The following is a 266,770-nucleotide window of genomic DNA, read 5'->3' as shown; positions in this document are numbered from 1 at the left end:
CACTGCTGGTATCCCTGATTTGCGGACTGCAAAACGGATACAATCATGTGCATGGGTCCTGATTGTATAATGACTTTCTAATCTGCCTTCCTCACAGTTTACAAGATTTCTGCTTGCCGAGTTACAACACTGTTATTAGGCCATATTCAGACGTAGCAATTGACATTTTAAAATGATATGTCACTGTATTGCGGTTTAAATGAGCATCATCTGTGCTAGCTACAGAACCACGGCAATTTGTGGCCAAACCGTGCATTGGTTTTGCCACATGATTGTCGGACGTATGAAATTCATGACAATTTTTACAAGCCAAAAAAACACCACAAAAAAATCATTCATTCAATGGTTATAGGCACTTCAGCACTGTTTTTCATTGACCATCTGTCCATTCAGGAAAAATCAGTTTTTCACTAGTGTTGGGCGCGAATATTAGAATTGCGAATATCGGCACTTCGAGAATTTGCAATTATTTTTTCATCAGTAACCTCCCTTCTTGCCTGTGGGCCAATGAGAAGGCTGCAATGTCTTTGTCTGAGCTTAGCAACATCCCTAGCAACCAATAGGAAAGTTGCCTACCCCTTACTATATAACAACTGCCCCAGCAGCCCTTTCCTGCAGTTTTTTTGCAGTTCTGAGAGAGACAGCAGTCTCATTGCTGTGCTCTCTGCTTTCCCCTCATTACATTAGATAGATAGTTAGCTCATATATATAATACAGATAGTTAGGCCTTGTTCACACGTCAGTTATTTTATCAGTTATTTACATCCGTTTTTGTGAGCCAAAACCGGAAGTAGAGGCTACACAGAGATAAGGTATAATGGAAAGTTCCGTGTTTTTGACCCGCACCTGGTTTTGGCTCACAATAACTGATGGAAATAACTGATCAAATAACTGAAGTGTGAACAAGGCCTTAGTGGGAGATTGTCAGTGTAGGTTAGATTGTGATATAGTGTACATACATACATAGTGCTGTGATGTCACAAGTTCACAACAATACTTAGGGCTGTTTCACACAAGCGAGTCCATTGCGGGAATCACGCTCCGCGTGTGAGTGCGATCCTCCGCTCTGGACTTGCAGGAGCGCACGGCATTATCATGATTTATAATGCTATGTGCCTCTGCTTGACCTTATTTCTACAGAATCATACTGACAGCTTTATGTCACTATGATTCTGGGGAAAAAAGGCCATGCAGAGACACATAGCATTAGAAATCATGATAATGCCGTGCGCTCCTGCAAGTCCAGAGCGGAGGATCACACTCACACGCGGAGCATGATTCCCGCAATGGACTCGCTCATCTGAAACAGCCCTTAGAGCACCAATCACTAATAAGTAGTCAGACCTGTTAAAATGTGAAGTTGCATGTATTGCGCCAAAATATTCTCATCGTTAGTGCTGATTTCGCAATCACGAATATATTGGAGCACTCTATCTGCATATAAAGCTATTGTAATGTTCTGCCGTGCCAAACATTTTCTCCAGTCTCAGGAAACTTCTAGCAGCTTGAAAAATGTAGCTATAGTGACTTACGCCTGTATTTCGCTCGCATTACGTGAATATTACTTTGCCGATTTTTTGTGATCGAGAAAATTATCTCGAATTTGCAAATATATGACGAAATATCGCGAATTCAAATATTGCACCTGCCTCATCACTATTTTTTACACAGGATTGGTCCATTCAAGTCAATGGGTCAGTGAAAAAAAAACTGAACCACACTGAAGGACTGTCTGTTTTTCACTGATGGTTGCTAGGAGATTATGTGTGTTGTTGTTTTTTATTATTCGAGTGAAAAACACATGAAAATTCATAATATTTGCATGAAAGAAATGAACTCAGGCACAACTGAGGAAAATCATCAGTTTTTCACAGAACTACGTTATGCAGGAGAGGACTCCACCATAACATAAACCGGAAGGATCCGTTATGCAGCCCATAGACTTCAATTATGACGGAATGAATAACGCAATGCCTCTAAAGGCATTCTGTTATGGAATTGTATTATGGTCCGTGGTAACGGAATTCATAGCGCAATTCACATTATACCACAACCCAAACCGAAAACCAATTTCAAAATATGAAATTCGCTCATCCATACTTATGACCCATGTTGTGCTGTGACGTGGCCGCGCTGTGGTTGTTCACCCAGCGGTTGTACAGACTCCGATTAAAGTATGGTAATTAGGACCGCACTGTTTAGTTGGTCTGCATTGTTAATGGCCGTGCAGTATTGCTAGTACCCTTACAATTAAAGGGGTTGTCCAGGTTCAGAGCTGAACCCCGGCATATCAATGTTTTCACCCAGGCAGCCCCTCCCCTGAATCGCGCAGGACAAGGGCCGTTTGTCTATACTTTTTACACTGCTAGACTGAGGCTTCCGCCTAGCAGTGTTCCCAGTGACATCACCGGCTCTGATTGGCAGGCTTTAGCACTGCCCTAGCCATTTTACAGGCTAGGGCAGTGCTAAGGTCTACCCATTAGTGCCAGTGACGTCATCGGGCTCACTGCTAGGCGGAAGCCTCCACCTAGCAGTCCCTAAGGATAGCCCGACACTGGATCTCCAGAAAAAGCCTTTGCCCTGCGTGATTCACGAAATGCTCCGATGCTCATATTAGGGGGCCTGCCTGGGTGAAAACTGGGATATGTCCAGGTTCAGATCTGGACCCAGATAATCCCTTTAAGGGCTCATGCACGCGGCCGTTTCCCAGCTGGAGCCGTATTGCGGCCAGCCTACAGCGAGTCCGCAATACACGGGCACAGGCCGTGTGCACCCCGCATCACGGAAGCGGACCCATTCACTTAAATGGGTTCGCAATCTGGGAGATGCGATGTGAAACGGAAGCACGGATTGGAAGCACTACGGAGTGCTTCCGTCCGTGCCTCCGCACTCAAAAAAATAGAACTTGTGTGGATGGATCACGGACCCATTCAAGTTGAATGGGTCTCAATCTGTCCCGGCCGCCGCACGTTGGTTGCCCGTGCATTGGGGACCGCAAATTGCGATCCCCAACGCATAGAACTGCTGCACAACGGCCATGTGCTTGAGCCCTCACTGATCACAGGTTGTCCCACTATGGAGACCCCTCCCCCAATCAGTGGTAAAGTATGAGTGCTCAATTCCCCCGCAGCTGCCACCACAAGGGAAATGATGAAGTGCATACTTCTCAGTGAAATGGGAGGACTGACTACCAGGTGGAAGTAATGGATCCACCAGGGTGAGAGATGCTAGTGGCTGCATTCCTCTCTAGGGTGCTGAACTGAAGACCCCCACCATACCACAACCTTTCAGAATCCCCTCATAAGGTATCTTTGGGTGAGTTTAAAGGACCAATACTGTATGAATGCAGTTGAGGCTGTCTTCAGAATACAAGACAGTAACAATAAAGGCCTGTGTGGCACAGGAAAGGTTAAGTACACATGAAGCAACTGAAGCCGCTGTGATTGGCCCGTGAAATTGTCAATCACTTCCAGACTGTTTAGTTCTGCCTCCTATCACGTGCAAATACTACAGGAAGAATTGAGGAGGATTTAAAAGGGCGATTCCACTCACTAAGAAGCACAAGTCAAATAAACAGAACACTCCCACATATCATCAATGGAATTATAATAGACGGTCTGTGAAATAACACCATGGACATGCGGTAGAGCTGCAGAACCTGTAGGGAACATGCGGATATCCGTTATGAGATGGCAATGTGAAGAATGACAATGGTTATACAGTACAATCAGCTACACAGTGATATACAGTCAGAGTGTGACATGATTCATTGTATATTGTGTGGATAGAATCTGTCACATATTAGGGCCTATTCACATGTCCATAGAATGGATCCGCATCCGTTCCACAATTCTGCGGAACGGGGCGGACCTATTCATTCTCAAGGGGGACGGAAAGGATTCGGACTGCACACTTTGTGCTGTCCGCATCGGCCTTTCCGGTCCGTGGCTCCGTACTTCTGGTCCGCGGTTCCCGAAAAAAATAGAACATGTCCTATTCTTGTCCGCAATAGCGGACAAGAATAGGCATTTCTAGAGGGGTGCCAGCCCGGTGTATTGCGGATCCGCAATACATTATGGACGTGTGAATGGACCCTAAGGCCTCTATCACACAGGCGTCGCATGTGAGGTCCGGTTAGGATGCGGGTGCGTCGCGGGAAAATCGTGCTATTTTGCCTGCGAGTGGGTGAGTTTTGTATGTGATTGCGTTGCGTTCTTCAGTTTTTTCTACGCTAGTGTAATGCATTTTGCACGTGCGTGAGAAAGACTGAATATGGTACCCAGACCCGAACCTGGTTGGGTATTCTGTAGATTTTAATATTTTCCCTTATAACAAGGCTATAAGGGAAAATAATAGCATTCTTAATACAGAATGCTTAGTAAAATGTAGATTACGGTGTTAAAAAAAAATTATAAAAAAATAACTTACCTGTTCAAATTGATCGTGCAGCCGGCATCCTCTTCTTGCTTCTTCTTTCAGGACCTGCAAAAGGACCTTTGGTGACATAATCGCGCTCACCACGTGGTGAGCGCGGGGACGTCACCAAAGGTCCTGCTGAATGAAGATAGAAATCTTCTATCTTCATTCAGCAGGACCTGCGCTGACGTCACTGCGCTCACCATGATTACGTCACCAAAGGTCCTTTTGCAGGTCCTGAAAGGAGAAGAAAGAAGAGGATGCCGGCTACGCGATCAATTGGAACAGGTAAGTTAATTATTTATTTTTTTAACACCTCAATCTACATTTTACTAAGCATTCTGTATTAAGATGCTAAATTAATGCAAAAATAATACAGGGAATACACTTTAATAGAGTCAGGGGTTGCTTTCATCCTTATCATCTCCTAGCAACCATGCGTGAAAATCGCACCGCATCCGCACTTGCTTGCGGATGCTTGCTATTTTCACGCAGCCACATTCACTTCTATGGGACCTGCGCTGCTCTACAATATAGAGCTTTCGGCGATTTTCACGCAACGCACAAGTGATGCGTGAAAATCACCGCTCATGTGCACAGCCCCATTGGAGTGAATGGGTCCAGATTTAGTGCGGGTGCAATGCGTTCACCTCACGCATTACACCCGCGTGGAATTCTCACCCGTGTGAAAGGGGCCTAAGAGTCACAGATGCATCCTGTGGCCCTCCAACTACTACTATCAGCACCTGAAAATCCACAGGTTGCAGACCATTGTGCTTCATGCACACAGCCATGTCCATATTTTGGTCCGCAAACAATGGAGCCGCCAAATCCAGATAAGTTCCAGGTGCACCCCACTCTTTCCTCACTCCTATCAATGGAAAGGGCTATTCTCATGCACAATACGTACAAGAATAGGACATGATCTATAATTTGTAGAATGGACACATGGATCTGCAAAAAAATACGGATTTATGCATGACTTAGTTTGCTGTCTGCAAAAAATGCTGCTAGCGCAATATGGTCATGTTCATGAGGCCCTAGGGTACCTGCACACGAGTGCGGGTGAACGCACATATGATCTGCATGAATCTCCGCGTGGTTTTATGTGAGTTTCTGCAGCATATCCGCACCAAAATCTACAATTTCTAACAGCGGGTTTTGGTGCAGATTCGGTTTTGCCGCAGATCTCTCCCTTCATTGGAAAAGGGTGAAATCCGCAGCTAAAACTACAAACATAATTGATGCTGCGGATTTGGAAATTCGCACAGCAGGTCAATTTCCACTCAAAAATAATCTGCAATGTGTACAAGAGATTTGTGTAATCTCATACACTTTGCCGGTACTGTACTACACGGGAATCCACACAGAAAAAAAACGCATGTATTCCGCAACATATGCAGGTGGCCTTAGGCCCCTTTCACACGAGCGAGTTTTCTGCGCGGGTGCAATGCGTGACATAAATGCATAGCACCTGCACTGAATCCTGACCCATTCATTTCATTGGGTCTGTGTACATGTGCGTTTCACGCATCAAAACGCATTGCACCCGCGCGGAAAAAAAACTGAACAACTGAATGCAATCGCAGACAAAACTAACTGAACTTGCTTGCAAAATGGTGCGAGTTTCACTAAATGCACCCTTAACGCATCCAGAGCCAATCTGTCACGCTCGTGTGAAAGAGGACTTAGGCCTCTTTCACACGGGCGTGTCCGGATTAGGACCGGATGCGTCCCGGTGCATTGCGGCAAACCTGCGCGAGTAGGAACGCAATTGCAGTCAGTTTTGACTGCGATTCCGTTCCGATGTCCAGTTTTTATCGCGCAGGTGCAATGTGTTTTGCACGCGCGTGATAAAAAATCAACTGTGGTACCCAGACCTGAACTTCTTTACAGAAGTTCGGGTTTGGGTTAGTTGTAGTCTAGATTGTATTATTTCCCCTTATAACATGGTTATAAGGGAAAATAATAGCATTCTGAATACAGAATGCATAGTACAATAGGGCTGGAGGGGTTAAAAAAAAAATAATAAAAATTAATCTCACCTTAATCCACTTGGTCACGCAGCCCGCATCTCTTCTGTCTTCATCTGTGAGCAATAGGACCTTTGATGACGTCACTGCGTTCATCACATGATCCATCACCATGGTGATGGATCATGTGATGAGCGTAGTGACGTCATCAAAGGTCCTATTGCTCACAGATAAAGACAGAAGGAGATGCCGGCTGCGCGAACAAGTAGATTAAGGTGAGTTAAATATATATATATATTTTTTTTTTAACCCCTCCAGCCCTATTTTACTATGCGTTCTGTATTCAGAATGCTATTATTTTCCCTTATAACCATGTTATAAGGGGAAATAATAATGATCGGGTCCCCATCCAGATCGTCACCTAGCAACGTGCGTGAAAATCGCACCGCATCCACACTTGCTTGTGGATGCTTGCGATTTTCACGCAACCCCATTCATTTCTATGGGGCCTGCGTTACTTGAAAAACTCACAAAGAGGAGCATGCTGCGATTTTCACGCAACGCACAAGTGATGCGTCAAAATCACCGCTCGTGTGCACAGCCCCATAGAAATGAATGGGTTAGGATTCAGTGCGGGTGCAATGCGTTCAACTCACGCATCGCATCCGCGCGGAATACTCGCCCGTGTGAAAGAGGCCTTAGAGTACCTGCAGGTGTGGTTTTGCAAATTTCAAACCAAAATTCTGAACAGATTTTAATTGCAGCTTTTGTTGTGGATTTGATGTGGTTTGCCCCATGCTCACCCCCCCCCCCCCCGTATTTTTTGCGGATCAGTTTTTTACGGACCGCAAATACATATGTTAGCGTGCATGAGGCCTAACGCTGTTTTTCCGCATAGAAAGCTACACACAATTAGGCTGGGTTCAGACCTGAGCGTCTTTGATATGCGCGTTTAACGCGCGTTTTTGACGCGCGTTTTTGACGAGCGTTTTTTGCAATAGTAAACGCGCGTTTGACGCGCGTTTGTGTGATTGACTGCAATGTCCTATGGCCACAAACGCGCGTCAAAACGCCCCAAAGAAGCTCAAGTACTTGTTTGAGCGTAGGGCGTTTTACAGCGCGTTTTTCAGCGCTGTAAAACGCTCAAGTGAGAACCAGGGCCATAGGGAAGCATTGGTTTTCATGTGTTGAGCGTTTTACAGCGCAGAAAAACGCGCTGTAAAACGCTCAAGTGTGAACCCAGCCTTAGGGTGGCCAGACGTCCGGTTTTAGGCCGGACAGTCCGGCTTTCAGACTCCCTATCCTCCGCCCGGTGCAAGGCCTGGACAGACGAAGGGATGTCCTCCATTTCTTTGCGCTATCTGAGTGTGAGCTACAATTACAAACTGACTGACTGAGGCTTCTATCACCTCCATTCAGTCACTAGAGCCGCAGATATGGCTCCCTGTGGCTGACTGAGCGGGAGAGAAGCACCCCCGGCTGCCCCCAGCTCACCTTCCCCTTAGAAAGTTCTCCCCCCCACCCTTTTTTTCAGTGGGTGATAGGAGCGTGGCTTCAGTGAGACAGGGGCGTGGTTTAGCAGTTTGGGGTGTGGCTGGTGAGGTCCGGCTTTCTGGGGTGAAGCCAGTGGCCACCCTACACACAATCCACACCCATAGGCCGCTTTCACACAAGCGTATTGAAATCCGTCAGTATTCTGGCTCTGGATTAGGGCTCATGCACACGGCCATTGCCCCGCCGTTTTGTGCACAGGCAACATCCGTGCAGATTCCGCAAACGGATCCAGACCCATTAAACTTTAATGGATCCGTGATCCGTCTGCACCGCAAGAAAATGTTCTATTTTTTTTTGCGGTGCGGAGGCACAGAGAGAAACTCCACGGAGGCACTCCGTAGTGCATCCGTGGGGTTCTGTGCCTCCGTTCCGCACCGGACCTTCCAGATTGCGGACCCATTCAAGTGAATGGGTCCACATCCGTGATGCGGGGTGCACGCGGCCGGTGCCCACATATTGCAGACTGGCTGTTTGCTGGCCACAATATGGGCACGGTCTGGCAACGCACAGAAACCTGCACAAAAAATAGTGGATTTTCAATTTTGAAATGGCTGCCTGCACAGACACGAGTTCAGGTAAACGCACATGAATTCCGCACAAAAATTCACTGGAAGAGGGTAAAATCCGCTGAAAAAACTGCAAACATAATTGACATGCTGCGGCTTTGGAAATGCACACAGCAGGTCAATTTCCACATGGTAAAAATAATCCATGTGTACAAGAGATTTGTGTAATCTCATACACGTTGCTGGTACTGTACTACGCTGCGGTATTCCACAACGTGTGCGGGTGGCCTAAGGCTAGTTTCACACGCAGTTCCGGCAGGGAAGATGTCTGCTGGAGATGTCTGCATCCGGCACTGCCGAACACTACCTGACACTCTCCGGTCCCATTCACTATAACAGCCAGTTCAGGCCTGAGCGTTTTACAGCGCGTTCCTACGCGCTGTAAAACGCTTAACAAGGAGAAACCAATGCTTCCCTATCGGCATGGTTCTCACCTGGGCGTTTTACAGCACGTACGATCGCGCTGTAAAACGCCCGACGCCCCAAGAAGTTCAGGAGCTTCTTTGGGGTGTGGTGTCGCGCGTTCCCGTACATAGACTGCCGGGAACGCGCGACAATGGGCGTTCGCTTGTCTCCACGGTGCGATTGTAAACGCCCGTACAATCGCGCATACAGAGCGTACGTTCAGTACGCTCTGGTGTGAACCCAGCGTAATGGGGACTGGTGGAGATCCAGCCGCAACCTGGCAAACATGCCGAGAAGTGCGCACAGCGGTTTTTGTTCAGTTGATTCTCAGCCTATTTGCCATGTTGCGGACAGATTCTACCAGCCCCCTGTCTGCATAAACTCTGCAGATTTTATATTTATGTTAACATAGAAGGTGCAGAATCGCTCAAACAACTGACATGCTGCAGATTTTAAAATCCGCACAACAGGTCAATTTCCGTACACTTTGCTGGTACTGTATTAGGCTACATGCGGATCCGCAAAACACGGATGGCGTCCGTGTGCGTTCCGGAACGGGACAGGACAGCCATTTATATAACTGCCTATTCTTGTCCGCAAAACGGACAAGAATAGGACCACGGAACGGAGCAGAGGATGCGGACAGCACACAGAGTGCTGTCCGCATCTTTTGCGTCCCTATTGAAGTGAATGGGTCCGCATCCAAGCTGCAAAAACTGCGGCTCGGATGCGGACCAAAACAACGGCCGTGTGCATGTAGCCTTAGGCCTATTGCTCACAACCGTATGGCTTTTTCCGTATTTTGCGGCCCACAAAAAACGGATCCGCAAAAAATACGGATGACATTTGTGTGCATTCCGTTTTTTGCGGAACGGAACATCTGGCCCCTAATAGAACAGTACTATCCTTGTCCGTTATGCGGACAACAATAGAACATGTTCTATCTTTGAACGGAACGGAAAAACGGAAATGGAGTACATTCCGTTTTTTTTGCGGACCCATTAAAATGAATGGTTCCATATACGGACCATATACGGAACGCAAACAACAGAATGTAAACGGAAAAAAAAACGTTTGTGTGCATGAGGCCTTAGACTGCATTTTTCACATGGAAATACCGCACTTAATCCACACCGTGTGCAGCCACGAGTGCCGATTTCAAAACAGAAATTCCATGCATTTCCGCACCAGATCCATTTAAAAAACTGCTTGTGTGGATTTGATGCAGTTTTGCCACATTTCCATTGAAAAGGGTGAACTCTGCTTCAAAAATAACACAAATAATTGACATGCTGTAGATTTCAAAGTCCACGCGGCAGGTCATTTTCCGCACGGAAAAAAAGTGTGCATGAGATTTGTCTTATCTCATCCACTTTGCTGGTACTGTATTACGCTGTGTTTTTTCCATACTGAAAAACCACATGTATTCCGCTACGTGTGCAGGGGGAAAGTAAAGACCAGCATAAAACGCTCTTCTTTGTAAATGACCCCGTGTTTTAGAATTTCCTGTAGGAAAACATGTAACTAGCGTTGAGCAAACTTTGTGTTTCAAGTTTGGCGTACAAGGTTCGGGTTATCTAAGAATTCCGTTATGGATGGTCCGTGGTAGTGTAATCCATAACGGAATTCTTAGATAACCCGAACCTTGTACGCCAAACTTGAAACACAAAGTTCGCTCATCCCTACATGTAATATCTGACGGTGGTGGTTTTGCAGACGTTTGCCGCTGTTTTTGAGGGGGAGGGAGAATGCGCGAAACCAGCCTAAAGGAAATCAGTCACCAGTTTATACTGCCCTAACTCGCAGCAGCAACGTTTTGTCCAGTTTTTGGAAAACCGCAGCCGCAACATGTAAATCCAGCCTCCGGGTCATACCTAGCCTCCACCTATTCAGCACAGGTTACACCAAATTGAACAGACAGGTGCAAACAATTCATAAGAAGATGGGGAAGACTTCCTGCTCCAGGAAGTACAAGTGGGTGTATTGGAAGAGATGCGGGGTGACAGAGGTGAGCTCATCATCCCATGCGGCTGACATGTAGGAGTACTCTTCTATTCATAGCACTGTCTATGTTGATAAACTCAAGATTTGGCTATATTTGCACCTCCACAACTCTGGCCTATGGAGACATTGCTAATCCTCCTTGCTTCCCCCTGCATGGCTCTATATTTGTCTTCCTTTCCTTTGAATGGAAAAAAGGAGGAACTTTGAGCAAACTTTGTCAGCAGATAGATCATGGCTTGTCTCTGGTTCCTCCAAGTCCCCCTGTACCTTAGGAACCCCTCGCCCATCACCTCCAATATAGAGTACTGTAAGTCTAAGGATCGTTTTGTGCATTGTACTTCCCTGTATGAAAAACTGAGTGAAAACCTGTTTAAAGCTAAGAATTTGTTACAGGCAGCTGTATAAAGTCTAGGCCAGGGTTCCCCCCCAACTCCAGTCCTCGGGATCCACCTACCGGTCAGGATTTGAGAATATCCCACAGAATGAATACCTGTGGTAAGTCCTGATGGATGGACACTAATTATATTACCTGCTCAATACTAAGGAAATCCTGAAAACATGACCGGCAGATGGTCCTGAGGACTGAAGTTGAGAAACCCTTGTCCAGACCATCATTTATTAGTATTAAGTACATGGCGCCAACATGTTCCACAGTGGTGTAAAGGAAAACTGGCTTAGTTGTCCATAGCAACCAATCAGATTCACCCTTTCATTTCCAAAGGTCTAAAAAATGAAAGGTGGAATCCGATTGGTTGCTATGGGCAACTAAGTCAGTTTTCTTTTACACCAGTTCTGATAAATCTACCTGAATCAGTATTTGTAAGCACAAACCAGGAGTGGGCCCAAAAGTAGGCAGGAGCGAACTTCTGTTTTCAAGGTTCGGATTCGGGTTATCTAAGAATTCAGTTATGGTCTGTGGTAGCGGAATCCATAACTTATGGTTCATGGTAGCGGAATCCATAACGGAATTCTTAGATACAGAAGTTTGCTCAACACTACCCAAAACACAGAAGAGCCATATATCTTTCTGTTACTTTTTTACTGTAGGATGCACTCCTGGGTTTGGCTTAAAGATACTGACCATATACTGGCTATGCGAAAGTGGTCTAAGGCCTCATGCACACGGCCGTGCCGTTTTTTGCGGTCCACAAACCGCGGATCCGCAAAAAACAGAAGCCTTGTGTTGCCTTCCGCAATTAACGGAACGGGCGCCGGCAATATAAATGCCTATTCTTGTCCGCAAAGCGCAGGCAAGAATAGGACATGTTATATTTTTTTAACGGGGCCGCTGAATGGAGCCACGGATGCGGAACGGCACACGGAGTGGTGTCCGCATCTTTTGAGGCCCCATTGAAGTGAATGCGACCGCATCCGAGCCGCCAAAACGGCAGCTCGGATGCGGACCCAAACAACGGTCGTGTGCATGAGGCCTAATACAGCGAGAATATGCAAACATGTAGATGTTGCCCTGGTATGGATTCTAAAACAGCCGTGCTATGGAGGACATCATAGTGGAGTATCTCTGGCTAATGTGACACGGCCATGTATTGTATGGTCACCTGGTCCATACTTGCCAACATTGTAGTTGGTAAATTCAGGGCATGTAAGCCCCGCCTCTGGGCACATCCATAAGCCCCACCCTTTTTAGGCACGAGAATGTCCCTGAAAACTTGGGACTGTTGCCAACTATGCTGGTCGTATGTCTGAATGCTATGTGATACTACATTTCTCTGTGGGGTTTCTCTTCGTGCCTCTGCACCGCCAAAAAATAGAACACATTTTTTTGTGGTGTGGACGAATCGTGGACCCATTCAAGTTGAATGGGTCTGGATCCATCTGCGGAAACCGCACGGATGTTGCCCGTTCATTAGGGACTGCAAATTGAAACCCCCAATTCTCAGAACGACGTGTGCATGAGCTCACATCACTGTTTTATTTTCTGTTCTGATCTGTCGGAAGAACAGAAAAAAAACTGCATGCGTTACACTTTTTTTTTTTTTTTCTGTCTGAAAAAACAGATTTCTGATGGAAATGGCTCAAATGGATGCCAAATGTGAATAAGGGTACTTTTACACTTGCGTTGCTGGATTCCGGCAATCTGTATGCAAACGGAAACCATTTGTAGACGGATGCGAATCCGTCTCACGAATGCATTGCAATACCGGATCCGTCTCTCCGATGTTATCCGGAAAAACTGATCCGGTATTTATTTATTTTTACATTTTTAAAGGTCTGCGTATGCGTAGACCGGATCCGTGAATGTTTTTGCAACTTTTTTTATTTTATTTTTTACATGTGTTTTTTTTTTTGGTGTATCTTTTATTAAATAAATGCCAACTCCACCCTTCAGCTGGAAGTCTATGGGAATTATGAAATGCAGGTCACACGTCATAAAAACACATGACTAAAAACCATCATCCCTAATGACGACACCCAATTATACACGTCATGCTGTGATATGATCCCTGCTGTACTACAGAACACCAGTGACTGTCCGCTGTCTCTAACATTATGTCCTCTCTATCTAAGGCCTAGTTCACACGAATGTATGGCTTTTATAGTTTTTTGCGGTCCGTTTTTCATGGATCCGTTATTCCGTATGGCATATACAGTAATTACATAGCAAAAATTGGGCTGGGCCTAACATTTTCAATAGACTGTTCCGCAAAAACGGAACGGATACGGAAGACATACGGATGCATTTCCGTATGTGTTCCTTTTTTTTTTTTTGCGGACCCATTGACTTGAATGGAGCCACGGAACGTGATTTGCGGGCAATAATAGGACATGTTCTATCTTTCAACGGAACGGAAATACGGAAACGGAATGCATACGGAACACATTCCGTTTTTAATGCGGAACCATTGAAATGAATGGTTCCGTATACGGACTGTATACGGAACACAAAAAAACGGCCCAGACACTAGCAAAAAAAAACGTTAGTGTGAACTAGGCCTAAAACTGAACTATTTTGGGGAGATTTATTAAAACTGGGTAAAGGAAAAATGGCTTATTTGCCCCTATCATCCAATCAGATTCCACCTTTCATTTTCCAATAGAGCTCTGAAGAATGAAAGGTGGAATCTGACTGGTTGCTATGGGCAACTAAGCCAGTTCTACTTTACAACAGTTTTGATAAATCTCCCCCACTTTGTGTTTTCTCCATCTACTAACTTAACTAAACCTGATCATTTTTCTGTATGTGTGGCACACCCACTATCTTGGGGTCATGTTTGACACTGATCTTTCTATCACTCCTATATTTAATTTCTCGCCCGCTCATGCCACCTGCACCCCAAAAACATTTCTAGAATTTGCCCTTTTCTACCCTGGAAACAAAGAAAACTCTTATTGTTGCCCTGATCCATTACCGCCTTGATTACTGTAAGGCTACTTTCACACTAGCGTTGTTTGAATCCGGCGTTCAATTCCGTCACCGGAACTGCCTGCCGCATCCGGAAAAGCGTGTGAAAACTGATTACATTAGAATCCTGATCATCCTACGTAATCCAAACCTCTCACTCCCGTCTCAAAGACTTCTCCCGAGCTGCACCAGTTCTCTGGAATGCCCTACCCCAAAAAATGTGGTTTATTCACAGTTTTAGGGCTCATGCACATGATCATTGTTTTGCGGTCCGTTTTTAACGGATCCGTTGTTCCGTAACTGTTTTTTTTTTTCTGTTTTGTGGCCGCATCGGTTCCGTTATGCCACAAAACATATCCGTATGCGATCCTGTTTCCGTTTGCGATCCGCAAAAAACTGAAGTTTGTTATTACTGTAATGTACTGTAATGTTTGCAAACAGTAAACACATGGGCAAAGAGGGCATGGATCCGCAAAATACAGATGACATATGGATGTGTTCCATATGCATTCAGTATTTTTTGCGGAGCCACGGATCATAATTTGCGGACATGAACTACTTTTTAGCGGAACGGCCAAGCGGACATACGGAAACGGAATGCAAACTGAGTCATTTCCGTTTGTTTTTGTGTACCCATTGAAGTGAATGGTTCCGCAAAAAAAACAGAACAGACACGGAAGGAAAATACGTTTGTGTGCATGAGCCCTTAGGTGTATCTTTTTAGGGTGGCCTATCACATCCTCTAACTCTTTTCCATTTAATGGGTCCGCGATCCGGCCGTTCCGCAAAAAGATAGAACATGTCCTATCTTTTTGCGGAACGGAAGTACGGGACGAAACCCCACGGAAGCACTACGTAGTGCTTCCGTAGGGTTCCGTTCCGCACCATTCCACATCTCCGGATTTGCGGACCCATTGAAGTGAATGGGTCCGCATCTGTTCGTGTGCAATAGGCCTAAGGCTGCAGTCACATCTCCGTTAGAGATGATCTGTCATGAGTCTGCTGTCAGCCCGGACAAAAACTGCTGCATGTAGTGGTATTGGTCCAGACAAAATCCGCCATTTATGCCAGAAAGCGGCCAGAAGTTTTCCGTGTGCATTCCGTTTCCGTATGTCCGTTCCACAAAAGGGTAGAACATGTCCTATTATTGTCCACATAACAAACAAGGATAGGACGACTGTTCTATTAGGGGCCAGCTGTTCCGTTACGCAAAATGCATACGGTCGTGTGCATGAGCCCTATGGCTGGGTTAACGCATGACTGAGTTGCTGTGGATTTTCGTGTGGCATCTGGACCCCCACCAATTACAATTATTATAAAATTCCTTTGTAGGAAGAGCTAATATCTTGGACTATATACCGTAGCTACCACTAGAGTGGCCTATTGATACTGGGCGCTGCAGCATCCAAAAAGGGGGCATGTTACAACTTTGCCTTTGCATGCCTCCACACGTAAGGGGTATGTAATGTGATTGACATAATGATTTGCATACAGATCAGTGGTGTGCTATGGATAAAGCAAACATTGTATGTATTACATGTAAAGGTACATCTCTGCTTCATGTGTGTCACGAATAAATATATTCTATGGTCTCATATTCTTTCTATTGACCATGTGCAGGCCAAAACACACGCTTCCTGTTGGTTGCCCTGTGCAATCATTTCCACTTTAAGACGGAACTACATACAGCGTATGTTTACACGGACCTCTGCGGAGAGATCCACGCCTTCATTGTTACTGACTATAAGAAGAGCTGTATTGCTCCGCTCTCGTTTGCAGGATAGAACCCTCTTCAAGGCGATTACAAGGGCTCATCAATGTTTTCTTGACCACTGCATGGAGTACTACCACAAACGGTCCTAGTATCCAGCAACACGGGACGTTTCATACGTACGACTATCTAAGGAACTATTTTGTCTCCCAGCTGTATGGTTTGCGTTATGTGGAGGGGACGTTAAGCGTATACCTTCCAAATAATTGAACCGTATTTTCACATTTAATGGCAGTCGCTTGAAAACTGAGGGAGTTAAAAATGTAAATACATCTGCTGTACTACTGACAGAAAAAAAAGCATACGCTACAGAAATATCAGATTACACCCACTCAGACGTCCAAGTGGTACAGCCCACACTCGCTGATTGGTTTAAAAACCCTTGACAGACGGGAACGTGGGCCAATAGCTCTTTTATTATAGCTTAGCAACAGCCCGACGATCTCTTAGCCAATCGCTTCACAGAATAGGAAGCAGTGGCTTTGGCGGCGTTCATTGGTCTCAGTGCAAGTGACATCAGAGGTCTTGTGGGAGTGGTAGTCAAATAGACACTGACCCCCTCATCAGCGACTATCAACCTGGACTACAGTTCCCAGGGTGCAACTAGACTCGTATATAGGCGCATGCGCTTCAGCAAGGGGGCCGGGTTCTTTATAAAAGCAAGCGTCCCAGGCTGGGCAGTAGCAGTCGGAGGTTGGTTGGCGAGTGTGCAAGTTGAGGCGAAGGAGAGAAGGGAGGCGGAGGAGGGGGGGCTTGACTGCTTTCTCCTGTGTGTTAGCATCAGCCGCCAGTTGGTGGCAGTGCACAGCCACTGCGTTCCAGTGCAGCCTCTAGTCAACACGCTTGCTTCTGAAGTGGGAAGCGCACAGCACTGTTGGGGGAGCAACACACAGCAGCTATCATGCGAGGTGGATGCAGCCTTCAGGCAAGTTGATCTCTGCACTTCACGGGCTCCATGGACGATTCTCATTTTAATGGTGAACTGAGCAACATTTAAGCCCAGAATCTTGCATCCAGGAGAGACTTTGTTTCCATCCTTTGTTGCACCCCACAGTGCAATAGTTGGGGTGCCATGGCTGAAGTGGGAGTTCAGGAGCCAACCCTGCCCTGCAAAAGTTTGGCAGGTGGGGGATCCCTGCTGGACAGCCAAGAAGATAGTGGGTGGCAACCGCGGGCAGAGGAGGAGATGGGGGAGTGCCAGATGAGAAGTCCCTCCACCCTGTCCTGCCCAGATAAAGAGGACAACGGCGGCAACTCTCCTAAGCCCGGGCACCTTGGCCAGGGCAAATCCGAGCAGCAGGAAGAGGAGTGGAAGGAGCTGGGCAAGAAGAGGCATCGAAGGCGCCCGTCCAAGAAGAAGAGGAGGTGGAAGCCTTACAACAAGCTGACCTGGGAGGAGAAGAAGCGGCTGGAGGAGCGCGAGTCGCAGAGGGCATCCAAGATGAGGGCTGAGATGTTTGCCAAAGGGCAGCCGGTGGCGCCCTACAACACCACGCAGTTCCTGATGGAGGACCACGACCAGGAGGAGCCGGACCTGTGCCCCCCGCCGCGGAGAGGCCTGGCCTCGCTCCCCTCCTTCCATGCCAACTCTTTCGCCAAAGACGACAGCACGGAGGAGGACGTGGAGGAGGAGGAGGACGGGACTGGCAGCGACGGCCTGGGCAGCGACGACGGGGCCGAGTTCTTACAGAGGGACTTTTCCGAGACCTACGAGAAGTATCACGCGGAGAGCCTGCAGGACATGAGCAAGCAGGAGCTGATCCGGGAGTACCTGGAGCTGGAGAAGTGCCTGAGCCGCATGGAGGAGGAGAACAACAGCCTGCGGATGATCAGAGAGCCGGCCACCGCCACCCAGGAGTCCAGGATCCGGCAGCTGGAGCTGGAGCTGGAGAAGCTGAAGGAGGAGAACCGCCGCCTGCTGCGGGAGCCCCGGGACACGGACTCCTCTCCGTGCTGACTGGTACTGGAGAGCCATAGACTCCCGACTGCGACTTCATGGCGTCTGTAGAGCTGTTTGTTCTGTTCTGAAGGCCTCCTGTCCTTGTATACTCTGCTCTTTATCTTTTTGCCTTCTTCCCACTTTTTTTTTTTTTGTCAGAATTTTTTTTTAAATAAATGTTAAAATTTGACAACTAGCTAATTTTTCATATATTGATATATTGAATTAGTTTTGTCTATTATTGGTGCTAATTGGCAGCGACTTGTTGTTGGTAAGTAATTTTTAATGTGTTTTTCTATCTGGGGCGACGGGCCTGGTTTCTAGTGTTTTATAGCCTTCTGTGGCCCCTTTAAGGCTATGTTCACACAGTAGATTATAATTCTTAATATATATATTTTTTTTTTTTACCACTTGCTTTTATACGTGGTTTATACATCAAGAAGGTGATGCTTTACTTGTGTTATGAGTGGTAATGCAGATTCCCATTAGAAACAATGGAGCTCTGAATACATGCTTTTCTCTGCTTCACATCTCCGGTTCGTTTTCTGTTCTTCTCATCCATCTGAAGAACAGGAAAAAAAAAGGATCTTGTGTTTTGATTACCGTGCACCTTTTGCATCCATTTTGGCTATTTCTGAGTTCTGACGGAAGTGGTTAAAATGGATGATCAAAATAAGGGATCGTTATTTTATTTTTCTGTTCTTCTGAAGGATCAAAAGAATGGGAAACGAAACGGTGATTGAACCCGGCCTTAAAGGGGTTCTCCACCTCAACATTTTTGACATATCGCTAGGATATGCTTCAAATGTCAAACCGGTATGGGACCTGCTTAAACCTCCAGAACGGGCCCCCTTAAAAGTGAAGGCGAGCAGCTGGGCATGCACAGCTATGGAAGTTGTCCCAGTCCCATAGTGATGCTTGGAGAGGAGGAGGCGCATGTGCGGCGTACTATCCTTTACTTCCGGGGACAGGCGCGAGTCCAACCTCAGAGACCAGCTTCTATCTGACACTTGAGGCATATTCTAGTGATATACTGAAAATGTTGAGGTGGAAACACCGCTGGTGAACATATCCTAAAGGCGCAAGTATATATAGCGGGTGTGCACCATATGGCCACAGTCATGTGGCTTCTGGCGGCACATTGAGCCATGTGTGTCACTTGCACAATTCACAACCGCGTTCCACATGTTTTCCCACATGGTTCTTGAGTGCGGCATCCTAAGATGTCTGCCAGGCCTCCTACAAGAAAGGGTCTATAAGTTGGGTGAATGCATTCATTTGTGATGGACATCATCTATTCGCCAGTTTGAGTACCATTTTGTTGCCCCCTTCACAGTGGCTTCTGGGACATGTGGAGGAGAGGGGCACAAAATGGCTGCCTCATCAGCTGCTTCTCCGTCCAGAAAGATCTGGAGCTTTATACAAGATGGCCGCCTGACCGTTTACTGTAGCCACATATGTGAATGAGGTTTGAGGCCCGCACTGTTCAGGTCCATCTCTAAAGATGATTTTCATAATTGAACTCCTCTGCCAGCTGTCGTCCGTCTTCACAGGGTACAGTTCGCACTTGGCAGTGATATGGCCGCTGCTTCCAAGCTGTGGGGCAGAGCGTGGCATGATTATTTTTTTTAAACCATGCACGTCAGTGGCCTCCAACTTGAGGCTTTCCAGCTGTTCTGAAACTACAACTCCCAGCATGCCATAGTAGCCAAACGCTGGGTGCAATAATTGGGAAGCCACAGGTTGGTGACTACCATTCTATACATGTCCATAAGGGTGGGCCTTGTAGGTGAGGGATCCTATAAATGTCCACTGCCGGTCTCCTAGCATTACAAATAGGACGGAGGGCCCTGCTTACAATCTATGACTGGGAGGGACTGGATGAATATGAGGCTGTTGCACATGATTAGGGTCCATTCACACGACCGTATGAATGGGTCCGCATCCGTTCCGCAATTTTGCGGAACGGGTGTGGACCCATTCATTTCAATAGGGCTGCAAAAGTTCAGTTACGCGGCCCCGCAAAAATATAGAGCCTGCCTATTCTTATCTGCAATGGCGGACAAGAATAGGCATTTTCTAGCTTGGAATCCTGTGTTTTGCGGATCCGCAATTTCGGACCGTAAAACACTTAGGCCCCTTTCACACGAGCGAGTATTCCACGCAGGTGTAATGCGTGATGCGAACGCATTGCGCCCGCACGGAATCCGGACCTGTTCATTTCAATGGGTCTGTGTACATGAGCGATGTTTTTCACACATCACTTTTGTGTTGTGTGAAAATCGCAGCATGTTCTATATTCTGCGATTTTTATTTAATTTTTTCCACGCAACGCTGGCCCCATAGAAGTAAATGGAGCAAGCAAGTGCAGATGTGATGCGTTTTTCACGGATTGTTGCTAATAGATGTTGTTTGTAAACATTAATTTTTTTTAATAAATCGCATTGCACCTGCGCGATTAAAAACTGAACGCAATTGCAAATAAAACTGAATGGACTTGTTTGCGTAATTGCGCATTTTTCGCTGAACGCATCCGGACACTCGTCTGCAAGGGGCCTTACGGTTGTGTGAATGTAACCTTTATTAAAAGGGTTTTCTGAGTATTTTTACACCGGCACTCCCGCCGATCAGCTGTTTGAGAAGGCAGAGGGCTGCAAACCCCTTGCAGCTAGTGGTTGTGCTTGGTATTGCAGCTCATTGGAATGGGACTGAGCTGCACTTAGACCAATGACGTCACTGGCCTAGGAAGAGGCTGCGCCCCCTCAAACAGCTGATCAGCGCAGGTTTCAGCTCTTGGACCCCCACAGATAAGATATTGATGAGCTATCCTGAGGACAGGCCGTCCATATCCAATTCTAGAAAAAACCTTAACATACATTGATCCTTTGGTGTCCATCACAGAAGAGGTCTGTCCTGTCACAAGCCTTAGATGTACGGCACCACACAATCGGCTGCAGTCGGGCATGGAGCCGGACATCAGTGATCATCTCTGGTTAATATATCAAGGGTACAGAGAGAACCAGCGCTGCTGATTTATTGAAGGACATGGCAACGCGTTTCAATGTGGACAGCCTGAGGAAGATGAGATGTTCACTTTAAAACGCGTTGCTATGTGTTACTCCAAAATTCCTGATCTATTGAAGATCAGCAGTGCTGGTTCTTTCTCTGCACCCTTGATATACGGTCACAAGCCTCATCAGACCCATCTCCTATAATGGGTGTCATGTTCACACTGTACTTGTGCGATATGTATCGATGCCCATGTTCCTGCCATGTGTAATTGTTTTCATTGCTGACCTGACATTTTTTTTCTTTTTAAATACTGTTTCATGCTGAGACTACAGTTCTCATACTGTATGTATATAATGTGTGTGTATGTATACATATTGTGGGGTTTTGCTCTGGTAGACAGGCTAGCGGATGCAGTATAGAGGCAATCACAAAGTCTTTAACTTAAACAGTTCAGTGTTTATTCACACATAAGGAAACAGAAAAATGACCGTTCACAGTCTTGGTGTTTGTTCACACCATACAATGTCCATAGAAAAAAAGCCTTCACCTGGTTAGCAGTTTTCCACCCGCAGTCCACAGAAGGCTTTAGGGGCCTGTTTCCCGGCATGCCACTCTCAGTCCTTTAGCACGGCACAAATTCCCAGGTCCCAAAACAGAGTCTCCCCAGCTTCTCTGTCAGATGGAGGATAAACCACACCCAGCGGAGACTGCTGGCTGGGTTTTATATAGGCCCAAAAACAAAAGGCGTGTGGAGCAGCCACCCACCCACCACTTTGGCTACTCCCAGTAAGAGCCGGCCCAGATCGGCTTTACAGCCATACTAACAACAAACAGTCAGTCAGCACTAGCTGACACTTAAAACTACCAGCTCTTACCTCACTGAGGCCAGGAACTTCGGTGACGCATACCTTCCATCCATGACGGCCCTTGCGCCTTCCTAATATAATATATATATTTTATTAATATTTTTATTTTTTTTGTAGGTTATGGATGTGGCGATCCCAACTATGTGGAGGGTTTTTAATATATATATATATATATATATATATATATATATATATATATATATATATATATATATATATATTTATTTTTTTTATTTTTTTTTTCCCATTGAAAGGCGATCTTTTTGTCATCTTTATATAGTGCCACCATATTCAGCTGTGCTTTACTCAGGGATCAGTCCCTTTAGGAAGCTTGATAAGCCTGCCTGAAAAGTTTGTATTTTTAAGGCATGTTTGAAGGTGGAGAAGTTGGGAATTGACCTGATATTCCGGGCAGAGGATTCCAGAGAGTAGGTGCAGCTCGAGAAAAGTCTTGAAGACGGGAGTGAGAGGTACGAATTATGGAGGATGTTAATTTTTAACAGAACGGAGAGCACGAGTACTAGATGGAGGTGCAGCACTGTGAAGAGCTTTGTGGGGGAGAAGTTTGTACTGTATTCTGTGGTGGATGGGCAACCAGTGAAGTGCCTGGCACAGGCTAGAGGCATCAGTATAGCGGGTGGATAGATAGATGAGCCTGGCTGAAGCATTTAGGACAGACTGAAGGGGGGGGGGAGAGTTAAAGGGGTTCGGCAGTTTGTTTAAACTGATGATCAGCGGGGGTTTGACACCCAGGACCCCCACCCATCCGCTGTTTGAGAAGGCAGCGGTGCTCCAGGAGCACCGCGGTCTTCTCACTTTTTACCAAAGGCCCAGTGACGTCACAACTAGTATCAATGGCCTGGGCGGGGCTAAGCTCTGTTCACTTGAATGGAGCTTAGCTGCGCCCAGGCCAGTTGATACAAGTCGTGATGTCACTGGGCCCGTGGTAAATAGTGGGAAGGCCAGCTGATCGGCGGGGGTACCGGGTGTCAGACCCCCACCGATCAGATGCTGATCTATCTAGAGCAGTGGTTCTCAACCTTTCTAAAGCCGTGACCCCTTAATACAGTTCCTCATGTTGTGGTGACCCCCAACCATTATATTTTTTTTCCTTGCTACGTCATAACTAATTTTGCTACTGTTATGAATTTGTAATGTAAATATCTGATATGCAGGATGTATTTTTATTGCTACAAATTGAACATAATTAAAGCAGAGTAATTAATCAGACATCCACAGATCCCCCTCCCCTAAACAGTGCCATCTACAGATCCCTCCTCCCCTAAACAGTGCCATCCACAGATCCCTCCTCCCCTAAACAGTGCCATCCACAGATCCCTCCTCCCCTAAACAGTGCCATCCACAGATCCCCCCCTCCCTATAAACTAATCAGTAACTACTTTAACTTTAATCATTGCTGAGCTCTTTACTTGGATTATAATTTATTTGGATATGGGATATCTTACTTTGTCTTAGCTCCGGTAATAGCAGGCAGTGCGGGGTCGGCGCTCACTCACTGACGTCACGCGCCGGCGCCTGCTATTTTCGGAGCTAAGACAAAGTAAGATATCCCATATCCATGTCACCATGGGAACGCCTGGGGGTTAGAATATACCATCGGATTTGAGTTTTTACGATCTCACTGAGCTCGTAAAACTCAGATCCGATGGTATATTCTAACCCCCAGGCAAGCGTCCCCGTCACCATGGGAACACCTGGGGGTTAGAATATACCATCGGATCTTCTGAGTTACTCAGCCACAAAACAAGCACCGGCTCTGCTTGGCCCCGGGCCAGCTCGGGGCCCCAAGCAATTGCGACCCCCCCCCCCCCGGAAAGGGCCGATCGACCCGCTGATCTAGAGGATAGATCATCAGTTTAAACAAACTGCAGAACCCCTTTAAGAGTTGCAGTAGCCACCAATGAATCCAAGCAACAACAAGAGTTTTGGCTGTTTCCACTGTAAGAAAATTCCTTCCCGACTCCAATCAGGCAATCAGAATAACTCCCTGGATCAATGACCCCTCTCTAGTAGCTATAGCCTGTAATATTATTACTCTCCAGAAATACATTCAGGCCCCTCTTGAATTCCTTTATTGTACTCACCATCACCCCCTCCTCAGGCAGAGAGTTCCATAGTCTCACTGCTCTTACCGTAAAGAATCCTCTTCTATGTTTGTGTACAAACCTTCTTTCCTGTAGACACAGATGGTGTCCCCTTGTCACTGTCACAGTCCTGGGGATAAATAGATGATGGAGAGATCTCTGTACTGACCCCTGATATATTTATGGTTCAATAAGATTTTATTATTATTATTATCAAATACAATCATAAGAGAACATCCCAAATTGCAGTATACATACCGCATACAAAGATACATTGCGACATGCAATCATGAACAGCAGTACAGCATAAAGGACAAGGTATAAGCATGTATCTGTATCTGTATAACAAAAAGTCAGAGGAAACAAAGGCCCTAAAGGGCTTAATAAGGCCTCAAACAAATGATGTATAGGCCAATAATTCTAGACAAACTTGACATAAAAGGGGGGAAGACAGGGTGACACACAAGAGGAGGGGAGGGGGGGGGGGAGAAATCATAGGTCATATCTAGAGAATAGCTAGGTACTATTAAGGAGGAGAATCAGGGAGAACCCCAGATGCCAACCAAACCGAAAACGACATAGATGATCTAAACCTGGACCATGGCTCCCAACTCCTAAGAAACGCCGGAATCTTGTTGTGATCAGAGGCATACATCTCTTCCCTGTGTAACAGCTCATCCAGTGCAGAGGCCCAAGTGATCCTTTTCAAACTCTCGGTTGACTTCCAATTGCGTGGGATAATTTGCCTCATGGCCAGCATAAAGAGCCGCAATGAACCTTTCTTAACATGTGAGATTCGCCCCGGGAAAATAGAAAGCAGAGCGATGGAAGGGGAAAATGCAACGGAGGCCCGGAATAGAAAATTATAAAGCTTGAAGACATCTTTCCATAATGGGTTAAGCCTCGGACAATCCCACCATATGTGGGTCATAGTCCCCCTAGCACCATGGCATCGCCAACATAGCCCCTGATATATTTATACATAGTAATTAGATCTCCCCTCAGTCGTCTTTTTTCTAAAGTGAATAACCCTAATGTTGATAATCTTTCAGGGTACTGTAGTCTCCCCATTCCAGTTATTACTTTAGTTGCCCTCCTCTGGACCCTCTCCAGCTCTGCTATGTCTGCCTTGTTCACAGGAGCCCAGAACCTTACACAGTACTCCATGTGTGGTCTGACCAGTGATTTGTAAAGTGGTAGGACTATGTTCTCATCACGGGCATCTATGCCCCTTCTGATGCAACCCATTATCTTATTGGCCTTGGCAGCAGCTGCCTGACACTGGTTTTTACAGCTTAGTTTGCTGTATGTGTCTATGGAAGCGGTGTGACATGGAGGTCACTGGTGACACATTCCCTTTAAGAGTGGGGACACCTAGAATGTGTTAGTAGCTCAATTTATATTTGGCTCATCTAGTTTCAAAGGGTTTCTGTCACCTGAAAAATGGGTATTAAGCTGGCTGACATCAGCGATGTGCTAATGTCAGCTGAACATAACTATCACTGCCATCTCACTGCCTGCCGCCATTATTGAGGAAAAGTAACGTTTATAATATGCTAATTAGCCTCTAGGAGCGCCGGGGGGGGGGGGGGGGGGGGGGGGGGGGGGGGGGGGGGCGTTGCACCTCCTCCTAGAGGCTCTGTTTGCCCACCTGTTTTCATGCCCTTCTTCTCTTGATTGACAGGGCCAGGGCAGCGCTGCTCTCCTCCCGCTGGCCATGTCTGCAGTGTAAATCTCGCGCCAATCAGTATTCGACGCAGGCGCAGTGAGAAAGCCAGCAGCCGCCGAGCGTCCTTCCCTCACTGTGCCTGCGCTGAACACTGAACGGGATGGCGCAGGCGCGAGATTTTCTTAGTAGACACGGCCGGTGGGAGGAGAGCAGCGCTGCCCTGTCAATCAAGAGAAGAAGGGCGTGAAAACAGGTGGGCAAACGGAGCCTCTAGGACAGCGGTCCCCAACTGCCGGGCCGCACAGGAGAGAGGAGTGCAGCCGCCAGGCGCATGCGTGCCCGACGCACACATCAGGCCAGTGTCGGTGGAGAATACACAGTGAATACAATGAGTGGGCTCTGAGGCGCCGCACCACTGCCACCAATGAGTGTGTGTCTAATATTAAAGTAGGAGGAGGGACGGGGGAGGGTTTACCGCTGCGCCGTCTCAGCTAGTGTGCTTGGCGAACGGCACCCTCCTTATCCTCCTGATTCTTGTGTTCTCCAGTCCCCAGCCATTAGTGCTGTATCCACACACTGCAAGATTATTAGCCTGCCTCAAAAGAAAGTATCAGGCAGCCAGCAAGATTTGGGGTTAATGTGACTCCTTAACCGCAGTGTTGCCAGTAGCCATAATTTGAGAAGATGGGGTCACCCATTATTAATCTGCGGTAGATGGTGCTATTACATTAGTACCCCCATGTACCTCACATTAAAAGTAAGTGTCCCCAAGCACCTCATCAAATAATGGGCAACATTGGGTTAACCATTAATGTGAGGTACACATGATGAGGTTACTTACTATAAGGGTCCATTCACACGTCCGTAAGTGTTTTGCGGATCCGCAAAACACGGACACCTGCAATGTGCGATCCGCAATTTGCGGACCGCACATCACAGACACTATAATAGAAAATTCCTTTTCTGGTCCGCAATTGTGGAGAATAGGACATGTTCTATTTTTTCCAGGAACGAAATTGCGGATCCCGAAAAAAACGGATGCGGATCCAGGAAATGTGGATTTGCATCCGTTCCAGCCCCATTGAAAGTGAATGGGTCCGCAAATTGCGGAACGAATGCGGACCCAAATTACGGACGTGTGAATGGACCCTTAATGTGAGGCACATGCAGGTCCAAATTGATAAAACAATGTGCCTCATATTAACCACCTCCGGACCACCTAACGCAGGATCGCGTTCCGGAGGTGGCAGCGCTGCGCACAGTCACGCATATACGCGTCATCTCGCGATGGCCGAGATTTCCTGTGAACGCGCGCACACAGGCACGGACGGTAAGAGAGTTGATCTCCAGCCTGCCAGCGGCGATCGTTCGCTGGCAGGCTGGAGATGTGTTTTTTTTAACCCCTAACAGGTATATTAGACGCTGTTTTGATAACAGCGTCTAATATACATGCTACCTGGTCCTCTGGTGGTCCCCTTTGTTTGGATCGACCACCAGAGGACACAGGTAGCTCAGTAAAGTCCCACCAAGCACCACTACACTACACTACACCCCCCCCCCCCCCCCGTCACTTATTAACCCCTTATTAGCCCCTGATCACCCCATATAGACTCCCTGATCACCCCCCTGTCATTGATTACCCCCCTGTCATTGATCACCCCCCTGTAAAGCTCCATTCAGATGTCCGCATGATTTTTACGGAATCCACTGATAGATGGATCGGATCCGCAAAACGCATCCGGACGTCTGAATGAAGCCTTACAGGGGCATGATCAATGACTGTGGTGATCACCCCATATAGACTCCCTGATTACCCCCCTGTCATTGATTACCCCCCTGTCATTGATTACCCCCCTGTAAAGCTCCATTCAGACGTCCGCATGATTTTTACGGATCCACTGATAGATGGATCGGATCCGCAAAACGCATCCGGACGTCTGAATGAAGCCTTACAGGGGCATGATCAATGACTGTGGTGATCACCCCATATAGACTCCCTGATCACCCCCCTGTAAAGCTCCATTCAGATGTCCGCATGATTTTTACGGATGCACTGATAGATGGATCCGATCCGCAAAACGCATCCGGACGTCTGAATAAAGCCTTACAGGGGCATGATCAATGACTGTGGTGATCACCCCCCTGTCATTGATTACCCCCCTGTAAAGCTCCATTCAGATGTCCGCATGATTTTTACGGATCCACTGATAGATGGATCGGATCCGCAAAACGCATCCGGACGTCTGAATGAAGCCTTACAGGGGCGTGATCAATGACTGTGGTGATCACCCCATATAGACTCCCTGATCACCCCCCTGTCATTGATTACCCCCCTGTAAAGCTCCATTCAGACGTCCGCATGATTTTTACGGATCCACTGATAGATGGATCGGATCCGCAAAACGCATCCGGACGTCTGAATGAAGCCTTACAGGGGCGTGATCAATGACTGTGGTGATCACCCCATATAGACTCCCTGATCACCCCCCTGTCATTGATTACCCCCCCTTTAAAGCTCCATTCAGACGTCCGCATGATTTTTACGGATGCACTGATAGATGGATCGGATCCGCAAAACGCATCCGGACGTCTGAATGAAGCCTTACAGGGGCGTGATCAATGACTGTGGTGATCACCCCATATAGACTCCCTGATCACCCCCCTGTCATTGATTACCCCCCTGTAAAGCTCCATTCAGACGTCCGCATGATTTTTACGGATCCACTGATACATGGATCGGATCCGCAAAACGCATACGGACGTCTGAATGAAGCCTTACACGGGCGTGATCAATGACTGAGGTTATCACCCCATATAGACTCCCTGATCACCCCCCCTGTCATTGATCACCCCCCCTGTCATTGATCACCCCCCCTGTCATTGATCACCCCCCCTGTCATTGATCACCCCTCTGTAAGGCTCCATTCAGACATTTTTTTGGCCCAAGTTAGCGGAATTTTTATTTATTTTTTCTTACAAAGTCTCATATTCCACTAACTTGTGTCAAAAAATAAAATCTCACATGAACTCACCATACCCCTCACGGAAACCAAATGCGTAAAATTTTTTAGACATTTATATTCCAGACTTCTTCTCACGCTTTAGGGCCCCTAGAATGCCAGGGCAGTATAAATACCCCACATGTGACCCCATTTCGGAAAGAAGACACCCCCAGGTATTCCGTGAGGGGCATATTGAGTCCATGAAAGATTGAAATTTTTGTCCCAAGTTAGCGGAACGGGAGACTTTGTGAGAAAAAAATTAAAAATATCAATTTCCGCTAACTTGTGCCAAAAAAAAAAAAATTCTATGAACTCGCCATGCCCCTCATTGAATACCTTGGGGTGTCTTCTTTCCAAAATGGGGTCACATGTGGGGTATTTATACTGCCCTGGCATTCTAGGGGCCCCAAAGCGTGAGAAGAAGTCTGGTATCCAAATGTCTAAAAATGCCCTCCTAAAAGGAATTTGGGCCCCTTTGCGCATCTAGGCTGCAAAAAAGTGTCACACATCTGGTATCGCCGTACTCAGGAGAAGTTGGGCAATGTGTTTTGGGGTGTCATTTTACATATACCCATGCTGGGTGAGATAAATATCTTGGTCAAATGCCAACTTTGTATAAAAAAATGGGAAAAGTTGTCTTTTGCCAAGATATTTCTCTCACCCAGCAAGGGTATATGTAAAATGACACCCCAAAACACATTCCCCAACTTCTCCTGAATACGGCGATACCACATGTGTGACACTTTTTTGCAGCCTAGGTGGGCAAAGGGGCCCACATTCCAAAGAGCACCTTTAGGATTTCACAGGTCATTTACCTACTTACCACACATTAGGGCCCCTGGAAAATGCCAGGGCAGTATAACTACCCCACAAGTGACCCCATTTTGGAAAGAAGACACCCCAAGGTATTCCGTGAGGGGCATGGCGAGTTCCTAGAATTTTTTATTTTTTGTCACAAGTTAGTGGAAAATGCAGATTTTTTTTTTTTTTTCATACAAAGTCTCATATTCCACTAACTTGTGACAAAAAATAAAAACTTCCATGAACTCACTATGCCCATCAGCGAATACCTTGGGGTCTCTTCTTTCCAAAATGGGGTCACTTGTGGGGTAGTTATACTGCCCTGGCATTCTAGGGGCCCAAATGTGTGGTAAGGAGTTTGAAATCAAAATCTGTAAAAAATGACCTGTGAAATCCGAAAGGTGCTCTTTGGAATATGGGCCCCTTTGCCCACCTAGGCTGCAAAAAAGTGTCACACATCTGGTATCTCCGTACTCAGGAGAAGGTGGGGAATGTGTTTTGGGGTGTCATTTTACATATACCCATGCTGGGTGAGAGAAATATCTTGGCAAAAGACAACTTTTCCCATTTTTTTATACAAAGTTGGCATTTGACCAAGATATTTATCTCACCCAGCATGGGTATATGTAAAATGACACCCCAAAACACATTCCCCACCTTCTCCTGAGTACGGAGATACCAGATGTGTGACACTTTTTTGCAGCCTAGGTGGGCAAAGGGGCCCATATTCCAAAGAGCACCTTTCGGATTTCACAGGTCATTTTTTACAGAATTTGATTTCAAACTCCTTACCACACATTTGGGCCCCTAAAATGCCAGGGCAGTATAACTACCCCACAAGTGACCCCATTTTGGAAAGAAGAGACCCCAAGGTATTTCGTGATGGGCATAGTGAGTTCATGGAAGTTTTTATTTTTTGTCACAAGTTAGTGGAATATGAGACTTTGTAAGAAAAAAAAAATCATCATTTTCCGCTAACTTGTGACAAAAAATAAAAAGTTCTATGAACTCACTATGCCCATCAGCGAATACCTTAGGGTGTGTACTTTCCGAAATGGGGTCATTTGTGGGGTGTTTGTACTGTCTGGCCATTGTAGAACCTCAGGAAACATGACAGGTGCTCAGAAAGTCAGAGCTGCTTCAAAAAGCGGAAATTCACATTTTTGTACCATAGTTTGTAAACGCTATAACTTTTACCCAAACCATTTTTTTTTTACCCAAACATTTTTTTTTTATCAAAGACATGTAGAACTATAAACTTAGAGCAAAATTTCTATATGGATCTCGTTTTTTTTGCAAAATTTTACAACTGAAAGTGAAAAATGTCATTTTTTTGCAAAAAAATCGTTAAATTTCGATTAATAACAAAACAAGTAAAAATGTCAGCAGCAATGAAATACCACCAAATGAAAGCTCTATTAGTGAGAAGAAAAGGAGGTAAAATTCATTTGGGTGGTAAGTTGCATGACCGAGCAATAAATGGTGAAAGTAGTGTAGGTCAGAAGTGTAAAAAGTGGCCTGGTCTTTCAGGGTGTTTAAGCACTGGGGGCTGAAGTGGTTAACAGCAAGTTACTCCAGCATGTACCTGATGCCATCAACGCCATTGTTATATAGCGTTATATATTTTAATACGCACCTTGTGTTTTGTTATGCGAGTGAATCAGTCAGCGCCAACCAGCACCCCCTAAGCCCCACCCGGTCCCTGGGAAAATTGTCTTACATGAAACTGGTCCTTGGTGCAAAAAAGGTTGGGGACCACTGGTGTAGGAACAGGAACAACGCGCCCCCCCAGGTGACAGATACCCTTTAAGGAAAACTGTGCCCTGAGAGAATGTGGCCTCAGATGTGACGTCTTGCGCCAAAGTTGAGACAGTTGTGGTGCACAGTAAGCCAACCAATATCTGTCCCTGAGCCCCTGTGATAAATGTGGTGCAGGTCTAGACGGCCGGTCTAACCTTGCGCCATTTACAGGATTAGTAAATCTGCCCCAGTGTTTCCACAGGGTGAGAACAGTTTGACGCCTCCCCCATATAATGGGGTCAGTGACTGCTCAATTATGGGGTAAAAGCATGCTACCACATGGGGGTTGTTTTTCAGCCGTGTGCAATATTCAGGCAGTCTGTACTTGGCTTAAGGGCTCATTCAGATGTCGGTAAGTGTTTTGCGGTTTGCAAATTGCAGATCCGAAAAACAAAGATACCAGCCGTGTGCGTTCTGCATTTTGCGGCGTGCACATGGCCAGCACTATATAGAAATGCCTTATAGGACATGCTCTATATTATTTGCCGGGCCCTGGAAGGGAACTACGATGCAGACCGCACACGGTTTGCTGTACGCATCTTCTGCGGCCCCATTGAAAGGAATGGTCCACACCCGTTGCACAAAATTGTGGAACAAATGCAAACTCATACATATGGCCGTCTGAATGAGCCCTTGGGTGAGTTTAATGTAGATTTCGGAGGAAATTGAGAATATGACAGGATGCGATTCAAGATCTGGATAACATCTGGTGGCTTATCTCCCTGGAGAACAAAAGATTGGTTGGGGGGGAGTGAGGGGAATAACTCTGTAAGATCCTTCTCTTCCTCCGACACCAGTGGAAAGGGGTATCTGCAATTGTTTTGTGATGTACTGTTATGTTGTACACTGCTATGTAATGTGACACACCCAGTATGCATTAGACGGGTATGGCCGGAGTTGACCATTCTGACCCAGCTCTGTGGAGCTTTAGGTGGGGGCTAGCCCTTTCCTCTAGTTCTAGGAGAAGATTGCAATTGTGCTAGGAGTATGGAGTGTGAGGATAGGCCTGGAGGAGGCAGGGAGCAAACAGTATGTCCACCTCTTCTGAGGCATTCAGCTTCAATATTTCTGGAAACTCACAGATCCCGGTCTCTTCTCTGCTACCATCAGAGACCGAAGAAATTGCGAATTTTATGGGTCCTAGTTAATGCATCCCAAATTAGTGGATTCAGGGGCTACAACATCTTAGTCAGCAATTTGATCAGCATACAGCATTCTTAGACCCTGCTGCAGTGGAGGCATAAAAAGTCAGGACACCCTGCACACTTCAGATACGACTTGGTCAGTCCTATTCTTGGAACCACATGCCACCTTTCCAACTGACAAATAACTGTTGGTAGCACTAGCCAGAGATCCTAGTATTAGAGAATGTAGCAAGAGAGCGTAATCAGAGAGCCATTGTTTCCAACTACTTAGCTCACGCTTGGACATTTGGGTGGAATTTGCCATTTGAACGGATAATTGCTGGATGTACTACAACTTCTTTTTGGTGCACACTAAAGTTCAATTTGGCCTATTTACTGACTTTACATCGGCGTCTGGCCATTGCATCATTTTCAAGCCATGCCTTACACCCACATAGGCATTTAACATCAGGGGCACTCCCATTCCACCCTCAGGCCAGAGGGAATATAGGGTGCCCCTTCACTGCACAGACCCCATGGAGCGGTGGCCTGAAGAAGTACACCGTGACACATCAGTGCCACTTACACTGCCATCCTCTGCTCTGCACATCTGATCAGAGAGTTTGGAGCTCCCCATACTGGTATCATTAGGTGGTTCAGCCGACGATATGCCAGAGTGTATGGTGAGCTTTAGAGAGGTTTTGTCCAACTCCTTCAGATCAGTCCTCAAACTGAATTGGGAATGATTTGCTTCCCCTGTATTCACTGTTCCTGTACGTATGTTTTTTTTTACATCATTGCAACTTGTGGATCATTTGCAGCTGGTTAAAATCTTAGCCCTATGTTAAAGAAAAACGAAAAATAAAATAAAAAAAAAGACCATATATGTAGTATAGCATTTGTCTAAATTAGGCAATTCTGCTCTGAAGTTACGTGACATCCTAGTCGGTTAACTCCCACAGTCCCCCTGTTTAAAATATATAGGAGCAGACAGTCTGCACACGAGACTGAAGCTAGAGCTCCGAGGTAGAAGGTATTTTGACTGCCATTGTATCCAGCATCCATCTAAGGCCTCATGCACACGACCGTATAGGAATGAATGTCCTTGCAAAGATATGGACAGTCAGCAAGTAGTTTTCCAGTACTTAAATCTGAATGGCCTATCCTCAGGATAGATCATCAATATCAGAGGGGGAAGGGTGATGCCACTGATCAGCTGTTACCTGCACCCAAAACTATACAGTTGACAAAGCCTGAGGCACAAGGTTCTGTCTGTTCTAGTGGTTGTGCTGGGTACTGCAGCTCAGCTCCTATTAAAGTGATCGGGAGCTGAGCTGCAGTTCCCCAGCGAGTGGACGGAGCCTTCCTTCTGCTGTATGGTTACCAGTGCTGGCAGCTACCCAAAATATCTGTGGGGTGTTGGACCCCCATTGATCTGATATTGATCATCTATCCTGAGGATACTATACTAGTGTGTCTTTATCTAAGTACTGGATCAGGAAGGAGTTTCCCTATGGACACAGCAGGATTCAATTTTGGCAAGAAATATATTTCCTACTTAAAGCTCAATACAGCCATGTATGCAGAGCGTAATAGGAGTGATTATTACTGGCAGCCCGGGGCATACCTGCACGGGGAATGAGGACAAATGTAACTGGCCACCCTGAGACTACTTTATACCTCCGCTCATACAGCAGGAATAACATGTTCTGTTGGAGGGTTTGATATGTACAAACACTAATGAATTTCTTATGGCAGGTTGTGGCCTGTGCTCACATTCCCTCCACCAGAGGGCAGTGTGTTTGTTTACAGGCTGGTAGTAACAAGTCTACGCCCATGTTAGCATGTGGTACCCTTCCCTGACATGGAGTCAAGAAACAAAATCTCAGCGCGGGCGACTACTTCTCCTGATTTCTGTACTGGTGGTAGTCTACCTCAAAGTTGTTACAGATGTGTTATCCCTCAACCAGCCAGACCGCCGTAATGTATGCTGTCCTAAAGAGATGAGAAGAAACGGTGCCACTCCTATACATAGGCTATTTCTGGTATTGCAGCTCAGCCCCTATCCATATGCTTATTGGAACATAGAACCCTATGGTAATCTATGGGGTATTATTTATAGTATAGCACCATACTGGAAAGAGTAGCCGTTGCAGTGGGTGGGAGTGATATTGGGCCTGATGATGTGTTGTCACGGTGTACTCCCTCAGGCTCTTGTTCCCTGGGGATTGTTGCAGTGGAAAAGTGGTTTGAAGAATAAGGCCAGTAGCCAGAAGTAAAAGTATAAAATTGTCTCTTTACTTCTGGTACATCCAGCAGTAGTAACTAAAAAGTGCAGTTTCTGGCACCAGATGAGGAGGTCTGGTGGCTGGTTGGGTGGAAATAACCCTATGTGTCACAGGACCACCGTGTGCTCTAAATCGCCAGAAAAGTGACTGGTCATTAAATGAGTTGTCTGACATTAGAAAAAACGCTACCAAGGGACTGCACAACATGTTACCTCACCATTTCACAGTATTCTGGCTGCATGTGACCTCTGACTTAGGCCTCTTGCACATGACCGTATGGCTTTTTCAGTATTTAGCGGTCTGCAAAAAACGGATCCGCAAAAAATACGGATGATGTCCATGTGCATTCCTTTTTTTGCGGAACGGAACACCTGGCCCCTTATAGAACAGTACCATCCTTGTCCGTTATGCGGACAATAATAGGACATGTTCTATCTTTGAACGGAAATACGGAAACGGAAGGCATACCGAGTGCCTTCCTTTTTTTTTTTTTTTTGCGGACCCATTGAAATGAATGTTTCCGTATATGGAATGCAAAAAATGGAACGTAAACTGGAAAAATATATATATGTTTGTGTGCAAGAGGCCTTACGCAGTGACGTGTGCACCAATGAATGACAGTGGCTGTGAGCAGTCAAGTATGTGCATATGTACAACTTCTAGTACTAGATAGGCTTAGCTCACCTGATTTCAACCGTGCAATTCTTATAGCGATCCATGATAAAATTATTTTGTAAAGTATGCGAATGACTCCTGTTTAGTGCAATGAGGGCAGCACCATTGCACAAAGGCTCTGCTCCATTCACTGCCCAGCCCCTCCCTCAGATTGTTGATTGACAGGGCCAGGCAGTAGGTACATAATTTTGACTTGCCAGCGATGTACGCAGATCTCATAGGGCCCCATAGCAAAAAAGTCAGTATGGGTTCTCCCTGTCCCACCTAGATTCCCAGTATGCGTGTGACAATCACTCTCAGGCAACGAAAAGTGCAACACCCCAGATTTTCCGAAAAATTGTACCGTAATAAAAAAAAACTTCTTCCAACTTACTGTATCGGTCAGAAAAAGTGGAACATGTGGTTCATATATGGTGCTCCTGCTGAACATCAGATCTACACCAGCCTACTGCCTGCAGCCACCACTAGGGGGAGCTCAGAGATTAGGAATTTATTTCCATTCCAGTTAATGATAACTGTATATTTTCTTTGCACTGAGCTTCCCCTAGTGGTGGTTAAATAAAAATGCAGAATTTTCTTGTTGGGAAAATTTGGAGTTCAGCTTCAGGCCCCATAGCATGGTTTGCCTTCATTAAAGGTACTTCTTTGTGCCTTACCCTGTCAATCAATGGTCCAAGGGAGAGGCTGGGCAGTGAATGGAGCATAGCCTCTGTGCAATGGTGCCACCCTCATTGCACCAAGGGAGTTAGTTTTTTTTTCTGCAAGGGAACCATAGATTCCTATAAAAGAAAGGGTACTGTTGGAATCGGGTGAGCTAAGCCTATGGTTTCATAACAGTGTCACTGATGACACTCCCTTTAAGGCCTTTTCAAACTGGCTTTTAAATGTGTTCGCTGCATCCTAATTGTGGTTGTAACTGTGATCACATGAGGCCTCCTGGCCACCCAGGCCAGGAAGTGGCATGATTTTAATACAGAGTGCACTTTTGAGGAGCACCTCTGGGGTGTTCTGTGGGTGCAGTATCATGTTTTATTACAGGAGCCTATGGTAATGGAGTTGGATACAGATAGCAGCAGTATATATTGTGCCCATGCACTGGTGGGTTAGTATTTAGATATCTTTCCCCACCTATTGTGAGCTGTATCTATAGTGTATGTATGTGTGTGTGTGTATATATATATTATATATATATTCTACACACATATATGTGTGTGTTGTGTTTTTTTTTTCTTTCCTTTTTTTCTTCACTTTATGGCTGTGGTTTTAGTATCTGTACATATTCCCACCCCAATGCCTGGGGCAGCGTTAAGTAACAATGGACCTTGTGTGCTGGAGATGGCACAGCATGCTATTCTCTATGGCATTAATCACTGACAATTGTCTTGTGTCCCTGGTCATGGAGTATGAATAGCAATATCTTCAGCTGTGTTCTTTATTGTCATGTTTGGTGGCCTCTCTGAGTGGTACAAATGATCATATCTTGGGCAGGGTTAATGTAATGTAGTCATTTGACCACAAGATGGAGACACTTTGCTTTCTTCTATTACATCCATGTTAACCTTTTTAGACCCCTGGAGCCCAACACACGATAAAAAAGGCTGCATGTAGCTGTCCAATAGATAATCCTGAAAAAGAACCGCCAGTCTTTGAAGAACACCTTGCCCTGGTTCTTGGGGAGCACTACTATATGAAGGAGGAAGCTGCTGTATTGTTAGTATTGGTAACTCCTCCATATAGATGCCCTGAACAGTGTGATATTCATAGCATTATTTTATAATATACAAGTGCTTATTGAATCTGCCTCTCCGCCATGTAGGTCTAAAAATACATGTCACATAATAATACACTGGCATTAAAAGGCACTGATCTATCTGGCAAAATATGTGACCCTCCTTCTCGAAGTTGTTATGTGTGATAGCATTCATTATAGTCTAGCGCCATCTAGTGTCCAAATCTTTTCAGTGCAGAAAACACTTGGGATTTACTTGTCCATAATTATTTATATTTTTTTGTGCATGCAAATGATAGGTTTGAATCCCATTTGAGGGATAAAGTAAAACCTTTTAGTAACGGTGCTTACCTGGATAGAAGACAAATATTCCTGTAAATGGAGGTATAATCATGATTTATGTTCCTGTCTGCTACTGCCTGACCATGGTTCTGCTGTACTGTACTGACGGCATTATGTGAGTATAGTATATTGGACCCGTTGGTCGGGCAGGAACTTACAGCATCATAAATCATTCATGTTTCCCGGACCGAACACCCTTGGGTGAAATTAGCCTTATAGAGCAGGAGGAGCTGAACAGATTGACATATAGATTTGTGGAAAAATATTCGGTATATCTGAAAATTTTATTGACTGCTCATTCTTTGCTTAGGAGTCCAGTGGGTGGTCAGTGACTCATGACTGCTGTCTCTACAGCCCTCTCTGGATGACCGTGCAGAGCGAGAGAGCTGTCAATGGCTCTGCTCTATAACATGATGGCGGTAGACTGGATAGTATTGTCATAGTGAAAGGTTCCCTTTAACAAATGGCGATAAGTAGAGGTAGCTCTCTGCCTTCCAGCTCATGAATGATATTTCAAATACAGCAGTGCCTCTTTAAAGGGGTTGTCTCACTTCGGCAAGTGGCCTTTATCATGTACAGTGCCTTGCAAAAGTATCCCCCCCCCCCCCCCCCCCCTTGACTTTTTTGGTATTTTGGTGCCTCACAACCTGGAATTACCATGGATTGTTTGAAGATTTGCATCATGTAATTGACAGAACATGCCCACAACTTTATTTTATTTTTTTTATTGTGAAGCAAACAATAAATAGGACAAAATAACAGAAAGTCAATGTGCATAACTATTCACCCCCTAAAGTCAATACTTTGTAGAGCCACCTTTTGCGGCAATCAGGGCCGGTGCAAGGATTTTTGCCAACACAAGCGAAGCTACATTTTGGCGCCCGCCCCTAATGTGACACAATAGGGGGTAATGATGTGATCATGGATGGGGCCAGATGTGCCATGGGGGGAGGGGAAGAAATGTGACACAATAGGGGGTAATGATGTGATCATGGATGGGGCGGGGGGGGAATGATGTGCCATGGGGGGGGGGGAATGTGATCACATCATTACCCCCTATTGTGTCACATTTCTTCCCCTTCCCCCCTTCCCCCCCCCCCCCCCCGCCCCCGCCCGGACGGCTATGGCCCCATCCATGATCACATCATTACCCCCTATTGTGTAACATTTTACCCCCCCCCCCCTCTGGCGACCCTTCCTGGCGGCCTGGCCCCATTCCCATGTCACATACAGTGACATACTCAGAGTACAGACATTTACATTGTCCCACCAGCCCTCCCTCCATCATGTCACGGTCACACAAACTAGCGCCAGAGCAGAGGCTTAGCACAGCATCAATGATGTGTTTAAAAAAATTAATTACAAAACAACAATCATTAATATTGGGGGAGGGGAGGGGGGGGGGGAACGGGCGGGTTGTTTTGTAATAATTTTTTTATTTTTTTTTTTAAACACATCATTGATGCCGTGCTAAGCCTGAGCGCCTCTGCTCTGGCGCTAGTCAGTGTGTGCGCTAGCCTATCGCTTTGCGCTCATGGGCGCTCATCTCATCATTTTGAATTAATTTTAAATCAAATGATCATATTAATTATTATAAAATAACATTCAAAATTCAATTCGGACCTACCCTAACAAGTCCTGACCTGTCCTGTCCTGACCACGTCTCCTGCTGCTGCTGCTGCTGCTGGCTGCCAGAGTGCGTCTCGTCTGACTCTGATCTGAATGATTGAATCATTTGATCTAATCTTGGCGGGCGCGGCTGCCTGTGTCTGTCTGACTCAATCAGTCAGCTCAAGCCTCGCCTATGGTACCTGCGCTGTGCTACCCGCCGCCACTCTCACACCAGTCACGCCCCTGGCCCGGCCCCTGTGCAGGTGACTTGAGGCAGCCTGAGTGAGCCTAATGAAGAATGCCTATCTCATCTTTGAAACTTTCTGTTGTGTACACTACTGTTGCCCTGACTACGACAGCCGGCACACGCAGGCTGGGGGCGGGCGGGTTGTATGTTGCCCTGACTACGACGAGTGCCGTAGCCGCGGCCGCCGGCCGACACACGCAGGGCGGGTTCACAAGCAAGTGCAAAAAAAAAAAAAGGCATTCATTCATTCTTCCGCCCTGCGCAGGGCATGCCCTAAGGCAGCCGCTTGGTCTGCCTTATGGTAGCGTGGGCCCTGGCGGCAATCACAGCTCCAAGTCGCTTTGGATAAGTCTCTATGAGCTTGCCACATCTTACCACTGGGATTTTTGCCCATTCCTCCTTGCAAAACTGCTCCAGCTCCTTCAAGTTGGATGGTTTGCGCTTGTGAACAGCAATCTTTAAAGGGAACCTGTCACCGGGATTTTGTGTATAGAGCTGAGGACATGGGTTGCTAGATGGCCGCTAGCACATCCGCAATACCCAGTCCCCATAGCTCTGTGTGCTTTTATTGTGTAAAAAAACAGATTTGATACATATGCAAATTATCCTGTACGTGAGATGAGTCAGGGACAGGACTCATCTCAGGTTAATTTGCATATGTATCAAATCTGTGTTTTTACACAATAAAAGCACACAGAGCTATGGGGACTGGGTATTGCGGATGTGCTAGCGGCCATCTAGCAACCCATGTCCTCAGCTCTATACACAAAATCCCAGGGACAGGTTCCCTTTAAGTCTGACCACAGATTTTCTATTGGATTGAGATCTGGGCTTTGACTAGGCCATTCCAACACATTTACATGTTTCCCCTTAAACCACTTAAAGGGATTCTGTCAAAAGGTTTGACCCCTGTCAGCTAAACATATGCTGATGTTCAGGGCGTCTTCACGATTCCTAATGTGGGCTTATAAATGTCATCTGTGGGCTTATTTAGCTAAAAAACAGCTTTTACTAACCTGTCAGTCAAACAAATAAGGTGCCCAAGGGGATGTGAAGCGATGCCAGGTGCCGGCCGCACCCGCCGCCGTTCGTGCCCAGCGCCGCCTTTCCTGACTTCTCCGCCGCCTCCTAATCCTCTGTGCTGCCTCTCGCTCTCCCTCCCTCCCCCCTCCTTCTGCTGTAAGATCTCGCGCATACAGGGGTTGAGCGAAGTGCCGGCGCATGCGCACTTCGCTGTAAGAAGCCAAATGGAGAAGTCCGCACGGGCGCATCAGGCAGAGCCCTGTGCGCAAGCGCGAGATCTTACTGCAGAAGGAGGGGGGAGGGAGGGAGAGCGAGAGGCGGCACAGAGGATTAGGAGGCGGCGCAGAAGTCCGGAAAGGCAGCGCTGGGCACGAACGGCGGTGGGTGCGGCGGGCATCTTGCACCCATTAACATCCCCTTGGGCACCTTATTTGTTTGACTGACAGGTTGGTAAAAGCTGTTTTTTAGCTAAATAATCCCACAGATGACATTTATAAGCCCACATTAGGAATCGTGAAGACGCCCTGAACATCAGCATATGTTTAGCTGACAGGGGTCAAACCTGGTGACAGAATCCCTTTAAGTGTTGCTTTAGCAGTGTGTTTGGGGTCATTGTCCTGCTGGAAGGTGAACCTCCGTCCTAGCCTCAAATCACGCACAGAATTGTACACCATCCATCTTTCCCTCCACTCTGACCAGTTTCCCAGTCCCATCCCCACAGCATAATGCTGCCACCACCATGTTTCACTGTGGGGATGGTGTTCTTTGGGTGTTGTGATGTGTTGGGTTTGCACCAGACATAGTTATGGCCGGACTGAAGGGCGTAGCCTTAGGGGAGGGCATCATGACAGGGGTTTGGTTTAGGGAGACCCCCTGGTAGTGGGATAGGTGGGGTTAGTGGAGATGGGTGGATGAAGCTGGGTAAAGGGGGATTGGGTGGTCTCAGGGCAGGGGTGTGGTCAAGGGGTTAAATAGGAGAGCAGGGAGGAAGACAGGGGCCATTTTGTGGAGAAATCCGAAGCAAACTGGTACCTGTACGCTGAAGCATGGACCAGCTTGAGGAGACGATCGCAAAACTGCGGGCAGCGGCGGAGGTCTGCGGCGCCGAATGGTTGGAGGCGCAGGTGCAGCAGATGCTCCAGGGGGCGGCAGAGGCTCCAGCTGGGCCTCAGCCAGTATCAGTCCGGCCGCGGCGGGCCAGGCCGCCGGCGCGCTACAGCCCGGAGACGTCCAATACGTCTCAGCCCCCCACCAAGGCTCAGCGCCGAAAACGGAGCCGCCTTAGGGACCCTCCACGCCGGGGGTCGGCGGGGACCGCTTCCTCAAGTACTCCCCGGCGTGGGAGGAATCCGGCCGGGAGGCGGAGCCTGCGAGGTGGCCGGGCCCGGTCACCTCGGCCTTCAACTGTGGTCGTCGGTGGAGAAGGACCAGGTGCGGGGGTCTCCAGCCCAGGATCGGGGGCTGGGACCTCCCGGCGTGAACAGGACGGCGTGGGGAGCGGGGCTGCTGCAGTTGCCATGGTGTCCGGCGGCAGGCCCCTGTCTTCGGTGGTCGGGATGCAGGGAAGAAGAAGCTCCGCCCACTCTGGTGCAGCCGTTGAAGATGGCGGTCCTGACGTCTCTAGCCTGGGGCTGGCTAGGAGACTGGATGAAGAGGCGGCATCGCGGAGGAGTTATCTACTGGATTCCGGATCTTCGGCTGGTGGGGACACGGCAGCCAGGTGAGGCCTCTTGGGGAACTTTAGCGCAGATTGTTGGGGGGGCTGGGGGTGTTGGGGGGGCCCCAGTAGATGTTAGCAGGGGTTTGGGACAATTATTAGGCGGGCTAGCAGGTTTGCTTGCGGGCTGGGGGATGGGGGGTGCGTCTCCGTTACCAGCGTGGGGGGTGTCTGGGTTTTCCGGTGGCGCTAGTGGGAGTGTGGGAGCCAGTTCAGGAGTAGGGTCTGCGGTAGCGTCAGTGCAAACGCAGGCGGGGGGTGCGGCGGAGGATGAGACGGTGCGGATGGATGACAGGGCGAGAGGGGAGGTGTATGTCTGTTTTGAAGGCCCGTTGGGGGCGCATTTGAAACAGGAGGTGAGGGAAAAGATTTGGAAGGGGGAGTATGTGGAGATTTTTTCTCTGCTTCGCTTAGACAAGTTTAACCTGGATAGGGTGAGACGGGAGGAGGGTAAGAAGGAGGAGGAAGAGAAGCGGAGGTACCGGCTGATACCGCGGACGTTTACAAACTGGCTGCAGGCGTTCGCGATATTAGCAAGCGTAATTGGGGAAAAAGCGCCGGAGTGCTGTTCGGCGTTATTTTGTTATTTAGATGCTGTTGGGGAGGCGTACAGGGTGTATGGGGGGGGTAGCGTGGCTGCGGTACGACGAACAGTTCCGGCAGCGGAAGGCGGTGCGGCCCGAAATAAAGTGGGACCATAAGGATATCGCGCTGTGGTTAAAGGTCACGGCGCCGGTGAGACAGGGCCAGTCCTTTCGGGGGGATGCAGGAGGCGGAGGGCAGTCCAATGTCGCGTCAGCATCAGCGAAGGGGCTTTGTTTCGGATTCAATGATGGGACATGTAAATTCGGAGCAAAGTGTAAATTTAAGCACGAGTGCTCAGTGTGTGGAGGGTCGCATGGAGCAGCGCGGTGTTTTAGGGGTAACAGACAGAGGGGGGGGGGATTTTAATAGCAAAGGGGGAGACGCCAGTACGCCTGGGAAGGATGGGCCCGTTTCTAGATAGATATCCGGATAGGGATGCGGCAGCTTTATTGCAGGAAGGTTTTTCCTTTGGTTTTCGGATACCGTTTGTTCAGGGTGATGGGTTGTTGATTAGGAGAAATTTGAGGTCGGCGTTGGAACATCCGGAGGTGGTAGCGGAAAAGCTTAGCAAGGAGGTCAGTCTAGGCAGAATGGCGGGCCCATTCGTGGACCCGCCTTTGCCGAATTTGCGAGTGTCGCCGTTAGGGGTAGTGCCAAAGAAGGAGAGGAATAAGTTTAGGCTTATTCACCACCTGTCTTTTCCGAAGGGCTCGTCGGTCAATGACGGTATAGACCCCGCCTTGTGTTCGGTGGTTTATACCTCGTTTGATGCGGCAGTGCAGTGGGTTAGGAAATTTGGAAGGGGGGCGCTATTAGCAAAGACTGACATCGAGGCTGCGTTTAGGTTGCTGCCAGTTCACCCGGATTGTTTGCATTTGTTGGGGTGTTTTTGGGGGGGGGGGGAGTTTTTTGTGGATAGATGTTTGCCTATGGGTTGTTCCCTGTCCTGTGCGTACTTTGAGGCGTTCAGCTCATTTTTGGAATGGGCGGTGGCGTATTCGGCGGGTTGTGAGTCTATTATTCATTACCTAGACGATTTCCTATGTATTGGTCCGTCGGGGTCCAGGGTGTGCGCATTGTTGTTGCATACATTGGAGTCGTTGTTTGGAGTTTTTGGGGTCCCGCTGGCCTCGGAGAAGACGGTTGGGCCGGTCACGGAGTTGAGTTTTTTAGGTATTGTGATTGACACGGTTAGGATGGAGTGTAGGTTGCCCTTAGATAAGTTGGAGGATCTGAAAGGGGAGGTAGCGAGGGCGTGTCGTTTAAAAAAGCTGCAGTTGAGGGAGCTTCAGTCACTGCTTGGAAAACTTAATTTCGCGTGCCGGATTATGCCTATGGGGAGGGTGTTTTGTAGGAGGTTGTCTATGGCGACGGCGGGGGTGGTCGCACCACATCATTATGTTCGTTTGGGAAAGGAGTTGAGAGCGGACTTGAAGGTGTGGGGTTCCTTTTTGGATTGTTATAACGGTCGCTCTCTGTTTATGGGTGATGTGGTGAATTTGTTTGATTTTGAGTTGTTTTCAGATGCAGCAGGGAGTGAGGGTTTTGGGGTTGTTTATTGCCGGGGGCAGTGGTGTGCGGGTCGGTGGCCTGACAGCTGGGTGGAAAGAGGCTGGGTAAAGAATGTGGCTTTGTTGGAACTTTTTCCTATTGTGGCGGCGGTGGTGTTGTGGGGGGAAGTGTTCCGTGACAGGAAAGTTCGGTTCCACTGTGATAATTTGGGAGTGGTACAGGCGATAAATGGGTTGTCAGCCTCGTCAGGGTTGGTGGTGAGGTTGTTACAACAGTTGGTGTTGGAGTGCCTGTTGATCAATGCGTGGGTGGTGGCGGTGCATGTGCCGGGTGTAGAAAATGGCATAGCTGACGCTCTTTCTCGTTCACAGTGGGACCGGTTCCGGCAGTTGGCTCCAGACGCGGAAGAGTTTGGGAGGGAATGCCCGAGTTGTCTATGGGAGGTACTGGAAGAACGGTAGCCAATCTCATTCAGGCATCGCTGGCGCCTAGGACGTGGGAGCTGTATTTAAAATCGTGGCAGTACTGGGAGGATTGGTGCAGTCAGTTGGGGGTTGGGGTGGGGGACCTGGAGGTTCCTATGTTGTTGTTTGTGGGGCACTGTAGGGAGGAAGGCTGGTCTGTAGCGAAAATGAATAGTTGCATGGCCGGTTTGGCGTTCGGCTTTAAGTGTAGGCAGCTGCCGGATGCGACTAAGTCATTTTTGGTGACGCGGGCGTTGAAGGGGTGGCGCAGGACGGGTACAGGGTGTGATGGCAGGAGACCGGTGTCCTTCGGGTTATTGTTAAGACTGGGCGAGCAACTGGGGGTGGTATGTACTTCGGAGGTTCGTTTGTTCCGTTTAGCTTTTTCATTGGCGTTTTTTGGGGCATTACGGGTGGGGGAATTGGTTAGTCCAACGGTGCGTAAGGCAGGGGGGTTGCAGAAGACGGATGTGGAGTTATTTCAGGACAGGCTAGAGTTTGTTATTCGCCGGTCTAAGACAGATGCGGAAGGACGGGGGCGCAGGGTAGTGTTGTTTGGGGTCCCGGAGTGCGCTATGTGTCCGGTATTGAGCTTGCGTGAATATTGGGGAGGTAGGAGGAGCGATACGTTGCCGTTGTTAGTGCATGGGGATGATTCCTTTTTGTCACGCTTTCAGTTCGCGGCGGTTTTTTCGAAGTGTCTAGTTCGGTTGGGTTTGGGGCCTGACGGGTATTCGAGTCATTCATTTAGAATCGGGGCGGCAACGGAAGCAGCGAGGTGGGGGTTGGGGGATGAGATTATAAAAAGGATTGGGCGGTGGGAATCGGTTCGTTTCAGATCATATATTCGTTTGCATAGCTTGTAAGGGAACGGCCAGGGGGGCTGGTAGGGGATCGGGTTTTCTGTATGCAAGGTTATTATTGGTTGGTCTTGGTTTTGTTTTTTCTTTACAGATGCAGTGCCGGCCCTAGTGTGGATCCTCGGACATTATGTCTTTTGGGGGGCTGTCCGGGCAGCGGTTCGGCCGGATGGTCAGCAGCTGGGGTTCTCGAGGTCCGTGGCGGTGGTGAGATGGCTAGGGCGGAGAGGTATGGTTTGGGCCGGGGTGTTGCCGGAGATTCACAGGTTTGTGAGGCAGGATAGGGCACCCGAGGTGTTGGTCTTGCATGTGGGGGGTAATGACCTGGTAGCGCGGCCATTTAGGGAGTTGTTGCAGGGCATTAAGTTTGACTTGCTGAGGATATGGGCATTGTTCCCGCGGATGGTGATGGTATGGTCCGATATAGTGCCTAGGATGGTGTGGAGGGATGCAAGGTCCGTGGAGGGCGTAAACAGGGCCCGTGTTAAGGTGAACTGGGCGATGGGTCGGTTCATGGCCAGGAATGGGGCGGTGGCAGTGAGGCATATGGAGCTTGAGAAGGGTGTGGGGGGGTTTTGGCGGGCTGACGGTGTGCACTTAAATGCGGTTGGTTTAGACATGTGGTGCTTGGCAATCCAGGAGGGCATTGAGGTGGCCTTGCGTTTGTGGAGGGACGCTCAGCCTTAAGGCGGTCAAGTCTTCGCGTCAGTGGCGGGGGGAGGTCCTTGAAGTTGGTCATATTCACAGAGGAGGATGCTGGGAGGGCTCCATGGTGAGGGCTGGACTCCCAGTGGTGACGGATTTTAAAGGGGCCATTCAGTGGTGCTTCTGAGCTGGAGGGCAACGGCTGGAAGCAAGATGGCTCATTCAGTGGGGTTTCTTGCAGTTATTTGGGGGCTTCAAGGACCTCCCCTCGGGGGGGGAATTGTTATTTATAAATGGTTATGTTTATTTGTTAATAAAAGACGGCTGCTGTGGCCGATTTATTCCAAGATCGGTGTCTGTGTGTCATTTTGGGGTCAGGTTGAGTCGAGAGATGGGTGGAGTTAGTTTCAGGATTTTTGGGGGTAAAAAGGAGTGTTGGGGGTCGAGCGGCAGATAACCAATACCCCTGTCAAGTTATGGCCGGACTGAAGGGCGTAGCCTTAGGGGAGGGCATCATGACAGGGGTTTGGTTTAGGGAGACCCCCTGGTAGTGGGATAGGTGGGGTTAGTGGAGATGGGTGGATGAAGCTGGGTAAAGGGGGATTGGGTGGTCTCAGGGCAGGGGTGTGGTCAAGGGGTTAAATAGGAGAGCAGGGAGGAAGACAGGGGCCATTTTGTGGAGAAATCCGAAGCAAACTCCCGCCCACCCCCCCCCCCCCCCCCCTTTTTTATTTGGTTATAGGTTTAGGGGTATGAGTCTTAGTGTACTGAAGGCAGGCAGGGTTGTGTAGGTGTCACGGTGGCTGTGGCGGGGGGAGGTCCTTGAAGTTGGTCATATTCACAGAGGAGGATGCTGGGAGGGCTCCACGGTGAGGGCTGGACTCCCAGTGGTGACGGATTTTAAAGGGGCCATTCAGTGGTGCTTCTGAGCTGGAGGGCAACGGCTGGAAGCAAGATGGCTCATTCAGTGGGGTTTCTTGCAGTTATTTGGGGGCTTCAAGGACCTCCCCTCGGGGGGGGGAATTGTTATTTATAAATGGTTATGTTTATTTGTTAATAAAAGACGGCTGCTGTGGCCGATTTATTCCAAGATCGGTGTCTGTGTGTCATTTTGGGGTCAGGTTGAGTCGAGAGATGGGTGGAGTTAGTTTCAGGATTTTTGGGGGTAAAAAGGAGTGTTGGGGGTCGAGCGGCAGATAACCAATACCCCTGTCAAGCGTTTTCTTTGATGGCCAAAAAGTTCAATTTTAGTCTCATCAGACCAGAGCACCTTCCTCCATACATTTCCATAACAACACAGCCATTTATCTTCACTGCTGTAGGTGAGCTTTAAAGGAAATCTGTCACCAGGATAATCGCTATTGAAGTAAAGCCATGGCCTAATAGCACTTACTACCTTATTTCAAGATGTGCCTTTGTTCTAGCAATAGATGTTTTTATCCTCTGAAAATCCAGTTTATTTGGTATGCAAATAAGCCAGTAAGGTGTCCCTGCCACAATGTCTCCACCCTCAAAAGACTTAAAACCCCACCCCCAGGTCCTGCCAAGCCACACCCTTAACTTGTTAGAACACGCCCCTTTCACTCCTGAGCCGACAGGGATTGAAAAAATGAAGGTAAAAATCAACTTCTGTCAGCTGTAGGGGTGGGTGGGAGGGTGACTTTCTCCCTGCAGCTCACACTCAGACAACACAGTGCTTCTGTCTTAGAGTGAGCTGTTCAAAAGGCCACGCCCCCTCCCACTCAGCCAACTGAGTTTGAAAAAATGAAGGTAAAAATCAACTTCTGTCAGCTGTGGGGGGTGGGCTGCTGTGGAGGTCCAATTTTTAGGGACGGGGCACTGTTGGGGGGGGGGGGGGGGTCAGTATTAACCACCTCAGCCCCCAGTGCTTAAACACCCTGAAAGACCAGGCCACTTTTTACACTTCTGACCTACACTACTTTCACCGTTTATTGCTCGGTCATGCAACTTACCACCCAAATGAATTTTACCTCCTTTTCTTCTCACTAATAGAGCTTTCATTTGGTGGTATTTCATTGCTGCTGACATTTTTACTTTTTTTGTTATTAATCGAAATTTAACGATTTTTTTTGCAAAAAAATGACATTTTTCACTTTCAGTTGTAAAATTTTGCAAAAAAAAACGACATCCATATAGAAATTTTGCTCTAAATTTATAGTTCTACATGTCTTTGATAAAAAAAAAATGTTTGGGTAAAAAAAAAATGGTTTGGGTAAAAGTTATAGCGTTTACAAACTATGGTACAAAAATGTGAATTTCCGCTTTTTGAAGCAGCTCTGACTTTCTGAGCACCTGTCATGTTTCCTGAGGTTCTACAATGCCCAGACAGTACAAACACCCCACAAATGACCCCATTTCTGAAAGTACACACCCTAAGGTATTCGCTGATGGGCATAGTGAGTTCATAGAACTTTTTATTTTTTGTCACAAGTTAGCGGAAAATGATGATTTCTTTTTTTTTTTTTTTTTCTTACAAAGTCTCATATTCCACTAACTTGTGACAAAAAATAAAAAGTTCTATGAACTCACTATGCCCATCAGCGAATACCTTGGGGTCTCTTCTTTCCAAAATGGGGTCACTTGTGGGGTAGTTGTACTGCCCTGGAATTCTAGGGGCCCAAATGTGTGGTAAGGAGTTTGAAATCAAATTCTGTAAAAAATGACCTGTGAAATCCGAAAGGTGCTCTTTGGAATATGGGGCCCTTTGCCCACCTAGGCTGCAAAAAAGTGTCACACATCTGGTATCTCCGTACTCAGGAGAAGGTGGGGAATGTGTTTTGGGGTGTCATTTTATATATACCCATGCTGGGTGAGAGAAATATCTTGGCAAAAGACAACTTTTCCCATTTTTTTATACAAAGTTGTCATTTGACCAAGATATTTATCTCACCCAGCATGGGTATATGTAAAAAGACACCCCAAAACACATTCCTCAACTTCTCCTGAGTACGGGGATACCAGATGTGTGACACTTTTTTGCAGCCTAGGTGGGCAAAGGGGCCCATATTCCAAAGAGCACCTTTCGGATTTCACTCCTCATTTTTTCCTGAATTTGATTTCAAACTCCTTACCACACATTTGGGCCCCTAGAATACCAGGGCAGTATAACTACCCCACAAGTGACCCCATTTTGGAAAGAAGACACCCCAAGGTATTCCGTGAGGGGCATGGCGAGTTCCTAGAATTTTTTATTTTTTGTCACAAGTTAGTGGAAAATGATGATATTTTTTTTTTTTTCATACAAAGTCTCATATTCCACAAACTTGTGACAAAAAATAAAAACTTCCATGAACTCACTATGCCCATCAGCGAATACCTTGGGGTCTCTTCTTTCCAAAATGGGGTCACTTGTGGGGTAGTTATACTGCCCTGGCATTCTAGGGGCCCAAATGTGTGGTAAGTAGGTAAATGACCTGTGAAATCCGAAAGGTGCTCTTTGGAATGTGGGCCCCTTTGCCCACCTAGGCTGCAAAAAAGTGTCACACATCTGGTATCTCTGTATTCAGGAGAAGTTGAGGAATGTGTTTTGGGGTGTCTTTTTACATATACCCATGCTGGGTGAGATAAATATCTTGGTCAAATGCCAACTTTGTATAAAAAAATGGGAAAAGTTGTCTTTTGCCAAGATATTTCTCTCACCCAGCATGGGTATATGTAAAATGACACCCCAAAACACATTCCCCAACTTCTCCCGATTACGGAGATACCAGATGTGTGACACTTTTTTGCAGCCGAGGTGGGCAAAGGGGCCCATATTCAAAAGAGCACCTTTCGGATTTCACAGGTCATTTTTTACAGAATTTGATTTCAAACTCCTTACCACACATTTGGGCCCCTAGAATGCCAGGGCAGTATAACTACCCCACAAGTGACCCCATTTTGGAAAGAAGAGACCCCAAGGTATTCGCTGATGGGCATAGTGAGTTCATGGAAGTTTTTATTTTTTGTCACAAGTTAGTGGAATATGAGACTTTGTATGAAAAAAAAATTTTCCACTAACTTGTGACAAAAAATAAAAAATTCTAGGAACTCGCCATGCCCCTCACGGAATACCTTGGGGTGTCTTCTTTCCAAAATGGGGTCACTTGTGGGGTAGTTATACTGCCCTGGCATTTTCCAGGGGCCCTAATGTGTGGTAAGTAGGTAAATGACCTGTGAAATCCTAAAGGTGCTCTTTGGAATATGGGCCCCTTTGCCCACCTAGGCTGCAAAAAAGTGTCACACATGTGGTATCGCCATATTCAGGAGAAGTTGGGGAATGTGTTTTGGGGTGTCATTTTACATATACCCATGCTGGGTGAGAGAAATATCTTGGCAAAAGACAACTTTTCCCATTTTTTTTATACAAAGTTGGCATTTGACCAAGATATTTCTCTCACCCAGCATGGGTATATGTAAAATGACACCCCAAAACACATTCCCCAACTTCTCCTGAGTACGGCGATACCAGATGTGTGACACTTTTTTGCAGCCTAGATGCGCAAAGGGGCCCAAATTCCTTTTAGGAGGGCATTTTTAGACATTTGGATACCAGACTTCTTCTCACGCTTTGGGGCCCCTAGAATGCCAGGGCAGTATAAATACCCCACATGTGACCCCATTTTGGAAAGAAGACACCCCAAGGTATTCAATGAGGGGCATGGCGAGTTCATAGAAATTTTTTTTTTTTGGCACAAGTTAGCGGAAATTGATATTTTTAATTTTTTTCTCACAAAGTCTCCCGTTCCGCTAACTTGGGACAAAAATTTAAATCTTTCATGGACTCAATATGCCCCTCACGGAATACCTGGGGGTGTCTTCTTTCCGAAATGGGGTCACATGTGGGGTATTTATACTGCCCTGGCATTCTAGGGGCCCTAAAGCGTGAGAAGAAGTCTGGAATATAAATGTCTAAAAAATTTTACGCATTTGGATTCCGTGAGGGGTATGGTGAGTTCATGTGAGATTTTATTTTTTGACACAAGTTAGTGGAATATGAGACTTTGTAAGAAAAAAAAAAAAAAATTCCGCTAACTTGGGCCAAAAAAATATCTGAATGGAGCCTTACAGAGGGGTGATCAATGACAGGGGGGTGATCAATGACAGGGGGGTGATCAATGACAGGGGGGTGATCAATGACAGGGGGGTGATCAGGGAGTCTATATGGGGTGATAACCACAGTCATTGATCACGCCCGTGTAAGGCTTCATTCAGACGTCCGGATGCGTTTTGCGGATCCGATCCATCTATCAGTGCATCCGTAAAAATCATGCGGACATCTGAATGGAGCTTTACAGGGGGGTAATCAATGAGAGGGGGGTAATCAATGACAGGGGGGTGATCAGGGAGTCTATATGGGGTGATCACCACAGTCATTGATCATGCCCCTGTAAGGCTTCATTCAGACGTCCGGATGCGTTTTGCGGATCCGATCCATCTATCAGTGCATCCGTAAAAATCATGCGGACATCTGAATGGAGCTTTACAGGGGGGTAATCAATGACAGGGGGGTGATCACCACAGTCATTGATCATGCCCCTGTAAGGCTTCATTCAGACGACCGGATGCGTTTTGCGGATCCGATCCATGTATCAGTGCATCCGTAAAAATCATGCGGACATCTGAATGGAGCTTTACAGGGGGGTGATCAGGGAGTCTATATGGGGTGATCACCACAGTCATTGATCATGCCCCTGTAAGGCTTCATTCAGACGTCCGGATGCGTTTTGCGGATCCGATCCATCTATCAGTGCATCCGTAAAAATCATGCGGACATCTGAATGGAGCTTTACAGGGGGGTAATCAATGACAGGGGGGTGATCAGGGAGTCTATATGGGGTGATCACCACAGTCGATGATCATGCCCCTGTAAGGCTTCATTCAGACGTCCGGATGCGTTTTGCGGATCCGATCCATCTATCAGTGCATCCGTAAAAATCATGCGGACATCTGAATGGAGCTTTACAGGGGGGTAATCAATGACAGGGGGGTGATCACCACAGTCATTGATCATGCCCCTGTAAGGCTTCATTCAGACGACCGGATGCGTTTTGCGGATCCGATCCATGTATCAGTGCATCCGTAAAAATCATGCGGACATCTGAATGGAGCTTTACAGGGGGGTAATCAATGACAGGGGGGTAATCAATGACAGGGGGGTGATCAGGGAGTCTATATGGGGTGATCACCACAGTCATTGATCACGCCCCTGTAAGGCTTCATTCAGACGTCCGGATGCGTTTTGCGGATCCGATCCATCTATCAGTGGATCCGTAAAAATCATGCGGACGTCTGAATGGAGCTTTACAGGGGGTTGATCAATGACAGGGGGGTAATCAATGACAGGGGGGTGATCAGGGAGTCTATATGGGGTGATCAGGGGTGATTAGGGGCTAATAAGGGGTTAATATGTGACGGGGGGGGGGGGTGTAGTGTAGTGTAGTGGTGCTTGGTGCTACTTTACTGAGCTACCTGTGTCCTCTGGTGGTCGATCCAAACAAAGGGGACCACCAGAGGACCAGGTAGCAGGTATATTAGACGCGGTTATCAAAACAGCGTCTAATATACCTGTTAGGGGTTAAAAAAAACACATCTCCAGCCTGCCAGCGAACGATCGCCGCTGGCAGGCTGGAGATCAACTCTCTTACCTTCCGTTCCTGTGAGCGCGCGCGTTCACAGGAAGTCTCGCGTCTCGCGAGATGACGCGTATATGCGTGACTGTGCGCAGCGCTGCCACCTCCGGAACGCGATCCTGCGTTAGGCGGTCCGGAGGTGGTTAAGGGGCGGGGTGCTGTAGATGTCACTGTTATAGTGGATAGTGTTTATCTTTTAACGACACATACAAACATTAAATGAAATAGATTAAATATACCCGAGCAAAGCCGGAAGGCAAAAAAAAACTTCCCCCAATTTCCCCCACTTAAGGGGAAAAAATTCCTCCCCAACTCCAATCAGAATAACTCCCTGGATCAACGACCCCTCTGTAGTAGCTATAGCCTGTAATATTATTACACTCCAGAAATGCATCCAGGCCCCTCTTGAATTCTTTTAGTGAACTCACCATCACCCCCTCCTCAGGCAGAGAGTTCCATAGTCTCACTGCTCTTACCGTAAAGAATCCTCTTCTATGTTTGTGTACAAACCTTCTTTCCTGTAGACACAGATGGTGTCCCCTTGTCACTGTCACAGTCCTGGGGATAAATAGCTGATGGGATAGATCTCTGTACTGACCCCTGATATATTTATACATATTAATAAGATCTCCCCTCAGTCGTCTTTTTTCTAAAGTGAATAACCCTAATGTTGATAATCTTTCAGGTTACTGTAGTTGCCCCATTCCAGTTATTACTTTAGTTGCCCTCCTCTGTACCATCTCCAGCTCTACTATGTCTGCCTTGTTCACTGGAGCCCAGAACTGTACACAGTACTCCATGTGTGGTCTGACTAATGATTTGTAAAGTGGTAGGACTATGTTCTCATCATGGGCATCTATGCCCCTTTTTGATGCAACCCATTATCTTATTGGCCTTGGCAGCAGCTGCCTGACACTGGTTTTTACAGCTTAGTTTGCTGTTCACAAAAATTCCTAGGTCCTTTTCCATGTCAGTGTTGCCCAGTGTTTTACCATTTTGTATGTACGGGTGACTTGCATTATTCCTACCCATGTGCATAACCTTACATTTGTCAGTGTTCAACTCCAGTCCTTAGGACCACCTGCCGGTCTTGTTTTCAGCAAGTGATATAATTAGTGTCAATGCATAAGGACTTTGCACAGGTATTCATTTTGTGGGCTATTCTCAAAACATGACCGGCAGGTGGGCCCTGAGGACTGTAGTTGGGGAACCCTGGTGTAGAGGACTCATGCACGTCAGAGGAAGTTTTTGGTATGGGAGTGGGATGGTAGGAGGGTTAGGTTTCCAACTTTGACATTGATTGAAATATTCCATGCATATTATTGTAAAAGCCACCCCTGATATCACTCATAGAACATCTAATATAATAAAAGTGCACTGCAGCGAGCAGCCTCTGTGTAGGATTTATATCTTGGTAGAAGAGTACATGCTTTGCTTGAGTAGCAGCATAATTTCAGGCTCCTCTGGTCTCCATGAATTACATCACAAAAAAGTAAAAATTTCAAGCTTTTTTTTTTTTTTTTTATCCCCCCCCTTCCCCTCTTCTTTTCTTGGAGCACTCCGTGCTGTTCAGTTACATTTTGTCCCAATTGACAATGAATGGGAACAAAACGGAAGCATTTTTCTCCGGTATTGAGACCCTATGACTGTTCTCAATACCGGAAAATATTAACGCTAGTGTGAAAGTAGCCTAAGGCTTGCATGCAGGTGAGTAGCTACAGGCTCATGGGCCCTGGTGCAAAAGTTCAGCTTGGGCCCCCTTCCCTCAGTGCTTTGTGGCCAAGGAAGGACATAGTCTTTGTGCTGCCTGATGCAAAAATTGAACCCCCCCATGCCAAATTTTTTACCTGACCCTTTCTCTCCAGCCAAAGGTGTTACATGACCAGCAAGCACTTTCTATAATACTGGTGTCTTCTTGGGCCCCCTCATGACAACTGTTGCCTCTGCACCCCCTATAGCTACACCCCTGCTTGCATGTATGGTTTGTAACTGCAGTTATTGAGTCAGAAGAGCATGATTTTTTTAATGCTCTGTGCCTGAGCACTTGGCAAAGCTCACTGTGTAAGGGTCCATTCACATGTCCGTAGAGTATTGCGGATCCGCAACACCCCCGGCCGGCACCCCCATAGAATTGCCTATTCTTGTCCGCAATTGCGGACAAAAATAGGACATGTCCTATTTTTTTCTGGAAGTTCGGGCCGCGCTCCGGAAATGCGGATGCGGACCGCACACTGTATGCTGTCCGCATCCATTCCTGCCCCATAGAGAATGAATGGGTCCGCACCCGTTCCGAATAATTGAGGAACGGGTGCGGACACATTCTACGGACGTGTGAATGGACCCTAACTTGATGTGGTCTGTCACTTTATGGCTCAGTTGCTGTGGTTGCTAAATGCTTCCACTTTGTAATACAGTTGATGGTGGAATATCTAGGAGGAAACAAGTGTCATGAACGGACTTGTGCCAGCAGGACCATCCTATTACAGTTCCATTCTGGAATTCACTGAGCTCTTTAGAACGATCCATTTTTGTAAAGGCAGACTGTATAGCTAGGGGCTGGATTTTATACAACTGTGGCAATAAGAATGGAAGAAAAACCTGAATATGATTAGAAGGGTTTTCTAAGACTTTTTAATACTAATGTCCCATACTCTGGATATGTCATCAGTATATGATCAGTGGGGGTCCAACACCCGGACCCCCCCCGATCAGCTGTTTGACAAGGCATCGGCGCTCCTGTGAGCACCGCAGCTTACCAAGCACAGCGTACCGCACTCAGCCCCATTCACTTCTATGGGGCCGAACAGTGCCTAAGCCACATGACTGAAGAATGTGTCGTCACCAGCCTAGCAAAAGTTGAGAGAGCTACCCCGGGCACAGCTGCCTTCTCAAACAACTGATCGGCGGGGGTCCCCACCAATCAGATACTGAGGACCTATCCTGAGAGTAGTTCATTGGTATTAAAGTCTCGGAAAACTGCTTTAAGAGGTTTGTCCATGTAGTCTATGGTATTTAGAAGGGCTGCTCTTGAATAGCTTTTTTATTGTATTAACATGCAGACTTTTACAAAATGCAAAAACGTTATATAAACCAGAAAACCGATACAGAGAAAATGTTACTTTCTATGCTCAAGAATAACAGGCAGTGTGTAAAGTTAACTGTTAGATGCTAATGATCATGAATCGGGCATACTCAACCTGCGGCCCTCCAGCTGTTGTAAAACTACGACTCCCACAATGCCCTGCTGTAGGCTGTTCGGGCATGCTGGGAGTTAGTTTTGCAACAGCTGGAGGGCCGCAGGTTGAGCATGCCTGGTCGTTAAAATACGCTGGAGAGAATGGTACATTTTTACAAGAACCGAAGAGCTGCATCTTGGAGACCAGTGCTGCAGGCCTACACCTGTAGATGGCAGAGGTTTATGGGAAGTCTCTAATACCAAGCACATGTCTGCCTCGCTGGCTGCATAAAACAGCATATACTGACCAACTACAGAGTCCGAGGATGATGGTATTTATGCTGCTAGTGTAATACATGGAATGATGCTGACTCTGATTCACTGCAGACGTAATCCCCTCGACGAAGGGAAAGAGATCAGGCTCTTGCTGAATCAGAGCACATATGGTGCAGTCTGATTCACTGATAGAAATGCTGGACAGCTAATATAAATGGTGACATCTGTCATATGTTTCCCTGCTAGCATCATGCGAGAATACCACAGCAGTGTCTGCAGTCCATGAATACCTGGCTGCTGCTGCTGCTGCTGATTATTTAATTAACCCCCCCCCCCCCCCCACCCACAAATGACATTATGAAGCTTTTGTATAGATCTGAATACAGTGTTACTGCCAAAACACATCAGCTCAGTGAAACTTCCCCTCCCTCAGTATACACTGGCCTTAGACATAACAGTGTGCTAAAAAATATCGTACCACCCTCTAACATCATTATTATTATTTTTATTTCTTTGAATCCAACATTCTCTGCTTATTTTTACAAATGTATCTCTACAGTGTTTTTTGAGATCCATTTTTCTAATACAGAGCTCCAAATTCCCTGCAGTGACAAATTTAAAGTCAAGCAGGTTAACTACAGCTGCCACTAGAGGGAGCTGACTGAATTAGTGTTCTTCTACTACTATTATATATACCACAATGCAGTAAACTCCCTCTAGTGGTGACTGTAGGCAACGTGTGTTTTTTAGTTTTTTTTAAACCTGTCACTGCAAGGGACTCTAGCTTTTAGTAATGGGGACTGCAAGGAATGAGCAACTTGTTAATCTCAGCAGCCTATAGTCAATGATGCTGTGTAGCTTTGACCCTACATAGGAGAGGGCGCAGGTTATGCAAGATGTGCCAATGTACTATATACAGAATGGGATACATAAAATAACGTATATTATGTGACCTATAAAGCTGCTTATCCTATTTACATTAGGGTACATTATATAAAATGCTGATGTCAGATGTATCAGTGGAGGGTTGTCATGGGATTCGCATCATCATCACTTATTTGATGAATCTCCTAAAATGTTCTTAATACGGGGGATACTGAAAACTTTTACCATCCTATTGGATCCCTGTCCCTACCTCTTCCTAGTGGATGGAATGGCAGTCCATAAATATGGGCTATACTATCTCGCCAAGAATTGGTCACCACTGTTCCTGCCCTCGTGCTGGGCGCCTGAGGAGACTTGAAGGCTGTGGGAACCTTTGCATCTGTGCCCCTCATAAGAGATTGCTCTGTTAGTTGGAAATGTTGCACTAAAAATGTCAGGCAGGCCTTTATAATTTTGGTGAGATACATGCAGCTCAATGTGTGCTATATTATTATATATAATTTTAATTTTTTGTGCTAGATCCTACTGTTCCCTCCCCATCAGATCAGCTGCACCTCTATACATCTGCTGCACAGGTGTCTGACAACTGTGCTCCACTTTGTTTAGATTTAGCGTATTTTTATGTCATCATCTAGATCAGCGTTTCTGAAATATGATTTTGGCTGTTTCAAGGATTCCGTGAATCCGAGAAAAATGCACCAGGCACATAGGGCCAAGTGGTGGGTACTGGAAAGTGAAACACATCTCCACTCCTCTAGGTCTTAGACTGGTATGTCTGTGGTGGTCACTGTTGTCCCACTGTTTTGCTTCTTCCCGCTTCTTCGGGCAATGTCTGTTCTTCTGTATGGCTGGTTCCTCAGATCTGCCAGGGATGGAAGAAGTTGACATAAGCATAGTTCTGGACTGTTAAATTGCTAAAAATGTACTCTTAAGTTCCCAGCCCACTCTTAGGTCTCCAACTCTACCCCAAACCATTTACATAGGTTCCCTTTTAAAGGGGTTTTTCAGTTTCCTCAAAATAAGCTGGGAAACCACTGTCAAAGTTTGTTGCTTACACAGTGCTTTGACGCCTCCTTGAAGATGCTCTTGGATTGAAGAACACCATCTATTACCTCTAATTCCTTTGCTATAAATGGTTTATATAAAACAAATCTTAGAGGAGTTATCCTGGAAATAATATTGATGACGACCTATCCTCAGAATAGATCATCAAAATCAGATCAGCGAGGGTACGACACGTAGGGGACCCCCCCCCCCCCCCCCCAGATCAGCTGTTAGGAAGACTCTACAGAGCTCCCAGCCTCTCCTAAGGCATGTGATGTCACCGTACATCGGTCACATGGCCTAGCCCTCATTAAGGGCTTCATAAAGTAGTGACCGACGCCCTGATTTCAGTGATGTCAATCATGAGATAAAAATAAGTGGTTGCCAAGAACCGGCATCGTAATCATCGCAGGTTGGGCCTGGAAAAGGCAGCCTCAGAAGAGTCCTGGTTATTCATGAGCTTCTGCTCTCCCCGTCCCCTGTTGATTGACAATTCTCTCCTAGGGAGCAACTAAGGAGCAGACTGTCAATTATCAGCAGGTGGGCAGGAGTTAATGAAGAACTGTGACTCTTTTCCAGGTCTAGGCTGACGAGTATGATGACAGTTCTTGGCAACCACTTACTTTTGGCTCATAAATGACACACCACTGAAAGCAGTCTGTCTGTTGCTACTTCGTGCTGATCTTAGTGAGGAAAAAAAATATATATATATGAATGGTACGTTCACTTTAAATCCATAGGCCCCTTTCACACGAGCGAGTTCCACGCATTGGACTCGCAGCGTGCGTCAGCAAGAGCACCCGTCCTGACCTCCCAGCACTGACTGGGTCACATAGTATTATATTGCTTTCTGCTGGTAACCCTTACAGTTCCGGAATGTATTGTATTATGCCTCATTCACATGTCAGTGATCTTGAGCCAAAACCAGGTGCAGCTCTAAACACAGAACAGGTGCAGATCTTTCCCTTGTACCTTACGTCTGTGGAGGCTCCAGTCCTGGCTTTGGCTCACAATCACTGATGGAAATCACTGACTTGTGACTGAGGCTTAACACTGACATGATGCTAAATTCCAGAACTATAAGGCCCCTTGCACACTGACGTCACGGATTTGGTCCGGATGCGTTGCGGGAAACCCGCGCGAGTGCGCACACTATTTCAGTCAGTTTTTTCCATGCGAGTGCAAAGCATTTTAATGCGTTTTGCATGTCCGTGATAAAAAACTGAATGTGGTAGCCAGACCCGGACTTCTTCACTGAAGTTCAAGTTTGGGTTCGGTGTTCTGTAGATTTTATTATTTTCCATTATAACATTGTTATAATGGAAAATAATAGCATTCTTTAATACAGAATGATTAGTAAAATGTCCCTTGAAGGTAAAAAATTATAAAAAAATTACTCACCTCATCCACTTGATCGCGCAGCCTTTATAGTCTACTCGCGATCAAGTGGATGAGGTGAGTAATTTTTTTATTATTTTTTACCTTCAAGGGACATTTTACTTGGCATTCTGTATTAAAGAATGCTATTATTTTCCATTATAACAATGTTATAATGGAAAATAATAAAGTGAATGGACCTCATCCCTATTTATTATCATCTCCTTAGCAACCATCCGTGAAAATCGCATAGCATCCGCACTTGCTTGCGGATGCTATGCAATTTTCACACAGCCCCATTCACTTCTATGGGGCCTGCGTTGCGTGAAAAACGCAGAATATAGAACATGCTGCGATTTTTCACGCATCACACAAGTGATGCATGAAAAACACCGCTCATGTACACAGCCCCATTAAAATTAATGGGTCAGGATTCCGCGCGGGTGCAATGCGTTCACGTCATGCATTGCACCCGCGTGGAAAACTCGCCCGTGTGAAAGAGTCCTAAGGGTTACATAGCATCAAATCAATATAATGCTATGCAATCCCTACAGTGCTGGGAGGTCAGGATGGATGCTGTCGCTGACACACGCTGTGCTGCAAGTCCAATACGTGGAACTCGCTTGTGTGAAAGGGGCCTAAAGGGAAAATCCATAAATTGACATGCTGCGGATTTCTAACACAGATTTGTACGGAGTTATCATACAGTGCCCATAGACATGTATGGGGCCTTACTCTACTTCTGTATAGGCTCCATACAATTCATACAGGGGAACTCAGCCTTTTTCTGTTGGTTTCCTTATGATTTGTGCCAGTGGCCAGGACAGAAGGATTTCTGCCTAAACCCTTTTCAATGACCCGTGGGCCATTTTTCTACTGCCTCATTTGCTAAAAATTGTTCCTTTTAGAGGATAGAGCCCTGACTAAGTTTTCACCTCCAGTAGAAGAGGAGATAATCCCAACTAAGACTGGGCCCCCTTTTGCCGTGGGCCCCATAGCAGTCGCATGGTCTGCTGCTATGGTAGTTATGCCCCTGATTTGTGCCTGGGTCCATCAAGGCTATTCTTTGCTTGTAGGGTTGAAAAAACTTATAATAAGGGCTCATGCACACAAAAGTGTGCCAGCTGGGCCCATATTGCGGCCCACAAACAGCGAGTCTGCAATATACGGGCACCGGCCGTTTGTGCACCACATCACAGATGCGGACCCATTCACTTGAATGGATCCTCAATCCGGAAGGTGCAGTGCGGAATGGAGACACAGAACCCCACGGAATCACTACAGAGGGCTTCCATGGGGTTTCTGTCTGTGCCTCTACACCGCAAAAAAAATAAAATAGAACTTGTTCTATTTTTTTTGCATTGTGGATGGATCACGGACCTGTTCAAGTTAAATGGGTCTGTGCCAACCACACAGACTGTGTCCGTGCATTAGGGAGCGCAATTGGATGCACTGAACGGGCGGCAAAAGTGTATGAGTCCTAAGGCACGAACAAGTGTAGTGCCTATTGCTATGTAAAACAGGACCACAGAGGCTCTGGGTGCAAAAAGATTAATATTATCTCGTCCGATAATGGCAACAGTTCCCTTTTTCCTTTATTTTTTGTCTTCCATCATATGTTCACCTGTTATGATATCTTCTATAGCCCAGTTTTCCTCATACACTCGTGGCTCCTTCGTCTGCAATTTCTTGTTCAGCTCTGCCATCAGATTGATAGGTGGTTTTGAGGATTTCATAGCTGGAGACTGAAATCCATAAAAATACAATTCAAATTTATTTTGTTCCAAAAGGGTTGGTATATAACAAATAATTCCAGTAACCCCACTTGAGTGAAAGGTGTTCATTGTTGGAGATTGTTGCTCTGACAATCTTCCCGACTATGGCCTATAACTTTGAAGGGACACCAAACATGGAATAATAACCAAACAAGATATAACAGTCTGCTTATGTGTGTTTGTTTTGCTCTTATTTTGTCAGATCACAATTGGAGACCATGAAAAATAAAATAGAAAGTCCAGTGCATGCGAGCCAGAAAGTCTAGGAGGAGGCGGCAGCTTGGTTTAGTCTAGATACTTTTTGCCTACACAGTAAGTGTGGCCAATTTGTTGGAAGGAATCTCCTAGTCACTAAAAGTATAAAATAGATCTAGTAACAGAACCAGCCATAGAACATACAGCTGAATAGCTAATCTGCTTAGTTATGCAGTGATTATATTTCTCCCTTTTACTGCGTAATAAGGGCTCATGCGCGCAAACATATTTTTGGTCCGCATCCGATCCGCATTTTTTGTGGGTCAGATGCAGACCTAGACGGCACAGCTATGTGCTGTCCACATCCGTGTGTCCATTCCATGGCAAAAAAATAGAAAATGTCCTATTCTTGTTCGTTTTATGGACAAGGATAGGACAGCTCTATAGAGGGCAAGACATTCAGTTTCTCAAATTGTGGCCTGTGCACGGCCGGTATCCCTGTTTTGCAAATCTGCAGTTTGCAGAGCTCAGAACATCCAACAGTCATGTGTAGGGATGAGCAAATCAACTTCGGATGAAACATCTGAAGTCAATTCGCATAAAATTCGAAGTCAATTCGCAGGAGCTCCATGCAGTATTAGAATGTATTGGCTCCGATGAGCCGAAGTTATTGCTTTGCGATGTCTTGTGAGACTTCTCACAATAACTTCATAAATTATTTAGTACTGTAAAAAAACATTTCCCAAACTCTGGTTCGGTTCCAAGGTACCACTTGGAACCCAACCCGTGTGTTTCATCCGAAGTCTATTCGCTCATCCCTAGTCATGTGCTTGAGCTCATAATTGTGCATATTTGCCTTTAGGCAGCTTTGGAAAACTGAGTAGCATGAGGAGATATGCTAGAGATCAAACTACATATAAAGTATATACTCAAAGTTGTCCTGATAGTATATTTATGGATCTAGTGTATACAGAATATATGTACCAAGTGTGGGCCCCATTACATCTCTGCAGAGGTTGTTATCCAGCTTTCCCAGACTTATGAATATTGAATTTGCCCAGTTATATAGTGATAAATCCCTTCATATAGCTAGAACAATTTACCATTTCATTCAAGTTAGAAAAAGCTAGGTGGCAAGACTGTACAGATGCATTGGTGTCAACAGATTATGTACCATATGATAGATTCACACAATGTATCAGGGCAGCATTATATTTTATATAATCAATATGCCCCACCACTGACACCCCCACAGAGGTTGTCACTCAGCTTTCCCAGGCTTCAGAATGCCAGATCAGCCTATTTATGAATTGGAAAATACCCAATACTGTAGAATACCTAGCTGCGTTAACTAGTCAGGAGCCTGGAAAAGCAGAGTAATAATCCCAGAGACAAATCCTGCATGCTGTAGCCTTGCAATGTAGATTTGTAATTCAGGGTCTCAGGAATGCTGGGTAACAAAATATATGGACCTGTAATAGGAACTGCTAAATCCTAAGTCTTTCAGTGTCCTGGGGAAGCTGTAATAGAGAATGCAGAATACTTATTCTACCAAGATAAATCCACCTCCTCGCTCCCAAATAGTGCAGTAGCTAGGCAGATTTGCCTTTCAGGGTTCTGAGAAAGCGGGGTTACTTGCGCAATATAAGAGCATTATAATGACCGTATGTACAGCTCCACAAGACTTGTAATCCAGGTCTCCAACACTGATGAATGTCAAATTTGCATAGACAGACAGTGAGAAATCCTTCCTGCTTATATAGGCAAATGATACTCTGGCACCTCGAAAAGCTGGGTAGCACTTTTTGTAGTGTTGGTGAACTGGTACTGTGAAGTATACCTGCACAAACACAGGAGGGAGGGGGGTTTGTATGAAACTGTTTTGCAGCTTCCCCCTCTTTCACAATTCTCTGGGTAGCCATTGAAGTCTATTGGTGTTAATCCCTGCCCCTTTCCTAAACTTCCTGCTTGGACTGAGGTTATGCTAGTTCGGAATCTGTCCCCAGTCAAAGATCTAGGCAGTTCTCTGAAGCCAGGAAATCTGCTAAAACTACTTTCGGTAGCAGATTGCAGATATCCATGCGGAAAGAGCTAAAGAGAAACTTTCCCTTGTGGGTTTTGCTTCTTTTTTAGTGGCCCTTTGAGAATATGTTGATTCCTCTAGAAATTATCGAATTACACACCAACTCTGGTTTCTCCTGAGATGGCGTCTTCTCTTCAGTGGCTGCTGCTTCCTGTTTCTGCCACGTCTCCAGATCCTGTTCAGCATGCTAATAGAGAAGTAATGGAGAGAGTAAAATGAAGCTGTTCATATAGGTAATGTATTGTGTGCAATGTGCAGCTCAATGGCCAAAATATAGACAGGGCAACCTAGGAAAGGTGTGTTTTTTGTTGTTGTTGTTTAAAAAACAAACAAAAAAAACACTTTATATAGATATACACTATACATTAGTGCCACTCTTGTCCATAAGTTGTATCTGGTATTGCACATCTAACTACTGTGGTGAAGATCGTCAAAACGCCAAACCAACCCTAAACTTCCTACTGTTTAGTTGTAAACCTTTTTCAATAATTTTTTTGACCTTGTTAATTTGGTTACCAAAATATGAAATATTCTTGCCTTATAAGCTCTTCCGAAGCGAAGGAATATAGGGAAGAAGGTGGATGGAGCAGTGGTCTTGCTGTTCTCGCCAAAATACCCTACAACAGCTTCATATGCTTCCTGAAAGTAAAACAAGGAGAAATAAGGACATGGTGAAGCATAAGGGTGCCAACTGAGCAGAGTAGCGTATTAAAAAATGTAAATGATCACAGTGCCAATGTGTAGCAGACACTTTCCATACCATCTTACATCTAAGTCCTGGCAGAATGTTAGTTTCTCATACTGTCATTGTGGTACATATGTGGTTTGCCCAGACTTCTGGGATTGATAACTCTGTGATAATTCTAGTGTCTATGTGTTCATGTCCAGTAGTCAAAGACTATAATCAGCAGTGTACACAGAAGAGAAGGGGCACAATATTAGGAAGCCCATTTAGACCACTGTTGAGTTTTCCCACCCATGACAGAGGGGTCTGGTGTTGGGTCACGATAAGGGTGTTGAGGGGGAAACAGTTTGCTTGCTAATACTGCACATGTTCTTGCCATCCAGAGCTGTCTTCCCGTTCTCCAAAGGCCTTATAGTTTGCCTCTATGGCATCTAACACCCTTGAGGGCAATCATCAAATGTGTAGAAGCCTGCAGTCACCTGTGCTGTCTTTGAATCCGCTACAAGCCTTGTCATGACATCCATGTTGGCTTTTATAAACTCCTTGAGGGTCACACAGTTGTCCTGCTTTGTAAACTCCTTCTGGGCCTGTTCCATTCCAGTCTGTAGTGAGCGGACATCAGACAGCACTGCATCCAGAGAGACTATGGAATGAACATATACAAAAATAACATGTCAGCTAGACTTGCTTTAGGAAGCTTTAAGATAACCTCCCGCTTCATCAAGTGGCCTTCAGAAATGAAGAAGTATATGGAAAAAGTTTTCCTCAGCATTTATACCCGTGAGGGAATACTTGGTTTTTCTTTGGGGTTTCAATGGGGAATCGTGCAATGGAAATATACCAGGGAGCGTGCTGTGGTTTTAAATAACTGCAGCAAGCCTTAAAATTCACACATGGTTCTGCTTTGGGCTGAAAATATATGTTGAAAATAAATATGTAATCAGAAGTTAGACGGGCTTTTCCTAATGCTGCCATAGTCTTTGGCACTAATGAGTATACACTGCTAGCTCTTTGATAGCTTTATTGCAAATCCCTTAGATACCTGTGGCAGCCTTTTCCAAAAAATGCAATTCTGACTGAAAACTGGACAACTGCGGGTATTTTTCATTGATTATCCGCACCAGATAATGTAACAGTGTCTGCTTTCGGTCCGTTGATTTGGTATCCAGAAGCTAGCCAGAGAAAGAGCAAGAAGAATATTTTGGTTATGAATGACAAAACTGTTGACAGACTCCCTGCAGTCTTGCCTAAAACTGGACCACCACCTTATTATAATAATGTAGCTCATGCAGAAAAGAGGTTTAGGACCCCCTTGGACACCAGAGCCCAGGATCAGCACTCCCTATATACTGCTTATATGGAATATATGGGGAAAGATCAGTACAAAATCAGAGGTACAATATGGGCCCATAGTAGGCGATGGGTTCTCTGGTAAATCTATCTATATTATGGCCAAGCTCACAAGCCCCAAGACAACAAATGTTTCTCTTGTAGGATCATACAACCTATATGTCAAGATTACCCACTAGTCAACTTCAAAGCACAAGTCCTCACCGTATCCAGAGACTGGAGCCGGAATCCATAGGCTGCTCCTCTCTTACTGCTGTTCATGAAATTGCCAAATGCCAGAATCAGCTGCCAAAAAATGCAACCCAGTTGTTAAAGAGGAAACATGAATGGGTACAAGTGTTGAGTAGTAAAATTGGGGGACATACTGTAAAATTAAAATAGTTACCTCCAGGATGCCTTTTAGCTTTTCTGATGATTTGACTGAAATTGATGCAGCAATCAGGGCATTAAGTTGCTGGAGGAAATAAAAAAAAATAATGGAACCTCGCTGGCCTTATTTTTACATTCTCAGTTTCACCTCTAGATATAATGTCACATCTGTCCACATGTATAATATCTTTACATTTCTAGAACTGTGAGCCGGTAAATTTCTTCATCCCATTTTTACAGTCAATGGTCCTTCACTTTTGGACAATCTCCTTTATTATTTTTTATTAGAAGGGCTCTAAGCTGATTACAGGGTGTCCAACTTCTGCCATCCCCAGCGTAATTTCTCAAGCATTGCACAGTTTTCATTTAAATCAATGGGCCATCCATATAATGCTGGGTTATCCAGATAGATGCTCTTTGTGGCTGTTCCCTGCTCTGGCTAATAGAGAAACATTCTGAAAGGAAAACTATTTACTATTAAAACATGGCTACTTTCTTTCTTGGCCACAGGCTATGTGTGGTACTGCAGCTCATCTCGAATCACTTCAGCGGAGATCGAATTCAGTTGCAATATTAGGGCTCATCCACACGACCGTGTGCCGGCCTTGCCCATGCACCGACCGTGTAGCCGCAGTCTTCAGAAGTGGACCCATTTACCTGAATGGGTTTCGCGATTAGCATCAGATGGTCCGCACCGCAAAAAAGTAGTGGACGCACAGACAGAAAACCCACGGAAGCACTCTGTAGTTCTTCCGTGGGCTTCCGATCTGTGCCTCTGTTTTACACCATACCTCCCAGATAGCGGACTCATTCAAGTTTCCGTATATTGCAGGAGCGTGTAGACACAACCCATGGACAAGTGTGGCATTGTTTCTGGAAGAGAGCAGCCATGTTTTTCTAATCCTAGTGGACTTAGGATAGGATTTCCAAATCCAAACCCTTTAAAGTGGTATTCCAATGTTATAAATGCAGGTTCCACCTCTGACTGCACAGAATTGGTGAATGGTAGGAACTGGTATTTAATGTAAAGGATTCATTACACTACACACTGACATTATCTATATTAGTACACTTGGATGATGGGAGGTCTGTATGGGGACATCAAGACCTACAGTATCTCACAAAAGTGAGTCCACCCCTTTTTGTAAATATTTTCTTATATCTTTTCATGGGACAACACTGAAGATCTGACACTTTGACAAATGTAAAGTAGTCAGTGTACAGCTTGTATACCAGTGTATATTTGGTGTGCCCTCAAAATAACTTGACACACAGCCATTATTGTCTAAACAGCTGGCAAAAAAAAGTGAGTACACCTCTAAGTGAAAATGGCCAAATTGTGCCCAATTAGCCATTTTCTCTCCCCGCTGTCATGTGACTTGTTAGTGTTACAAGGTCTCAGGTGTGAATGGGGGAGCAAGTGTGTTAAATTTCTCTCATACTGGTCACTGGAAGTTCAACATGGCGGGCACCTCATGGCAAAGGACTGAGGATGTGAAAAAAAGAATTGTTGCTCTACATTGACTATAAGAAGATAGTCAAAACCTGAAACTGAGCTGCAGCATGGTGGCCAAGACCATACAGCTGTTTAACAAGACGGGTACCACTCAGAACAGGCCTCGCCATGGTCGACCAAAAAAGTTGCGTGCACGTGCTCAGCGTCATATCCAGAGGTTGCCTTTTCAAAATAGGAGTATGAGTGCTGCCAGCATTGCTGCACAGGTTAAAGGGGTGGGGGGTCAGCCTGTCAGTGCTTAGACCATACACTGCATCAAATTGGTCTGCATGGCTGTCATCCCAGAAGAAAGCCTCTTCTAAAGATGATGCAAAAGAAAGCCTGCAAACCGTTTGCTAAAGACAAGCAGACTAAGGACATGGGTTACTGGAACCATGTCCTGTGGTATGATGAGACAGAGATAAACTTATTTGGTTCAGATGGTGTTCACCAGGTGAGGAGTACAAAGACAAGTGTCTCTTGCCTACATCAAGCATGGTCGTGGTAGTGTCATGGTTTGGGACTGCATGAGTGCTGCCAGCTGTGGGGAGCAACAGTTCATTGAGGGAACCATGAATGCCAACATGTACTGTGACATACAGTGAGGAACAGAAGTATTTGAACACCCTGAGATTTTGAAAGTAATCCCACTTAGAAATCATGGAGGAGTCTGAAATTCACATTGTAGGTGCATTCCCACTCTAAGAGACAGAATTAAATAAAAATTCAGGAAATCACATTGTATGATTTTTAAAGAAATGTATTTGTCTTGCACTGCTGAACATAAGTATTTGAACACCTGAGAAAATCTGTGTTAATATTTGGTACAGAAGCCTTTGTTTGCAATTACAGAGGTCAAATGTTTCCTGTAGTTCTTGACCAGTTTTGCACACACTGCAACAGGGATTTTGGCCCACTCCTCCACACAGATCTCCTCTACATCTGTCAGGTTTCGGGGCTGTCGCTGAGCAACACAGAGTTTCAGCTCCCTCCAAAGATGTTCTATTGGATTTAGGGCTGGAGACTGGCTAGGCCACTCCAGAACCTTGATATGCTTCTTACGGAGCCACTCCTTGGTTATCCAGGCTGTGTGCTTTGGGTCGTTGTCATGTAGGAAGACCCAGCCACGACCCATCTTCAATGCTCTGACTGAGGGAAGGAGGTTGTTGCTCAAAATCTCACAATAAATGGCCCCATTCATCCTCTCCTTAATACAGTGCAGTCGTCCTGTCCCCTTCGCAGAAAAGCACCCCCAAAGCATGATGTTACCAGCCACATGCTTCACAGTAGGGATGGTGTTCTTGGGATGCAACTCATCCCTCTTTTTCCTCCAAACACGATGAGTGAAGTTTAGACCAAAAAGTTCTACTTTAGTCTCAGCTGACCACATTACTTTCTCCCATGCCTCCTTTGGATCATCCAGATGGTCATTGGCAAACTTCAGACGGGCCTGGACATGTCATGACTTGAGCAGGGGAACCTTCTGTGCAATGCATGATTTCAAACCATGAAGGCGTAGTGTTCTACTGACAGTGACCTTGGAAACTGTGGTCCCAGCATGTCATTGACCAGCTCCCTCCCTTGTAGTTCTGGGCTGATTCCTCACCTTTCTTATCAGTGATACCCCACGAGGTGAGATCTTGCATGGAGCCCCAGTCCGAGGGAGACTGAGTCGTCTTTAGCGTCTTCCATTTTCTAACAATTGCTCCAACAGTTGATCTATTTTCACCAAGCTGCTTGGCAATTGCCACGTAGCTCTTTTAAGCCTTGTAGAGGTCCACAATTGTCTCTGGTGTCTTTTGACAGCTCTTGCCCATGGTAGTAGTTGGCGTCTAAATGACTGTGGTGTGGACAGGTGTCTTTAAAAAGCTCATACAGGTGCTACTAAGTTAGATTAATGAGTGAAGAAGAGGTGGACTATTTAAAGTCAGAGTAACAGGTCTTTGAGAGCCAGAATTCTTGCTATTTCTCAGGTGTTCAAATACTTATGTTCAGCAGTGCAAGACAAATAAATTCTTAAAATCTGGAAATCACATTGTATGATTTTTAATTTTTTTTTGCTTTTTTATTCTGTCTCTCAGAGTGGGAATGCACTTACAATGTGAATTTCAGACCCCTCCATGATTTCTAAGTGGGAGAACTTGCAAAATCACAGGGTGTTAAAATACTTCTGTTCCTCACTGTACTGAAGCAGAGCATGATCCCTTCCCATTGCAAAATGGGCCACAGGGCAGTATTCCAACATGATAATGACCCCAAACACACCTCGAAGACAACGACTGCCTTGCTAAAGAAACTGAGGGTAAAGGTGCAGGACTAGCCAAGCATGTCTCCAGACGTAAAGCCTATTCGGCATCTATGGGGCATCCTCAAACGGAAGGTGGAGGAACGCAAGGTCTCTAACATCAACCAGCTTTGTGATGTCGTCATGGAGGAGTGGAAGAGGATTCCAGGGGCAACCTGTGAAGCTCTAGTGAACTTCATGCCCAGAGAGTTAAGGCAGTGCTGGAAAATAACAGTGGCCACACAATATTGACACTTTGGGCACAATTTGGCCATTTTCACTTAGGTGTGTAATCACTTTTGTTGCCAGTGGTTTAGACATTAATGGCTGTGTGTTGTTGTTATTTTGAGGGCACACCAAATTTACACTGTTATACAAGCTGTACACAGACTACTTTACATTGCATCAAAATGTCATATTTTTAGTGTTGTCCCATGAAAAGATATAATAAAATATTTACAAAAATGTGAGGGGTGGACTCACTTTTGTGAGATACTGTATATTTGAAAGTTTCCATATATGACAATGTACAAGCACATACATCTCTAAGACACTCCTATATCTATCATATATATGACTGACAGAGACATACAAGGGGGGTCTTCTTGCTCCTCACTTCCTGTTGGGGATTGAAGCTGAAGGAAAAAGATGGAAGACTCGCATTGAGCCTGAGAAGGAGGTTTCTAACCTTCAGCAATGATACTTTAAGTACATTCATATTCACAAATGAACAATAGATTGTAATCAACTATTATGAAGATTAAAAATACATATAAATCACACTATTCACTTTTATACAAATCTCATTGAATCCTGGTGAATGAGTCCTCCTGTTGTTCCTTACTCCAAATAATGTATACACTATACTTGAAGATTTTTATAATTTTGCCATATTTTTACACATGCACTAACCGGTGTAAGGCGAGCAGTGGTTTCAGGAAAGCTGGAGATAAAGATTATGGTGTTAACTTTCTCAGAGAGCCTAGGTATGGAGCAAAGATGGACCATGAATCTGTCTTCTGCCCCCAACTGGTCAAGAGGTTTCTCGTCCTTTAGATACCGAGAAATTTGTTGTCTCTCCCAGTCTGTTGGTAGAAACCTGGAAAGGAGCTCCAGAAAGTCTACATTCAGGGCTTCCATATCATACCTGTAATAAGAGGATTACCCGTTGCAAGATATGGAAAATTACAAAATTAGATATTCGTAGCTAGTGTTGAGTGAATTGAAGCCAAACGAATTGACTTCGATCTGAATTTCAGGAAAAATTTGATTCGCCGCAAAGCCGAATTCCCTCATGCCTCGTGGTAACGAATCTATTTTTCCTGAAATAGCGGCACGGCCATCTCGATTGAAGATATCGCGGGTTGACATCACCAAGCCAGCACACTGTCCGTGCCAGGCCAGCGTGATGAAGTCATCATGTGACTGAGTGAGTTTTTGAACAATGTCTTCAATCAAGATAGTCGCCACAGCTCTCTCCAAGAGCAAATAGGTGAGGCATCTGAGGGATTCAATGACGGGGGCGCTGCGATCACCGATCTCAGTCATTGCGCCCGCTACATACAAAGGAATGTGCTTTGTGACAAAGTAATTCATCACTAATCAAATTTCTTTATTAAATCGGTGAAGCAGCCAAATCAAATTTTTCATAACTTCGCTCATCACTATTTGTAGTGTCTCCATTTTTGAGTTTTTCAGTACTTACGACTGGATGGCAGCAGTGATGGCTTCAGGAGTCAGACCTCCTTTCTTGAGAGTAATTGCAAGGTTCTTGGCTCGATTTGGGTCAATTAGTGAGACTTTACTTGGCTGGTTCTGTGAAGGACCCACTTTCATAGAGAACTTGCTTTGGCTTGGACCCTGGGCTTTTGTCTTAAATTGGTTCTCAAATTCACTCATATCAAGTTCCTGGTAGTGAAGGAAGTACAACACCAAGTGAAATCTCTGCAATAACATTATTAAATATATTTGTATCAAAATGTAGATTTAAAATTTCTAATACCTGAAGCACCTTCTCATCGTTTAGCTGTGTGAATACTGTTCCAGTGATTTGTGTGGGTTTCAGAGCCACCCAGTTGAGGATAGGCATTCTGTATTTTGGCTGGATTGTTTTCTTTATGCTAACTCCTAAGGAAAGAACATTGGGACAAGATGCATGAGAAAATTATATCTCCATCATATAACATTACTCCTTAAACTTACCATTAGACATAGGTGTAGCAGGAGTGCCAGGTGGTGGAGCAGGAGGGCCTCCGGGAGGAGGTGGTGGAGCAGGAGGGCCTCCGGGAGGAGGTGGTGGAGCAGGAGGGCCTCCAGGAGGAGGTGGTGGAGCAGGAGGGCCTCCAGGAGGTGGTGGTGGTGGTGGTACAATAAGGCCACCAGTAGGCGGCGGTGGTGGATGTGGACCAGGAGGCATGGCAGAAGGTCCACATGGTGGTGGTGGAACAAGAGGGCTCTGAAGACCACCAGGTGGTAGTGGAGGAGGAGGTGGTGGAGAAGGAGTATCAGATTTAACAGTAGGCACAACCTGGGATTGCATTGATTCAGGTTGATGGCATATAGCATATTCATTCTTGGTCTCAGGAAGAGGAGGAGCAGCAGGTATTGTGGTAGAAGCAGCTCTCTCATTGGACTCTTGAAGTAGAGGAGCAGACAGAGCAGTTGTGATGTCTGACTCCAGTATTGACAGTAGAGGTATTGCAGATGCTTGGTTGTCAGGTGATCCTTTTGGCTTGTGAGAAGAGATATCTGGAACAGAACAAAAAACATTTCATCTTGTTTTGAAATGTATTAATGTTGACAAACAAATGTGTTAAATGACTTACCTGATTCCGATACTATGGTCAATCTGATGGCTGATGGTGAAGCTGGGCGGACAGTGGTGGTGGTGGTGGTGGTAGTAGTAGTGGACTTTGTGCTCATACAGATAGAATCTGGTTCTTCTGTGCAAGTTTCCCCTGCAGGTTCTACCCAGAGTACTGCTTTGTCACTCAATTTCACACTTGTGAGATTCTGATGGGTATCGGGAAGGTATTGTGATAGATGTTTCTCCTAGAATAGAGGCATTATCTAATACTGAAGACCTAGTGTTCCTGTTGACACATAAATTTAGGTAATGACATCATATGATCAATTCTATAATACAATCTACAGTTACCTTTGCTGTATTCAGCTCCTTTCGAGTTTGGTCCAATTGTTTCTCAAGCTCCGCCACTCTTCTCATGTACTCATTCTCTGTTTGCTGTAACTTTTCTGCTAGCTATAGGTGGAGAGGCAGAGATTTTCACATTCGCATTAAACCTAATGTTATAGGATAGTTCCTGGTGGTGACGCAAACCATAAGTGATAAAATAAAATCTGTGTGTGTGTGCGCGTGCGCATATATATATATATATATATATATATATATATATATCCATATCCATAGAAAAGGTTAGGCAGCACTCCTTTTTTCTTTTATATGGTGCCCGCGGTGGTCCCTCGACCCAGGACGGAATGGATTTACTAGTCTCAGAAAAGTCTAGAGCTGAGGTTTCAATTTTAGAAGCTCATGGTGCAAGACTAAGGACTGAGACAAGTAAGAAGCATCTAAATAGGGCCTGCACCTTGTAACACAGCTCAAACACAATTAGATTGATCGTGTGGAGCTGCAATACCAGACACAAACCATTGACATGTTTGATGCTGTTTCTAGAAGTTATACACTTTTTTTTTCTAATCCTGGACAATTCTTTTTATATGGTCAGGGTCATTCAACAAAGTTTGCATAAATCGATAGTACAGGTAAATGTAAGAAACTTTGTAATATATCTGAGAAAAACGTCTCTCCTAAACAAAGTCTGTTCTAAGTCCATCTTGAGAGACGTGATGGCAGCCAGCTCATTAAAGGATTAGCTTACATGCTGCCCAAGTTTATGGAGAATGGATGGGTGAAAGGAGGGCAGAGCAGGGAGAGAGACAGAGACCACACAAGAAGAGTTGGAGGAATGCTGCTAAAGGGAGAAAATGCTTTTTTATTTGATAAAGTATATTACATGGTTTCTTAATCACATGTGCTATTTATTTATACAAAGTTCATTGAAATTACAATGACCATTTAAATCTCTCAGTATCCCCTGCTTGTCCATTGCCTGTGATTGATCTAAGTAAAACCTTTCAGATTGCAATGTACACCAGAGCACTGTATTATAGGAGCGTGGCTGTGGGATTAGAGAGTGACTGACAAAATCTTGACTGCTTCTATTAGCCACCAGTAGAACTGTGAATGTATGTGTATATGTATATGTGTGTGTGTGTATATATATTTGTATAGTGGTGTTCCTGTTCAGGGGTGGACTGACCATAGACCCTAGAGGGAAATTTCCTGGTGGGCCTATGCCCAGGGGACCGTCCGTGCCCTCCTCATGGCCTCTGGCTGGGTACATTATGATCTGATGCTCTCAGCACTAATCAATGCTAGGAACACAATGCTAGCAGCTGCTGGTGACCTCCTGAATTTAACTGTATCACCGTCCTCAGTATGGTAATAGGGCAGTATTTTATGCTGCACTGCGGTATTTGATTTTGCTGGTGCAGTATTTTTTGCTGTACTACGGTATTGCTGACCCTGCTTACTTGTGGCTTGTGTTGGCCCTGCCTATTTTTGTTGCCCCGCCTTCTGTCAGTTTGGACTCTCCTACAAAGTTCCCAATCCACTCTTGTTCCTGTTAAAATAACTTACATGTGCTAAGTGTCCTTGTAGGTCCTCTACGTGCTCTAGCATTTCATTTTTGCTCTCTGTATCTTCCAGGAGGTTGTTCACATCGAAGATATTGTCAAGATAAGCCTGGATTTGGACCTGGAGCCTTTCACTCTCTGTATGCTTCAGAACCTTCAGAATAAAACATCCACGTATTTAACATCCACGTCATGTTCTATCCATTGCATTTTTCTCCATATACATAAAGAACGGTGTATACAATAATTAAAGTCTGCTTGGAAATATGCAGGAGCCTACCTCAAGATATGCATCCAGTCCTAACAGGGAGAATTGATACTGCAAATACACCCGAAAATTCATGTTTTTCACAGAATGCACCACGATATTAATGAACTGCATGCACGCTACCTGCAAAAGAAACATTAAAAGGAGAGAATAAAATGCTTCAAAAATTCTTCTTATAAGCATTATTATTATGGACAGAGCAGGTCACAGCTTAGACCAAGGGATAAGATTTCTTTCTCTGTTTACAATATTGTGTCATATGTATGTATGAAATTATAGCTTGTTTTATTGCAACGTGATCAGAATCCTAAAGGAACATTTTAAATAAATTAGTACTGTGTTATGTCTAGTGCAGGGCAGTGTGGCACTGACGTCATGCACCACCCTATAGTACATTCCTAGTGCAGGGCAAGTTTTGCTAGCAGTTTCTCTTATGCACACAACCGTTGTTTTTGTCCGCCTTTTTTTTTGCAGGTCAGATGAGGACCTATTCACTCCAATGGGACCGCAAAAGATGCGGACAGCATACCGTGTGCTGTCCACATCCGTATGTCCATTCTGCGGCACCCGCCAAAATATAGAACATGTCCTATACTTGTTCCGTATTACGGACAAGGATAGGACAGTTCTATTACGGGCCAGATGTTCTGTTCCGCAAAATGCCCTAAAGAAGGCTCCTTGACTGCGGTTTAGGGTCCATTCACACGTCCGTGTGTGTGGATCCGCAAAACACGGACATCGGCGATGTGCGTTCTGCATTTTGCGCACCGCACATCGCCGGCACTTAATAGAAAATGCCTATTCTTGTCCGCAATTGCGGACAAGAATAGGACGTGTTCTATATTTTTCGGGATCGGAATTGCGGACCCGGAAATGCAGATCCGCAATTCCGGATCCGGGCAGCCCATTGTGCTGCCCTATAGAAATGAATGGGTCCGCAATTCCGTTCCGCAAAATGCGGAACGAAATTGCGGACGTGTGAATGGACCCTTAAGGTGTAGCTTTTGATTATGTTTAGCTATATAAATAAATGCCTACATCATCCACACAAATCATGGCTGCATTTATCTAGTCTTGAACGGACCAAATGAAGACAACAGATTTTGGTTGAGACGAAGACCCTTAGAGTTAACGTGCCAGATATGATTATTATCCTCTTCTACGTCTTTCCAAAAACACAGTTAGGGACAAGAGCGTACTTTTCATTATACTCCTCTATTCAAGAGTTCCTCTCTTTCATGGTTGGTCTAGTCACCATTTCAATATGTGGTGGGTACCCAGACAGGGATGTGGTTCTGCAGTTTTGATGAACCAAACAGAAGATGTACTTGAGAGAAGGGGGAACAAGGACCTCATGTTGCAGGTGGTATGGAGTGTGCCGGTGTCAAGCAGCACTTGAAAGAGTCTTATTTTTATGATTACTGTAGAGCTTTGAAACTCACCATGAAATCAATGTTGCTGTCTTCGGTCTTGAAATAGTCCATCAGCTTTTCAAACCTGGAGCTTTCATCACATACCTGTGCAAAAATCAAAGTCAAGATGTAGAATAGACATTTCAGTGTAGAATTACATGGCCATGTCTGCTGCTTACCTCCTTGAAGTAGTTGAATGCTGAGAGAATTAACTCATGTCCTCCACGGACTAGACATACTGCAGCCAGCAGCTCCAGAACCAGAGCCTTGGTACTGAACCCAGAACAAAAGATGGTCAGTTATAAGTTTATATGTTGGTTGGGTGCATTGTCAGTGAGGGAGTGTATATGATATACTGTCATGGTGCATTGGTAAGGATTGAGACACGTAAGGAGCATATAACCAAGATCTTCACCTTAAATGGGTTGTCTAGTTGTAGAAAAACATGGCTGCTTTGTTTCTAAAATGGTGCTAAACCTGTCCATAGATTGTGTCTGGTATTGCCCCATTCACTTCAATGGAGCTGAGCGCAATACCAGAATCATTGTCAGGGGAAGACTGGCCACACAGCAAAGCCTACCTTGGAAATTCATGGTGGGCCGCCGGGAGCCCTGCATGGCTCCCGGCCAGGTACATAATGGTCTGATGCTGCCAAAGTTGATTAAGGATGAGAGAGTCAGGTACCTATGTCCTCAGGCTCATACAGAGCTGAAACATTGCATCGGATACAATAAGTGGATCATTCACAGAGTGCTGACCAGATCTCCATTTTTTGCATTATGTGGACAAGTAAACCTTTGTCTAGTGAGCTATGCACCTTATAGCTTCATAGTTTGGACTGAGTGCTGTTGTATATATATCCAGGGGCAGACTGGGAACTTAAAGTGGCCTCATGTTGCAGGCAGGTCCAAATTGATAAAAGGCAGGGCCAATATAAGAAGGCGAGGGCCAACATTACTGTAGTGCAGCACAAAATACTGCGGTCTTCGCCATACCATTTAACCCTATCAGTTGAATGCAGGAGGCACTTTCTTCTGCATAAGTACCTTAGGCTTCTAGCATTAATTAAGGCCTCCTGCACACAAACTTGTGCTGGTCGTTGCCGTATCGCGGACCGCATTTGCGGATCCGCAATACATGGGCATTCCAAATCACGGATGCGGATCCATTCACTTCAATGGGTCCGCAAATCCGCAGATACGGAATGGTGTGGTACGGAAGCGCGGAAAGGAACCCTACGGAAGCACTACAGAGCTCTATCTTTTTGCAGAACGGGCGGATTGCAGACCCATTAAAGTGAATGAGTCCGCGATCCGCTGCGGGTGCCCCACGGTCGATGTTCGTGCATTACGGCCCGCAGCACGGCCACAGGGCGCACACGTTGATGTGCAGGAGGCCTAATGCTGAGAGCATCACATCCTAATGTACCCAAATGGTGGCTGTGAGGAGGGCTTGGATGGCCCTCTGGGCATTGGCCCCTGGGAAATTTCCCTGTAGGGTCTATGGCCAGTCTGCCCCTGTATATATCTAAAGTGTAGCACAATATACAGCCCCTCTATGGTATTAGTGGCCCTGCCTACATGTGCTGACCCCACCTACTTTTGTTGGCCTCACCTTCTGTCAATTTGGGCACACCTAAAATGTGGGACCACTTTAAATTTCTAGTCAGCCCCTGAACTATTGATCGGCATGGTGCAATTTCTAGAAGATCCCTGAAATGTTTTTCTGGTCTTGCAGAAAAAAGGCATTTATAGTGACTGCAACTAAATTGCACCGCTTGCTATGGCCAATAAGACAATTTTTTCAACCTGAAAACAGATTGGGGCAGATTTATTAAAAATATACTTTTGTACCAGATTTACTAGAATTTATGCCGGACAGTGGTGTGAATTACAGTTCAGATCTGCAACAGCTTATAGCTGGTATAGATTTGATTTTCTGGTGGACAACTGGGAAATGCACCAGTTTTATTAAGAGGCCTGACCCTAAGAATACATGGCACACTTTTTACACCAAGAGATTTTATACTAGAACTGTGGTATCAAACAGCAGTCTTAGTATTTCTGCCCCAGTGGTTCTCAAACGGGTCTAAGGTATTGAATCAAGACATATATGGGACTTGAGGTTTTTGACATAAATGACCATCATTGGGCAGACTAGATGGGTCAAATGGTTCTTATCTGCCGACACATTCTGTGTTTATCATAACCGCACTCTTCTTTTGAGTTTAAATATTCTTGCCTTTACTTACCGAGCATTCTTGTTGGTGAGGCTGAGGGTAATCTGTCTGACACAGGAGGGGTGAGACATAACCATGCTAAATCCTAACTGTAAATAAAAAAGGGTGAAGCTATGAGGTCAATATGTCACCATCTATCTGGGAGACTGATCGTCAAATAGTGTATGTGAAAAGTGCTTACCTGGTAGTTCATGATTGCCCGTAAACACATGATACAGACATGTACATCATCCTTCATATTCACGTGTTTAGAGTTTCTCATTGTGGCGCGGTTGTAAAAGTTATATCTGTTGGGTTACAGATTGCACAAACCAGTGATTAATACCATTACAACATTATAGCTTAGAGTACATTACGTCCAGCAATGGAAAGATGCAAACGATGCTGGTGGCGAAGAGTAGTTAAAAAGGACTATAGTAATGGACATTACTTGGTAGTCAGGTGTCGAGCTCTTGAAGGAGAAGACGATGTGCTGCTTTTGTTAATATCTTCTAAGGATCTCTGTAAAGCTTTGGGTTTCTCTGGTGTGCCATTATCGGAGCTGTCCCTATCAAACCTGTAAAAGAAAGGTTTATGAACAATATGTTAGGCTATGTTCACACTGCATTTAGCATGTCCATTCAACACGTGGCATGGTATATACTCCTGATGTTTATACTGGATGATACCATAGGTCCCCAGGACCAAATGGATTCCAAAAAGGTGTCTTTTGGCACCTGCTGAGGAGGTATAGGTCTCTGTTTTTGGTATGGTATACAGTGGCATATGCCAGGGCTTCATATTTGGTACATACTCCAGAAAATGTGCCAAACATAGCCACAAAGCACCATGTGAAACAGAGCCTAATTTATAGCTGGGAAGACAAGTTGAGAATCTGCTAGAGAGCACAAGTGAGTAAGTCACCCTCCTTAATATCTCTATATTTACAGAATATGGGCATACTGGCATCTACATGCCTGAGAAAGAGGTCTGATAGCCAAAACTTTGTGGCATGCCCTAATCTATGAGCACCAAGAAAAGATTGCTCTATGGATTCCTGTATCAAGCACGAATACTCCTTGAAGAGCCCTTTAATCTTCAAAGCAAAACACGATTCTCCAAAATAGCAAGTTGGCTATAGATCTAAGATAATGGTCTTCTAGGAGTCATGACTCCTTCTGGTGCCACTTATCCTGAGGGAAAATAAAAGGATCTAGTAATGAAAACTCCATCCTGTTTGATCCTTGTACCGTCCCCTTTCCATGAGCAAGTGTCTACCAACACTAGACTCATCACTGATGGACCCACTGACTGATCTAATGAGTATGATCCTATACACTATCCAGTGAAGAACCACCGTTATTACATGACATAATAAATACTCATCAGAATTCAATTAGAATTCAGAATATTTTTTACTTACGAACAGGATTCCTGAGCGAAGGACAGGTATTCAACCAGAACATCCAGACCACCAGCCTCTTTGCTGAGAAATTCTTCCACCCACCTGTGATCAGGAGAGACTTCTATGAGTTAGTTAAGTATACAGAGAGGATTGTCCTATAATTTATTTATATCACGGGTGACTTATGCATACTTTTATTGTTCAAAATTTCTCTGGAGATGGCCATTTTGGAAATATACATCCTTCCTGTAGTGTCTGACAATACAGCAGGGTATGTTTACTTTATGGCAGCTACAATGAATGGGTGTTAAAGGGATTTTCCCATCACAGACAATGGGGGGGATATAGAGAACGGAGAGGGAAAAGGTGGTGGAGGGCACACTGCGCATGCGCAGCCACCCTCCATTCATTTCTATGGGGCTGCCAAAAATAGCCAAGCACTGGCTTGGCTATTTCCGTCAGCGCCATAGAAATGAATGAGAGCAGTCGCCGCGCAAGTGCGGTGCGCTCCCATTCACTTATATGAGAAGCTTAGATCAAGCAACCGCTCTCCCTGGGCTTCTGTCACCCCACTAAACTTTTTTTTTTTTTTTTTGTGTACTTATAATCCCTATCCTGCGATATATCTATACATTATGTTATTAATCATTTTCGTTCAGTAGATATGTCAAAAAACACACTTTTATAATATGCTAATTACCTGTCTACCAGCAAGTAGGGCGTCTACTTGCTGGTAGCAGCCGCAAAAAACCGCCCCCTCCTCCTGTTGATTGACAGGGCCAGCCGTGATCTCCTCCTCCGACTGGCCCTGTCAGCATTTCAAAAATCGCGCGCCTGTGTCGATTCGGCGCATGCGCTCTGAGATAAGGAGGCTCGCCTCCTCAGCACTCCCTCAGTGCGCCTGCGCCGATGACGTCACCGAAAGAGAAGACGTCAGCAAGATGGTGCACCACCACATAATGGGTGTCAGGTCCGAGCATTCCTAGATGAACAGTTTCCTGGAAAGTGGATTGGTCGTCGTTGGCCAGTTGAATGGCCCCCAAGGTCTCCCGATCTGACCCCCTTAGACTTTTATCTTTGGGGTCATCTGAAGGCAATTGTCTATGCTGTGAAGATACGAGATGTGCAGCACCTGAAACTATGGATACTGGAAGCCTGTGCTAGCATTTCTCCTGCGGTGTTGCTATCAGTGTGTGAAGAGTGGGAGAAGAGGGTTGCATTGACAATCCAACACAATGGCCAACACATATAAAATGTGTTCAAAGTGGTCAGAAACTTGTAAATAACTCATGAAAGAATAAAGTTATGTTAAAACCAAGCACACCATTGTTTTTCTTGTGAAATTCCTAATAAGTTTGATGTGTCACATGACCCTTTTCCTATTGAAAAAACAAAAGTTGGATTCAAAATGGCCGACTTCAAAATGGCCGCCATGGTCACCACCCATCTTGAAAAGTTTCCCCCCTCACATATACTAATGTGCCACACACAGGAAGTTAATATCACCAACCATTCCCATTTTATTAAGGTGTATCCATATAAATGGCCCACCCTGTATTTAGTGATGATGATGCAGCAGGATGAATTCTGAAGTGTTTCGGGCAATATTATCTGCTCATATTCAGCTTCAGAACTCATTGGACAGCGCTTCACAGTGCAGCTGGACAATGACCCAAAGCATACTGCAAAAGCAACCAAAGAGTTTTTTAGGGGAAATAAGTGGAATGTTCTGCAATGGCCAAGTCAATCATCTGACCTGAATCCGATTGAGCATGCATTTCACTTGCTGAAGACAAAACTGAAGGGAAAATGCCCCAAGAACAAGCAGGAACTGAAGACAGTTGCAGTAGAGGCCTGGGAGGCACATATGCAAACTGTTGTAATTCCTACACCGTTCACCTGATTTGGATGTAAATACCCTCAAATTAAAGCTGACAGTCTGCAGTTCAAGGACATCTTGTGTGTTTCATTTCAAATCCATTGTGGTGATGTATAGAGCCAAAAATGTTAGAATTGTGTCAATGTCCCAATATTTATGGACCTGACTGTATTATGTCTGCTTCTACATTGACTACTGAAACATATAATCGGCTGACATTCTCTGATTTCTGATGCTCACTTCTCAGCAGTCACCTCATTAACTTTACAGGGAGAAGACTTTAAAGAGGTTGTTCATCTTCGGGGACCTTTCTGCCAGACCCACCCCACGTCGCAGGACTTGCAAAGACTTACCTGTTCTGCCACCGCTGCCTTTCTCTGGTCTCCATTGTGTCAACAACCGTTTGATAGGGGTCCTGTGGCCATTGCAGCCAATGACTGGCCACAGCAGTAGGATTGCCACCTGGCTGGTATCTCTCCGGCAAGGCCGGTATTTTAGTTGCCCTGCCAGTTTCCTACAAGGACTGCTACTAAGGAGCGCTTCCATTGCGGAGCACTCATTTGTGCAGCCTTTACCCCACACACACACACTCTGCTGCTGACTGGATGTGCAGGAGAGGACTTGTGAGTCCTGTTCTTAGCTTCCAGTCAGCAGTGAGCAAATGGAGGAGGAGAGTGCTTTTTTTTTTTTTTGGCAGAAGGGGGCACTAATGGTGGGCATTATTTTCCTGGGGCACAAATGGGGGCATTATGCTTACTGGGGGCACCACTAATGGGGTCATTATTCTTACTGGGGAGCATTAAATTGGGCCATTACTCTTTCTAGGGAACACTTATGCGGGGCATTAATTCTGGGGTCCACTAATGGAGGCATTACTGGGGGGCGGGCACTAATAGGGGCATTAATATTACTGCGGGCACTAATGGGGCAGTATTAATTCTGGAGGTGCTAATGGGGGCATTATTAATGCTAGGGGGCACTAATGGGGCATTATTAATTCTGCAAAGAAAAAGGGGGTCAGTCAGCACATCCCAAAGCGCAGGGGCACGTTGCTATGGTTGAAACCAACACTGTAAAACAAAACATGCAATGCAACAGCTCACTGCAAATCAAATAAAGCACAATAATTGCAAGTGCCATACTAATAAGTTAGAGATGCTTGGCAAATAATTTTGTACAAAATTATTTGAGCCCGTCTGCCGCACGTCAAGGCGATCTCTGTGGGTTCCTAACACTAAATTCTACCTGTTATGTGCCATGACGGCTACCATATAATTCAGCGATATAATGGTGGCACCAAAAATGACAGAAAGTAAGGCAGGCCCAGCATGCATGTGGAACCTACACTCGCTGAATTATATGGTAGCCGTCATGGCACATAACAGGTAGAATTTAGTGTTAGGAACCCGTCTTACAGAGATAGCCTTGACGTGCGTCAGAGGGGCTCAAATAATTTTGTACAAAATTATTTGCCAAGCATCTCTAACTTATTAGTATGGCACTTGCAATTATTGTGCAATTTTGTACTTTATTTGATTTGCTGTTGCATTGCATGTTTTGTTTTACATTATTAATTCTGGGCGCCACTAATGGGGGCTTTAATATTACTAGGGGCATTAATATTACTAGGGGCATTAATATTATTGGGAGCCACAGTATGACAGCGACTTAACACCCCGTGTTAATCCACGCCCCAAAACCACACCCCCTTTGCGGTGTGGCTTAACTTGGCAGGTTTTTTTTGTTGGGAAAGGTGGCAACCCTACAGAGCAGTGATGTGTGCCCCATGTGTTATGTCACGGGGTCACAGGACACATCACTGTTGTGGCCAGTCATTGGCTACAGTGGCCACATGACCCTTGTCAAACTGGTTGGTCGGCCACGTGCGTCAAACTGAATGTTGAAATGCGGAGATCAAAGTGAGGCAGCGGCAATGAGGGATGAAGGAACTAGAACCCAGCTGCAGGGGGCAGGTAAGTATGCTTCCCTCTGCAGGGCCTGGGGCAATCTATCAGGAAAACCCCCCGAAAATGAAAATGTCAGCCTATGGGCTCTTTCACACTTGCGTTATTGTCTTCCGGCATAGAGTTCCGTCGTCGGGACTCTATGCCGGAAGAATACTGATCAGGATTATCCTAATGCATTCTGAATGGAGAGTAATCCGTTCAGGATGCATCAGGATGTCTTCAGTTCCGGTACGGAACGTTTTTTGGCCGGAGAAAATACCGCAGCATGCTGCGCTTTTTGCTCCGGCCAAAAATCCTGAAGACTTGCCGCAAGGCCGGATCCGGGATCAATGCCCATTGAAAGGCATTGATCCGGATCCGGCCTTAAGCTAAACGTCGTTTCGGCGCATTGCCGGACCCGACGTTTAGCTTTTTCTGAATAGTTACCATGGCTGCCGGGACGCTAAAGTCCTGACAGCCATGGTAAGTGTAGCGGGGAGCAGGGGAGCAGCATACTTACCGTCCGTGCGGCTCCCCGGGCGGTCCAGAGTGACGTCAGGGCGCCCCAAGCGCATGGGGCGCTCTGACGTCATTCTGGAGCGCCCGGGGAGCCGCACGGACTGTAAGTATACTGCTCCCCCGCTCCCCGCTCCTACTATGGCAACCAGGACTTTAATAGCGTCCTGGGTGCCATAGTAACACTGAAAGCATTTGGAAGACGGTTCCGTCTTCAAATGCTTTCAGTACACTTGCGTTGTTACGGATCCGGCAGGCACCTCCGGCAACGGAAGTGCATGCCGGATCCCAACAACGCAAGTGTGAAAGAGGCCTATGATATGTGTTCCAGTGGTCGATGTAGCAGTGTTCACACCGCACACACAACCACAAATTAATATATTTATAATGTCATTTTCTGAATATACACTTTTGTAAGATACCAGGAACTAGAAGTGACTACTAATGACCCTGCTGTTTGGGTGACTAGACCATTTCAGGCAAAAATAATTAAAATTTAAAGGGAGTGTGTCACCAGAGAATTGATTGTTAAACCAGGCCCAATGCCTTGTAGGCCAGCTTAGCTGAATGTAATCTCTTTCACTTCGTGATCTTTGCTCCCCCTGCTTTCCTCTCCTTCTTCATTGAGAGGCTCAAGAGAGATTATTATGCAGGAACCTGACGCTGCCATACAAAAAGGAGAGGGAGGGGCTGGCAGAGGAAGCAGGAGGAGCACAGGTGCACAGAGTTGCCTGGTCCTGCCCTCGGTGCACTGAACTGCTCATTTGCACGTGGATTAAAAGTTATTTTTCTTGAGAATGAAGCAATAATTCGCCGAGGGGAAAGTATCATTACATTCAGCTGAGCTAGCCCTACAAAACATTGGGGCGATTTATCAAAACTGGTGTAAAAGAAAACTGGCTTAGTTGCCCATAGCAACCAATCAGATTCAACCTTTCATTTTTCAGAGCTCCTGTGGAAAATTAAAGGTGGAATCCGGTTGCTATCGGCAACTAAGCCGGTTTTTCTTTCCACCAGGTTTGATAATTCTCCCCCATCTCTCCTCTGAGAGATGATGTAGAGGGAGGGAAGGATCAGGTGGAAGTAAAGATTTTCGCCCGATCCCTTTGTTCTCGCGGGTGATAAGCCGCTGCCAGAAGTGTCTGACAACAGCTTTCTCCGCATTGAATACACATACTTGTTTGATCAAACCAAATGTGTATTTGTATGGGATAGCCAGGAGAGATAGCTGACCGCTATTGAATGTGTATGGCTGCCCTTAGAATGACAGGGGTGGGGGCCAAAAATCTGGCGTTTCGCCCCTCATGGTGTCATTGAGACACAGTTATGTGAGTTTTCTCCCCCCACTTTTTCTGTTTTCTCTCATTTCTCCTCCGGTTCAAGTTAGTCGGCAACAGGACAGCCTTTTTATTGGTCAAAGTGGTTGCTATCCAGTTGCTGGGCAGTGGGCTATTTTTAACCAGTTCCGCGATTGAAGAAGCTGCATTTTCAGCGGGAATTTGGGGTATTTATGGAGGCACTCACTTTGGGGTGCGCTGTCTGCGCCTGAAGAGCAAGCAAGAACATCGTCCCCCGCCCACCCTCCCTGTTCTTTAGTCGCGGTTTTGTTAAATGGGGGGGAAGGTTAGTCGCTCAGCCTTGCTGGGTGGACTGTTGATCAGTGCCTTAATGGACTTTAATTAACTTCGGTGGAAATTTTAAGGATTGATGGATTTGTTAATATTTATGGTTAACCCCCCCCCCTTAATAAAGACCACGGCTATTTTAATCCAATTTTGTAGTATGTCGTTATTTGTCATTTATTCAAATGTTAAGTTGTTGAATATGGCACCATGTCAGATTTTTAGTACCAAATCTCCAAGCAGTGCCAAAGGGGTTGATCTCTCTTTAGGACCCAATAATTCTGGACATCATTAGTTGTCCAAGATTACATCTCCAATATGTCCCAGATACAGGTGAATTCTGATCTTGGGCCACAAGTGATTACTAAAATTTTTAGTACCAGAAATCTCTAAGCAGTGGCAAAGGGGTTTGATCGCTCTATAGTCCCGTTCAAATTTAAGAGTCATTGGTGGCCGGAGAGTAGTTTGATTTCCCCTTTAAATACAGACTGGCAGAAATCATCTAACTAATGGATATGGGGTTAAACAAAACTATGGGCGGATGTTTTCTTTTATTAAACACCAGGTTCACAAATGACGGCGGTCAGACCACATGCTAACTTCCCCTTTGGCATTTATGGTTCCTAGAATAGTCTCTATTTTCAGGTGCTATGATATGCACTCACTTCATGCATGATACCTGGCTTTGGTAAAATACCGAAAATTGAAGTAAGAAGCAGCTATGGGGCTTCATCTTTACTCTACTGCATCCGTATTATGTTATGCTCGCTCCTCCTTAAAGGGATTGTTCATTTTTTACAATCGCTTTGTATTCCGGTTTTGAGATCCAGCAGAGAACAAAACAGAAGCGTTTTTCTCCACTTTTAAGATCCTGTGCCAGATCTCAAAACCGGTGTAATGCTCCATTCACACATCCTTAATTCCATTCCGCATTTTCATTCCACATCCTCAATCCCATACATTTCTATGGGGACGCACGATGTGCGGCCCCGATCCGGAATTGCGGACCCGCACTTTCGGGTCCGCAATTCCGATCCTGAGAAAAATAGAACATCTCCTATTCTTGTCTGCAATAGCGGACAAGAATAGGCATATTCTCTTAGTGCGGATCCGCAAAACACACACGGATGTGTGAATGGACCCTAAATGTGAAAGGAAACTTAGATGAGTCCCCTAAGAATAAACTGTCCACGAAGTCTCTCCATACTGGGACTCCCAGTGATCAGCTATAATCTACAGGGAAAGCAAGAACAAGTATTCAATTTCCCCTGCAGCTCCACCACAGAAGAATGAGGTATTACATGCTGCCCATTGAAATCAATGTCCTGTGTGTAACATGTAGGGATCTGTTGGGTCCTCCTGAGCAAGAGGCACTCTTTATAGTCACTATTTGCTCTTGCTAATAGAGGAGAATCCTAAACAAATGTAGAATTTAGAGGGGTTCAGAATAAGAACACCATTTATGTTGATGGGCTGGGTCTTGGATTGCAGTTTAAAGGCGTTGTCCCATGAAAAAAAGTATTCTACAGTTTTCAATCCTGCACATGGATCTGAATACTTTTTTAATTGCATGTAATTAAAAATGTAGCATAGTCACTGAGTTATTCAATAAAATGGATCTGTATAGCGCCATCTGCTGTTTGTTTTTTTCTTATTTCTTTGTCCTGCTCACTGAGATGGCCGCACATGCTCAGTTTAATCCTTCCAACTGCCTCCTGAGCTGTGATAGGAAGAGCATGGACACGCCCCCTGAGCTGCAGCAGAAAAGACACTCCCCTTGAGCTTTCAGCTTGATATAAATCTAGCAGAGCAATGAATGGGGAGATCTCTGGATCCATGTGAGGTAAAGGGCTGGTTCTAGCTTTGTTAGAAAGACATTGTCATGTACTATATGATGTCTGATTTTCATTATTTACATTAGTCATGGAATAACCCCTTTAAATATGACTGAGATGCAATACCAGACACAGCCCATAGGGAAGAGTGGCGCTTCTTATCTCATACAACACCCTCATACAAACTTTAAGTAACAGAAAACTCACCCAATGTGATTAGTCCTCAGGGAGATCTCCAGTTCTCTTAGAACCTGGGTGGATTCTTGGTCCTTTTTCTTTAACTAAGATAAATGACAATACTCAATACTGTGGCATGCACAGTTATAAGGCAACAAGCTGATGTAGCAGAGCAGAATTTGGATACACTGGGGGAGCAGGGAGAGAGGGAATCCCATTTTTATTTTTCAAGATTTTCCTCACTTCTATACATGCTGCTCAAAGGAGTTGTCCCATAAAAAATATACTACAGTTTTCAAACCAGCACCTGGCTCTGAATTCTTTTGTAATTGCATGTAATTGAAAATTCTGTATAGCCACTGAATTATTCAATAAAATGTATCTGTATAGCGCCGCCTGCTGTTTGTTTTTTTCTTATTTCTTCGTCCTGCTAATTAAGAAGGCTGCACATGGTCAGTTTCACGCTTCAACTGCCTCCTGAGCTGTGATAGGAAGAGCATGGACACGCCCCCTGAGCTGCAGCAGAAAAGACACTCCCCTTGAGCTGTCAGCTTGTTATAAATCTAGCAGAGCAATGAATGGGGAGATCTCTGGATCCATGTGAGGTACAGGGCTGGTTCTAGCTTTGTTAGAAAGAGATTGCCATATACTATATGATGTCTGATTTTCATTATTTACATTAGTCATGGAATAACCCCTTTAAGGAGGCACCAATGGTAAATCAACACAATATGAAGTTACGTAGGACTGCAGTTATGAATTTCGATAACGCAGTAGGTTTTTACAGTGTCCAAACATAAATCCAGCTCTGCTACATCGATATGTGGTATTGAATAAAACTTGCTCTATTATGTCTGAAACATACATAATTAGGTTTTGTTCACATTTGTGTTCATTATTCAGTTCCAACATGGCTGACACCAGCAGCACCCTATAATGGAGTGTGTCAGGGTTTCTTTCATTAGGTCCTCCATTTTGATTCTCATGCTGTGCTATTTTGCCTGGCATTTTTGACAGAATCTCAGATGAAGGCACTTATGGGAGGAACCAGTCGATTATAAATAATGAATGTCGGGATATGTGATAGTGGCATGTCATAACGGAATGGCTTTCCAAGTGAGAAGGTTGTACATAGCATATGGGGCATGGGATGATGGAGGTGTCCATGAGAGGATGTATCCTCCGTTAATCCTTGTGGGTGGTGGGAGAGCTCCCCTCTCCATAGGAACTTATTAGGAATCAAGGGAAGGGGAAAATGGAAGCACTAATCTGTTTCCCTAAAATGGGCCAATATGGCGGAGTGAACATAAAACCCAATAGATAATTTTTTACTATGGGGCCCTGTCTCCTCTATGTACAACCCTAAAAAAAGGTCTGACTGACTGACATGTCCTCTTCAGATTGGTCAGTGGTGGGCACGTAACAGGAATAACCAGGGAAATTATTGTGGTTGGGAAATTACCGCTTTTCTGCCTCTTTTTCACCGTCACCTTCACCAGAAATTTCCTACCCTCCCGCCCAGGGGTGTAGCTATAGGGGAAGCAGGGGAAGCAGCTGCTTTGGGACCCACACCCACAGGGGGACCCCTCTGGAGGAAGACTAAAACACTTTGTCAGGGCCGCCTCAACAGTATTATACAATAACATTATATACAGTACTGTAGGAAACGGATGGAGCGGCTGCTGGGCCTTGTCTTGACAGCTCAATCTTGACTAGCCACAGGAATGGGGGTTGCACGTGAGTTGGGGGTTGCGAAGAAGTTCCTAGGGAGGGGGGTAAGGGAGTTCAAAAATTTGCTGTGGGGCCTAGTCAGTTGTAGTTACGCCACTGCTCCCACCCCTTTTTCATCCTGCCGTGGTTGTTTTGCTCATATTTTTTTTTTTCACAGTTACAGTTTGGCTACAGCTGGAGGTAGGTTGACATCACATACTAAGAGCGGAGGAGCAGGTGGACTTGCCCACTGTGGGTACCGTAGTAGGCATACTGCTTTTTACCCTCCCGGAAGTGATTCTTGGCATTTTTGATAAATTTGGTGTTTTTTTTTTGTGATTCCAAGGAAATAAAGCTGTGACCGACCCTCACTCCAACAAAACAAGTTGCCTCGTGTCTTTATTTGGGTATGTTAGAAGACATGTGGTTGGGGTGGCCATTTAGATCTCTGCAGTCTGGAAAATTCCACATTGTAATAATAGTATTAAGGCAACAACAAGATTGTATAGAAAGAATTAGATTGATGTGGCCTGATGCCTGTACCTTACCTTCCGACTGATCCCTCCTGTATCCACGTAACCCTTCAGTTTATGTATATAAGTGCCGGGTGGGTTCTTCACCTGAAATTTTCCCTGTTGGAGAAAACATAACAGCCTGGATTTAAGACCATTACTAATGCACAAAACTTCTGATACAATGTGCGCTGGAAACCGCAGGTCTGCATAATGAGGAATTATGTCATAGACAAAAGATAAGTGCATCTCTCGGACTCCAACATTGCTATGAACTTTTGCAGAGGGAGGTTCGGATCCAGCTGATCTACAGGACTGGTATTAGCTTTGTTAGAAAGAGATTGTCATGTACTATATTATGTCTGATTTTTTATTTAATTTTTTACATCAATCATGAGATAACCCTCTTTATGGAAAACACCAGACGGTCATTCTAAACATTCCAGGTCTCTGTCCAACATGTTTTACAACTCCCCCTTTACACCTCAAGGAAGAGAAAATTTCCATGTCTTGACCAAAAAAATTGCAATTTTGTAGCACCTTTTCTTAGAACTTTTTTCTCTGATATTTCTCCTATGAATAAATCGGAAACTTGGTGATGCCATTTCCCTTGTTGATAAAGTCTAGGCATGCTTTGTCCAATGAATGCTGGCATTGTCAGATTGTGTGAGGAATGGTAGCGCCCAGTTGTTAACTTATTCTTCAATTTTAGGAAAAATAACAAAGGAATTGCACAATTTATTTTACTCGCATAGCGCTAACATATTCCACAGAACTTTACAGACATTATCATCAGTGGGGCTCACTAAATTCCCTATCAGTAGGTCTTTGGTCGGATTCAAACCTAGGACCCCAGCACTGCAAGGCACCAGTGTTAACCACTGAGCCATTGTTAGACATCTTGAGACCGTTCATAGTACAGTTCTCAAACATCTCTTAATCTTATCCATGTACATTTTAAAAAGATGCATTGGGGTAGATCATCTGCTTGGAGTGCTGGCACCAAATGTATTATGGATGGATTTTTTATTAACTTTTTCTATGATATTCTTTTTTGCAACATTTGTCATGATGCAACATGAGGAAGTAATTAATGTGCTTAGTGAATCCACTACTTGCTCTTCCTTTGTAAAGTTTTGTTTTTAAAGAGAGTCCTTCACCTCCAAAATCGATTTCAAAGCAAGCATGCTACCATGTAGAGTAGATGCCTCAAAACATAACCCTATCTTTCTTGTGAAAATCCGGTCTTCTAATCCTGAGAAATGCTTCTTTTTATTTTTATGCAAATAAGGAATTGAATGCCCCATGGGCAGGGTCAATCTATTTGGTACACTATCCCCCCACCATAACACTGCCCAGCACCTCAACCCGTTTGATGAGAGTCCTTGAGATTTCAGAGACAGTCGTGATGATGCAGGGAAAGCCAGGTACACCAGAGTGGCCCGCCCATGGTGCACCGAAAACTTTATTTGCTTTTATACAGAAAATATAGCCATATGTTTTATGGGCCTAAGGCAGGCATCCTCAAACTGCAGCCCTCCCGCTGTTGTAAAACTACAACTCCCACAATGCCCTGCTGTAGGCTTATACCTGTAGGCTGTTCGGGCATGCTGGGAGTTGTAGTTTAGCAACAGCTGGAGGGCCGCAGTTTGAGGATGCCTGGCCTAAGGTCTTCAACTTGCCTGCCAATTTACAAGTCCAAAATCATCTACCCTATAAATGTATAATTAAAAAATCAACATGCCTGAACTATTCTATCGGTTTCCTAATACACAGCCACTGTGGCTTGCAAAAGTCTACACTACAGCACATTCCTGTTTCTCACTAGATGGTTGCTGACATTGCATGAAGCCAGGAGTTACACCATTCTTCTACTCTACATGTCCAGTGTCCTCCTTTATATTGGTTTTGCATCTGACTCACCTGATCACACACAAGCTCCCATTTCTTGTCTTGGTCATACTGCCGAAGAACACTTATCTTATCCGGTGGAAGGTTCATGGCATTCTGCATGGAGGAAACAGAAGTTTTAGAGAGAGTTTTCAAGACAAAAGTAAATATCAATAGTCTACACTAGAAAAAAAACATAAATCCTATCTACTTTATCTATTTATCTATTCTCCTACCCATGTGGGATACTTTTTTTCACAAATCTCTTTTTTTTGTTTTTCATCAACAGCAATCAAAAAGAAAACATCCAGAAAATCCAAATACATAGGGAGAAAAAGCAAAATGGACGGGTAGATCTGAATTATGTGGCATACAAATATGAATTGGCCAGGGCACAGAGAAGTGTGACTGCACATCAGAGTGTTAAAGTAATGAACTCATACAGAATGTAGTACAAGAAAATCCATAGACATGTTTTAAATGTTATGTGTAGTGTGACACCAGTGAAGGGTTATGTCTGGCAATGCAGGTATTTTCCTCCCAGCATGTGCGGCTGGGCTGGTTTCCAGCCAGGTAAAGTCAAATACCGGACCGTAGTTTAGGTGCCGGGCCGGGTTTTGGCAGCACCTGGCTGTCCTTAAATAGGCAGCTGGGCTCAGCAGAGATGTTTCTGTTTTGGGAATCTGAGGCTTTGTGCCGTGCTGGAGAATTGAGAGCCGCATGCTGGGTAAACAGGCCCCCTAAAGCCTGCTGTGGACAACTGGAGGCAGAACTGCCAGCAAGGTTAGTTGTGTTATATGAACTTTCCATTGTGTGTGAATTAACACCAAGACTGCAAAGTTACATGCTGTTCTGTGCAATTGCCTTAAGTGTGAATAAACACTGACGTTTTGAGTTAAGAACTTGTATTTTGCCTCTGTACTCCACCCGCTTTAACATATCTACCAGAGCGAAACCTCACAACTGGTGGAGGATGCGGGCAAGAGCAGTGAGGCTGGTGTGAACGACGATATTTTTGGTTTCTGCATTTTTCAGGCACGGTTGTATGTCGTACATTAAACCAGCTGTATTACAACCAGTGCCCCACGACAAAATGGAGGCTGTTGTGAAGGCCCTCATGGAGGCTAATCTGCAGCAGCGAAAGACAAACCTGAAGCAATGTGAGGCTAATAAGCAGCAGCAAGAGACCAACCAGTTGCTGCTAAAACACGTGATGGCTTTGCAGACAGCAGGAGCAACCCAGAGCATCCATTATCCCCAGAAAGCAGTCCGTGCCGCGATTCCTAAGATGACCCCCGCAGACAACATCGAAACCTACCTGGCGATGTACGAGAAAGTGGCCATCAGGGAAAAGCTATCCCGTGACCAGTGGACTGAGGTCGTCGCTCCATTCCTGGCATCCGATTCCCAGTGGGTGTATTTCAACTTGCCAGACGATCAAGCGGCCGACTACCAAAAAATAAAGGGTGAGATTTTGGCAAGACTGGGGGTGAATGGGTTGGTCCAGGCTCAGCGGGTACATCAGTGGGGGTTTAAGCCGGCTGAGCTTGCGAGGACCCAGTATTATGACTCTTTCAAAAGTGGCTATAGCCTGTTGTGCCGAGTCCCACGGCTATGCTGGATAGACTATTGGCTGATATGTTCTGGAGAGCTCTGCCACCCCCTCTCCAGCACTGGATCGGCCAGGTGTCTCCTGGCAACGCCCTAGAAATGGTGGACCTGGTGGAGCGCTACAAGGCTACTAAGACTGTTACAGGGGGTTCTTTTGGGAGGGGGGCAGTCAAACCCCGTAAATCTCCATTCCAGACCTGGTGACTTGTACCAACCAAACCCAGCCAGGATGTACTCTCTACGGACCTGGCTCCGATAGTCTGCTGGTGGTGTCAGGATCAGGTGGAACCCATGGATACTAACTATGGCTACCGTCAGTCGCTATATGCCAGGAAGTTGTGTACAGCAGGTACCCCAAAAACTCTAAACCACCTATGCCAGGTGGAGGTAGGAGGCTCTGCTGGACTCAGGGAGTCTGCTGTCCCTAGTAAGGGCTCCCCTGGCACGGTCAGCGGAGTATACTGTCCGGAAAGTCGGGGTCATGTGCATCCATGGAGACTTAAAAGACTATCCCACCGCCCTGGTGTCTCTAACCACAGGGGCTGGCAGATGGACTCACGAAGTGGCAATTGCCCCAAATTTACACTACAAACTTATAATAGGGAGAGACTTCCCGGCCCTGTGGCCTGCCATGAGAGTGACTGATACCCATGAGACAGGGGTAACCCTAGCAGAGTGGCCCGACTCAGGGGGGAGACCAGAACCCTGGGAACCTGAGACCGAAGGGCCAGCGGTAGGGGTGACCGCTACTTCGGTGGAAGACGGGGAGACAACCCTGCTAAGTGTGATGATGGGAGACGTGGAGGACTTGCTGCCGGGTCCTGAATTGGCAGACCTCAATGTCTCCGGGGATAATTTTGGTACCGCCCAACTTCGAGACCCAACCCTATCCCGCGCCTTGGAAAATGTGTTAATAGTAGATGGTGAACCACAACAACCTGGGGCAGAGTCAGTGTTTCCCCAGTTTGGTGGTTCATCAGGATATGTTGTATCGGGTAAACAAACTACGGGTGAGCCTATTGAACAGTTGGTGGTCCCCAAGGCTTATCGCAAGCTTGTGTTAGATCTAGCCCACCAACACGTTCTCGGGGGTCACCTGGGGCTGCAGAAAACTCAGGATCGTATTCTACCGAGGTTTTACTGGCCCAGCATATTCAAAGAAGTGGAAGAGTTTTGTAAGTCTTGCCTGACCTGCCAGATAACTAGCCCCCCAGCCACATTTCCGTAGTCCCCTAGTACCTCTACCGATTATCGAAGTACAGTTTGACCGAATAGCTATGGACCTCATAGGCCCAGTACCGAAGTACGCCAGAGGGCATCAACACATCTTAGTCATTCTAGACTACGCCACTCGGTAACCGGAGGCGGTGTCACTGCGACATACCTCGGCCAAGCTCCTAGCTAAGGAGTTAATGGAGATGTTTTCCAGAGTAGGACTACCTAAAGAGGTTCTGACCGACCAAGGGACCCCTTTTATGTCCAAGGTGATGAGGGAACTCTGTAAGTTGCTGCACATAAAACAGCTACGGACGTCCGTTTACCCTCCGCAAACTGACGGTCTGGTAGAACGGTTTAACCAAACATTAAAAATGATGTTGAAAAAGGTAGTGTCTAAAGATGGAAAGGACTGGGACCTCCTTCTGCCCTATCATGTTTGCAGTGCAAGAGGTACCCCAGGCCTCTACTGGGTTCTCGCCTTCGAACTGCTATATGGCAGACACCCTCCCAGTCTCTTGGACGTGGACAAAGAGGTGTGGGAACAACAACCCACTCAACATAAAAGTGTCATTAAGTATGTTACCCTAACAAGAGCTTCCTCTTGTTAGGGAGCATATGGAGGCAGCCCAGCGAGCCCAGAGGCGGGTCTATAATCAGCAGGCTAGGGTCCGGATCTTTACCCCGGTGATTGAGTTTTGCTTCCGACCGTAGGTTTTGCTTCCGACCGTAGACAGTAAGTTCCTGGCTAGGTGGCAGGGGCCCTACGAGGCACTCGAGAAAATTGGAGATGAAACTACATGGTACACCAGCCAGGGCGGTGAAAGCCGGAGCAAGTTTACCATGTGAATTTACTCATACCATGGAAAGTTGCGGAAACCTGTACACAAAAAAGCCTGCGGCTGGGTTTTCTAGGAGAAGAGGTACCTGCCCCTCTGTCTGATGCAAGAGAGGCGGCTGCCACAGTAAAAATTGCTGACAGCCTCTCTTCTAAACAGACTTAGGAGGCCAGGGAGTTCATTAGTCGGAACACGGATGTGTTCTCGGACCTCCCTGGACACAATTCCATAATCCAGCATGACATTGTCACTGAGCCTCAGGCAAAAGTCAGATTAAGGCTAGGTCTACAGGACGACATTTGTCGCGTGACAAATAGGGCACAACTACACTGCAACATTTGTAGCGCAACATTTTGTTGCACCAATGTCGTGCAACAATTTTTATAATGGCAGTCTATGGTGTCGCACTGCAACATGCTGCGACTGCGACGCAACAGTCGCAGAAAAATCCATCTCAAATGGATTTTCTGCGACTGTTGCGTCGCAGTCGCAGCATGTTGCAGTGCGACACCATAGACTGCCATTATAAAAATTGTTGCGCGACATTGGTGCAACAAAATGTTGCGCTACAAATGTTGAAGTGTAGTTGTGCCCTGTCGCGCGACAAATGTCGTCATGTAGACCTAGCCTAAAACCATACCGGGTGCCCGAGGCTCGGCGACGAGCCATATCGGAGGAGGTGCAGCTAATGTTGCAGCTAGACGTCATTGAGGAGTCAAAAAGTGAGTGGACCAGTCCTATAGTATTGAAACACAAGCCGGACGGGACGTTGCAGTTTTGTAACGACTTTCGAAAACGTAACAAGGCTTTCAAATTTGATGCGTATCCCATGCCCCGGGTGGATGAGCTCATCAAGAGGTCAGGACAAGCCTGGTATTTTTCTGTTTTGGACCTCACGAAAGGGTACTGGCAGGTGCCCTTAATGGAGACTGCCTGAGGGGCTGTATCAATATAAGGTCTTACCCTTTGGTCTGCATGGCGCCCCCGCCACTTTTCAGCGACTAATGGACATTGTGCTTCGCCCACATCGTGGGTACGCTTTGGCTTACTTGAACGATATTGTCATCCACAGTACTGACTGGGAAAGTCACCTACCCAAAGTGCAGGCTGTATTGGACTCCCTTCGGAAAGCTGGCCTAACCGCTAACCCAAAAAAATGTGCGATAGGGTTAGAAGAGACTAAGTACCTGGGGTATGTCATTGGAAGTGGAGTCATCAAACCCCAAGTGATCAAAATAGGGGCGATACGGACTTGGCCCCGAACTGTCACCACTAGGCAAATAAAGTCATTCCTGGGAATGGTGGGCTACATGAGGTTTATTCTCCACTTTGCTAATCTAGCCACGCCCTTGACAAGGCTCTCGAAGGGACGAAAATCAGTGATGTTTCCCTGGGATGATCCAGCGGAAGAGGCTTTTGCCGCTTTGAAGTTGGCCGTGTGTGGGTCACCGGTTTTGGTGACGCCCGACTTCAAGAGGGAGTTCATGGTACAAACCTGAAGTAGGCCTCGGTGCTGTACTGTCTCAGGAAATAAATGGGGAGGAGCATCCCGTTGTCTCCCTAAGGCGCAAGCTCACCCCAGCCGAAACCAGGTACAGTATAGTGGAGAGAGAATGCCTGGCTATCAAGTGGGCACTAGAGTCTCTCCGCTACTATTTGTTGGGGAGAAAGTTCCGCCTGGTGACCGACCACTCCCCTCTCAAGTGGATGAGCCAGGCCAAATACAGGAATGCCTAGGTCACCAGATAGTTTTTGTCTCTGCAGAACTTTATGTTTTCGGTAGAACACAGAGCAGGCCGGTTGCAGGGAAACGCGGATGCCTTGTCCCGGGTGCATTGTCTGGCATGTGTCCACCCCCTCAGGGTTAAACAATGGGCGGGGGGGTATGTGACACAGTGAGGGGTTGTGTCGGCAAGGCAGGTATTTTCCTCCCAGCATGTGCGGCTGGGCTGGTTTCCAGCCAGGTAAGGTCAAATACCGGACCGGAGTTTAAGTGCCGGTCCAAGTTTTGGCAGCACCTGGCTGTCCTTAAATAGGCAGCTGGGCTCAGCAGAGATGTCTCTGTTTTTGGGATCTGAGGCTTTTTGCCGTGCTGGAGGGCTTAGAGCCGCATGCTGTGGAAACAGGACCCCTAAAGTCTGCTGTGGACTACTGGAGGCAGAACTGCCAGCAAGGTGACATGTGTTATATGAACTTTCCATAGTGTGTGAATTAACACCAAGACCGCAAAGTTACGTGCTGTTTTGTGCAATTGCCTCAAGTGTGAATAAACACTGACGTTTTGAGTTAAGAACTTGTATTTTGCCTCGGTACTGCGCCCGCTTACCCTATCTACCAGAGCGAAACCCCACAATAGCTATAAATAAGAATAGGCCATAAGGTTGGAGACAAAACATGTGAGCTCTCAGGATAAAATAGGCACAGAGTATAGGTTACCATTATCAAAAAAAAGGGTTACAATCCCTAAACGAGAGCCATGTACTCCAGGTAGAGATGAAGCGAGCATGGGAGCCATTCAAGTCAAAATCCCTTCAGACCTTCAAATTTGCTGAGTTTTTTCCATCCATTCCTAAATAGATGGGGAGAGATACCAATAGCCAATGTAGGGTTATGACTAATTTTGCTGTACTGTGAAGCAAAGTTTCTGAATAGTGTCTGGCTGGTCTGAACTAAGGCTCAGGAGAACAGATCAAAATGTTATCCACTGTGGGCACAGTATCCACGTGTTTTGTTGCAAAAAAAAAAAAAGGCAAAATGTGTGTCATTGTGCCCTGAGCTTGCTGGCACTTCCAGAATTGGTTCATTGTAGATAAATAAGCTCTTTTCATAAACATTGAAGTCTTGTACAACCTGGATAAGATTTTAAAATAATTTTCTTGAACCTTAACACAACTTGAAAAATCATGAGAACGATTTGAGGACAAACTTCTGTCCATTGACTGTGAATTGGTTAAAAAGCTCAATCTCCCATGCTGTGACATATGTAGGGGAACCAAGAAAGGCCGACTCCAACAGCAACTTGTACAGCCAAGAGAGGAGCTTCGAAAGAACTTTTGGGAGAATGAAATTCAACCAGTTGGTGTCTTTAAAAAAGGGCCTCAACATTTTCACAAAGGATCTACATTGTTCACGTAGGGTAATTCTTCACTTATAAATAAATCCAGTTCATCCTATGGTTCTTACATTGGTATTTTGTAGTTTACGCTTAGAGTAGTAGAAGAAATATCCTCCTCCTTGTCCATGTAGAGGTGAAATGTTAACAAATCATTTTACTAACCTGTACTGAAATAAATTACATCAAGGGTACCCTCCCAGACTATGACCATAAAATGAGCAGCATCTAACATATGTACAGCATGACTGCAGTGCAAGACCCTCCTAGAGAACTGGCGTGTACCACCGATTCAGAACAATTGCAAGTTAAGAGTGGGCATATTCCAGGCCATCACTTCAATCCTGTGCCAGGTACACAGTGTACAGTCGTGGCCAAAAGTTTTGAGAATCAGATAAATATTGGAAATTGGAAAAGTTACTGCTTAAGTTTTTATAATAGCAATTTGCATATACTCCAGAATGTTATGAAGAGTGATCAGATGAATTGCATAGTCCTTCTTTGCCATGAAAATTAACTTAATCCCAAAATAAACTTTCCACTGCATTTCATTGCTATCATTAAAGGACCTGCTGAGATCATTTCAGTAATCGTCTTGTTAACTCAGGTGAGAATGTTGACGAGCACAAGGCTGGAGATCATTATGTCAGGCTGATTGGGTTAAAATGGCAGACTTGACATGTTAAAAGGAGGGTGATGCTTGAAATCATTGTTCTTCCATTGTTAACCATGGTGACCTGCAAAGAAACGCGTGCAGCCATCATTGCGTTGCATAAAAATGGCTTCACAGGCAAGGATATTGTGGCTACTAAGATTGCACCTCAATCAACAATTTATAGGATCATCAAGAACTTCAAGGAAAGAGGTTCAATTCTTGTTAAGGCTTCAGGGCGTCCAAGAAAGTCCAGCAAGTGCCAGGATAGTCTCCTAAAGAGGATTCAGCTGCGGGATCGGAGTGCCACAAGTGCAGAACTTGCTCAGGAATGGCAGCAGGCAGGTGTGAGCGCATCTGCACGCACAATGAGGCGAAGACTTTTGGAAGATGGCCTGGTGTCAAGAAGGGCAGCAAAGAAGCCACTTCTCTCCAAAAAAAACCCATCAGGGACAGATTGATCTTCTGCAGAAGGTTTGTTGAATGGACTGCTGAGGACTGGGGCAAAGTCATATTCTCCGATGAAACCTCTTTCCGATTGTTTGGGGCATCTGGAAAAAGGCTTGTCCAGAGAAGAAAAGGTGAGTGCTACCATCAGTCCTGTGTCATGCCAACAGTAAAGCACCCTGAGATCATTCATGTGTGGGGTTGCTTCTCATCCAAGGGAGTGGGCTCACTCACAATTTTGCCCAAAAACACAGCCATGAATAAAGAATGGTACCAAAACACCCTCCAACAGCAACTTCTTTCAACAATCCAACAACAGTTTGGTTAACCACTTCCCATCTGGGCCCTTTGCCCCCTTCCTGACCAGGCCAAATTTTGCAAAACTGACATATCTCACTTTATGTGGTAATAACTTTGGAACGCCTTTATTTATCCAAGTCATTCAGAGATTGTTTTCTCGTGACACATTGTACTTCATGATAGTCATAAATTTGAGTCAAAATATTTCACCTTTATTTATGAAAAAATCCCAAATTTACCCAAAAATTTGAAAAATTCGCAATTTTCTAAATTTCAATTTCTCTGCTTTTAAAACAGAAAGTGATACCTCATAAAATATTTATTATTTAACATTTCCCATATGTCTACTTTATGTTGGCATCATTTTGGAAATGTCATTTTATTTTTTTAGGACGTTAGAAGGCTTAGAAGTTTAGAAGCAATTCTTCAAATTTTTAAGAAAATTGCCAAAACCCACTTTATAAGGACCAGTTCAGGTCTGAAGTCACTTTGTGGGGCCTACATAGTGGATACCCCCATAAATGACCCCATTGTAGAAACTACACCCCTCAAGGTATTCAAAACCGATTTTACAAACTTTGTTAACCCTTTAGGTGTTCCACAAGAATTAAAGGAAAATGGAGATCAAATTTTTAAATTTCACTTTTTTGGCAGATTTTCCATTTTAATCAATTTTTTTCTTTAACACATCGATGGTTAACAGCCAAACAAAACTCAATATTTATTACCCAGATTCTGCAGTTTACAGAAACACCCCACATGTGGTCATAAACTGCTGTATGGGGACACGGCAGGGCGCAGAAGAAAAGGAACTCCACATGGTTTTTAGATGCCATGTCTAATTTGAAGCCCCCTGATGCACCCTTACAGTAGAAACTCCCAAGAAGTGACCCCATTTTGGAAACTAGGGGATAAGGTGCCAGTTTTATTAGTACTATTTTTGGGTACATATGATTTTTTGATCATTCATTATAACACTTTATGGGGCAAGGTGACCAAAAAATTGGTTGTTTTAGCACAGTTTCTATTTATTTATTTTTACAGCGTTCACCTGAGGGGTTCAGTCAAGTGACATTTTTATAGAGCAGATTGTTACGGACGTGGCGATACCTAATATGTATACTTTTTCTCATTTATTAAAGTTTTACACAATAATAGCATTTTTGAAACCAAAAAATTATGTTTTAATGTGTCCATGTCCTGAGAGCTATAGTTTTTTTATTTTTTGAGAGATTTTCTTATGTAGGGGCTCATTTTTTGCGGGATGAGGTGACGGTTTTATTGGTACCATTTTGTGGGACATACGCGTTTTTGATCACTTGGTGTTGCACCTTTTGGGATGCAAGGTGACAAAAATTGCTTGTTTTGACACAGTTTTTTTTTTTTTTACGTTGTTCACCCGAGGGGTTAGGTAATGTGATATTTTTATAGAGCTGGTTTTTACGGACGCGGCAATACTAAATATGTCTATTTTATTTTATTTTTTCTATTTTAAATTTTTTTTTTTATTCCTTACTTACCGATCGGAGCCCCAGCAATTAAACTAGGACTCCGATCGGAACTCTCCGCTGCCACCAATGATCGGGGGGGGGGGGGGGGGAGAGGGGAGGCTGCTGCACACTGGCCACCAATGATAATACAATAAAGGGAGGGAGGAGGGGCCGGCGCACACTGGCTACCAATGATAATACAATAGAGGGAGGGGTGGCGGGGAGGCCGCACTGGCCACCAATGAAATTAAAACTGGGGAGGGAGGGGGGTCTGCCCCCTGCTTCCTGGCAGCCCCTGATCTCTTAGCGGCACCTGAGGGGTTAATTGTGCGGATCACAGCCCTCTGTAAGAGATCAGGTGCTGCCAGGCAGCAGGGGGCAGTCATTTACACAGTTCGTAGTATATTCTAACTAGAAGCATCCCCATCACTATGGGAACGCCTCTGTGTTAGAATATACTGTCGGATTTGAGTTTTCACAAAGTGAAAACTCAGCTCTGAAAAAGCTTTTATGCAGACGGATCTTCGGATCCGTCTGTATGAAAGTAGCCTACGGACACGGATGCCAATCTTGTGTGCATCCGTGTTTTTTCACGGACCCATTGACTTGAATGGGTCCGTGAACCGTTGTCCGTCAAAAAAATAGGACAGGTCATATTTTTTTGACGGACAGGATACACAGATCACGGAGGCGGATGACAAACAATGCATTTTCCAAGTTTTCAACGGACCCATTGGTCCAACGGTCGTGTGCATGAGGCCTTAGTTGTACAGAGCCAATGTTACTCCATTGGGCTATTCATATGGGCATATAATATATGCATGTTTTTAAGAAAGTTTTAGCATTGGAAAATCCCAATTGGGATCCTGTATTCTATACAAATGCTGCAATAGGGTCCTCCACCTACCATGTGCGATTTATAATGCAAGTGTCTTCTTATGTGGAACTTGGAAGGTGGGCCTTTCAGCTCCTCAGAAACCAGGGAGCTGGCTCAACTGCTGCCTCTACCCCCTACTGCTACACCCCTGAATGCATTCATAAATTATGTCATCAGTTTGGTAGTGCCTAGGGCCATTTAGTCAAATGCAGCATTCTCTCAAGTTTAAGGGCAGGGAGAGTATAAATGCTCAGTAACATGTGTTCACCCAGCTGAAGTGCATCATATCCATGGTGGGTGGTAAGAAGCCTTAACCTTTTGCCTAGGACCTCAGACCACTTGCAGTCCACTCTTGATGAGGAGCATAATTTGGGTTTTAATGGTGGGTGGTAAGGAGCCATGACCTTTATTTCTTAGGAAGGGACCTCAGACCACTGTCCACCCTTGATGAGTATAATTAGCATTTTCTGCTGTGGCAGTCTGGGCAGTATGTGTTTCAGGGTGGGACTTCCTATGGTACATGGTATGACCATGCTTCTAGCTAGGCCTGACAGCTTTGCACACTGTTATATTCCGATTATTTAGTAGCAGAGAAGCAGGTGTCAGTTTGTATCTCCTCCCTGTGGGTTTCCGCTTCACAATCTAATAGCGTCATCTTCCTGTGGCAGCGTTATGTGAAGGGGGAAGGGCTGAGGTCTAGATAGTCAATGTAAAAAAGCAGCAAACCCTACATTATATTTTGGTCCATAGGGTGCAGTTGTATAATGAGTACTCTGTCAAGTCAGAGAAAAGAGGCAATTACAGTATGGGTTTATGTAAGTCAATAGATAATAGATAACGCGTCCCCCTCTTAAAAAAATTAAAAAAATAATACAATTTTATATCTACCAGTGTCTGACAGATGTGCAGCTGGTGCTAATAATCTACAATTAAAACCACTAATGAGAAAAAGATCAGGTATCTTCAACACATTTACAGAGGACAATACCTTAAATTGGTTGGCCAAGATCAGAAAGGCACCACTCTTTTCTTCCAGAAATAGCAACATACATGGCCAATTGGCCATAGGTTACGGCTAGTATTGCAAATTGCCTCTATTGAAGTAAATTGGTCTACGCTGTATAAACGGACACACTGTTTACACATATGAAAGAAGCTATGATTTTTTTTTCTAATCCAGAACAATCTCCTTAGAAGAGAAATCTCAGAGTTAGATTTTAACTGCACATTTTCACATTGTGCGTCATTAAAGGGGTTATCCCATTAAGGGTGCATTCACATGGAAATAAGTCTTCGATGTGAATCTGTAATATATGGCAAAACATATGACATCCGTTATGTAGGATTCACATGACCAGTGCCCATATATTGTGAAACTGCCGTTTGTGGTCTGCAATACGGGCATGGACGGCCTACAGTCATGTGAATGTAGACTAAGACATCTTATGCCATCCACAAGGGTCCAACATGAGAAGTACTGCAGATAAGGAGTCCAGATCACTATTTATTTTCCCTCTGTCCCCCGTTCTTCCACTGTCAGCGCATATGAGTCCTCTCCATTATGGCATGGCAGCCTGGACGGTAGGAATATAAAAATGTAAATTTGGACTCCTTGTCTATTGTACTAATGTTTTCACTCAGATAATAGTCCAAGATCCTGGTGACAGATTCCCTTTAATAATTGTAGGGGAGAGATATTTGCAGACAAGCGGTGCTCCTACTGGGGTATCTACGTCCCCATATTAAATATCATCTACATTAACCAACTGTTCAATGATCTGCAGTTAATTCTGTCCCTGAGAGTGACACTCAATGAGTCACTCTGGCAGGAAGGAAATGACTAATATGCATGTAGTCAGATCATGGTTATTCCTCAGCCCATGTCCTGTGACTTCCTACACACGTGTATCTGATTACATGAATACAAATGCAACATATAAATAAAGGCCATAATATACTACAATTTGTACTCCCTACACTAGGTTTTAGATTTTACTACTTCTCCCCCTTTATACCAATGTAACAGGATTATTAGGGATCTCAACTCCAATCCTCAGGGCCCACCTTGGGGTCTCGTTTTCAGGGTTTCCTTAGTATTGAGCAGGTGATATAATTAGTGTCAGTGCATCAGTACTTACCATGGGTATTCATTCTGTGGGATATTCTCAAATCAAGACCGTTAGCTGGGCACTGAGGACTAGAGTTGAATAACACTGTCAGATCATCTCTAGAACACTAGTCATTCTACAAGTACATATTGTAAATGGTCCCAGATCTTCATAATCACAAGCTGTCACAATGTGAGTACTTATTGCGCAAGAGGCATATAGGATACCAGAACTTTTGACACCCCCCCCCCCCCCAATGTTTTTGAGGGCTGCTTAGTGGGAACATGCACCTACTAACTTCTACTAGTGAGGGCAATTTACAAATGCCTTATATGCTCTGGCTTTGTCAAATGATAGATGTTCTTTAATTTTTTCACTAACTTTTGGGCAGTTACAAGGCTAGCTTTCATGTATGGCTAAGTGGTGGTGAAGGCCTACAGCCAGAAGGAGCCCACAGTTGATCAGTCAGATTAAGGGTTATCCAGAACTAGAAAAAGATGACTGCTTTCTTTTAAAAACAGCTCCACACTACACCTGTCCACATGTTGTATCACAGCTCAGCACCATTAATTTCAACGGAGTGGAGGTGCAATAACAGATACAACCCATGGACAGATGTTTTTGGAATAAAGTAGCCATATTTTTTTTAATCCTGGACAACCCTTTTAATTGCAAGAGTTAAAACGTTTCAAATTCAATGCCAGTATCATGGTTATGGTGTTATTTCTGGTTAGAAAGAGGACTAGAGTACTCCTAGTCTATCCCTGGAAGATACCATTAACTCTGGGAGTTAGGGGATTGGTATTAAAATAGCAAAAACAGCTTCAGTACTTAATATTATTTTACTCTGATTGGCAGCAACATTTTATCTTAAAAGGGACAGTCAGGTCCATAAATATTGGGACATCAACACAATTCTAACATTTTTGGCTCTATACATCACCACAATGGATTTGAAATGAAACGAACAAGATGTGCTTTAACTGCAGACTGTCAGCTTTAATTTGAGGGTATTTACATCCAAATCAGGTGAACGGTGTAGGAATTACAACAGTTTGCATATGTGCCTCCCACTTGTTAAGGGACCAAAAGTAATGGGACAGAATAATAATCATAAATCAAACTTTCACTTTTTAATACTTTGTTGCAAATCCTTTGCAGTCAATTACAGCCTGAAATATGGAACGTATAGACATCATCAGACGCTGGGTTTCATCCCTGGTGATGCTCTGCCAGGCCTCTACTGCAACTGTCTTCAGTTCCTGCTTGTTCTTGGGGCATTTTCCTTTCAGTTTTGTCTTCAGCAAGTGAAATGCATGCTCAATCAGATTCAGGTCAGGTTATTGACTTGGCCATTGCATAACATTCCACTTCTTTCCCTTAAAAACTCTTTGGTTGCTTTTGCAGTATGCTTTGGGTCATTGTCCATCTGCACTGTGAAGCGCCGTCCAATGAGCTTTTGGCTGAATATGAGCAGATAATATTGCCCGAAACACTTCAGAATTCATCCTGCTGCTTTTGTCAGCAGTCACATCATCAATAAATACAAGAGAACCAGTTTCATTGGCAGCCATACATGCCCACGCCATGACACCACCATGCTTCACTGATGAGGTGGTATACTTGGGATCATGAGCAGTTCCTTTCCTTCTCCATACTCTTCTCTTCCCATCACTCTGGTACAAGTTGATCTTGGTGTCATCTGTCCATAAGATGTTGTTCCAGAACTGTGAAGGCTTTTTTAGATGTCGTTTGGCAAACTCTAATCTGGCCTTCCTGTCTTTGAGGCTCACCAATGGTTTACATCTTGTGATAAACCCTCTGCATTCACTCGTGAAGTCTTCTCTTGATTGTTGACTTTGACACACATATACCTACCTCCTGGAGAGTGTTTTGATCTGGCCAACTGTTGTGAAGGGTGTTTTCTTCACTAGGGAAAGAATTCTTTGGTCATCCACCACAGTTTTTTTCTGTGGTCTTCTGGGTCTTTTGGTGTTGCTGAGCTCACCGATGCTTTCCTTCTTTTTAAGAATGTTCCAAACAGTTGTTTTGGCCACGCCTAATGTTTTTGCTATCTCTCTGATGGGTTTGTTTTGTTTTTTCAGCCAAATGATTGCTTGCTTCACTGATCGTGACAGCTCTTTGGATCTCATCTCATCTTGAGTTGACAGCAACAGATTCCAAATGCAAATCGCACCCTTGAAATTAACTCTGGACCTTTTATCTGCTCATTGTAATTGGGATAATGAGGGAATAACACATGGAACAGCTGAGAAGCCAATTGTCCCATTACTTTTGGTCCCTTAACAAGTGGGAGGCACATATAGAAACTGTTATAATTCCTACGCCGTTCACCTGATTTGGATGTAAATACCCTCAAATTAAAGCTGACAGTCTGCAGTTTGTTTCATTTCAAATCCATTGTGGTGGTGTATAGAGCCAAAAATTTTAGAATTGTGTCGATGTCCCAATATTTATGGACCTGACTATGTAATGTACTTAAAATGCTGAAAGCACAAACAAAAAAATTGAAGATTGACATCAAAGACCACCTAGTCCACCCTTATATTATATCTTTTTATTTTTGTAATGTATGTTTATTCAAGGCATGTTTAAATTTACTTACTGTATATTTCCCAACCACATCTCCTGGAAGTTTGTTCCAAGCTTTAACCACTCTTTCAGTAAATTAATATTGCCTGACATTGCTCCTGATCTTACCCCCAGCTAATTTCAGATTGTTCCCCCTTGTTTTTATTTAAACCTTTAACATATTTAAAGGTTTTGATCATGTCCCCCCCTTTCTCTTTCCTCAATGCTATACAGATTCAGTTCTTTAAGCCTCTCCTGGTGTTTTATGCTTCCACCATGTTTGTAGCCTGTCTCTGCACCTGTTCCATTCTATGTCTTTTCTTAGGTGGGGTCTCCAGAACTGGACACAGTATTCCAGATGTGGTCTTACTAGTCTCTCTCTTCCTACTGGTTAGACCTCTAGCTATATATCCAAGCATCCTACTTGCTTTCCCTGCTTCCTGTCCACACTCCAATTTTCAGGAACATCACCTGTTAAGAGGGACTGTTTAAACAAATCCGTTAGAGAAGCAGCAATCACAGACTGGAGTTCTTTAAGGACTCTGAGGTGGAAGCCACCTGGACTTTAAGTGTGCCAGTTCAACTATAACATCAGCCTCCAAAAACACCAGAGCTCCACTCTTACAACTACTGGAAATGCTATGCCCATCCAAGTCATGATTCTGAAAGCCGCCTACTGAAAATACTGAATAAAATGCAACAGCCTTATCCCCATCAACATAGTTATTTTCCCCATTTCTAATTTTTGTAATCCCACAATTTTTCTTCTTTCTATCACTAATATAACTGAAGATGTTTTTAATCTCCTTTCCTTATATATGTTTGGCAATTTCTTGATGCCTTAGCAGCTTTAATATGATTAGTCTCCTTCTCCTCCTGAGAATAAAGACATTCTATAATTTGCAGAATGGCCACGCAGATGCAGACAGAACATGGATGAAATTCATGTGCTGCTTGCATTTATTACAGACCCATAGAAAAGAATGAGTCCACATGCAAAAACGCCAATCGGACGTGGACCAAACTAGGATTGTGTGTATGAGGCCTCAGGTTTGATTTGAAAGTGCTTCAATTGACCTGAAAATTTGAACTCAGGTCTCCTAGAACTTATTTGTTTCTCTCTAGTCTCCTTTCTCTCTCAAATCATAAAAATTCAGCTTTGGATGCATTATTTTTTCAAAATGGTTTTCGGATTTGGGTGAATTACAATAGATTTGCTCATGTCTACTTGAAAAGAAACTGGAAATATAGATTTTTCCTATACTGACCTATTGCATTTTACTGTACATTGAATGAAAGTTTCTCTGGACATTTCTCAATATTCTGCCATGCAGATAAAAAAAAGGAAGTGACAAAAAAAAAAAAAAAAAAGGAAGAAGCAAGCTGAAAAATTCTGCCTAGAAAGTTCTGAATGGCCACCATAAAGTCAGCTCTGTCCACTCTCTCTGGGGTGTTCGATTCAGTTTGCCAATAGGGTGTGGCTGTGCAGTGGCTGAGAAACGGTAAGAACCGCGTGGCCTTGAATGCTGCACCACTGCACCAGCATTCAAGTAACTCAGATCAAACTGCTTTTCACTGTGCATTTTTAATGGTGTGCGATTTTGTGGGTTACTGCCCATGCATTAACAATGCACAGTGAAAAACCAGTCAGTTTGTAATGAGTTATTTGAATGTTGGCACAGCTTGCCCTTTTACACAGTTCTTACCGTTGCACAGCCACATCGTGGCCATGCCCTAAGTGTGTAGGGTTACACCGTATAGACAAGGAGAATGGTAACACCCATTTGTCACATTATTTAGACCTTTCCAGGAGAAATAACAGGACAACACTGTAGCATTCTAAGAAAAGATACTACAGAATGGTTATTGCATGTGTTCTTTTTCCATCATGTAAAAATGAAGTTTGACCACATGAAGCGAGTGCTGAAATAAATGTGTATACAATTGGATATATTAATCGGACCTTGAAAAACACAGCCACATCCATGCAACTAGGTTTCTGAAAATGTAAGTTGTTGCTCAAAGCAAACCAGTCTGGCCTCAGGTTGTCAGAGCATGTTAGGAGTTGTAGTTTTGCAACTGAGAGCAACAAGTTGAAGACCACTGCTTCACTGGATGCCATATTATGGAGGCATTGGAGATCCCTTGCTTTTTAACAGGAAGGTAGACAGAGTGCCTATGGTGCTGTACAGGGACTTCTTGTACCTCCACCATACTAGGCTCTGCCATGTGCATGAGGCCTAAATGGAATTCGCCTCCTTTTTTGGAAACACCCACAATTATTTCTTGACAATCTCATTCAAAGACCTGATACATTTGACAATCAAGCCAACAAAATTTTTATTTTATGCTGGTTCCTGGCCTAGAAACAACCATCTGCAAACAACCCATAGGCTCAGTGCATAATGCTCTATGGCCCAACATTCAATATACATCCTGGGAAAAGCTTCCAGCCTATATGGTAAATGTATCCATAGGGCTCCATTCACTTGACAGACCAAAAGAGCATCGGTTTGAGCTCCACCGAGCTGGTGTTGGCACCTTTTGTCAGAAGTGTATGCTTGGGTGTTCCATTTGAGATTTAAAAAAAATTGACATGTCAAGGATGCCCATTATCCCCATCCCTTTTTATTCTAGTGTTAGAGAATTTTCATCAATCTATTAGGCAAGATAAGAACATTACAGGCTTATGTATAGACTCCCTAGAGATTAAAGGGGTTGTCTGACTTTGGCAAGTGGCATTTATCATGTAGAGAAAGTTAATACCAGCCACTTACTAATGTATTATTATCCATATTGCACTTCCACTTCCTGTTGCTGTATCCAACCGAACCCATAATGCACTTCTTTCTTTGCCATGGCTCCAGCACCTCCCCTAACAATGTCCAGCTAGTTTATAGCTCCTCCCACATAGCTAGTTACATAGACACTCCCCTATCACTGACACACCCATGGACATAACATCACAGGAAATAAACAGCTGAATGGGCATGATCATGTGACTACAGCCTAGGACAGACGATGGGAGCAATAAAGGTAAAAGATTACTTTACAAACTTATAGCTACCTTCATAAAATGGTTTTAAAGGATGTTGATGCAAAGTGGAAAAGCTCTTTAAGGCTTTATGTTTTGAGCAAACGCAACGCAAGAATGGAGCATATAAAACAAGGATCAATTTACAATAAAAGTTAATGGCTTAACACAGTGCCTCTACACATGCTCCACTCCCAGTATAATACAAAACAGCAGATGAATGACAGCGTGAATTATATATGAAGCATTTCTGTGTGACCTCACACTATCCTCTATATCTAGTGTCACTTCCTAGACCTTCTATAGGAAGGTTTTCTGATCAAACTTAAAGGGAAAAAGCACCTTCAGACTATCAGTGAGTGCAAAGGAATAACTTGAACCTCCTGCGCCTTAGTGAAAAATCTGTAACCTAGACCCTGCATACTATGTGTCAATTACTTTATATTAAGAGTATATTGTTATGTGGCACCAAGTTCCTAGTGTCACTAGTGCTAAATTCTATATAGACCCTAACATTCCTTCATCGTCATGGAGGTATAACATTCTATGTATTATAATTATTATAATCATTGGGTAATGGTACCCACATTCATGACCTCTTCATTTCCCAGATCTCACAGAAACATGGCTGACACCCACCAGAATAGTCTCTCCTGCTACACTCTAATTTATCCGTACTTTCCATCCTGACAAACATGGCAGTGGTTGTTTGCCTCCTTCTCTCAGATAACTGCTCCTTTAACATTACTACACCCTTTCTCTACCTTACTTCTTTTAAAATTCACTCTGCATCTACTCTCCCTCCATCCTCCAAAGTAGTCATCCACCTCCGTCCACCAGGCCATGCTACTGTCTTTTTTGACCACTTCAATACCTGGCTTCTACACTTCCTCTTCGTCAACATCCCCACCATCATCATGGGGGTTTCAACATCCCTGTTGACATGCCACTAACCTGCCTCCACGCGTCTATCTTTTACTTCCTCTTTTGGCTAGTGTTGAGCGAACTTCTGTTTTCAAGTTCGGCGTACAAGGGGTTCAGGTTATCTAAAAATTCTGTTATGGATTCTGCTACCACAGACCATAACGTATGTTCCAAGGTAGAGGAATCCATAACGGAATTCTTAGATAACTCAAACCTTGTACGCTGAACTTGAAAAACAGAAGTTCGCTCATCCCTACTTTTGGCCTCACACAATGGTCCTCCACAGCCACCCACAGAGATGGGGACACACTTGACCTTGCCTTCACCTGCCTCTGTTCCCTATCTAATTTTTCAAACTCTCCATTCCCCCTCTCTGACCACAATGTTCTTGCATTTTCAACCACTCTTTTCAATTGCCCCTTTAGTCTGTAAACTAGCACACCCTCATAGAAATCTTAAAACATCTCTCTGATTCTTACAGTTGTCCACCATATCTTCCCTTCACAACTTAGACACAGCTGTTATTTACGACACAATTACTTCAGCCCTCGACTCCATTGGGAATTAATGGCGCTTTCAAATAAAGAATAATAAGTTGGGAGTAGTAGCGGTTTATGCATCTGTGGTTTCTCGCTATGGTTCTTCGGCAGTTGTAGGGAATTGGAGCTTTCCAACAGGTTGGAGACCACTGATCTAACTGATACAGAGTACGATAGAATTGTATTATGTTCAGGGCTAATGGTTGGATGATGTTGGGAGGTATATTGTCTGTCCTATGTATAGAATATAACAGAATTGTATTACAGTACCATTAGAGGTATAGGGTTAATAAAAAAAATAAAATAAAGCAAATCACAGCATATATAGTATCCAACTGGTTTGAACGTGATCAACAGCAGATGCAGACGGTCCATGACATCACCCAGAGCTCACATGCTGCAATATGTGTGGTATAAACAACTGTCACACCCAATGTCTGTGTGGCAACATATCTTCATCAAACACAATCAAGTCAGCTGTAGAGCAGTGTCATGAACCAGCTGGTGTGAACCCACTGTGCCGCGTGTCCTACCTCCTCTAAGGGCGTTGTCCAAGTGAACCCCTCGATCTTCACAGTACCCCTAATGGTAGGGATAGACTTTCCCGAGGGGAACCCCAGGTCGCTACCTCTTGAGGAGGATAGGCACATGAGGCAGCTTGTCCAGGCGGACCAGGAGGTACCCGAGAAAGGTACCAGAGGTGCAGGACCGAAGGATGAGGCAGCGGCGTAGTCAGACAGGCAAAAGGTCAGGGCAGGCAGCACAGGTAGAGGTCAGGCAATCCGGATCAGCAACAGGAGAGTCAAGGCAAGCAGGCAGGGATCTAACAGGTAGCAGAGTCCAGAAATACAGGTACGAATCAAGAACACAGGAACACAAGCGGAAATCAGGAACCTTAGCCGGACACAAGGACCTTGACACTGAGGCATCTGGGAAGGGGGCTGAGCCACGTAGATGCACAGGAGGGCTAGGATTGGTCAGCGAGGACCTAAGACAAAGTGACGTGCGCCGCCCCTTAAAGGAAGTGCTGCAGAAAACAAGCAGCAAGCATGCTGTGGCCAGGGCCGAGCGGAAACTGTGGAGCAGATCCCAGAACAACAGTACCTACACAGACAGAGCCCAGGACTGCAGCGGTGAATGGGAAGCACTGGCCGCAGATCACCGCTGAACACAGCTGGCCGCAGATCACCGCTGAACACAGCTGGCCGCAGATCACGCGGTAAGCAGGGGAACAGCGGCGGACAGCAGCCGCTGTTACAAGCAGTCAACGGATCTTGGTGAGGAAATATAAAATACTGACTCTTTAAAAGCACGATCTGTACTTTACAACTTTTTATTATTTCTTAGCACAATTCGTTGCTCACAGGCGTTCCTTTCGTTCTGAGAATGCCGAGCTGAATCCTATCCCACACCGGGCAACGTTTTGGGGGTCACGCCCTGAGTCAGACCGCGAGTGTTGCTCCACGTGGGAGCTGTTTGCACTGATTTCATTGGCAACATATCTTCCTCAATCTGCAATGATACTAAAACCATCCCTAAGAAGCCATTTAATAAAATATTCTGCAGTTTTTTTCTCATTCATGAAATACGCATGCAATCCGGATGGAAAAAACGCAAACCCTGAACAAAAAACGGATTAAACTTTAGTACAAAACCATCAGAAATCTCCTAGACTCCTTTGTATCTGCCAAGGAGACAACAGTCACAACCAGCTGCAAATATACATAGTCATAATTGGTATAAAGTAGAACTCGCTTAGTTGCCCATAGCAACTAAATCAGATTCCACATTTCATTTTTCAGAGCTCCTTTGGAAAATTAAAGGTGGAATCTAATTGGTAGCTATGGGCAACTAAGCCAGTTTTCCTTAACACCACTTTTGATAACTCTCCCTAATGTTCGACCTGTTAAACTGATAATAATTAAGCCAGCATCTCATCTGCAGACAGCCATTTCTGGGTGAGTACTCCTCATCTGTTCAGAATAGAGTGTACTGGCTTAGCTAGGCGACAGCCCTAGGTCAGGATTTGGGGGATACTATATTTCCTGTTTTGGAGTGATAGCCCCTAAGCATATTATCCTGGCTTAATTAGTATCCAACTCATTAGAGGCATAGCTTGCTAGGAGCTGATTTGCATACCATCTTCCCAGATAAACTTTTGAAATAGATATCCCTCTATAGATCCAGAGGAAGGTACTGTACATAAAGAAGCCATAATGCTTAAGTGAATCTGGCCTATGAAAAAGGAATAAAATCCTTCAGACCAGATAAACAAGAATTCTAAGTATAAATGTTTTTTTCTACTAAAACCATCCCAAGGTAGACTATTCCACAGATTCACAGCTATTGTGGTAAATAAGCCTTGTCGTCGCAACATTTTTTTTTCTCCAGACAGAAGGGGTTCCCCTAGTCTTTTGAGGGGATTTTACTTAGAACAGCTTTTTGAAGTATTTTTGTATGGGTCATTTCTATATTTTAACTTTTTTCCCCCCTTAGGCATCTCTTCATCCTATAAGACGCACCTGCCCATAAGTCGCACCTAGGTTTCAGAGGAGGAAAATAAGAAAAAAAAATATTCTCATCAGACCCCCAATGTTAGGGCTCATGCACACGACCGAGCCATGTCTTGCGGTCTGCAAATTGTGGATCCACAAAACACAGATGCTGCCCACCTGCTTTTTGCAATTTGTGTAACAGAACGGGCCGTCCATTGTAGAAATGCCTATTTTTGTCCACAAGACAGACAAGAATAGGACACCTATTTTTTCACGGGGCCACGTAATGTTGAAACGGATGAGGACAGCACACCGAGTGCTGTCCACCTCTTTTGCGGGTCCATTGAAGTGAATTGGTCCGCAATTGAGTCGCAAAAAATGTGGCTCAGATGCAGACCCAAACCACGTTCATGTGTATGAGCTCCTAATCAGACCTCAGCTCAGACCCACAATGTTAATAAGACCCCCAATGTTGATAAGACCCACAATGTGACCTCACATCAGAGCCCCATTGTGAATAAGACCCCTCCATTCAGACAACCAATGTGAATGATCCCCCAGGCAGACCCCCATGCTCTGAGCAGACATTAAAATATAAAATTAACTTAACTTACAACTCCCGCTCTGGACGCTGCTGCTGCTCCCGACGTCCTCGCTCTTCTTGCCGTGCACGGTGCTGTGACCAGACACTGCCCAGCATGGAGGTCACAGAGCACCAATGTCCCCACGCTGTGAGCAGTCACAGCACAGCGAGCAGCTTAGATAGACCAGGGTACAGAGGCAGGTGAGCGCTGCATTCACAGATTTCCAGTCCTCCTGTACTAATGACCACTTCCATAATGGAATCACTCATAAGTATTCGGCCTATAAGACGCACTGACACAGAAAATACATTCATTTTTTGCAGTCTTTTCTCATAACAAAGATCTTTCTGCATATTCCAGGTGAGAGTGCACTAAAGATTTGTAAAGTGGTAATGTTATAGCCCTATTTTGGGAGTCCATTCCCTTTTTAATACATTACCTAATCCTGCTAGCCTTTAAAGTAGCTGATTGACATTAGAAGCATGCAATTATTCTACAAGTACATCCAGGTCCTTCTCAAGCAAGCAGCTCTCCCAGTTTTACTCCCTCTAGGACAGGGATGCCCAACCTGCGGCCCTCCAGCTATTGCAAAACTACAACTCCCAGCATGCCCAGACAGCAAACAGATATCAGGGCATGTTGGTAGTTTTAGTTTTGCAACAGCTGGAGGGCCGCAGGTTGGGCATCCCTGCTCTAGGGCATATGATGAATGTAGATTATTAGTGGCCAGATGCATAACTTCACGTCGTCATATTAACCCAATAAATACGTTTTCCAGGCTCTACATATTGATGACCTATCCTGGGGATAGGCTATCAATATCAGGACAGCTGTATCAACAAGTGTGATCTCTCTCCTCAGTGATAAACCACTTATGGGGAGATTTTTCAGACAAATGATCTAACAGCTATGTCATCTATAGCTACCTCCTCTCCAAATTTCTATTGGTGCCTGTGAACTGTATTGGTCCCTTATTCAGATTTAGGCTGGGGTGACACAGCAATCTTGGCTCCTACACCTGTCGAGCGACCAAAGATCGCTGTGTAGAAGTGGAAACTTTGATCAGGATTGCCATGTAGCCCCAGCCTTATACCTCCCAACCCTTAGCATCCTGTCCACACCTTCCAAAAACCTTCTTTAAATTGAATCTGTCAGCAGTTTTGACCATGCTAAACTGTTAACAGCACTAGGTAGCTGCTGTGGAGAGCAGTACATAAATATCTTTTGCGGAGCTTTTATTACCAGGTGTAGTGGGAATATGCATTTTTATTCTGCCAGATTTTGCACTTTCCAGGAGATGGAGCTTCAACGTGAAGTACTCTCTTCCTTGAGCTACTGTACTTCAAATCCCCTCCTTTCTGATTGACAGCACTAGCATCCAACAAGGAGACTACTACTGCTGTTTCTCAGAGCGGAGGGGAGGGTCTGAAGCAGCACAATGTGGAGAAAAGAGCATTTCTTAATAAAGCTCTGCCTCCTGGGCACTTAAAAGGGTTCCTGGAATTAAGAAAATAAAATTACTGAAAATACTTTTAATACTTTATTATATATTCCCAAATACTTTTTATTCATTATAATGGCTTATTTAGTCTACACAGAAGGACAAGTTACTTCAGAACACTGAGCTAAAGAGCTGTCTCATCCTCCTCTCTGCTCTTCTTGTAAGGGATTATAATCCTGCATACAGTTGATAAGATCTTTAGCTGAATCTCTGTGGTAATTGAGTCCATGAGGAGACATGAAGTACAGAGACGATGGACAGGACAGACTGTGGTAATGGAAACTGTATACAAGTGCTGCTGCTCATTAGCCTCGCCCTCAACCTACTCTCTGTACTTCAGGATCTCTATTCCTACAGAGATTTAGTTGAATATCTTATCAGCTGTATACAGGATCATAATCCCTGATAAGTATAGCAGAGGAGGAGGAGGCAGCTCTTTAGCTCAGTGATGTGAAGTAACTTCTTCTCCTGTTTGATTAGGACAGGTTTTATGTGAACTAATAAGACAGCCGCCATTTTATTGCCCGATTGCTCCCCAGACAAAATGAGCCATTATAAATAATGAGATATTTGGGAATGTATTTATAATAAAGAAATACTCAAGTATGTTCAGTAATTTTATTTTACTAAAATCCCAGAGAACTCCTTTAAGGAGCAGAATCTGGCAGAATAAAAGATCATAGTCTTGCTACTCTATGATAATAACGACCACAAAAAGGTATGTTTGCACTGCTGTCACCCAGTCCCACAAGGGAGCATGTGAATCCCCCAGTGGGCCTCTGAGCCAAGGTTGGCCCCTAGTCCTCACTTCCTGCACAGGTGACACTTGGCACAGTAGACTGGGTAGTTTGTTATATAGACACATTGGGTGGCCGAGATGACTTCTAGGCAGAGGCAATGTCCTCTTTGCAGTGGCCATCATCAATTAACTTGCAGCTGACTGCCTCTGTGTGAGCATGGGTTCTTGGCTCACATCGCTAAGGGAGCTAATAACAGGAGCTCAGGACAGAACAGTCTGAGGCACAGTCTAGGCAGCAGGCTACTACTGAAAATAAATGTGTTTTGTCGCAGTTCTAGGGATTTGCAAATAAGAGTCAGGTAATATCTGCATGTAACTTTACAGGGGGCATGTAGACTACACAAATTAGCGTCATAACTACCTACATACTGTAGCACGCTTGCCGACTCTCCCACAAAGTTCAAGAGGCTTTCAGAAAAAGGGGGGGGGACCTCTGGGATAAGCTGGCAAATCTAATCTCCTAGGTGCTTCACGGAAGGCTTCTTTCTCCTGGAAATAAGCCCTCCATGAACTTTGACAGTATGTGTCTGTAGACTAGTCCCTGTGCCCAAATATGCATTGAGGGGGACGGGGGCATATAAGAAAAAAGGACAAAAGGGTCCAGGTCTGAGAAAAGTGCTGAGAAAGTTCCAGAGAAAAAATAAATAAAATTGGTGTTGTACTTCATTTGCTGCACTCTCCGACATCAAACCTGCAATAAATTGCCAAGTGGTGCCAACTTGTAGCCATCATTCATTTTTGTGTCCAATATATACACATTCATAGAATAGTGCAATTTAGATACCCACAGAGTAGTTCTGTCATACCAATACATACGCCAGCCACCATGCCCCTTTTCTATACACTTGTCCCTGGTTTTTCACTACTCCATGTAGCCTGTTAGCAGTCTTATAAATGTAGTTCTTTGTGTACCAATCTGTGCAGTCAGATCATATGTGGAACGGTGCCAGAAACCAGGAAATCTCAGAAAATCCTGGACACTATTTGTTTGGCATGAGTAGGGTAGTCAGGAGTCACATTAAGAAAAGGCCTGTGAGCCTCATAGCAATTAAATTGTTAGAATGCCCTGTTTTGGGCTAACTCCTATTACGGGATCCTCTGAGCTGTGCATTGGAGGACAAATGGCATCTCTGGCATCAGTGGGCTTTAGCAAAGATACTGTGCATCTACATTGTGGTTCCCTTAGTGAAAGCATCTTATTGCAAGTGTTTCTGGGGAATTGTCAATTGAAAAGTGGTTCTTCTGTTTGGACAACACCTTTTAAACATGGTGGTTCCTCAGAAGAATCCTGAACAAAACATGTCATGCTCCTTGGACCCCCAGCAAATATTGGAACAATCCATATTATTAGAAAGTTAGCAAAAGCAGTCAGTCAATTTCAACAAGACCATCCAACTGTATTATGTGTGTGAGGATGTTCTAACCCTCTTTATAGTATGTTAGAGGAAAGAAGAATTTAGGCATTCTGGAGTTCAGCATTCTCGATCTTTTGTTCCTATGGGAGATAAAAGGTGTCTGGCAGCAGCTTTTCCCACCTCTCCCATTGAAAAACGCACTCATACTCAGTCAAGAAGAATAGCTGTACCAGTTTAGAACACTGATCTTCAACTTGTGGCCCCCCAGCTGTTCCAAAACTACAACTACTGCCATGCTTCGACAGCCACAAGTTTGCTGGTGCTTTTTGCAACAGCTGAAGAGCCAGAGTTTGTAGACCACTGTTCTACATCATCGGTTTTAATAGATTTTATCAGTCCCCCCAAGAGCTAGACATGATGCTGAAATGTATGTCACATGTTAATTTATTTCTTGTGAAAACGAGCTGCGAAATAGGAGACTGGGAGGAAGTTTGGAAATAACAGCATTGTGCCATAGTTTCACTGCACAACCTTTGGAGATACATAAAGGATATGTTGACTAAATTGCAAATATGGTTGTACCTTTAGAACCATATGGCAAAATGAATTTGAGAATCTAATCTTAGTCCTTCAGATTTTTCTTAATCTTCTGAGATGTAAATTGACCTTTCATACGTGCAAAATCCTACTGTATATCTAATTTCATCAGCTATAGATTTATACATATATTCAGCTAAAAAAAAAAAAATCTACTTACCAGCACCCCATTGAATCTTTCTTCTAGTTCTACCGAATTTGGTCTTGGACCTTTGGAAGAGGTTCCTTCTTTTTGTTTTTGCGGTGGAGTCCCATTTGTTGATTGTATCTTTGAATCCCGGGCCTGGAACATATCCAGGGAACCCGCTGCATTCCCCATAATCGAAGCTGCTCCGCGTTTCCACGCTCCTGGATCCAGGCTTGATACTTAAGGTGGACACGGAGAAGAGCAGGGATATATAAAAAAAAAAAAAAAAAAGCGTAGAAGACTTCCTGCAAAATATCTGTAAGGTTTGATTGTGACACACCCAACTTCCGATTACATGGTCATGTTCTATACAGCACACGCTTGCCACAACGACCAAGGGGTACACACAGAAAAAGGAAGGTGCGGCAATAGATTAGTAGATCCAAAATAAGTAATCTCCTGAGCAGCAGAAGCAGCAATTAAATCTTCATGTCTCTTCTCCTTTCACTCCAACGTCTCACACTATAGTTTCAAGATTCACTTCTTGTCCAGTTGCTAGACTTTGTATTTGCTGCTGGTCCCTTTATTGGATGTTAACGGAAAGACGTTCAGTATAGCAGACCACAAAGCAGAAGGAAGTAAGGTTTCAAAATCAGATGGTAGATGTTTAGAGTGAAGAGGAGGAGATATTTGGTTCAGGAAGCAGAGCCCAATGGATGTCATTTAAAATCTATGTAGTATACAGGGGGAGATGTTCATCACCGGTAGTGAGGTGGAGACACAGACAGAGTTGTGTATACGATGATAGAAAGGCAAGGTGCATGTGCTGAAACCAAATACCACAACAGGTTATAAGATCCTTGTACCTTCAGTATTCAGAATCTGTTAACTCTATAAGCCCTAACTGCTAGAAAACTCTGAGGTCTTATATTATTTCTTAACCAATCCTCCAGCTATGTGCTACTCGCTTCATATTGTAGTTCAACCAGTACTGACAACCTACAGAAATTAGTCACCTGCACCAGAACAATGCATTGTTTGGGGTCACAGGAAATAAATACAGAAATTTTTTTCTGTGATTTATGAGAAAAGTCTAAAGATCGAGTAACCAATTCTGGAGTTTAGGGCATCTACAATATACACCAATAGGGTAGATCTAGTGGGGGAGGGCTTTATAAAAAATAGCATTTGCCATTAAGACGTGCATCACATGTGGGAGTCTTGCTTCTCATGGAACTTGGTGGACCACTTTCTGCTCAGTTCAGCGCATCGGGCACACAATTTTGCACATGGACATCTTCTAGCCAAGACAGGTTATAAAACCACTAAAATAAATATTGTTTCGCAGGACAAGGTCACCATTTGCCTTTTGCATCAAAAGGATTCTAGTGGTATTATGTTGCCAATAGAGGACGATATCCCACTGAGTCATTAATGGGACTTTCTGCACAAGGGAGAACTTCTGGATATAGGCATCCTCTTGGCACAGTGTTACTTGCGGCAGAGGACCTGTACTGTATATACACCGACATACAAAAGGAATAAGAAATGATATCTAACTCAATGACAGACACTCAATTATATACATGTATTTTATTGTCCTAAAAATTACATACATAAAATAGTACAATCTGGTGGGGCCTGAGAATCATATGATATCCCATCTCACAGACCATAGGTATATTGAATCTTTACAAAGTGTATAGCTGCCTATGAGTAAGGTTGGAATGGCACCTATGTAGCTTCACCGAGTTCTCATGATTAAGTGGAGCAGATTTTGATATTGTCGCAGTTGTCAGTCAGGTGTCATAATTCTAAAATGCTTCTATAGGAAACAAACCAAAGTATCTCATCAGTTTTACATGTACTTTTAATAAAATGAGAAAAAAATAAAAAAACACAACACAACAAGAGGCCTATAATCTATTGGAAACAGAGCTCCCACAGGTGTAGGTTCCAAATCTGAATTTTAGGGATGGCTCAAACTACTATAGGCTATCCAGCATAAGTGCAGCTTAGAGTTCACATCACCGTTCTTTTTCCATTCTTCTGATCCTTCAGAAGAACAGGAAAAAAAAAAAAACACACGGAAAATATATTTAAATTTTCACATTTTTTTCTGTTCTTCTGAAGGATCAGAAGAATGGAAAAAAAAAAAAAAATAAATCAATTTTTGCATTTGTTTGAGCCATTTGTCACAGATTCGTTTTTTTAGACGGAAAAAAGTCTTGCATGCAGTACTTTTTTTTTCTGTCTAAAAATGGGGGATGCCAAATGTTCATAACAGATGCACAGGATCAGTTTTTTTTCTGTTCTTCCGACGGATCATAAGAATGGAAAAATAACGGTGATGTAAACTCTCCCTTAAGCCTCATGCACAGGACCGTTGTGTGCATCCGCGTCCGTTCCATCATTTTTCACAGTTTAGCGGAGGTCCCATTTATTTCTATGGAGCTTTGAAAAAAAACTGATAGTCCTAGTTTTTTTCTCCGCGTCAGTGATCCGTGATTCCAGTCCGTCAAAAAAATATAACCTGTCCTATTCTTGTCAGTGGAAAACAGAGGACTGACCCATTGAAGTCAATGGGTCAGTCAAAAAAAACGGATGCACAACTGGTATGTCATCCGTGTCAGTTTTTTTTCCTACAAGACCCTTTTCATTGACCTTCCTTTTTTTCCCTCTGTCAGACAAAAAAATAAAATAAAAAAAAGGAAGACACAAGGAAACACAACTGAAGCAAAATCTGATACGGACCACTGAAGCCAAATCACGGACAGTGAAAAAACACTGTTGTGTGCATGAGGCCTTAGTCAATCAGTGTGGCTCACAGCAATACCAATGTGATTGTCAGAGCCTCCCTCTCCTGGCCATCCAATATGTCTGGTAAATAGACAGTCTAGTTAGCATCATCAGTTCCAACTGGAACAGTCTTCCCTGTTTTGAAAAAAATTTCACCACAAAATGCAATGCAATCTGCAAGCAGCATGTTATAGAGGGGGAAGAGCGGAGCATATTGATGTATAGTTTTGTGGGAAAAGATTCAGTAAAACTTGTAATTTACACATTTATATTTCTATGGGGAGGTGTTTTCAGTGAATGACAGCTATGTATACACACACAGAAAATGTTATAAATCATTGATAAGGTAACCCCATGTGACTGACAGCTATTTCTGTATACACACAGAATGCCATCAAATCACTGATAAGGTGGCCCCCATGTACAACTGAGCTCAGAAATAGAGATTTAAATGTATAAATTCCAAGTTTTACTGAATCTTTCCCCACATATCTATATATCAATTTGCTCAGCATCTCCTGCTCTATAACATGATGCCTGCAGATTGCACTGCATTTTGTGGGACCTTACCGCTAGAGGGCAATCTCTCCATGGCATTACATATATTTGAATCAGTTTGTTTTCATTGGTCACAAAAAGTTGTCAGAAACATTTCAGGGGTTAAGTTTGACTGAACAAACATTATTTCTATAGCATTACCTTAATGTTTATCGCTTAACAAACTTTAAATTGACTTGCGTATATCCATACTAGAAATAGCTTTACAGATAATCCGGACAAGAGACATCTCTAATAATAATAGTAAGCTTCATACAATAATAGTCACATACAATTCCGTTATACAAAATACAAAAAGGATAAACAGAGAGGACACAACATTTGGCACTTTTTTTTTTTTTTACTGCAAATGAGCTACAAAACACAACGTAAATGTGGTTGAGCGAAAAAGCCTCACAGTCCAGTCTTAGGCAGTGCATCTCTAGCAACCAATCTAGCAGGCCTATGCTGGATTGACTGGTGCCATACCGGTTTGACCTTCTTTGCTGCCAAGTTACACCATTCCTCCATGATAGCCTACATCAATAGTCGCATTAAATACATTTAAACTGCTTGTCTGGAGGTACTATACAGGGTCTGCACCCCACCCAAAAATTGAAATAAAACCGCACCAGTTTTGCCCATGGGCTTTGTCTGATATTGCATTTGCACCCTTTCCCATTCAAGCAAATAGTGCTTAGCTGATATACCTGACCACAAATGGTCAAGAGTAGAACAAATATAAAAAATATATATAATAATTACATTTTCAGAAAGCTTTTGATATGTCAGATGATATATCAAAAGTTTTGATCGTGGGGTTCTGAGAGCAGATACCCCCATCGATCGCTAGAATTAAGCGAGAGAAGCACTTGCCTAGCTCGCCTCTCCTTGCTGCAGGAGATGGAATTGAGATGGGCTCTTGACTTTGTTCTAGGGATTGTTGGAGGTCACAGCATTCATAACCCCATGAACAAAACATTTGATATGTCTCTATAACTCAGTGACCCTTGAAGAGAACCCAGTCAAACACGCAGTAGATTCTAGGTCCAGTTTTCTATTTTGTCCTGCCTACTTCTATACATAGAGAAGTATGACGAGAAAAGAAGTTCTATGTATTAGGGTGAATTCAGATGAACAATGTTAAACCTGTTTGGTTCCGAACAGTGAACACAAACACGTTTTTAAATGGACCCCACATGAAAAAAAATCTGTGTGCGGTCTTTTTTTCCCTTAAAGACCCATGCACGTGAGTGAATTAGTCTTGCATGAAACTCAAGGATGGATGGCTTATGCTGCGATTTTCTCAGTACAGTCCATTGGTTTGAATGGAAAATGGCTCATATGAATTTACTCATCGACTTTAATGGGTCAATGTCCAGTTCAGGACCTGCCCATTATAAACTCAGACAGCATTTGGATGTGAATATCCTTGGTTTGAATGCAGCCTCACAGAAGACGCCTACATATACAGAACATAAATTTAGAGATATTGTACAGCAAAAGTCAGCATATAATATTATAGAATGAGTATGCAGTAATTGCAATGTCTTGACACACTTACTGTAAATTAACACATTATATACAAGCATACCTACGACTTTACATAGGTTTTTCCAATTACATATTGGAGTCAATGTCCTAGTGGCAAGACCTTTTTTATGAAGGTGCCGAGTGTTCCCATGACAGGAGCTAGATAGTGCATCTCCCAACAGATTAGGCAGTCTTTACAGTCCCATCCCTTGTTGAACGCTCTGCCCGCAGACAGTGGATGTTCAGTTTGGCTGATGTTTCTGCTTGTCCATGGGAATTTGAAGCCCGACATGTATATACCCCAGCATCATTGGGCGAAACATCAGATATAATAAGGGTGCAGCTGCCTGAATCTTCATACTCAATCTCTAAGTGCTTGGACTCTTGAATTGGGGAACCAGAGAAAAACCATAAGACTTCAGGGTCTGGGAAACCTTGGAGAAAAAAAAAAAAAGGAGGGATAAAAAAAAAAGATTTTTCCATGCAGCGCTTAGACCCCTTAGTGACTGCCGTAAAAAGGTGTATCGCTGGTTACTAAGGGGTCAACATTGAATGGCAGTATTAGTAATATTATGTGGACACTTAAGGAGACACTACCTTTTTTTTCTCATATTATCAACCTATATGTAAATATATATTTTTTACGAAAATGAGTGGATAGTTTTCTGGATATAATTTTTTAAGTCAATCCTTGTATCCTTGTATCCTTTTTAAGTCAATCCTGCCCTGGCTCTTTAAGCACTCCTTAGGGCTCATGTACATGAATGTAGGGAGCTATAGAGATTCCCTGTCCTCATAAAGTAAGGGAGATCGCTGCATGTAAATGTGCTGTCTCCTTCACTGAACGGGCAGCTGACTGTCAGGAAGAAACGCTTCCTTCCCGACAATCGTCCGCTCAGTCGTCCCATCTAAATCCACCTTTAGTTTGAACTTTTAGCACGGCAAACAGCCGCGCTTAACTTTCTCAGTCTAAGTGAACTGCTCTTCTGTGGACATCTTTATCTAGGTCTATCAAGAGAACAATAGAACTGTCATACCAAATCTACAACTACTATTATACCAGCAGATAACAGCAGCAAACTGACAATGGATTACCTGTCTATATAGGAGTTTTATCAAGAATATTTTGTATTTAATTTTCAGTGGTATAGTTTTTTTTTTCTGAACATAAAGTTGAATAAATACCCCTTTAAAGTGTCCCTTTGAAGGGGTTGTCCAGGATTTTGATACTGATGGCCTATCCTCAGAATAGGTCACCAATATTTGATTGATTGAAGTCCGACTACTGGCACCCTCCCTGATCAGCTGTTTGAAGAGCCCACGGTGCTCTGCAGCCTCCTCACATCTTACCAAGCACAGCACAATGCATTGCATAGCAGCTGCGGTTGGTATTGCAGCTCAGGCCCATTCACTTGAAATCGGACTAACCTGCACCAAGCCACGTGACGTCATTGGCCTAGGAAGAGGCCGTAGTACTCAGAGTGCTGTAGCCTCGTCAAACAGCTGATTAGTGGGGCCCCCCACATATCAAATACTAATGATCTATCCTGAGAATAGGCCATTAATATTGAAACCCCGGACAACCACTTTAATATTGGTATTTTGCGGACATTGTATGGAAGTAATAGGGAATGACATTTGGATCGAAACCACATAGTCTTGGTCTTAAGGTAATTGTCCAAAAATGTCAAGCAAAGGAAGCCAACTACATTTGTTCTGCATGGCCTTATTCTCTATAAAATTGGCCCTGCCATTATACTGGTGGTATAACAGTAAAGGTAGTGTTTAAATTTTTTTTAAATGCTAGAAAGGATTGAGATGCACGAGCAGCAGCCAGAGCCCCTCTGGACGTGAGCAGCAATTGTGGAAGTTTAGCCGCTACTAGGCCCATCTGGATCAACCTTACCCTGAATAGCAAATCACATTTCTCAAGATTTTTTAGGCAAATGCTTAATGGGTGTATGGCACTTGGACCTTTGATTTAATTATACCATGGCAACAACCCAGAAGCCATCACCTTACCCTCAATGTGACAATGGAAACGAGCAGAACTTCCTGCAACCTCAGATTGGTCCTTTAAAAGGGAGGAGAAGACAGGAGGCTTCTGGAGCTGTTCCTGCAAGAAGCTGAACACCTTCCTACTTTCAGAGTCATCTGTAATAAAAGAATGGAAGAAAATAAGACTGTGATATTAAAGGGAACCTGTCACCTGGAAAACACACATTAAACCAACCACAGCTCCTTAAAGTGTCCCCCAGTGTATTGCTAATCATGAATTTCTTTCCTCATATTTGTTAAAATCGCAGTTTTAATGACTGTTGGCGCCTTCTCCAAGACAAGCTTAAAGTCACGGGGGCAGTGGCCTCCTTGCTCCAAGGCACGATAACCCCGCCCCTTACCCCTCCTCTCTACAGTGTGATGGACATTATGCTGGGACAGCGCTCTTCTCGCGCATGCGCCGTGCGCTGCCTGTTACAGCGTGATCCCGGCTCCCTCACTGCCTTCATTTTGCAGACTGCGCATGTGCCGTTCAGTTTCATCGAGCTCGCTCCCGGCCGTCGCTTCTCGTCTTTAGCGCGAGCGTGATCACTGGCTTCAGGCGCTGGAGAACGCAAGGCAAAACTGAACAGCTCATGCACAGTCTGCAAAATAAAGGCGGTGAGTGAGGGAGCTGGGATTGCACTGTAACAGGCAGCCCGGGGTGAATGCGCGAGAAGAGTGCGGTCCCGGCATCACGGCAAGATGTCCATCACACTGTAGAGAGGAGGGGTAAGGGGGCGGGGCTATCGTGCCTTGAAGCAAGGAGGCAGCTGCCGCCTTGACTTCGAGCCCGACTTGGAGAAGGCGCCAACAGACATTAAAACTGCGATTTTAACAAATATGAGGAGACAGAATGAGGAAAGAAAATCATGATTAGCAACACACTGGGGGATACTTTAAGGTAAAGTGGTTGGTTTAATACATGTTTTCCAGGTGACAGGTTCCCTTTAAATAGTGATATAAAATAGCCAAAAGAGAAAAACAAGGAGACAAGATAGACTTCTGCATGTGATCAAGACTTACCGTTCGTGGTTGGTGAAGAGTTAGAATCTGACCTGTGACTAAGCATTGCCATCCTCTTCAGAGCCAGGACAGCTTTGCCAGTTTTCTGCAATAGAAATTGGGTGACTACAAAGTGTCCTTGTTGAACGTAGTAACATAGTATATAAGGCTGAAAAAAGATATTTGTCCATCCAGTTCGGCCTGTCATCCTGCAAGTTGATCCAGAGGAAGGTAAAAAAAAATAAACTATGAGGTAGAAGCCAATTTTCCTTCCCGACTCCATTCAGGCAATCCGATAACTCTCTGGATCAATGACCCATCTCTAGTAGCTATAGCCTGTAATATTACACTCCAGAAATACATCCAGGCCCCTCTTGAACTCTTTTAGTGAACTCACCATCACCCCCTCCTCAGGCAGAGAGTTCCATAGTCTCACTGCTCTTACCATAAAGAATCCTCATCTATGTTTGTGTACAAACCTTCTTTCCTCCAGACGCGGAGGATGTCCCCTCATCACAGTCACAGTCCTGGGGATAAATAGATGATGGGAGAGATCTCTGTACTGACCCCTGATATATTTATACATAGTAATTAGATCTACCCTCAGTCGTATTTTTTCTAAAGTGAATAACCCTAATTTTGATAATCTTTCAGGGTACTGTAGTTCCCTCATTCCAGTTATTACTTTAGTTGCCCTCCTCTGAACCCTCTCCAGCTCTGCTAGGTCTGCCTTGTTCACAGGAGACCAGAACTGTACACAGTACTCCATGTGTGGTCTGACCAGTGATTTGTAAAGTCGGACCATGTTCTCATAACGGGCATATATGCCCCTTTTGATGCAACCCATTATCTTATTGGCCTTGGCAGCAGCTGCCTGACACTGTTTTTTACAGCTTAGTTTGCTGTTCACTAAAATTCCCAGGTCCTTTTCCATGTCAGTGTTACCCAGTGTTTCACCATTTAGTGTGTACGGGTGACTTGCATTATTCCTTCCCTTGTCAGTGTTAAACCTGATCTGCCACTTCTCTGCCCAAGCCTCCAATCTATCCAGATCCATCTGTAGCAGTATACTGTCCTCTTCCGTGTCAATTACTTTACACAGTTTAGTGTCATCTGCAAAAATTTATATTTTACTTTGCAAGCCTTCTACAAGATCATTAATATATTGAAGAGGATAGGGCCCAGTACTGACCCCTGAGGTACTCCACTAGTGACAGTGACCCAATCTGAGTGTGTACCATTAATAACCACCCTGTTTTCTATTACGGAGACAGTTACGTACACACATACAGACATTTTCTCCCAGTCCGAGCATTCTCATTTTATATACTAACCTTTTATGTGGTACAGTGTCAAATACTTTGGAGAAGTCCAGATATATGACATCCATCACCGCTGTCAAGTCTAGAACTTACCTCCTCATAGAAACTGATTAAATTAGTTTGACATGACCGACCCCTCATGAAGCCATGCTGATATGGCGTTATTTGCTTATTTTCATTGAGGTCCTCCAAGATAGCATCTCTTAGAAAACCTTCAAACAGTTTACCCACGACGGATGTTGAACTTACCGGCCTATAGTTTCCGGGCTCTGTTTTTGGACCCTTTTTGAATATTGGCACCACATTTGCTATGCGGTGCTCCCTGTCAGTATAGAGTCCTTAAATATCATAAATAAGGGTCTGGCTATGACATTACTTAATTCTCTTAGGATACGGGTGGTATGCCATCTGGTCCTGGTGATTTGTCTATTTTAATCTTTTTAAGACGCCGCTGTACTTCTTCCTTGGTCAGACAGGGCACTTTTAATGGGGAATTTACTTTTACATTTCATCTAACAGTTTATTTTCTTCAGAGAATACAGTGGAGAAAAAAAAAAAAAAAAAAAAAAGTAATTGCTTTGCTTTCTCCTCATCGCTCTCTGCAGCTCCCCCCCCCCCCCCCCCCCATCACTCTAAAGAACCGACACCTTCAGAGTTATACTTATTTATATAATTGAACATTTTAGGGTTAGTTTTGCTCTCTTTGGCAATTAATCTCTCGGTCTCTAGTTTGGCTGCTTTTATCTTATTCTATTTTTTTCCTTATAGTTTTTCAGAGCTTCCTCACTACCCTCCTGTTTTAGGGATTTAAATGCTTTCTTTTTGTCATTTGTTTTCTTTACAGTTCTATTTATCCACATTGGTTTCTTCTTGTTCCTTAACCCTTTATTCCCATAAAAAGGTATGTACCTCTCACAATTAGATTTTAGGATGCTTTTAAAAATATGCCATTTTGTGGCTGTATTTTTTATTTTTGAGGACTTTGTCCCAGTTACGGTAGTTAGGCCTATGGCCTCTCTTAGTTGGCTAAATTTAGCTTTTTTGAAGTTTGGCATTTTTGTTCCTCCCTGAAGAAACACTCTTTTGAATGATAATTGGAAGGTATTACTTTCTGGTCACTATTTCCCAGGTGTCCCCCAACCTGCACATCTGTTGTTCTGTCAGGTCTATTGGTTAATACTAAGTCTAGTATGGCCGTCCCTCTAGTCGGGTCCTGAACCAGTTGGGAAAGGTAATTGTCTTTGGTTATTGCCAAGAACCTGTTTCATTTAGGAGATATACAAGTTTCAGTTTCCCAGGCTATATCTGGGTAGTTGAAGTCCCCCATAATAACGACCTCATTATAATTTGCCGCCTCGTCCATTTCGTTTAGTAGTAGATTTTCTGTGGACTCTGGTATATTAAAGTTGTTTATAATAAACTCCTATTAGTAATTTATTATTGTTTTTGCCTCCATGTATTTCTACCCACAGTGACTTCACATGTTCATGTCCCTCACTTATATCTTCTCGGACTGTGGGCTTTAGACAGTACTTTACATAAAGGCAGACCACTCCCCCTCTCCGGTTTTGGCAATCCTTTCTAAACAGACTGTAACCCTGTACATTAACTGCCCAGTCATAACTATCATCCAGCCATGTCTCAGGTTATTCCCACTAAGTCATAGTCCTCCTCACACATCACTAATTCCAGTTACCCAGTTTTATTAGTCAGGCTTCTGGCATTAGTATACATACATTTAAGAAGTTTATGTATATTTTTTACCCTACACCTTTCCTTCTGAACTGTTCTAGTCCCTCCTTCCATTCCTCCCCAGTTCCATTACCTTGCCCCAGGTCTATATCTACACTATCTTCCCCTCCTATAACGTAATTACCCTGCCCCCAGTCCCTAGTTTAAACACTCCAACCTTCTAGCCATCTTCTCCCCCAACACAGCTGCCCCTTCCCCATTGAGGTGCAGCTCATCCCTACGATAGAGCCTGTAGCTGAGAGAGAAGTCGGCCCAGTTCTCCAGGAACCCAAACCCCTCCTTCCTACACTAGTTCTTGAGCCACTTGTTAACCTCCCTAATCTCCCACTGCCTTTCTTGTGTGGCTCATGGTACAGGCAGTATTTTGAAAAATACTCCTACCTTTGAGGTCATATTTAAGGATGCTCCACCTACCTCTAACTTTGTCATTGGTTCAGATATGGACCATGACCGCTGGATCTTCTCAAGCCCCTCCCAGTAATCTGTCAACCCGATCCGCGATGTGTTGAACTCAAGCGCCAGGAAGACTATGCCGATCTTTGTGACAGATCGCCCTATTTATACCCCTAATAATTGAGTCTCCCACTACCAGCACCTGTCCGGCCTGCCCTGCTCTCCTGCTTACTGGAGCCGACATTTCCCTGACTGGCAGACGAAGTGTCTGGCTGCAGCAGTGCTCTCTCTGAACTGACATCCCCCTCATCTGCCAACCTTGCAAACTTGTTGGGGTGTGTCAGATCAGGGCTAGCCTCCCTGGCACTCTTCCCTCTACCCCGCTTTCTAACTTATCTAGCTAGCTACCTCACTTTCCTCAGCCTCCTCACTACCACCCTCCCCCACAGAGTGCTTGCTCAGTGAGCAGCAAACTCTTTTCCAAATTATCAACGCCTCTCAGTGTTGAAACTCGCCTGTTTAGATACTCTATGTGCGATTCCAAACGGCAATTTGCTCACATTTTGAACAAAGATATGCACCCTCAAACGGCTGTTTCAGGACTGCCTACATTAGACAAGATGTGCACTGCACTGTGCTATTCAATAACGGAACAGATACTAAATGGGGATTACATAATGGAACACAAGAGAAAAAAAAAAGAATTTAAGTTCCATGAACCAGAAAACTACGCCCTAAACAGAGTTTATCAATGGTTGGATAACCCTTCATATCGAATCACAAGGACACAATGAGAAAATTACTACAATTCTGCAAGTTCCAGCAGCGACACCTTACATGGACGCCACCATCGGTCTCCTTTTTTAGGACAATGCAAAAGGGAAGGAAACCGACACGGGAGGTCTAAAAGCACCAGAAGAAGGGACAACAAGGAGACAAACAAGATCTCAGGTAAGAAACCTGATCCATTTGTTAATATTTCCTCATATACACTATCCACACCTAAACAACTCTTACAGATGGGATTATCCTTCTGCTCCATACCCCCAGTTCGATACATTTGCACAAGAACAAGAACTTTCAAAGGTTCTACAGAACCTTGTGACTTAAAATTCACTTTGGATTAGAATCATTATAACCAAATGCATAATTCAATCAGAATAGAATTCTCTATTGACAAAATAGGCATATGTTCCCCCAGTAATTTTAATCCCACACGTACATACCATGGAGTGGAAACGGTAATAGACCTCATCGACAAGGACATGAAAAAGACTACTATGGAGTATCAACTGGGCTCATACCAAACACAGCCTTAGTAGGTAGGAACAGGATGCCCTTAAAAACAATAAGGGCATTATAATCAAACCTGCAGACAAGGGCAGGCCATTGTCATTTGTCCATATAGCCTTTATGGTCCATAAGTCCATCATCGATTATCTGATTCTACCACATACTCAAAGATCACTAAAGATCCCTCCCCAACCATCCGCTTGTATCTTACCAGAAACATTTTTTTACATCCTCCCCAAGATCCACAAGTCATTGATAAAACTTTCCAGTCGACTAATTGTATTCAACCGATTCCATCTTGTCACCTCTTTGTCAAAAAAATCTTGACCCCAGATCCTTCCTCTTGGGTACAGGCCAGGGCCTACGTTTTGAAAGAACTATTTTTCCTCCAAGTCTCCTTGAAATATTTGATGCAAATAGTCTCTATACTTCGATACGCCACAACGTAGGACTGGAAGCAGTCCATCTCTCTCATTAACAACTCTTCACTTACATCAGACTCCATTGATTTCTGCCTAGATCTTCTTTCCTTGGTACTTGAAAACGACTTCCTTTTTAGTGAGGATTTTTACATACAGACCTGTGGGACCACTACGGGCTTAAATGTGGCCCCGCATTATGGGATTATGTATATGGCCCAGTTTGAATCAGATTTCATTTACACTAATCCCCTGTTCAGTGCATATGCCAAGTGCTGGCAGAGATACATCAATGATATTTTCTGTATATGGACAGGCCCCATAGAACCTTATTTTTTGACAATATCAATAGCATCAGACCTGAACTATTGTTCACCTTACACTACAATCTTATCACAATTAGTTTTCTAGACACATTGGTTGAAAAGGAGAACTCGTCTTTTTTCCAGATCTTTTCACCAAACTGACAGAAATGGACTCCTGTATTACACAAGTTGCCATTCACGTAATATTAAAATTCACTTCCCAGATCTAAATTTATCCATGTACAACGTATTGTTTCAAACCATCAACCTGACATACTCAACAAAATGTATACTAAATTTAAAAGGTTTGTCACCCCAGTTTTCGCTATTAAACATGCTGACATTATAGATGTGAAAATATCACCAGAATTTAACTCTGCATTATTTATTCAAGTATGCCCCCATTTTCGTGTAATTTTAACTTTTATTATATGCAAATGAGCCTTTAGGAGCAGGGGGGGGCGTTGCACCTGCTCCTAGAGACTCCGTTCGCCCACCTCATTTCCATGCCCTTCTGTCTTGAGTGAAATCTCGTGCCTGCGCCGTCCAGTATTCGGCGCAGGTGCAGTGAGAAAGCAGTCCCTCCTTACAAAAGAACTATCAAGATTCTTAACCATCCGGAACCCAGACAAGTAAACCTAAGGATTCAAATAGAATTGTGTTTATACATACCTACCACCCTATAGTACCAAAACTTCAATAATTAATTTGGAAACACTGGCCCCTCTTATGTAGGTCATACCTTAACACTGATAAAAACTGCACAAATATAAATCGAAAGCAACATGTTCCATTATCCACATATGTGTAAAGCGTTCCCAATTAAAGACTTCCATACGTGTGACTCCAGATTTGTGGTATATCTAATTAAATGTCCCTGTGGACCAATACATACAGGCGAGACCGCCTAACCAATTCGGGACAGGATTGGAAGCCACAAATCCACCATTGGATGCAAAAAGACCTGGCTACTCATGCCGGACCATTTCCAGAAGCCAGGACATAACATTTAACATCTCCGATTTCAAGTCATAGGGCAAGCCCCATGACCACAACGTGGCGGTGGCAACCACAATGAACTACTCAAGAAACTTGTATTTTACTGGATTCATACATTGGGAACCCTATACCCTCAGGTAGTAAATTATGAATATAACGTGATTTAATGTAACCCATTTCCATATTCATCTTCTAATATTTGTTTTTCCCTTCCTTTTGAGACCAGATATACGGCACTTAATCCCGAGATCACAGAAGTATATGGCACCGGGTTGAGATTTTCACTCTTTCCATCTTATCCCTCTCCCTTTTTCCTTCTATCTACTTAAATTTTTCTATTTTCACTCTTTAGTTCCATTTTAAATTTTTATTTTTTTACTTATTTTTCATAGTTTCCATTTTTAAAATTTTTATTTTTTTTCATCTTAAATTTTTTCATCCCCCCCCCCCCATCTTTCTCCCCTAATTTTCTTTTTTCCTATGGTTTCCTTTCAGCCTTATTTTTATCTACTGCCAACTTAAACGAACATTCTCTTTCCTTCTTTTCCCTCTTTTCAAACATATGCCATCTCTTTCCAGTTTCTAAGATGGCCACGATCTTTCCAAATACACATTGCGCATGTGCCGCCTTCCTGTTCGGCTTCACCAGTTACCAAAATGGTGCCCAGCAACTTTTATACTCCAAGTATATGCGCTAATCCTCTATGCTTGGTCTCGACATTGGGACCCCCCTCTCACACATTGTTAGTGCACCCAAGCCGCTTCCACAGCACAGCCATCATTTAGGAACACTCCTCTTTATTTGTCCCGCCCCCTAATACAACTCCACGGGATGTGACATCACATCCACCTATATATACTGCATCACATTGGGACGCCACACACTCCTGCCTACGTGACACAGCCATGGCCGATAGAGAGTATCCCCAAAGTCTTATCTTTTAGTTATCTCAATTTACTATTATTTTGTCACAATATATCCGTTTATTAACGCTGTGAATTGTGTATTGTCCTCCATATCATTTGTTCTCATCAATTTACAGCGATGTACTGAAAAAGGTCTAGCTGTGACCATAACGTCTGAAACTAATTGTCGCCTTCAATCCATCACCAAGAACACCATAATACGGGGTATCGCACCAAGTTCATTCTGTTACAGTTACAGCACTTAGAACTACTGAATTTGCACATTTTCTGAAAAGCCGATTTCTATAATAAATTGCAAACTTTGCATTAAGAACATTTTCCTGAGTGCGAGTGGAATTCCTTTCAAGTCTGTTAATTGGGAAATGTTATGTCCATTTTCCACAGCACCTCTAAAATACTGAGGTGTGCACAAGTCTTATTCTATAGATTTCTAGTTTGTAGAACCACTGAGCTTGTCTTTGCAAGAACATTGCACTAATCCTATTGTGCAGATACCCAGTTACACTCTAAATTATAGAGCTGCCTTTAGAATTCATCTGGTTGTTATTGGAAACTGTCAGCAAGCTTGTTATTGGATATTTCTCTTACAGTGGCTAAGCAGTGGAACAATTCGTTTAAAATAAAAAAAACAGTTTACTGTAAAAGCCCTGGTGTAAGAATAACACAATTAACAAAGCAAGCCCTATTTATTGAGCAACCAAGTCCTTGTAACATTTAATGTCTGCAGAATTGTGAATCCAGCTCTGAATTCTGTATAAGACTTTAAATCTGGATCAGTGCTACTGAAGTAATACAAAATATTCATATACAGTATATTTATATTGATATACACTGATCAAATATGACAATATGTGGTCCCTGTCAAAGTTGCTGAAGATATAAACTGCTTATCATATATTATATGTGCACATGTGCGCCTATGGTGAACTGCAAGCTTCACTGTAGAATAGCCAAGTCCTAACGAACTACATTCACTAGAATACAATTACATGTAAGGCCAATTTTTTGCGTTTCCTGGACCCCCTCCTCTCTTCTGCCGTCCACTGTGGCCTATGTATTACTCACCTGCCATTTTTGCCGGGCCAAAAACTTTTTCATCTTTTCTTTTGATAGGGTCTTTGGGCTGGTAATAGCTTTATCCTTGATCCAGGGGTGACCAATGGCTTGTTTAGCAGTAAGACGAGACCTAGCCAACAGACTCCATGTAAATATTTAGCAAATTGTACTAAAATTTGATATACTACGTTTAATTACAATCTATCATCCACAAGGGCGGTCTTTAGGTTGTACAAGCAACCTATATGGTGGCCCACTGTGGATCACTTGTCACTACTGAAGGGGGAGATACTGGCCCTGATGGCCTAGGCAGCTGAAGCAGGCATCTGTGCTGGAGCCAGCTACATTCCTTAAAGGGATTCTGTCACCAGGTTTTGGCCTATAGAGAGATACGGACATGCGCGGCTAGATCGCCGCTAGCATGTCAGCAATATATCAGTCCTATAGGGCTGTGTGGTTTTAATTCTTTAAAAAAGGATTTTATAGATATGTAAAGGAGTCTTGAATGTGTCCAAGGGGCTGCACTAACCTTACTTGTGCCCAGCCATGCCCAGCCACGCCTGCCTGTGAAGGAGCCCAGCACCGCCTATGTCCTCCGAATCTCCTCCTTTCATCAACGATAGATAGCCAAGATCGCGCATGCGCAGTGCCGGTATAGTGTTCCTTCCCTGTGCTGGCATCAGCCTCAGGGAAAGAACTGCGCATGCGTGATCTCGTGCATCGCGAGATTACGGCTATCTATCGTTGATGAAAGGAGGAGATTCGGAGGACATAGGCGGTGCTGGGCTCCTTCACAGGTGGGCGTGGCTGGACACAAGTAAGGTTAGTGCAGCCCCTTGGACACATTCAAGACTCGTTTACATATTTATAAAATCCTTTTTTAAAGAAAATAAAAGCACACAGCCCTGAAGGACAGGTATATTGTGGACATGCTAGCGGCGGTCTAGACGTGCATGTCCGTATCTCTATAGGCGAAAACCCGGTGACAGAATCCCTTTAAATTTATAGAGTGGGCAGTTTTTTTTAGGCAACCATTTGGCTCTGTTACCGTATCATTGATTGGTACTGCATTGTATTGGTACTGCACAGGACACCATCCAACCCAATAATTACCATACTGTTCACTGAAGCAACTGAACTGAAACTCTCTACAGGGCTATACTATGATGAACTATTGAGAGTCTACATCAGTGCATGTACTTATATTGTTTTTGAACATTTTGACCTTACTGTAGTGACTTCACTCCTGCCTCATATTCCAGATATACTGTATAGCCAAGTTGCTTACTTCATGTTCTTCTGCAGCAGCCGCCGGATGAAGTCTTTAGCCGAGTCAGATAATACAGCATCTGTTTCTTCGTCAAATTCCCAGGTCCCAGAGGTAATGTTCTGCAGTGTCTCTGTGTCATTGTCACCTTGGAAAGGAGAGTCTCCACTCAACCTGCAGTAAAAGGAAAACTTCATATCAAACAAGATCAGATAGATATGTTCTAGACCAGTGGTCTACTTGTAGCTCTCCAGCTGTTCTAAAACCACAACTCTCAGCATTCATGGATACCCACAAGGGAAACTGAATCAGCAATTGTAGAATGGTCTACATGAGATAGACAGAATAACTTACAGGATGTAGCATATAACTCCAAGGCTCCACATGTCAGTGGTAAACCCAACTGGTTCATATGCGATAACTTCAGGTGCCACAAACTCTGCTGTCCCTTGCAACACTTTCGTTGGCACTCCAGGTTCTAAATGCACAAATATAGCATATTCAGAACATCCTGATCCATACAATACACAATTTTATTGCTTAATTGTTTATACGGGTTCTAACACCTTAACATTTTGTGTAAATTGTACAGAAGTACTAGAATTTAATGTAGGTCATTTACCAGCTCATTGAAGATCTTGGGGACTTTGGGGACATTGCAATGCATTTAGTTTTGATCACTAACTCATACAGCAGCCCCCATTAATATGTATGAACCTCAAACGTGGCTTGTACAAAGAGAAAATACATAAATGGCTGGCACATAAACATAAGCTGTATGGGAAGGCTTGGTTATACAATGCTAGTCTTAGATCTTGTCACAGGAGCCAAGTCAGTAATCATTATGCTAATCAAGAAATTTAAAATGAGGGAGTTTGCTAACCCACTAGATAGCTACGCCAAATGTTAGGACTCGTGCACAATACTGCAGCCAGCTGACCCCCAGGGGGAAGAGGAGTAGTTAAGATGGGAGTGGTGGCTGAGGTGATGAGTGGTCCTCACGGTGGCTGTTCCTACTCCAACTATCCTTCAAGCCTCGAGCGACTTAACCTTTCTTCCCCTCTGGGCACACCCTGGATTGGTGGGGTCAGCTGCCTGGTGGTGAATGGGGTTCACCTGATCTCAGAATGAGCAGAGGGGTGAAAGGCAGTAGAACTGGAGGAGGAGGATGATGATAATGATAGGGTATAGAGACCACAGACAAGACCAGGCCAGAGTTTATATAGAAGGTGGCAATGATGGTAGTAATCCTCCAGGAGCCTCTGTCTCCCTAGAAAAAAAAAACTGCAATCTTTCCAAAATGTATCTGCAATGCCCAGTCTGCAGTATAGGTTGGATGGCCAGTCTGTCTCAAAGTGTGGCGGGCAACAGAAGCAGTAAACCCAGACCACAGGCAGTAAAGTCCAATACCATAAGAGTATGTTACCTTTAGGCTACATGCACACGAACGTTCTTTGTTTCAGTGTCAGTTCCGTTTTTTGCGGATAGGATGCGGACCCATTCATTTCAATGGGTCCGCAAAAAACGCAGACAGCACACCGTGTGTTGTCCACATTAGTATGTCTGTTGCATTGTTCCGCAAAAAAATAGTGCAGGTCCTATTTTTTTCTAGCTTGCAGAGAAGGATAGGCATTATTACAATGGATCCGCGAAAAAAAAACCAAAAATAAACAAAACACATAGATGCCATACGGAACGTCATCCTTTTTTTGCGGACCGCAAAACACAGACAGTCGTGTGCATGTAGCCTTACCTACACAGTCCAAGCTCAGCCTGCATGGTCCTCAACCGTTTGCCAAATTACAATGCTTCTATCTCTCAGAGGCAGTTCTCAGCAAAATTGCTTTTTCTGGCAGCTTTCACTCTCAGGAATGGTATTTTCCTAGAGAATAGTTCTTTCAGGGCCTTTTTGGCAGAGCACACCAAAACAGGTCTTTTCTCTGATTTGGCTTTCTAGGAAATCCCTATGGCTAGCCAGCGCAAAATGGGACCAGCCCATAACTGCAAGTGTAAGGGCTGTTTCACACGAGCGGATGCCGTGCGTGGCATCCGTTCCGTGAAAGAGTGCCAAGACCCGATGCAGACTGCAGAGGCATGGAGCATTAACATGACTGATAATGCTCCGTGCCTCTCTGTGATCTCTTGATTGTGATTTCGTAGTAAAGAGATCACAGAGAGGCACGGAGCATTATCAGTCATGTTAATGCTCCGTGCCTCTGCAGTCTGCATCGGGTCTTGGCACTCTTTCACGGAGCGGATGCCACGCACTGCATCCGCTCGTGTGAAACAGCCCTAAGGCCGAATGCACACGGCCGTGTTCCGTGGCAGAGAGCGGTCCGTGGTATGACGGGCTGGATTCCTGTTCAGAGCAGGAGCGCACGGCGTCATTGGTTGCTATGACGCAGTGCGCTTCATGCCGCCGCTGCACTACAGTAATACACTATACGAGTGTATTACTGTAGTGCAGCGGCAGCATGAAGCAAACGGCGTCATAGCAACCAATGACGCCGTGCACCCCTGCTCTGAACACGGCCGGGTGCATTCCGCCTAAGGCGGTCAGATTTACTTTTTCCTATATCTATATATCCTCTTTAGGTCACAGTGTGTAGATCATGTTCATGTATACTTATTGCTGCACTAGGGGGAATACGAATTCCTTCTGTTATGGACATGACACTGTATTTTCAGACAGCCACCACTAGGAGGAGTTCAGTTTAGTCAATGATAAATGTGTAAAATCCTATGCACAGTGATCCCCCTAGTTGTGAAACAGTGATTTAGAGCTCTATGGAGGAGATGTGTTAATGTATTTATGTCAGTTGTCTGGTGTAAATGCATTGAGATATATGATGTTTAGCATGAGTGCCATATTTTTGAAGTACCTATTCCGACATAGGAGTTAGATAAAGTTGTTGAGGTGGAGAGTGATTTTTTTTATTTAATTATAATTTCTTACACTTAATTGAACAAAAAATTGTAAAGTAGTGAAATCATTCCACATTACCTGGGATTATTTGATACACGTGTACTGGAAAACAGGTGGGCAGGGAGCCCATATTAAAGTTTTGCTGTTGGGCCCTACGGGACCTTTGTATGCCCCCTGCTCCCTGTATTCTTTGTATACTCATTAGATATGCCACTTGTACATTATCAGAAGTAATTTACGATGGCTTCCTCTATTGTTCTATATGTATCTGTCATGGCCGAAATACACAGCTTTCATACTACAGTTAGTGTATATTTTGCACCTATCCATTACCTGAATTTGTGAGTTATACACTGTAGGTTTAAACAAGGTCCATCGCTCACCTAGTTTCCTGGCCAGACCAAAGTCAATGATTTTGACTTTTGTGTTTATTTTGCTGACGCAGACAATGTTCTCAGGTTTAAGGTCCAGATGGACAATGCTCTGTTGGTGCATGTATCCCACCCCACTAAGAATCTGTGACATGTATTCAATACTTGTTATCTCCGTGTGCTCAAAATCATCCGCTACAATCCTCTCAAACAACTCGCCACCTGCAATACTGAGAGACAGAGTAAAAAGTTTAGAAGGACACAGGGGGAATATATAGGACAAGAATAGATTGCAGTAGAAGTCACTGAGTAAAGAAGATGGAGATCCTCGTGAGGAGCAAGGGGGCAGAACTTACTACTCAAGCACCAGGATCACCGATCCAGGTTCCTGGAAAGCCGCTACACAATGCACCAGACGGGGGTGATGTAGTTTGTTCATCAACTCAACTTCTGCTCGAGCGTTTGCTATGTCTTTCTGTAAACGTGCCTTAGAGAACTTCCCTGCCCGGATGTTTCCACTGGCTTTTTCCTGTAGCTTGTAGACTTGGCCAAATTTCCCCCTGAAAGAAATAAGAAGCATACGAAAGTCTAATGCAGTATTGTAGCAGAATTACACACACAATATGCTATATACCTAAAGGGCATTTTATAACTGTCTAACCTAAAGCCACTAGATGGCGGAAGACTACTGTCTTCATTTTGCTAACCCAGTCACTGGTCACACTATGTGCTTCATTATTACAACAATCAAACATCTCTACACGTTACAGTTGGCTCGTTAGGAGTTAAACATTGAAGATCCTGGGCTCCCATTTAAAATCTGCAGTGCTCATCAGGTCATTTTTAACACTGGTGTCTTCTTATGTGGAGGAGAGGCTTTTGGGTTCTTGGGCTCACTCAAGCACCAAGGCTTGGTTGGGACTGCAACTTTTGCATCCTGCCCAAAACAGTTACAATCCCTTTATAAGAATTGCTATGGATATCCATATAATCACCAATGACAAAGGGTTCTCCCAGTCTCCACTTACATTCCTAGCTTTTCCAATTTAACATAAAGGTCATCCACTCGATCAGTGGTGTTCATGAAGACTTCTCTGTATTCAACTGGTTCCTCATACTCAGGGTCTTCATCTGTTAAGAAATATGGCATGGAGATAGTTATCAATGCTGCTCTAAGGGCGCACTTACATATGGCAGACTGGTTACAAAAATTTACACAAGTGTCCTGTTCATCCAGACAGAGCTTGCAGAAATGTATGACTATGTTGGAGAACAAAAACAAACAAACAGTCATATATATGGAATAGACTCCTTTGCAGAAATTGCCCTTAAAACGAGTAGACATTATGTATATAGATGACCGAATCGAAGTTGACAAAGCGGAATTCGATCCGAATTTCAGGAAAAATTCAATTTGCACCGAATCCAAATTTCCTCATGCTTCGTGGTAACGAATCGCATTTTTTCCTAAAATGGCTGCTGCACGCGTTAGGACATTGAGCACTGGGAACGAGGGATTATCCACAATGCCATGCATGCAGCCAATCAACAGCTAGCCAGCCCTGTGATCTCACAGCCCTATAAATACGGTAGCCTCAGCCATCCTGGATTCAGCCATTTTCCAGTGTACTTAGTGCGGGGGGGGGGGGGGGGGGGGGGGAGACGTCAGCAGGCGCTAGGGACAGTGCTAGAAAAGACTTTAAAACTTATTTTGCTGTATATAAGTTCAGGGAAAGGATAGGGAGGAATCATTCCACAATATTGAAGCAGATCCAAAATTGCCATTATACAGCTCTGTAATTCCAGCAAACCGTTCTGGTTAATGGGGGTGCAAGTGCTGTTTGATACAGCCCTTAACAGGGTTTGTTACAAGGAAATACTTCTACGTCTTATTTGCCCTTGTGCGGTGCAGTTATATGTCCTAAAGCATTTTGGGCTTTTAGTAGTGGGAAAAAAGGGCTTATTAGCTGTTGTGGTGGTGAAGTGAGAAAATTACAGCCTTTTTTGGCATGTACTAGTGGCAAAAATATACCGTATTTTTCGCCCCATAAGACGCACCCCCACCCCCCCAAAAAAGTGGGGGAAAATGCCCCTGCGTCTTATGGGGCGAATGCTACCATTTTGCATCGCAGACTGCGATGTATCAGCTGGAGGGGGGAGGGAGGAGGGGTCGGTGCGGTCACTGTAATCCGGCCCCACCGCTCACTCAGAGCAGGGCGGGTGGCCGGGACTCACTGATGTCACGTGCCTGCGCCACCTACTTTATTCATAAAGTAGGCGGCGCAGGCACGTCAAGTAACATCAGTGAGTTCCGGCCGGCCGGCCGCCCGCCCGCCCTGCCTGCTACAGGACATTTAGTAAGTAGTACAGATGGGGCTGGGGATCGGAACTTCAATTAAGGTTATTAATATAAAAAGGTTTAATCAATAAAAGCAGTGAGTGAGCGGCGGGGCCGGAGTACAGTGACCGCACCGGCCCTGCATTTGCATGCCACCGCCCCCTCCTCCCTCCCAGAGGTTTAGGTCAGGTATATTAGGGCATCTTTGGATGCCACTATTATGGGGTGGGGGATATGTGGATGGCACTGTTATGGGGTGGGGGATCTGTGGGTGACACATATATAGCAGTGCCACCCACAGATCCCCCCCCCCCCATAACAGTGCCACCCACAGATATCCCCCCCATAACAGTGCCATTCACAGATTCCCCCCCATAACAGTGCCATTCACAGATCCCACCCATAACAGTGCCATTCACAGATCCCACCCATAGTAGTGTCATGCGCAGACCACCATTAGTTCAAAACACACCAAAAGCACACCTTTTGGTTAAAAATATTTTTCCTTTTTTCCCCTCCTCAAAAACCTAGGTGCCTCTTATGGGCCGGCGAAAAATACGGTATATATTATTTGCTGTTCAGCGGTGTAGTTATATGTGCTAAAGCCCTTTTTGTCATGTATTAGTGGCACAAAAAAAAAGTATTTGCCGATGTGTGGTGAAGTGAGAAAACAGACTTTTTGGGGGTGTTTTAATTACCTTTTTTTTTATTTATTTGATCTAACACTATGTCAGGTAGAGAAGTGCCAGGCCCTGCACAGGGGAGTGGCAGAGTCCTAAATGTTTCTGGCGCAGGCAGAGGTCGCAGCAGAGTAAGGGGGCGTGGCAGCAGGAGTCGCAGAGAGAGGCCTGAGCACCCGGTGTCATCTAGTGGCCATGTCTTGACCAGCAACCCAGTGGTTCTTGAATGGTTGACTCGGTCACCCACTTCGTCCCAAGTGACATCAGACACCCCCAGCCAAGAGTTGGAGGGTTCATCAGACACAGCCCTTAGTTGGCATGGCCCGGGAGCAGGCCCTGTGCCCTCACCTGTCCTTAACCTGCCTCTGTCCCTTTCTGTTCCCTCAGCCAGAGAAGTATTATATGCTATGGGCTCAGCTCCACTATACAGCGAGGACAAGCTACTAGAGGACATTCAGCAGCTACTGGCCAGCCAAGATGTGGAGGAGACATCTTCCACTTACTCCGGTAGGCGAGCAAGTAGTGATGAGGAGAGTGGCGTGGGAGCTGGTGTTGTGAGCGGTCAGGCTCCTGACCCAGAGACCGTTGAGGAGGACATCAGTGACGTGCAGACAGTACTCGATGATGATGTAGCTGATCGCACTTGGGAGCCGGGTAAATTAGGGGCTTCATCATCATCATCATCATCATCATCAGGAGAAGAGGGTGGCAGCTTGCCCGTGAGGCAGTGGTGGAGCAAGCAAGTCGCTAACGTGGCCGGGCGTCAGCAGTAGGAGGTCAGGAGCCACCGTGGCTCCGATGTGGTGGTCCAGCCTGCCACAGCAACCGCTGCATCACCCAGTGGCACGCACCAGATGTCAGGCAGTCCAGGCTACACCACCTTAGCCGAAGGGAGCTGTCTGTCCTTCCCATCATCTGCTGGTCCTGATGCTCCTGCTCCTCCTCATCAGTCATTCCGTCAGCAATAAATCACCAAAGCGATTGCCAAAAGGCAACAGTATGCATGCACTCATCCAACAGCGCAGGGCCTGAACGTGCTCCTGGCCAAGTTGCTGGTGCTGCAGTCCCTCCCTTTCCAAGTGGTGGACTCTGCGCCTTTCAGAGAACTGATGGCTTGTGCAGAGCAGATGTGGAGAGTCCCAAGCCGTCATTTGCCAAAAAGGCAGTACCAGCCATGCACACGTATGTAAAACAGAAGGTGGGCCAGTCCTTGAGCCGGTCTGTGTCAGCTAAAGTGCACGGCAGCGCGGACATATGGAGCAGTAACTATGGTCAGGGACATACATGTCCTTTACGGCCCACTGGGTGAATGTGGTTCCTGCACAGCCACACCAGCAACTTGGCCAGGTGACGCCGCTTCCGCCTCCATGTTCTCACACCGTTGGTCGTGAGACAATGTCTGCCTCTGCCTCCTCATCCTTCCGCGTGTCCTCAGCCTCCACTTCAGGGACAATTCAGTGCCCCTCCAGCATACCACATGTGCAGGGCATGGCGGTGTCACGCTGTTCTGCCCCTAGTTTGCCTGGCCAAACAGAGTCACACAGGGGCAGAACCGCTCAGTGTCCTTTATCAAGAAATCGAATCCTGGCTTTCTCCGTGAAAAGTCAAAATCGGAACATGGTGTCGACGCTGCGTCAAGGAGGGGTGAGCCATGCGCCCTGCATGGCACCTGTGTTAAGGAACCGCTTGAAAACCAGATTGAAGTCTTCCACCCATCTGCAAGACATCCTAAAAACAGCCAGGAAACTTTGCATTCACTTAAGCCACTCGTACACCGCAAACCACACCATCCTTGAGCTGCAGAACGGCATCCCCCAACATAGGCCGATATGTGACGTTTCCACCCTCTATATGTTGGACCGACTATACGAACAGAGAAAGGCCATAAACGATGTCTTGATGATTCAAGCGGACAGGAGTACTCCCCTGTGTAACTTCGATGTCAACCAGTGGCAGCTCATCAGTGAAACCTGCCGTTTTCTCAGGCCCTTTGAGGAAGCCACGTTATTTGTCAGTCGCCAGGACTACGGGATGAACAACCCTACTCCACTGCTTCATGTCCTGGCACAGATGCTGGTAAATCTGGCTGGTCAGGGGACTGGAGACGTGGCGCCTAGATCTCACGGCCGCATGAGCCCTGTGGGGGCTGAACTGGAGCAGGAGGAGGAAGAAATGTGTGTTTTTTCTACACAGGTGACAGGAGCAGCTACAGGCAATGAGGAAGACGAGGCAGAGGACCCAGACACACTGTGGCAGTATGCAGTGGAGATGAAGGCAGGGAGTCCCTCCGAGTCACCTGCACAAATGGCCCGATGCATACTCGCTTGCTTGCGTAGTGACATCCGAATTGCCACCATTTGGCAGAGGGATGACTTCTGGCTCTCCAACTTGTTGGACCCTCGCTACTTTACACCTGCCAAGAGGGATGACAAGCTGATCTACTGTAGAGACATTCTATGTAGTCAGTTTGCCGCTGCCTATCTGCGCCATCGTCCATCCTCTCGCAGGTCTGACCAAGGGGACCCTCTGCGCTAACATTCGTCTGGTGTGTGTGTGTGTGTGTGTGTGTGTGTGTGTGTGTGTGGTGGTCAGGGGGGGGGGGGGGGGAGTAGGAGCAGATCCAGCTCCATCAGCAGCAACTTGAGTCTAGAGTCGCTGATGAGCAGCTTTCTTCACCCGCCTAGTGAAGAAACTACTGACCAGCAGTAGCAAGACCTGAACCAGCAGGTGGTGGCATACTTTGACAGCACCCTGCCACCCCACATTGAAGATCCGCTGGACTACTAGGCAGCCAAACTGGATTTGTGGCTGCAACTGGCAGAGTTTGCCCTGGAAAAGCTGTCCTGCCAGTAGAGTGGCATCAGAGCGGGTGTTTAGTGCGGCGGGGGCCATAGTTACCCCAAAAAGAACTCACCTGTCCACCCAAAATGTGGAGAGACTGACTTGTCAAGATGAATCAGGCATTGTTGGGTGGAAATCCTGGCTGATCCACGCCTGATTCATCAGACTAGATCATCCATGGTGCCACACCAACACTGACAAAAGAGACTGGTTTCTTCTGGCTACCTGCCTCAGCTACTATTCTGATGCTGCCATCCACCTGATGCCAAGTGGGCCTTCTTTCACTCACCATCTTCAGATGGTACTGGTACTGGTATTGCCACCCACCTCCCCACTCAGTCATTAGGTCACTCTGTGGTCTCCTGATGCTGCTGCTGCCACTTCCACACTGTCATTGTGCCACTCTGTGGTCTCCTGATGCTGTTGCCACCTCCACACTCCTGTTTTTTTGGGCATTAGCAATACTGATGGATTACTGACCAAATGCTGACCGAGTGAAGGCGGATGCTCCACAGACAGGATCCATTTTCTGGGGGTTATTGTTCTGATGGATCAGAGGAAGGGCAAAATAATCAGCGACGTCAACACAAACTTACTGCTGACACCTTCTCCACTCTACTTGTATAAGCATTTAATAGAAAAGGTTCTGTAGACATCTATGTGGAATCAGCTGCCGGCGGTGTAAAAGAAGTGCGCTTCTTCTTGATGCTAACATTGACCTGGAAGGCCGAGTTCACACTTGGGTTACCTGGTCAGTTTTGGCTCCATAACTGCCCAAATAAGTGAAGTGTGCAGTGATTCTAAGAGCAACGCCTGTTATCTGCGTGTCATACTGACTCACAGTATTGTTTCCCTACCACAGCAGACTCCCTATGCGTGAAACTGCAAGGCACAGTGTTCTACACCACTATAAAGGCTCTCTGCAGCCAGGAAATAGCCATTTTGTATGCGATTCGCCAAGAATAAATTTCGGGTCGAACCAAATTTTTTCAAAAAAATTCGGCGAACCAGCAGAATCTGATTTTTTTAAAATTTGTCATCTCTAATTATGTACATTACAAACTTCTAAACTACAAAGATTTTAATTCCAAATCACAAGCCAGTGGCCGCACCGTTCCTACCTAATATGTTCCCAAAATAGGCAGATATGACCCTTACATTTGCACAAACCACTTCTGCTGTCCAGTTCCAATACATGGACAAAGTTTTGACCTGATATGCTAAAGTGAGTGAGGCCAAGTTGCAATACCAGACAAAGCCCATGGGAATAAGGGGGTACTGTATCTACAGATATAGCCATGTTTTTCTAAACTTATACAACCTCTAAAGTAGTAACTCAAGTTCTTTCTTTAGCTTGTCACTAAAACAGTTCCCCTCAGACATTGCTGTTTAGTAAGTGGTTGGTAGTTAATTATGACCCTGAACACTTCATTATGGGAGAGTAATCTGTGTCATTAGCTCACCTCCAGCCGAATCCATGGTAACAATGTGAGACTCCTCTCCGGCTTCACTTACTCCATACACATTGGCAGCTCTCACTTGAAACTGATATTGTTCTCCTGGCACCAGTCCTTCCTTCACATGGTAAGAAGTGCTAGTACAGGTGTCTGTCAGTAACCTCCAATGATCTTGCCCAACCTTCTTTACTTCTATACTGTATCTCAGAACAGCACTACCACCATCATAACATGGTCCTGACCAGGAGAGGGTGAGAGAGGATTGCTGCAAGGCTGATATAAGGGGCTTCCCTGAAGGTGGAGATGGGCGATCTGCATGAAAAGAAAGAATTTTAACTCAGTTAACTGAAGCAAGAAACATTTAGATGTCAGACAGGTCACAAAAGTTAGTCAGGTAGAGGTATGATGTTTAGGACGTCCACTGCTGCTGAGAATGAGGGTCCCAAATCCCAGTTCTTAGAGAGATATGGATGGGAGTCTTGAATTTAGTCAAATATGCTCACTGCTATTTCCATCACTCCTAACCGCCTTTATTGGAAGCTTTGAGACCATTTGATGCACGCTCCTGAGATTTAGGGGAGCAATGTCTTCTACAAGTCCCAAGTGGCCAGATATTTACTAAATTTGAATACCTGTCAAGCTGAGTCCATATTTAGAATGGGTACATGATTAGTTTGGGTCTTTGAGAATAAAGCCACTTTCACACAGTCCGTGTTTGATGAAGGATTTCCTTCAGCAATTGTGAGCCAAAACCAGGAGTGGAGGCTACACAGAGTTAAGCTATAATGAAAATATTTGTACCTGTTCTGTATTTATTAGAGAGGAGTGAACTTCTTGAAATTTGTATCATGTCCAATATGTAGAATTTTTCAAAAAATTCAATTCGACCTGGTTGTAGCTCACAATCTCTGATGGAAATTACTGATCAAACACTGACTGTATGAAAAGTGGCCTAACTCAACGTATGTTTTAAAAGTCTTTAAAGGGAACCTGTCATGTGGATATTGGATTATAATCTAACTAATTATGTACACAATTATGAACTACTAAAAAGCACCTTAGATGTATTCACTTACTGGTGTGACAGATGGTTACCTCATAATATACACACAAAGATGCCACATGCTAATGAGCTGATTTGATGTCATTGAGTACAGCGTTTATTTAATTAACAGCTATAGCCACTCCTGCCCACCTGCTGCTGATTCATATGGAAAATAACTATCAATCAGCAGCAGGTGGGCGGGGAGAGTCAGGAGCTCATAAATATTTAGGACTTATCTTTATCAGCTGGAGCTTTTTAATACAAGATGTAAGCAGATTGACTGGGTCAATTAAAGAAAGTGAGCCAGCATTTTGCTAAGAGAATCAGTCACTTATTTATGTTGCCCTTAGCCCCCTTTCACACGGGCGAGTATTCCGCGCGGGTGCAATGCGTGAGGTGAACGCATTGCACCCGCACTGAATCCGGACCCATTCATTTCTAAGGGGCTGTGCACATGAGCGTTGATTTTCACGCATCACTTCTGCGTTGCGTGTAAATCGCAGCATGCTCTATATTGTGCGATTTCCACGCAACGCAGGCCCCATTGAAGTGAATGGGGCTGCGTGAAAATCGCAAGCATCCGCAAGCAAGTGCGGATACAGTGCGATTTTCACGCACGGTTTCTAGGAGCTGATCGGGATGGGGACCCGATTATTTTATTATTTTCCCTTATAACATGGTTATAAGGGAAAATAACAGCATTCTGAATACAGAATGCATAGTAAAATAGTGCTGGAGGGGTTAAAAAAAATTATAATTTAACTCACCTTAATCCACTTGCTCGCGCAGCCCGGCTTCTCTTCTGTCCGCTTCTTTGCCGATTGCAGGAAAAGGACCTGTGGTGACGTCACTCTGGTCATCACATGATCCATCACCATGGTAAAAGATCATGTGATGGACCATGTGATGACCGGAGTGACATCACCACAGGTTCTTTTCCTGCAATCAGCAAAGAAGAAGAAGAGAAGAGATGCCGGGCTGCGCGAGCAAGTGGATTAAGGGGAGTTAAATTATTTTTTATATTTTTTTTAATCCCTCCAGCACTATTGTACTATGCATTCTGTATTCAGAATGCTGTTATTTTCCCTTATAACCATGTTATAAGGGAAAATAATACAATCTACACAACCCCGATCCCAAGCATGCCAATTTTTCTCACGCGCGTGCAAAACGCATTACAATGTTTTGCACTCGCACGGAAAAATCACGCATTTTCCCGCAACGCACCCGCCTCTTATCTGGGCCAAAAATATGACGCCCGTGTGAAAGAGGCCTTAGTTAGGACATAAGAAAAAAGTAGTGAATAGTGATCTGGATTAATTAAGACTTAACTTTTACTTTTGATACGCTATAAAATATATCCCTCAAAATATACTAGAGGTTGAATGTAAAATACAGTTTTCCACAGTCCCACACTCAGGGGGGCTCCTTGGAAACAAAAACAGCTGTGTCTACACTTGTACAATCAGTGTCGGTCACTAAAGGGTGGCAAGAGCTGATATGCACAAGCACCTTAGGTGCACAAAGACGAGGTAGCAGTAATCAGTGTATACTGGCACCCTATGTGCACAATTCAAGCAATAATGCTGAAGACAACATGTAGCAGTGTATACATAATGCACAGCGGCATAAAGAAAGAAAAAACACACTGATTAGGTGCAAGAAGATACCGTGCAACGGAAATGCACAGCTGCACCTATATCATAAAGGTGCACGGCGGCACCATTGAAATCCAGTGTCCTACCCTACAGGTGATGGGCACTTCAGACAGCTCCGTTCCGTTGTTTCTTGGTAGGGTGGTCCGGTTCGATGGTAGGGAGTCTTCACGATATGGGGGGGGGGGGGATCACAGGAAGATGTTCCTATTTGTCCCTAGACGACCCTCAGGGCCCTACAATAGCCCTGTTAGTCTAACCACGGGGTGTCCCACTAGTTGGGCCCCCGTCCAGAACCGAACCCTGGAATTGCGTTTCCTATTTTGCCCTGAAAAGATCCCAACATGCACATTTCTGAGGCAGAAACAATCCTCTCATCAGGGAAATATGAAAAGTGGGCTAAAATATGTTTCGCTTGCCGGAGACTATGTTCACCACCAAGCATTTGCTGGGAGGAGTACTCACCAGCAGGTACAAGAACCACTGGGAAAGATGGCTCCCAAGTGGAATAGAATGCACAGGTAGGTGCAAAACAGAAAGGGAAAAGAGAAAGGGACAGATGAAAGACCCCCTCCCTTCGTTGCGGTACACAATTGGGGCCGCAGGCATTGATGTTACCTAGCTTCTCTGCAGGAGCCCACCAGTCTTTTAAAGCGTTGCATCGACCTATGCGCGCGACGCACAGTATGATGACGTCAGCGATCGTGGGATGTGAGGGCGGCGCATCCGCAAAGAGATTTGCCAGGATCCAAAGTGTAGTGTGCATTGAACGGCACTTACCTCGCCTGCACCAGTGGCCAATAGCGAAAGTAGGTCACCGCACAGGCGCGTCACCTCCAGTGCATGTTCTACAACTGAAGATACACTGCCGGTTTCGTTGGACATCACAGCCCTCATGCCGATGTCAATAGCATGAGGGAAAGTTCCACAGTATATAAAGTATAAGCATAGGGACACTGTCCACCAAATGCATACTGTGGGAACATGTTAAACATGAGGAGGACAAAAAAAATTTAAGTACGGTACATAGATTGTCCATACATACGGGCATTAATATGAAAGCACCATATGGGTGTATACTGATGGGCATCGGGATATATGTCCATACAGTGTACACCTAAGCAGACCCCGATATGGGTATGCAATAGGTGAAGAATGGTATTTGTGGTGGTTTGATGCTTTAATTTCTTAACCATGGCTATAAAGGAGACTCAAAAAGGGGATGGTGGGCACCATAAAAAGGTAGAGTCCGTTCTAATGGAATGTGGAGAAAAATTCATCATTGGGACAGGTTAGTTATAGAGCTTCCAATTATATCAAAATGATGGGCAAATCTCAACTGGCACTTTTAATGGGTGTTACAGGAAGCAACCAAAATGGAATTGTTCATTCAAACCTCTAGGAGATACTGTATCGAGTTGGAATGTCCAGCGTGCTTCCCGCTGTAATAGGAGACGGTCCCAATCGCCACCACGTATAGGTGGTGTGATTTTGTCGATGCCTATAGCCTTGATGCAGCTTGGATCCCCTCCGTGGATGTCATTCACATGCCGGGCTACTGGTGTATCGCGCTCATTCGCAATATCGCCCAGGTGCTCCCCGAGGCATCTGCGCAGCTCTCTTTAAGGCCCTTTTCACAACGGCGAGTATTCCGCGCGGATGCGATGCGCGAGTTGAACGCATTGCACCCGCACTGAATACAGACCCATTCATTTCTATGGGGCTGTTCACATGAGCAGTGATTTTCACGCATCACTTGTGCGTTGCGTGAAAATCGCAGCATGCTCTATATTCTGCGTTTTTCACGCAACGCAGGCCCCATAGAAGTGAATGGGGTTGCGTGAAAATCACAAGCATCCGCAAGCAAGTGCGGATGCGGTGCGATTTTCACGCACGGTTGCTAGGAGACGATCGGGATGGAGACCCGATCATTATTATTTTCCCTTATAACATGGTTATAAAGGAAAATAGCATTCTGAATACAGAATGCATAGTAAAATAGTGCTGGAGGGGTTAAAAAATAAAATAAAAATTTAACTCCCCTTAATCCACTTGATCGCAAAGCCGGCATCTCCTTCTGTCTTCATCTTAGCTGTGTGGAGGAACAGGACCTGTGGTGACGTCACTCCAGTCATCACATGATCTTTTACCATGGTGATGGATCATGTGATGACCGGAGTGACGTCACCACAGGTCCTGTTCCTGCAATGAATGCTCACCACAGGTCCTGTTCAGCAAATAAGGAGACAGAAGAGAAGCCGGGCTGCGCGAACAAGTGGATTAAAGGGGAGTTAATTATTATTATTATTATTTTTTTTTTTAACCCCTCCAGCACTATTTTGCTATGCATTCTGTATTCAGAATGCTATTATTTTCCCTTATAACCATGTTATAAGGGAAAATAATACAATCTACACAACCCCGATCCCAAGCCCGAACTTCTGTGAAGAAGTTCGGGTTTGGGTACCAAACATGCACGATTTTTCTCACGAGAGTGCAAAACACATTACAATGTTTTGCACTCGCGCAGAAAAATTGTGCGTGTTCCCGCAACGCACCCGCACTTTTTCCCGCAACGCCCGTCTGAAAGAGGCCTTAGTCTTGCCTATATATTCAAGTCCGCACACGCATGTGATCTTATAGATCACACCCCGTGTGCGGCAATTGATGAAATCCTTGTTAGTAAAGGACATCTGCAGATTTGAACTAAAGAAGGTTTTGCTGCTTTGTAGTATCTTGCAGGCCACACAGCCACTGCACCTATAACAGCCATTGATCTTACGGTCCAGCCATGTGGTCCCTTGAGTGGCTGGGGTGTAGTGGCTGTGGACAAGCATATCTTTGAGGCTGCTGCCTCTCCTGAAAGAGATTTGCGGATAACTGAAAATGGTCCCTTTAATTTCGGGGTCCATCAATAAAATGGGCCAATGCTTACGGAGGATGTCCCTGATCTGTCCTGATGCCTCATCAAATGTTGCGATGAGGCGGATTTTTTTTTTCGGTCTCCACCTCTTTATCCGCAAACTGATGTGGCAAAAATTTCACATCAATACAGACAAGCGACAGTGTCGGGACCTGGGGATTCCCCTTGATTTGTTAGATGATGTTAAACTACTACACGGTTTGTCTGATGTTTTGGACAAAAAAGAAGGGGGAAGGCCCTTTCACCTCCTTGAGGAACAGTAGCAAGAAAATGTCACCTGCAGGCGAAGTTTCCTGCCTGGATGTTTTCTTGCAATTGGTCTGCAGGGACCTTGCAGATATTTGACCTTCCTCTCCCAGTCGTAACTACTCAGCTGAGGAATGGAATGCAATACAGTCCCTGAAAAGAGATCCCAGTATTACTATCAAACCCTCCGACAAGGGTGGAAATACTGTGATACTAAACATGTGTCAACAACTTCTCACTGATAGGAACAACTCTATGGTACTTTCATGTAATACCACTGTAGCTTTTTTTGGGAGAACTGAGGGGGATTTTGAACAAGGCGAAAGGAGGAAAGATCATTTCGGAGGAAGAATTTGAATTCCTCTGTCCAAAGAATCTGACCATGGCGACATTTTACAGTCTCCCAAAGATCCACAAGGGGACTAGCCCTATCAAAGGGCGTCAAATAGTCTCTGGGATCAACAGCTTGTCAGAATGCAGGCATATACACTCACCTAATTATTAGGAACACCTGTTCTATTTCTCATTAATGCAATTATCTAGTCAACCAATCACATGGCAGTTGCTTCAATGCATTTAGGGGGGTGCTCCTGGTCAAGACAATCTCCTGAACTCCAAACTGAATGTCAGAATGGGAAAGAAAGGTGATTTAAGCAATTTTGAGCGTGGCATGGTTGTTGGTGCCAGACGGGCCGGTCTGAGTATTTCACAATCTGCTCAGTTACAGGGATTTTCACGCACAACCATTTCTAGGGTTTACAAAGAATGGTGTGAAAAGGGAAAAACATCCAGTATGCGGCAGTCCTGTGGGCAAAAATGCCTTGTGGATGCTAGAGGTCAGAGGAGAATGGGCCGACTGATTCAAGCTGATAGAAGAGCAATGTTGACTGAAATAACCACTCGTTACAACCGAGGTATGCAGCAAAGCATTTGTGAAGCCACAACACGCACAACCTTGAGGCGGATGGGCTACAACAGCAGAAGACCCCACCGGGTACCACTCATCTCCACTACAAATAGGAAAAAGAGGCTACAATTTGCACGAGCTCACCAAAATTGGACTGTTGAAGACTGGAAAAATGTTGCCTGGTCTGATGAGTCTCGATTTCTGTTGACACATTCAAATGGTAGAGTCCGAATTTGGCGTAAACAGAATGAGAACATTTATCCATCCTCTGATGGCTACTTCCAGCAGGATAATGCACCATGTCACAAAGCTCGAATCATTTCAAATTGGTTTCTTGAACATGACAATGAGTTCACTGTACTAAAATGGCCCCCACAGTCACCAGATCTCAACCCAATAGAGCATCTTTAGGATGTGGTGGAATTGGAGCTTCGTGCCCTGGATGTGCATCCCTCAAATCTCCATCAACTGCAAGATGCTATAGAAACATAGAATGTGTCGGCAGATAAGAACCATTTGGCCCATCTAGTCTGCCCAATATACTGAATACTATGGATAGCCCCCGGCCCTATCTTATATAAAGGATGGCCTTATGCCTATCCCATGCATGCTTAAACCCCTTCACTGTATTTGCAGCTACCACTTCTGCAGGAAGGCTATTCCATGCATCCACTACTCTCTCAGTAAAGTAATACTTCCTTCTATTACTTTTAAACCTTTGCCCCTCTAATTTAAAACTGTGTCCTCTTGTGGTAGTTTTTCTTCTTTTAAATATGCTCTCTTCCTTTACCGAGTTGATTCCCTTTATGTATTTAAAAGTTTCTATCATATCCCCTCTGTCTCTTCTTTCTTCCAAACTATACATATTAAGGTCCTTTAACCTTTCCTGGTAAGTTTTATCCTGCAATCCATGTACTAGTTTAGTAGCTCTTCTCTGAACTCTCTCTAGAGTATCTATATCCTTCTGGAGATATGGCCTCCAGTACTGCGCACAATACTCCAAGTGAGGTCTCACCAGTGTTCTGTACAGCGGCATAAGCACTTCACTCTTTCTACTGCTTATACCTCTCCCTATACATCCAAGCATTCTGCTGGCATTTCGTGCTGCTCTATTACATGGTCTTCCCACCTTTAAGTCTTCTGAAATAATTACTCCTAAATCCCTTTCCTCAGATACTGAGGTCAGGACTGTGTCAAATATTCTATATTCTGCCCTTGGGTTTTTACGCCCCAGGTGCATTATCTTGCACTTATCCACATTAAATTTCAGTTTCCAGAGTTCTGACCATTCTTCTAGTTTTCCTAAATCCTTTTCCATTTGGCGTTTCCCTCCAGGAACATCAACCCTGTTACATATCTTTGTGTCATCAGCAAAAAGACAAACCTTACCAGCGAGGCCTTTTGCAATATCACTTATGAAGATATTAAACAAAATCGGTCCCAGTACAGATCCCTGTGGAACCCCACTGGTAACATTACCTTGTTTTGAATGTTCTCCATTGACTACAACCCTCTGTTGTCTGTCACTCAGCCACTGCCTAATCCACTCAACAATATGGGAGTCCATGCTCAATGACTGCAGTTTATTGATAAGTCTTCTATGTGGGACAGTGTCAAAAGCCTTTCTAAAATCTAGATATGCGATGTCTACTGCACCTCCACCGTCTATTATTTTATTCACCCACTCAAAAAAATCTATAAGATTTGTTTGACATGATCTCCCTGAAGTAAACCCATGTTTTTCATCTTGCAATCCATGGGATTTTAGATGTTCCACAATCCTATCCTTTAATAGGGTTTCCATTAATTTGCCTACTATTGATGTCAGACTCACTGGTCTATAGTTGCTCGATTCCTCCCTACTACCTTTCTTGTGAATGGGCACGACATTTGCCAATTTCCAATCTTCCGGGACGACTCCTGTTACTAATGATTGGTTAAATAAATCTGTTAACGGTTTTGCCAGCTCACCACTAAGCTCTTAATAATTTTGGGTGTATCTCATCAGGCCCCTGTGACTTATTTGTCTTCACCTTAGACAGCAAACTTAGAACATCTTCCTCTGTAAAGATACATGCATCAAACGATTTAATAGTCATCCTTTCTAGTGGAGGTCCTCCTTTTTCTTTTGTAAAAACTGAACAGAAGTATTCATTAAGGCAGTCGGCTAGCCCTTTATTCTCTTCTACATACCTTCCGTCCTTTGTTTTTAATTTAGTTATTCCTTGTTTTAATTTCCTTTTTTCATTTATATATCTGAAGAATGTCTTATCCCCTTTTTTCATAGACTGAGCTAGTTTTTCTTCTGCCTGCGCTTTAGAAGTTCTTATAACTTGCTTGGCCTCTCGCTGCCTAATCTTGTAGATTTCCTTATCTTCATTGCTCTGGGTTTTTTTATAATTACAAAATGCTAGCTTTTTATTTTTAATGATTTGGGCCACTTCTGCTGAGTACCACATTGGTCTCCTCCTTTTTTTGCTTTTACTGACAAGTCTAATGCAATTTTCTGTTGCCTTCAATAATGCACCTTTTAAGTAGTCCCATTTCTCCTGGACTCCATGTAATCCGTTCCAGTCTGATAAGGACTCATTTATGACTAATTTCATTTTTGAAAAGTCTGTTTTTCTAAAATCTAAAACTTTTGTTTTTGTGTGGTGGGACTCTTTCACAGTTCTTATATTAAACCACACTGACTGGTGATCACTAGATCCCAAGGTTTCGCCTACAATGACATCATATACCGAATCCCCATTTGTGAATACCAAATCCAAAATGGCCTCCCTCCCTATCAATATGGGCCAACATCTCTAAAGAATGCTATCAGCACCTTGTTGAATCAACGCCACGTAGAATTAAGGCAGTTCTGAAGGCAAAAGGGGGTCCAACACCGTATTAGTATGGTGTTCCTAATAATTCTTTAGGTGAGTGTATATAGATCACATCCTTATGCCTTTTGTCGTATGCCTGCCATCTTACATTCGCAACAGTATGGACCTCTTGAGGAAAATTGATGATGTCACCATTGAGGATAGCAGTATCCTGGGCGGTAGAGACGTCGAGGCCCTATACTCCTCCATTCCCCATGAGTCAGGACTCAGGGCAGTTGAGTATCTCAACATGAGGGGAACCCAGTACAGGGCACATAACCAATTTGTGCTGAGACTATTAGGCCTCTTTGACACGGGCGTTGCGGGAAAATGTGCGGGTGCGTTGCGGGAACACCCGCGATTTTTCCACGCGAGTGCAAAACATTGTAATGCGTTTTGCACTCGCGTGAGAAAAATCGCGCATGTTTGGTACCCAAACCCGAACTTCTTCACAGAAGTTCGGGCTTGGGATCGGTGTTCTGTAGATTGTATTATTTCCCCTTATAACATGGTTATAAGAAAAAATAATAGCATTCTGAATACAGAATGCATAATAAAACAGCGTTGGAGGGGTTAAAAATAAAATAAAAATTTAACTCACCTTAGTCCACTTGATCACTTAGCTGGCATCTCCTTCTGTCTCCTTTGTTGAACAGGACCTGTGGTGAGCATTAATTACAGGAACAGGACATTTGATGATGTCACTCCGGTCATCACATGATCCATCACCATGGTAAAAGATCCATGTGATGTACCATGTGATGACCGGAGTGACGTCATCAAAAGGTCCTGTAACTGTACTTAATGCTCACCATAGGTCCTATTCAACAAAAGGAGACAGAAGGAGATGCCGGGCTACGCGATCAAGTGGACTAAGAAGAGTTAAATTATTATTATTTATTTTATTTTTTTTAACCCCTCCAGCGCTGTTTTACTATGCATTCAGAATGCTATTATTTTCCCTTATAACCATGTTATAAGGGAAAATAATAATGATCAGGTCTCCATCCCGATCGTCTCCTAGCAACCGTGCGTGAAAATCGCACCGCATCCGCACTTGCGTGAAAATCGCAAGCGTCCGCAAGCAACCCCATTCACTTCTATGGGGCCTGCGTTGCGTGAAAAACGCAGAATATACAGCATGCTGCGATTTTCACGCAACGCATAAGTGATGCGTGAAAATCACCGCTCATGTGAACAGCCCCATAGAAATGAATGGGTCGGTATTCAGTGCGGGTGCAATGTGTTCACCTCACGCATCGCATCCGCGCGGAATACTCACCCGTGTGAAAGGGGCCTTAAAGGTTCCTCCTAACGCACAACTTTTTCCTCTTTAAACACCAGGACCTACCACCAGCTCAGGGGCACGGCAATGGGATGTTCCTGTGTGCCGTCCTATGCCAATTTGCTCCTGGGCTGGTGGGAGGCAACAATGGTTTTTGGTGATACGATGTAGTCATGTACCGGGCCCATCCTTATGTGGGCGCGGTATATAGATGACATCTTTGTCATATGGAATGGCACGAAAGAGTCCTTCTTGGAGTTTGTGCTTAAACTTAACTCCAATGAAGTAGGATTACGCTTCACATCAGAAGCAAACAGGGACAATCTGCCATTTCTAGATAAAAGTATCTAGAGGCATCTCAAACAAGCTTGACACTACAATTTACAGGAAGCCTACGTCGACCAACTCTGTACTACACTGGGACAGTGGCCACCCCCTTTCTCAGAAAAGAGGTATACCAAAAAGTCAATATTTGCACTTAAGACGCAACTGCTCCAGTAAGTCAAGAGTTCGTCGTTCAAGCAAAAGGTCCTACAAAAACGGTTCCTTGCTAGAGGATATCCCAATGATGTCCTAAAACCAGCATACCGGACCACACCATCAGCAAAATGGTCCGATCTCCTGGTGCCCAAGGTCAAAGAGGAGACCGAAAAAAAGATCTGCCTCATCGCAACATTTGATGAGGCATCAGGACAGATCAGGGACATCCTCCGTAAGCATTGGCCCGTTTTATTGAAGGACCCCGAAATTAAAGATACCATTTTCAGTTATCCGCAGATCTCTTTTAGGAGAGGCAGCAGCCTCAAAGATATGCTTGTCCACAGCCACTACACCCCAGCCACTCAAGGGACCACATGGCTGGACCGTAAGATCAATGGCTGTTATAGGTGCAGTGGCTGTGTGGCCTGCAAGATACTACAAAGCAGCAAAACCTTCTTTAGTTCAAATCTGCAGAAGTCCTTCACTAACAAGGATTTCATCAATTGCCGCACACGGGGTGCGATCTATAAGATCACATGCGTGTGCGGACTTGAATATATAGGCAAGACTAAAAGAGCTGCGCAGATGCCTCGGGGAGCACCTGGGCGATATCACGAATGAGCGCGATACACCAGTAGCCCGGCATGTGAATGACATCCACGGAGGGGATCCAAGCTGCATCAAGGCTATAGGCATCGACAAAATCCCACCACCTATACGTGGTGGCGATTGGGACCGTCTCCTATTACAGCGGGAAGCACGCTGGACATTCCAACTCGATACAGTATCCCCTAGAGGTTTGAATGAACAACTCAATTTTGGTTGCTTCCTGTAACACCCATTAAAAGTGCCCGTTGAGATTTGCCCATCCTTTGATATAATTGGAAGCTCTATAACTAACCTATCCCAATGATGAATTTTTCTCCACATTCCGTTAGAACGGACTCTACCTTTTATGGTGCCCACCATCCCCTTTTTGAGTCTCCTTTATAGCCATGGTTAAGAAATGAAAGCATCAAACCACCACAAATACCATTCTTCACCTATTACATACCCATATCGGGGTCTGCTTAGGTGTACACTGTATGGACATATATCCCGATACCTATCAGTATACACCCATATGGTGCTTTCATATTAATGCCCCTATGTATGGACAATCTATGTACTTATATTTTTTGTCCTCCTCATGTTTAACATGTTCCCACAGTATGCATTTGGTGGACAGTGTCCCTATGCTTATACTTTATATACTGTGGAACTTTCCCTCATGCTATTGACATCGGCATGAGGGCTGTGATGTCCGGCGAAACCGGCAGTGTATCTTCAAGTTGTAGCACATGCACTGTAGGTGACGCGCCTGTGCGGTGACCTACTTTCGCTATTGGCCACTGGTTTAGGCGCAGTAAGCGCTGTTCAATGCACGCTACACTTTGGGTCCTGGCAAATCTCTTTATGCATGCGCCATCCTCACATCCCGCGATCGCTGACGTCATCATACTGCGCGTCGCGCGCATAGGTCGATGCGACCCTTTAAAAGACTGGCGGGCTCCTGCAGAGAAGCTAGGTAACATCAATGCCTGCGGCCCCAATTGTGTACCGCAACGAAGGGAGGGGGGTCTTTCATCTGTCCCTTTCCTTTTTCCCTTTCTGTTTTGCACCTACCTGTGCATTCTATTCCACTTGGGAGCCATCTTTCCCAGTGGTTCTTGTACCTGCTGGTGAGTACTCCTCCCAGCAAATGCTTGGTGGTGAACATAGTCTCCGGCAAGCGAAACATATTTTAGCCCACTTTTCATATTCCCCTGATGAGAGGATTGTTTCTGCCTCAGAAACGTGCATGTTGGGATCTTTTCAGGGCAAAATAGGAAACTCAATTCCAGGGTTAGGTTCCGGACGGGGGCCCAACTAGTGGGACACCCCGTGGTTAGACTAACAGGGCTATTGTAGGGCCCTGAGGGTCGTCTAGGGACAAATAGGAACATCTTCCTGTGATCCCCCCCCATATCGTGAAGACTCCCTACCATCGAACCGGACCACCCTACCAAGAAACAACGGAACGGAGCTGTCTGAAGTGCCCATCACCTGTAGGGTAGGACACTGGGTTTCAATGGTGCCTCCGTGCACCTTTATGATATAGGTGCAGCTGTGCATTTCCGTTGCACGGTATCTTCTTGCACCTAATCAGTGTGTTTTTTTGTTTTTTCTTTCTTTATGCCGCTGTGCATTATGTATACACTGCTACATGTTGTCTTCAGCATTATTGCTTGAATTGTGCACATAGGGTGCCAGTATACACTGATTACTGCTACCTCGTCTTTGTGCACCTAAGGTGCTTGTGCATATCAGCTCTTGCCACCCTTTAGTGACCGACACGGATTGTACAAGTGTAGACACAGCTGTTTTTGTTTCCAAGGAGCCCCCCTGAGTGTGGGACTGTGGAAAACTGTATTTTACATTCAACCTCTAGTATATTTTGAGGGATATATTTTATAGCGTATCAAAAGTAAAAGTTAAGTCTTAATTAATCCAGATCACTATTCACTACTTTTTTCTTAGGATTCATGCGTGTGATCATTTATGAACTTCATTTCTCTGATTTATGCCTCAGTTAGGACACCATAAAACTGGTGACAGGTTCCCTTTAAGACGCATGTAGTTCTTGTTCACTTACCCCTACTTGACATATTATGACCTACGCAAACAATAACCTAAATGCATTTTTTAGAGCTGGGGGTATCACGAAACTTCTATAAAAATAGTAGTTTACAGGAACTTATGATAACTGTCGTTTCTCAGTTGCCTAGCAATATAGACACTACATAGATAGTTTTGTGCAATCGTAATTTTATGTAAAGTCCGTTAAATAAAATGTCAGGTAACAGACAAGAATGTGAAGGAATATGTGGAGGTAGTGATCTATTATCAGTCCTGGGGTGGAGACCTCAAAGCAAAGGATGGTGGCGAGATAGTCGAAGGCAGATTCAATGCAGTCATTTAGAAGTGCATTACAATTCCTTTGAACTGGATCAACCATCCCCACAATAAATCATGCCTCCCCACAGTCCTTCAGACAGGAATACCGGCACATAGTGTTCGAGGTTTACCTGATGTTTTGCTAGATCTCACACACTCGAGATGGGAGATACCTCGCTGCTAGATCACACAAATTAGCTATTTTTCAGAGCAAGGCTGTGTTTACTTGTTTTGTATGGCATGTATTATTTTTGTTACACATATAAATGTAATACAAATGCATATACTTTAAGGCTTGTATTAGACCAGCAGATAGAGCAAAGAGTTTTCAACTCGTTAGTGACAAAAAAAATGTGCTCATTACATAAAGCAACATTCGTACTTTTGCTCGTTAACTATTCACTACAAAGTAGTCACTGTATATTACATGTAAAGATGCTTGCTCATGAAGGTGGGCTCCAGGCGGAATTCCTCTATGTGATCTGTAAGCAAGTAGATGCCTCATCATATGAGCAGATTTGTGACCGAGGTACCATATTACATCTTGAGAGGCTTGGTCAATTTTGTTCGCATTAACGACATTCGGTACGATATTCGCTCAGTCTACTATAGGCTTAACTGTATGGGTGAATCCTTCAGCAGTTTACTTCAACTGTGCTAAAGAAAGGTCTAGTATCCACTGCAAATCTGCGTAGATTGGGTTCACAATTTTCTTTTATGTGGTATATGCATTTATTTCATTTTACATAAACATGGTATTAATAGGCCACATCCACAGTCACCACTAGATTGGGGCTGTGTCCCCCTCTTCATAGAGGAGGAGTGAGAATATTCTAGCAGCAGCGTATTCCCATGAGAACAAAGGATCACACATGTAACCACTTCTCCAGACATCCATCTTTGGGGGAAGAGTCCAGACACCCCCATATGCATTAGATAGTCAACATTCATCTAATGTGCAAAAGGAGCCCTTTGTATTTTGTGGAGCTCACTGACAAATCCAATGTGTACAACCAGCTTTACTTCGGAACATAAATTCCTTTGCTCCTGTACAATGGGTAATGAATGCTGATGTGGCTGCGGAGAGGTTTTTACAACATACATAAGTTCTTTACTAGGTTCTACATTCGAGAGAAAAAAAAAAAATCACATAAACCTAGAGTGCATCCTATCTCAGTATATACTGTGTAATACAATGCACTTATGCCTGTAAACAGACCAAAGGCAACAACTGGGTTATCTCCATTTGGCAAGATATTGATGGCCACATGTACATCAGTGCATGCCAAGCAGCAAGATTTTCCACAAAAGTTTCCACAGACAAAACCATCTTTTCATTGATGCAGTACTGTATTAAGATGGTGCCTCACAGTATACTCACCCACAATGGCGAGGCTAATTTGATGCTGTACGCTCCCGGTCTGGTCTTGCACGCACAGGTTGTAGCTACCGCCGTCTTCCTCGCACAATTGTCGAATCAGCAGGCAGCTCTCAGTCTCCGATGTCCGGACAGAAATTCGAGGGCCATCAACAACCTCATAAATGTGAAGTGCAGGATTAGAAGAGTACATGACAAGGAGGCTGTTTAGACTTATCTATGAGCTTCCCTAATCTAGCTATACCCAATGTCCTGTGTGTATGTGCGAGAGGAAGGCAGATTAAAAACTTCACACCCCAGTGTCATTTCCCTTGTAGTGCTCTTCACACTTATTTAAAGTGAATGTCATTTGTATTTATGATATTCCTATATTATATGAAATGCCTACTCAGATCCATTTTAATAGACAGTCACGTGAGGCATGCATCTGAAGAAAGGGCATGCCCGAAGCACATTATACGGACTTGTAATCACCTTACACTTTTGTATGGTCACTGTTGCTATACAACTTTTTATGTTATAGATTTTGTATTTATTTGTTTATATTTTATAATAAGAATACATTTATACAAGAGGAAGCGCTGGTTACAAGTCACCTTTTTACTACTTCGTTGCCAATCCCAGTGTGACTGACCACCCAGATGTGACGGACATAACCTAGCTAGCAAGCCTCTTCATCCATGCTGGAACCAGCATACAAGCCTATATAGTTGTTGTGACTGATCACAATTCTCCAAGGTGAGCATAATTGCAATTTGAACCTGTCTTGTGTAGATCGAGTTCCATCCTATGGACTTGCGTGCCACATCTTTTTTCTTTTAGTCTCAAAATATAGGTGAGGCATGAAGTTCATATTATTGTCCAAAAGAAAAATCTACAATTTGGAAACAGAATTGTGGAGATCCTTTTTGGAAAACCAAGGGCATGACTTGAAAGGGTTGTAAGAGATTAATAACAAAGTATTCTCCCCCCCTCCCAGCATACCATGACATTCTTGTCTATGGGGTATATACAGTTCTGGGATACCAGACATTACAAATTGACAAGAATCGTGCTATTTATGGGAATACTAGACCTTAATCTTATGCTACCCCTTCAAAGTTCCTAAGACCCAGTAAAAAAGTCATAAGTGGGACGACTATCAATTTGCCAATACCATTTGCCACTGTAGAACTGTACACTATGATATTTTTGTGTAGTAATATCGTTTTATATAAATTATTAATCCTGAAATTACAGGGGTCTTACCAGGGGCGAACTGGCCATAGACCCTACAGGGAAATTTCCCGGTAGGCCGATGCCCAAAGCAAAAGCCCTCCTCACAGCCGCCCACTGGTACATAACAATCTGATGCTCTCAGCATTAATTAATGCTAGGAGCATCTGATACATATGCACCTGGCTGGCAGAAGAAAGTGCCCTCCAGCATTCAAATGTTGTCCTCAGTATCAGGCATGGGATTCAGACAGTTCCCTCCAGTTCTCCAGATCCAGTTGTTAAACTTACAACTGGATCGGAGAACCGTGTTACTGGCCAAGTCCCCATCCGGTGCTCTGGCGGTGGCAGGGCAGCTGGAGATGTTGGCTTCCATTGCTTCGCGGACCGCTGATAGTTTAGCTCCTTAGTTGGGTGGTATGTGTGTGTAGTGTATTTATTTATGTGTACCATGTATATGTTGTATTTATATCAAATAGGAAACATCTTATATGTATGTGTGTTGCATATCTATGGCGTATGTATATATATATATATATATATACACAGTACAGACCAAAAGTTTGGACACACTTTCTCATTCAAAGAGTTTTCTTTATTTTCATGACTATGAAGGCATCAAAACTATGAATTAACACATGTGGAATTATATACATAACAAACAAGTGTGAAACAACTGAAAATATGTCATATTCTAGGTTCTTCAAAGTAGCCACCTTTTGCTTTGATTACTGCTTTGCACACTCTTGGCATTCTCTTGGTGAGCTTCAAAAGGTAGTCCCCCGAAATGGTCTTCCAACAGTCTTGAAGGAGTTCCCAGAGATGCTTAGCACTTGTTGGCCCTTTTGCCTTGACTCTGCAGTCCAGCTCACCCCAAACCATCGCGATTGGGTTCAGGTCCGGTGACTGTGGAGGCCAGGTCATCTGGTGCAGCACCCAATCAATCACTCTCCTTCATGGTCAAATAGCCCTTACTTTCAAAGTTTTCCCAATTTTTCGGCTGACTGACCTTCATTTCTTAAAGTAATGATGGCCACTCGTTTTTTCTTTACTTAGCTGCTTTTTACTTGCCATAATACAAATTCTAACAGTCTATTCAGTAGGACTATCAGCTGTGTATCCACCTGACTTCTCCTCAATGCAACTGATGGTCCCAACCCCATTTATAAGGCAAGAAATCCCACTTATTAAACCTGACAGGGCACACCTGTGAAGTGAAAACCATTTCAGGGGACTACCTCTTGAAGCTCATCAAGAGAATGCCAAGAGTGTGCAAAGCAGTAATCAAAGCAAAAGGTGGCTACTTTGAAGAACCTAGAATATGACATATTTTCAGTTGTTTCACACTTGTTTGTTATGTATATAATTCCACATGTGTTAATTCATAGTTTTGATGCCTTCAGTGTGAATCTACAATTTTCATAGTCCTGAAAATAAAGAAAACTCTTTGAATAAGAAGGGGTGTCCAAACTTTTGGTCTGTACTGTACGTTGTGACGCCGCATGTCCAACCGTTGAGTAGGGAACCTGTTAAAAATTTTAATCCCACCCCTGCTCAGGACAGCGATAGAGTTGAATGCTGCGGTGGGGGCAGCAGTATTTTGTGCTGCATTACTGTATTGCTGGCCTCACTTAGTTTTTTTTTTCCCCACAGCCACTTTAAGTTCCCAGTCTGCCCCTGGCTCTTACACCTACATCCCAGCAAAATATTGTCCATGGTCTGGAATAATCCTAATCTTATTGAGGCATTTGAGGAGCTTCTAGAAAACAGAAGCTTTCCAACATCGGAGAAGGCAGCCTGGGCACAGCAACTCTCAAACGTCGCCCTATTGCTGTACAGAGGTAGAACTGAAATGGTCCATGTACTGTATATATTAAAAGGCAGACCCTTGTTTTGATCTCAGCCTCTGTACACCACTTCTATCGTGTATAATACCCATCTTATAGGTCTACACAGTTTAACAATGCCCTCTTACAGCGGAACCTTTAGGCAAGGATGCAACCCATCCTCTGCCGTCACTGACGAGACCTACACTACTATGTCGGAGCTGCTGGAGGAGTTTACTGACATAGGGATACAGTCACTTTCAGTTTCCAGATTAACAACAATGGAGTTTCAATTGGACTCAAGAAGTTTAAGTACAGCAAGACATTTCATATTACAATGGCCTCTCACACAAAGCTGTAAATCACACATTTAACTTTCTGTACCGGTTTCTTGTTCCGCACCCATGAAGCTGCGAGTGGGGGTGTTCCCTGGATTGAACAGCGCAATTCTGCCTTCTCCCCTTTCTTCACCTCTACATGGGAGACTCCATTGAGGATCCTTAGGCTATCCCCTGTAAAGATATAGGCATTATAGTTTACTTTTCATATTGATGTTTTTGATCTCTTCCTAGTTATGCATAGTGATAGGAATGGAAGGTCACCCTGGATATCCCTCCTGGATTGGCCACCACAAGGCAGAGAATGAATAGAGAGGAGTTCACATGTGTGTCTTTCTCTGCATTCACTTCTATGGACGATACCCTACCAAATGTGCTTAATTGTTTGCACAACTCCAAAAGAAGTGGATGGAGAGAGCTGTGTACACATCACTGCTCTATTCATTCTGGAAGAAAGTCAAGGACCCTTGTTCTGGAGATAAGTGTGTGTCCAAGAGGGTCAGGAGATCCCAATTATCAAAATAAGTAGGATGCCCATCTATCAGACATCTCCTATGGACATGCCTTAAATACAGTATCTAAGATGGGACTACTCAAAAAAAAAACAAAAAAAAAAAAACACACAATTACAACTGGGAGAATACCAGAGGGCTGTGGCATCATACAAAAGTTCACACAAACAATTTTAATCCTACTATTTTGATATTCATTAATGTGTTCGTGGAAGGGTGGTCCCATCAAGACAGGGTCTACTAGGGCATATGAACTCTTCTCTATGAGCCACAGTGGATGGGGCTGTTATTATATTACATATTTGGCCATCCATTTAAATAGCTACCAAGTAAGACTACCAGGTATTTTTCCCAGGCAAAATGTCTACCAGTGTAAAACAGCCCCTTTAACAATGTAGAATCTGAATATTTTGATAATTGGGGAAAGATAATCTGAGATTAACTGCATTTACACTTGAATTTTTGGATTTTGTGCAGATCTAAATTAAAGTAATCATTATCATAATGGTAAATCCATAAGGAGATGACAAGATGGGAACTTACCAGATGTGTGAGGTTTTCTCTTTGGAGAAATTTGTTCTAGAACACAAAAATCATAAATTAAAACAAAACTTTAAAAACTTACTTAACAGAAGAAAACTATAAATCAAACAAAAGTAATCAGATACATTCTCAATGTAGTATGAGCTTAAATCATTCAGCCTATCAACCCTATAGCACCTGTTACAAACATCCATTCAAAATAATATGTCCATCTTCACTATTATGGGTGGGTTTAGCACATGTGGGCCTCCTTAAAAAACAAAACCCCCAAAAAAAAACACAACCCGGTTCACATCAGCGTAATGAAATCCAACAGAGGAACAGCTTGTAGAGTTCATCGTATCCAGCATAGCCAGATAATGCCCAGAACTGCCACATCCCCATTGACTACCATTGGATCTTTCCGGTATAACACCAACTTTTGGCCGGACAAAAAGTTGTGCATGTAGGACTTTTTTGTCCGGCCGATCTCTGGCATTTATCCTGTGAACTCCGGCAGGCAGATTTCATAAGGCTTATGTTAATGGAGCCTTAGCTGCCCATTTCAGCCAATTATAGCTCAACTTTCATTTGTTAAATAGCTCTGAAAAAGTGAAAGCAGTGTTAGGGCCAGTTCAAAGTTTTTGTTGCCCATTTTGGAGCATTTCTGCCTCAAAATCAGCTCCAAAAAAAACTGCCTCCCATTCCTTTCAATGGGAAGCAGCATTTTTTATTTTTAAACAGATCTTCAAAAACCTCAAGCTGAAAATTCACCTTACCAAAGTAAAAAAAAAAAAATACACACATCAAAAAACACATGAAAGCGTGTTTTTCAAAATTAGTCATGGCCCTTACGGTTCAGCAGTTTTGATGAAGCCAATGGTTCCTATACATAACTTTAGTTTCCTCAGTTCTCTCTCACATCAGATGGGAAAAGCAACATCTCCCCCCCCCCCCCCCCCCAAAAAAAACACCATTTGCTTCAACTGTACGATCAACAAATATTGTAAAAGGGGCGAACATGTTAATATTAGTCCTTGGACTGCAACTGATTATTTGGTTGGGCCATTACATAAGGATATTTACTATGTACTTGGTCCGTAGACTAAGTGTATGGGTTACTAATATTATACAAAAATTACTCCTCCCATAGAGTGGGGTAGCCAAACAGACTCATAACTACTACTCCCAGTATGTCCTGACAGCTGCAGGGGCCAGTACTCTGAACAGTAAAAAAAAAAAAAATTTTTACTAGTGTTTGTATTAACAGAAAACAAAAATTCCCGTCACTAGAAACAAGGGCCAAAAAGTTCAAAGTTCAAAGTCCTAAATAAACAAACAAGAATGGGCTCCTAGGAATAAAATAGTGTAATGGTTGGCAAAACTAAATTGCCTGTCAGACAGAGGCAGATCTGGGAAACCTGTGATGTCTCAGATTGGGCAGCATGCCACCATCTAATCCAGTCATCAGGAGGACAAAGTACATGATCTAAGGATACATATACAACGTTCATGATGAGAAAGGCAAAGCACAAGTTTGGCTGCAGTGCAATCCGACATGTTGGCTTGCTTCAGCTGACTATAGACTGGAAAACACCTTTATCCCTGGGATGAAATCTGAGCAGTAGTGGTGGATATGTTGGTGGTATTAGCACTCACACTTCTCGGTGACAATCTACAGAGCAAAGCCCAGAACTCTTGCTCATGTAGAAAACTACCTTTACTACATCTGCTGATTCTTTAAGCTCCTCTGTCTTTTGTCCATAGTACTATTAGTTATAACTTGCACACAATGCCTGCAGCAGTCAAGTGTTGCAGGCTGCTGGCTTCTTACCCTTGCTTGTTTAGTATAGAGTATGTTTTGTCTACTCCTGTAAACAGATACCGTACAGAAAACCAAATGTTCTCTATGAACATGCTGGAGTAGAAAGCATTGCTTACTATGAGTCCTGAGATAAATATGCCCCAAAAGGCCATCACCAAGTCACTTCCTCATGCCTGCCAATTTCATGCAAAGAACCTGTTGAAGTTCTCATCTGAAAACTTTTAATACATTATGAAAGGGATTATATACATGTGTGGTGGTATCAGCCAAAAGAATAGTTGGTTGACCATCTCAGTCTTCTGGTGTGTCCCAGCCCAGTGTTGACAGATTCTAGTAGCAACCAGCAAAACTGTAAATGCAGCTCTTGGCTGTAACTCAACATCAGTAGAAAAAGAAGTAAAATAACTTGCCAAAATGTAAAATGTTGTGTAGGGGGTGAACGACTGCTATAGGTTCACCCAAGGTAGAAGTCAGTATGAGATCCATTGTAATAAGAAATGTATAATTATCTGAGGCCACATTTCACAGTCTGTATGTTGTGTCCCAGGAAATTTCTCAGTATTAGGTTTACATGGGACTATGGATATATTGTATTACTGCATGAGAAGCGTTAATTGTTTTTCACTAGGGTGCCACACCATGAAATAATATAATTACCTCCCATAAAAATAAATAAATATTCTGTAATTAAATGAAAACACATCAATCATGCAACACACATGAGCGATTGACAGCCCTGGGGGTAGAAATGTTTGTTATTAGTAAGACTGACTGCAGATATAAAAGTGTAGGACAAGTGTATGAAAACCTGGGAGAGAACGTTTAAGCAGTATCTACAGCAGGTGTCCCCACACCTATGGTTCTCCTGAAACTACTACTCCAAGTATTCTATAACTGCTGCATGTTGGGCGCTATAGTTTTGCAAAAGTTGGAGAGTCGCAAGTTGGAGATCAAAGGCTATTTTTTTCAGCCATACATTAATGTTACTAGCCTTCCCCATCTAATGATGATCTTTTCCATTACTAGGCTATATAGAAACTCATTCAATGTATTTCTATGAAGAGCTGAAGATCCTCCATCGCTAATAATCCCATAGGGTCAGTTTTAACAAGAAGCATTCATTACAATCCCTTTTTATGTATAGAGTATTAGGACATTATTAAATAATTTATAGGGCATTATGAAGTTTCTAGACTAACGCCATCTGGGGCAACATGCAAGGTTAGAGGACCCCTCATTAAGAAAGATAGGATTGGCAGATGCTAGTTCTGGAGACCTGATACCTGTACCCACTAGAAAGTTATAGCACGTTCAGTAGATAAGCGATAAAATGTCTATGATGGGAACATTTGCAAGACACAGAGTAGACACTGTCAGAGTAGAACTGACTGGGTCCCACAACAAATTTTTAAACAGGCCCCAATACCAGTGCTAGGACTAGGAGTACCATACTCACCGCTCCCCCCCCCCCCCTGGGCCCTGCAAATAAATCTATTGTTCTCTTCCTGGGCCCCTTCTTGAGTTCGGGCCCCGTAGCAACCGCTTCCATGGTAGCTACGTCCCTGGGTACTGTAAGTAAGTGAGGGGTTTACTGGTACAGTATAGGTAGGGTCTGTGAATCTAGTTCATTTTCCCACCTCAAACCACTGGATGCAATAGGGATTCCTCTGCCTTGAAATTTTTTCCAGTTATCTCTGTCACTCTGTACGACAAATAAACAGTAAACCCTTACCTTACTTATAGTAAACTCCACACAGCTTCATCATTTGTTATTCATACCTTTAGATGGACTATCAACAGCCTCAGAGCTGAAGGAAGCAAACCGAGAAGTGCTGAGGATGCTCTTCTTGTGAGGGGATTCAATTGCTGTAGTAGATGCTCTCTTTCCTTCTCGCTCTCTGTTCTCCCAAACTAAGAGTAGAAATAGGAAAGTCACTTTCCACTAGATTCGGAACAAGGGGTAAACGAAAATCAGCCAGTCTAAATCCATCTTTAGCTAAAGGCGCAACTTCACTGTTTTCATAACCCAACAGCTATTGCCTGCAATAGTATGATTACCATATGATAAACATGTAAAGAATCTATCTTTTGGTTTGTATTACTTTTTTTGAAAGTGTTATGGGAAATTGGCTTTTTTCCCCTCTCCCCATTCTTGAAAAAGACTGAGTACAAAAGGATCAGGCAGTTGAAATCCAATATACAAATCCTTATGTCCCCTGACATCAGCACCTGGGCGAAGAGTCAAGAGGTCCCATATACATGATTAGATGGTCATTCGATCGACTGAAATAAACAGGTTTGGCCAACATAGATTTAATATGTATGCCCAGCTTTAGGGGGTTTGGTGTGTGGTCTGCATTCATTTTGAACTGTGCTGAAGGTTGTCAGATTGTCATATTTGTGATTTAAATGTGTTAGGTTGGAGGATGTACTATATAAAAGGACAGGGCATAAGGTAAAAAATAAAAAATAAAATATGGATGGTATGCTACACATGCCCTTTTGTTCACTTTTTTTTAAAATCTCCCTAAAGTCTGTTTTCAAAAGTTGGCAACTATGTGCAATGGTCCGGGTGGGAGACAAGAGGACGGGAGTGGTAGTAGTCCGCAGGTGGCAGTGAGGACAGGAATGGTAGCAGAGGCCAGATGGTGCTAGTAGTCCTCATGGCAGCTGTGGTCCTTCCTTGGCCAAGTACAGTGAAGGGAGGGATGCACTTTTTCTTCCCCTTGGGACACACCCTGGTGAGTGGTCTCCTGTCTGGTATAAGGTGGGTTGCAATGCAATTGCTGAAGTAGGCACAGTCTTTACAGGTTGCATAGACAGTTGTCCTTCAGTTGTACATAAGGAGGGATAGGCAGTAAGGTGTTTTTTTCCCCCAAGTCCCTTTCCAGAGTTAAACTGTTCAAACATACCAATTCATAGGTAATAATAGCACTCTCACAAAAATTTGTATTCTCAAATGATGTAATATGTAGTGAAAGTAATCTTCTTACCGGTGACTGTATTTGTGAGTTATAATCTCCCTTTTGATACTCAGCTCTGTCATGTGACCAACACTCTCCAACTGACACAGGACAGAAAGTCAGTTACTTTTGTATTCATTACTGTGAGATGGACATTGAGGCTCCCATAGGAATAAAGAAAGAAACTGGCGTCTTGCCCACATACAAGATGTTGTGTTATTTGGAAAGTCAAAGCACTGGTCACATGACACAGCTGAGGATCACAAGGAAGGGAATAACTCAAATACAGTCACTGGTAAGATTACCTTTACTACAGTTTACATCATGTACTAACAGGTCAGAGAATAAAAAAATATTGTGGGAGTGCTTCTTTAAGTATGATAGGGGGCTTGAAACATCTAACCCCAACCAAAATGCAGCAAAGTCCTCAACCAACATACACACATTACCTTCATTGACTTGTATTTTCCCAGCAGTCTTTATTGTAATGGGCCCTAAACCTTCTGTTAGACTTAATATTTCTCTCCCTCAGAGGCAGGTACTTTCTACAGTTACATTTCTGGATGCTATTGGCTCATAGGGCTGGCATGTTTCAGTCTACAGTTTCTCCACTCTTCCTGGCTGTTACAACCAAACAACTTATTCCCTATAGCAGTAAACCGCTGGGTCACTACATATGTTCAGTAGTTAGCTCAAATTCCTTGCAGCAGTGGAGTCATGGATTTGAATCTGAGCAAATGGATGTTACTACTGCCCAAATACACGCAGATAACCGCCCATTATTAGCTTTAGCACAGAAAAGGAGATTTATCATAACTGATTATGGCAGATCTATAGTTCCTAAGCAGAAAGAAACCGCAGACGCAAAGCAATACCTTTTGCAGTTGTGACTTTAACCCTCTCAGTCTGTGTGGTCGTAGCAGTAGGGCAGCTTTCTGGTTCCGATGCCTCTTGCACAGAAGGGAGTGGTCCATCCGTAACCAGGCGTCTGGTAGCTGAAAAACCGCTAGTGGTCAAATTCTAGAACTTCACAGAGTAAAGTACCATGCCTCCAGTCAGGTATAGAGGATTGTCGGACACAAGTATGTATCTCCCATCACGGGCATGTAAGTGCAGCTAACCTGTATACTCTGAAGGAAGGAAATTCTTAAGGGGGGGGCGTAGTGAGACAAACATTTATATGGGGGAGTAAAGTGCAAGAGACATAAATTGCTGGTGAGGTCATTGCAGCTATAACAATGAGAAACCATATGATGTTCCTTCTTGATTCCGGCAGTCATTGTAAAATATGAACACAGTGCAAACAAAAAAAGTTCAGTTACAGTATAAAAAAAAAAAAAAAAAAAAAAAAACTGCCAAAGCTCTGCTCTTCCTGAACTTCTCTTTTTACAAACTCTGGTGGGCACCGTCGCTGTAGTCAGCTATTCTTTGGCTTACTTTGTGCCAAAACTTTCTGCACAGTCACGTCTTACGCCATGTATCCTAGTCGTCAAAATGGAGATCCGAACCAGTGGATTTATAGATTATTTTTGATGCATCGATCTATAAATAGGTCTATAACATGATGCAACAAAAATATGCCCAATTCTTACACATTTTACGACAAGGTCTAGGTGCTATCACATAACTTGGCACTGTTGATTTGAATAGGTAAGGTTTCATTTCCCCTGTGGTGGCACTGCAGAGAAATGGAACAGTTACTGCCAGGTTTCCCCACAGATTACAAGTGATCACTGGGAGGTCCTAGCGGGTGGATACTCTGAGCTGCAATACCAAACATAACCCATGGACATGGATGGCATTCTTTTCAGAAGAAAGCAACCCCTTTAACAAGTCCATATTGGAAAATAAGTTGATCTTAAGATTCAGTTGCTTGGACCACCAGGGGCCAGCTCTAATCTACAGGGGAACTTGGCAAAAAGTGTGCTATTTTCCTGGAGTGCCACTGCAGGAAGTATATCGGTGGGGGTCTATGTCTAGTGGTCCTCATTGATCACTAGCACAAAAGGGACTGTAGCGCTCCTTGAAATGCTGTGCCCATGTGTCTTTTGAAGATCTTTGGATTTCCAAGCCTGTTGTTGGTATCTCCTATGGACTACATTGCATTGATTCCAATCTGAAGATTGCCAGGTCAAAAGACAAAGAGGCACTAGTAGTCAACAGCGGATTACTTTAAAACATAACATATTTAAAGATACATCCTTCCGTCTAGAAAAAAATCCTGTAGTACAGTTTTTACAAATTACAATTTATAACAGAATGTAAGTAGTTACCATTGGGAGCTGTGGTAAGGATTGGCACTGGAGACTTCACTCTTCGTACACAGAGTTCACCTCCATTTTGAGGGAAGAGCTCAAACATGACTGTCAGGTATTTGTCAGAGGTCTTCACCACTTGGAGATTACAGGGCATCTTTCCTGAGGTCACATCCATTTCAGACACTGAAGAGACAGTTGGAGGTTAGAACACAGACAGCTCTTGCAAGCCTCTTCACCTTGCAGTGTAGGATTGCAAACAGACATGAATTTCCCAGGTAGGGTAATGCAAGAATGTCAACGAGACGATGTTCTGCTATAAAAAGGGAGAACTTATTTCCATTTCGCTACATAAATATTTCTTCAAAGAGATTGTCCATTTGCCAGTACAGAAGGCCACTTCGTCAATGGCCCTTCCCCTTCCTTCTAGAAGGATCAGCGTTGTCATTGTTTTTCCTTCAGGGTATGTGTACCAGGTTTATCAAAAAATCTATGGAGTATGATTGAGCTCATACACTCATGGTGCAAAATACGCAGTAGATCAGGAAAAATACCACAACCTCTCAAAATTGGTGCCAGGATCGCACTGGTCTTTTCATTGCTTTTAACCTGTGCATGGGAAAGGTTGAAGGCCACCTGTGAAACCAACATCATAAGTTGACATGCTGAAAATTGAAAACCAGCAACGCAAGTCCATTTCCACAGCGTGTGAATGAGATGTTTGAACTCTCATCCACTTTGCTTGTGCTGTGGATTTTCCCACATGAAATTCCACAGTGGTGAATCCATAGCATTTATGGCCATACCCTTTAGGCCTCTTTCAGACGAGCGAGATTTCCGCGCGGGTGCGATGCGTGAGGTGAACGCATTGCACCCGCACTGAATCCGGACCTATTCATTTCTATGGGGCTGTGCAGATGAGCGGTGATTTTCACGCATCACTTGTGCGTCGTGCGAGAATCGCAGCATGCTCCTCTTTGTGCATTTTCCACGCAACGCAGGCCCCATAGAAGTGAATGGGGCTGCGTCAAAGTCGCAAGCAAGTACCATCCGCACGCTGCGATTTTCACGCACGGTTGATAAGAGACAATCGGGATGGGGACCCGAACATTATTATTTTCCCTTACAACATGGTTATAAGGGAAAATAATAGCATTCTTAATACAGAATGCATAGTGCAATAGGGGTGGAGGGGGTAAAAAAAAAAAAAAAAAAAAAAAAAATTAGCTCACCTTAATCCACTTGTTCGCGCAGCCCGGCTTCTCTTCCGTCGTCTTCTTTTGAGGAAAAGGACCTGTGGTGACGTCGCTGCGCTCATCACATGGTCCATCACATGATCTTTTTTACCATGGTGATGGATCATGTGACGGACCATGTGATGAGCGTAGTGACATCACGACAGGTCCCTTTCCTACTGCACAGCAAAGATGAAGACAGAAGAGAAGCCGGGCTGCGCGAACAAGTGGATTAAGGAGAGTTAAAAATTATTATTTTTTAACCCCTCCAGCCCTATTGCACTATGCATTCTGTATTAAGAATGCTATTATTTTCCCTTATAACCATGTTATAAGGGAAAATAATACAAATCTACACAACACCTAACCCGAACTTCTGTGAAGAAGTCAGGGTCTGGGTACCAAGCATGTTGATTTTTCTCACGCGCATGCAAAAAGCATTACAATGTTTTGCACTCACACAGAAAAATCACGCATTTTCCCGCGACGCACCCGCATCTTATCCGGGCCAAAAACATGATGCCCGTGTGAAAGAGGCCTTATAGTTTAGGTTTCTCGCATACCCAAGAAAGCGAAGCCAATCTTTTTCTCGCTCCTCCATGTCACAGTTGGAACTATTCTCTTGTTTTCCAGTTTACCAATATGGCCGACAGATCGCCACTTCCTTTCCCAGAAACTAAAAGGCAGCAGATTCTGGAGCTAAACAGATAAGATTTACTAGAGAGGCTGTACAAAAGGATTAAGGATCAGGACAATGATTGGGAACATTCCTGATGGCTGCTCTGTGTAAATGTGCGACGATCACCCGATAAATAGACAACTGCTTGTTTGTTGCTTGGTTCCATCTTTCATGCATCACCAAAAATTCCCATTTTTTGGCAGCCCATAGACCTGTGTAAACAAGAATGTGCTGCCAACATACAATAGAACTATATGAGGATGAAGGATCATAGTATGAATCATTCATACCCATACAGAAGGTATTGGTGCTGCATGTAAAAGCAACAAGTGGGAAACGATAGAAACGGAACTTCATTTCCAATCAGTCTGCTCCATAGGAACTACAGCTATAGAAGCCTTGGTTTCTTCACAGAGACTAGAGCCGTGATATAGAGGCAACACCTATCCCTTGGTTGAACTTGATGGACTTATGTCTTTTTTCAACCATATTAACTATGTAACAGCTTCTTCAATCTCCACACGGGGAAGCTGTTGAAGCCCACAATTGAACACGGCATCTGATGAGTTAAACGTCAGCGATCAGCGTTTTTGCCAACCGCAGACATTAGCACTATGCAGAAACCCGTAGATATAGCACCCACTGCTCTTGCAAGCGGGCACCATTTCTAAAGACTGGACTTCCACCATACATGTTTGGCAGAGGTCCTGAAAGGGTTATATCAATGAAATCTACAGAACTATAAAAAAAATAAAAAATAAAAATGTCTGGTTTCGTCCACAAAAAGCACCACACTTGTCCATGACTTCTGTCCAGCATTGCAGGTCAACCATGTTCAAGAAAATAGGGATAAGCTGCAATACCAGACCCAACCCTTGGACAAGAGTTCTGCTCTTTCTTGAATGAAGTAGTCCCGTTTTCTAATTTCGGTACAATATTTCTAAATCACTGAAGCAGGAAGAAATCCAGTACCTTTTTCAGGATCCTCTGCAGTCTTTACTACATCGCGCTCCCAATTCTTTTCCAATTTCATGTGCAGTTCTCCAGGTAAAACCATTCTTTTAGATTTCTCTGCAGACCCACAAAAAATGTCTATACCAAAACAATTATAAAAAAAAATAAAAATAGATAACATTACAAAGTAAGTACATAATGTATCCATCTATCTATCTAAACAGGTGTGTTAGAGCCTTAGTTAAAGACTTAGGCCTCTTTCACACAAGCGTGTCCGGATAAGTTGCGGCAAACCTGACCGAGTAGGTACCCAATTGCAGTCAGTTTTGATTGCGTTCCGTTGTTCAGTTTTTATCGCGCGGGTGCAATGTGTTTTGCACGCGCGTGATAAAAAAAAAAAACTGACTGTGGTACCCAGACCCGAACTTCTTCACAGAAGTTCAGGTTTGGGTTCAAGGTTGTGTAGATTGGATTATTTTTCCTTATAACATGGTTATAAGGGAAAATAGCATTCTGAATACAGAATGCTAAGTAAAATAGGGCTGGAGGGGTTAAAAAAAAAAAAAAAAAATTAAACTCACCTTAATCCACTTGTTCGAGCAGCCGGCATCTCTTCCATGGTGATGGATCATGTGATGAGCGTAGTGACGTCATCAAAAGGTCCTTTTCTTCACAGATGAAGACAGAAGAGATGTCGGCTGCGCGAACAAGCGGATTAAGGGGAGTTAATTTTTTATTTCTTTTTTTAACCCCTCCAGCCCTATTGTACTATGCATTCTGTATTCAGAATGCTATTATTTTCCCTTATAACCATGTTATAAGGGAAAATAATAAAGATCGGGTCTCCATCCCGATCGTCTCCTAGCAACCATGTGTGAAAAATCGCACCGCATCCGCACTTGCTTGCGATTTTCACGCAGCCCCATTCACTTCTATGGGGCCTGCGTTGTGTGAAAAATGCACAAAATAGAGCATGCTGCGATTTTCACACAACGCACAAGTGATGCGTGAAAATCACCGCTCATGTGCACAGCCCCACAGAAATGAATGGGTCCGGATTCAGTGCGGGTGCAATGCGTTCAACTCACGCATTGCACCCGCGCGGAAAACTCGCCCGTGTGAAAGGAGCCTTAGGCCTCCTGCACTCGACCGTATGGCTTTTTCAGTGTTTTGCGGTCCGCGTTTCATGGATCCGTTGTTCCGTTTTGGGTTTCCGGATACGGAAAACATACGGCTGCATTCCGTTTTTGGTTTTTTTGCGGACCCACGGAACGTGATTTGCGGGCAATAATTGGACATGTTCTATCTTTCAACGGAACGGAAAAACGGAAAATGGAATGCATACGGAGTACATTCCGTTTTTTTGCGGAACCATTGAAATGAATAGTTCCGTATACGGAACGCAAAAAAAGGTTGTGTGAAAGAGGCCTTAGTTTGATTATAGTGAATTACATTGCGAGGCACAAACTGAGCAGTAGTATTTTTAGGACCAGTTTTGGAGCGAGAGGAAATTAGCTCAGTGAGAGGAGACACTGTATTGGTCCATATGACAATGAATTAATGAGAACATAAGACTCTAATAACGCAATCAGCCAGGACCAGCTTCAAGAGGGTCATGTAATGGCCCCATCAAAGTTTAGTTCTATAGAAGAGCTGTGGAATGTCATAAAAAGGTTGAGAACTGGTAGTAAACTGAATGTTAAAGGGGTTGTCTCACTTCAGCAAGTGGCATTTATCATGTAGAGGATGTTAATAAAAGCCACTTATTAATGTATTGTGATTGGATTCATTTTTCCCCATCATATTATACACTACATTTCCATGGTTATGACCACCCTGCAGTCCAGCAGCAGTGGTCGTGCTTGCACACTATAGGAAAAAGTGTCAGCCTCTCTGGTGACCGTGGGAGTGCACATAGACTGGTGCTTTTTCAGATAGTGTGCAAGCACGACCACCACTGATGGATTGCAGGGTGGTCGTAACCATGGAAACGAGCAGTGTACAATATGATGGAAAAATGAATCCAGCCAGCAAAGGAGGCAATATGGACAATCACAATACATTAATTGGTGGCTTGTATTAACTTCCTCTACATAATAAATGCTGTTTGCCGACGCGAGACAACCCCTTTAAATGCATGACCTTTAGGCTCCATGACAGTGGAGTTTATGTCGATTTCACTTTGTTTTACTTGTGGATTTTGTAACAGACTTGCCTTAGATCTCAACCTTTGCATTGCAAAGGATGAAACCTGCACTGAAAACCCACATAAACAACTGGCATGCTGTGGATTAAAAAAAAAAAAAAAAAAAAACACTGGGGCAGGTTTACTACTAAAAATGTGTGGTGCAATTTCCTCCAAAACAACTGGCGTGCATGTTTGCATCAGATTTACTAACCATTTTATGTACTTTTCTACCTAGTCTGCTAAAAAGGGGGCATGGTCTAAATGTAACCCCTGCATATGAGCAGTGTATAATGTGACTGAAAAAACGAATCAAGCCAGCAAAGGAGGCAATATGGACACTCACAATAGATCAGAAAGCATCTTGTATTAAACTTTCTCTACATGGTAAATGCAATTTCCTTTAGTGAGACAGCCCCTTTAATCTATACCTAAAACATGTAATGTAGGGCCTGAGAGGGTGGTTGCAGTATGACACAGCCCTTCAATAAACACCAACTACAAAAACCCTGCATCATGTACTGCCTCCCTCCATCTTTTCATTAATTTTGGTGGTTGTTAAAGCAGCAGTCCTTATAATGCCAACTCAGCAGCAAAATATGATTATTCCCAGACATTTTGAACCACGTCATTTGATCCCAAGCTATGGTAGGTCCACCAATCAGAATTTTGCTCTCCTTGTGAACATGAGGTCAGTCTCTCCTGTGTGGCTGACTTCCTGTGAACTACAGGAATACCGGCTCAGCCAATACACCTATAGAGATAGGGTTATAGCACATGCGTGGAGCATAAACCACGATACACCAAAAAAGTAAACAAGCATTAGTAAATAGTAGAAAGTATACACTTTATTTATTGCAAACATCACATAATATAATGACATCAATGTGTTTAAAAGCGGATCCTAAGAAGCAGCACATGGAAGGTCATGCACCAAACAGTAATACATATAGTACTAATCATTGTAGCTCCACACAACCGACCAAAAGTACATCAATAGAACTAAGGTCCATTAGACAATGTCCAATGCAGAAGTGCAAGGTGGATAAAACGTCAAAGTATATAGTACCGACCGCGAGATGGTGCAGCTTCCAATGACTTAGGATCCACTTTTAACCGCATTGATGTTATTATATTATGTGATGTTTGCAGTAAATAAAGAGTGTATATTTTCTACTAATTACTAATGCGTGGTTACTTTTTTAGTGCATCGAGGAATACCTCAGCATCTATCAAATCCTTTGTGGCAGCTCTCAGACACTTCCTTTTTCCACCAAGCTCCACTTTTTTTTGTTCTTCTGTAGGCAAGTAATGAGGAGAGCAATGATGTTGTAGGCTAGTCCTCACAATTAGGCCTCATGCACACGACCATGGTGTGTTTTGCGGTCTGCAAATCGCGGATCCGCAAAACACGGATGGTGTCCGTTCCGCAGTTTGCAGAACAGCACGGACAGGCTTCAATATAAATGCCTATTCTTGTCCGCAAAGCGCGGACAAGAATAGGACGGGTTATATTTTTTTAGCGGGGCCACAGAACGGAGCAACGGATGCGGGGCCACAGAACGGAGCAATGAATGGGTCCGCATCCGAGCTGCCAAAACGGCGGTTCGGATGCCGACCACAACAACGGCCGTGTGCATGAGGCCTTATGCTAATTTCACTTCGGTGTTCAGTTTGGGAAACATGCTCCATGTTAGGGTCACAGTTCCTACGCTGTACATTGCTCCATTGACTTGAGCTCAAAGCATCGTAATGACTTAGGTCCTACTGTACCGTATTCACATAATGCTGTGGTTACAGTATAGGTTGCACAGAGCAGTCATTAGCATGCTGCGAGTTCAAGTCAAAGTAGCAGTGTTTCAGCCAGGAAATATGCTCATCACGTGGAGCATGTTTCCTGGACCGGTCCGAACATGCTAGTGTGAAATTAACCTATGTGTGCATAGTCTCAAATGTATCCTACTTGTAAGAGCTGATAGAAACCCATCACAAGCAGGATGCAGAGCAGAGCAGTGTGAAGCAGCATGACACAATAATACACAGACTCAGCAGTAGGACAGAAGTTCTGGCAATGGGCACTTACCGGTAAATAATGACCAAGTGCCACTGCTGCACATAGATAGACATGACCATATTTTTGTGCAGATCGGATACAAACCCATTCCAAAAAAAAAAAAACACAAAAAAATAATAAAATAAAAAAAATAAAAAAAACACAGCACATTGTGTGCTGTCCGCATCCCTATGCCCATTCCTCAGAAAAGGTGGCGCATGTCCGACACTTGTTTGTTTTGCAGAGATGAATAAACATTACAATGGGTCTGGCGAAATCCCCCTACCCCCAAACAAAACGGTTTCAACATGGACATCATCCGTATTTTTTGCGGATCACAAAATAAATACGATCGTGTGAATTTACCCTAAGGGCGGTGTGACGGAACTCTGCAACCTCAGTTTCTGAAGAGCTAGAGGCATGATGGGAAACGTAACGTAGGCTGCATTAGGGGAACCACATAAGAGGGAAAGACACAAGGCATACACAAATGCATCGTACTTTATTCACTTTCATTTCAAGCTGTCCATTACAAAAGCCTGCAATTTCAACAACACATAGGCCAGCAAATGTAAGATCGTTTGAAACATTGTAATTTGTTTTTCTGTGCTAATTTATAGAGTGACTTGTTTCCCTTTGCAAAACATGGAATGTTGCCCACTTCAAAGGGATTTCAGATTCACATGCTAATAGAACTTCCTTCAACAATTTTTCCCTTTAGTCAAAATGGACTTTAAAAGGAAAAATTTCCTGACATTCCTTATCAGGATTTCACACCAAGATCTGAATCACAAAATAAACACAGTACAAATCATTACCTCCAAGTGCATTTAAGCTAAGGCCACTTTCCCACTAGCGTTTCCCTTTCCGCTATTGAGATCAGTCATAAGATCTCAACAGCGGATGAAAACACTCAAGTTTGTCCCCATTAGTTGTCAATGGGACAAAATGGAGTGCTCCAGAATGCGTTCCGTTTAGTTGTGCTCCCATCGCGGACAGAATAACCCTGCAAGCAGAGTTTTTCTGTCCGCAATGTGGTGCGGAGCAAGATGGATCAGTCATGTCACACAGTGAAAGTCAATGGGGACGGATCCGTTTTCTCTGACAATAGAAAACTGATCCGTCCCCCATTGACTTTCAATGGTGTTCATGACGGATCCGTCATGGCTATATAAGATACAACCGGATCCGTTCATGACGGATGCATGCAGTTGTATTATTGTAACAGAAGCATTTTGGCAGATCAATGATGGATCAAAAAATGCTAATGTGAAAGTAGCCTAAGCTGCCAGTTACTATTAAAAGGAGTTTTCCCTTATTCGACCTTTATGGCCTATTCATAGTCCCACCTACCAGCCCCACCCATTTCCATAGCAAATATAGAAGTGAATGGACGTTTCTGCCACTGCTACATTCTTTCTCTGCTTTTAACAGAATACCCAACATTCTCAACATAATGGCATACGGATAGGTCATAGAGAAGAGCAAAGTTCTTGAATATTCAGTTTGGCTGTTTCACTATATATATATATATATATATATATATTAAAAAAAATTCCCTTCATGGCGATTTAGAAACATGCTTCTTGACGAACTTTGTAAGTAGTGGGTGCAATGACCGGGAACGGCAATTGCGCCGCTCCCCGTCATTGTACCCTTTAGATGTCGTGTTAATCGCTGATTGCAGCATCTAACATCAAGACCTAAAATAAATTTAAAAAAATCATACTTACCCTTATCCATTTTATCGCGAAGAGCCCACCAGCGCCATCTTGATTTAAGATCCAGCACGAAATCTCGCATGGTAATTTCACCGCGCATGAGACTTTGCGTGGGATCTTCAATTTTTTACTCCATTTCAGGGGTTACCATGAGGCACAAGGAAATTTGGCTTCGTGGTGAATTTAATTTTCCCTGAAATTCGGATTGAAGTCCACTTTGCACACTTCGATTCGCTCAACACTAAATCATAAATATCTGAGATTGGAATACCCCTTTAAGTTGGCTATACACAAGATACATCAGATTCAGATTCCTGTTGACACTAGTTCTTGAAAGGAGACCTTCAAGCCAGAACAAACCTGTTAAACTGGTCAGAATCCAACATAGGGGTTTTCTGAGGAAAAAAATAAAAAGCCACATAGATGGCCTAAACCCTTAGGATATGCCATGAAATAGGTGATTGGCGGAGGACAACCTGCGGGACCCACATCAATCAGCAGGATAAAGAGGCAGAGAAACTCTACAGTGTGCCATGGTCTCAACATTGTTTATCCAGGCCTGTACACGCAGCCACGTCTGCATAACCCAATGTGTACAGTGGCACATCACATCATACACCTTGGAGGCTGCAATAAAACAAAGAAAAGAAAACCTCTGCCCACATTTCCTAATAACAGCCAAGCTTGGAGGGTTAGAGGCTTCACGTAGGTGGTACGCTTGGCTCCATGACAACTCTGAAAAATGCAGTTAGGCAGCCCTAAATCATGGATTTTCTAGGATCTATGTTTTTAAAGATTGGCTATAGTAGTAGAGGACACCTGGGGTTCCTGGGAGGGTTCTTTCCCCCCCAATTTCTTTAGCTGCAAATCAATAGCCATCTTCCACATGAAGTGTCCACGTCTCCATCACTAAATAACAGATTACAGTAAAATTCCTGAGGAATCTAAAAAGGAACAGCAAGAAGCCCCTTAATTACATGTCTCTCAAATGGAGCGGCAGCCTCATGTCAAACAGGTTCTTGTTGCTTCATCATAAAATCACCACCAGTGTTTGACACATAATAAACGGAAACCATGTAGTAATAAAAATGTATAGTTCCTGCTGTTTATGTAGGGCCAATATATATTCTGCAGATTGTCCTACAAGGGGGGGGGGGGGCCGTAGGGGGGCCACAGCTCCTATGCAGGCTTATGTGTTTAGATGGTTACAGGGTGCAAACCCCGTGTAGCCTGCTTCTGCAGTCATGTACAGTACAATTGTTTTCCCCTCCACCCTTCATCTTGCCATTCTACAGAAAAGTAGAAGAGGAAGCAGATAAAAGTGTAACAGAAGATTTCAGCATCAGACTACACACGATTTGTTTGTAGTCTGTAACCATGGAGACAAGTCTGCATAGGTTTTGTAAACACAAAAGAACAGGGGATTTAAGCAATACTTTTTACAACATTACTTCATCTTCTATTTTATATGAATACAGGAAAAATTGAAGTGGACATACCCTTCAGGGTAAACCATTTTAAGGCAATGTCTTTTGTTTTACCAAGTGTATACTGAAAGTTTGCTGCAACAGTGTATTTGGTAGCAGTCCCACTTCCAAACCCTTCTAGGAAAAAAAAAAAAAACATGCCGTTACATGTTTAAGGCTAGGGCTACACGGCAACATGTGTCACGTGACAAAAAGGGTACAACTTCATTGCATCATATGTTGCACAAATGTTTTTATAATGATAATCAATGGTGTCACACTGCAACATGACAGTCGCACAAAAATACAACTTGGATGACCTGCAGTCTGACACTATCCAATCAGTGCTACCAGAGTCAGACTGTGCAGGGACACACGCCCAACTGCTAAGGCCCCTTTCACACGAGCGAGTTTTCCACGCGGGTGCAATGTGTGATGTGAACACATTGCACCCGCACTGAATCCTGACCCATTCATCCCAATGGGTCTGTGTACATAAGCATTGTTTTTCACGCATCACTTCTCCATTGCGTTAAAAATCGCAGCATGTTCTATATGTTTTTTTCACGCGCATTCACCCATAGAAGTGAATGGGGCTGCGTGAAAAATGCATTGCATCCGCAAGCAAGTGCGATGCGTTTTTCACTGATGGTTACTAGGAGATGTTGTTTTTTTTTTATCATGAGCGTGAAAAACGCATTGCACCGCACGGAAAAAACTGAACGCAATCGCAGACAAAACTGACTGAACTTGCTTGCAAAATGGTGCGAGTTTCACGGAACGCACCCAGACCTAATCCGTATAGTTTGTGTAAAAGAGGCCTAACACCCAGCTGGACCTTCATTGCAGATTGCTTATAATTCATTACTAGCTTCTAGCAGGAATAATATAGGCACAGCACAACACGGAATAGGTGCTTCAGAGCTGTTATTACATGAGGAATGCAAGTAGTTACTGAAGCAGACATGTCAGGAGATATTACAAGTCCTCTTTCACCTGGCAGAGCTTATGGACTTTTGGGTTGCACTTTTTCTCGTAGAAGAACTTCCTTTTGACCAGTGCTGGTATAAGGTGGCCAGCACGCTCCGAGGACAGACATATAGGCTAGAATGATCTACTGCTATTAAAACCAAGAAGCTGGCCAGTATATAATTGGGAAACTAGACAAAATGCAGGCACGAAACCAAGCTAAAGTGCTGAGCTGTAAGCACTGCATATAGGCTCACAGCACAGGAATGCAATGCCATATCAAAGTGCTCAAATTTCAGGTCTTCCCGTCACATCTGGCAATGGAGTAGACAACAGGGTTCCATCTCCACAGCCAGAAAAACCTGAAAATCTGATATGCAATGCAACCCCACGTTGACAACTTTGTGTGAAATTCCCTTTAAAAAAAAAAAAAAAAAAAAAAAAAAAGTTAAAATAGCCCCAGGCATACAATGGAAGTCAATAGGAAGTAAAAGAAAATAATTTCTTATAAAAACAGAGAAAAGTTTAAAGCACGTGACATTCATGGTATATATGGCTACTTGAACACGTTGTATATTTGTATGCGGGGAAATGCCCACACTATTTATGGTGGGCTTGGTGTGTTTTTTGCACTGGTATTATGCAGATTTTCTGTTTATGTTAACGAGCAGAATTCACTTTTTGCATTGCAAAGGATGCAGTCAGAATGTGCATGAGAATTGCAAAAAACTCCTTCACTTTGCTGGTCCTGTAGAACGCTGCAGATTTTCGCTGCATATCCCGCTAGGTGCGAACATACGCTCTTGGGGCTTATTTACAAGACCGAGCTCGGCCACGGCTCCCATAACCCGAACCATTTTATATTGTAGTCAGTTTCTATCTGATCATGGCTCTAACCTACTAAACCCACCGTGATTACATTACAATAAGGGCTCGTTCTCACGAACGTGCGCTGCCCGTTGCCGTATTGCGGACCGCATTTGCCGATCCGCAATACACAGGCACCGTTCCGTGTGCCTTCTGCATCACGGATGCGGACCCATTCACTTCAATGGGTCCGCAAACCCGCAGATGCGGAACGGAACGGAACACTACGGAGTGCTTCCTGGGGTTACGTTCCGTGCCTCCGCAAAGCAAAAAGATAGAACATGCTCTATCTTTTTTTGCGGAATGGAGGGAACGCGGACCTATTCAAGTGAATGGGTCCACGATCCCCATGCGGCTGGGCCACGGTCGGTGCCTCTGCAATTTGCGGTCCATGGCACGGGCTTCACACGGTCATGTGAACGAGCCCTAAACCCACAACCAGATAGGATGTGACCACCATAAATCACTAAAATGTAGTCAGTTTGGGTCAGGGGAGCCACGGTCAGTCCGGGAGTCAGACATACGGGCGACACAACAACCAATATTTCCTTGACAGAGCACAGTCGTGTGATTGAGACCTTTCACCCCCGTGGCTGATATACACGTGCACCAATATTTGTAAAAAACAAAACAAAACAGCCTTTAGTAAATTAGGGGCTTTCTGCGACGCACTATTCTATACATGTTTTGCAACTTTCTAAAACACATAAAACCCATAGAACACAACCTTTACAGGACAGCGATGGGGCTCACAAACCTCCTAATATGCTGCAATGTAAAACAAAATCACTACGAAGTGACTGCAAAATAACCTGCAGGGAGTGGATGGGAATTACATGAAATCACGGACATCACGTCTGGCAGGTGGAAACCTCATACAAGCCATACTTGGGAACATAACCTAGAAGTCGTAACGCTATAAAATCCTGTACAGTGCCCCCACAGATGGGGCAGACTTTACTGCTGTTTTACGTTAGTCTAGCACTTAAAACCTCTTGTACATACCTATGTGCTGTAGACCTTTGCAGCCATTCTCTGAAAGTTTTGGTTGCCCCTCTCTGCTGCCCTTTAAGGAGGGTTTCCCCAGCTGGACCCTCAGGGTGGATGTATAACTCATTTTCCAGAGAGCTCCTGTCTCATTGAGCCTGCCTGGAGTGTCACTACAAGTCTCTGAGGAACTAGTTATGAGGGCACAGTGGTTGGGAGCTCTCTCACCACCAATCAATGTGCACACAGCAGCTGAAACTGGGCTGAGCTAATCACCAGCTTCATCCCCAGGGGCTAGCTCCTCTTGTTGTCGTCGCCTTACACCGACCTCTGTGATAAAACCAGCGTGCTAGTAGATGCCTTCATAAAAGGCTACAGAAATGACTAATAAAGTAGACCTTGTACACATGCGAGTGCCAGGTCGCTAGTGACAGATTACTCTGATTTCACGATTGCCAACATTTTAAGACAATTTCCAGGAACACGCTCCCACAGGACAGAGGTATCTAAGGTCGGATTCACATGAGTGCAATATGGATGCGTTCTAGTGCCGACATTACTACTACAATGACCTGACCCCTGAAGTTCTGCTTAGAGCTTCGGGGGTCAGTTCAGAAAACTGCACTGTATGAGGAAAGCCATGAAGAATAGCCACAGGATGTCTGCTTTTTTTTGTATAGTGTATGCCTTGTGACTAGTGTTGAGCGAACTTGTTTTTTAAGTTCTGCGTCCAAAGTTATCGAAGACTCCCGTTATGGATTCCAAATTCCGTTATGGTCCGCGGTAGCGGAATCCATAACGGGATTCTTCGATAACCCGAAACCGAATTTTGGACGCAGAACTTCGCTCAACACTACTTGTGACCCCTATCGATTTCTAGAACGAAGGGACAGTAATTTGACTCAGATCTTAGGATCTCCGTATCTGCTGTTGCGTTGGGACTGCATTCACATTAGGACATTTACAAGTAGTGTATTTGTTGTGGACTGAAATCAGCATGAATACCATTTATTAAATAGGACTACACATATCGGTTTGTACCAGCAAGATACACTACCAGAAAATGGAAAAAAACGAATGTGATTGAGCCGAGGTTGACAAAGTCTAAACTAGTGGTGCTTGGGCAGCGATAACACAACCACGGCGCCGCGCCCTTAATTGTGGGTTCTGCAGCAGGCTATATGATGAGGCAGGGTATATTAATACTGGGTGGCTTTTCCTCTTGCTGTGATACAGGCTATCACTCTGTCTTGGTAATGGTCATACAGATGCTGGATATCCTCCTCTGTCATGCCAAGCTCTTTCATCTTGGATCTGTAGTTCAGCCATGGTGCTTGGTGGCTGCTGTACATGGGTAATCTGTCTCCCCATCCAGTGCCAGACAGACATTCTCAATGTGGGAGAGGTCAGGCCATTCCATATTCTGGATAACATGAAGAGCATGTTGTGTAGCTCGGACTGGCCCCGGGAGTCGGGGAAATCCTCGGTGGGCCCCTGCCTAGTTATAGCCCCGCCCCTCATGGACTTCTCTCTCACCAGGAGCAGCTCCAGAGTCTGGACTAAACACTAGGGCAGGCACGGCCAACCTGAGGCTCTCCAGCTGTTGTAAAACTACAACTCCCACCATGCCCTGCTGTAGGCTGCTAGCTGTAGGCAGTCTGGGCATGCTGGGAGTTGTAGTTTTGCAACAGCTGGAGAGCCTCAGGTTGGCCATCCCTGCACTAGGGGGTCATTTATCAAACTGGTGTAAAGTAGAACTGGCTTAGTTGCCCATAGCAACCAATCAGATTCCACCTTTCATTTCTCACAGCTCCTTTGGAAAATGAAAGGTGGAATCTGATTGGTTGCTATGGGCAACTAAGCTATTTCTGCTTTACACCAGTTTGATAAATCTCCCCCTGCCTAGGTTGTGGTTACAGGACCTGTAGTGATGTCACAGTCATGTGATCTGCCATGTGTGTGGGAGGAGTTAGGGGAACAGGCTGTGCTGGTGGAAAATGCAGAGGTAGTTAATGGAAGGTGAGTATAAAGCAGGGCTATGTCAGTGTAACCAGTCTATTGTACAGTTTTCTGTGTGTAATGTGCACACAGTATTTCTATCTGTGTAATGGACATGTAGCAGAGCTGTGTGTGCAATGTGTATATAGTAAACTATCTGTGTAATGGACATGTAGCAGAGCTGTGTGAGCAATGTGTATATAGTAAATTATCTGTGTAATGGACATGTAGCAGAGGTGTGTGTGCAATGTGTATATAGTAAACTATCTGTGTAATGGGCATCTGGTAGAGCTGTGAATGTAATATGTATATAGTAGTGTCAGGTGGGCGCAGTGTATGGCAGCAGTGGTTTTATGTTTAGTGTATGATGTTGGATAAGTGTAATATTGTCTACATTTATTTCTACATGGGAGACTAGCAATGGTTTCCCTGCAGAAATATCAGCCTCATAACGTTATGTGGGCCTATGCATTATATATGTGAATTACCGCAAAATTTTTACTCCTCTGGAAAAAATGCAGTGCGACCTCTGGTCTACATATTAAGGGTCCATTCACACGTCCGTAATTTGGGTCCGCATTTGTTCCGCAATTTGCGGACCTAATCACTTTCAATGGGGCTGGAACGGATGCGAATCCGAATTTTCGGGATCCGCATATGCATTTTCGGGATCGGCATTCATTTTTTCGGGATCCACAATTCCGTTCCTGAAAAAAATAGAACATGTCCTATTCTTGTCCGCAATTGCTGCCTAGAAAAGGCATTTTTTATTATAGTGTCTGTGATGTGCGGTCCGCACATTGCAGGTGTCCGTGTTTTGCAGATCCGCAAAACACTTACGGACGTGTGAATGGACCCTAATCAGCAGCTGCAGGCAGCCCCAGCTTGCTGCTGGCAAGTGCTGCTGCCTGCCGCTTCAGTAGGAAGAGCAGAGCTACACAGACATACAGAAGATGGTGAGATGATCTTGATCATGTCGCAACTTTACTTGCCCTGCAGTGATGCTGGCGCTACCATCTTTCAGTGGGCGGCAGGACCCACCTCTTGATACATGTGTTGCGGTGCCTGCGCTTCCTTCTCATGCCCTGCGATGCTTCCTCACAGAGCCCGCTCATATTCTGGAGTCTGCAGAGCGCGGCGGCGTGCTTTTACTGTGCTCCTGAGTGTGCAGACGTGCTGGTGGTAATGCTGTGTCCCCCATGAAACAGAAGCTGCCTGTGACTCAGTGGTGGACATCACAGGCTACCGCTAGTCCCCCAAGACAGTATAAAATATAGGTAAAACTATAGTTTAATACAAATATAGCTGGATATTACAACTCCTAGCATGCCCTGTGAGATGCAAACCTTTAGGACCTGCTGGGAGTTGTAGTTTTCCTGCAACATGCTGTAGTTTTATATCACAATTATGATTGCATGCTACAAAAATTTGAATAAACATTGCTAAAAAAGTCATACACACTCCAACATACAGTATCAATATAGTACAGATCAGCCCCACAAAAAATCAGTCCTAACACAGCACCGTAGACGTAAATGTAAAAAAATACAGTATTTTGTTTCATTTTGTGCTTTAGTTAGTATCTAGGTTTCAAGTAAAAAAAAAAAAAATGCAGCTTTCACATACTAAAGGCATATAAAATTATAAATAACAGAAAATAGAAAGAAAAAGAAAAACAGACCTATATTAGGCATCGCTTCGTCTGTAACGACCTGCTCTATAAAAATATCACACGATCTATCCTCTCAGGTGAATGCCATAAAAAAACTAAATAAAAACAGTGCCAAAACAAAGTCTAATGCCAAGCAATTTTAAATACGTATTGTAACGGAACGCCTAGCACCGCGATCGGGTACCTCCGTTGATAGCTCCTAGTGCAGGCATCCTCAAACTGCGGCCCTCCAGCTGTTGTAAAACTACAACTCCCACAATGCCCTGCTGTAGGTTGATAGCTGTAGGCTGTTAAGGCATGCTGGGAGTTGTAGTTTTGCAACAGTTGGAGGGCCGCAGTTTGAGGATGCCTGTCCTAGTGCTTCCAGAGGACTCCAAGCACTCCACTTGACACCATCAGCGCTGCAGACCCCACGAACCGCCGAAGCTTGGTGGAGGTCTCGCCGTCTCCTACCCACCCTGGACCTATGACAAGGCTCCAGGCTCCAGTGGGTGAACCTATCCTAAATGCAGAGAGCAGGAACCATGAACAAGCTCTTACAAGAGCTTATACTCAGGGGAGTATTGTGATATAGCAATCTCCAAGAGTGTAGTTATCCCATTCCCCAAACATGAGCCAAAACTTCATGAAGGTATAAAAACAGGAACTCTTTATTGAGGGCTACCCGCCCGTATTTATGCAGGTCCCCATCTGGTGGACACTCCCCTAGAGGACCAGATGGAAGACTGTGACACAGGACAGATATGCAGCAATTCAGGATACACAGACACAATACATCCCTACAATGCATCATGGTTTCCTCCTCTCTGCCCTGGAGACACCCGAGGAGTAATTCAATTATCTCTCAGGACAAAGGGAAGTTGCCAATACACATGTGGGGACAACAGGACAGAAATCACCATTTAAACGTACAATGTCACAACCCTTACAGTAAACACAGACATTTAACATATCCCCAGATAGCTCAAGTCTGAGTGCATATTATTAGGTGAATGGCACTCAGACTACATGAATACAATAAAATTAGCTATCTGGGTACCCTCACATAACATACAATACAATTCCAAAGACAGACATGTCTGTCACACAACTCAAAACCCCACATATCCCCATAATATATACATCCATGGATAGCTCTGATCTGGGTGAACAACATATCCAAAAATCACCCAGATCCGAGCAGGGGTTCCCGAATTCCATGGAAGTCACATTTGGCCGACCGCAGGCATGGCTTTCCTGCCCAAAACAGTTCCACAGATTTAAGCTGTGCGGCCGGTCTCTCTTCTCCTTTACAGTTAGTATGGGCCATAATTCTGGGGCAGGAGGCTGGCAAACAGCCCCCTCCAAAACACAGTGGCGAGGTTGGGTTCGCCACACGTATGTACTCCGAAATGGTACCAATCAAACTGTCACCTCATCCTGCAAAAAATAAACTCCTACATAAGACAATTGCCCAAAAATTAAAAAAAATATGGCTTTCTGTGTAAAACTTAAAGGGATTGTCTTATCTCAGACATTGGGGCATATGGTTTGTCTTATCGATGTGGGTCCCACCTATATCTGTAACGGAGCCCCGCAAGGTGGTGGCTGGAGGACTCTGGTCCGGCCACCACCAAGCGGTCTCCCCATAGAAGTGAATGGGAGCGCACTGCTCAGGAGCAGCCCCCGCTCCCATTCACTTCTATGGGCTCGACGGAAGTAGCCGAGCCAGCGCGCGGCTATTTGTGGTGGCCCCATAGAAAATAAATGGAGGGCTACTTTCAGGGCTCCGTTCTTAATATAGGTGCGGGTTCCAGCGGTGTGACCCGCACCTGTAAGACAATGGGGGCGTATCCTAGCAATATGCCCCCATTGTCTTAGATGAAACAATCCCTTTAATAGAAAAATAAAATAAAAAAATAGACATATTAGGCATCGCTGCGTCTGTAACGACCTGCTCTATAAAAATGACATGACCTATCCCCTCAGGTGGATGCCAATAAAAAAAATTAAAAAAAGTCCCCTTGCCCCAAAAACATGTAATATTGAACGATTAAAAAATCATATGCACCCAAAAAATGCAACAATAAATATGTCAACTCTTCCTGCAAAAAAGGAGCCCCCTACACAAGATCATTGGCAGAAAAAAAAAACAATATATATGACTTTCAGAAATGGAAACATGATTTAAAAAAAATGCTTTATTATGTTAAAAAAAAACAAAAAACTACATATTGTCACAGTGTAGTTCACTGTGAAACGGGTTACCGTGTTGCTCGCTTTGCTAGCTCTTGGCGTGTAGGCTGATTACACGATGAATGAACGAAACGCTCATTCATCGGGTACCGTAATTTGATCGTCTGTGTGCACATAAAAATGATCATTTACTGGAAGTAGATTGTGCTGTGTAATCACGATCTGCTGCCGGCAAACAACTAGTCAGTATGGGGAAGAACATGGACAGTAGTGATCACTGCTACCCATACAATGGAGATCACTGCATGTAAATACATCGTTCTCCTCCGGTAAAGAGCAGGCAATTGTCGGGAAGGAACGCTTCCTTCCCAACAATCTCCTGCTAGGTCGCCCTGTGTAAGGGTCCATTCACACGTCCGCAGTTTCGTTCTGCTTTTTGCGGAACAGAATTGCGGACCCATTCATTTCTATGGGGCAGCACGATGTGCTGCCCGACCCCGGAATTGCGGATCCGCACTTCCGGGTCCGCAATTCCGCTCCCGAAAAAATAGAACATATCCTATTCTTGTCCGCAATTGCAGACAAGAATAGGCATTTTCCTTTAAGTGCCGGCAATGTGCGGTCCATGCGATGTCTGTGTTTTGCGGATCCGTGGAGCCGCAAAACACACACGGACGTGTGAATGGACCCTAAAGGGACCTGAACAGATTAGGTTATCAACTACAATGAGCTGCTTAATGAGAAACAATCTGATATAGAGCAGTGCACAATACCGTTCTGTTTTGCACATTGTATTGTGTGCTAAACTGCAAATATTCATGTGCATGAGCTCGAAATATGAACAAGTAATGTTTCTTTTTGGTAGCTGTAGGGTGGGCCCCTTGAATAATTTCCACTGGTGGGCTGTAGGCAACCCAGTCCGACACTGAGCACAGGCGTTATCTTGTTGGAACACTGCATCTCCTGAGTCAAAAAAGGCAGTAGGACTGAATCTACAATGTCCTGGATATAACGAAGGCCTCATGCACACGACCGTTGGGCCAACGGTGGGTTGGCAATCAACGGCCGCTGGCCGTGTGCACCAAGCATTAGGGATGCGGAATGGGTCCGCAATTCCGGAGATGCGGAACGGAACACCGGAAGTACCACGGAGTGCTTCCGTGGTGTTTCTTTCCGTTGTTCCGCACCGCAAATAAATATGACATGTCATCTTTTTTTGTGGTGCGGACAGACCACGGACCCATTCAAGTTGAATGGGTCTGGCCCGCTGCACGCATGTTGCCTGTGCAATTGCGGTCCCCAATGCACGGAACGGCCGCCCAACGGCTGTGTGCATGAGGCCGTAGACTGGACAATATTTCCTCCAAAGATGCCAGTCAGGAACAGGCATGGTAGGTAATGGAGCCCGATACCATGACACCTGGTGTTGGTCCTGGGGTCTCCACACTATGCATGATGACAGTAGTTGCTACCAGCCCCCCTGTGAACTCTGATGCGGTCATCATTAGTACCAAGGTAGAATCTGCGGTCATCACTGAACACGGTTTGCCATTGATGGCCGCATCAGAGTTCATAGGAGGGCTGCATAGTGCGGAGATACACAAGACCAATACCAGGTCTCATGGTGTGGAGAACCATTAGGTAGCATGCCTATTCCTGTATGATATCTTTGGAGGGAACATTGAACAGCCTACTGTATGTCCATGCCAGGACATTGTGGAACCAGTACTACTGCCTTTTTTGACTCAGGGAATGTGGTATTCCAACAGGATAACGCTGGCCCACACACTGCCCTCCTTATGGAACAGGCTCTTCAAGGTATTCAGAAGCTCCACTAGGCAGCTCTCTCCCTCATCAAGAATGACGAAGGATCTCCCATGTACAACAGCCCACCACTGCCCTGGCTGAACTATGACTCCAAGTTGAAAGAGCTTGGAATGGCATACCACAGGAGGAGGACATCCAGCATCTGTGTGAGTGTTATCATGAGTGGCGGTCTGCATCGCAGCAAGGGAAGATAACGCCGCATGCACATGACCGTTGTTTGATGAGGACCCATTCACTTCAATGGGGCCGCTAAATCTGAAGACAGAACTCAGTTTCGTGGCACCGCAAAAAAAAAAGTCCTATTTTGTCCGTTTTGCGGACAGGAATAAGCAATTCTATAATGGGTGGCCCGTTCCGTTCCACAAATTGTGGAATGCACATGGCCGTCACCAATGTTGCGGACCGCAAAACACGGCGTGGTAATGTGACCCCCCCCCCCTTCAATATATACCCTGCTGCAGAACCCAAAATAAAGGGATTTAAAAAATAAAGGAAGCACCTCTAGCAGTTTATACTTTTCTTGTTCTTTTTTCATTTTCCTGCAGTTTATTACACATGTTGTTCCAAGTTTTTCATATAGTTAGAATATGTCATCACCCTTTTCATCCAAGGGACCATGTTGCACCCCTTTCCTATTCTTCCAGCATCCCTGGCGATCCACTGTGCAAGGAGCTGAAAACTAAGGCCTCTTGCACACGACCGTATGTATTTTGCGGTCCGCAAAAAATACGGATGACGTCCGTGTGCATTCCGTATTTTGCGGAATAGAACAGCTGGCCTCTAATAGAATAGTACTATCCTTGTCCGTAATGCAGACAATAATAGAACATGTTCTATTTTTTTCCGGAACGGGAATACGGAAACGGAATGCACACGGAGTACCTTCCGTGTTTTTTTTTTTGCGGACCCATTGAAATGAATGGTTCTGTATACGGTCCACCAATAAACGGAACGGAATGAAAATACGTTCGTGTGCAAGAGGCCTAACACTGTAACCCACGGATCCTGGGAATGAAGGTGTATCTCAGACCTCCACCAACCAAAGTCATGGACTAAAGGGGAGTAATCCAGTGTGAGTATTTGACGCAGATTTCAGTGGTTTCCATGCTGACATCCGATGACATCCACCTCTTACGCATGTGAATGGGGATTTGTAATTCCAGCATGCTACTTATTGCAGATTGTGCACAGAAAGGATGATAGATTATCTTCACTCAGACTAGCCTCCACTGATTGGGATGACTCCTCTAGTAAATATATACCACAGGCAAATCAGACACATGTGGCTCTACCTTGACAGCTCCAGATACCATCTTTTGCAAGAACTTGTGCCTTACCATTACTTTAGCTCATGGACATCTTAGGGTCTATTCACACATTAAGTTTTCGCTGAGATTTTGGAAAAGGTCACAATTTTTCTTTATGGATTTATTTAGGATTCCTTGAGAAACAATCTGTTTGCATCCGTATAAGGGTCCATTCACACGTCCGTAACGTGTTTTGCGGATCCGAGGATCCGCAAGACACGGAGGTGTGCGTTCCGCATTTTTCGGACCGCACATCGCTGGCACTAATAGAATATGCCTATTCTTGTCCACAATTGCGGACAAGAATAGGACATGTTCTATTTTTTTCCGTATCCGGGAAGCACATCGTGCTGCCCCTAAGAAATGAATGGGTCCGCAATCCCGTATCCGGGCAGCACATCGTGCTGCCCCATAGAAATGAATGGGTCCGCAATTCCGTTCCGCAAAATGCGGAACGAAATTGCGGACATGTGAATGGACCCTAAGATTGGAGGCACATGGAGACACACTATGGGCCCATACACGTCTCCATGACCTGCAGATCTGTAACATGGCTGCAGACATATTTTGTACCATGTTGTGTTGCATGTATGTTTTCTTTTGTACCTACTAGACTACATGAGGCCTGTTATTAGGGGAGGTCGGAAGCCTCCCGTTGACTGGAGATTTTCATTAGGATGTATTTCGGTGGCAGCGCCTTTTATGATGTAGGGAAACAGACAAGGAAATACCACAGTAGCTATTGTCTCAGTGATAACAGCTACATCCCCTTCTTTTCGCTGTAGTCAAAGGAACCAGATACCAGCCTGTGCTACAGTACCTTATCTGGACATTTATTAAGACCAACATTTTACAGCCTGGTCTTACTCTACCCTTCACTGGCTGCAGATGCACTAGTATTAAGAGTCGCACGTCTCCTAATTTTGTAGCATCTGAGCAGGTTTTACCTTTTGCGTCACCCCTATCTCCTCATAGATTGTCAGCTCTTGCGAGCAAGGCCCTAACGCCTACTTTTCATTGTTGACTTGTTTGCTGCTATGTAATGTTTACGTTTAATGTACACATACCCTCTGATTGTAAAGCGCTGTGGAATATGTTGGCGCTATAATATTATTATATACCAGTGAAGGGAGTTGGTGCAGATTTTAGGTATACCGTAATCTACGTCAGTTTCCATTATAATAAATGTGCCTGACCCCCAAACAGCCCACTTTTTGGAAAGTGCCAAGCAGGGTTGAAAATCCTCAAAAAAGAAACGGTGGATGTGCCCCAAACTTTGTGACTTTTTGATGGCGTACAATCCTCCAATCCCTCCCCTGCCTCCGCATAAACAGCTCCTCACACTACGCTGTGACGGTAATCTCGCAGTACAATGGCCCTTGCTTCATCATGGTAAGGTGTGTCCATGCGCTTATTCCACAATGGCACCAGTATATATGCACACGGGAGGAACATGTGTCTCTTGGAGAACTATCACTGAACCACATTATTAATGATCTTCTTCACAATGGCGGAAGATTAAAAGGATTCTGCATAGCAGAGGTCTTCTCTGTACCTCTAATCTTTGCCAAACCCAGTAAACAAACAGAAACAAAGGGGCGAGCTTTGATGAAGGAGCAGAACTGGGAACTCCTTTCATACACCTCTGGGGACCAGAAACCCTACACCACAGACTCCACTGGGAGCTGGTGCTGAACTCTGAAGAGACAGAGAAATGCAGACGGGTTGTCTATGGTGGGCACATCTACACCCACACTCTTGTGATGTATTTACAAATAGAGATCAACTCGCTACATTGTTATATTTATACTGTATATATGTATCAGTCTCTTCTCTCCTTTCTGGTAGTGTCGCTTCCACATTATGTTTACAGTGTAGACACTTGCATAACCCGCAGCAGCATCAGGGGCAGGTAGATTTGATGCAGAGACTTTAGTTGCTCTCCTATACATCTGAATGACGTCTGCAGAAATCCATGCACATGCTACAGAAACAACACTATTCATATCACTTTTTTAGCAAAATTTTCTCCAAAAAAGTGATTTGGCTGCAATATACACGGGTTACTAGAAACAGATTAGACAGCATCAAGGTGTGGAATTGTAGAATCCAGAGTTCCGAGAACAGATGCTCCAGCTTATTGTTTCATGGGGAATACAAGTATTTAACAAAACATGCCAGGGAGCTGAGGGACGCATGAATAATGATTACAATGTTAACCCCTTCCCGACATGGCAATTTTTCATTTTGTATTTCCTGCCTTCCCAGAGTCATAACTTTATTTTATATTTTTCTGTTAACAATGCCATAAGCGGGCTTGTTTTTTTTTTTTTACGGGAAACGTTGTACTTTCTAAAGCCACCATTTAGTATTACATATGATGTAGTGGGAAGCTGTAAAACTGGGGAAAAAAAATGCAATTCTGCCACAGTTTTATGGGGTTTATTTTTACAGTGCTCCCTATGCTATAAAACTGACCTGTGCCCTTCATTCTTTGGGTCAGTACAATTCACGTTTCTATCGTTTTTCTTGTGTTCTAATACTGAAAAAAAAAAAAAAAAAAGTTGGAAAAAATAATTTTTTTTCTTTTCATCGCCATATTCTGACCCCGATAACACTCACAGACAATGCCATTCAATCTGTTGCAGGCAGCGCAATGCGCGCATCCCACTATCGCCATTCAGTAAATGATGCCCGTCCCCCTCTTGTATTCCTGTTTTGTATCCTGCATAAGCAATATGAAAATGGGAGGAGAGGAGGAGAATGAAGAGGAGAAGGGGTTCTTTCACACAGCAGAGGCAGGAGACCATCACGTTTGAATGGCTGGTACCAAACGAGACAGCTAGCAGCAGCTTTTACAGATATGGTACTGTTATAATGTTATCATGTCTGTGTCAGGCTGCGTCAGTTTTATGGTACTGTGGGACAGCTCCTACTGAAGCTGCTGCCTGCTTGTATCTACAGACAGCTTATACAGTATGATATTTTTCTACCTTTTAAGCAACAACTATATTTCCCACCTTCCCCTCCTTACAGAGCTGGGGTCTGTACTAATGGAGAGTCTGGTCTGGAGTCTGTATTAATAAGTAGTCGTCTGGTCTGGAGTCTGTATTAATAAGGAGTCGTCTGGTCTGGAGTCTGTATTAAGAGGGAGACTGGTCTGGAGTCTGTATTAAGAGGGAGACTGGTCTGGAGTCTGTATTAAGAGGGAGACTGGTCTGGAGTCTGTATTAAGAGGGAGACTGGTCTGGAGTCTGTATTAAGAGGGAGTCTGCTCTGGAGTCTGTATTAAGAGGGAGTCTGCTCTGGAGTCTGTATTAAGAGGGAGTCTGCTCTGGAGTCTGTAATATGAAGTCTGATGTGAGGCCTGTATTAAGGGGAGAGTTTGGGATGGACAGGGGAACTAGCACATGCACAGTCCATCGCCAGTATTAGTAAATGGAGGCTACTGATGGATGAGATCAGGGCCTGCTCCAGGTTCATGTGGGCCCTTGGGTGATAAATCGCAGTGACCCCCCCTTGTGGCATTGTATTACATTTACATGTAACCCTGTGGCTCCCACACCGTATAAAGATCCCCAGTGTTCCCCATACAGTATAATAACCCCCCAGTGGCTCCACACAAGTATAATGACCCCACAGTGGCCCTCCATTCAGAATAATGACCCTCAGTAGCCCCCATTCAGAATAATGACCTCCAGTGGCCCCCACACTGGGGGTTATACTGTATGGAGGGGGCACTGTGGGTCATTATACTGAATGGAGGGTCATTAGGAATCATTATACTAATTGGGGGGAACTGGGGTCATTATACTGTATAAGAGGCCCTAGCTAGAACTGACTGGGCCCCACAGCAAATTTTTGTATGAGCCCCCCTCCCCCCTGGTGGGTTCACATCACATCACGCGTATATTAGGCAATCTGCAACTTTTCCCCACTCATACCAGGTCTAAAAAAGGGGGCGTGGGCAGGGAAGGGGATACAGTTATTGCCATACAGTTATTGGATAACACCACCATACAGTGACTGGATACTTCCATACAGTGACCGGATAAAACCGCCATACAGTAACTGGATAACACTGCTATGCAGTAACTGGATAGCACCACCATACATTGACTGGATACAAGGGTATAAGAGGGCACAGTACAGCAAATGATGAGGGGCACTGTACAGGGTATGGTAAGAGGGCACAATTCAGGGTATAAGGGGGCACAGTACGGGGTGGGGGGGGACAGTCACATGACCCTGTGATGTTAAAAGGTCCTTATGGTGCATGCGGTTTACACACTACCATAATGAGAGGCAGAGGAGTGAGACAGGGGCCCGGGGCCTTGGATGGACAGGAGCGGTGGACACAGCAAGTAGGTGGAAGGGGCTCTGAGGGGGAGTCATACAAGAAGTAGGGGGCAGGAGGTCTGTGCAGGGCAGCAATAGGAGATAGGAGGGGTGCAACAGGAGCTTTGGATACATGAGGGAGGAAAGGAGACAGCAGGGGCTTCATGAGGATGAGATGCGACAGGATATGGGGGAAGGTGTTATGGAGGCAAACTGCTTAATGAGGCAGTAAAACAACTAAATAGCATGAAGCTGCTGGTCTACAGCATCCAGCAGCAGCTTGAAGAGTTCCCTGACCCCCCCCTGTGGCTCCCTGTGGCTGACTGAGGGGGAGAGAAGCACCCCGGCTGCCCCCAGCTCACCTTCCCCTCACCTCCCTTCTTCCCTCTCCTCCCCCTGTTTTTTTCACGGCTGGCGATGGTGGCATGACTTCACTGAGGCGGGGTGGGGCTTCACAGAGGTGGGAGTGGTTTGGGGCATGGACGGTGAGGTCCGGCTTTCTTGGGTGAAGCCAGTGGCCACCCTAGGTATGCCGGGTGCTAACACCGGTCCTGGATGAGATACTACATCAATGGCTCCCACAGCAATAATTCTTATTAACTGCATAACAAATAAGTGCTGCACATGTACTACGCTTGGTGTTGCGCTTTCATCTGGAGCGCTGTACACGTAGGGCGCCAGATTACAGCTCCTGCCATATATCTTTTGGTTGGAACATCTTGATGCAGCTATTGGACGGTGTCTTGAGATGACTGAGGTCACTTTCACACAGTCAGTGTTTGATCAGTGATTTCCATCAGTGAATGTGAACCAAAACCAGGGCTGGAGGCTACACAGACATAAGGTATAATGGAAAGATTTGTACCTTTTCCACGTTTTTGATCTGCATCTGGTTCTGGCTCAAAAATCACCAATGGAAATCCCTGATTAAGCACTGGCTGTGTGAAAGTAGCCTGAAAAGCTTGATTCAGAGTACAGGAGAGGTAAATGCACATTTTAGTAGAGGTGCCCTGTATCCCTTGCACTGGAGGTGATTAATGACGGTAATACATGGAATATTAGGCTTACACAGACCTACGCATCTATTAAGTTACAGAGTTTTACGCAAATAGTTGTTAATTTTTTACTTCAGACCTTGAGCCTGACATGTGTATGCATATCTCACCTTTATACTGGTGCACACAGGGATACGCTTGTAGAAAGGAAATGTTTTGGCAACATGTAAAACCTGTCATTGATTTGCCCTTTTTTTTTTTTTTTTATCCCCTTATGGCTCACTGTAATGGTACATGGACAAGGGAAGTAAAGTACACCACTGCAGATTTTGCCACCAAAAGCAAATGATTTGCATGCGTTTTTGCAGCAGGAAAGGCTGGGGATTTCACATTCTGCACTGTAAAGGTGAAATCCGCAGAGGTGATCCGCAGCATAAATCAACGTGCTACAGATGTATAATCCACTAGGTCAGTGTAGTTTTTTGCAGTGTGTAGAGAAAATATCTTAAAAATCTCATACGCTTTGCTTGTGCTGTATTATGCTGCAGTTTTTCCACACAATTTCACACACAAACGTCATGTACGCCAAGGCTATGGAGTCAGAGACCAACTCAATAGAAATGTGTTGACTCCAGCTTAAAAAAATATTCTGTTATTAATATTATGTAACTTAATAACTTTCATATAAATGCAGAAAAGTTTAGAAATGTTAATCGTAAATATATTTCATGTTGTGTCAATCTAAGGCCCTTATTTATCAAAAACATTGATAAGCAGGCGATGGTGATAGAAAATCAGTTCTCCCATGTCCCTTAAGAATCCTTTACAGTGGATATAAAAAGTCTACACACCCCTGTTAAAATGTCAGGTTTCTGTGCTGTAAAAAAAATGAAACAAAGATAAATAATTTCAGAACTTTTCCCACCTTTAATGTGACCTATAAACTGTACCACTCAATTGAAAAACAAACTGAAATATTTTAGGTGGAGGGAAGAAAAAAAACAACTAAAATAATGTGGTTGCATAAGTGTACACACCCTCTTATAACTGGGGATGTAGCTGTGTTCATAATTAAGCAATCACATTCGAAATCATGTTAAATAGGAGTCAGCATACAACTGCCATCATTTAAAGTGCCTCTGATTAACCCCAAATAAAGTTCAGCTGCTCTAGTTGGTCTTTCCTGAAATTTTCTTAGTCGCATCCCACATCAAAAGCCATGGTCCACAGAGAGCTTCCAAAGCATCAGAGGGATCTCATTGTTACAAGGTATCAGTCAGAAGAAGGGTACAAAAGAATTTCCAAGGCATTAGATATACCATGGAACACAGTGAAGACAGTCATCATCAAGTGGAGAAAATATGGCACAACAGTGACATTACCAAGAACTGGACGTCCCTCCAAAATTTATGAAAAGACTAGAAGAAAACTGGTCTGGGAGTCTACCAAGAGGCCTACAGCAACATTAAAGAAGCTGCAAGTACTGGCTGGGTGGTACATGTGACAACAATCTCCCGTATTCTTTATATGTCTGGGCTATGGAGTAGAGTGGCAAGACAAAAGCCTTTTCTCATGAAGAAAAACATCCAAGCCAGGCTATATTTTGCAAAAAACGCATCTGAAGTCTCTCAAAAGATTTTGGGAAAAGGTGTTATGGTCTGATGAAACCAAGGTTGAACTTTTTGGCCATAATTCCAAAAGATATGTTTGGCGCAAAAACAACACTGCACATCACCAAAATAACACCATACCCACAGTGAAGCATGGAGGTGGCAGCATCATGCCAAGGGGCTGTTTTTCTTCAGCTGGAACTGGGGCCATAGTTAAGCTAGAGCGAATTATGAACAGTTCCAAATACGAGTCGATATTGGCACAAAACCTTCAGGCTTCTGCTAGAATGCTGAACATGAAGAGGAACTTCATCTCTCAGCATGACAACGACCCAGAGCATACATCCAAATCAACAAAGGAATGGCTTCACCAGAAGAAGATTAAAGATTTGGAATGGCCCAGCCAGAGCCCAGACCTGAATCCGATTGAAAATCTGTGGGGTGATCTGAAGAGGGCTGTGCACAGGAGATGCCCTCGCAATCTGACAGATTTGGAGTGTTTTTGCAAAGAAGAGTGGGCAAATCTTGCCAAGTCAAAATGTGCCATGCTGATAGACTCATACCCAAAAAGACTGAGTGCTGTAATAAAATCAAAAGGTGCTTTAAAAAAAGTATTAGTTTAAGGGTGTGCACACTTATGCAACCATATTATTTTATTTTTATATGTTTTCTTTCCTCTACCTAAAAGATTTCAGTTTGTTTTTCAATTGAGTTGTACAGTTTATAGGTCACATCAAGGGTCCATTCACACGTCCGTTTTTTCTTTCCTGATCTGTTCCGTTTTTTCTGGAACAGATCTGGACCAGATCTGGACCCATTCATTTTCAATGGGTCCTGGAAAAAAACGGACAGCACAATGTGTGCTGTCCGTTTCCGTTGTTCCGTTCCGCATGTCCGTTTAAATATAAAACATGTCCTATTCTTTTCCTGAAAAATCGGATCCTGGTACAATACAAAGTCAATGGATCCGCAAAAAACGGAAGACATTCGGATGTCATTACGTATGTCATCCGTTTTTTACGGAATCCGTTCCTGGAAATGACATTTTAATTATTATTTTTTTTTTTTTTTAAAGAAATCCAAACAACTTTATTTGCTTATTGAAATTTATACATGTTTCCGTTTTTTGCGGATCCGCAAAAAACGGATGCCATACGGAAGACATACCGAAACATTTTCAGGAACAACGGATCCGCAAAAAACGGACAGAAAATCGGATTATAGAAAAATACTGACGTGTGAATGTAGCCTAAAGGTGGAAAAAGTTCTGAAATGATTTATCTTTGTCTCATTTTTTTACATCACAGAATCCCGACATTTAACAGGGGTGGGTAGACTTTTTATATCCACTGTACACAGAAGACAGAGCAGCAGATTGTCCGGAAGGAAGCGTTTCTTCCTTACAATCTGCTGTATAGAGCTTTTCTAACTTTTTCTGAGGACAAATTGATGATTTCTTGCAATTATTAAGTGTATAACAGTGATTTTCAGTTATAAATGCATAGTGCACTGCATATTTAATTACAGGAATTTAGAACATTTCAGGAATTTCAGAAATTGTATTTCAATAAATCTGGTTTAAGTAGCCTGATTACTTACATTATAGTAAGGAAAAGCCGTATGTCACCATTTTACTACAGTAGACTTATTACTAAATTATGGACCATTTAAGAAGGAGTTGGAACTGGAGTCGGAGTGTGATAAAATGCAGGAGTCAGACTTTTGGCTTACTGACTCCATAGCCCTCATGTACACTGCTTTTTTGTTCCATGTGGAAGTTGACCTGCCCTGAGAATTTTGAAATTAACAGCATATCAATTATATATGTGATTTCTGGTGCGGATTTCACCCTTTGCAATGAAAGAGTGAGATCTGCAGCAAAGACTGCAAGTAACACATGCGGTTTGAGTGTGGAATTGCACAGGAATCCAGCCAGAAATTCGTGTGGATCTTGTGTATGTTTACCTGCACCCAGGGGCGGATTGGACATAGACCCTACAGGGAAATTTCCCGGTGGGCTGATGTCTCAGGGGGCCACCCAAGCCCCCATCTCTGCCGCTGACCGGGTACATAATGAGCTCTCAACCGTAATTAACGCTGTGAGAATCAGGTACCCATGTACCCAGACAGATATTGCACATGTCCTCCTGAGTTCAACTGCTTTGGCCTAAACCTCACCTTCTAAGCCCCCTGCTCCATAGACAACTGGAGGAGGAGGACAGAAGATGGTAGCTATTGATGGCCACCACAGAGGGACAGTATATTGTGCAACACTGTGTTATTTGGTTCTGCTGGGATGGTATTTTGCGCTATGGTATTGTTGACCCCGCCTACTTGTGTTACCCCGCCTTCTGTTAATTTGGACCTGCCTACAAAATGGGGCCACTTTTATTTTATTTTTTTCCAGGGCCACTTCAAGTTCCCGGTCCGCCCCTGCCCGCACCCATGTGCAGGTACCCTAAGGCCCCTTGCAGACGAGCGAGTATTCCGCGCGGGTGCAATGCGTAATGCGAACGCATTGCGCCCGCACTGAATCCGGACCCATTCATTTCAATGGGTCTTTGTACATGAGCGTTGGTTTTCACGCATCACTTGTGCTTTGCATGAAAATCGCAGCATGTTCTATATTCTGCGATTTTCACGCAACGCTGGCCAAGTGCGGATGCAATGCGTTTTTCACTGATGGTTGCTAAGAGATGTTGTTTGTAAACATTCAGTTTTTCATCACGTGCGTAAAAAACGCATCAAAACGCATTGCACCCGTGCGATAAAAACTGAACGCGATCGCAAACAAAACTGAATGAACTTGCTTGCGAAATCGCACATTTTTCACTGAATGCATCCGCAACGCATCCGGACCTATTCCGCTCTCGCTCGTCTGCAAGGGGCATAAGGCCTCTTTCACACGAGCAAGTATTCCGCGCGGGTGCAATGTGTGATGCGAACCCATTTAACCCAATCCGGACCCATTCATTTCAGTGGGGGTGTGTACATGAGCGATATACATAGAAGTGAATGAGGCTGTGTGAAAAACGCATCGCATCCGCAAGCAAGTGCGGTAAACCTTCAGTTTTTTATCACGCCTGAAAAACTCATCAATGCGCATTTCAACCGCGCGAAAAAAACTGAACCACTGAACGCAATCGCAGACAAAACTGACTTTGTGTGCAAGAGGCCTAAGGCCCCTTGCAGACGAGCGTGTCTGGATGCGTTGCGAATGCGTTCAATGAAAAATGCGTGATTTCGCAGGGAAAGTCATTCAGTTTTGCCTGCAATATTGTTCAGTTGTTCAGTTTTTATCGCGCGGGTGCAATGCGATTTAATGCGTTTTGCACACGAGTAATAAAAAACTGAAGGTTTACAAACAACATCTCTTAGCAACCATCCGTGAAAAACGCATCGCATCAGCACTTGCTTGCGGATGCAATGTGATTTTCACGCAGCTCCATTCACTTTTATGGCGCCAGCGTTGCGTGACAATCGCAGAATGTAGAACATGCTGCGATTTTCACGCAATGCACAAGTGATACGTGAAAACCAACACACATGTACACAGCCCCATTGAAATGAATGGGTCCGGATTCCGTGCGGGTGCAATGCGTTCACTTCACGCATTGCACCCGTGCGGAATACTCGGTCTTGTGAAAGGGGCCTAGGAGTTCCGTTTTTCTGCATCGTCACGACATTAAAAATGAAACATTGCACAGTCTCACCCAGAATCATTACACTGTCTATATGAGGGTGGGTTCATGCATAGTTTTTTTGCTGGCATTTGTCTGCGCTATTGCATTTTAGTGGCGTTTTTGCAGTGTTTTTTTGCACCTGCATTTTTTGGGGGTGTTGTTTGGGGTAAAAACGCCAGCTCCAGTTGTTAGCGGAAGGTCTATGGGAAATATGAAGTGCGGGGCATATCAGTGTTTCTTGCTCCTTTTTGTTAATTGTGGTGTTTCTTGGCTTTCTTTCAAATACGCAGCATGCTGCATTTTTTTCAGGCACTTTAAAAAAAAATTCTTTATACGGGCAAACGGCATGAAGACGACGCTAGTGGTAAAATACACTGGCCTACACTTTCTGATGTGTCTGTGGCCACACCAAAAATCTGATCTGTCTGAAAAGTGGCACAAATTGGCGCATCTAGGATTTATAATTTTTTTTCCAGGGAATAGTAACAGTTGCACAGCACTTCTTTGAGTATTAATTGCAGTACGAGTGAACGATTTGTAGGGGGTTAACCCCTAGAAGGTGTGCCAACATGATTTTCTAACATGTACCTAGGACATGGATCAACAACCTTCGGCACTCCAGCTGTTGTGAAACTACAACTCCCAGCGTGCTCTTTCCACTTGTGTTGGAGTTTAGAGAGTATCAAAGCAAGTGTGCATGATGGGAGATGTAGTTTCACAACACCTGGAGTGCTGGAGGTTGCTGACCCCTGACATAGCCATAAGATTACGTTGACTGCAGTGCCCCCCGACATTTCTTATCACAGTTACACACAAGTTCTGCTCAGATGTCCTAAGCACAAACTGCACATTGCCTCACCATCATCTGTAGGAGTTTGTTAGCAGTAGTATATCATACCCGCAGGCCAGGGTCACACCCATACATAAGCCAGATGTGGTACATGCTATTCTGCGCAGGTGTATCTACCGCTTGTAGCTCACAGGGATTTTATGTTTGTTTTCTTAGGTTGATGTCTCTTTATTAAAAGGAATCACTGATCAACAAACCCTGGATTGCATAATGAGAATATCAAACATAAAAAAAACATAACTCGTCCAAACAAAGCAGCATCGTATTTGTGTATAGATTGATGGTTAGGTTATTAAGGCATAGTTTCACAAAAGTTAACTCCTTAAGGACACAGCCTTATTTCACCTTAAGGACCAGGCCATTTTTTGCAAATCTGACCAGTGTCACTTTAAGTGGTGATAACTTTAAAACGCTTTGACTTATCCAGGCCATTCTGAGATAGTTTTTTCGTCACATATTGTACTTCATGACACTGGTAAAATGAAGTAAAAAAAATTCATTTTTATTTATAAAAAAGTACCAAATTTAGTTTAAATTTCTCTACTTCTATAATACATAGTAATACCTCCACACATAGTTATAACTTTACATTCCCCATATGTCTACTTCATGTTTGGATCATTTTGGGAATGATATTTTATATTTTGGGGATGTTACAAGGCTTAGAAGTTTGAAAGCAAATCTTGAAATTTTTCTGAAATGTTCAAAAACCCAATTTTTAGGGACCAGTTCAGGTCTGAAGTCACTTTGTGAGGCTTATATAATAGAAACCACCCAAAAATGATCCCATTCTAGAAACTACACCCCTCAAGGTATTCAAAACTGATTTTACAAACTTTGTTAACCATTTAGGTGTTGCACAAGAGTTATTGGTAAATGGGGATGAAATTTGAAAATTTCTTTTTTTTTTGCCTAATTTTCCATTTTAACCCATTTCTTCCGCTAACAAAGCAAGGGTTAACAGCCAAACAAGACTGTATCTTTATTGCCCCGACTCTGCCGTTTACAGAAACACCCCATATATGGTCGTACACTACTGTACGGCCACACAGCGGGGCGTAGAGGGAAAGGTGCGCCGTTTGGTTTTTGGAGGGCTGATTTTTATGGACCGGTTTATTTACACCGTGTCCTGTTTCAACCCCCCTGATGCACCCCTGGAGTAGAAACTCCCTAAAAGTGACCCCATTTTGGAAACTACGGGATAAGGTGCCGGTTTTGTTGGGATTATTTTTAGGGTACATATGATTTGTGGTTGCTCTATATTAAATTTTTGTGAGGCAAGGTTACCAAAAATTGAAATTCTGAAATTTCATCTCCATTTGCCATTAACTGTTGAGGAACACCTAAAGGGTTAATAAAGTTTGGAAAATCAGTTTTGAATACCTTGAGGGGTGTAGTTTCTTAGATGGGGTCACTTTTGTGGAGTTTTTACTCTAGGGGGGCATCAGGAGGGCTTCAAAAGGGACATGGTGTCAATAAAAAAGGCCATCAAAATCGGCCTTCCAGAAACCATGTCGGTCCTTTCCTTTTGCGCCCTGCCTTTTAGTGATACAGCAGTTTACGACCACAAATGTGGTGTTTCTGTAAACTGCAGTATCAGGGTAATAAATATTAAGTTTTGTTTGGTTGTTAACTCTTGCTTTGTTACCGGAAAAAACGGATTGAAATGGAAAAGTGCCAAAAATAGCTGTTTTTTTTTTGACCGTGTTAATCTGGGGGGTTAGGTCATGGGGTATCTTTATAGAGGAGATTCTTACGGACGTGGCGATACCTAAGAATTCTACTTTTTTACAATTATTTAGGTTTTAGGTTTTAAACTATATTATCCTTTTTGATACAAAAAAAATGTTTTTGTATCTCTAAAGTCATTATTTTTTTTTTTAACCAATTATCTTATGTAGGGGCTCATTTTTTGTGGGATGAGAGGACGGTTTTATTGCCACTATTTTGGGGGCTATATGACTTTTTGATCGCTTGCTATTAAAATTTTTGTTATGTAAGGTTTTTTTTTTTTTTTTTGGACCGTGTTAATCTGGGGGGTTAGGTCATGGGGTATTTTTATAGAGGAGATTATTACCGACGCAGCGATACCTAATATGTATACTTTTTTAAATTTATTAGTCTGAGAACCAGTTTTTTTTTATCCGATTGGGATATAAATTTAGTACTCCATGGAAGTGTGATACTCCCTGAAGCAACCGTCAATGCAGAGGCCCGGATGATCAGGGCACGTGTCGCACTGAGTAGTGGTGTCCTTCCGTATCCCCCTCCTGCGACACACTCTGCACTTTTTTTGGGTTCGTCCCTTCTTTCCAGTATGGGGGACCACACCTGGAAAGTGTTGGCCAGGGACGATCCGGGCGCCTCCAGTTCCCGAGGTACTCCGGCCTGCTCTTTCCCACTCCGAAAAGATCAGGGCCTTGAGGACTGCCTCATAGAACTGAAGGAATGTCCCTGTGTTGCTAGCGCTTCGGGATAGTACAGAAGAGTTGTACAAGGCAACCTGCACCAAGTAGACCGCAACTTTTTTGTACCATGCCCGGGTTTTGCGCATGGCGTTATATGGCTTGAGGACTTAATCAGAGAGATCAACTCCTCCCATATACCGATTGTAGTCGACGATACAATCGGGCTTGAGGACCGTTGCCGCGGTACCTCGCACAGGGACAGGGGTGATGCCGTTACCATGAATTGTGGACAGTACAAGGACATTCCTCTTGTCCTTATATCTGACCAGCAACAGGTTGTCACTGGTAAGGGCACGGGTCGCACCCCTGGGGATAGGTACCTGGAGGGGGTGGGCAGGGAGGCCGCGTTGATTTTTCCGCACGGTCCCACAAGCGGATGTGGATCTGGCGGCAAGGGACTGGAACAAGGGGATACTAGTATAAAAGTTATCCACGTAAAGGTGGTAACCCTTATCTAGCAGTGGGTACATAAGGTCCCACACAAGTTTCCCGCTAACTCCCAGAGTGGGGGGGACATTCTGGGGGTTGAATACGGGAATCTCGCCTCTCGTATACACGAAACTTGTAAGTGTACACTGAGGTACTCTCACAAAGTTTGTATAGCTTCACGCCATACCTTGCCCGCTTGGAGGGAACATACTGGCGGAAAATGAGTCTCCCCTTGAATGCAATGAGAGACTCATCAACCGCGACCTCCCTTCCAGGTACATAGGCCTGTACAAATTTGTCCCCAAAATGATCGATGACCGGCTGTATCTTATACAGACGGTCATAGGCAGGATCACCTTGGGGGGGACATGCTGCAATATCTGAATAATGCAGACATTTCCGGATGGCCTCAAACCGGGAGCGTGTCATGGCCGTACTGTAAAGTGGGGCCTGGTAGAGGACGTCCCCACTCCAGTAATGCCTGACACTAGGTTTCTTGACCAGGCCCATATGCAGCACGAGGCCCCAAAATGTCCTCATCTCGGCTGCACTGACCGGCGTCCAGCCACCGGGCCTGGCCAAAAAGGAGCCCGGGTGTTGAGCAATGAACTGTTGGGCGTACAGGTTCGTCTGCTCCACCATCAGATTTACCAGTGGGTCACGGAAAAAATTACTAAAAAAGTCATATTCAGTGTAGCCCACTGTGGAAATCTGGATTCCTGATTGGCCTACAAAATCAGGAATCACGGGCTCATATCGCTCTGGGGTACACCAGAAAGGTTCACCGGCATGGTGCTCTGGTGGATTTAACTGGTGGGCCAGAAAACTAGTACGAGCCCCAGAGCTGCTCGTACTAGGGTGGGCCACAGGGTCCCTAGCATGGCGGTCCCCTTGCTCCGCCTGGCGGCGTCTATGCCGCCTTGGGGGCTCATCATCGCTAGATGATGAGGAGGACGCGGATGACAACAGGAAAGTGGGGTCATCCTCGTCCTCACTGGGACTCTCGGAGTCAAGCTGGGCGTATGTCTCTTCGGCCTAGAACAACCAGCGAGCCATAGGGGAGTGTGTGTCTGCGTGTGTATGTGCGTGTGTGTAAATCTTTATTTGGTGTGCGTGGGGCCACGGGTGTTCGCGGACTTATCCCTAAAACTAACAGAAAAAAATAAATAGACTAACTAATAAAAGGGGGAAAAATGTGATAAAGTTTTAAAAAAATTCTAAACCGCTGATCAACCGTCCGAAGTTGATCAGCGGTGGGGTGTGGGGCGCAGTTTTTTTTTTTTTGTGCATACGCTGACTGTGGCCGGCACTGTTAGCGCATCGCTAACAGTGCCAGCCACAGTCAGCGTATGCACAAAAAAAAAAAAAAAAACTGCGCCCCAAGAAAGTTGTGGGGGGGGGGGGGGGAGGGGGCCAAGCAGCAGCACCCCTGGGGGGTCTAGGGTCACACAGCTGTGCTGTGGACCCCAGACACCCTACTTAGGGTGATGCAACCAAACTTTTTTTTACCACTAACTTTCCCTTTTTATACCCCTGCCTAGCCCAACCTTTCCCTATACTTTCCCTAATTACCTGGAGATAAAGATGGGGGTGGCACAAGTCCTGGGGGCAAAGATGGGTGCTGGGGCACAGATCGCACGTGCAGCAGCAACGCTCCTCTCTCCTCGGGCTCCGGACACAAAAGGAGGAGGAGAGGAGCGCTGCTATCATTTGAAACTGCCGCCGGCCCGCCCTCCTACCAATCAGAAGCGATCCTGAGAGGTGATGCCACCATCACCACTCAGGATCGCAGGATTGTGATTGGTGGGGTAAAATCACACTACCGATCACCATCCTGTTCCGGGTTATCGGGTCCTCAGAGACCTGAATAACCCGGAAACACAGAAAACCGCAGGTCTGAATTGACCTGCGTATTTCTGCGATCGCATACACGGGGGGGTCACAGGACCCCCCGGCGCATTTGCCCCAGGTGCCTGCTCAATGATTTGAGCAGGCACCGGGTTCCGATCACGCCCGCCGCGCGGCGGTGATCGAAAATACACAGGGTGTACAGGTACGCCCTGTGTCCTTAAGTACCAGGACATAAGGGCGTACCTGTACGCCCTATGTCGGGAAGAGGTTAAAGACCGACAGGTTGTGAAATCATAGTTGCATCTCACGGAAAAGGCAGAGTTATGCACAGAGCCTGCAAGGAAGCCATAAGTACGGAGTGTCACGGACGTTCCCGTGGCAGGTACCAGGAGATCGGAGAGACTGGCAACTCGTGGGTTAAATTGACAAGTTCACTTTGGATCTTATTGTGTCTGTGTTTTGGTGAATGCCACACCCCTTGCTTCAGGTGTTGCTTGTTGGTAATTTACTTTTCCTATAAGTAGCTGCTTCTCACTCTTGGAGGTGCAGTTTATAGATTTTCTTCCTGCCTTCTAACTAGCTGGTCCGTTGTACTCTGTGGTGCTTCTGGAGTTGCCAGTTTTCTACTTTCAGATAAGTCTTGTCTTTTCTTATTGTTTTGTGTTTGTTATATTCCCTGTTGTTTGTATCTGGGCCTGAGACAGAGACTTCCATTTGTCCATCTGGGGAGGAATGGGTTGTCTCTGGTCCTAACCTCATTCCAGGGTCTTATAGGGATATAAGGGCCTAGGGATACAGCATATGAATATTTCTACCTTCAAGGTCTATTCATATTGATATGTAATTAGGGCCCGGATTAGGGTTGTTTAGGAGGTGACCTGTTCCTTCCCTAGTTTCCAGGCCCAGTTACTGTTACCCTTCCCTCCTGTGTTTAGTGTGGAGTTTTTCCCCCACACTGATAGTGACACGGAGGTGCAAGGCCTCTGTGTGCTGCTGTACAGGCTCCATATGAATGGGGATAATGAGCAGACTAACTCATTCTGTACATAGACTAAACTTAGGGGGGTGGGTCATTTACAATGGGCGCTACGCTGGTTTTGGGCATAAAAAAGTTGCAGGATCCCATTTTGCGACTTTTTCAATGCTTATGTGACAATATTTTGTTGCATGGGTGTTTTTGCACCATCCTCACCCCTTGGTAGTAGCGGAGGAGTGGCAGGGACATTTCCCATCAGGCATAAAAGTGTGAAAACTACTACAATCAGGGGCTAGCCGCAGGGAGTGTCTGTGGTTCACCTCATTTATGACAAGGCCTTAGCCTCATTATAAGGCCTCATGTGCCCAGCCATACCCATATTGCGGCCTGCAAACAGTGGGTCCGCAATATACGGACACCAGCCGTGTGCACACCATATCAAGGATGTTGACCCGTTTCTCTCCATGCCTCTGCACCGCAGAAAAATTAAACCTGTTCTATTTTTTTCTCAAGTGGAATGAGTCTGGATCCATCTGTGGTAACAACACGGATGGTGCCCGGGCATTGGGGACTGCAAATTGCAGTACCAAATGCACAGAACGGCCGGAACACGTTCATGTGCATTTGGCCTAAAGGAGGCACTTTTTCCACCAGTGCAGGGGAGAAACCAAGACCGACATAAAACCGTTTTGTATATGACCCCAGGATGTCCAGACATGCACCATATTTACCACAGTGGCCCAGGCTGGATGATACATCTGGGCCATGGCTAGGCACTTATGTCTAAATTTATACTGATTATTCTTTGACTTAGTAATATTAGGCCAGAATTGTGGTGCAAAATGTTGCATCTTAGGCCGGCGTCCCTGTACACATGAAATCTGTAGTTTTACTAAGACCAGCTTTTTACGCCGGTCTTAGATTTTCGCGTGCCCTGCTGTAAGATTGGGCTAATATGCGGACCATCGGATGCGGATCGAGGACCCTATTCAAGTGAATGGCATACGGTCAGGCCTGGCCGGCACACGGTCGTGTGCATGATACCTTAGGGCCCATTCACACGACCGTATGGCTTTGCGGATCTGCAATTTGCTAATAAAAATACGTCTAGTTAAATTCAACTGCTGTGCAACTTTTAATAAATACTCAGCAAAAGAAAGACAGCCGAAATATGCCTGTCTAATTTTTTGCCTAAAAACAAGCAAGCTTGATAAATGGACTGCTAAAGGTCAGCCTAATTTAGGACGAGGAGCACGCCTCATTATAAGTTAGGAGCATCTTCCGCCAGCAAAGCCAGCGTAAAAGGGGAAACAAAGACTGACGTAAAAAGCCGATCTTTGTAAATGACCCCAAAGTCTATTATATAGCCAACCACAGGAGAGGATACAAAAGAGAGAAAGTAGTATCAGTCTTTCTTTTAGGGTGCTAGCACACGGTACAGATCACATGCGGTTTTTCTATGCAGAGTTCACAGCGTAATACAGTACCAGCCAAGTGAGATTAGACAAATCTCATGTACACTTTGCTTTTTTTCTTAGGTGCGGAAAGTGACCTGTTGAGCATGTGAATGGTTTGAGTGATTCCACATCTTCTGTAGAGTGGCTTTCCTTATTGACTTCAAGGTTTGTATTAACATAAACACAAAATCCATAAAAAAACAACACAATAAAAACACTCAAAAATATACACCAAAAGTGTGATAGTGTGGAGTTATGTGTGTTTTTTGTGCGGTTTTGGTTTTTGTGCGGCACTGTGTTTAGCCACCTTTGCAGTTTTCCTTGTTATTAAAGCCTTGGCTCAAAAAATTGTCACTAAATCAGCTCATGTGATTCCAAACTGAAAGTTACAAGAACATGATAAAAAGAAGAATGAAATTACTTTTGCCATGTCTCGCTGTTTTGCAGAGCAGCTTACTTCTCTCCTGCCATACAGCAATATTTCCTGAGTGGTGTCTTTGGTATATATGGCACACCTGCTGTGGGAGGGCGTGGATCTTAACTGAGGATTGAGCCTAAAATCCTAAACTTGCAGCCGTGATGTGTGACAAATGAGATGGATGTCTCCTGTCTCCACTTTGTAACTGCATGCAACTGTAGTTTTAGGGTCCATTCACATGTCCTTGTGTGTTTTGCGGATCCGCAAAACACTGTCATCAGCGATGTGCGTTCCGCATTTTGCAGACCGCACATCACCGGCACTTAATAGAAAATGCCAATTCTTGTCCGCAATTGCGGACAAGAATAGGACATGTTCTATTTTTTTTGGGAACGGAATTGCGGACCCGGAATAGTATATAGTATAGTATCTAATGGGCAAAATACATGTGAGCAGCCACATGACATAGACAAACATGTCTGTCACCAGAGGGTTAGGGGCCGCACAGAATGATATCAAGGGCTTCATGTGGCCTCCGGGCCGCAGGTTATGCACCCCTGCCGTACATTTTAATATACGGAGATGGATCTCCGTACAGCACTAATCCAAAGTTTTGAGAGAAGCGACTTTGGATGTAGCATTCGAAGCTCGCTTCGCTCATCACTAGTTGGGGGACATAGCTATTGATTTGTAAGAGAAAAAACACTGTTTTGTCATAAAAGCAACGCGGAAAATCTGCAATCATTTGTGCACATTTTGCATAATTATTTTTTTTTAACTTTCTGCTGTTGCATTTGGTGAGGCCAGGATACTGGCTTCCCAGGTTGCACCAAAATTCTTAGGAGGTGTGCAGTTCCTAATAATTTTAGCACATTTTACACCAGACTATATGCAGTTCCCAAGGCTGTGTATGAGAGGCTAGTCCAGGGGCATTGCTAGGATCTCAAGATTGCAGGGCCCAAGCCCCAATGAATATGGCCCCTACCCCGACACACCACATTTTACTGTACTCACTATACAGCAGCACATACCTGTCACATCCAGGGCCTCCGAGGTGACGTCTCGTCTGATGTAGATCTTCTCCATTTGGTCTGGACAACTTCTTTCAGCCCTTGCCTCATCTCTGCAGAGTGTGACACACGGACATCTTAGCCTTTTCACTTTTCAATCATCTTCCCTAAACCTGGAGTCCCCACAGTATTATCCTGTTGCTCGCTGTGCCCACCAATATCTCCACATACTATCCTGAAGAAATATTACTGCCATACAGATAGCCCCCTCCATAGTAATAGTGCTTCTCCAAGTCCCACCAATAGTAATTCCCTTCTAGAATGCCCTTATCAGTAATACTGCCCTCTACAGTGCCCCCAAATTGGTAGAAGAGCCCTCCAACATTATTATTGCCCTCACAGAGCCCCTAGTAGAAATAAGGCACCCTATTCTTCCCAGAGTGGTAGTAAAGCTCTACACAGACCCCTCAGTAGTAATAAGGCCCACCATAATGCTCTTAGTAGAAATAAGGCAGATCTATAAGTCCCTCCTATACAGCCCCCAGTAGTTATAAGAACGCCTATAGTGTCCCCTGTATTTAAAATGCCGCTACAGTGCCCCCAGTATTTATATTGCCCCCTGCTGTTATAATGCTTCCCCTGAAGTACCCCCAGTATTTATAATGCCCCCTGCAGTGCCCCCTGTAGTTATATTCCTCCCTTTAGTGTCCTCAGAAATTCCTCAGCCCCTCCACCATACAGTCCTATGTAAATAACACTATTTCCCTCCGTCGTAGAGTCCCATGTAAATAACATCACACCATCTCTCCAGCCCCCTCCAATATACAGTCCCATGTAAATAACATCACACCATCTCTCCAGCCCCCTCCAATATACAGTCCCATGTAAATAACATTCCTTTCTATCTTGCCCAAGGAACTACGTACTCTGCCGCCAGCGTAGTCAGCTGGAAATTTTTGAAGCAATTTTTCCACAAGTACCTTCTGGTATTGCACCATTTTGCTAGTCCTCTCCACCACAGGAATGAGAGATGAGAAGTTCTCTTTGTAGCCGGGGTCGAGAAGGGTGAACAACCAGTAATCAGTGTTGGCCAAAATGCGAGGGTCACAGGAAAGGCAGCATAACATAAAGTCAGCCATGTGTACCAGAGTCTCAACAGACAAGACTTCGCTGTCCTCATCAGGAGGATGACTCTCAATCTCCTCATCCTCTTCCTTCTCTTCGGCCCATCCACACTGAACAGATGGAATAAACCTGCTATGGGTACTACCCTATGTAGCGGAGGCAACCGTCTCCTGCTCCTTCTCCTCCTCATCATCATCCAATTCGCGCTGAGAAGACGGACGAAGAATGGTCGTGGCTATCACCCTACACTATCTGTCTCTTCTGCTGCAGCTCTCCCTGACTAAGACTGAGCCAAACCATGTGTCATCGGGTGCTATATAGCACCTGATGACGCGTTCCGGCCAGCCAATCACTGTAATGGCAGTAACCAACATGGCTACGGCATTACAGTGAGGGCCAGTACTTCCCCGCACGTTTATTGGCATGCTCGCCCAACACTAGTCTCCTTGATGCCTCCATACAGTTATATCTCTTAGTTGCTCCACCAAGAATAGGGTCACCGTTCCCCCCCCAATCTGATGGAGCGGCCGGTGGGGCGTGCACCCCTGCTCCATTCATTTTCTATGGGAGTGCTGGAGATAGCAGCAATCAGCCATCTTCAGCGCTCCCGTAGAAAATGGGACATGTTGGTGGAAAACCCAGATAAATGGGTTGTTCTGAATGTGCCCATCATAGGTGCACATTGTCAGAAAGGGCACACTGGCATCATAAATATGTCTTTCAGTCAAATAAAACATTGGGGGTCATTTACTAAAGACCGGCGCTTCATATCTGTCTTAGTCCCTATAAACTGCAGCCCAGATTACCTCAGCCCCGGCCTCTCTGCGCAGCAGATTACATTATGCCCCTGTGAATAGAGTTGTTACAATACCAACACTTTGTTTTGACTTTGATCCCCTAAAAAAGTATTGCAAAAGAAAAATAAAACTGCAAAAAAAAGTGTGCATTCTGCATTTTATGGAACGTCCAGCCCATAATAGAACAGTCCTATCATATATTTTTTGTGGGGGATAAAGTGACTAAAAATATTTTTTTAATATTTTTTTTTCTGATACGGTGTTCACAGCATAGGAGATATTTTTTTATATTTTAATAGATTGGAATTTTTCAGATGTCGTGATACCTAATATTTTTTTTATTATTCATACATTTTTATATGTAAAAATGGGAAAGGGGGGCATTTGAACTTTGCTGCGGATCGGCAAGATATGGATGTGGTCCATGTGCGATCCGTATATTTTTGCAGACCCATTAACTTAAAAGGGCCTGCAGTCTGCATTTTGTAGAGAAGTATAGGATGTATTACATTTTCCATCTTCTGCAGACTGGACATACGGAAGGCACATACAAGTCCTTTGCTTTCCACATCCGTATGTCTGTTCCACAAAGGATATAAAATGTGATATGTCCTATACTGGTCCGCAATGTGCAGGCCAGTTAATGGGTCTGCAAAAAAATGCAGATGGCACATGGGCGTCATCCATAATTTGCAGATCACAAAATACATATGGTGCGTGTCGTGTAAATAGGTTAAAAGTGTTGCCCAGACATGCAAGGGGTCATTATTGAGAACAGCGTTTTAGACACCTGTCTTAATAACCCCTAAACTGGCAGTGGTTCTGCCGAAGTTATGAAGAAGCGCAGGTCTCTTAATAACTTTGGCACATCCACCACCAGTCTAAATGCATATCATCCAGACTGAATCCTGACCCATTCATTTCAATGGGTCTGTGTGAGGAGGCACATAATCCGGCATAACTACTGTGAGGGGACACATAATCTGTCCATAGCTACTCTGAAGGGGGCACAATGTAGATATTACTACCGTGAGCTGACACAAAGGGGCAAAAATTACAACGTAGGGGCATTAAAGGAGTTCTCCAAGAGTATAAAATTTCCCCCATATGCCTGGCCCCTCACAGGGAATATACTTACCCCGCTCTCCACACCGCTCCTGATCCCCGCACCACCGCTGCAGCTTCTCCCCGTGCGTGGATGAAAACATCTGGTGTCGGGGGGAGCCTCCCTAGTATGGCTGCTCCCCCCCGACACTGGATGTTTTAATCCGCGGACGGGGAGAAGCAGGAGCGGCGCAGGGAGCGGGGTAAGTATATTCCCTGTGAGGGGCCCGGCACATGGGGGAAATTTTATACTCTTGGATAACCCCTTTAATACACACCACAGTATCTAAAGGGTCTCCACCATCTTTGATGCCCCTGATCACCCCTTCCTCTCCCTGTAGGATTGGGGACAGATGACAAATTGGGATCCCTTCTGCTGCCACACATCATTGTATTAATCTTTACCTATGGCCTATGTTTATTTCTGTATGTGTGGTTTGGGAAGGGGGGGGGGGGGGGCAGGCACATTCTTTGCACAGGGGCCCTCTGCTGTTTGTGTCCGCTCCTGAGACAGGCGTCACTCTTAGAATCACTGCACACTTCACTTATTAAGGCAGTCACGGGGCCAAAACTGACCAAATAACTCAAGTATGAACTCAACCTTACAGGTCGATGTTAGCGCCAAGAGAAGCGCACTCCTTTTACACCGTCGTCAGCTGATTCCACATAGATGTTATCAGAACCTGTTCTATTAAACGCTTATACAAGTAGAGCCCCCCCCAACAGAGTGTAGAGGGTGTCAGCAGTAAGTTTGTGTTTACTTCACTGATTAATTTGCCCTTCCTCTGATCCATCAGAACAATAACCCACAAAAAACGGATCCTGTCTGTGGAGCATCCGCATTCACTCGGTCAACATCTAATTAGTAATCCATCAGTATTGCTAAAGCCAAAACAGGAGTGGATCCGAAACAGAGAGGACAAGTGAATAAAATATTTGCATGTCTTCTGTGTTTTGTATCCACTCCTGCTTTTGGCTACCAAATCATAAGCCAATTCTAATGGGGTCATACAGGCCTTACAGCTGCTACACAGACATGATCCGTTGTGCGTCTCGATTTTCCTTCCTTCTGACAGATCAGAAGAAGGGTTAAACAAATGATGATGTCAGCCAGGCCAAAAGGCAAAATAGTGGCCCAGTTATGAAGTGGGGAGGGTGGGAACAGCATGAGGAGACCACAGAGTGGCCCAATGACAGGGTCTGGAGGTTGCAGCAGCATCAGGAGGCCACATAGTGGCACAATGACAGGGTCTGGAGGTGGCGGCAGCATCAGGAGGCCACAGAGTGGCACAATGACAGTGTGGAGGTGGCGGCAGCATCAGGAGACGGCCACTGAGTGGCACAATGACCGAGTGTGGAGGTGGCATCAGTATGAGGAAGCCACCGAGTGGCACAATGACAGAATCTGGAGGTGGCAGTAGCAGCATCAGGAGAAGGCCACCGAGTGGCACAATGAATGAGTGTGGAGGTGGCAGCAGTATGAGGAGGCCACCGAGTGGCACAATAACAGAGTGTGGAGGTGGCGGCGGCAGCAACAACAGGAGGAGGCCACAGGGTGGCACAACGACTGAGTGTAGACGTGGCGGCAGCATCAAGAGACCAGAGTGGCAAGGTGACATAGTGTGGAGGTGGCGGCAGCATCAGGAGGCCACAGAGTGGCAAGGTGACAGTGTAGAGGTGGCAGCAGCATGAGAAGGCCACAGCATGAGGAGGCCACAGAGTGGCACGACAACAAGAGATTGCAGAGATGGCAGCAGCATGAGGGGGCCAGAGAGTGGCACGATGACGAGAGATTGTGGAGGCGGCAGCAGCATGAGGAGGCCACAGAGTGGCCAAGTCTTTTATTCATTTATAGGGAATATGGAACAGAACAGAAGGTTAAAATTTCTCAACTTTAGAAAGTGTTGCTTAAAACACGATTTAATAATACACGTTCTCCGGCACAAAAGGCTTGGCAAATTGATTTTCCGTGAATTTTCCTTGAAGATTGGGATAATATATTGGCGAATTTAAAGGGAGTCTGTCACCAGATTTTGACCCTATAGACCGCTTACATAGCGCTCTAGCATAGCAGTCTATGATTCTAATGGTACCTTTGATGTTTGCTTGTGAAGTTCCCCCAAGGCAAAAACGGGCTTTTATTCATATGTAAATTAAGGCTCGCAAGTGCCCAGGGCGGCGCTCACCTGGTTGGAGCCCAGGCTGTTCTGCCTCTTTTCGTCATATCCCCGCCCCAGCCTGTTCCTCTGCCCGCCCCCCTCTTCCTTTGCGTCCTCCTTCTCTGCAGCGAGATCCCGCGTCTGCACTACCCATTGCTTGGCCGGGGCATGCGCACTGCGATGCCCATTGTGGGTGTCTCTGGTCCGCCTCCTCGCCGCTGGCTGGCCGGCGCATGCGTAGTAGCTACTGCGATGCCGTGCCCACAATGGGCATCGCAGTGCGCATGCCCCGGCCAAGCAATGGATAGTGCAGACGCGGGATCTCGCTGCAGAGAAGGAGGACGCAAAGGAAGAGCGGGGCGGGCAGAGGAAGAGGCTGGGGCGGGGATATGACGAAAAGAGGCAGAACAGCCTGGGCTCCAACGAGGTGAGCGCCGCCCTGGGCACTTGAAAGCCCTAATTTACATATGAATAAAAGTCAGTTTTTGCCTTGGGGGAACTTCACAAGCAAACATCAAAGGTACCATCAGAATCATAGACTGCTATTCTAGAGCGCTATGTAAGCGGTCTATAAGGTCACAATCTGGTGACAGACTCCCTTTTAAGTTTACTTTCTTATAATTTTAATCAAGTTTTGGTTCAATTTAATATTCAATATTTAATAAATTTAATGATAAAAATGAAGTGTTGCCTAAGACAGGAGAGAATCCGCCAGTCTTCTGTTTATTCAACGACATGGTTACGATGGACAGAGCATTCTAAAAAACTATTTCTCTCCAGCTGGTATCGGCTGCTCATCGACCCAGATACTTCTGGGGGAACCTGCCTGGTATAAACAGACAATGAGAAGACATAGCGTCAAGATAGCTTTGCGCCCGGCAGAGTTGCGAAGTTCATCAAGATACGTCACTAAAGATTTTACCGCATATAACCGCAGGGCTGACCGCTAAATAAATTTTGTTTTTCGACCGAAATACTTCAATGAAGACTTTACTGCCTATAACTGCAGCGCTGAACGCTAAATAAAATATAGTTTTCGACCGAAATACGTCAATAAAGATTTTACGGCATAAAACTGCAGCGCTGAACAATGAATAAAATTATTGACGTATTTCGATCGAATAACTAATGTTATTCAGTGTTCAGCGCTGCAGCCTGCAGTTATATGCGGTAAAATCTTTATTGACGTATTTCGGTCGAAAAACTAAAGATTTTACCGCATATAGCTGCAGCTGAATAAAATTAGTTTTTCGACCGAAATACGTCAAAGATTTTACCACATATAACGGAGCACGGAGATGGAGAGGGTCTTTGGATTCCCCCCGCACTATACGGACGTCTCAGAAATGAACTGCTGCTCCTGACAGCAGCTTCTGGGAAGGTCATGGAGCGTCCCAGTCATCCGGCATCTATTCGCCCCGCTGAAGGATTATTTTGAAAGTGTGTAGAAGCCACATGGGGCCCCCACACTGTAGATTTATCATGGAGACATCATGGAGATTTTACTGCATATAACTTCAGCGCTGACTACTGAATGAATTTCGTTTTTCGACCGAAATACTTCCATAAAGATTTTACCACATATAACCGCCGTCGACGTGAACTGAGAATGTATTTTTATTTTTGTACTGAAATACAAAATAACACATATGACCGCCACACTGACTGACTGCTACCGCCGCTACTTCCATGAACCCCTGCACCACTACTTCCCGGGTAGGTAGGCTGCTGCGGAGCAGGTGCTCTACCCTGGCACGTTTGGCTCCCGACCTCCAACTGCTGCCACCCTGCTGACTCCCAGCCATGCTTTCAACACATATAACCGCCAACGTGAACTGAGAATATATTTTTCTTTTTGTACTGAAATAGGCCAGCAAACGCTTTCAGCAGAAATAAATGCACCAGTGAAGTGCGTATATATATATTTTTTCTGTACTGAAATAGGCCACTAAACCCTTTTGCCACAAATAACTGCAACATTGAAGTGCGTATATTTTTTTCTTTCTGTACGCTTTCAACACATATAACTGCAGAAGTGAACTGCGTATATATTTTTCTTGTTTGAAAAGATATAAGCCACTAAAGGCTTTTCAAAATAGCACTTGCACCCCAAGAACAAATAGCTGGAATGACAGAGCTGTATAATGGCTATTTGGATCCCCAAATAATCTTTCCCTGCACTTGTAAATAGTTTTTCTAGCACTGTCTCTAGCGCCTTCTGTTGTCTCTCCCTGCACTAAGATGCTGTGAAATGATTGCTCCCTATCCTTTCCCTGCACTTCAGTTTTTTTTTCGAAATTAGATTTTTCCAATTGCTGTCCCTAGCGCCTTCTCACGTCTGTCCCTGCACTCAGAACCCTTAAAATGTCTGACTCTAGGATGGCCGCCGTATTTATAGAGCTGTGAGACATCTGTAACATCCTGAAGTATGTCACTAAGCTTCTTTCACCCTGCTTCATAATGTTAGGTGTACATGTGTATTTCCATCTGGTGTGATATAACTGTGCATTGCCATGATATGTATTTCTATGCCTGTTTTATATATTTGCTGTAATTTCAATGTACACCAGCAGGTGACAGCAGTATGTAGCAGACCCAAGCCAGTTAGTACCTAGACTGGAATAGTTCATTCCAGGCTAGCTCCCCCCTTTCTGAGGAGGAGTGGAATGTTCCCACATCCTACTTCAGGGGGAGGAAGGAAAGTTCTAGGGAGTGTGTACCAGCCCCCCGCTTGGGGAAGGCTGTGTTTGTAGGAGCTCCCAGAAACAGGGATCCCAACCTAGGATCCAAGCCTCGGCTGAGGCCCAAGATCACCCTTCCCAGCCTGAGTCACCTATCTCAGCTGGTGGACAAAGAAAGCAGCCATCTACAGCACTATAGATCTCCAGGAAGACAACACCATATCCTGCGAGCAGTCCTGTAAGTACAGATCCAAAGATAAAGAGAAGCTAATTACCTCTTCAGCTAGTCAGACCCAAACTAAGCAGACTAAAGACAGAGCAGAAGATGGATACCTGCCAGATCTACTAGGCATATGTATAAGAAGCAGAATACATATAAATTCCTGCCACATATTGCCAATACCTGCTGGGATCCAAGACTATTGCTGTAACCTGTATGGATCAAAGCTGCAAATCATTAAGTAAAGACAAGTTTGATCCTATTACCTGTTTGGATCTCAATTATTCCTGAAGTACTCCTACTGACCATACATTTATTGCATGTGAGCCAGGATACAGGAGTCCTTCCGTACCAAGGTAGGAGACACCGTTGACACTACCATATCTGCTACACAAACATTATCCCCCTCTGGCATTCCTCACCTGGTACGTGAGCTATTACATCTTAAAGGGCCCTGCTACAGTACCTGCGCAAGCTGCAATTGGCGTCACGAACTAAAAAGCATTACTATTGCGCCAGTGTGCATTTGTCCCAATCCGGCTTACTGCATATTTTGGCGTCACTGTGAACAGGATCGGATTGAATTGTGTGTCCATCCCTAACTACAGAACCGGATCCAATTGTGTGCTAAAACGGACTTAAACCGCATGTTTCACAGTATAATAAGGGCTGAAGATTGTGCAAAAACCGTAAAAATTGACTTTCTTACTTTTATTGCGGTACCAGAGAAAGCTGCACTATCCACGTCAGCGCTGCAAGGGTTAATCGGCCATGTTTCCCTCATGGCGCAGCAGCTCATCCAGGATTTCCAAGATGGCGAAGATAACGAATACACGCCCCCTCAAGAGCGCGAAACTAGCGAATACGCCCCCCTGAAGCGGGAAAACCTAGTAACTCCCCCTCAAAGGCGCAAAAATGTCGAATACGCCCCCGTGGGAGAGGGAAAAATAGAGACTGCCCACCATGATCTTTCTAATGCAAGCCGAGGTGATAAAGACTCCACCCTCTGGGCTGCGCCCTTAGATTTTGCTGTCTGCTGGATGGAAGAGGTCACCAAGATGGCATTCATCCAGCCCAAATGGAACCAAATGGCGATCGAAGGCGAGCCTGTGTATGAGGAACGCGCCCCGGAGATACAAGTTTCCCAGATCATACATAAGAGTGGCCCCTCCATATTTGCTGCTGTCCCGGAGGCTGTGGATTCCTCCCTGGACAAGAAAGATAGTCCGCCTACCTTGCCCAGCATTCCGATGAGACCGCTATTGAAGTCCTGGCTCCTGCTTACAAAGACCCAGACTTGATCACGTTCCCGGAGGCCGTGGATCCCTCCGCCACGTCAAGTGCTCCAGCGGAAGGCGACGCACCTATGAGGATGGAAGTAGACGTCGTGCCTGTTCCCGCGGAGGACGTCGCTGACGTTGCCACTCCAGTCAGTAACCAGTCTGCGGCGCAGATGAAAATGGCGTCCCCAGATCGTCGCCAGGAGGCACCGGAACCGGCCGCCCGGCCGCAACCACAGGTAGGAGCTGCCGCGCTCCCTGAGGCCTCGGCCCGGTCTGTGTCCGTCCCTCCGCCACGTCGAGAAACCCCAGCACCTGCCATCAGCCTTAGGCCTGCAACGCCACTACCACCTACTGGTGCGGCGGAGGCGGCCGGTGATTCCACTCCGCCGCCCAGCTATGAGAAGCTCCGCAGCCTTAATCCTGCCGTACCCCACGAGATAACCGCATTTGCCCAGACCGCATGGGAATATAAATCCGCGGTTGAAGAGTGGGTCAAGCAAGTTATTGACAACCCCCAGCCCGGAGACCCCAAACTCGCTAGAAGAACCGGAACTGTATTGTGGTTCTCAGTGGAAAGAGGAGTCTGATTCGTGCAGGATAGTTACTCCGGCACTGAACTGTTTGTAGGCCGGCGTTCAGTCAAAAGACATTACTTGCCCCAGGCCCGGCACAATCTTTATTCAGGAGACCAAATAGAATACACCCCTATGAGATCCATGCAAGGACTCTTTGCGGCAGGTGTCACCCTCCTGGACAAGCCGCTTACCCCTGCCATCACCCCAGAGACCTGGCAGAAGGATCCAGGCTCTGCGGGCAGGACCCGTTGTTTACAAGAAGCCCCGGATGGCCGTCTGCAATTCAGAGAAAAGGCACAACCTGCACCTGCCCCATTAATTCCAGACCTGTCGCCACCACCAACCTTGAGGGTAGGACAGATCAATAACAGCATCCTGACCTTTAACCCCAAGGTCCAACCATGCTTCATGCCCCCCTACGTGCTCCCTTGGAAGCAGCCCCAACAAAATGCTCCAGGCCTTCCTGAACCCCTGCAGCCAGAAGTTCTGCCAGCTCCTGTACCGGCTGTGGATTCCGGTTTGCAGCGAGTCACTGCAGCATTCTCAAAGCTGTCAGCACAGCCAATCCCTACAGCCACCGGTAGAGGGCAGTGGCGCACCACTACTTACACCACCCTCAGCTACCAACACTTTAGCAGCTCCAGTAGCGATGAGGAGCTGGACACCTACTTGTAAGGTGTCCCACTACAAAGATAATAATTAATGACATTGTTTGGGAGCCACTCCGTGGACTGCTACTTGACGGATGAGGACCTGTTTGGCATTTGTGTGCTGTTTTAACCGTTTGTTACAGGTTGCCAGTGTTTGTCCTCATCCAGATGGTCATGCTAGTTAGGACTCCCCCTATCAGCACTTAACCCCCTCATTTCCAAGTTAACTGTTTTATCCCCTTTCTCAGGTTACTTGATAGCCTGTTGCTGCTATTCTTATATGACATTTTTAACCCTTTGGATTACAATTAACTCCTTTGCCCTGTGGATTGCAAAGAACTTATATCAGTTTCCAGAGGATTCTACAACTTCAAGCACTTCCAGGAATAAGGACTCAAGTTATTGTTGAGCCTATCCTTGAACTTATAAAATTTGCACTATTTTATGAAATGTTTTATTGCAACATAAAAGCTTGCATCCAAAGAAAGGACTCAAACGTGATACCTGAGCTCTTTGTGATCTTATACTGTGATAATTTTGCACTAGTAACCAATTTACTGTTATGTAACGTTTAAGTAACCTGCCCATTGTGTGTATTATGCATCTAGGTGCCACAATCAGAAATTATGCACTGTTCAGAATGATTGCACTTAACCATTGCACTTAACCAAAATGTCGCAATTTACTTAAAGTGTGCCTTTTTACAGCTCTTGTTCTCTCCCCCCTTCATATGGACTGTCATCAGAGGGACGTTGAATACTAATGGCCTACACCCGGTGATATATACCCATAGGTACCCAGGGTAGGACCAAGTGGTAATTCCAGGCAGATCCAATTACACAGGTACCCCTGCTGCTTCGGGAATCGTTAGAAGCCCTAGGCTGCTCCTTCCGCTTGTTAAATGTTCCGGATTGTTCCCATCCGGAGGTGTCTCATTTCCAGGAGATCCATGGGAACGTACTGCCCTCCTCCTGTGACATTGCCAGAAGACATGAAGACGATACATACCTCCCCTTCTGAGCGTTTGCCTAAGGTAAGGCGCCTCAAGCCTTAGAGCCATATATTCTAGCTTCCTCATAGACATCATAGTGATCGTGCTACAAGCCAAATTTCTTCAGGCTATGGTGCAGGGAAGGGAATACAGGATAAAGCCACCCTTCTATTTGCAGGCATTCCATTACATAATGGTGGGATTACGGAGTAAAGACTCCACCATGCTTTCTTTGATGTCAACAGCGCTCAAGACATACAAAGTCAGTTAGTGAAGGTTTTGCTTTGTGCAGTTATAGGTTACCTGGTTATACCAAGAGAAGGAAACTGTGTGTTGGACACCTTACTGTAGCGGGCAGGAACCTTGAGGAAACTGTTAAATGTTTTGTCTATGTAATGTCTTATATGTATATTCATGCAGCACTTTGTATTTTATTGGGTACCCAGAGCTTATTCCTCACCGCCTATCATACGCAGAGGACGGCTTCACCTAAAGTAAAGGGGTATGTAACATCCTGAAGTATGTCACTAAGCTTCTTTCACCCTGCTTCATAATGTTAGGTGTACATGTGTATTTCCATCTGGTGTGATATAACTGTGCATTGCCATGATATGTATTTCTATGCCTGTTTTATATATATTTGCTGTAATTTCAATGTACACTGGCAGCTGGCAGCAGTATGTAGCAGACCCAAGCCAGTTAGTACCTAGACTGGAATAGTTCATTCCAGGCTAGCTGCCCCCTTTCTGAGGAGGAGTGGAATGTTCCCACATCCTACTTCAGGGGGAGGAAGGAAAGTTCTAGGGAGTGTGTACCAGCCCCCCGCTTGGGGAAGGCTGTGTTGGTAGGAGCTCCCAGAAACAGGGATCCCAACCTAGGACCCAAGCCTCTTCTGAGGCCCAAGATCACCCTTCCCAGCCTGAGTCACCTATCTCAGCTGGTGGACAAAGAAAGCAGCCATCTACAGCACTATAGATCTCCTGGAAGACAACACCATACCCTGCGAGCAGTCCTGTAAGTACAGATCCAAAGATAAAGAGAAGCTAAATACCTCTTCAGCTAGTCAGACCCAAACTAAGCAGACTAAAGACAGAGCAGAAGATAGATACCTGCCAGATCTACTAGGCATATGTATAAGAAGAAGAATACATATAAATTCCTGCCACATATTGCCAATACCTGCTGGGATCCAAGACTATTGCTGTAACCTGTATGGATCAAAGCTGCAAATCATTAAGTAAAGACAAGTTGGATCCTATTACCTGTTTGGATCTCAATTATTCCTGAAGTACTCCTACTGACCATACTCAATTTATTGCATGTGAGCCAGGATACAGGAGTCCATCCGTACCAAGGTAGGAGACACCGTTGACACTACCATATCTGCTACACAGACATTATCCCCCTCTGGCATTCCTCACCTGGTACGTGAGCTATTACATCTTAAAGGGCCCTGCTACAGTACCTGCGCAAGCTGCAATTGGTGTCACGAACTAAAAAGCATTACTATTGCGCCAGTGTGCATTTGTCCCAATCCGGCTTACTGCACATCACAGGGCCTGCTGGCTGCTGATTAGCTGCATGCATGGCATTATGGGTCAGCCCGCCTTCCCAGAGTTCCTCGCCCCATGTCCTCACACGTGTAGCCGTCATTGTAGCCACCATTTTAGGAAAACCACGAAGCGCAAGGAAATTCGCATTAGTTGCAAATCAAATTTTTCCTGAAATTCGTAGTAGGGAGTAGATGAGGGGCTGTAGAGGAGGGGCTGTGGCCACTGCGCCACCAATGAATATAATTAACCCATTAATTCAAATGTAGGCTGCGGTTGCTGGCATCCGGCCTCTAACAGGGAGCGGTGATTCCGCAAATCCCATCAATTAACCCCTCAGGTGTGACACCTGAGGGGTTAATTGGCGGGATCGCCGCTCCCTGTCATAGAGGCTGCTGGGCATATTGAACTGTAATGTGCACCCGACATCGAATGTGTGCACTCATTTGCAACTGCCCCCCCCCATGACTTCACCAAAATACAGCGGTAATTAAGAAATGGCGATATCACCATATTGCCGTTTCGTAATACCGCAGTATATCACCAATATCAGTATATTGCCCAACCCTACCCACTGTCACCTTCAACATACAGTCCCATGTAAATAACATCATCCCATCCCCAGCCACCTCCAACATGCAGTCCCATGTAAATAACATCACTCTGTCCCAGCCACCTCCAACATGCAGTCCCATGTAAATAACATCACCCTGCCCCAGCCACTTCCAACATGCAGTCCCATGTAAATAACCACAACTTTCAGTATTGCCCTGCCTCTCACACTGAGAATCTATTGCTTCACTTACCTCTGACACCTCACTGCTTCTTCCCCAGGACTTCTCTTCCCTGCTGAGCGCCATCCTCTCCTGCACTGATCCCATGATGGTGACATCATTGCAGGTCCTCAACCCTTCATCAATGATCACATGGACTGTGATATCATATGTCCTTCAGCTCTTCCAGTGCATTAGATTCAATTGTATTGCAGTCAATCCTAGGGTTGGGCAATATACCAGTGTTGGCGGTATACCGCGGTATTAGGAAACAGTGATATGGCGATATCGCTGTTTCCTAATAACCGCAGTATTTAGTGACGTCATAGAAGCGGTCATGTGCGCTGACCGCTTCAAAATATGGGTCCGCGGCCACCCGCCCCAGCGTGATTCCGTACCAATTACTGCCCGCAGCGGCTACCCCGACTCCTCCACGCAGGCTCCCATAATGCAGTCTCCACCCACCGACATCTGACGTCGGAATCAGATGACAGGCGAGGCTGCTCAATGCAGGACAGGACAGGAGCGCCACCAACGCTTCTGCTTACAGCCTGCAATACACCCTCTAGTAGGAGATGATACTGAGATTACTATAAACCACTCGTTCTGGTACAGAATTAACCCTGTAATGGTACACAGCAGCTTGTGAACACGGCACTGATGGCAGCAGCCAATCATAGGCCGTTTCACATTTGTATCTCAGCAGAGTAAACATTGAAAGCAGCACTCTGATTGGTTGTTGTGTTGCAAGGTCACATAAGGCTCCATCAAGGGCGACATAAAAACACATGAGATACAAGTAAAAAATAAATAAAATAAAGAACATAAACCTATTTGGTATTGATGTGATCGTACAGCCCCATAATACCTTAGTTATGTCACATGCTGAATAGCACAAAATATAAAACACAAAAATCAATGTTGCAATTGTTTTTGTTTTTCCATTGGTCCCTGAAAGTGTTACTAGAAGTCAATCGACTAGTTACAGACACCCGAAATGGTGAAAAATATGACATATAAAAGTATAACAATTAACGTCTCCTTGTGGCTGCCCCCATACAGTATAATGTCTCCTTGTGGCTGCCCCCATACAGTATAACGTCTCCTTGTGGCTGCCCCCATACAGTATAACGTCTCCTTGTGGCTGCCCCCATACAGTATAACATCTCCTTGTGGCTGCCCCCATACGGTATAACGTCTCCTTGTGGCTGCCCCCATACGGTATAAGGTCTCCTTGTGGCTGCCCCCATACGGTATAAGGTCTCCTTGTGGCTCCCCCATACGGTATAAGGTCTCCTTGTGGCTGCCCCATACAGTATAAGGTCTCCTTGTGGCTGCCCCCATACGGTATAAGGTCTCCTTGTGGCTGCCCCCATACGGTATAACGTCTCCTTGTGGCTGCCCCCATACGGTATAAGGTCTCCTTGTGGCTGCCCCCATACGGTATAAGGTCTCCTTGTGGCTGCCCCCATACGGTATAAGGTCTCCTTGTGGCTGCCCCCATACGGTATAAGGTCTCCTTGTGGCTGCCCCCATACGGTATAAGGTCTCCTTGATATCGCCCAACCCTAGTCCATCCTCCTTGTATGGCTGCTGAACCTTTGGCTGCTTTCCATAACTCTTTCCCTCAGGGGCTGGCATGTACAGTAAGTATGCTGTCACTTTGCTGCCTATGATTCACAGGGTAACAGATGTCTCTGTTTAATACTGCTCCTCACTGCTCTTAGCTTATTTGTTCACAGCTTTCCCTTCTTAGGATCTGCTCTGAAGTGCATGATAGGGTGTACTAAGAAGAAACTCACACTTGATACATTTTATATGGTTTTCCTTAGTTGCTCGTATTGTTTTTTAGTATTTTTACGTGATGTGTGAGTATTGTTGTTCAGCCAAGACCAGCTGTACCATAAACCGGATCCCCTTTTTCTATCTTTTCTCTATCTACTAACTTTGATGTGTGATTTCACTTGTTACTTTTGTTTCTCATGATTTCAACAATGCTAATAAATGTACGTGTACTGAAACTTTCCAACACCTTGATTAAAACCTATTCTAAATGTCATAAAAAAATGTTTTGTACTATACTTTTTTTTTTTTTTGTACAGTATACAGATATTATTGTGGGGTCCGATTTGAGCATTGTACAGGCAGGAGCACACATAATAGAATGCACTATAATAGAAAATGCCTATTCTTGTCCGCTATTACGGACAAAAATAGGACATGTTCTACTTTTTTGCGGAGCCGCGGAACGAATGTGCGACTTTTCGGTCCGCATCTTTTCTGGCCCCATTGAAAATTAATGGGTCCGCACCCATTACGCATAATTGCGGAACAGATCCGGACCATTCAAACGGACGTCTGAATGGAGCCTAAATCTGAGCCTAAATCTGGGAGCGCTGCTTGTTTTTATGTTCTATCTTTGTATAGTGACATTTTAGTTAGAAGCATTATGTCTGTTTATACACAGTAGGCGGTCTTCAGACATGCTTCTGCTTCCTCCTCCTCTTCTTCTGCTATCATGCTAAAGAAATGAACACAAGTGACTAGTGTTGTAAGACTAGAGTTAAAAAAACACCTTTGATGCTGCCTGCAGGATAAGCATGTCACCTGGTTTTACACTTGCGTTGTGTTGTCCGGTTTTGAGATCCGGCATAGTCTCATTGTCAATGGGGACACAACTGAACAAACCAGAATGGACTGCACCAGAATGCATTCCTTCTAAGGCCTCATGCACACAGCTGTTTACATTTCATATAGATATAAGTATGTTGGGCCTTATTGTACCTCCACACGCTTTGGATTCCATATGGAGGCACATAAATGATTTATCTGTTTATCTGGATTTTTTGGCATGATAGATGTGGTATATATGGAGCATTGACCCACATTTACTAATCTGAGCGCACCTAGATTATAGTGTAAATTGTGCCAAAAAGTGGCACAAATTGGGGCACCTAGAGTAGGCATAGAGAACATTTCTGCACCTAGTCTAGAAATGGGCATGGCATAACAGGAAGGTAAGTGGTCTAAGATGCAATGTTTTGTGCCAAAAGTGTGCCACAATCCCGCCATATGTATAAGTAAGCCAACCAATTGTAGGTATAGAGTCAGAGAAAAGTGTCTAGCCGTTCACCACATGTATCTTCCAGCCTAAGACACTGTGATAAATCTGGTGGAGACAGCCTGTCTAAGGTTACGCCATCTAGAGGATTAGTAAATCTCCCATTGCTTTAGGGTAGAATAGCTGTTTTCATTTGGCATCTAACAGTACTGCATGGCAACACATGGCATCACTGCAAGTCTGTAGTATTGAGTCATACTACTGTTGAATTAGAAAACTTGAGAAGCAAAAATAGCTATTTTAATGAAGTAGCTTTAGGCCAGTGATGGCTAACCTCCAGCACCCCAGCTGTGGTGAAACTACGACTCCCAGCAAGCTTTACTCGTTTCTATAGAGTTCTGAGAACAGCCAAGCAAGTGTGCATCTTGGGAGTTGTAGTTTTATCACAGCTGGAGTGCTGAAGGTTGGTCATCACTGCTTTAGGCTATAGCCTAAATGCAGAGAAAGCCTAGACCAAAGTTTAGGATGTTTGATACGTTGTTTATTGAACTGAAGCTGTGAGCACATAGGAGGTTGGGTTCACTCTTGTATAATGTCTTCTTCCTCAGCTTTTAGTGCCACATTTGGAGTCTTGTGAAGATCCCAAGATGAATCATTGAGGACTTCAGTGCACTCCTTATCACTCTCCTCCAGTTTACCTTTATATTCTGCACCCTGCTCAGCATTAAAACTACAATATCTGTTTATGTAACTCAACTGTATGCCAGTGCCTAAGGGTGATGAGGCTGTTTGAAAGTGACAATGTTTTCCCTTTGCTAGGAGCTCACGATGTGGATCCCAAGAACAAGAGTAGGTATAGAACATTTTGCATAATATGGGTTTTTTGGTTTCCTGTTCAATCTGATCTCCCTGAATCTTGTCCCAGAAATGGAGCATTGAGGATATTTTTCTTCGGGTAACTCTTTCCAAGAAACTCTTTTTGCCAAGGTCCACCTGTACTCCTCCAGGAAAGAGAGATATAAGTTATGACAAACATTGGCAGCTATAGGTCTATTGGTATCTCTTTTATGACAGAAAGATGGCACAGATGTGACTCACCTGATGTCTGACCAAGCCATGGTCATTCATGTTCAGTTTTTGTAATTTTTTGGCAGACAATCTAAGGTCTATAGTAATGGGGTTTAATCTCTGTCTACTTCCTGGAATATAAATGTCTACCTATAAAAAAGTAGTAAAGAAGTAATATTGAAGAAACATAAATTAAGGTAATGAAATGATTCCATATTGCATGTATGCCTTATACAACCATGCATGTGATGTTTCTGGACTGTTGTGATTATTAATTCTAAATAAGTACCGTATGTCTGTGGAAATTTACAATGTAGTAATTATTTCTAAGTACCTTGTCCTTTAAAATAATTTCATATCTTGTAGTCTTGAATACTGTGAAAAAGTTATGTGCACATTCCTAACTTCCTTATGAAAAAAAGGAATCATGTAAAAGATCCTCAGCATAGGTTATAAATATCAGATACGTGGAGGTCCAATTCTCAGCACCCATACTGATCAGCAGGGCATCTACAGGCCAGGGATTTTGTTTTGGCTTTCCAGATGAAAATAATAGATTAAACATGATGGACCTCTGTGTGTTTTACCTAAATGGTTGACCATGAAGTAGTGGTTGCCCATGCCAAAATCAAAATCCAATCCTAAGGTAACTAACCTGAATGCCACGGTGCCTCATTCCTCTGACATCCATCTGCCTATCCAAGTCTGAGGTTTCTTTATCTCCATTATGGATGCTTTTCTGCACCAGCCTTGGGATATATGGTCGTCCAGATAGTTTCTTATCCATATTGGTGCACAGGGGTACGCATGGTATCACATCATAAGGACTACCAACACAAGAGCCTGTAAATGAACCAGTAGACAGACTCTATTAGGTATTTGACCAAAACCCCCAAACTATGCACCATTCTGCTGACTGGTCTCCTAATAATGACCTTTAATTGATTTGATTTCCTCTAGATAGTGTATCAGCTGCCTGTCTGTCATTCCCATGATGCGTGTGCCTCGGGCAAAATCCACCATTACTTGGGACTTTGAGCCCTCTAACTTGGGGAGCTGTGGAATGGCTTCAAATTGTTCCTGGTAGTATCTGTTGAAAGAATATTTTAAGAATTTAGACCAAAGCTTCTATGCTAAATTAGTGTCTTAGTAGAGCACAGTCTATTGCTAGTTGATTCCTAACTCACTTACTACTAACTCACAGTTACTGCAGTTAACTAAAATATCCTACTCCTTCTAAAGGTGCTTTTACACAGGACAATTTAACAGGCAATAACTGGTAACAAACCAAACATTCCCGATAAATCCCTGATTGTCAGCGTGGTTTAGAGCTACATTTACATGCAGCAACCAGGAGGTCATCAGTTCGTGTGAAAGGACCTTTAAGGTGTTTCTAGACAGACCAACAATCAGGGCAATTATTGGGGATGAGCTTGTTCTTGATAATTGACCTGTGTAAAGGTGCCACCGATCACTGTTACAGGCTAAACATTAGGGCGTTATCTGTCAGTCCCCTGGAATTCACCCTTTAACCCCTATACATGAATCTGGACTTGGATGCCACCTGTCACTACCAGAGCTTTGAGACGTTCTCACAGCTCTGTTTCTCCACCCCTGTGATGATGTCACTACTAGAGCTTGGAGGAGTTCTCACTGCTCTGTTTCTCCGCCCCTGTGATGAAGTCTTTACTTTCTGTTTCCTTCCTCCCAGCTGTTCCTCCTGCGGTTGATTTCCCTGCCTTTAAATCACCCCTCCTCCTATTGTAGGGCGTGGATTATATTTCTCATTTCAGTTGTAGCTCTTGCTTGAGTATCTTCACTTGTAGCTATCAGTTCACTGGACCTGTGTTCTGCTGCAGCAAGCACTCCGGATATTGCCAGCTGTCCTTGGATCCGTCTTCTCTGCGGCTGCAGCTCCTTCAGCTAAGTGTGCAGACATTGTTGTGTACCTGGTTATTTTCTGACTGGATCTGAGGTGGCCACGGTTCCCTCCATATACTGAGCAGGGCACCGGTGGCCGTGCCCCTTCCACTATTGTAGGGGTTACAGTGGTCATCAGTCTTATGTACGCGGGCATGCCTCGGTCCGCCATTTGGATCCGGGCATGTGCTTTAGCAGCATAGGGAGAGCTTTGAGGGTCTGACAGGGGTCACCCTTTATCCTCCCTAGTTTGGGTCTGGTCAGTAGCTCTTTTTCTGTGTATACTCTTGTTGCTCACATACAGCCGTGACATTATAATCCACCAAAACCGTCCTTTTTTGACATGGATCCGCTTTCTGGCCTGGTTGACCGCATGCAGGGTCTTTCTTTGGAAGTAGCGGATCTCCGTCAATCTATGACTCAGCTTCAAGCATTGGGCTCTGCTCCGGCTCATGGAGTCTGTTGCGAGCCAAAGGTCTCACTTCCGGAAACGTTCTCCGGGGGCAGTGAGAATTTTGTTCGCTTCAGAGAGGCATGCAAACTTCATTTTTGCTTGTGTCCCCACTCCTCTGGTAAGGAGGAGCAGAGGGTGAGGATTGTCATCTCCCTGCTCAGGGGTAATGCTCAGACTAGGGCTTTTTCGCTGCCATCAGGGGATCCCTCCCTTCGATCCGTGGAAAGATTTTTTTGTGGCCCTGGGGCAGATATATGATGACCCGGATCGTTTTGCTCTGGCCGAATCTAACTTACGTGTTTTATGCCAGAACAAACTGTCTGCGGAGCTTTATTGTTCTGAATTTCGGAGATGGGCAGCTGATTCAGGTTGGAATGATGCTGCACTCCGGAGTCAGTTCTGTCATGGTCTCTCAGAGAGATTGAAAGATGCGTTTGCTTTCCATGAGAGACCAACGTCCTTAGAGTCTGCCATGTCATTGGCGGTACGCCTTGACAGGCGTCTAAGAGAAAGAAACAAGACCTCTCTGTCCAGCCATTGTCAGTCTAGGGGCAATGGTGCGGACTCATTCAGTGTGCAGGGGCCTCATCCTGTCTCGCTCCCCTCTGAGGAGGAGCCCATGCAGTTAGGTCGACTTGCTCCTGATAAAAGAGGATTTAGTCCTCAGAGTATGGTGTGTTTTTGTTGTGGGGGCATAGGTCATTTGGCAAATGTTTGTCCGTCTAGGAGATTCTTGAACTGTACTAAGAGCGATAATAAGAGAAAAACCTCAAAAGGTAAATCATCAAATTCATCTGCTACTTTGGGCAAAGTTGATGTAGGAATTGATGCTTTTCCTCTGACCTGCAGTTCCCGTTTTCTCCTGTCTGCCAGGGTGGCGCTAGAGAGCAAAGTCATTTCTTGTGAGATTTTTGTCGATAGTGGAGCGGCCGTCAATCTTATTGACACTCAATTTGTAGCCATGCATGGTTTTCAGGTTTGCACATTAGAAAAGGATATACCTGTTTTTGCTATTGACTCTGCTCCACTCTTACAGAGATCTCTGAAGGGCATTGTTCACAATATCCGGCTAGCTGTAGGTGACACTCATGTGGAGGATATATCTTGTTTTGTCCTTAACGGATTGCCTTCTCCTCTAGTTTTGGGGTTACCCTGGCTCACTAGACATAACCCCACTATTGATTGGCAAGGAAGGCAAATAAATGAGTGGAGTGACTTTTGTAGAGAGAATTGTCTCACAGCGACTTTTGCAGAGGTGTCTACTAAAACTGTGCCATCATTTCTCTCTGATTTCTCGGACGTGTTTTCCGAGAGCGGTGTTCAGGAGCTACCTCCTCACCGGGAGTTTGACTGTCCCATTAACCTCATTCCCGGCGCCAAGCTGCCAAAAGCACGCCTCTACAATCTCTCACAACCGAAAAGAATCGCAATGCGAACTTATATCTCCGAGAGTCTCGATAAGGGGCATATTCGTCCCTCAAAGTCACCTGTGGCCGCGGGGTTTTTTTTTGTTAAAAAAAAAGATGGCTCTCTGAGACCTTGCCTAGATTTTAGGGAGCTGAACCGTATCACGATTCGCGATCCCTATCCCCTTCCTCTGATCCCGGACCTCTTCAACCAAATTGTTGGGGCCAAGGTGTTTTCCAAATTGGATTTGAGAGGCGCGTACAACCTGGTCAGGGTCAGAGAGGGGGATGAATGGAAAACGGCCTTTAATACCCCTAACGGGCATTTCGAGAATCTCGTTATGCCTTTCGGCCTGATGAATGCTCCGGCCGTCTTTCAGCATTTTGTTAATAGTATTTTCTACCATTTAATAGGGAAATTTGTATTGGTGTATCTTGATGATATTTTGATTTTTTCCCCTGATGTTCAGACCCATCAGGATCATCTTTTTCAGGTTCTGCAGATTCTGCGGGAAAATAAATTGTACGCCAAGCTGGAGAAATGTCTTTTTATGGTATCGGAGATTCAATTTCTGGGTTTTCTCCTCTCTGCTTCTGGTTTTCGCATGGATCCGGAGAAGGTCCGTGCTGTACTTGAGTGGGAGCTTCCTGAGAATCAGAAGGCATTGATGCGCTTTCTGGGTTTTGCGAACTATTACAGAAAGTTCATTTTGAATTATTCCTCTGTTGTCAAACCCCTTACTGACATGACAAAAAAGGGGGCGGATTTTTCCTCTTGGTCAGAGGAGGCGCTTGCAGCCTTTTCTAAGATTAAAGAGAGTTTTGCGTCTGCTCCCGTCTTGGTGCATCCCGATGTTTCCTTACCTTTTATTGTTCAGGTGGATGCTTCCGAGGTGGGTGTGGGTGCAGTTTTGTCCCAGGGCCCTTCTCCTGCCAAATGGCGACCCTGTGCCTTTTTCTCTAAAAAACTCTCCCGGCAGAGAGAAACTATGATGTGGGAGATAGGGAGTTGTTGGCCATCAAGTTGGCTTTGGTTGGAGGGGGCCAGGCACCCTATCACCGTTTTTACCGACCATAAGAATCTGGCATACTTGGAGTCGGCCAGGCGTATGAATCCGAGACAGGCCAGATGGTCTCTGTTCTTCTCCAGATTCAATTTTGTCGTTACATTCCGACCTGGGATCAAAAATGTGAAGGCTGATGCTCTCTCTCGCTGTTTTCCGGGAGGAGGAAACTCCGAGGACCCGGGTCCAATTTTGGCGGAGGGGGTAGTTGTTTCTGCTCTATATTCCGATTTGGAGGCCGAGGTCCAGGCTGCCCAGACTGAGGCACCTGCCCGTTGTCCTTCTGGGAAGTTGTTCGTGCCTCCTGAGCTACGTCACAAACTCTTCAAGGAGCATCATGATATGGTTCTTGCTGGTCACCCCGGGAGTAGAGCCACGGTAGATCTCATTGCTCGGAGATTTTGGTGGCCGGCTCTTCGTAAGTCGGTGGAGGGTTTTGTGGCTGCTTGTGAGACGTGCGCTCGCGCTAAGGTCCCTCGTTCACGGCCTTCAGGTTCCCTTCTCCCGTTACCCATACCTTCCCGTCCTTGGACACACCTGTCCATGGACTTTATCACGGATCTTCCTCGTTCCTCGGGGAAGTCGGTGATCCTGGTGGTGGTGGACCGTTTTAGCAAGATGGCTCATTTCGTACCTTTCCCTGGTTTACCCAATGCTAAAACGTTGGCGCAAGCTTTTGTCGACCATATTGTTAAATTGCACGGCATTCCCTCTGATATTGTTTCCGATAGAGGCACGCAGTTTGTGTCCAGGTTCTGGAAGGCTTTCTGTTCTCGCCTAGGGGTTCGGCTGTCCTTCTCTTCTGCTTTTCACCCGCAGTCGAATGGTCAGACTGAGCGCCTCAATCAGAATCTGGAGACATATTTGCGCTGTTTTGTGGCAGAGAACCAGGAGGATTGGTGTTCATTTCTCCCTCTTGCTGAGTTTGCTCTAAAACAACAATCGTCAGGAATCTTCTGATAAGTCACCATTCTTTGGTGCATATGGGTTCCATCCGCAGTTTGGGACATTCTCGGGAGGGGCTCTTTCTGGTTTACCTGAGGAGGAGAGATTTTCCTCGTCTTTGTCTACCATTTGGCAAAAGATTCAGAGTAATCTTAGAAAGATGAGTGAGAAGTATAAGCGTGTGGCTGATAAGAGACGTGTGCCTGGTCCGGACCTGAATGTGGGTGATCTGGTGTGGTTGTCTACAAGAAATATTAAACTGAAGGTTCCCTCCTGGAAATTGGGTCCCAAGTTTATTGGGCCTTATAAAATCTTGTCAGTCATCAATCCTGTTGCCTTCCGTCTTGATCTTCCACGGGTTTGGAAGATACATAATGTATTTCACAGATCTCTCTTAAAACCATATGTCCAGCCCACGGTACCCTCCTCTTTGCCTCCTCCTCCGATTTTGGTTGATGGCAATCTGGAGTTTGAGGTTTCCAGAATTGTGGACTCTCGCATTGTCCGCGGTTCTCTTCAGTACCTCGTTCATTGGAAGGGTTATAGTCCTGAGGAGAGGATGTGGGTTCCGGTGTCGGACATTAAAGCCACTCGCCTCATCAGGGCATTTCATAGGGCTCATCCTGAGAAGGTGGGTCCTGGGTGTCCGGAGTCCACCCGTAGAGGGGGGGGGGGTACTGTCACTACCCAGAGCTTTGAGACGTTCTCACAGCTCTGTTTCTCCACCCCTGTGATGATGTCACTACTAGAGCTTGGAGGAGTTCTCACTGCTCTGTTTCTCCGCCCCTGTGATGAAGTCTTTACTTTCTGTTTCCTTCCTCCCAGCTGTTCCTCCTGCAGTTGATTTCCCTGCCTTTAAATCACCCCTCCTCCTATTGTAGGGCGTGGATTATATTTCTCATTTCAGTTGTAGCTCTTGCTTGAGTATCTTCACTTGTAGCTATCAGTTCACTGGACCTGTGTTCTGCTGCAGCAAGCACTCCGGATATTGCCAGCTGTCCTTGGATCCGTCTTCTCTGCGGCTGCAGCTCCTTCAGCTAAGTGTGCAGACATTGTTGTGTACCTGGTTATTTTCTGACTGGATCTGAGGTGGCCACGGTTCCCTCCATATACTGAGCAGGGCACCGGTGGCCGTGCCCCTTCCACTATTGTAGGGGTTACAGTGGTCATCAGTCTTAGGTACGCGGGCATGCCTCGTTCCGCCATTTGGATCCGGGCATGTGCTTTAGCAGCATAGGGAGAGCTTTGAGGGTCTGACAGGGGTCACCCTTTATCCTCCCTAGTTTGGGTCCGGTCAGTAGCTCTTTTTCTGTGTATACTCTTGTTGCTCACATACAGCCGCGACACCACCAGGCCACTGTGTGGTTGACAGCTGACCCAGTGTGGCACTGAGGGATCAGGCAAAGTCGTAGTCAGTAACAGGCTGAGGTCAGGGCAGGCAGAGTTCGTGTGAATCGAGACGGAGGTCAGGGCAGGCAGCAAAGAGTAAATATTGTAATCATGCCCAGGTAAGGCAGCGGAGGGTCAGAGTCAGGAATCGGGCAGAGGTGGGAACACAGACAGAAAAATGGAACAGAACACCTTTGCAGAGACTAGCACGCTAGAAATACCTATTGCACAGGCACTCTCCCATAGGGGAAGACAGGAGAAAGAGGTCTACTCTGGTAGGAGGCAGGCTGAAGCCTGCAGAAAGGAGGAACATGGCACTCTGGTGGCCGGTTCTACTGCAGAAGTAGCAGAAGACCAGTGGGTCCGGATTGCTGGGACTACAGCTGCTGCCGAGTGAATGACCTGGTAGCCATGCCCTTCTGGAAGAGTGGGGCATCAGCCGGCATGGGCCATCATTATAACAATCTCCTGATGAAAGAAATGCAGTTGTACATCTGGATGGCACACAAAATTATAATTTCTGGACAAGAGATCGTGCTGTGTAAACAGAGATCTGCTGCCCAGAAACAATGAATCTGTATGTGAAAAATATCACAGTAGTGATCACTTGTCCCCATACAGAATAGATGATTGATGCATGTAAATGCAGCTCTTTCCCCCACTGACGATCAAGCAATTATTTGAAATGTTTGGTTTGTTCCCACATATTGCCTGCTAAATCATCCTGTGTAAAATTTGTCACACACAGACAGACCTCCCGCTTTTGGAGAGTCAGTCCATACTTTTGACCCAAGTCCCCATGTCCTTCTTTGTATACAAATCTGCATTCACAAACGTATTAAATTGCCTCAGGATTTATGAGCATTAGACCCCAACTTGTATATTATTTCATGGTTTGGTAACTTTGGTACAATTTGGATCATAAAATTTGTTATATTCATATGAGTTTTGTGCTAATATTTAAAGGGGGAGACCACATGGTACATGACAATCTCTTTCTAACAAAGCTAGAACCAGCCCTGAACCTCACATGGATCCAGAGATCTTCAAATTCATTGCTCTGCTAGATTTATATCAAGCTGGCGGCTCAAGGGGAGTGTACTTTCCCAGGGGGCTTGGCTTTCTTCTGTAGCTCTCCCTATCACGACTCAGGAGGCAGTTGAAGGATGGAACTGAGCATGTGTGACCATCTCAGTGAGCAGGACAAATAAATAAAAATAAAAAACAGCAGGTGGCGCTGTACGTATACATTTTATTGAATAACTCAATGGCTATGCTAATTTTTTTATTACAATTACAAAAGTATTCAGATCCAGGTGCTGGTTTGAAAACTGTAGAATATTTTTCATGGGACAGGTCCTTTAAAGTACAGACTATTCAGGTGTATACATATGCCTCAAAAACGGACCACAATGAACCATAAGTGTTCCTTTTTGAATGTCCAAAATGATTGGTGATATGCACACAAAGTTCAAATGCTGCCTTGGTGGGGTGTTTGTATGAGATAAGGGAAGAGGATTAAAAGTATTAGCATTTATACCACTAAATTGTTAGGCTTTTAATACAGTATACCTCAGTGGCGTATTTTTCGTAAAAACAGACCAAGAAACTGCTATGTGGTCTGTGACTGAATAGCTTCCCTTCACACAATCATAGCATTTGCCTGAAGCTGCCACTAGAGGGAGCTCATAGACTACAAATTTTCACAGCTCCCATTGAGTTCAATACTATTTGTATAAATCCAGTGTAACGACCTAACCCAATCGGTGATGGCATGCAGCCAGTCTATTGCACCAGATAAATGAAAGTGGCTCATGATGGATGATAAATCTGATAAAGCTGCTGCAAGATACTTCGACAATAATTTATCTTCCGAGGGGGTGAGTCGGGCGCTCCTCATACATATTAGATTGTTGATCAGTCCCACTATAAACAGTTATTGTGTATCAGGACCTTAATTTATACCACATATTAGTTGCCTTACATACAAATTTTCGCGCACATTGTTGCATCTTAACCCAAGTCCCTTTTCCTTTAGGACATGCCCATTCCCTTGTCAGATGAGTAAAAAAAAGTACCTAAAACAGTAAACTTATTGCAAAGCTTGCATGCCAGGTTTTAGTGCAAATGTCACCAGAAATCAGGCATATTTTTTTTTGTAAATTTCCCTTATGCCTCTGTGAATGGAAGCAGAGGACATATAGCTTGCTGCCTCTATGCCTGAAAACACAAGCCCAACCCCTATAAAGATATATTAAAAATGGTGGCCAATGAGGGATAAGGACAATCTTGATTTTTACCATGGGATCTTATGAATTCAGTGTATACTTTGTTAGGCTTTAAATGGGTTGTCGGACATATACTTGATACACCATTATGTGTCAGAAATACACCAGATTAATGCACATTTGCAGGCTCAATCACATTAGTAAATTATATTCCCCACTGTTCTGCTTATTTGATATCAAGATGTTTAAAGTAATTTTGGTTTTGAACAGATCTTATATGCAGAAGAATAGTACATGTTCTTTCTTTTTTTGGGGGCCGCGAAATGGATGTGTGGATGCAAACAGCACACGATGTGCTCTCCGCATCTTTTGCGACTCCGTTGAAATTACTGGGTCCGCATCCGATCCACAAATAATGCAGATCGGGTGCAGACCAAACATACAGTCATGTGCATGAGCCCTTAATGGGAAAGGGTGTAGTCTAAGAAACAATGGCCCAGATTTACTAATCCTATAGATGGTGTAAGCTTAGACAGACTGTCTAGACCTGCACCAGATTTATCACAGGGCCTCAGGTTGGATGATAAATGTGGTGCAGGGACAGACACTTTTCTCTGACTCTATACCAACTACTGGTTGGCTTACTTTCAGACAGATTTTTACTCCAGAATTATGGCCTGATTTTGGAGCAAAATGGCATATCTTAAGCTTGCCCCTTTTCTGCAAAGCTCTGCCCCTTTCCACTTGACAGGCATGTTGAAAAAAAAGTGCAGAAATACTAGATGCTCCAAATTGTGGCATGATCAAAAAGAAAATAAAGGTCGTCACTGCCTTGGCACAGTCCTTACTTCAACATACCAGGAAGGACTCTAGAGAATTCAATCTTCGCCAGGTAGTTGGTGGTGCTCAGCGACAAGCACTGTAGTCCACAACAAGGAAGAAATATGTGGTGCACACCACTGGCTAAAATTAACCTTTACCGATCCTTGAAAAGCAAGGTTTCCAGAGGATGCGGCATGGGTAATGGCTGTTTCACGCAGCTACACATCTTCTGCAACTTGCGCCACTTTTTAGACAAATTATGGGAGCAGACACATTAGTAAATCAGGGACAATGTATGATATTTTACTCATATGAAACCGAATGACTACCCATTTCTACTAGTAAATACTATTTTCTAGAAGCAAGGTTTTTACTCACTTTGCTATTTCAGCTGCAGATTTTCTGGGAAGACTACATTTTTGTAGCAATCTGGAGATGGCATCAAATAAAACAGTATCCAAGTACTCCTGTTCAGATACTGGCACCTGCCGTCTTCTGTCTGCAAATACAAACTAATTAAGGCGACTTTTACACTTGCATTTAACTTTTCTGGTATTGAGATCCGGCAAAGGATCTCAATACCGGAGAAAAACGCTTCCATTTTGTCTCCATTCATTGTCAATGGAGACAAAACTTAACTGAATAGAACAAAGTGCTCCAAAATGCATTCCGTTCCTTTAGGTTGCATTCCCATACCGGACAGAAAACTGCAGCAAGCTGCGGTTTTCTGTCCGGCTTGACAATCAATGCAAGTCAATGGTGTCGGTTCTGTTTTCTCTGACACAATAGAAAACGGCACCCATTGACTTACAATGGTTTTAATTCTGGATCCGTCATAGCTATTTTAAAGGATAACTGTCGTATTTTCTTTTTTTTTTTGGAGTATTGGATTGTGGTGATTAATATCTCCTTGGTGGCCCTATTTCAACTTTTCACTGTGTATTCAATTACCCCTTAATTCCACAGTTTTGTTCTCTGTACTGCCTACTTTTACCTGTGCTTAAAATAGGGTTGCTAGGCATGGTCCGTCTATCTGTTGAAGGACGGAGGACGCAGAAGCAGGCTACGTGCAAGGTCCCATTACTGACAGCCAGGGACTGTAAGTAAATGATTAAAGCCAGGTCCTCCCCAGCAGCTGATAACAGTGCCTGGGCTGTGTGCACTTCTCCCTGTCCCTGCGCTTGGTAGACGCTCCCTCACTCAGCAGAGCTGGAGAAGTAGAGTTGAATCAGCGCAGAGCAGGGAAGGGAGATCTGCCATCTGCTCAGTGTATAAATGAAAGCAACATGTGGTAAGAGGACCCCTTTGTGCTGCAGGAGATTAACCCTTTAGGGGGGAGGGCTCTGGTTACTGACACTTTTGGGGGGCTATTGTTACTGGCTAGTGAGGTCAGGCGGGATTAGCCTCAGGGTGAGGGCAGTGGCGGGCATCTTAACTGAATAGTGAAATTGCAGTTTTATGCAGACTGGTTGCTAAGGGCTGAATCTTATTAAATATGGGGTAAGTCAGTCTAATAGTAACTGATTCTGGAATATCATGTTATTAGTAACTACATATATGAAAATTAAAATTAGGGTCTAAATGTGACAGTTATCCTTTAACCACCTCTGGACCGCCTAATGCAAATTCGCGTTCCGGAGGTGGCAGCCCTGCGCTCAGCGACGCATATACGCGTCATCTCGCGATGGCCGAGGTTTCCTGTGAACACGCGCACACAGGAACGGAAGGTAAGAGAGTGGATCTCCAGCCTGCCAGCGGCGATCGTTCGCTGGCAGGCTGGAGATGTTATTTTTTTAACCCCTAACAGGTATATTAGACGCTGTTTTGATAACAGCGTCTAATATACCTGCTACCTGGTCCTCTGGTGGTCCCCTTTGTGTGGATCAACCACCAGAGGACACAGGCAGCTCAGTAATATGTTGCACCAAGCACCACTACACTACACCCCCCCCCTGTCACTTATTAACCCCTTATTCACCCTTGATCACCCCTGATCACCCCATATAGACTCCCTGATCACCCCCCTGTCATTGATTACCCCCCTGTCATTGATCACCCCCCTGTAAAGCTCCATTCAGACGTCCGCATGATTTTTACGGATCCACTGATAGATGGATCGGATCCGCAAAACGCATACGGACGTCTGAATGGAGCCTTACAGGGGCGTGATCAATGACTGTGGTGATCACCCCATATAGACTCCCTGATCACCCCCCTGTCATTGATTACCCCCCTGTCATTGATCACCCCCCTGTAAAGCTCCATTCAGATGTCCGCATGATTTTTACGGATCCACTGATAGATGGATCGGATCCGCAAAACGCATACGGACGTCTGAATGGAGCCTTACAGGGGCGTGATCAATGACTGTGGTGATCACCCCATATAGACTCCCTGATCACCCCCCTGTCATTGATTACCCCCCTGTAAGATCCATTCAGATGTCCGCATGATTTTTACGGATCCACTGATAGATGGATCGGATCCGCAAAACGCATACGGACGTCTGAATGGAGCCTTACAGGGGTGTGATCAATGACTGTGGTGATCACCCCATATAGACTCCCTGATCACCCCCCTGTCATTGATTACCCCCCTGTAAGATCCATTCAGATGTCCGCATGATTTTTACGGATCCACTGATAGATGGATCGGATCCGCAAAACGCATACGGACGTCTGAATGGAGCCTTACAGGGGTGTGATCAATGACTGTGGTGATCACCCCATATAGACTCCCTGATCACCCCCCTGTCATTGATTACCCCCCTGTCATTGATCACCCCCCTGTAAAGCTCCATTCAGATGTCCGCATGATTTTTTTACGGATCCACTGATAGATGGATCGGATCCGCAAAACGCATACGGACGTCTGAATGGAGCCTTACAGGGGCGTGATCAATGACTGTGGTGATCACCCCATATAGACCCCCCTGTCATTGATCACCCCCCTGTCATTGATCACCCCCCCTGTCATTGATCACCCCCCCTGTCATTGATCACCCCCCCTGTCAGGCTGCATTCAGATGTCCGTATGATTTTTACGGATCCACGGATACATGGATCGGATCCGCAAAACACATACGGACATCTGAATGGAGCCTTATAGGGGAGTGATCAATGACAGGGGGGTGATCACCCCATATAGACTCCCTGATCACCCCCCTGTCATTGATTACCCCCCTGTCATTGATCACCCCTCTGTAAGGCTCCATTCAGACATTTTTTTGGCCCAAGTTAGCGGAAATTATTATTTTTTTCTTACAAAGTCTCATATTCCACTAACTTGTGTCAAAAAATAAAATCTCACATGAACTCACGATACCCCTCACGGAATCCAAATGCGTAAAATTTTTTAGACATTTATATTCCAGACTTCTTCTCACGCTTTAGGGCCCCTAGAATGCCAGGGCAGTATAAATACCCCACATGTGACCCCATTTCGGAAAGAAGACACCCCCAGGTATTCCTTGAGGGGCATATTGAGTCCATGAAAGATTGAAATTTTTGTCCCAAGTTAGCGGAAAGGGAGACTTTGTGAGAAAAAAATAAATAAAATCAATTTCCGCTAACTTGTGCCAAAAAAATAAATTTCTATGAACTCGCCATGCCCCTCATTGAATACCTTGGGGTGTCTTCTTTCCAAAATGGGGTCACATGTGGGGTATTTATACTGCCCTGGCATTCTAGGGGCCCTAAAGCGTGAGAAGAAGTCTGGGATCCAAATGTATAAAAATGCCCTCATCAAAGGAATGTGGGCCCCTTTGCGCATCTAGGCTGCAAAAAAGTGTCACACATCTGGTATCGCCGTACTCAGGAGAAGTTAGGGAATGTGTTTTGGGGTGTCATTTTACATATACCCATGCTGGGTGAGAGAAATATCTTGGCAAAAGACAACTTTTCCCATTTTTTTATACAAAGTTGGCATTTGACCAAGATATTTATCTCACCCAGCATGGGTATATGTAAAATGACACCCCAAAACACATTCCCCAACTTCTCCTGAATACGGCGATACCACATGTGTGGCACTTTTTTGCAGCCTAGGTGGGCAAAGGGGCCCACATTCCAAAGAGCACCTTTCGGATTTCACAGGTCATTTACCTACTTACAACACATTAGGGCCCCTGGAAAATGCCAGGGCAGTATAACTACCCCACAAGTGACCCCATTTTGGAAAGAAGACACCCCAAGGTACTCCGTGAGGGGCATGGCGAGTTCCTAGAATTTTTTTTATTTTTTGTCACAAGTTAGTGGAAAATGATGATTTTTTTTTTTTTTTTTTTTTCCTTACAAAGTCTCATATTCCACTAACTTGTGACAAAAAATAAAAACTTCCATGAACTCACTATGCCCATCAGCAAATACCTTGGGGTGTCTTCTTTCCAAAATGGGGTCCCTTGTGGGGTAGTTATACTGCCCTGGCATTCTAGGGGCCCAAATGTGTGGTAAGGAGTTTGAAATCAAATTCTGTAATAAATGGCCGGTGAAATCCGAAAGGTGCTCTTTGGAATGTGGGCTCCTTTGCCCACCTAGGCTGCAAAAAAGTGTCACACATCTGGTATCTCCGTATTCAGGAGAAGTTGGGGAATGTGTTTTGGGGTGTAATTTTACATATACCCATGCTGGGTGAGAGAAATATCTTGGTCAAATGCCAACTTTGTATAAAAAAACAAAGTTGGCATTTGACCAAGATATTTATCTCACCCAGCATGGGTATATGTAAAATGACACCCCAAAACACATTCCACAACTTCTCCTGAATACGGAGATACCACATGTGTGACACTTTTTTGCAGCCTAGGTGGGCAAAGGGGCCCACATTCCAAAGAGCACCTTTCGGATTTCACCGGCCATTTATTACAGAATTTGATTTCAAACTCCTTACCACACATTTGGGCCCCTAGAATGCCAGGGCAGTATAGCTACCCCACAAGTGACCCCATTTTGGAAAGAAGACACCCCAAGGTATTCGCTGATGGGCATAGTGAGTTCATAGAACTTTTTATTTTTTGTCACAAGTTAGTGGAATATGAGACTTTGTAAGAAAAAAAAAAAAAATCATAATTTTCCGCTAACTTGTGACAAAAAATAAAAAGTTCTATGAACTCACTATGCCCATCAGTGAATACCTTAGGGTGTCTACTTTCCGAAATGGGGTCATTTGTGGGGTGTTTGTACTGTCTGGCCATTGTAGAACCTCAGGAAACATGACAGGTGCTCAGAAAGTCAGAGCTGCTTCAAAAAGCGGAAATTCACATTTTTGTACCATAGTTTGTAAACGCTATAACTTTTACCCAAACCATTTTTTTTTTTTCACCCAAACATTTTTTTTTATCAAAGACATGTAGAACAATAAATTTAGAGCAAAATTTATATATGGATGTCGTTTTTTTTTGCAAAATTTTACAACTGAAAGTGAAAAATGTCATTTTTTTGCAAAAAAAATCGTTAAATTTCGATTAATAACAAAAAAAGTAAAAATGTCAGCAGCAATGAAATACCACCAAATGAAAGCTCTATTAGTGAGAAGAAAAGGAGGTAAAATTCATTTGGGTGGTAAGTTGCATGACCGAGCAATAAACGGTGAAAGTAGTGTAGGTCAGAAGTGTAAAAAGTGGCCTGGTCTTTCAGGGTGTTTAAGCCATAGGGGCTGAGGTGGTTAAAGATAATACAACCAGATCCGTTCATAATGGATGCATTCGGTTGTATTATCTAAATGGAAGCGTTTTGCTGATCCCTGCCGGATCAGGCAAAAATGCAACTGTGAAAGTAAGTGAAAGGTACCATGGAGAAATATGAGTCATAGAAATAATGAACTGCACATGCAGAAGCTAAAGGGGCACAGTGCTTGGTGTGTGATGTGGGCCCTTGACTCCTTCACTATCCTGCTGACAAGCGACCCTGCACGAAATGCACTTCTCTAACTGATCCCAGAAAGGTTGCAAATATAATGGAAAGCTGCCATGAACAGCAAACCCAACAACTAGACTTGTATAGAGAAGTTTTCTTGGACTAAGGGCTCATGTAAACAAACTTATGTTTTTTCCGTGTCTGTTAATTTATTTTTATTTTTTTATGTCTGCATGGCCGTTCTACAAAAAAATAGAACATGTTCTAGTATTGTCCGCATTACAGACAAGGATAGGACTGTTCTATTAGGGGCCAGCCCATCTGTTCTGCAAAATGCAGAATGCACGTAGCCGGTATCCGTGTTTTGCGAATCCGCAATTTGCGGACACCAAACGGTTGTGTGCCTGAGCCCTCAGCGTCTTACAATACAGATACATACTGGCTGGCTAACTGGTTTCCGGGGTCATCATCCTGGTGGATATTTCCATGCAGTTTTTCTATTTGTCCCAATGGCTGTAAATGATCTAATGTAGCCACAGTGACAAGTAGTGGGCAAAACCATCACTTCCTTCAGGAGGAAATTATTCTCAAATAACCATCATTCTTGCTATTGTAGCATATGGAATATTTTCAGCACAGTAAATATGGTCCATGTGGACAAAAGATAAAAGGAGCAATGATCAAAAGAAGTATATCAAACTTAGCTCTGCACACAATGCACATGAAAATGGGAACTTACCAATAGTTATCAAAAATCTCTGATTATCAGTCAGAACTGCAAGGAAATCGCAAAAATTCACTTTCCCATCACCTAAAGGGAGATATAAAATGACACCACATGTGATAATCCATCCATAACATACATTTGCAAGAAAAAGTATGTGAACCCTTTGGAATGATATGGATTTCTGCACAAATTGGTCATAAAATGTGATCTGATCTTCATCTAAGTCACAACAATAGACAATCACAGTCTGCTTAAACTAATAACACACAAAGAATTAAATGTTACCATGTTTTTATTGAACACACCTTGTAAACATTCACAGTGCAGGTGGAAAAAGTATGTGAACCCCTAGACTCCAAGAGCTAATTGGAGTGAGATGTTAGCCAACTGGAGTCCAATCAATGAGATGAGATTGGAGGTGTTGGTTACAGCTGCCCTGCCCTATAAAAAAACACACGCCAGTTCTGGGTTTGCTTTTCACAAAAGGCATTGCCTGATGTGAATGATGCCTCGCACAAAAGAGCTCTCAGAAGACCTACGATTAAGAATTGTTGACTTGCATAAAGCTGGAAAGGGTTATAAAAGTATCTCCAAAAGCCTTGCTGTTCATCAGTCCACGGTAAGACAAATTGTCTATAAATGGAAAAAGTTCAGCACTGCTGCTACTCTCCCTAGGAGTGGCCGTCCTGTAAAGATGACTACAAGAGCACAGCGCAGACTTCTCAATGCGGTGAAGAAGAATCCTAGAGGGTCAGCTAAAGACTTACAAACATCTCTGGCATATGATAACATCCCTGTTAGCGAATCAACGATACGTAAAACACTAAACAAGAATGGATTTTTATGGGAGGATACCACAGAGGAAGCCAATGCTGTCAAAAAAAACATTGCTGCACGTTTACAGTTTGCACAAGAGCACCTGGATGTTCCACAGCAGTAATGGCAAAATATTCTGTGGACAGATAAAAACCAAAGTTGCTGAACTGAAACAGTTCTGTAAAGAGGAATGGTCAATAATTACTCCTGACCGTTGTTCACGTCTGATCTGCAACTACAGGAAATGTTTGGTTGAAGTTATTGCTGCCAAAGGAGGTTCAACCAGTTATTAAATCCAAGGGTTCACATACTTTTTCCACCTGCACTGTGAATGTTTACATGGTGTGTTCAATAAAAACATGGTAACATTTAATTCTTTGTGTGTTATTAGTTTAAGCAGACTGTGATTGTCTATTGTGACTTAGGTGAAGATCAGATCACATTTTATGACCAATTTGTGCAGAAATCCATATCATTCCAAAGGGTTCACATACTTTTTCTTGCAACTGTATTAGGCAGCTGAAACAAAATATTTACAGACTTGAAAAGTGTATAAAATTCCACATCTAATAAAAATTATTTGGAGGTCAGCAGGTGTTTCTTACCATTGGAGAAGAATTGTTTAATTTTGAGACATGATAATTAAATTCCAAAGCCCGGCATCTATGAAAAAATCATTTCAGATGTTTGAAGAGGCCGCTGCGATCTCCTCACTGCTTACCAAGCACAGCGCTGTTCAGCTCTGGCCCATTCACTTGAATGGGACTAAGCTGCTCCTGGGCCATGTGATCAGAGAATGTGATGTCACTGGCCCCTAGGAAAAGGCCACAGCACTCACTGTAGCTCAGCAGTCTCTTCAAACAGCTGATCAGGATGGGGAAAATGGGGTGCAGGGTGTCGTACCTACACCAATCAGATATTGATGACCTATCCAGAGGATAGGGCATCTATCAATATCAAAATCTTTGGACAATCCCTTTAGGAATGTAGAGGCAAGGATAAAAATAGTGGGCAAAATATACTGATACTGAAACAACAATAAATACTGACTGCAATGGGCGGCCAGAGGACAACATGAAATAAATGGACACTACCCATGCACCTTCAATAGCTGTTGGCCGAACAATTATCTCTGCCGACTCCCCAATAGAAGTGCAAGCTTGGTTTGGCTAAGTGTGTGTGTGCTTTCAATAAAAAGAGAGGAGAAGACACCTCTGGTGGTAGCCGGCTGGGAGAACAAAGGATTAGGTGTTTACGATTGACAAGACTGATCCTTCTCTCCCCCAAAATCTTCTGTCTGGGAAGAGTTCTCCTTAGACGGTTCCACTGTAAGCGTCAGGTTCAGCCGACAATAGCCTAATATACTGTGTATGGGAGCCTTAAAGGGGTTGTCCAGGCTTTTACTATCGATGACCTATCAGGATAGGTCATCAATATCAGATCGGTGGGAGTCCCACACCCGGCACCTCCGTCGACCATCTGTATGAGAAGATGGCACACGCAGGTCAAATACCATAGACCGCAGCAGAGGGAAATAGCATGTGTGCACTGTGTGCGCCATCTCCTCATATAGCTGATCGGCAGGGGTGCCGGTTGTTGGAACCCCCCAATCTGATATTGATATAGGTCATCAATAGTAAAAGCCCGGACAACCCCTTTAAACCCCAAGGGCTGCATTACACTGCAAGATTTTGCATAGGATTATTGGGAAGGAAGTCGTCAGTATTACGTGCAGCGATCTCCTCCACAATATAGGGAGGAATGATCACTTATGCCATCGCTCATCCCCATACAGAGTCATTATTTGCTGGCAGTAGACAATGATTCTTTAACCTGCTTAAAGAATGAGATTGCCCGATGAACGAGTTTGCTCGTTCATCGGGTAATCTGAGGCACTATTACACAGACAGATCATCGTTAAAGAGCTTTCTTAAGAATGCTTGTTAGCGATGATCTGCCCAACTATCGCTAGGTCTAGTACAGCCCTAAAACTTCGTTATGCCATTTAGCTGTGTAGTTGGATACAATCAAGTGTTCTGTTATCAGCCTGGGAATAATAATCAATATCCTATGTATAAAGTATATTCCATTAATTGTGCACTTTAGGACTACCAGCTCTTTAATGTCAGCCAAATGATCTGCGAAATACAATAATCTGGTCTTGTCCTATAATATTTTTTTTGTACGAGTGATCTGGAAAACCAAAATAGTGTGAGCAAGCACTTACCATCAATATCAGCACTCTTCAGGGCCTCAAAAGCGTCCTGATGGGTTAAATGGATTCCCATAGTGCTCAGTGAATACTGCAGGTCATTCACGTCCACTCGCTTGGTTTTATCCTTACGAAAAAACTGAAAGGCATCTTGGAAACCTGCAAGTTAAGATAAATCAAACAACTTTATCATTTAGGGAGGCAGTTACTGCAGTGTAGTATTGTAGCATAGGGTGCTCTATATGTTCCTTTAGGACACACAACCTAGATGCAGGGAACACAACTGCTATGGGGCTCGGGGTTTTCCAAGATTTTGATACTGATTACCTATCCTCAGGATAGGTCATCTGTATCTGATTGGTGGGGGTCCGATGTTTCAGAAGGCAGCAGTGCTCCTATGAGTGTCGCGGTCTTCTACCAGATTACCAAACACAGCGCCATACATTGTATTGCAGCTGTGCTTCACTGGGGCTGACCTCGATACCAAGCACAGCCACTATACAATGTACAGCGCTGTGCTTGGTGAGCACGGAGAAGGCCGTGCACTCACAAGAGCGATGTTGCCTTCTCAAACAGTTGATCCTGAGGATAGGTCATCAGTATCAAAATCTCGGAAAACCCCTTTAAGGAAGGGAAAGAGGCAATTAACTGCTTTGCCTAACACTGTCATAATGACTAAATGCAGCTCCACTAGGGGGAGCTCACTGCCTCAGAATTTATACAGTACCCAAAGAGTTGTAAAATCCATATGCAGTAGGCTCCCCCTAGTGGTGATAACATACAGTCATAAAGTAAAAAGCAAGACACATTTTTCAGTCAAAGCCATAATGTTTACCTTGTACTAGGTCAGAATTAAGCTTTACATCAGGAAATATCTCCTTGAACTTCAGCATCTCTGGTGACACATAATGAAAGCTTTTTGCTGTCTGAAACATTTGACATGGTGACTGTACAAGAATAGTTTGATCCCCTGGCACATCATGGTCAATGTATTTTGTCTTATGTGAAACTTCCCACCACTTCCACTCTCTTGTTGACTTAGTGAAAAAGTCACATTTGGATGAAGCTTTTGGGTAATGCACTTTCTCATTGGGGACCTGCCAGGATAGTTTTGAGAGGATCTCATGAGAGGACTTGGATGGTGTTGTCTTCCTGAAAAAAATTAACCGTATTGAATATTAAAAAAAAAACATTTAAGCACTATACTAAATCTGTAGAACTGCTGCTCCATTCAGGTCGGGCCCTGGTGTCTGAGATGGTCCAAAGACCCTTCTACCACACAAGGAGGCACCAGTATTAGAAACGTCATATGGCAGGTAGAGGTCAATGTTACAAATTTTGCATTAGGGTACAAGTGCAGTGCCCCAGAGTGTCCCTGTGAAGTGTGAGGCCTGCACCAAAGGTTCTCCATTCCTCTATGCTGAAGACCAGTGCCAAACTCCTGAAAAGAGTAACCTAAGAAAAACCAGGAGAGATATCTGTAGATTGTCTAGAATCACAAGTGACTGTGCATGTTAGCAAAGGTATTTTAGTTTATGGCAAAAAAAACGTTGATATTTGTGGAGAGGGTATGTGTTGACAGTGCCCACCGCTATAATAGATTGTCTGTCTGTTTGGGGATATGCACCCCTCCATGGAAACTGCATTAATTGTGAGAAATTTGCATACCTGTGGTCAATTTGAAAGGATAGCAAAGTATTTAGAAAGAGCTTAGGGACTACTGCTGCCATCATTGTTTCTGCCCATAGACAGCTATTGGGAGAAGACTATACTGTACTATGATATACTTTAGAACTGTGCCTGTTGTTTTGTACTGCAACTCTCATCATCCTCAGTCAAGATACCATCTATTTTTATCACTAAAATAGGCACGGTTATTGGCTCCACCATTTTCTGCTCCTGCCATCTTGCCTTGCACCCTGCCAACTTATCACCATCAAGGGCACCCCAACTGCCACCAGGCAGGAGCTCCAATGCCAGGGAGTGCCCTGAGGGAAGAAAGGATTTGCCCTCAATTTACTGCACTGCCCAGCGAGGGCCAGAGGGAGGGCTGCCACCGTGAACTGTAAGTACTAATACCCCTCTCAAGGCCACAACCACTACTCCCATTCTCTCTGCCCTGTGCCTCGCCTGTGGCTTGTTGCACAAGCAGTGCAGTATGGGCTCATAACAGTCTGTACAGTACAGATCCATAGAATTGTGTGCATTGACCCATACACAAACCCCACCAGATTCATCTCCTAATATTTTCTAAGATATTGTAATTTTTTACACTTGTTTACAATAACTTCTTTGTAGCTTACATAGATTTGATTTTATCCACTGATGTTTTTGCTTTTCTTTCTCCTGGAAGACTGATAGTGTCTTGAGGGCCTTTAGTAGACATCTCTGAAGCAGTCTTCAGAACTGTGGCAGTACCCTTCCCAGAACAGAAAAAAAAATAGTCATCACCTCAATAAAAACCCACTAAGAACAACAAATGTGAAATAATATAGAAAAAATATGTTTTTAGTGTTTAGTTAATAGCTTTTTTTTTACAAATTAAAAAACCACATGTACTAACATGAGTGCAGCTAAACATTGTTGCAAATTGCACCAGAATTAGTGCAATTTGATGCATCTAGTTTGATAAAATTCCACTTTGTCTTTGCCAAGGGGGTGTCGCTTAGCAGGAAAGGGGTCATGGCATAATGAGGGACATTTATGAGGACTGGTGTTCCCATACACTAGTCTTGATCCCCCTGCACTGGCGTAAGATGCACCTAATTTAGGCTCCATTCACATGTCTGCAATTCTGTTCATTTCTATGGGGCCGCACAATGTGCGGCCCGGATCCGGAAATGCGGACCCGCACTTCCGGGTCCGCAATTCTGATCCAGAAAAAAATAGAACATGTCCTATTCCTGTCCGCAATTGCGGACAAGAATAGGCATTTTCTATTAAGTGCCGGCGATGTGCGGTCCGCAAAATGCGGAATGCACATTACCCGTGTCCGTGCTTTGCGGTTCCGTGGATCCACAAAACACGCACGGATGTGTGAATGGACCCTTATTAAGAGGCAGACGTCTCTTAATTAATTAGTCGCATGTCTACCCTGCTCTGTCTAGCAAGTGTACGCTAGCTATGAGCTGGTGCACTGTAGACTAAAGCTATAACTTAGGCTACTTTCACACTTGCGGCAGAGTGATCCGGCAAAACGTATGCAACTGATGGCATTTGTAAGACTAATCAGGATCCTGATCAGTCTTAAAAATGCCTGATCAGTCAGAAAAATGCATTGAAATGCCAGATCCGTATTTCCGGTGTCATCCGGCAAAACGTATCCGGCATTTATTACTTTCACCTTTTTTTTTTTTCGGTCTGCGGATCCGGCATTCTGGTATTTTGAATGCGGGATCCGGCACTAATACATTCCTATGGAAAAAAATGCCGGATTCAGGCAAGTCTTCAGTTTTTTGGGCCGGAGATTCATTTTTCCATCACCTTATACACTGCTCGTTTCCATGGTTATGACCACCCTGCAATCCATCAGTGGTGGTTGTGCTTGCACACTAGGAAAAAGCACCAGCCTCTTTAATGACCAGGACCATAGGAGCGCACATAGGCTGGTGCTTTTTCCTATAGTGTGCAAGCACGACCACCGCTGATGGATTGGAGGGTGGTCGTAAACATGAAAACGAGCAGTGTATAATGTGATGGATAAATGAATCCAGCCGGAAAAGGAAGCAATATTGACCATCACAAACAAAACTAGGTACCTTGTATTACTTAATAATAAATGCTTAACCTAATAAATGCTTTTTACTGAAGTGAGACAACCCCTTTAACTGGAGGGAGGTCCAGTGTGAGGAGAGCGCCTCCTACCTCTCTGCAGTGCAGACAAAGCAGACCTTCAATCACCTACCTGAGGGGCAGATGAAGGAGAGGACGCTTTCCAAATGAAAACAACATAAATGTGTATTTTTCATTGTGTCTAGCATCAAAATTGAACATTTTTTGTGCATCTTACATGGGGTGAACATATCAATGCTGACATAATCACTTTAAACTTTTCAATGTTGCTTAACACTTGAGGCTCCAGCATACTGTATGGTGACACAAAGACCCCTACAGTTCTGTATCATGGACTCTTATGCACGCCATGTCCCTGCTGGCCCTTTGTAATATAGCATATGATGCAATGTGATATGTTATTTTGTGCCACCATGTAAGAGTGAAGACACAGTGATCTACAATATGGAATGGGGGTTGCATTACAGATCCTAATATTTTCTGAATATATATATTTTTTTTATATTAATGGTTTGTCCAGGACTAGAAAAAAATGTCTGTTCTCTTCCAGAAACAGCCCCTCTTCTGTCCATTGGTTATGTGTTGTATTGTTACTCAGCCCCATTCACTTCAATGGAACTAAGTTGCAATACCAGACAAAACCCTTGGACAGGTCTGGTGCTGTTTCTGGAAGACACCAGCCATGTTGTTTTTCTAGTCCTGGACAACAAGACAAAGCCAAAGTCAGACTGGACATAAGCAAACGAGAAAAGAAGATCAATTTCTCTTCCCAATTCCACCCTCATTGCTGCTGTAATACCTGTGTTCCCCTCTCGGAAGCTGTCCTAGAAGGTTTATCTTCCTGGGCCTCTGTATTCGCTTCCCTAACATATTTGTCTGTGTTTTTAAGAATGCTTAGGTTTTCCATCGAATTGATATCTAGAATTTGTTGAGTCCGTAACCCCAAGCTTCCACCTTTCACTGGATCTTGCTCTGGAGTCTCTGTGTTTGTAGCTTGAGCTGTAATCTTGAGCGGTTTCTTTAGATCTTCACATGCTGTACCTTTACTCTGTGGCTCCTTACCTGGAATATTTCCAAGCTGTGTATTTGTGTCTTCACCAAAAATCAGCTCTGGCTCAGAGTTCGGAATTTGTTCATTTTGAGCCTCTGGGTCCTGATTTAATATCTGATAAACCTGGGTCTCTGGGTCTTGGTTTAGACATTTTGGTTGAATGTCATCACGTGAAATGTGTTCATCCTGTGTTTCTATGGTTCTACTGGGATTAATATTTAGCTGAGTTCCAGAATCTACCTGGTCGATGTGTTCGAAATCTTTACCCGAAACCCTTTGGGTCAGACACCCCCTATCTTCATGGAAGCTAATCTTATTGTCTGCCTCTATCACATTTTCTGGATCACTTCTGATATAATGACTGGTGAAGTTATCTGGAATGCCCTCAAGTTTTACTTCTACATTTTTGTTCATCAGTAGTGGTGCCTTTCTCTCTTCTGTTTTCGCTTTGGTAGTTCCTGTTAGTTTATCTTCCTTTGTCTCCAGTTCACTTTCGTTGATGTAGAACTCATAACTCTTGTCCACTTCTGTGGTTTTTAATGTTTCATGTTTATCCATAGGTATCTCTTCTTCAATTCTGGGCTTTTTTGTGCTCTCACTGCTGTGGGCTTCTAGCAGTTTTGTGTTATCTACTGGCATATTGTTCTGACATTCTTTTAGATTCTTACCTGCCAAAGTTTTTATCTTCTCGTCATAGTTTGGTTGTACTGGGCTGTCTTTTATTTCATCACTATATAGAGCTTCCATTGTAAATATAAATGTTGTTAATCTACTTCTCTTTTCATCAAAGTTGTGATAGAGTAACTGTATTATTTTGTTGAGGTATCGCTTTGGTGAGTCACTCCTTTTTTTTTTTTTTTTTTTTACTCTAGCTATTTCTTGTTTTTTAACAAAAGTGGTCCAAGAAGGTGCTTGTGATGTCAAAGGATATGTGTCACGAGGGTGTCGAGGACCACGCCTGACTCCGTTATACCCGGGGTCAGGAAGTCGCAGCGGTTGGCTGCACGCTCTATTTAAGATAGGGCTGTTTTCCTTATGGTAGCTTTCTGGGTTTGCTTAGCAAACCCTTTTGGCTCACTCAGGGATCCGTAGCTCCTTCTCCTCAGCTGTTCCTTGTCCAGCACTCCCAGACCTCCTTATATTTCTCTCTCACACTTCTCTGGTTGCCAGAGATAGAGCTTCCTGCCTGGACATCTATTCTGACCTTCTGGAGCTGTGTTGCTGCGTTCGCTGGTAGTTGGTCCAGTACGCTACCCTCCAGATCCCTGTTGGACCTTTTTGGTTTATTGTGGTCGCCCACCTGGGTGTATGTGTTTGTATGTTTTGTCTGTCCTCTCCCTGGTGTTTCCCTCTTAGTGATAGTGGTGTGGACTAGCGATCCCACCGGCCTGTTCACTATCCAGGGCTCATATTAGGGAAAGCCAGGGTTTAGGCACGCGATCGCCGCACGGGTGAGGAACCCGTCTAGGGACGTCAGGGCAGTCAGGTGCCAGCCGCAAGGTGAGTTAGGGGTCACCACCTTTCCCTCTCCCTTGGGCAGGGCTTTCCCTGTTTTCCTCCCTGTGCGTGTCGTCGGTCATTACATTATCTCTGGCCATTATTTTGTGTAGGTAAAAAAAAAAAAAAAAATTTTTACCTACTTAAAATCCAGTATGGATCAAATTGCTGCTCTGTCCAAACAATTTCATGGCCTGTCTTTGGAGGTGGTAGGATTGAAGGCGTCGGTCCTCCAGCAACAGCAGCAATTACAACTGACTGCAAGCCCAGCGGTTGCTACTGGTAACCAGGTTGTTGCGGAACCCAAGGTCCCTCTCCCTGACAGATTTTCTGGGGGAAGGGACAAGTTTTTGACATTCCGTGAGGCCTGTAAGTTATATTTTAAACTGCGCCCTTACTCCTCTGGTAATGAAGATCAGCGGGTGGGGGTTGTTATTTCCCTGCTGCAGGGGGATCCTCAGTCCTGGGCGTTCTCTTTACCTACTGATTCCCAGGCTCTTCGGTCAGTGGATGAGTTTTTTGGGGCCTTGGGTCTCATATATGATGACCCTGACCGAGTCGCCTTGGCTGAATCAAGATTACGGAGACTCTTACAAGGAGAGCGGCCGGTAGAGGAGTATTGCTCTGAATTCCGTAGGTGGGCTACGGATACCCAATGGAACGACCCGGCTCTCAGGAGTCAGTTCTGCTCTGGGTTATCCGAAAGGGTTAAGGATGCGCTTGCATTATATGAGACCCCCTTTTCCCTTGATGCGGTTATGTCCCTTTCTATCCGAATAGATAGACGCCTTAGGGTCAGGTTGAAAAAACCGGAGCAATTGGTAACCCCTCCCAAGCAGCCGTTAGTCTGTACGGACTTAGACGAGCCTATGCAGCTAGGAGGAACTACTCGTCAGGTCCGTCCTCCTGAGGCTCGCCGTAGGCGTGGGGTTTGTTTTTTTTGTGGGGAGAGGGGTCATTTCATTAATGTCTGTCCTTCTTTCCTCAGAAACAAGACCGTCGGAAAAACTACTAACCCCAGGCTGTGTGGAGGATGTCAGCCGGGGGGTATACGTTTCCTCCATACGTACATCGCAATTTGTGTTGCCAGCGGTTATTATTTTTGGTGATAAGACGGAGACTATTTCTTTCTTTCTAGACAGTGGAGCAGGGGTAAATTTGATAGATGCCCATTTTGCCCGCACTTTGGGTTTGTCTCTCTGTACTTTACAGAGACCCATTCCCATATTCGCTATTGATTCTGCTCCCCTGTCTCAGAGAAACCTCACGCACATGGTTCATAATTTACACCTTCGGGTAGGGGACCACCATAACGAGATGCTTTCAGGTTATGTTCTGGAGGGGCTTCCCACTCCGGTAGTGCTGGGTCTTCCCTGGTTGGTAGCGCACAATCCAGTGGTGGATTGGCAGGCCAGGGAGATATTGGAGTGGAGTGAGCAGTGCAGAGAAAATTGCTTAAATAGCAATTGCTTAGTCGCCTCCATAACTACCCTACCTACATTTATTTCGGACTTTGAGGATGTTTTTTCTGAAAAGGGTTGTCAGAAGTTACCACCTCATCGTCCTTATGATTGCCCGGTTAACCTTATTCCCGGCGCAAAATTACCCAAGACCAGGTTATATAATCTTTCGGGTCCAGAGAGACAAGCCATGAAAGATTATATCTCCGAGAGCTTGGCTAAGGGACACATCAGACCCTCTTCTTCACCCGTGGCTGCAGGGTTTTTCTTCGTTAAAAAGAAAGATGGGGGCCTGCGTCCTTGCCTAGATTTTCGCGAATTAAATCAGATAACCATCCGAGACCCATACCCTCTTCCTCTCATTCCTGACCTGTTTAATCAGATTGCGGGTGCTAGGTGGTTCTCCAAACTTGATCTTAGGGGTGCCTACAATCTGATTCGTATTAAGGAGGGGGATGAGTGGAAGACAGCGTTTAACACCCCTGAGGGGCATTATGAAAATCTAGTTATGCCTTTCGGTCTGACCAATGCTCCTGCCGTCTTTCAACATTTCGTTAATGACATTTTTAGTCATCTAATCGGCAGGTTTGTGGTAATATACCTTGATGATATTTTAATTTATTCGTCTGATCTGAAAACACATGATGTGCATGTCAGACAAGTACTGCAGGTCCTACGGACGAATGAATTATATGCTAAAATTGAAAAATGTGTCTTCGCCGTTCAGGAGATACAATTCCTGGGTTATTTTTTATCTGCGTCAGGTTTCCGTATGGATCCTAGGAAGGTCCAGGCAATTTTAGATTGGGATCTTCCTGAGAACCTCAAAGCACTACAACGGTTCTTGGGCTTCGCGAATTTCTATAGGAAATTCATTAAAAATTATTCACTTATTGTAAAACCGCTTACTGACATGACTAGGAAGGGGACTGATTTTTCTAAATGGTCTGACGCCGCTAAAGTTGCTTTTTCGTCTCTAAAAGAGAGGTTTACCTCAGCACCTGTACTGGTCCAACCTGATGTCTCTCAGCCTTTTATTGTTGAAGTCGATGCGTCAGAGGTGGGAGTGGGGGTGGTGCTGTCTCAGGGTCCGTCTCCTGGCAAATGGCGTCCTTGTGCTTTCTTTTCTAAAAAACTATCTGCAGCAGAAAAGAAATACGATATTGGCAATAGGGAACTATTAGCTATTAAACTTGCGTTTGAGGAGTGGCGTCATTTCTTAGAGGGGGCAGTCCACCCCGTCACTGTAATTACGGACCACAAAAATCTTCTGTACCTCGAATCAGCTAAGCGTCTCCCCCCTAGACAGGCTAGGTGGTCGCTATTTTTTACCAGGTTTAACTTTGTGATTACCTATCGTCCTGGGGCAAAGAACACCAAGGCTGATGCACTATCTCGTTGTTTCCCTGGAGGGGGTAATGTGAGTGATCCGGTACCCATTCTTCAAAGAGGAGTGGTTTTTTCTGCGGTACACTCTGTTTTGGAGGGGAAGGTGTTAGAGGCCCAGGGGGACGCCCCGGTCTCTTGCCCCTCAGAGAAATTGTTTGTACCGTTGAACTTACGTTTCGAATTATTAAAGGAACATCATAATTCGGCACTTGCTGGGCACCCGGGTAGTAAAGCAACCTTGGAACTATTGTCTCGTCGTTTTTGGTGGCCAAGGTTGCGTCAGGATGTATTGGATTTTGTGTCTTCTTGTTCTACCTGTGCGCGCGCAAAAGTTTCACATACACGTCCTGCAGGGTCTCTATTACCACTCGTCATTCCCAATAGACCGTGGACACATCTGTCAATGGATTTTATCACTGACTTACCTTTGTCTGCGGGTAAAACAGTTATTTTGGTAGTAGTGGACAGGTTTAGCAAAATGGTACACTTCATTGCATTACCCGCACTACCTAATGCTAAGACTCTTGCTCAGGTATTCGTCAGTGAAATCGTGAAGCTTCACGGGGTCCCCTCCGATGTTGTTTCGGATCGGGGTACCCAGTTTATTTCTAAATTTTGGAAAGCTTTTTGTTCTCGTTTGGGGGTACACTTGTCCTTTTCCTCTGCTTTCCATCCTCAGTCGAATGGACAGACTGAGCGTACCAACCAAAACCTTGAGACATATCTAAGATGTTTTGTGTCTGAAAACCAAGAGTTGTGGTCATCATATTTACCGTTAGCTGAGTTTGCCATAAATAATCGTCGTCAGGAATCCACTGGCAAGTCACCATTTCTTGGTGCATATGGTTTTCATCCCCAATTCTGTACTTTCAAAGAGGGGGGGTCTTCTGGGGTTCCCGAAGAGGAACGGTTTTCGTCATCTCTTTCATCGGTATGGCAGAAGGTGCAAGCTAACTTGAAAAATATGGGAGGTAAATACAAATGCATGGCTGATAAGAGACGGTCGCCAGGTCCGGACCTAGGAGTGAATGACTATGTGTGGTTGTCTACTAGGAATATTAAATTGAAGGTTCCCTCTTGGAAACTAGGTCCTAGGTTTATTGGCCCTTACAAAATTGTAGCCATCATCAACCCCGTGGCTTTTCGCCTGGAGTTACCTCAGACTTTTAAAATTCATAATGTTTTTCATAAGTCGTTACTCAAAAAATATGTTCCACCTCTAGAACCATCACCGCTGCCACCCCCTCCTGTTGTCGTGGATGGTAACCTAGAATTTCAGATATCCAAAATTGTTAATTCTCGTCGGGTCCGCCGCTCTCTTCAATATCTGGTGCATTGGAGAGGTTACGGTACCGAGGAAAGAATGTGGGTTCCTGCGTCTGAGGTAAACGCCGACAGGTTAGTTCGGGTTTTTCATGCCTCTCATCCTGGGAGACCTGGTCCTGAGTGTCCGGAGGCCCCTCGTAGAGAGGGGGGTACTGTCACGAGGGTGTCGAGGACCACGCCTGACTCCGTTATACCCGGGGTCAGGAAGTCGCAGCGGTTGGCTGCACGCTCTATTTAAGATAGGGCTGTTTTCCTTATGGTAGCTTTCTGGGTTTGCTTAGCAAACCCTTTTGGCTCACTCAGGGATCCGTAGCTCCTTCTCCTCAGCTGTTCCTTGTCCAGCACTCCCAGACCTCCTTATATTTCTCTCTCACACTTCTCTGGTTGCCAGAGATAGAGCTTCCTGCCTGGACATCTATTCTGACCTTCTGGAGCTGTGTTGCTGCGTTCGCTGGTAGTTGGTCCAGTACGCTACCCTCCAGATCCCTGTTGGACCTTTTTGGTTTATTGTGGTCGCCCACCTGGGTGTATGTGTTTGTATGTTTTGTCTGTCCTCTCCCTGGTGTTTCCCTCTTAGTGATAGTGGTGTGGACTAGCGATCCCACCGGCCTGTTCACTATCCAGGGCTCATATTAGGGAAAGCCAGGGTTTAGGCACGCGATCGCCGCACGGGTGAGGAACCCGTCTAGGGACGTCAGAGCAGTCAGGTGCCAGCCGCAAGGTGAGTTAGGGGTCACCACCTTTCCCTCTCCCTTGGGCAGGGCTTTCCCTGTTTTCCTCCCTGTGCGTGTCGTCGGTCATTACAATATGTCCCTGTGTAACGAGAAACAATAGGTCAAATAGTAGTCAAATAGTGAGTAGTGACTACTAATTTAAAGGAGTTGTCCGAGTTATTTTTTTGTTCTTTCTATGTTCCTAACTAAGCAAATGTAACAGCTTTCCAATTAACTCACTTTATCTCCAGTGGCTGGTTTCTGAGATTTCACTGAGGGTCACATGACCTGTGATGTCAGCTTCTCTCCCTGCTCTGATAAAGGTCATTTACAAGCCTGTAAACGAGACGTCACTGTGCTGGCCATGCCCCCTTCACTGCCATCTACTCTCTGCTAGGATTCTTAACCCCTTCAGCTGCACAGCTCTGCAGGCAGTGAGGAGACAATTCTGGGCACAGGATCTGACAGACTAGAGAGAGCATTGCACAAGAAGGTAGGGGGAAGATCCTGTGTGTATTAGCAGTGTCATTATACAGCTGGGACTTGTAGTCCTACACATACAACATGCTGCTGAGTCTCCCAGCACTCAGGGCAGCTCTTGTATCCACTCCCTTAGCAGTGTCATTATACAGCTGGGACTTGTAGTCCTACACATACAACATGCTGCTGAGTCTCCCAGCACTCAGGGCAGCTCTTGTATCCACTCCCTTAGCAGTGTCATTATACAGCTGGGACTTGTAGTCCTACACTTACAAGTTGCTGTTGATTCTCCCAGCACTCAGGGCAGCTCTTGTATCCACTCCCTTAGCAGTGTCATTATACAGCTGGGACTTGTAGTCCTACACTTACAAGTTGCTGTTGATTCTCCCAGCACTCAGGGCAGCTCTTGTATCCACTCCCTTAGCAGTGTCATTATACAGCTGGGACTTGTAGTCCTACACTTACAAGTTGCTGTTGATTCTCCCAGCACTCAGTACAGCTCTTGCATCCACTCCCTTAGCAGTGTCATTATACAGCT

At 44.6% G+C, this 266,770-nt stretch overlaps 3 protein-coding genes across 7 annotated transcripts; 1 reads left to right on the top strand and 2 right to left on the bottom strand.

The window, feature by feature from the left end:
- Positions 1–16,742: 16,742 nt before the first annotated feature.
- On the top strand, positions 16,743–18,188 carry HEXIM1 (HEXIM P-TEFb complex subunit 1). The gene has a single exon (XM_040436959.1). It carries the CDS (start codon positions 17,126–17,128, stop codon positions 18,008–18,010), a length of 885 nt encoding a protein of 294 aa, XP_040292893.1. The 5' UTR covers positions 16,743–17,125; the 3' UTR covers positions 18,011–18,188.
- A 38,709-nt stretch (positions 18,189–56,897) lies between these two features.
- On the bottom strand, positions 56,898–119,610 carry FMNL1 (formin like 1). Its single transcript, XM_040438648.1, has 26 exons — positions 119,032–119,610; positions 91,834–91,917; positions 89,947–90,030; positions 87,719–87,792; positions 79,732–79,815; positions 78,760–78,885; positions 78,511–78,616; positions 78,342–78,418; positions 76,270–76,363; positions 76,121–76,195; positions 74,691–74,801; positions 74,415–74,564; positions 72,852–72,953; positions 72,520–72,745; positions 71,897–72,442; positions 71,697–71,821; positions 71,400–71,602; positions 70,607–70,841; positions 65,932–66,000; positions 65,751–65,831; positions 65,239–65,368; positions 64,676–64,839; positions 64,049–64,150; positions 63,612–63,698; positions 61,083–61,203; positions 56,898–57,899 (listed from the first exon to the last, which is right to left on the bottom strand). Exons 1-26 carry the CDS (start codon positions 119,188–119,190, stop codon positions 57,799–57,801), a joined length of 3,516 nt encoding a protein of 1,171 aa, XP_040294582.1. The 5' UTR covers positions 119,191–119,610; the 3' UTR covers positions 56,898–57,798.
- A 975-nt stretch (positions 119,611–120,585) lies between these two features.
- Positions 120,586–187,884, bottom strand: LOC121005859 (myosin light chain kinase, smooth muscle-like). Of its 5 annotated transcripts, none has more exons than XM_040438652.1 (18): positions 187,607–187,883; positions 177,359–177,478; positions 174,491–174,658; positions 173,093–173,212; positions 171,034–171,165; positions 167,451–167,486; positions 166,442–166,569; positions 163,021–163,174; positions 147,262–147,567; positions 140,968–141,070; positions 140,296–140,499; positions 139,952–140,169; positions 136,997–137,120; positions 136,664–136,816; positions 135,385–135,505; positions 126,931–127,015; positions 125,890–126,021; positions 120,586–120,823 (listed from the first exon to the last, which is right to left on the bottom strand). In XM_040438652.1, exons 1-18 carry the CDS (start codon positions 187,716–187,718, stop codon positions 120,813–120,815), a joined length of 2,427 nt encoding a protein of 808 aa, XP_040294586.1. In that variant the 5' UTR covers positions 187,719–187,883; the 3' UTR covers positions 120,586–120,812. The 5 variants fall into 5 exon arrangements, with proteins under 5 accessions (XP_040294586.1, XP_040294584.1, XP_040294583.1 ...); XM_040438650.1 differs by lacking the exon at positions 120,586–120,823 and adding an exon at positions 121,808–124,301 and having other exon boundaries at positions 177,359–177,457; positions 187,607–187,884; XM_040438649.1 differs by lacking the exon at positions 120,586–120,823 and adding an exon at positions 121,808–124,301.
- Between the last annotated feature and the right edge of the window lie 78,886 nt (positions 187,885–266,770).

This window comes from Bufo bufo, chromosome 6, assembly GCF_905171765.1.
Source record: "Bufo bufo chromosome 6, aBufBuf1.1, whole genome shotgun sequence".
Classification (NCBI taxonomy): Eukaryota; Metazoa; Chordata; class Amphibia; order Anura; family Bufonidae; genus Bufo; species Bufo bufo.
Note: the sequence above shows the minus strand (reverse complement) of the source record. Positions and strands in the feature narration are given on the sequence as shown.

Bases quoted from the DNA above. Each gene is read 5' to 3' on its own strand.
- FMNL1 (XM_040438648.1), bottom strand. From the start codon at position 119,190: ATGGGGAATGCAGCGGGTTCCCTGGATATGTTCCAGGCCCGGGATTCA. The intron at 79,816-87,718 runs GTGAGTTTTCTG...TCCTGATCACAG, and splicing joins CTGAGGACTAATCACATTGG to GTGGGTGGAAGAATTTCTCA. The intron at 64,151-64,675 runs GTGACTGCAGGC...TTTTACTTTCAG, and splicing joins CGGATTCAAAGACAGCACAG to GAAGCATATGAAGCTGTTGT.
- HEXIM1 (XM_040436959.1), top strand. From the start codon at position 17,126: ATGGCTGAAGTGGGAGTTCAGGAGCCAACCCTGCCCTGCAAAAGTTTG.
- LOC121005859 (XM_040438649.1), bottom strand. From the start codon at position 187,718: ATGAGTTATACATCCACCCTGAGGGTCCAGCTGGGGAAACCCTCCTTA. The intron at 136,817-136,996 runs GTAAGTTATTCT...CTTTTACTGCAG, and splicing joins GGAGTTATATGCTACATCCT to GTTGAGTGGAGACTCTCCTT. The intron at 135,506-136,663 runs GTAAGCAACTTG...TCTGTTGGCTAG, and splicing joins CTGCTGCAGAAGAACATGAA to GTCTCGTCTTACTGCTAAAC.